Below are 266,620 nucleotides of genomic sequence, written 5' to 3'. Positions count from 1 at the left end.
TATCTTCATTGACAATCTTTACAATTTTGCAGTAATATCAAAACCTTCGATTTATCTACGCATTACACTACTATTCCTCATGCTCAATTGAAAGATCGACCACAACGTCTCATTAAACGGAGCTTTTCTACAAAACTGGGAAACGTAAATACAAATTCCTTGTTTTAGGTCATGAAAATTTTCCTTTGTTAAAAACTGATTCCCACGATGTGTCGGTGTCTCAACTCACTATTGACATGTTTTCACGGATTTAGATTTTTAGATACCAGTATAGTTTTTGTTTGTTACCTTGATTTGTCTCTTCTTAATTAATTTAAGAGATTTGAACATCGGTAAACTACTGTCGCCTTAATCTTCTATTTCATTCGAAAAGTCATCGTCCACGCAAGTTTCATTGTTTTTCATCTGATTAAATAACTTAAACACCGTTGTCACTCTAACCGTAAAGGAGTAGGTCATCTTAGTAACATAATCTATGACAAACGAGACAATTTTAATTTTGAAATTATAAATTTCCCTCAACTTAGCAGCAATATACCAACTTCACCTGCATATGGGATATACATTTCCAAACTCATTTGGTATTCAAAAGCTTGCAGATGCTACTCAGACTTTATAAAACGTCATCAGTGCCTGAGCAGAAATTAGATTAATCAGGGTTATGTCAAAGAACGTCTCGTCCTTTTTCTAAAAAAGTTCATCGGAAGAACCCAAGACCTTGTTGATAGATATTCCGTATCAACCTCACAAATAATACATGACGGTCTGGGTACTGACGTTGTTTATCATGTTAACTCCGTGTTAAAGTGTTCATTTTATTTGTCTTTTTATATTTCTAACCTTAACTGTCTAGCCATTTTTTGGTAATATATTTTTGGCGTGGCTCGGTATTTATACCTCCCGCCATTGTGTTATTGTGCTATGGTTATTTTGGGTATTCTTGTCTTTCATTTTTGGTTATGTACTTTGTCTATAAAGTGTCTATATGCCATTTTGTTTTTCTTTGTTGAAATAGTTATTTGTTTTTATAGTGATTAAGATTAAAAAATAAAGTTGACTGCTGTACTCAAATTTTTTACAATTTTACCTATTATGGCTGTTTGTTTTGCTCACACATGGTTGTCAATATAATGAAATTCTATGCGACTGTCATACAAGCGAGAGGTTTAGTTAGCTATAAAACCAGCTTTAATCCACCATTTTTACATAAGGAAATGCCTATACCAAGTTTGGAATATGACAGTTGTTTTCCATTCGTTTGATGTGTTTTAGCTTTTGATTTTGCCAATTGATAAAGGACTTTACGTTTTGAATTTTCCTTGGAGTTCGGTATTTTTGCTATATTACTTTTTTTCTCGATACGGCCCCTATTTCAAACTTAAATTACAATGAATCAAAGTTTCAGCAATGACTGGATAGGAAATCGGTCTTTTGGTTAACAAATTACGTAAAATCGTTCGTTATATGACGTCACAAATAGCAGAAATTTACATTTCCACGAAATTCAATGGAAACAGATCAATTTCCAATGTTTCTGTCGGACCGGAACATTTTGCGCATATTGCGCATGCGTCTACTAAATGATCTTTCAATTTTATGTTTGTTATAACAAAATATAACAAATTACATATCTGACTTGAATATTTAGTTTGTCGAACCCTGCGCTTTATGTTTCATAGACCAAAATGTGAATGAAATTAGGAAGACATTGTCAACTTTCATCAACATCTCTATTACTGGCCTAATTGGGGTGTAGCTGTGAACACTTTATAAGGAAGGCTCAACAAAATTAGTTTGTCTTGGATGCATGATTCTTTTATTAATTGTCATTGGCTTTGCACTAGTTTTCAGTAACAGCGAGTACTTTCAGATCAGTACTTTATGTCTTTAATGTTTTTGTTAGTTGCATGTTCTTGTGGTTTGTATCGATCTGTTGAGTCAAGCCCATTTCGACTGATTTTAAAAGATTTTTCCTTTGTTGTGCTGTTACACCACTGTTCCAGGTTAGGAGAGGGTAGGGCGCCCGCAAACATGTTTAACTTTGACCTATATTGGTTTACTTTTATAAATTTTAACTTGGATGGAGAGTTGTCTCATTGGCACTCATATCAACATCTCCTTATATCTGTTAACCCCAAAACATTCTGTTTATGTCTGTCCCAAGTCAGGAGCCTGTAATTCAGTGGTTGTCGTTTGTTGCTGTATATCATATTTGTTTTTCGTTTAATGTTTTGTACATAAATCAGGCCGTTGGTTTTCTAGTTGGAATTGTTTTACATTTTTTAATGTCGAGGCCTTTTATAGCTTGCTATGCGGTATGGGTTTTGCTCGATGTTGAAGGCTGCATGGTGATATATAGTTGCTAACATCTACGTCATTTGGTCTCTGGTGGATAGGTGTCCCATTAACAATCATACCACATCTCCTTATTTGTATACTGTTTCACTTTCTTAACATATGTATTCATCAACTTGAAACACTTATTATTTTGAATCAATTGACTTAAAATGCGTTGTCAAAAAGGGACCTTACCGAACTTACTCCTTTGAATTTTTTTGGCCGTAGTAATATTTTGTTTGGAACCTAAGATGAAAAGGCAAGCTTACACACATCACAGATTGATCATTTATCGAACAATTAATGCAATATTTTTGATAAACAAATACATCACCTTATGAGAAATGTTTACGATTAAACAGTGATATTTTCCCATATATAATTAATCTGATTTAAAGAGAGAGAAAACAAATTTACTCAATTTATATTAAAAGTGTTTAAAGAATGACAGTAATATTTTTTCTGTCTATGAAGAAATAACATTAAAAATGTGGTGCACACTGAATAACCCGCGTAGCGGGTTATTTTATAGTGTGCACCACATTTTTAATGTTATTTCGAATAGACAGAAAAAATATTACAGTCGTTTCTTATAATTTAATTCTAAATTCCATTTTAAATCGGAGTAAACCATAAAAAAACGTTGATGACGTCACGGTCACATGACAAAATTATGTCTATGAGCTGATAAACAAAACAACGTCAGCCAATCAGAAGACGCGTTACATCCAAAATTAAATTATTAACAGATCAAATAAGTTGTTCCCCTTTTTTAGTTTTTATCAATTTTTCTTTCCAAATTGTTTGATTCGAGCGCCACTGATGAGTCTTTTGTAGACAAAAAGCGCGTCTAGCGTACGAAATTATGAGTGTTTATAAAACTTGAATTCATTTTTATATTTTAACAATTTATTTGGGCTTTCAACTGTTTTAATTAATTCGAGCGCCTCTGATGAGTCTATGTTTGACAAAAAGCGGTTCTGGCCTAAATAATTATAAGCCTGTTACCTTTGATGAGTTTGATTTAGAACTGAAGTTGAGGGATTGTAAATTTTAATATAGCTTTAAAAAACACTTCTTTCGAGAAAAGAAAAAAAAATGGAAACACTAAACCGTAAGAAAACGTTTTTGAGAGGAATGTAGCTGCCAATCATTTACGTACCAAAGCATATTGGAGCATAACCATCAAATCCATTTTCTGAGCATGTGATAGACGACTTTCCCAGTAAAGTAAACCCTTTGTCACAGGAAAATGTTGCATTAACACCAGCTGACCCACTGTCAGATATAGTTACAGTCCCATTTCGAAGTTGAATGTCTTCACAATGAACTGAAAATGTATGTTTTTATGTAAGAATCATTGTATTAATTAAAATATTTAAACAGACAACTTTCTACACTCTGTTTGTAGTGTATGCAGCTAAATATATATATATATATAAGTGCCTATAAATAGCAACACATAACATACAAATCTATTTAAGTGTGGATGAATCAGTACATAGATTAATTCAATTTCACAAATAAAATTATAAATTGCCTAACAATGTAATTTTTACACACTATTTAGTATGTTCATATTTAAATGTTAAAAACATTTACACTGCGATAAAAAATAAACGCAATATTTCCCTAGACAAACTAGCTTCATCGGGCATGCATCTATCCAGGTGAATCTGGTAAACTATCAAAAAACTATCCCCTCACAAGACATCTCGTTCAACGAAACACCTTTTCGATCAAGTTACTTTTCAAATTATAGAAGTGAACACTGAGTTGGACACCGCGACGAGAAGGAGAAGAGAACACTTTTGGATCCATACGCTTCATACTTTAGAACCTGATGGTCTAAATGAAAAGGACGAAAAAGGTACAGGAAAGATAAAGATTAAGTTTATTATGTGGCACCGTTCTTAAAATCTTTTTAATATTGGCCAATGAACGTTACAAAATTAGCTCACTTCAACAACAGATTTCGTAAATCAAACAAAAATCTTAAACCACATTCATGTTTTACGCAGCAAAATTTAATGTACATAGAGCTGCAAAACTTTCTTATCTGCATCAGATTTCACCTGGATAGATGCATGGCCGATGAAGCGAGTGTGTCTACCGAAATATGGCGTTTATTTTTTATTTGTTTATCGCATTGCAAATATTGTTAACATTTTAATATTTACTTGCTAAAAATTGTGTTAAAATAACATTGTTAGGCAATTTATATATACATATAAATAAATAAGAATACCGGATTTGTTTTCTTCACAAATTACAATTTTCATCCTGGTGGATTCCAAGTGAGCAGCATTAGCTGGCTTCTTAAAGTTTTGTAGAATGTTGACCTTCTTTAGAGCATAATCTCTATTGCATTCAAAGCTAGGTAGGAGATAAGGTAAATTAAAGCTGATTATACACTTGAAAGTATTGCTTTTAAGTTTTTTGCATGTCACGTTGTCTATTTTGATTATTTTGACACATATGTTATTTCAAGTTGCATTCAACTTCCTAAAGTGTGAGAGTTGACATATGAAAAATGTCTCGCCTGCTTCAATATGGCAATTAACACTCAACCCGAGGTCATATTATTTCTGAAATGACATCTTTAAAGCTGCTGTATATGTCTAGTCAAAAGAACAGAAACTATCCTGAATAAGCTGACTATTACAACATGTAAAGGCCAGATGACAATGATTGGCTGTTAGTGTTTCATTCTGAACAACCTAGAAAAGATTAATGCCATTTTAAGGGGAAGTTGGAATTGACTACTGACCGCATTTGCAGATTGCCGTCATCGTTGATGGAAATGTAAAACATAGGTCTTTCGTACCGAAACGTCATTGCTGTAGCGACCTGAACTTGTTGAAAGAAAAAGAGGTCTGCATTTACATGTATGTATGTTTAATGTATAATTCACATATGTGTACTTACATTTGCAACAAGGTCGTTTACTACAACATCTGCCTATATTTCTCCACCCTGAGCCAAAAGTGTTATCACATGTAAAATTTTCACTCCCGCACCTACCATTTGAAGCCTCACATTGAGCCGATTTGGTGAGTCTTACTTAAAGTACAACAAGAATACAGTAAGAACTTCTCTGAATGGAGTTAAACATAGTTTATAGAAGAAATATGTCGTCAGTGTTACCGAGAAAACAATGTTAAAAACATTTTGAAAAAGGAGAAATATCGTGACTTTACCATGTTCGACATTTTTTTATTATCCCGCGACTAACAATACTAAACCATTATGAAACAAACAAAGATATTTAGATGCTTTTGTCAAGCGTTGTAGCCATATCTGACGCTCTTAACAATCTGAATTTAGAAAAGTTTTCATATTTGACAAAAGACAACCATAAATATGCCATCAACACGAAAGTATTCGAAGAACAAACAATTCGGTAATAATAAACAAATACAACAACTGATAACTGTCCGGATTCGGGACAGAATTAAAAGCAGATGTAAACAGAGTCTACCACATCATTCCGTTGATTACGATATGTATCTTGTCGAAATAGTAAATTCTAAAATATTAAAATGAAGTTTACTGAGTATTAAAACTTTTTGAAATTAACTATCGTTATGTCACTGTCCCGAAAAGATATGGGGAAAAATTACAAATCAACGTGTGGAATATCAAAATTTTTCAAACTGGTCAGAACCGGTTTAAATTCACTAGACTTATAAACAGATAAGCACGTTGATATTTAAGTTTATACGCTCGTAAAAGTAACCGCACAATTAGTGTAGTGTAGATATCAGTTGCTCTTACCCTGTTGGGGAAGTTTTTTTGCTATGAATATACCCCTGTCAATGAAACCCATATAATGTAAATAAGCACGTGCGCTAATTGCCAAATAAAAATAGACATAGAAATGGCATACAATGGGTATAGGGTATGATCCTAGTTGACGATGACAAATCTGAAATGTTCAAGTTTGTTAAACATGTAGATCCTAGTTCATGTAACTTGAGGCAGACCAGCTGTGTCAATTTAAAAAAAAAACGTTTCGGGCATGCAACCTTCTAAGTTTGGTAGTATTCCTAATAGCAAGTGCACTGGGATATATTAGATTCATTCTGTTTTGGCGTGTTTCTTGCAAATAGGTAGATATGCATCTTTCAAGGCTTAAGTGAAGTTTCATTTATCTCAGTTTTATGCGATATTTCACAGTTTTCTAACACCTTCTTTTCTTTGCAAACCTCTTAAAGGTTAGCATGACTTTGGTCTTATAACTTGTAGGATCAGTCAAATCCCATGTCATAACTTGTTAACTTTGTCAATACGTCTGGCCATCGAGACTACCTGCTGTGTTTGTTATTCATTGATTTAGCATATGTGCATATTTTATGTAAAGCCTTTTTTGCATTGCAAACATTACGTAGTACGAATTCTGAAAGGTACATACAAAACAACCTTTATCCTGCAAAGAAATGTCACAGTATAAGAATTAATCGAAGAACATCAAGTAGAGGAAAAGAGGGGAACGATAAAGAGAACAGTTTATACTCATTTAACATTCCCATATTGACCAGTTGGTTTTTTATCACAAATATATCTTGGATGATACGTTAATTCTTAGAATTTGCAAACATGTATAGTTTCTTTGAATGTTGCATTACTGAACCATCTGTTTCTGACAAGTAAAAACAAATTCAGTTACCCGAGCCCATTAACAACCCTTAAGAAAACTAAAAATCAGTATATTTTGCAAATAAAGTACATATTTTCCTACATCCATTGTTTTTCCATGACATATACAAAATCACTTACTTTCTGCATTAGACAAATGATTTGTGCTGAGGATGATAGCGACCAAAAAACAAAACCTCGACATAGTGCTGAAAAATATAAGTTATTCATGTCAGCTGTAAATGAAATTGATATCTTATTGATTTAAATAAACTATCAAGAGAGGAGGAAGAAACCAATGGAATATTCAAACTCATAAGTTGAAGACAAACTGACAACGCCATGGCAAAAAAACGAAAAATGACCAAAAGACAAACAAACATTGAACATAGCCAGTTTATAACTTTAAATCGACATATATTTCTAATATTTATCGACATTATAGCTTCGAAATTATTTCTTTTATAGAAATTAAATTGACATTCAGTTGAAATAAATTGAAATAAATGAAATAGTCAATGCGAAGTGTTAAACAATAGACAGTTGCATATATTATGTCTCAAGTGCTAATCAAGGGTAAAATATATATGTCTTAATGTTGTCGTCATATGGTTTCTTTGTTTTCCCTTTTATATTTTTTATGAAAAGGAAACGACTGTTTTAATTTACAGTTCATCAATCGCTGTGTCAAGCAGAGTACTGAAGTATCTTCATTCAACAAACAAAAACAACTGTTTTGCAAGCAGAAACATCCCTTTTCTGAAATATCATCTATTTCTGTTGAATTTTAACTACATGACTATCATCTCGATTAAAAGTTTGTTCAACATTGTTTTGGGACCTGCATGTTCATGTTTTCGAATGATTTGATTAATGTTTACATCTAGTGCTTTTCCCAAATGACAAGCTGTTCTCGTCATACATTTAAGACAGTTTATCTAGATCGAATGTTTTCCGCCATCGTGAATGGTAAAATAATAGAACACAATAAATCTTGATCTTGAATGAAATATGCAAATTAAGAGACAGGAATGTAATTAATTTGTAAGTCTTTTTATTCAAATGAGCAAAATTATGTGATTTATCGCTTTATTACGACTGTTTTTACTAATACAGAATAACATTTGGTTGATTCAATTCTTTGTTAACTTGTGTGCTCTATTTGTACCTTCTATCACTCCAACGAACGATATCAAAAGGGTGTAGATCTCGTTATGCCAACACGTAGCAAAATAGATACATGTCCTGTACATGCTTTTGTTATTAAATAAAGTTTACAAGTTGTCTGTTTTTCAATATTTTTTTATGTATGAGGTAGATTATTCCTAAATCTAAAAAAATTAAAATTATTTTCTAGTATGTATAAAATTGAGAATGGAAATAAGGAGTATGTCTAAGAGACAACAACCCGACCAAAGAGCAGATAACAGCCGAAGGCCACCAATGAGTCTTCAACGCAGCGAGAAAATTCCGCACCCGAAGGTTGGCCTCAGCTGACCCCTAAATAAAAATGTGTACTAGTTCAGTGAAAATGGACGTCATACTAAACTCCAAAACATATAAATGAACTAAAAAACATACATGAGATCTCAACCCTCACTCTATACCTCTAGCCAATGTAGAAAAAACAAACACACAGTAATACGCACAGTAAAACTCAGTTCAAAAGAAGTCCGAGACCGATGTCGGAATAGGTAACAAAAGAAACTAAGCAAAATGACAATGATACATAAATTAACAAAGGACTACTAGCAGCTGACATGCCAGCTCCAGACCTCAATTAAACTGATTGAAAGATTATGTCGTCGTCATATGAAAATCAAGCACAATCCAACAAATTACACAATCGTCAAAACTATTGCATACATAGATCAAATTACCCACCATCAAGCGACTCCTAAAAACAACCCTTCTCTTTTGCCTATTTAAACCTTATGTCGTCAAACAAAAACTCAAACACACACTAAAAACCCCGCACAGTGCAGCTACATATTTTTTCATGAGGTACAAACTGTGAAATCAACAAGCTATTGGATGCGACAAGAGTAACGTCGCTGACCAAAAACGCAAAGTCTGTGATGGAAAAGTTCAAATGGCTACTCTTATGTCAGTTTAAATATTCAAATTATTGTTATTGCTGACACTGAAATAACCAAATTATATAAAGTTATCAAAAGTTTAATTTTTACTTTTGAACAGTTTTTTTTTTAAATTCAACATTTGTAAAACATAAGAAGATTGCAAAAAAAAGGCCACTAACTCACGAAGAGGAAAGACAGGTAACGCTATGGCAATGCAAGAGATTAACAGCAATCCCCTTATTATCATGCTTCAACCGTTTGATCTTCATATGTGTGATAAAAAGGGTCAATACAATAACATGCGATTAGAGTATGTACAGGAAAAGCTTTAACCTCTGTAATACATAGTGTTAGACAACAAAATCACAAAGACAATTAAAACGTAAACCATATCGTTTCATGGAATTCTTTAACCTGTTGGTAAATACGAAACAATGCCTTCTAACAGCACTTCAAACAGCAATGTCATATAAAAAAAGGTGAAAAAAAAACATTTTGTTGGTAATTTATGGTCATCACTTCATTTTCCATTACACGAAATCTGCATAATTACTTTGTCGTTATGTTTTTCAAATTTCGAAAAGCAAGTACATTTGCTACAAATTCATCTCAAAACGTATCAGTTATTTTTCTCTTGTTTGTTTTTAACAGAATATGTAGTATTATGGTTTATTATTCTGTATTCATCCTCACAATGAACGGGTGAATGCTTTCAAATAATACAGTTTTTGATTTGAATCGTTTCACAAACTTTAAAATCGCTATTTAAATCGTATTTATTTCATACTGAAAACAGTCGAGGCAAATAGGGAATCGCAAAATATTATGAAGTATCCTAATTTAACACATTATTATGAAATTTCATAATATTAATCAATCGAATAATTTTGTTACTATATTATGGGATTTCGTAATCATAAAATTATGGAAATGCATAAGATAAGAAAAATATTATTATTGTAATTATTTTTTCGGTTGTCTTTTTTGCCCCGTGACTAATTTTGGGAAATTTCTAGAAAACGAAAGTTATTTCTGAGTGGCGTTTATACCAGGGTATAAGGAACAACTGTCAGATTTTCTACGACACGACACATAATACTTCCGACATGCCGATTTATGATTGTTGTTGAAGTTTTGACAATGGAAGACAACTACTATCTGTTTAAAATACAACTTTTGGTAATAGTTATTTGATAATTTGATTTTGTGAATACTAGTCTAAGGTTAATGATGTGTACTTTTATATATCTATATAGCTTTGAATGTGATTTACAGCTGCATACTTTATTTCCCTCTTATAAATCTTGAATTATCTAGTTGATCCGTTTAAAATGAATATACTTTAAATAAAACTTAGTTTAAGATTAATCTAACCTTAAATCGGTTGTCATGTTACAACAATAAAATTTCAAAACATTGATAAAATAACAAATAAAATATTATCTAGCAATATTTATATAATACATAACGATGTATTTTTTTCACGTAAATAGTGACAAATAACTATAAATTTAACAGCTAAATAAAATTTTGCTCTCAATCCTTAAAATGCAGATATTTCTTTATTTACCTCGTGTAGAACCTTTATTATATCTGATTTTTACCTTGAGATATGTTTTTTGTTTATATTCCTTACGGTACGGTTTTGTTAATTAAGCTACTGTAGATCGGATCATGGAAGTATCATATTGTCAACATAATACTTCCTTGATCGGATTATCATGATAATTAAGATTCAACAACTCACTAAATCCGTAGATCCGGCGTTTAAGTGCACAATGATTTATCATGATTTACTTACATTACCACTATCAAGATATGCCGCGTGAATGCAAAGCTCCTTTTGACATGCAATAAGAACAAACGTCATGTTTTCACAATTAAGACAAAAGAAAGGAAAATATTGTAACAAATGCATGTTTTAAAGAAGAGTCTTTGTTTTAATTACACACAGTAGATAGGATTAAAAAACCAACACTCTGAGATCAACAAAATAGCGACAAAAACGATTGCAAGTTAAATCATAAATGGCATTGCCTTTTCCCTATTTTTTGAATGGGTAAAACAAAACCTTTTGTTAAAAAAGACTCGTCGTTAAAGGCCGTACGTGTGACCTATAGTTGTTAACTTCTACGTCTTTTGGTCTGTAGTGGATTGTTGTCTTATTGGCAATCATCCCACATCTTCTTATTTTTTATATGAATATTTTAAAACAAAACCGTACCAACATATAATAAATGTCTACCCAGTATATCATACTGGTTTCAGTATGTTTTTTGATAGAATTAAGGGATGTTAATTGTCGTCTGTATCATACCTTTCTTTTATTAAATATTTATATTTGTTGTGAATCCAGGGGTTTCGTACATATTGTACCGAATGTAGATTTTATTATAAGTACTTTGTAATGCGTCTCTGGGAAACGTACAATACGTTACTAGATCGGTATAAACATTGTTTGACCTGTCAGTTTAATAGTATATCTATTTCTTTCGAATATAAAATGGTAGAAAGTAAAACAATTGATGACACGCATTTGAATGACGGTATACAGGATATACGATAATATATTAAAATGTCTATTAGGTTTAACTCTTTTCATATATACCAAGATAACATGAAATTGGAAACCCTGCGTTTATCATTCTTTTCAATAACATATGGTCAAATCGCTGAAAGACCCCCTTCCTAAATTCTTGAAAACTATCATTCTGCATTGACAATATCTTGGTGTAAATAAGATACACCTATTCGGGCTAACGCCCTCAATGTGCATCTTATACAAACAAATATAAATGAACGTCTTCAGAAACGGATAACAGATAACACATTAGAAGAAGATGTCAGGAATTATGTAAATTCATAATAGTTAATAATTCGATAACTTTGAAATTAAAATTGCGAAAGAACAAGACAAATGTCAAGAAATAAGTTAAACAGTCACAAAAGTTAGAAAATAAAAGTAACAATTAAACATAAGTATAATGAATATAAAAATAAAACTTGTTAAAAACTACATTTTCTATTGATTCAGAAACAATGAAATCCATATTGGTGTTTATATTCTACATTAAATATGAGTAAAACAGGACATATGTTAAACGTAAATAATACAGCACCCCAACAATACCTATTTAAAAAAAACATTCAAAATATGTCATTCATGTATACTTATCTTAATTTAATTTTTGTAATAACCTCAAAAACTAAAGATGGCTTCACACCATTTTGAGTAGGATCAAAACAGTTTTAAATCAAATGAGTCTGGTAAAAAAATAAAGTTGTCGAAAAAAGAAACTGTCCTGGTACATGTAAGAAAACACATAAAATAAAGCTTTGATTTATCGAAAAATTACAGATTGTGCATACCAGACTCAAGCTAGCGACCTATTCCAGCGACTAATCAATCTAATGACCAATTCTATCGACCACTTAAGTTAACAATGAGAATTCCCAAGTTATAGAACCATTCAGAGATATGTCTGAAAATCACAAATTGACACAACGTTCTTCTAATAAGAAATTTATAGCTACCAGTACAAAATGTACGTAATATATCGCCTTTAAATATTTGATTGACCAAAGATGTCTAAATTTGTGATAAAGAGGGGACGGAATGTTATATACAATGTATATAATATGTTTAGAAAGGAAAAAGTAAATTAATTTTGTTAAAGTTTTATTTTGAATTTTAATCTTTCTAACTACTTACGTGAGTAGCGTGTTTGTTCAAGGCCAATGATCTAAATCAGTATTGCAGTATTTGAAGATTTTATATTACATGGCATTATACAAATTTAAATCGAAATATTCATTTCTTGCCAAAAAGGAAAGAAAAAAACCAAACAAACAAACAAAAAGCAAAATAGCAAAAAAGCAAAAACAAAACAAGTTAAAAAAATTAAAGTAAGTGGGATGTTATTTGTTTGCAGTACTCTAAACTAAGATTTGTAACGTGTAACAATTACTACATATAGTATAGATGAATTATAAAAAAGGCCATCTTAGTACATATTGGCTAGGTGTTTTAAGTATTTTAGAAAAGAATAAAACAATCTTAGTACAGATGTTAATTTACGGTGAGATAAATAAAAAGTTAAACAAAACAAGATTGATGATATTGCGGTAGAAAAATCACATAACGGCTTTCTACACGCTCGCCATCCTCAAATATCTTGTATATACTTAAAACCCTTAATGTGTAGAACTACTATATCGGCCCGGTCAAAAAGAACATAAATGAAAGTAGTACATATTTCAAACAAATAATTCCTACGCATATAGCTATAACTTAGTAAAATATTTTGGTTATGAAAGCCTTTAAGGATCACTATAGGACTCTTGTTGAAAGTCTCTCTTAAAAATTAAAAAAAAAACATATTTGCCCTGTTGCTCAGAACAGAAGTACCTGTTTTGTACTTTCAAATTTTCGGGAACCAGTGCGCACATTAAGGTATGTTGAATTTTACCAGGAAAAGTAAGAATAATGTAAAGTTCAACATAAAATTACGGTCACATTATTTGAACTTAGAATAATGGTTATTATTTTTAATTTACTGGGTAAAAAGGCCGGTGCTCTTTCCCACCCGAACATTTTCATAAATAAAAGGGCCTGGGACAAGTTTTCAAACCCACTAGGAGAGGGTAAAAACTTTTCCGTAAGGAAGTGTACACAAATACGGAAAAATATGCCCGTATCCGTAGTTGGTAGGTAACTTAGACTTTAAGTGGTCATTGAAGTCTTCAGGTGCACTTTCCCACACAGCTATTCTTATGAGTAAAAGATATAGATAATAGCTTTCAATCTAATCATCTGCGGTGAAGAACTTTGCCGTAGGGAAACGGGAGGATAGCAATTCCTTCAACCAACCCTGTGCTAAAAAATAAGAAATTCGGTATTATGTTGTGAGCTTCGGTTGCACTTTCCCACCCGGGCATTTTCATGAATAAAAGGGCCTGGGACAAGCTTTCAAACCCACTAGGAGTGGGCAAACTTTGCTGTAAAGAAATGTACACAAATACGGCAAATTGTGCCCATACCCGTAATTGATAGGTAACTTAGACTTTGGGTGGTCAGTGAAGTCTTCAGGTGCACTTTCCCTCCCATGTATTCATTTCAGTTGAAGATATAGATAATAGCTTTCAATCTAACCACATGTTTGTGGTCAAGAACTTTGCCGTAGGGAAACGGGACGATAGCAATTCCTGCCACCACCTCTGTGCTGAAAAATAAGAAATTTTGTATGATGTTGTGAGCTTCGGTGCACTTTACCACCCGGGCATTTTCACAAATAAAAGAACCGGGGACAAGCTTTCACATGCATTAGTTGGTAAAACCTTTCCCGTTGGGAAATGTATACAAATACGGAAAAGTGTGCCCATACCCGTAATTGATGGGTAACCTAGACTTTGGTTGGTCCGTGAAGTCTTCAGGTGCACTTTCCCACACATGTATTCATATGAGTTGAATATATAGATAATAGCTTTCAATCTAACCACATGTACATGGTCAAGAACTTTGCCGTAGGGAAACGGGACGATAGCAATTCCTGCAATCACCCCTGTGCTGAAAAATGAGAAATTTTGTATGATGTTGTGAGCTTCCGGTGAACTTTCCCATCCGGGATTATTCATGAATAAAAGGGCCGGGAGTACGTTAAAACTTTGCCGTAAGGAAGAGTACATAAATAAGAATTTTCTATTATTCGATACAAAAATAAAATCCTTGGAGCAGTAAGTTCATTGAAAGAAATTTCTTTTATCAGACTTATGCTTAAAATATAATACTTATGGCAGTTAGTTCGTTGAAAGAAATTTCTTATATCATACGTAAAACGAATTACTTCGAGCTGATCGCCCTTTGAAAGAAATTTCTTCTATCAGATTTAAACCTAAAATGAAATATTTAATCTAAGCCGTTAGTTCGTTGGAAGAAATTTCCTCTATCAAACCTACAATTAGATCTAAAATGAAACACATGTAGCAGTTAGTTCGTTGGAAAAATTTCTTTATCAGACCTGACCTACAATGTAAAAGTTGTGGCAGTTAGTAAGTCGTAAGAAATTTCTTCTATCAAACTTCAATGAAATATTTGAAGTAGTTAGTTCGTTGGAAAAAAATCATCTATCAGACATAGACCTAAAATGAAATATTTGTGGCAGTTAGTAAGTTGGGAGAAATGCCTTCTATCAGACCTACATGTAGATCTAAAATGTAAAACATGTAGCTGTTAAAAAGTGGGAAGAAATTTCTTCCAACAAACTATCAGACTTAAAACTTAAATATAAATTCTGAATTAGAATATTTGGAGCACTCCGTTCGTTGGAAACATGTCTAGCCTTAAATAAAGTTAGATCATTGGTAGAAATTCTATAGCAAATAACATGACTGTGAGTAACATAATAAAACTCAGGAACTGGTCGGATGTATTTGTATGGCAATTTATCATGAAATCACATGAATTTACTTGACATTTTGGTATCAAACAGCATACATAAAGAAGTGTAGTTAAATTAGGTATGGTATTTTTTTGTCCTATTTTAGGGAAGGGTATTTTCGGGTCACACAACTTTAAACTTTAATAAAAAAAAAACTGTTTGACAAGCAAATAATGCATTTAAAAAGGCATCCAACCTTTGCACAGACAGAAAAAGAATGATCGGTTCGTTCAAAGGATATGTCCACTTTACATTTTCTAATTAAAAAAAACAATGTTCAAAAGAATATATAATTGTATTACCTGTTCTCAGATACAATGAAATGTTACAAAAGAATATATAATTGCATTACCTGTTCTCAGAGACACCTAAAATGTTAAAGCGTTGTAATACAATATTGCTATGAGTAAGTAAATGTATACATGAACGCATTCTGATTAATCAATTTAAGTAATGACAGCTGTATACAAAAATTGAACATTGAAAATAGTTACATCATCTGTTGCATAAATCAATGAGCATGCATTTCTGCACGTTTAAAATCACTGTACATGTACAGGTTCATCATGTCCGTAATCACAGAAGTTGTTTAACACTTTGAATTTTGTTTGAATTTACGGAATTTTCCACCTGCTATACAATGCAGGGTCCCAAAAGGATTAATCCCTACCATTCACATCAGTCAGTTTTATTCATGAGGACAATTGCATGTAACGCTTTGTATTATCAGTATGAATTAAATGAGAGTTGGATTCAGGTCAATAAGACAGCAACCCATATTCATATTTATTTAAAAATAAACAATTTACCACTTTACTTCCAATAAAATTATTTATTTTTGTAATGAATGTCACATTTATTCATTGTTTTCCAAATATTAAATACTCAACCAAGAGCAATGATAAACTTTTAACATTGTAGTTTTAAACCATTTTTGTGCATGAATTATAAATTAGATTTTCATCAACTTTTAAATGGTGGTAAAGATTAAATGACTGTTTGAAAATAGCTCTAGTATATAAAAACATTCTGGAGTTACATTGTAAGCTTACTTTATCTTATATCTTATTCAATAATATCCAGATGACTTATGCAATATTTGTAAATACAAATGTACATATTTAATTTTATTTACATAATCAAATAAATTGTTCATGTGCATGAACTGTCCTACATGTAGCTAAATGACATCTGTGTAATTTCTAAAGTAACCGGTGTCTAATACATTTATTGGCGGATGACAAAATGTACCACATAAACGCCAATGCTGCAATTCAATGTAGTTATCAAGAAGTTTTTAAATGTATTCAAGCTACTATACATGTGAGAAATATGATATACGGGATGTGAATATCATGTACATCATAGAGCACAACACCAAGGGCCGTGATTCAAAACAATGAAATCCATATTGGTGTTTATATTTTACATTAAATATGAGTAAAACAGGACATATGTTAAACGTACACAATACAGCACCCCAACAATACCAATTTAAAAAATCATTCAAGATATGTCATTCATGTATACTTATCTTAATTTAATTTATGTAATAACCTCAAAAACTAAAGATGGATTCACACCATGTTGAGTAGGATCAAAACAGTTTTAAATCAAATGAGTCGGGCAAAAAAATAAAGTTGTCGAAAAAAGAAACTGTCCTGGTACATGTAAGATAACACATAAAATATAGCTTTGATTTATCGAAAAATTACAGATTTTGCCAACAGACTCAAGCTAGCGACCTATTCCAGCGACTAATCAAGCTAACGACCAATTCTATCGACCACTAAAGTTAACAATGAGAATCCCCAAGTTATAGAAACATTCAGAGATATGTCTGAACATCACAAATTGACACAACGTTCTTCTAATAAAAAATTTATAGCTACCAGTACGTAATATATCGCCTTTAAATATTTAATTGACCACAGATGTCTAAAATTGTGATAAAGAGGGGACGGAATATTATATACATACACTCTTTAGAAAGGAAAAAGTAAATTAATTATGTTTAAGTTTTGATTTGAATTTCAATCTTTCCAACTACTTACGTGAGTAGCGTGCTTGCTCAAGGCCAATGATCTAAATCAGTATTGTAGTATTTGAAGATTTTATATTACATGGCATTATACCAATTTAAATCGAAATATTCATTTCTTGCCAATAAGGAAAGAAAAAAACCAAACAAACAAACAAAAAGCTAAAAAAGCAAAAAAGCAAAAACAAAACAAGTTAAAAAAATTAAAGTAAGTGGGATGTTATTTGTTTGCAGTACTCTAAACTAAGATTTGTAACGTGTAACAATTACTACATATAGTATAGATGAATTAAAAAAAGCCATCTTAGTACATATTGGCTAGGTGAATTAAGTATAAACGTATTTACACTTTTGTTATTTAGCTATATTTTGCCTCCGAATGACCGTAGATCTACTCCGAATCACATTTTGACGTCAGGCAACAATCACTTTTTAATTGTGACGTCAGATATTTTGAATTATGATGTCGAAGTTTACGGGAACCTGTGTGATTTTACGTAATGGCGGACAAATTTGCATACAGGTGCAAATACGTCTATTTTAGAACAGAATAAAACAATCTTAGTACAGATGTTAATTTACGGTGAGATAAATAAAAAGTTAAACAAAACAAGATTGATGCTTTTGCGGTAGAAAAATCACATAACGGCTTTCTACACGCTCGCCATCCTCAAATATCTTGTATTTACTTAATACCCTTAATGTATAGAACTACTATATCGGCCCGGTCAAAATGAAAATACAAGAAAGTAGTACATATTTCAAACAAAATAGTTCCTACGCATATAACTATAACTTAGTAAATATTTTGGTTATGAAAGCCTTTAAGGACTTTGGATCACTATAGGACCCTTGTTGAAAGTCTCTCTTGAAAATATAAAAAAAATACATATTTGCCCTGTTGCTCAGAACAGAAGTACCTGTTTTTGTACTTCCAAATTTTCGGGAACCAGTGCGCACATTAAAGTATGTTGAATTTTACCAGGAAAAGTAAGAATAATGTAAAGTTCGACATAAAATTACAGTCACATTATTTGAACTTAGGATAATGGTTACTATCTTTAATTTACTGGGTAAAAAGGCCGGTGTCCTTTCCCACCCGGGCATTTTCATAAATAAAAGGGCCTGGGACAAGTTTTGAAACCCACTAGGAGTGGGTAAAAACTTTGCCGTAAGGGAGTGTACACAAATACGGAAAAGTATCCGTAGTTGATAGGTAACTTAGACTTTGGGTGGTCATTGAAGTCTTCAAGTGCACTTTACCACCCAGGTATTCTTATGAGTTAAAGATATAGATAATAGCTTTCAATCTAATCATCTGCGGTTAAGAACTTTGCCGTAGGGAAACGGGAGGATAGCAATTCCTGCAACCAACCCTGTGCTAAAAAATAAGAAATTCGATATGATGTTGTAAGATTCCAGTGCACTTTCCCATCCGGGCATTTTCATGAATAAAAGGGCCTGGGACAAGCTTTCAAATCCACTAGGAGTGAGTAAACTTTGCAATAAGAGAAATGCACACAAATACGGAAAAGTGTGCTCATACCCGTAATTGATAGATAACTTAGACTTTCGCTGGTCAGTGAAGTCTTCAGGTGCACTTTCCCACCCAGGTATTCATTTCAGTTGACGATATAGATAATAGCTTTCAATCTAACCACATGTTCGTGCTCAAGAACTTTGCCGTAGGGAAACGGGACGATAGCAATTTCTGCCACTACCCCTGTGCTGAAAAATAAGAAATTTTGTATGATGTTGTGAGCTTCGGTGCACTTTACCACCCGGGCATTTTCACAAATAAAAGGACCGAGGACAAGCTTTCACATCCATTAGTTGATAAAAACCTTTCCGTTTGGGAAATGTATACAAATACGGGAAAGTGTGCCCATAACCTTAATTGATGGGTAACCTAGACTTTGGGTGGTCAGTGAAGTCTTCAGGTGCACTTCCTCACACATGTATTCATATGATTTGAATATATAGATAATAGCTTTTAATCTAACAACATGTACGTGGTCAAGAACTTTGCCGTAGGGAAACGGGACGATAGCAATTCCTGGCATCACCCCTGCGCTGAAAAATAAGAAATTTTGTATGATGTTGTGAACTTCACGTGCACTTTCCCATCCGGGATTTTTCATGAATAAAAGGGCCCGGGACAAGTTTTAGAACACACTAGGAGTATGTAAAAACTTTGCCGTAAGGAAGAGTACACAAATAAGAAATTTCTATTATTCGATACAAAAATAAAATCATTGGAGCAGTAAGTTCATTGAAAGAAATTTCTTTTATCAGATTTTAACCTAAAATGAAATATTTAATCTAAGCCGTTAGTTGTGGCAGTTAGTAAGTCGTAAGAAATTTCTTCTATCAAACTTCAATGAAATATTTGAAGCAGTTAGTTCGTTGGAAAAAATTCTTCTATCAGACATAGACCTAAAATGAAATATTTGTGGCAGTTAGTAAGTCGGGAGAAATGCCTTCTATCAGACCTACATATAAATCTAAAATGAAAAAACATGTAGTGTTAAAAAGTGGGAAGAAATTTCTTCCAACAAACTATCAGACTTAAAACTTAAATATAAATTCTGAATTAGAATATTTGGAGCACTCCGTTCGTAGGAAACATGTCTAGCCTTAAATAAAGTTAGATCATTGGTAGAAATTCTATAGCAAATAACATGACTGTGAGTAACATAATAAAACTCAGGAACTGGTCGGATGTATTTGTATGGCAATTTATCATGAAATCACATGAATTTACTTGACATTTTGGTATCAAACAGCATACATAAAGAAGTGTAGTTAAATTAGGTTTGGTATTTTTTTGTCCTATTTTAGGGAAGGGTATTTTCGGGTCACACAACTTTAAACTTTAATAAAAAAAAAAACTGTTTGACAAGCAAATAATTCATTTAAAAAGGCATCCAACCTTTGCACAGACAGAAAAAGAATGATCGGTTCGTTCAAAGGATATGTCCACTTTACATTTTCTAATTAAAAAAAAAACAATGTTCAAAAGAATATATAATTGCATTACCTGTTCTCAGATACAATAAAATGTTACAAAAGAATATATAATTGCATTACCTGTTCTCAGAGACACCTAAAATGTTAAAGCGTTGTAATACAATATTGCTATGAGTAAGTAAATGTATACATGAACGCATTCTGATTAATCAATTTAAGTAATGACAGCTGTATACAAAAATTGAACATTGAAAATAGTTACATCATCTGTTGCAAAAACAATGAGCATGCATTTCTGCACGTTTAAAATCACTGTACATGTACAGGTTCATCATGTCCGTAATCACAGAAGTTGTTTAACACTTTGAATTTTGTTTGAATTTACGGAATTTTTCACCTGCTATACAATGCAGGGTCCCAAAAGGATTAATCCCTACCATTCACATCAGTCAGTTTTATTCATGAGGACAATTGCATGTAACGCTTTGTATTATCAGTATGAATTAAATGAGAGTTGGATTCAGGTCAATAAGACAGCAACCCATATTCATATTTATTTAAAAATAAACAATTTACCACTTTACTTCCAATAAAATTATTTATTTTTGTAATGAATGTCACATTTATTCATTGTTTTCCAAATATTAAATACTCAACCAAGAGCAATGATAAACTTTTAACATTGTAGTTTTAAATCATTTTTGTGCATGAATTATAAATTAGATTTTCATCAACTTTTAAATGGTGGTAAAGATTAAATGACTGTTTGAAAATAGCTCTAGTATATAAAAACATTCTGGAGTTACATTGTAAGCTTACTTTATCTTATATCTTATTCAATAATATCCAGATGACTTATGCAATATTTGTAAATACAAATGTATATATTTAATTTTATTTACATAATCAAATAAATTGTTCATGTGCATGAACTGTCCTACATGTAGCTAAATGACATCTGTGTAATTTCTAAAGTAACCGGTGTCTAATACATTTATTGGCGGATGACAAAATGTACCACATAAACGCCAATGCTGCAATTCAATGTAGTTATCAAGAAGTTTTTAAATGTATTCAAGCTACTATACATGTGAGAAATATGATATACGGGATGTGAATATCATGTTCATCATAGAGCACAACACCAAGTGCCGTGATTCAAAACAATGAAATCCATATTGGTGTTTATATTTTACATTAAATATGAGTAAAACAGGACATATGTTAAACGTACACAATACAGCACCCCAACAATACCAATTTAAAAAATCATTCAATATATGTCATTCATGTATACTTATCTTAATTTAATTTATGTAATAACCTCAAAAACTAAAGATGGATTCACACCATGTTGAGTAGGATCAAAACAGTTTTAAATCAAATGAGTCGGGCAAAAAAATAAAGTTGTCGAAAAAAGAAACTGTCCTGGTACATGTAAGATAACACATAAAATATAGCTTTGATTTATCGAAAAATTACAGATTTTGCCAACAGACTCAAGCTAGCGACCTATTCCAGCGACTAATCAAGCTAACGACCAATTCTATCGACCACTAAAGTTAACAATGAGAATCCCCAAGTTATAGAAGCATTCAGAGATATGTCTGAAAATCACAAATTGACACAACGTTCTTCTAATAAAAAATTTATAGCTACCAGTACGTAATATATCGCCTTTAAATATTTAATTGACCACAGATGTCTAAAATTGTGATAAAGAGGGGACGGAATATTATATACATACACTCTTTAGAAAGGAAAAAGTAAATTAATTATGTTTAAGTTTTGATTTGAATTTCAATCTTTCTTACTCCTTACGTGAGTAGCGTGCTTGCTCAAGGCCAATGATCTAAATCAGTATTGTAGTATTTGAAGATTTTATATTACATGGCATTATACCAATTTAAATCGAAATATTCATTTCTTGCCAAAAAGGAAAGAAAAAAACCAAACAAACAAACAAAAAGCTAAAAAAGCAAAAAAGCAAAAACAAAACAAGTTAAAAAAATTAAAGTAAGTGGGATGTTATTTGTTTGCAGTACTCTAAACTAAGATTTGTAACGTGTAACAATTACTACATATAGTATAGATGAATTAAAAAAAAGCCATCTTAGTACATATTGGCTAGGTGTATTAAGTATAAACGTATTTACACTTTTGGTATTTAGCTATATTTTGCCTCCGAATGACCGTAGATCTACTCCGAATCACCTTTTGACGTCAGGCAACAATCACTTTTTAATTGTGACGTCAGATGTTTTGAATTATGATGTTGAAGTTTACGGGAACCTGTGTGATTTTACGTAATGGCGGACAAATTTGCATACAAGTGTAAATACGTCTATTTTAGAACAGAATAAAACAATCTTAGTACAGATGTTAATTTACGGTGAGATAAATAAAAAGTTAAACAAAACAAGATTGATGCTTTTGCGGTAGAAAAATCACATAACGGCTTTCTACACGCTCGCCATCCTCAAATATCTTGTATTTACTTAATACCCTTAATGTATAGAACTACTATATCGGCCCAGTCAAAATGAACATACAAGAAAGTAGTACATATTTCAAACAAAATAGGTCCTACGCATATAGCTATAACTTAGTAAAATATTTTGGTTATGAAAGCCTTTAAGGACTTTGGATCACTATAGGACCCTTGTTGAAAGTCTCTCTTAAAAATATAAAAAAAATACATATTTGCCCTGTTGCTCAGAACAGAAGTACCTGTTTTTGTACTTCCAAATTTTCGAGAACCAGTGCGCACATTAAGGTATGTTGAATTTTACCAGGAAAAGTAAGAATAATGTAAAGTTCGACATAAAATTACAGTCACATTATTTGAACTTAGGATAATGGTTACTATCTTTAATTTACTGGGTAAAAAAGTCGGTGTTTTTTCCCACCCGGGCATTTTCATAAATAAAAGGGCCTGGGACAAGTTTTCAAACCCACTAGGAGCAGGTAAAAACTTTGCCGTAAGGGAGTGTACACAAATACGGAAAAGTATGCCCGTATCCGTAGTTGATAGGTAACTTAGACTTTGGGTGGTCATTGAAGTCTTCAAGTGCACTTTACCACCCAGGTATTCTTATGAGTTAAAGATATAGATAATAGCTTTAAATCTAACCATCTGCGGTTAAGAACTTTGCCGTAGGGAAACGGGAGGATAGCAATTCCTGCAACCAACCCTGTGCTAAAAAATAGGAAATTCGATATGATGTTGTGAGCTTCCAGTGCACTTTCCCATCCGGGCATTTTCATGAATAAAAGGGCCTGGGACAAGCTTTCAAATCCACTAGGGGTGAGTAAACTTTGCAATAAGAGAAATGTACACAAATACGGAAAAGTGTGCTCATACCCGTAATTGATAGGTAACTTAGACTTTGGGTGGTCAGTGAAGTCTTCAGGTGCACTTTCCCATCCAGGTATTCATTTCAGTTGACGATATAGATAATAGCTTTCAATCTAACCACATGTTCGTGCTCAAGAACTTTGCCGTAGGGAAACGGGACGATAGCAAATTCTGCCACCACCCCTGTGCTGAAAAATAAGAAATTTTGTATGATGTTGTGAGCTTCGGTGCACTTTACCACCCGGGCATTTTCACAAATAAAAGGACCGGGGACAAGCTTTCACATCCATTAGTTGATAAAAACCTTTCCGTTTGGGAAATGTATACAAATACGGGAAAGTGTGCCCATACCCTTAATTGATGGGTATTATATACATACACTCTTTAGAAAGGAAAAAGTAAATTAATTTTGTTTAAGTTTTGATTTGAATTTCAATCTTTCTTACTCCTTACGTGAGTAGCGTGCTTGCTCAAGGCCAATGATCTAAATCAGTATTGTAGTATTTGAAGATTTTATATTACATGGCATTATACCAATTTAAATCGAAATATTCATTTCTTGCCAAAAAGGAAAGAAAAAAACCAAACAAACAAACAAAAAGCTAAAAAAGCAAAAAAATTTTGTATGATGTTGTGAGCTTCGGTGCACTTTACCACCCGGGCATTTTCACAAATAAAAGGACCGGGGACAAGCTTTCACATCCATTAGTTGATAAAAACCTTTCCGTTTGGGAAATGTATACAAATACGGGAAAGTGTGCCCATACCCTTAATTGATGGGTAACCTAGACTTTGGGTGGTCAGTGAAGTCTTCAGGTGCACTTTCTCACACATGTATTCATATGATTTGAATATATAGATAATAGCTTTTAATCTAACAACATGTACGTGGTCAAGAACTTTGCCGTAGGGAAACGGGACGATAGCAATTCCTGCCATCACCCCTGCGCTGAAAAATAAGAAATTTTGTATGATGTTGTGAACTTCACGTGCACTTTCCCATCCGGGATTTTTCATGAATAAAAGGGCCCGGGACAAGTTTTAGAACACACTAGGAGTAGGTAAAAACTTTGCCGTAAGGAAGAGTACACAAATAAGAAATTTCTATTATTCGATACAAAAATAAAATCATTGGAGCAGTAAGTTCATTGAAAGAAATTTCTTTTATCAGACTTATGCTTAAAATATAATACTTATGGCTGTTAGTTCGTTGGAAGAAAATTTCTTATATCAAACGCAACATGAATTACTTCGAGTTGATCGCTCTTTGAAAGAAATTTCTTCTATCAGATTTTAACCTAAAATGAAATATTTAATCTAAGCCGTTAGTTCGTTGGAAAAATTTCTTTATCAAACCTGACCTAAAATGTAATAGTTGTGGCAGTTAGTAAGTCGTAAGAAATTTCTTCTATCAACCTTCAATGAAATATTTGATGTAGTTAGTTCGTTGGAAAAAATTCTTCTATCAGACATAGACCTAAAATGAAATATTTGTGGCAGTTAGTAAGTCGGGAGAAATGCCTTCTATCAGACATACATGTAGATCTAAAATGAAAAAATAGGTCGCTGTTAAAAAGTGGGAAGAAATTTCTTCCAACAAACTATCAGACTTAAAACTTAAATATAAATTCTGCATTATAATATTTGGAGCACTCCGTTCGTTGGAAACATGTCTAGCCTTAAATAAAGTTAGATCATTGGTAGAAATTCTATAGCAAATAACATGACTGTGAGTAACATAATAAAACTCAGGAACTGATCAGATGTATTTATATCGCAATTTATCATGAAATCACATGAATTTAATTGACATTTTGGCATCAAACAGCATACATTAAGAAGTGTAGTTAAACATAATTAGGTATGGTATTTTTTTGTCCTATTTTAGGGAAGGGTATTTTTGGGTCACACAACTTTAAACTTTAATAAAAAAAAAAAACTGTTTGACAAGCAAATAATTCATTTAAAAAGGCATCCCACCTTTGCACAGACAGAAAAAGAATGGTCGGTGCGTTCAAAGGATATGTCCACTTTACATTTTCTAATTAAAAAAAAAACAATGTTCAAAAGAATATATAATTGCATTACCTGTTCTCAGATACAATAAAATGTTACAAAAGAATATATAATTGCATTACCTGTTCTCAGAGACACCTAAAATGTTAAAGCGTTGATATACAATATTGCTATGAGTAAGTAAATGTATACATAAACGCATTCTGATTAATCAACTTAAGTAATGACAGTTGTATACAAAAATTGAACATGAAAATAGTTACATCCTTTGTTGCAAAAATCAATGAGCATGCATTTCTGCACGTTTAAAATCACTGTACATGTACAGGTTCATCATGTCCGTAATCACAGAAGTTGTTTAACACTTTGAATTTTGTTTTAATTTACAGAATTTTCCACCTGCTATACAATGTAGGGTCCCAAAAGGATTAATTCCTACAATTCACATAAGTCAGTTTTATTCTTGAGGACAATTGCATGTAACGCTTTGTATTATCAGTATGAATAAAATGAGAGTTGGATTCAGGTCAATAAGACAGCAACCCATATTCATATTTATTTAAAAATAAACAATTTACCAGTTTACTTCCAATAAAATTATTTATTTTTGTAATGAATGTCACATTTATTCATTGTTTTCTAAATATAAAATACTCAACCAAGAGCAATAATAACTTTTAAGATTGTAGTTTTGAACCATTTTTCAGCATGTATTATCAATTAGATTTTCATCAACTTTTAAATGGTGGTAAAGATTAAATGACTGTTTGAAAATAGCTCTAGTATATAAAAACATTCTGGAGTTACATTGTAACCTTACTTTATCTTATATCTTATTCAATAATATCTAGATGACTTATGCAATATTTGTAAATACAAATGTATGTATTTAATTTTATTTACATAATCAAATAAATTGTTCATGTGCATGAACTGTCCTACATGTAGCTAAATGACATCTGTGTAATTTCTAAAGTAACCGGTGTCTAATACATTTATTGGTGGATGACAAAATGTACCACATAAACGCCATTGCTGCAATTTAATATAGTTATCAAGAAGTTTTAAAATGTATTCAAGCTACTATACATGTGAGAAATATGATATACGGGTAACATTATTACTACCATAGATGGATGTCTGTGAATATCATGTACATCATAGAGCACAACACCCAGTGCCGTGCCTTTGATATTTCACTGTGAACTACATGGTACTCAGTGGGAAATTTTCTCAGTACTTTATTTATGTGACTTGATTACGAGTATATATTAAGATAAAAAAAATGAATTAATTTCAGTTAGTGGTCGAAATAAATGATAACATTATAACACCTGTTTTGATAGGGAATTTTCGAAATTCTGATTTTGCCGAAATTATAACAAGATGTCATTGAACCTAACATGAATGTAGTTGTATAGTCTAGCTGATTCGTGCATAGTTTAAGAAGAAATGTGGGTTTGATGATAAAGCATGAAACTTTGCACAATTGTAGATATATATGTGTTAGTCAATTTAAGCTATGGACCCAGTGGCACTCTGAAAAATCCTATATGGCGGCCATTTTCAAGATGTCTGTCAATCAGTCAAAATTTCACTACCATGTATGAATTACACCGAATAATATTCAAACCAAATCTTTCAATGCATATAAAATGTAATCCAACGTCTCTAGTAAGCCCTGAGGTTATATAAGACTTTTCATTTTTTTTCAAAATGGACGAAAATTTCAAAATGGCCACCAAAAATTGCAAATGAACTACACTAAGAGAAGGCTCTTATTGCATGTTGCGGTTCAAACAATATTCTAGGGATTGCGTTTCCATGATACATAGATGCTTCTTACAAGACATTTTATCAAAGATCCCATAAATGGAAACATTCGATGGTTTTTAGGACGCCATCAGCATTTGTTCGACAGTAAAGTACCATCATCTGAGTCACAAACGATAATGTTCCACTTCTCCTAGCCAAAATCCTTTATTTTTCCTCGATTGTGGATCAAGATGATCAATAAATACGACTAATCACCGAATGTCTACTTGCAATGAGTAACAGCACGCGTTCTACCAGTTGACCAGAAATTACACACCCTTCTGGAACACCTGAGTTGATCTCAAGGTTTGATGAAAAAGGAATCGTGTTGTTTATGCTTTTAATGTTGTGTACATGCATGAAAAACCCTATTTCATTTCAAACGTTCACATTCGGTCAAGTTTTAGATAACATGATTTTTACATGTTTTAAATTTTGTGATTCTAATGGTTAGAAAAGAGAAATTTATAAATGTACTATTATATGATTATGCCTAATTACTTGATACGAATCATCAATCTATCACAAGAGCGCCTAGGTAGGTGTCACTTGTGGATCAGGAACTGCTGACCCCTTTAGAGCAACTCAGATCATTCCGAGTTTTAAGTGGGATTCTTCTTGCTCAGTTTTTATATTTTTGTGTAGTAATTTTCTTGACTGCTGTTTGTCGTTTTTGCATTTTTTATCCATGTTGTTATCTGGTTTTGTTTTACTAATAATTTTTTAGTGCCTAAGTATCTTTTTCATCTTTTTTATCATGTAGACAGCAATATATTTTCACAGCAGTTTTGAAAATGTTTCTTAAGGACAGCCAATTTAGTCTTTGCCCCACTCCCCACCACATTTAAACAACATCGTACATAACATCATTGTCCTCTCGCATATTTATCTACCGTGACATCCGTTTCTATCTTTCAACCACATTTTATAAGCCCATTACAATGCTGATACCTTTGTGATAAATGTCCAATAATATATATGCCATTTACATTAACTCGAAGTTACACTCTTTGTAAAATGCAAAGAACTAATGAATTAGGAGTATAAAGAAATCTTTATGCACACTTCAAAATTTCCAGTTCAATCTTTAATGTTACAGACAAGTTGTGCATAAGTGGACTCTCAATTTCCTTCTTATTACTCCATTATTTGAATGTTACATAGTTCTCACCAGAGTCTCGTTCCTCAGTAAAATGTATGTCAGGATCTTATCATAAGAATAAGAAGTACACCTTTTGTAACCTCAAAAAACAATAAACAAAAAGCAAATATGAGAAATAACAAAAAACCACTTTTACTCAATTACAGGTTCCTGACTTGGGATAGGCACATATGGAATGTGGCGGGGTTAAACATGTTAGAAGTTGCAAATCTACCCCTTACATGGGAGAGCGGTTTAACAGTAAAACATAAAAAAAACTATAAAAATCAGTTGAAAAGGGCTTACAGAAAAACATGTAACAAAAACGCAGACCGGACGTGGCAAAACACAACGTATAGATCTTAGAGTACTCGAAGTAACTGACAGCTAGTTCAAAGCAAATTACAACTTATAAAAAAAACTAAAATATCAATCAGTACACATCCAACATCAAATGGATTTAGTGTAAAGACGTCATTAACAGTCCGAGAAAAACATGACCTTGTGCAATGCCAAAATATAGGTATCGACATAGATTTTAGTAATAACATTTGAAACATAGATAACTCAATTCTGCTAGCTTTTATTGTTTACAAAAATCTTAAACAGCCTTAGCAATACAGACAAACGTCGTGTTGAGTTACTTAAGTCGAGCGCATCCTAGAATGTGTACTTGAATTGGTCCATATTTGTTCTTGTTTACAACTAATATATTTATTTAAAAACTTGTTTTAGGGAAATCATTGCTTGCACTGCATGTAATAATCCTCTATCTATTGAGTACAGAATTGTCAAATATATTTGTACGCGTGAAAAGGCCATGGATTGTCTATAAAATTTCCATATGTTTATCATCGAAACAACCAAACTGTACATACGACGAGGGCCAGAATATATTTCATTTATTCAGGATATGCATGGTGTTGTGAACGTACATGTAGCAAGGTGCGTTCGATTCAAATCCTAATTGACTGGGTATGCAAGTTTTTCTCCATGAGGTTGGTAATTCAAATGACTGTCCGTTATAAATCATTTTTACCTTTTGAGACTTTCTTAACTCGCAACTCGACACTTGCAACTCGCAAATCTACATTTTTTAACTCGCAAATCGACTTTTGCAACTCGCAACTCGACTTTTTTAACACACAACTCTACTATCGTGACTCACAACTCGACTTGTCTAACTCACAACTTCACCTTCTTTATTCGCAGCTCGACTTTTGTAACTCGCAAATCTACTTTCTTAGCGAAATCTTCTTTTTTAACTTGCAACTCGACTTTCTTTAGTCGCAACTCGACTTTTTTTACTCGCAACTCGACTTTTTTAATTCGCAACTCGACTTTTGTAACTCGCGACCTAACTTTTTTTACCAAGAGTTCCAAGTGGTAAAGTTGAAAACATTCCTTTGTTAATTTTACGGACGCAATCACGAGTTCGTTGACCGTTATGGAATACCCATTTCACAGATGATAGCGGAAATGTTCCAAATGTCGTAACTACAATCCCATCCCCCTTTCCCCGAATGTGACCTACCGAATTAGACTTATTGCCGGGTTTGTACTAACATGAGCAACTAGACGTGTGCCACGTGTGGAGCAGGATCTGCTTATCTTTCCGGAGCACCTGAGATCACCCCCATAATTATGTGGGGTTCGTGTTGCTCAGTCTTTTGTTTTCTATGTTGTGTTTTGTGTACTATTGTTTTCTGTTTGTCTTTTTCTTTTTTAGCCAAGGCGTTGTCAGTTTATTTTCCACTTATGTGTTTGAATGTCCCTTTGGTATCTTTCGCCTCTCTTCTGGTTTTTAGAAAATAATCACTCATGCTTTATATATTTGCTTGCTTATAAAATTATAATACAAATAATATAAAATGCAGGACTTTGAAGTGTGTGATTTGTTTATTTATTTTAGTGTAGTTGGTAGTCACTATAAATAAGAAATGTAGAATTTTATCAGTTCTTTAATGAGTTTCTTTAAATTCGTAGCCTCATAAGATATAACACCAAAAGTGGTTGTAATTTTGAAAGAAAGTATCAAATAAAGAAGCAAAAACCAAGCGAACAAATTTATCAAATCGAAAAAAAGTTTAAAAGAAAATTACAAAGAAAAAAGGAAATCAGAAAACAAATATCCTGATACGAACCAACACATTCTAACAAAAACAAAGAGTGCAGGTTTGTAAAGTCGGAGTGTTTTTCTAAATTATAAATATAATTAATCAAAGGAAACCTATGGGGAAGGACGAGTAGAATGAATTGAGTTCTAGGGGTGCTCCGCTGGAATCAGACTCTTTCCTATGCTAAATAATACATAATATGGGAGCAGAGTTCAGGGGCAATATATCACAAGGTCAGATGCGGAGACAGGATTTAAAAAAATGGGGGATCGGGACTCCCAAACTAAGCAAAGTTTGGAGTGGAACAGGAAAACAGTCTGCATTAACCATAAATGTAGCTCCAAAAGGAGGGACCCAGGAACCCTGCCCCCCCCCCCCCCCCACCCCCCCCCCCCCCCATCCCCTTTCCCAAATCCGCCTTTGAAGGTTAATATTTACACGAAATTGTTATAAGTATTAACAACTAGTAACCATGTTTTGATATGTATAAAGATACATGTCAGAAATCGTTAATTGATCAGATATTTGTAAAATTTCCATTATCTGCTTAGCCCATCCAATGATATTGATATTTGTCAAAAATATGAAAATGCAGAATACATTCTCAAGGTTAGAAAAAATATGATACGGCTGGGGTATCGGATGTCTTAATCCCCTTTAAAAACACAGTGCACCATAAGTTGAAAAAAAAGTAAAGTTAATTTTATAAATATTACTATTCTTTGTTTCTCAAAAACAGTGTCTGCCGAAAATTGCTTTTTCAACAAGAAGGAGAGAAAATAAAAGAAAATTAACATAGTTGATGTCTCTTGAATATGTAATTGATTGATCATGACTAGTTGTTTAAATGTTTAATGATAAACAAAATAAATGTAAATGATTTATGCTTTTTACGATTCACATATCAAAGGCGGTTTCATAATTTACAATGAAAAAAAACCCACTTGCATCTAACAATATTATCGATTACTTATAGAGTTGGAATATTGTAGTTACCAGTTTATCATGATAAACAAAACACCAGCGACATGTCAAAACTTTGTAAATTGGGTTTTCTCACCACAAAGAGATCAAATGCCAAGTCAATCCTTGAAGTAGAATTTCTAGCGGAATTTGAAGTGTTACCCAGTTGAACAACTTAAAGAATAAAAAGCACATATTCATACACAACTGAACTGATCTTTAATATAAACAAAAGAGAATGTGGGGTATGTCTCAACGAAACAGCAACCAAACGACAAAAAAAAAACATCCAACATACCACACTTTCTTCTACAATTGACATAATTAAGTCATCTATCTAAAAAAGATTTGAATAAATATTAAACAGAAACAATCCAAGATCTGCTGTAAACACTTAAGAGGTTCCTGACATGAAACAGAGTTAAACCAATATTTTGTATGTCTTAATGTCGATCAGTAGATTAACAGAACATACAATAATAATAAAGACAATACAAACTGGTACATGCAGGGAAATTACTTAGCTGTAATAATTAAGAGATACGATTGTTTATGTTGTTATTTCAAATTTTGAAATGTGTGTGATCAACTATCGAGTTGGAAATGGAGTTCCAGTTCTACTTTAAGTTGAGTTCAAGTTCGAATTCGAGTTGGGGTTCGAGTGAAAGTTTAGGTTATACTTCGAATTCGAGCAAAAGTCCGAGTAATAGTTCGAGTTCAAAATATTGTAAGACACAAACGAGATAAAGAGGTTTTATTAAAATAAGACCAAATGAATACTAGTATATAAAAAGGTGAAATTGGAAAACAGAGAAATCGATAATATTAAAAAAAGAAAAAAAATATTGATTCTAGAGGAAACGGGATAATTTACACACATGTTTAACTAAACCGTTAGTCACTTAATAAGTCTAATCTATAGAAAAGATCTATTGCATTTTAGGGACTCAGGCCTTTTATTTTGTGTGTGTAGTTTAATGCTTTTGGTCTCTATCGTATCTATATAAGGGTAAAGAACGGAACATGTTGTGTGCGAACGGCATTATGCCATATGTGTTTGAATAGAGATATTACAAAAATGAATTTATTTATCTGAAGGTTTTGATATGTGTGTGTGTGTGATGGTGGTTGGGTCATTATTTCTCTATTTTTAATTGTTTTGTCCATATTCTCTATTCTGAATACATTAGCACACCAGTATTCTCTATTCTTTGGGCCTGTTTTCCTCTACCCTTTAATTTTTTGCCTGTTATTCACTATTTTTTCACCCTTTATTCTCTATGTTTTGCCCATCATCCTATGTTCTGAAAACCCCATCCAGACTCTTTATCTGTATTCACGTAAGAATCATTTCTTGTTTATAGGGTACATTTTTAGGTCGATTTTAGACTAGAAAACAATATAATGAAGAAAAATGCAGTTTGTTTTTGTCGTAATAATTATGAAACAACGTCAATTAGTACCACAACGACATTTTATAACAAAAATAAATTTAGTATAAAAAACAAAATAATATGTAATTTTTTGAAAGAGCTTCCATGAATATCAAAATTAGAAATAGGCTTCAATTACATTACAGTTTCATATAAACGCCTCGTTTTGAAGAAGGAAATGACTTGTAATAGAACTTTTCCGATTTTATAGAGCTTGACATATGATATAGACTAGATTACATTCATTTCATTTGAACTTTGGTGGATAGTAGCCTCATTGACAATCATACCACATCTACCTATTTTTATATAGGTATCTTATTGCAGACCATTTGCTATAGAAACTTATTGGGGTTTTTTTTGTTGCCTTTTGGTCGTTGGGTTGCTTTCTTATTTCATATAATTCATCTTTCGCAAATCTTTTTTGTATTCATACTCTGAAATCTGCAGATTTTAGACTTCAAAGATCAATTTTGCGACTCTGTGATTGATTGATATATATTTAGTGTTTAACGCCACATTCAGCACTATTGGCTATATCGTGGAGGGCAATTAATATTGGTGAAGGAAGCTGGAGTACACAGAGAGAACCACCGACCTTCGACGGGAAAACTGGTAATCCTAGTCAATTAAGATTGGAGTCAAACGCAATTGCCGCATGCGAGGTTCGAACTCACAATCTCAGATTGACATGCCGGCCGAGTTCACTTGACATATTTAAGGAATGACTGTAATATTTTTTCTGTCTATGAAGAAATAACATCAAAAATGTGGTGCACACTGAATAACCCGCGTAGCGGGTTATTTTAAAGTGTGCACCACATTTTTTATGTTATTTCGAATAGACAGAAACAGTATTACAGTCATTTCTTATAACTTAATTCTAAATTCCATTTTAAACCGGCGTAAACCATGAAAAAACGTTGATGACGTCACGGTCACATAACAAAATTATGTCTATGAACTGATAAACAAAACAACGTCAGCCAATCAGAAGACGCGTTACATCCAAAATTAAATTATTACAGATAAACATCAATTTGTATAGTTAGAGGCAACATACAAATGACTTCCCTTATCCAACATACTATTGATTTCTAGTTTAAGTCCAAATTTAACGCCCGCCTTCCTGTCGGTCAGTATTGCTGAACATCTGTACCTATTGTATCACATTTTTTTTTTTAAAGTTTCTCATCCTAAATATTTGCATGAAATATAATCGCGACTGGACATTGAGCAAGCAAGCAACAATGAATCAATCAATCAATGCTTTCACCCAATTAAACTTGAAGAATGCCCATCAGTGATAGAAACTGCTCTTACAGATCATTTCCCATAATTGGGGTGTGCCTGTATGACAATGACGCAAGAAACTCTTCTTCAAGAGTACAAGTACTACATTTTAGCACTGGGCATTATCTTACGATTAACACACAATCACATTTACATGTTCATTTAACTGTGAATTCTTGACCAAAACCCTCAATTGATTCTAATTTTGCATACACATTAAACAGTTCCCTTAACAAGTTTTATTTAATGTGATTACAAACTGTACACAGTTATTCAAAACCTTAAGCCCCCAAGGGTGACTGGTGAATAGAAATATGGTCACTACAGGTCTTCTTCTGACCGGCAGTAAAACCCTTGCCAAAGTTGGACGTCTTTTTGGTTGTGCGGGATGTATCAAGTACGCAGCCACGTCCGGTAAGAATTGGGACGTTTAATCATATGCCTCGTGTAGAGAGAGTGCCATGCTCTCTGCACGGTGAGAACCCTTGCAACAACTGTTTCAGGGGTCCGTAGGTGGCCTGTTGCAAGGCAACATTTCTGTCCCTATCCACTATATCCTTATTTTCAAGTGGCAGTCTAAGTTTCCCCGACCATCATCCAGGATGGCCTAAATTACAGCACCTACCTATTGTATTAATTGTTAATTTGTTCTCGTCCTGAACTTTCATGAAATATTTGCCACTGCAGGTTGAGCAACCAACAATCAATCAATCAATCAAAACCTTAAACTATCTATAATGAATACTTAAACTATCATATTTACATGTTCAGTGGACAATAAAATTTAAGGGAAAACCTTAATTTGGCAAATACATGTACATGATTCGCTCGTGTATGTAACAACGTATTTGATTTTAACGAAAGAAATCTCTGTATTACTGAAAAATTATTACACCAGGGTTTTCGATATCACAAACTAGTCAAAATATTTACTAAATTTTTATCATCGGTACAAGGACATCATTCGTAAATATAAATTAACATGCAGACATCTTATACGTTCAGGCATTTCACATCAAATCTTTTATGGTAATATTCTTTACAAAGCACAAAAATGTCGGCATTCACCTCTAAAGCTAACCAAACCTTTAAACAGACTTATTCAGAAGGGATATAGTTACAATACTGTTGTCAGGTAATTAAAGATGGCATATTTTGGTATTAATATTGATTCACTCATAGGGTCTTTGCATCGGAAATAAACACATTTATTCTAAAACCAGTTGTTGGCATGATACGGGTTATGTTCTTCTCATATATTTTATGATGGTATGATACTAAACCCCTAATGGGAGGGATTGTGCTTGATTTTGATATGATGAAGACATAATCTTTCAATCAGTTTAATCGAGGTCTGGAGCTGGCATGTCAGTAACTGCTAGTAGTCCTTTGTTAATTTATGTATTATTGTCATTTTGCTTAGTTTCTTTTGTTACCTATTCTGACATCGGACTCGGACTTCTTTTAAACTGAGTTTTACTGTGCGTATTGCTGTGTGTTTGTTTTTTCTACATTGGCTAGAGGTATAGGGTGGGGGTTGAGATCTCACAAAACATGTTTAACCCCGCCGCATTTTTGCGCCTGTCCCAAGTCAGGAGCCTCTGGCCTTTGTTAGTCTTGTATGTTTTTTAATTTTAGTTCATTTATATGTTTTGGAGTTAAGTATGACGTCCATTTTCAATGAACTAGTACACATTTTTGTTTAGCGGCCAGCTGAAGAACGCCTCCGGGTGCGGGATTTTTTCGCTGTGTTGAAGTTTCTGCTCTTTGGTCGGGCTGTTTTCTTCTTGGCAAATTCACCATCTGTATTCTCAATTTTACATGAATGTTAAACAGATCACTCCAAAATGCCACTGATGAGTCTTATGTTGTGGGTGTAACAAATTCAAAGCCTGGTATCTTTACAACGGTTTATAATGCTTAATGAATAAAAATAAAACTTTATAAATTTCGTACGTCCGAAGCGCTTTTCTGTATTTACCTTCATCAGGAAAGCTCAAACCTAAACATTTGAAATCCAGGGACGTTAGGAGCTATATGACCAAATGGGATATAAAAAGAACAGCCAAATGCATTTACGATGTACTTTGCCTTAGGGAGTTGGAACCTTAGTTTCGTAATAATTTTTTAGATTATCAATTTTAAAATAGTTGTTATAAATCATGTCAGTGCCGAAGCTAATTTGGATTCATTTGTTTTAATCGACATTTAAATGGTATAAATGTATTCTATTGTTTGAATTACAATGAATTATTTACATAGCTAGGATTGAATTGATGGTTGGATCATTTTTTTTAATGATAATAATTCATCATCTTATAAAATATTGTAATTATTCTAGGTAAGAGATACGTTCAACATATTTGTGATTAAAGTCTGTTCAACTTATCTCAATATCATAAATTTATAAAAATAATTCAAATTATGGAAATCGTACCATTTCGTGTTCATAACAATGAGAGAATTATCAGTGGACTAACAGTTCTTGAGAATAAGGGGATTGCTACGGAAATATTGTCATTACAGAATGCTAAGTGTAAATTACAATGTAACGCAGTTCAACTAGAAAAGAGAATGCCTTACAACAAGTTTCTCGGACAGGTAATTTGGAATTTTTAGAACAGACCGATGACCAATAAAAGTAAAAAGTTAAGTTGGAAAAGTTAAACAAACAGAGGAAAACACTTTAAAATAAATACAAAAACAAACGGAAGAGCAGGAGAGTGAACAATCGAAAGAGTCGAATATGGCTTTTACCGACATTCTGGTTCATATAATGTTTGATCGCCTTACCTATTGAAATAACTATAGTCCATGTAATTGTCACATGCACATTTTGTTACAAAAAAAACCAAGTTAAAAGCAATCAACAAAAACCCTTTCCATATTGTATAGGAAGAAGTGAGTTTAGGTTTATCCCGATTTTCCGTTTATCTCTTCAAAAGTAATTAATTACAAAAGATATTTAAAACATGTTTGGGAGAATAACCGAGGTGCAAGTGATAACGACATAAACAATTTCGACATGTTCCAGTGAGGTTGTCACTTGTGGAACAGATATAGCTTAATCTTCAGTAGCACCTGAGGGTCTAACAGTTTGAACGCGTTCACATTTTGTCATGCCGTGGAACGTTATAGGTTTTGTTCATTGTTGAAGGTTGTACGTAAACGATGACCTATGGTTGTTGCTTGCATCCACGTCTATTGTTTTCTGGTTAATAGTTGTCCCTTTAGCAATCAAACTTTATCTCCTTATATTTATTTTTATTTGAACAGGATTCAACACAATTATTGATAACTTGATTTTCCTTTATGTTATTGATTACTTGGAATCAAAATGCAATCTCATCTGAAGGAACATTGTTTGTATAGTTAAAAAAAATATAAAAAATCCAGACATTTTAACTAGCTGTTATGAATGCAATCGGTCAAACGGTCATGTAATAAACGACTATAAAATTTATTACAGATCTCAACAATTGTCTAATATACTTATTATTTCTTTTTTTAATTTCAGATTAGAAAATTAAGACCGGTTCATGACCATTTTAATAAGACCAATATAGAAAAATAGTATCTACTAAAAGCAAATGCCGATGCCAAAACAAATGAACTGGTGAAGAAGAGCACAAATCAAATAATTCTACATTGAAATCGTTCTGAACCAGAAAAGAAGCGTGAGAATACAGAGGAGACCTCTAAACTCTGAAAAAAAAGGCTGACAACACCATTGCAAAAAGTAAAATGCAGATTGTGCAAAGCTAGCTCCGCCAAAGAAAAAGGAGAACTCAGTTATTCTGGAAAGGGTTTATAGTTATTACACATTAGAGACAACCATCACGGTTTGCACGTATAATCCGGGTATGCGTGTAGTCGGTGAGAAGTTTACTAGACAAAGCTATTTGTAGCTTTTAATCGTTTTATTTTCAGTCATCACCGAATGTTTTAACGTGGACCTGCTTCTACTAACTTTTCCATTTTGTACTTGATTATGCCTCTCTGTCTCATAACATCCTTGAAATTAATGCATAGTAATGATAGCATATGTTTATTACACGTTACAAGTGACCACTATAGTCATGTTTATTATTATGTGCGCATTTATATAATATTTTTTACTATTCTGTTTGACCATATCGAAATCGAACATTTAAGTCGCCCAACTAGCGTTTACTATTTCTGTTTGACCATATCGAAAATTGAACATTAAAGACGTCCAACTAGCGTTGTAGGATTTATTCATCTTCCTCTGTATCTCACAGCCTTTATATATATATATTTACTATATCTGCAAGACTTTTTTCATGAGCCACTAAATATGATTACATGTCAATGCCAATTACAACTAAGAAATAAATCATGTTTTCACAGATTAGAATATCAACCATCACACATCCAACAGTCCGAGAAAAGCACGACATTATGCAAACGAAAAATCGTCTCTTTTGTCGTATATTTTGGTATGATTTTTCTTGTGTGATACTGAAATATCCAAATCTAGAAAATTACAATTATTGCTCTTTATATTAAATTCATGTAAAGCAAGTTCCATTGGGCAAATGTCCGTAGTATAATGAAAGAATGCTTGAATATTTAAAGCAAAAAAAAGGTTACGGTAAGGTTTGTTAAACTTATCAATTCGATGGAATTAAGATGGATCATATACACTTGAATAGTATTTAGTCATGTACATGCATAATTGAACAGTGATTTTCCTAGCCAGCCCGTTGACTTTTGCATGACTTATGCACCTTATAAAAAGTAAACATTGTGTTATCTCTTATCTTATCTTAATTCATACAAATCCTTCTTACGAATTTCAGCTTTCACATTGTCAACTTCCCATTTCACCAGTAACATAACCTCTACATAATCGAATGGCGTTTACATATCTCAATTGATGCGTTACGCTTGTACATGTTTACGCTATGCGGACTTCATTTACAGAGACGTGCTCATGGCACAAAAAAAAACTGCTCCGCGAAGAATAACTGAAATAAACACTACATGCGTTTTAGGGTCACTACCACGAATTGGTTGACCGATACAATGTGACTGTGTCTCAACTTACTGTTTTCGTAGTCTTACATTTTTACCGATTGTGAACAATTTTCTATTATGACTTTTTGACTGAGTGTGGTTATGCGTGGCGGGAGATACATCAAATGCAGTAGTCGCTTACCCGGGCTCGCTCCGTTTGGAATTACCGTAGATTCTTTTTTGACCTTGATTAATATGTTATGATGGATACATGAGATTTGAACATATGCAAACTACTGATGACTCTCATTTAGCTAGTTTACACTTGATTGACGTATATTATTATTAAGGTGAAAGTCCGAATTCAGATCTCAACAAGTAGGCGACTGAAAATCATATAGCTTAGTGTAGAAATACGTCTTCTGGTATGTATAGCAGTGTCCCATACAACGCAGGTCAGTATGATTATAGTTGTATGCCTTATTAACTTGAAGTATTGTTCAATAAGAGTTCAGAACTTAAAATATTAGGGTTTTGTCCAGAAAAATTGAGCTTCCTTAACAAAAATTGTGTCAATTGAACCTACATAGTACGTTTCTTTGAATTATATTGACTTTTTAGTTTATGTTCAGTTCTAAGATACCATTATATACAAATAACTTAATGCAAGGAAGCATCCATGGGAAAAGGTATAGCCCACAAAAATAGGTAACTTTGACCTATATTTTATCATTCTTTGATTTATATATTAACATGAAATAAGGAGACGTGGTATGGTTTTCAGAGTAGCAGTTATCGCTCAAAAACAAATGGACAAAGATTTGAACAATTAAAAAGCACTGTAGGGCCTTCAACAATGCACAAAACCCAAACTATATACTAAGCTATACAAAGCCTTTGGATATGCAAGTTAAACGTTGGATTTATAGTCTCAAATACTAATTGACCTACTCTCGAACAGCTTCATGAAGGGTTTAATGATAGGGATTTTGAAATGTGCCTTAAAGAGTGTCATTCTATATTTTTTTGTGTAGAAAAATTGATACCGTTAATGTTATTACATTATATGTCTTTTTTACTGCTATGTATTTGAGTTCATTTATAGAGAGTAAGTAACCTATATATAACTTGGTGTAAGAATAAATATTGAAGATTATAGCTTTATGCACAAAATAGATGTCTTGAAGCACAGACTATTTTCCTTCACAAAATTGTCAGTTAACACATGTAAATGAGACAGCAACCCGACCAAACTAAAGCTCTTTAGTAACCACTTTCTTTAAACTTGTTTCTAAGTATATCTCATATCGCATAAAGTTAGTTTGTATTGCTTGTGCTTACATTCACTCCTTTGTAAAACAGGAGGACTGTGCGAGCTTTTTCTACTCACATATAGAAATGAAATAGTCACTTTGAAATTAGTTTCAATGTTTTCAATGCCGGTTAGCATAAGGATGTCTCCTTTTGTGGTGTATTGAGTAAAAAATGTTATATATATATTAGACACTTCATGCGAAGTAAAGGGTGTTGTCAATTACATGTTCTAAACAATTCTTTGATTTTCAATTTTGTTCTACTAAAGATACTTAATCCGTCATCTATACATATACCCTGAAAGTACATTTTGTTTTATTGTTAAATTTTGGATGCTTTGTTTCTTTGTTTTCCATACCAACATTTATTGCATAGTCATTGTGGTTGCTATTGGAACGATCAATTAATTAAATCAAATCAAATATGATAGCAAACTTTTCGTCTGATGCATTTTGTGACTGTTCAATAAAATTATCTTACTGTTGCGTAAAATGTGTAACAGATACAGGTGTAGAAAAGACAAATCAACGTTCTGCAATGTGAGCCTTTTCACTGTAAAAAATCGTTTAAATCAAACACAATATCAATAGAAGAACATTACGAAAATTTCAACACAGATTTTTTAATCAAAAATCATGCAAACAATAAAATCATTTCTTTTAATATCTCTTGAACTACGTGAATTGATTAATTGATTACATGTAGGAACAAAACGATTAATAAAGTAATGGAATACAAGTAACAAATAATCTAGAAAAAACAAAAATTGTTAGCATCCACTTTAACAAATGTTATAATCATAGTTTTGAATAAGTTGATGCCTGCGGGTTCATCAGTGGTCTAAGGTGTGTATAATAAGTACTGTGAATCTGAAATAAAAAAATAAAGCGTAAATTTTTCTTTTAAATTGGCATTCCAAATCTGCCTTGTTAAAAAAAAGGAAAAAAACAAAAAAAGAGACTCTGAGGAAAATTAAAAACAGAAAGTCTCTAATCAAATGGCAAAATCTAAAGCTCAAACACATCAAACGAATGGATAACAACTGTCATATTCCTGACTTGGTACAGGCATTTTCTAATGTAGAAATCCATACTTACAGATTTATGTGTCATTTTGTATATTTGATGATTTGTTTCGTTACCACAAAACACTCGTACTGTTATGCTATCTTGTATATATATTTCTCTGAAATTTAAAACTTTATTTTAACGTATTTCATTATCATATACAATTTAAACATCGGAACTCGGCCTACCTCTGTTTGGTTCATTGGAGCCATCCTTGCATAGTCATATAACGCTTGGTAAACTTGGCCATCATATCGTCCTAAACAACTCTGAAGTACTTGGTCTGGGATGTCAAAGGCATCTACAAGTGCCACTGCATTTGGTCGTATTACTTCAAATAATTTGAACATCGCCTTTTGTAAATAATCTACTTGCTGTCCAGATAAAAATCCATCCTATTGAAAATGTAACATCATATGTTAAAATTCATGAAAGCAAAGAGGTAGGTAAAGAACCTCACATCAGTTAATCATGAATACTTATTTATCTTACCTCAAAATACTACAAGCAGTTACACATACATGCACCCTTTTCTCTCCCTAATTTCCCAACAAAATATGATGGCATAACTTGTTAAGATTGAGCGTATATAAAAAAAGCAGATGTGGTATGGTAACTGTCGACAACAAAGATTTAGACAACAAAGGTCGGTATTGCAAATAGTAGTTTGTAGTTAGGTTTAAGTGCAGTTACACATTTTATAAACGGCAATAGTTAGTTGATTTTAGTCTCTGATGCATGATTTTTTATTAATAATTGTTTTTGGATTTTAACTAGCTTTCAGTAACTGCAAGTACTCTCAAATCGTACTTTTGTATTAATTTGAGCTGTTGATACAATTTGTAATGCTTTTTGTTATTTAATATTTACTTATTTAGCTTTAATTCTCGTCTCTCTCTATTTTTGATATATACCAGCTTTGATAAGTGTTTGGTACGACTATAAATTTTCACTTCTGTTCTTAGCTTCTCGTACTATGAACAATAAAATTATTTTATTGTAAAAAATATTTCCGTATTCCATTACTGTATACCTTACAACAAAATTATTTTCATTTACCTGTGTACATTTTTTTATTTTGCGGCATGTTGTTCAAGGTTATGGTTGTCTTTCTGATATAGTTTAACATCTCACCCCTTATTTTACTGATTTTGTATTTATATTGTGTCATAGATCAAATTTATTCGTTCAGTGTATGTTCACTTGTTTGTGTTATTATGTCTCTTGATTGCGTTAAGCTATTTCAATTGATATTTTATAGTGTGTCTTTCTATGTTGTGATGTTACACTATTGTTTCAGGTAAGGGTGAAGGTTTGTGTACCAATTAAAACGTTTAAACCCGCTGCATTTGTTTACACCTGTCCTAAGTCAGAAACCTGCTGTTCAGTGGTTGTCGTTTGTTGGTTTGGTTTATAAGTGTTTCTCGTTTTTATACGCCCGTTTACGGGTCGTGTTATGGTATACCGTTGACCGTCTGTCCGTCCGTCTGTCCGTCCGTCCGTCGTCAACATGTCGGACATTAACTCAAAAACGCTTTAACCAATATGCATGAAACTTTATTGAATTGTTTATATTTATTGACGTGAGCTCCCTTTCGTTTTTTATAAATTTCAGATTTACCGTTTCCGAGTTTTGGGGTTTTATTCATTAAAAAAGGGGGGATTTTCCAGTTTTCCAACAATAACTCAAGAATGCTATCACCAACTTGCAAGAAATTTTGATGAATTGTTTATATCTATTGACATGAGCTCCCTTTCAATTTTTATGAATTTTAGATTTTACGTTTCCGAGTTACAGGGTTTTATTCATAAAAAAAGGGGGATTTTCCAGTTTTCTGACAATAACTAAAAAATGCTTTCATCAGTTCTCATAAAACTTTGGTGAATTATTTATAGCTATTGATGTAATCTCCCTATTGATTTTCATAAATTTCAAATATGACATTGAGAAGAACTTTATTTGTTTATAGTCTGACAACAGATTTACTTAGTATTGTGCAACAGCACAGTGTATTGGACAACAGCAAGAAATCTTTAATTGAATATGAATTCAATTCATAGAACCAATTTCAAGTTCTTTGACTACATTTATTCAGAAACCTTTAATATGTCAAATATTTAATTACAATCCAAATTCAGACCTGTATCAAGCTTGAATATTGTGTCCATTTTTGCCCCAACTGTTCCGGGTTGGACCTCTGCGGGCGTATCCAGCTGCGCTTAGCGAAGCAGTTTATTTTATATAGATTAGACCGTTGGTTTTCCTGTTTGAATGGTTTTACATTAGTCATTTTTGGGGCCCTTTATAGCTGCTTGCTGTTCGGTGTGAACCAAGGCTCCGTGTTGAAGACCATACTTTTACCTATAATGGTTTACTTTTACAAATTGTAGCTTGGATGGAGAGTTGTCTCATTGACACTCATACCATATCTTCTTATATCTAAATAGTAAGAATTTTTATCAATAAAACGACTGTTAGAAACTGACTGATCTGAGAACCGTAAACAAGAATGCAATATGAATAATAATAATAAGGTTTCAGAGCAAATTTAAATCAAATTGAATATTTCTGTATGAACTCTTTTTTTGAAATATTCAGCCGATATGCGATATTCAAATGACACCAGTTTTTGTCAATTTTAGTCAATGCCATTTGTTTCTTGTGGGTTGTTTTTGGCGCATATCAATCAGTAAATCAATGTCATATATATTTGGATTAACAATTTCAATAGAACAGTTAGAGATTCTGCATACTAAACTATTGAAATATTTTATTTATTTTTTTTTGCAGCAGCACTTAATACATTTGACTGTACCAATTCGATTGCACCAGATGCGCATTGCTACAATTTATGTCTTTTCAGTAATGCTCGAAGTCAAAATATTTGAAAGCCCAAATCCTAATACAAAGTTGAAGGTCACACAGGATTTAACAGCGGAGCTTACATATTTTCTTTGTTTTGTACTGTTAGCAATTTATGCGCTTTTTATTATTACCAATTCTAAGCCGAACAATTTTCTTTGTAGGAGTTATCTCCCTGAACACTGTTTCTTGTGACTGCATCTCCTCCGTAAGTGTAAAAGAAAGCGAATTATTTTTTTTTTATAAAATTGCTCGTTATATCCTTTGCATGATTTGTCCTATTTTGACCGAAGCGATATGAACACTCCATATGAGAGTTATTTCCCCTTATGCATGTGATATAAGTAATATGCATTTCTAACTGGTAAACCATAAGTGGTAGAGACCTAGGGTCTTTTGATTTGAGGTCCTTGGTCCAAAAAAATGAAAATTAGTTCAAGGTCAAAGGTCAAGGTCACGTTCTAAATTTTGATTTTGGCTTATTTTCACTTATTTCCAAAAAACGTACAAGATATCGACAAAACATTTTTACTAAATTGTAAGTTGCGACATGTCGTAACACATGAATTTTGTTTGAAAGGGTACGTTGACCGTAAAAGAGAGTTTTCTCCCTTTTTATATTTAAAATTACATGTATGGTGGTATAACTCATTTACCAAGTATAATAAAGACCTAGGGTAATATGATTAAAGGTCCTTGGTGTATGACCTTGAAATTGAGCTCAAGGTTAAATTTGATGTTCTAGATTTTGACCTTTGCTTTAACTTCATATTTAAACACGATAAAACCATGGGACTTTTTTTATTAGGTTGCAATTTACATGACCTTGAAAAGCCAACCGGAAGTCACCTTGTGTAAACCGGAAATAGCTTTGTTTTGTACTTATTTGATGTAAAGTGTATTGAACAATATATTTTTGGAATCAGTATCAAGTAAACTATCAAATAAAAGAAGAAGTGACATATTTCAAACCGGAAGTAACAATTTATCTCCCTTATTTAGAAAAAAATGTTTAGAAACCATATATTTTTGGAATCAGTGTACAATAAGCTATCATTTGACGCTGGATATGATATATCAAACTGAATTTTATTAGTTCTATATCAAAATTGATCTTTATGGGTGGAAAGACCTTCAATTGTTCTCTGAACAATTGGTTTTTAATTTTTTTTTTTTTTTGGTTTAAATTTTTTTATATATTTAAGTTAACATTATCATTTATCTTACTCATTCTAAACATTGAAATTTAATGACTTACATGTGTATCAGTTAAAATCAATCAAAAATGTCCTTCAGCGTAGTTGGAAATTTTTGTAATTACTAATTAAAGGTGCCAATAATAACTTACATGTATAAATTCTCCCAAATTCTCTAAAATTCCATGAATGCTATATAACTGACAAACTGCTTTCAAAACCTCATTTGTTCTGCTATCGCCACTACTGCTTTCAATATTTTCCACAAAATTCTTAACGCAAAACAAATGACAATGAGCCTGAAATAATAATCACATAGTAAGAGCAGGATACTTACCACATCAACACACCTGGTCTTACGCTGTTATGGAGATCATGATATTTCCTTACTTTTTGTTTTTAACATAAGTTATGTAATTTTCATCAAATTGTATCTACGTGATTTGAACATCAATAAGCTGCTGTTTCCTGTAATCTTTCCACCTGGAGTACCAAAGTTAACCCCATGTTTTAATGGGCCAGGTCATGCTTAATCCTTAGTTTATATAGTTGGTCCTTTATTGGTTATTATTTGTCTGTTCGCCATTTTCCTTTTGAACCTGGTGAGTTATTTTACAAAATGATATGGGCATTTCCTTGATATCCTCTTATTTTTTGCCAAGTTAATTTGTTCATTGCTAGCTTTATCCATTCTGTTTCTTGGTCTTTATGAAAAAGAGGCGGAAAATGCCAAGGGTATATTCAAAACTCAATAGTCAAGAAAACTGACAATGTCACAACAAAAAAACAAAAATTTGTTGCCAAGTTAATTTGTTCATTGCTAGCTTTATCCATTCTGTTTCTTGGTCTTTATGAAAAAGAGGCGGAAAATGCCAAGGGTATATTCAAAACTCAATAGTCATGAAAACTGACAATGTCACGACAAAAAAACAAAAATGACAAAAGGACAAACAAGTTTACAAAACACAATATAGCAAACTTGTTTAAAGACTGAGCAACACGAACTTCTCCACAAACTATGACTTATTTTCATATCTACTTTGGCAAAAGGTGCAAAAAGAAACCAACAGTTTTTGATGGGTTTCTGATAGTCCAAAGGTAAATATTTAGTACATCTGATCATGAAAATTTAACATGTCTCTGATTTAAGGCAACTCTGTTTTCAATTTACTTATGTCCGTCTAATATTTTCATCAGATTTCTGATAACCGTTTTAACACATTAATTGCAATTGATAATGTTTCAAAAAGAGAAGCGAAAGAGCGAATGATATCAAAGGGACATTCAAACTCATATAAGTCGAAAATAAACTGACAACACCATGACAAAAAAAACCCAAAAAACCAGAAGACAAACAATAGTACACAAAACACAACATAGAAACAAAACGACTGAGCAATACGATCCCAACCAAAAAACCGGGGGTGATCTCAGGTGCTCCGTAAGGGCAAGTAGATCCTGCTCCACATGTGGCACCCGTCGTGTTGCTCATGTTAGTATAAACCCCGTGATTAGTCTAGTTCGGTTGATTACATTCTGGGAGAAAAGGACGGGATTGTGGTAACGACAGTTGGAACATATACGTCGTCATCTGTGAAACAGATATTCCATAACGGTCAACAAGTGCGTGATGGCGTCCATAAAATTTATGAAGGGATGATTTCAACTTCACCACTTGGAACTCTTGGTTTAATAGCTTCCTTGTGAGCAGCAACCCTCTATCAAGGAAATCATGATAGGAAATACAAGCCCTGGAAATCGTATAAACTGGGAGATATATACTCCGTATGCAGGTGCTGCTGGAATGTTATTACATGGAAAGGAAAAGTTCACAATTGGGATGCTGAAATCATCTCTGTTGTCGTAAAGATTGATATCAATCGAATTTCAATGTCAATTTCTAGATGTAACGCAAGATATGAGGCAGACTTAACTGTAACTGTTGTCAATTTTGCTCCTTGACAAAAGATAACCTTTCCGGTTACCCCAGTTCATTCACCATTTCTAGTGGGTAAGTGTTGCTCAATTGTGCTGTTTAGTTTCCTGTGTGATATTTTATGAGCTGTTGTTTGCCTGTTTTCATTTGGCAGTACGTGATGCCGGTCTTCTTTTGATGTGGGGTTTTGGATTCCCCCTTGATATCTTTTTACCCTTTTTGTTGACGAAATGGAAACTTACATTAGCTGCCCATAACAGCTGAACGGAACTCTTATTCCATGCTTCATGTGCAGGGCTACCAGACTGTATCAATGATTGCATCTGTTTGGCTGCTGCTTCTATTAACCTGAAAAACATAAGTGAATTTTGATATAATACCAAGTAATTCAAGTCCACTGAATTTCTAAGATTACACTACTATTAAACAACATCTATTGCAGAATTATGCATAGCCTCCAAATTAAGTCTTAATTCTTTTAATGAAAAAGAAATTTTCATAAGCAGTTTTTGATAATACAACTCTTCAACTGTTTCGGTACTTGTACATCCTTGACTTTCAAATATTCGGCTTTAAGGGTTCCTAATGAAGGTAAATACAGAAAAATGCTTTGGACGCGTGTTGTTTTCATTTTTAATAAGGTGTCTTTCTTTCATTTTTTTTGGAGTGCACAATAAAGGAGCAGTTCTGATATGGCCATTGAAAACAAATAATATCATCAATCTATTAATTAAAATCCTATCACCAGCCCAGTAGTCAGCACTTCTGTGTTGACATGAATTATCATATGATATGGTTAACTGTTTACAAAACTTTACATTTTTGAAATACTAAGGTTTTTCTACCCCAGGAGTAGATTACCTTAGCTGTATTTGGCAAAACCTTTAGGAATTTTTGGTCCTCAGTGCTCTTTAACTTCGTACTTTATTTGGCTTTTTTAACTTTTTTTTATTCGAGCGTGACTGATGAGTCTTTTGTAAACAAAACTCGCGTCTGGCGCAAATACAAAATTTCAATCCTGGTATCTATAATGAGTTTATTTCCAGGTTAGATAAAACAAAGTACTGTATCAAAGATTATAATATGAAATGTAAAGTGGAACATCTTAATAATTTTTCAAGGCATCACCCACGGAAGGGTAGAAGTGGCAAAAGTGGTAGAGCTGTTACGCGTCTTTTCGTAGTGTATGTGCAACATTACCTTGCAGCTCTATGTTTATAAGCTTTGACCAAACAGTTGAATGATAAATTTTTATCCATGCAGGATCTCTTCTCTAGTAGCTCTGCAATGTAACTGACAAATCCTGGAAGTTGTGACCCCTGCTGTTTATCTTTGTAACACTTCATTAAATACCTGTAGTATATCAATGTTTACTATCAGAGCATCAAGAGCAACAATTTAAAGAAGACATTTTGACAATCTTCAATTTTTATGCTATGCTTTTATCTGCTATAAAGAAGATAAGTTGTCATTCTAGAATTCTTCTATCCTTTATAAGAAGATAAGTTGTCATTCTAGAATTCTTCTATCCTTTATAAGAAGATAAGTTGTCATTCTAGAATTCTTCCATCCTTTATAAGAAGATAAGTTGTCATTCTAGAATTCTTCTATCCTTTATAAGAAGATAAGTTGTCATTCTAGAACTCTTCTATCCTTTATAAGAAGATAAGTTGTCATTCTAGAATTCTTCTATCCTTTATAAGAAGATGAGTTGTCATTCTAGAATTCTTCTATCCTTGATAAGAAGATAAGTTGTCATTCTAGAATTCTTCTATCCTTTATAAGAAGATAAGTTGTCATTCTAGAATTCTTCTATCCTTTATAAGAAGATAAGTTGTCATTCTAGAACTCTTCTATCCTTTATAAGAAGATAAGTTGTCATTCTAGAATTTTTCTATCCTTTATAAGAAGATAAGTTGTCATTCTAGAACTCTTCTATCCTTTATAAGAAGATGAGTTGTCATTCTAGAACTTTTCTATCCTTTATAAGAAGATGAGTTGTCATTCTGAAATGTTTTTGTTTCTTTTAAAAATTATCTCCTTTTCTTAAACTTATACTAACGGTTCACATCATTCAGGTTATTCTGTTGAACGATTTTGAACATGTTTTAGCTTTAACAGACATACTGTCAGATGACCAAATGAAGTGTTTAAAATATTTTCTGTGTCTAGATATCAGATTTGTTAAAATAACACCATGAATTATTTTTTTTATCTCAATGTCAAAGTCAGTTGCTTTGATTATAGTCAAAAGTGCTAACCGAAGTGTGGACCCAGTCAATCAACGATAGTTAATGTTTGGTCACATTGTGCAATGTTTCCAAATACATCTAAATTGCTTTTTATTTCGACCCTGTATTGTTTCATTGATTTTTTTCGTTTTGACAATGTCAAAAGGATTTAAAATTTATTACTTGTTGAATCTTACAGCTCAACTTACATGTTTTATATCGTTCCATGAAATATAAATGACCATAATTTTTCATTACTAATCAAAACAGGAATTAAATTGATTAGGCATGTGTCCTGTGTACTGAATTAATCACCAAATCTTGTATATAACACATTTTACAGACTTACCTTGCAACTTGCAACATCATAACTGTGTTTTCACCTTCATATGTACATGCTGGTACTACACTAACATATATTTTTGGAAGTCCACTTGCATGCGAGTATCCATGGCCACCACAACATATTCGGCACACCTCTACACCAGAAGATGCAGCATAGGAAGTGAATGCTTTTAATCCTGCTGACAATGCATGAAGCTAAAATATAAAGTGTAATGATAATAATAATGCATGTCTTAATCCAGGATTTTGAAAAAGGTAGGGTGGTCTGGTGAGACAACATCAGGAGTGGGTTTTGTAAAAGTAAATGCATTAACCATATATGTAGCTTCATAATGCCGGCGGGCAAAAAAATCAGCATCTGTAATGATACTGGTACAACTAGTGGAGCGGTTTCCCTTCTAAAGCACCTTGGTTCACCATCAGTTTTCATGGTGTAGCTCAATCTTCAGTTAGCTGTTTAATTGTGGTTTTTTTTCCAATTGTTTCTTGTTTGTTTGTTTTTTTTCTTTCTTTCTGTCACTGTTTTGTCTCTTTTCATTGATTTAATACTTTTGATTGTCCCTTTTGTATCGTCTTTCCATTTTTTGTCTTACAAATCAGCAATGTTTGAACTAGTTGTTCATGTTAGTTGTTAAGTATTCAGTTTCTTATCTGTCATTATTACACAAATCTATTACCCAATATTTCTTTTGCCCCCTCCACCTTCCCCCTCAGTATTATCCAGACACTATATAATTTGTTTACTTGTGGCAATTCCTCCAGTTGTCCTTTTTCTATTTTCTGACTACCTTCTGAGTATGCAGTAGACATGTAATTTCCAGCAAAGTACAAAGCGTAAGCTGTGGCTAATAAAGGGAATAACCGATACTGTTGTGTCTGGTAGTCTAATATCTGAGGTTCAATACCACTGAAAACAAAAACAAAATGTTTACATTATATGTCGTTGTAGTTGATTCTTGTTTAATCCAACAATGCACACATTTGCTAATTGGTTGGTTTTTATATATATATTCTTTAAGTTGAGGTGGTGAAGTGCTTCATACTCTACGACATATATTCCTATTTCTATATACAAAAGTCACATCCAGTAAATTTGAATACTAAAAAAGAATATTTTGTATTCTAACATGTTAAGAGTATAAACATTGTTTCTCAATTAAGATGTTTACCTAAGCACAGCATAATAAATAACCTACACAGAAAACGTGTTTTGCATTGACGTTTGAACAAGAATGCCAAAACCGTTTCTGATTTCATCTATTGTTTAAGCACCATTCTGGTAACGTTTAAAACAGATAGTTACATACCCTGGGACTGTTTCAGACTGACGACGAACGGCACTATATCGTATAGATATAACGCATGCCTCTGCTAAAGCATTAAATGCCTGCTTGACAATCATTGATCTGACGTATACCATCACACCATATGATACTTTACTATTTTTGGGTTTTATGTAGGTACCATCTTCTAAAACCTGTCAATATCAAAAATAATTTCCTCATCAATTTTGTAATATTATCTAATTTCAGTAAAAAAAAAACAAATTGGTGTTATTAGAATAAATCATGCAGGTTTTTTTTTCCTTTTTTTTATTGTTTACAATTTCTTATCCCAGGTTTCACATTGTCGTACCTCTGGATCTCAATGGGTTGTGCTCACTGCCGAAGGCTGTATGATTTTAACGGTGGATAATTGTCTCATAGGCACTCATACCACATTTACATTACTAGTGTCAATAAATTTCTCTTTTCTGGCAACATATATCAGTGATAACAATGGTCCTTTCTTGTTACTTTCCAGTTGATGTATTGAGTACCTATTGCTGGGATATTTAAACATTGCTATACTCATATTATTGAGTTATAACTTAATTTTAATGGCATTAGCCTTTTGATTATGCAAGTGCCTATATGATTTTTTGAATGGCATAACTTCCCACATATCTTGCATAAAATTTAAGAACATTGTGCAAGATTTGACAGCATCAAAGTTACATCCTAGTAAGTATATACTTAAACATTGGCTGTGTGACGCATCCACTCTTATCAACCACCATTCTACTCGTCTATATCGTTTGATATCGAACATCGCATTGGTTTCATTGGATGCTATACCACTGTTGCTAAGTCAATAAGTACCGATGATCAGGTTGTCTGCATATTGATATTGTAAAATATTAGCTGCGGGTCATAATATAAAGCCTTTTGTCGAATGAGCGCAGCGCACGAGTTCACAAATGCTTCATATTGTGTCGAGCAGCTGATATTTTACGATGTCAATATGCAATCAACCAGATAATCGATTTATCGGATTGTATTTGCGTAATTTGCACGATTAAAACAAGTGTTTTCTTTGTTTCATCAGCAAACCGGAGAATAACCTGATAAGTTCTGGTCAACTTATCAACGGCGGTTCATTCATTATGACGTCGGTGATATGTCCAGGTTCAAAGTTATTAATGCCGAGTCAACGTATTTGACGTCACAAAGCCATGATATGCCATTTTATTTAGAGCTGAGCAGAGTGATACAGACAGTTGAACGACCAATAAAATTAAGTTTACGGTTACCAATCCCTCATGACCTTACGGTGGTATTAGCTGTCCTATATGGGTTTCTAGACGAGCTCTACAGAATAGATAATTATGGGCAAAAGTGCAGCATTAAGGACGAAAAAAAAGAGAAAAAAAAGCCACAAATAGAGAATAAATTTATGCTAATATATATTGTAAACTTAATTGATCGTTATATCACAGAAGAATCTCCTGATAACGATAAATGTTTCACGCTTGAGAACGTGTCGTGTTGAGTCAGACATTTGGTGGAAAAGTAAGTGATCGCGTCAAAGGTTATAGGGGTGTTCTCACGGGATTCTCTATGTTTAGTATGGAAAACATTTTGGGAACACCTCTATCAAGGAAAAAATGTATTGGACCAGAGGTATTTAAGCGTATGAGAAATACCAACCGGAGCTGTCAATGTGCAGTAAATGTTCTATTAAGGAAGAAGACAAGTAAATCAACAGAGTTATGTTATCATCAGATATTAGTTGCGTAAGAGGAATAATATTGAAAGGCCACTTTGTACCGGGTACACAGTAAACGTACAGGTTGGATTGGTATAAGCAGACTTTATATTGATAGACTGTCCCACTAGACGGACAAACTACAACAGCCCCCACTATATGGTATGGTGTTCAACTCGGGGAACAGACAGTAAATATAAATAAGAAGATATGGTATGAATGCCTACGAGACAACTCTCCATCCAAGTCACAATGTATAAAAAGTTAACAACTATAGGTCAAAATACGGCCTTCAACACGGAGCCTTGACTTACACCGAACAGAAAGCTATGAAGGGCCCAAAAATGACTAGTGTAAAACAATTCAAATAGGAAAACCTACGGTCTAATCTATAAAAAAAAAACGAGAAACGAGAAACACCTATGAACCACATCAACAAACGACAACCACTGAACAACAGGCTCCTGACATAGCGCATAAAAATGCAGCGGGTTTAAACGTTTTAAGTAAGGTTGCATTTTATTTGTATATATATATTCAAGAGTCTATCCTAAATTGAGATAAATTAAATGGCTTTCCAAATACCGTTTGGATTCCTAACATCACTGAAGAGACATTAATTGTCAAAATCCGGATATTGTGTACTAATTTTTGAACCTTTTGTTTGCGGTATACCATCTTTTCCGCAAGTTTATTATTATCTGTTTGGTATTAAATTATTAGTTAAGATCAATTTTGTTACATCTGGTGATCCGTTTATTTGGCAATCGCCAATGGCAGTCAGCAGGGTTTAAGAACATCCGTTGTTCGAAATGCTAGTCAAATGCGTTTTGTTAAAATATACTTTTTCACTTTTTTGTTCTATTGGAAAATGTTGTTCGTGCTGTAGTTAGACCCCTCTACCAAGAAATTTGTTTTGCATGCAGACGTATAAAAATTGCGGTTTTTATCCAACGCAATCATAGGTTTGAACGTTGTTTTCAATTTAGACTTATTTATATTTTTTTGTTGTGCTTGTATTATATTTGCCTTCGGGTTTATATGATCCGTTCATCCTATTTCGACTCTTCAAAATTCAAGAGTCTATTCTAAATTGAGGTAAACTATATGGCCTTCCAAATACCGTTTCGATTCCTAACATCACTGAAGAGACATTAATTGTCGAAATCCGGATATGGTGTACTAATTTTTGAACCTTTTGTTTGCGGTATTCCATCTTTTCCGCAAGTTTATTGTTTTCTGTTTGGTATTAAATTAATAGTTAAGATCAATTTTGTTACATCTGGTGATCCTTTTTTTTTTGGCAATCGCCAATTGCTGTCAGCAGGGTTTAAGAACATCCGTTGTTCGAAATGCTAGTCAAATGCGTTTTGTTAAAATATACTTTTTCACTTTTTTGGTCTTTTGGAAAATGTTGTTTATGCTGTATTTAGACCCCTCTACCAAGAAATTTGTTTTGCATGCACACGTATAAAAATTGCTGTTTTTATCCAACGCAATCATAGGTTTGAACGTTGTTTTCAATTTAGACTTGTTTATATATATATAGAAGTCTATAAAAAGGACCAACCAGCAAATTTAATATGTACCGGATCGTCTAGAATAGACGATACTGCGCAGATAAGGAAAACATTATATAAATCTAAAGATTTGCACAACGGTACTTATATATAAGATGGTAATATACGAAGATGATGTTATAAAATCGTGTTGACAAATATTTCGGCTTAACAAATAGCCTTCGTCAGTGTCAATAGTTTTTTTACAATACTAATTGTATGTGTAAAAATAGCTCAGTAATACAGGTAAGTTTTGGTCTATTAATTTAATCCCAAATCTTGAACTTCATAATTTACAACAAAACTCGATACTCAAATATACGTTACAGTCTATATGTATACCCCAAAATGAGTGTAAAATAAAACTGTTGGTATTTCTTATTGATGTCGTTTGGATGATGTACATTTAGTTCCTTTATCCAAAAGCTCTCCCGAACCTGTTATTGGGCATCAGTCCAGTGAATGTTCTGTTCAATCACTAGGATTTTCATGCGGTTAAAGTCATCAAGTTTATGACCCGACTGTCTGAAATGCTGAGAAACTGGGAGAAATAGCTTCTTAGAGATATTACTTCTATGGCCATTCAGGCGTTTGTGGAAAGGCTGCTTTGACTCACCAACATATTGGAGGCCACAAACCGAACATTCTAGAATGTAGATAACATTCATACTTTTGCAGGTAACATTGCAAAACATCTTATAATTATTTTCGGTTGCCTTACTGTGAAAAGTTGATGAGTGATGCATCTGTTGGCAGCATTTGCAGCGTTTTTCATCATACGAACGACATTCTCCAGAAGTACTTCTATGATCAGACACCTCAGCCCGCACCAAAAGGTTCCGCAGACTATTGGGTTGCCTAAAAGCTATCATGGGAGGTTCGGGAAAAATCTTAGATAGTTTTGAATTCTTTTCAACTGTTTTCCAATGCTCACGAATGACACCGAAGCTGTGTTTGAGAGATGGGTGGTAGGTAAGAACACATGGAGTCCTTTTGTTTTCTTTTTATCTTTGTATTCTAACAGTTTACTCCTTGGGATAGTTTCCACTTTCTGAAAACTTTTTTGAATCGTTCTGTGTTTGTAGCCCCTTCTCTTCAAGCGGGTTTCGAGTTGACGTAGTTGTTATTTGGTTGTTTCTGTGTTGGAACATATTTGCTTGACTCTGAGTGCCTGACTGTACTGATGCTTTTAGTACAATGAGCAGGATGGCAACTCTTAGGGGACAGGCATTGGTGAGTATCAGTAGGCTTCGAATATAGGTATGTGGATATAATGCCATCTCTGAGGGAGCTGGAAGTATCGAGGAATGTAATTTTGGATTTAGATTTCTCATGAGTAAATTTGATACTTTGATGTATGTTGTTGGCATGAGTGATGAATGTATCTAAATCCTCGTCACTTTTATTCCATTTCATATCCACATCATATATAAATCTAAACCAGGAAAGCGGTTTTTCGATTGAAGATTCAAGGAGTTGTTTTTCTAATTTCCATATAAATATGTTGCCATATGATGGAGTCATTTTAGTACCCATAGCAGTTCCATTAACTTGCAGATAATGATCTCCATTAAAGGTGAAGTTGTTGTTCTTTAGTACCAGCGTGAGCATTTTGACCAGGCATTCAGTAGGTGAATATTTTACTGGTCGGGAATTCCTAACTTCTGTACATGCTTCAATGCCATCTGCATGTGGAATATTCGTGTAGAGGGAGGTGGCGTCCATAGAGACAAGTGTCGTGTCGGAGGGAAGTGGATTTAAGGCCTGCATTCTTCTAAGATAATCGATTGTGTCTTTGATGTGAGATGGTAAGTCTTCAACATGTTGACGAAGATGGAAGTCAACGAATTCCAAGATTTTTTCCGTCGGATGACCGTTCGCTGATACAATAGGTCTTCCTGGGTTATTGGCCTTATAAATTTTAAGTAAAGGAATAAAATCTGCCCAGTTTTGGATTTTCTGATTTCAAATATTCAAGAGTTTTTTCATCGATGAAACCATCGTCGTGCATTTCTACCAAACTATCAGTTATTTCTCTGCTAAAAGATGTTGTAGGATCAGAGTCTAGTTTTTGGTAGAACCTTGCATCGCCAAGTTGTCGTTCATCCTCTTGAATATAGGCAGATTTATCCATGACAACTACTGCACTGCCTTTGTCTGCAGGTTTAATGACGATATTGTTGTTAGATCGTAAGTTTTTCAGTGCACTTCGTTCTTCATTGGTATAAAGATTGTCAAAAGGTTTACTGCTTTCTCTAGTATTTCAGATAATGTCCGACTTAAAATTGTCTATAAATGATTCCAAGTTGGCATTTTTGCTCGGTTAAGGGATTCAAGTACTTTTTTTTATAAATTTGTAGTTGTTCTCGTCTTCTGAAATTTCTGAGTCACTATCCGAGCTCCTGTTGTTATTTTCCTTCGACGCGAAATATTCCCTAATGCGTAGACTTCTTGCAAAATTGTCAAGGTCTTCCGACAATTTGGTTTCATTGACTGGGGCAGGTAGAGAACAGAAAGTTAAGCCTCTCGAGAGAAGAGATGTTTCAGCTTCCGTTAACTGGTATTTGGAAAGATTGACCACAATGTTGGAAGGGTGAATCAGTCTCTTGTGGCCTACGTTTAAAGCGTCATACTCGTTTCCTCTTGTCCTCGGATGGTACAGGAGGATAAATATTCATGTATATATATATTCATATAGGTTTGAACGTTGTTTTCAATTTAGACTTATTTATATTTTTTCGTTTGGGCTTGTATTATATTTGCCTTCGGGTTTATATGATCCGTTCATCCTATTTCGACTCTTTAAAATTCAAGAGTATATCCTAAATTGAGGTAAATTATATGACCTTCCAAATACCGCTTCGATTCCTAACATCACTGAAGAGACATTAATTGTCGAAATCCGGATATGGTGTACAAATTTTTGCACCTCATGTTTGCGGTATACCATCTTTTCCGTAAGTTTATTGTTTTCTGTTTGGTATTAAATTAATAAATTAAATAAAGATCCATTTTGTTACATCTTGTGATCCGTTTATCTGGCAACGCCAATGGCAGTCAGCAGGGTTTAAGAACATCCGTTGTTCGACCTGTTAGTCAAATGCGTTTTTCTTTAAATATACAAAACCTTTAAACAGACTTATTAAGAAGGGATATAGTTACGATACTGTTGTCAGGTCATTAAAGATTGCTTATTTTGGCTTTAATATTGATTCACTTATATAGTCTTTGCATCGGAATTAAACATATTTATTGGTTATCAGTTGTTGGCATGACACGGGTTATGTTCTTCTCATATATTTTATGATGGAATAATACTAAACCCCTGACAGGAGGGATGGTGCCTGATATTCATATGATGAAGACATAATCTTTCAATCAGTTTAATTGAGGTCTGGAGCTGGCATGTCAGTAACTGCTAGTAGTCTGTTGTTATTTATGTATTATTGTCATTTTGTTTATTTTCTTTTGTTTCCTATTCTGACATCGGACTCGGACTTCTCTTAAACTGAGTTTTACTGTGCGTACTGTTGTACGTTTGTTTTTTCTACATTGGCTAGAGGTATAGGGGGAGGGTTGAGATCTCAAAAAACATGTTTAACCCCGCCGCATTTTGCGCCTGTCCCAAGTCAGGAGCCTCTAGCCTTTGTTAGTCTTGTATCATTTTTAATTTTAGTTTCTTGTGTATAATTTGGAGTTTAGTATGGCGTCCATTATCACTGAACTAGTATACATATTTGTTTAGGGGCCAGCTGAAGGACGCCTCCGGGTGCGGGAGTTTCTCGCTGCATTGAAGACCCATTGGTGGCCTTCGGCTGTTGTCTGCTCTATGTTCGGGTTGTTGTCTCTTTGACACATTCCCCATTTCCATTCTCAATTTTATTTTTATTTTTCACTTTTTTGGTCTTTTGGAAAGTGTTGTTTGTGCTGTATTTAACAATGTAGAGATACCAAGAAATTTGTTTTGCATGCACGCGTATAAAAATTGCGATTTTCACCAACGCAATCATAGGTTTGAACGTTGTTTTCAAATTAGACTTATTCATTATATATAATTGTTCGTTGTTGCTTTATATCTGCAAGGACCAAATATATGTATATATATGTTAGTTCGTTGTACATATAATAAATATTTAATTGCACAGATTATTAGTATTGCCGTAATGCTTTATCATGGACAGCTTGGATCCAAGTATTTACAGGAACTAGTCATTTTAGATATAAACACCTCACTTGTTGCACGTTACAATATAAAGAATAGAAAAAACTACCAAAATAATAAAGAATAGAGTAAAATGGTCTGAAAAATCAAAGAATAAAGAAATGAGGGTTCCCCATCCAGACCCTCCTAAATAGAGCCTGGATTTAACTTTTATAGTTAATCGCTGCCAATACATGTACCTTTGAATATCTCATTAGCATGTTATCTTTTGGGATCCTGACGTTTGTTAGTTTAAGATATCCGTTGTCATTTGTTCCGAATCCAAATTTGTTACCGATGACACCAACTTCTATTCCTGAGAAAAAATATGAAATTTATGTAATCAGTGTTGAATATATCATTTGACAATGTGTAATTATCTAAATTAAAATATATATATAAATTTATATATATTCATGTTTGAAGCATCATTTAATTTATATATATATATATTTATACTCAGTCAAAATATGCTAATTGAAAATCATTCTAACTCTCATTATTTAATATCAATTTAAAATGTGGCGAGTTCATTTAACGATTATTGCTGCATCAGGAAGCAATTTGAAAACGCATTCCTGGAGGATAGGCTGTTCTTAAAAATAATTTTCAATGCAAAACAAATCCAGAACTTGTAAGCGATGGATTTATACTGTGAGGATTTAAATACAGTTCAAGAACCTACCTGGTAGTACAGAATGGTCGTCTTAACTCCTTGTTTGCAGCATAAAAGTATGAATACCATGACACGTTCATTGGGTAAACAACTGAGCAACTACAATCATAGGCGATGGATTTGCACTGTGAGGACAGTTCCAGAACTTACCTGGTAGAACAGAATGGTCTTCTAAACTCCTTGTTTGCAGCATAAAAGTATGAATACCATGACATGTTCCTTGAGTAAACAACTGAGCAACTACGACACAATGGTTGGTAGTTTTTCCTACTAAAATAAAAGATTTAATTTGCTTTATTATATTGAGAAAATGTTAGCAATTTAGAATAAAATATTGAACATTGCGTTTGTTTCAAAGCAGCATACAACAATCTGGTATCCTTAGTCGTATTTGTCACACCTATTCGGGATTTGCGGTTTTTAATGCTCTTTCCAACGGGTTTCATTTAAATTCTACTATGAGTCTTATGTACACAAAACGCGGGTCTGGCGTACCAAACTATAAGCCTTGCTTCTGTAATAAGTTTGTATACCTTTACAGTACGATTTTTATTCATTGTGCTTACAAGCCGCTGGCCAATATTTTATAGATGTTAGTGTTGGATTATTCAGTATGAACTCTTTTGTCTTTGGGTCATATTCATTGTACTTACAAGCGGCTGGCCAATATTTTATAGATGTTAGTGTTGGACTATTTAGTATGAACTCTTTCGTCTTTGGGTCATATTCATTGTACTTACAAGCCGCTGGCCAATATTTTATAGATGTTAGTGTTGGACTATTCAGTATGAACTCTTTTGTCTTTGGGTCATATGTTGCTGTTGTTTCCAATCCCCGGAGAAATGTACCTGCGAATATACAGTTATTACTACTATAAACATACAGGGATGTGTTATGATGGTCAATGAGACTATCAACAACAGACCAGAGGACAAGGATGAAAACAACTACAGATAACCAAAATCAATACTTTATAGTAAGCTATGATAGGTCACTGGATAACACAATGTAAAACAATTGAAAAAAGAAAATCAACCACAATTTTCGTAAATGAAAATAACTGTATAAATAGGTGTGTCCGAAGCACTTTTTCTGGATAAATACCTTTATCTTATAATCTCAACCCCGAAATTTGAAAGTCAAGGATTTATAAATACTTGGGAGCTTTATGTTTATTATATAAATCGTTTTCTCGTACTCTTTCCTCATCTTGTCGTGGTATGGATACGAACTGTTCACCCACGAAATTTGATTTCACTGAACGATATATAATGATGTCCTTTCACAGATTAATCATGAGAGCACCAGTTACCTTAACTAGATACCACATGGGCTGTGAAAAACATTTGACATTTATGGCTTGTTTATTTTTTTTCTAAGTCTTCGGCGTTTCTTGTGAATAAAGGTTATTCAATTAAACGAAATGTTTAATGAAAACAAATTGTGAACCTAGCTTTTTGTATCCTTTACAAATAAGGGTTAAAACAAAGTCGGAGGTCAAATGATTTGTAGAGTTGCACTCCTTTCCCCCTCCAATCCACACAAAAGGAAATCAAGAATATGTTTTACTATGACACCATGCCCCGATTGCACTATCTTTTCCCCGGGTGAAATCGGGGTCAAAACCATAATTTGGCATACAATTTTAGAATTGCACATCATAATGAACTAATGAACATGGGTACCAAGTTTCAAGATGATGTGGCGATATCTATATACTAGTATTGAACCTTTTACTCTTTTATGTGTTTTGCCTATCAAAAAGTATACGCGAGCATTCTTTTCTATCATGGTATCCTTATACAGAGCAGCCCCTGCTTTTGTGTTGACACGGGTTTTTTTAATAAATTAATCATAAAATTACCCACCATGCCCCATTTCTGTTTGAGCATATGTCCCTTTGATTTCTTCTTCGTATGCTGGTGCTAGCCATTTTTCCTTTTGTTCCGCCGTGCCTTGTTGTTCTATGGTTGGAATAAACATTCCATAATGTACGTCTAGTGGCCCGGGTTCGTGTGGTGTCACGCACCTGTCATATCAAAATAAATAAACATTCCATAATGTACGTCTAGTGGCCCGGGTTCGTGTGGTGTCACGCACCTGTCATATCAAAATAAATAAACATTCCATAATGTACGTCTAGTGGCCCGGGTTCGTGTGGTGTCACGCACCTGTCATATCAAAATAAATAAACATTCCATAATGTACGTCTAGTGGACCGGGTTCGTGTGGTGTCACGCACCAGTCATATCAAAATAAATAAACATTCATTATGTACGTCTAGTGGACCGAGTTCATGTGGTGTCATGCACCTATCATATCAAAATGAATAATTTAAACAGTCGTCAATCTAGTACACCACACGCTTCGGTTACATAAAACGGAGAAATGCAAAGGCCTGATTTGTACTTAAGAAAAACAAAAACAAAATCAAGCAAACAGCAATCAACGAAAATCACTGTATTTCAGGCTCCTGAATTAGGACAGGCTAAGACACAATGACACAATTTTAACTACAAAACTGCACACACACACACAAAACCAGTATTACGACAGACAGCAATCAACGACTATCACTGTATAACAGGCTCCTGGATACTATAGAGATAGACAGACAGCAATCAACGACTATCACTGTATAACAGGCTCCTGGATACTATAGAGATAGACAAACAATAATATGGCAGGGTTAAATATGTGTGTGAGCATTCGTCAAACACTTCTTCTAAACTCCGACAATTGTGTAAAGAAACAACATACGAACAAATTGCTTGACTCATCTCACCCAAATAGGACACAGCACTGAACTTAGTGTATGAAGATATATAATTTGCAGTTACTGGTTCAAAGCCTAATACATGTACATCCGGAATCGTAGATCATAGAAAGTTTGGGATATAATTAGTTCAAACTTACGATTTATAATAATACAGATCGTCAAAGCCATTGAGTTCTAACTTGTCTATACTCTCCTTTATATGGTTATAACGAATTAGTACAAACTTACGATTTATAATAATACAGATCGTCAAAGCCATTGAGTTCTAACTTGTCTATACTCTCTTTTATGTGGTTATGTTTGGCTAAACCGTTTTCATATTGTTCTTCAACGCTACAGTAAGACCATGGCTTCAGTTTCTTGTAAAACGGATCTTCACTTGCAACTTTATCTGCAAAAAAAAAGTAATAGTCTATTGTACAATATTATTTTATTTTCATAATGTAAATACCAAATATAAATACAAAATATGTTTTCTTCGTTATTTTCATATGCCAAAAAAACTCATCATAGATACAAGGCTTAAACCAAGCCCAGGAATTTAAATACGATCCTGTTTAACTTATCAATCCTTAGAATAAATTTATTCTTAAAGGTTACCATTTCAACACTGTAATTAAATCTTTGAATTTTGTTTTATTGGTAAATGCATTGATGTTGTTTTCAGCAGTTTTAAAACTATACTAAATATCATTGCTATACGCATATGTACTTTTCACGATACTACAATCTGTCGATACCTATATTTTTTGGCATTGCACAAGTTTTTTTTACTGTTAATAACGTCTTTACACTAAATCCATAGGATGTTGGTTGTGTATTGATTGATACTCCAGCCTTAGATAAATTACTTTTTGTATTAATTGTTATTGGCTTTGAACTAGCTGTCAGTAACTGCAAGTACTCTTATATCTGTACAAACACCCGTCCACTTCCACTTCAGTTTGTGTTTTGTTAGATGTATTTCTTGATGAATTAAGCCCTTTTTATAGTTTGTTCTTACGTTGTGCTCTTACATCACTGTACCAGGTTTAGGGGATGGTTGAGCGCTCACAAGCATGTTTAACCCTGCCACATTCTGTATGTGCCTGTCCTGTAGTTGAGTGGTTGTCGTTGGTTCATGGTGTACTAATATGTTGTAAACACGGGGGTGGGGGGGGGGGGGTGGGGGGGGGGGTCTCAACATGGGATTTTGGGTACACACAGTTGTGCAGCTGGGATTTAAAAAAAACACCCCCATTCATATATTGAATAATTGTGAAATCCCAACCTATACATATATTTCATTCACAGCGAAATCATAACCCATTCATATATTCAACAACAAAATTAGTGCAAATAGATCTATGTGTAACTCAATAAGTGTAAAAGGTTCGATATGTGACCTTTTTTTACTACACTCTAGTGGGTAAAGAGTATTGATTGTGACAGTGTAATAAAATTTGATCAATAACAAAACTTGTGTCAATAAGTTTCAGCAGATGTGGAAATTTTAATGACAAAGAGTTCTGGAAATTCAGTGAAGATCGTTGCACAACAAACTGAAAAATTATGACCCATTGATGTCATTGATATATCACAATTGGTCAATTACTACCTATTGATATATTTCCTCGGTAAAATTGCACCCATTGATATATTTGACGTATCAAAAAAGGGACCCATTCCAGCGGCACATATGTATATACCTTCATATAGGAAGAGACCCCCCCCCCCCCCCCCCCCCCCCCCCCCCCCCCCGTTGGTTGTAAACAATATATTATATAAACAATTAGTAAACGATTCACAATCCTTGATCGATCGATATACATTCGTGATTTGTTTAAAGGACGAGTATGGATATCTGAAATGAGGTGGTTTGAACTTTCAGTCTATTTTATTCGTAGAATTACGTGATTTTTCAAATATCGAAGAAAAAGGGGAGGGTCTAATCTTGCTCAGTCTGATGTTACTCATAAAGTAAACAATACAATTGATACTGTTCGTTATGATAAAAGACGCATGAATTTTTGTTGATACGGCTGTTTAACGTATTCATGGTATTGCCATTAGTTATTTACTTGTATACATAATATCTGAGTTCGTCCTACATTTTGAACTTATTAAAAACTTCACTTCAAGCTTCGTGTTGATACTTACGTATTTGTCTTCTGCGTTCGACCTTTTCAGGTCCACCATAGATCAAATTTGTTAAGTTTTCCACATCAAACGTTGCATTCAATCTTTCTTTCGCTAAATCGACATTTACACTTTGTTCCGACATATCAAACTAACCGTATTATGTTTTATCGATTATTTATATGTGTATTTATCATATGTTTATACTACTGCCAAATGATAAAATTAGTAACAAGTGTAAGTTAAAGGTCGATAGTACACAGGTAAACTACAATGAAAGTGGAAATATATCATCACAAACAAACTTACTGTGGTAAAAAGTAAAATGATTAAAGACAATAGACAAAAGTCAATATTTTACTAGATATTTTAATGGCACACACGCATTGGTAAAAGCCCGGGGTAAACATGGTAAAAGGCTCTATTAAGTACATAAAATACAAAATACAATATTTCGTTAACTAATGGATCAATACTTTCTAAACAATGATATTTAATATTACATATTTTATTTACAATATAGTCATTATTTACAATACTTATTATGTATGATCAACTATGTAATTAATATACCATGAGCCTTAACCATTTTAATATTGTTGATGAGTTTAAATTTGTGCTTATAAAATATTTGTATATTTGTATGAGTAATGGTTTTGTTAAACATTATTTCTAACTTTCAACAATTCGGAAATGTTATTTGAACATATCTTTGAGTTTTGTCTTTATCCTATTTTTATACATGACATGTATATTTTTTTAATTTTGGTAACATTAGACAATTTTGTCACAAGGATTTCTCTTTCCGTTTGATATTTAAGGCAATGCCAAATAAAGTGATGATCTAAGATTCTTCATCTTCAACTTTGTTGTGTGTACACACTTTACAAAATCTTTCATTTCTTACCATTCTGTTATAATATTTGTCCCTCTATTTAGCTATTTCAAGGGAATGAGCTCTTAATCTCATTTAAGCTTAAACAGAACGATCAGACTTGAAAGTAGGTTGATCAGTATATATATGTTTACATACTAAATTTCAGCACAACAATGATAATTCTGCAAATTTGCGGAAGCAAATTTTTGTTCGTCCCTCGCCAGGATTCGAACTTATGATATTGGGATATCGAAGCAACACCGCCTGCACTGTGTCCATCGCTCTAATCCACTCGCCACCTAGACTGAACTAAAAATTCAGTTTTCGGTGGCATAGTGTTACCTGTCCTCGTCAGTAAAATCTAGAGTTGTAACACAGTACATGATACATTATGCATGAAGATGGAATTGATTGCAGATTAGCTAGATATCTATCGTAAAGTTCGTAAGATACAGTCAAATAAATAATCATTTTGATAAGTATGTCTAAACAATGCAAGTGACAACTATACGACAGATCCATCCATTCGATAACCAGTGAAGGTGATACACGACTGAAAACACATTTTATATTCATAACTACTCTAAATATCAGCACAACAATGTTAAATCTGCAAATTTGCAAAAGCGTTGATCTTGTCAGTTTGCTTCAACTGTACTCATTTCTAGAGTATGTTCTTTTGTAGCCTATTGTTCTTCCATTAATGCACCGAACAAACTAGAGACTCCAAGGAGCCTGTGTCGCTCACCTGATATTTTTATTTACAATTGATACATTAAATAATGCAACCATAATACTTTTGCTTTAGTTTCAGAGATATAAGCCAAAAACTGCATTTTACCCCATTGTTCTATTTTTAGCCATGTCTGCCATGTTGGTTTGGCAGGCAGGGTCATCGGACACATTTTTAAATCTAGATACCCTAATGATAATTGTGGCCAAGTTTTGTTAAATTTGTCTCATTTTTTTCAGAGGAGAAGACTTTTGTAAAAGATTACTAAAATTTAGGAAAAATTATTGATTGACTTTAAAGGGCAATAACTCCGTTTGGGGTCAATTGACCATTTTGGTAATGTTGACTTATTAGAAGATCTTACATTGCTGAACATTGTTGCTGTTTACAGTTTATCTCTATCTATAATAATATTCAAGATAATAACCAATAAAATGCTTCGCTGAGCGCAGCTGGATACGACCGCAAAGGTCTAACCCTGAACAGTTGGGGCAAAAATGGACACAATATTCGCGCTTGATACAGGTCTGAATTTTGATTGTTATTAAATATCTGACACATAATAGGTTTCTGACACAGAATAACTGTAGTTAAAGAACTTAGAATTGGTTATATGATTTGAATTTATATTCAATGTTTTGCTTTTGTGCAATACACTATGCTGTTGCGTATTGACACCCCCCCCCCCCTTTTTCTTGCAAAAAAAATAAAATTTGAAGAAATTTTCTTTTTAATTTCTGAAATGAGAAAAAAAATTGTCCCCCCACAATTTCTTTTTTACCCCCACCCCCACAATTTTTTTTCACCTCCCCCCTTTTTCCAAAAAAAAAAATTCTTTCCCTCAAGATATTGTCATAATCTCAATTCAACAAATTTCCAATGGAGTTTGCAACCATAATTACCCATTTAAATACATCATAAAAGTCTTAAAATAGAAAATGACATACATAATTATGGCTAAAATTAATATTCCTTTAATAGTAACTTCTAAAATTAATTGACAGCTAATCACCTCAAGACAATACAACATTTCTTTATACATAATTTAAAAGCAGTGTAAGGGAGGTAATCCAAAAATACACAACATTGTATTTTAAATGTGTTTCGATTATCTCCCTTACACTGCACGGTTTGAGACATAACCCCCCAAAGTCAATCCTAACCACCCCTTTGTGGTATGGAAACTTGTGGTATAATTTCAGAGAGATTCATACACCGTTCCACAAGTTTATTGTCTGGAAACTAGAAAAATGCTTATTTGGGCCCTTTTTTGGCCCCTAATTCCTAGACTGTTAGGACCATAACCTCCAAAATCAATCCATACCTTCCTTTTGTGGTTATAAACCTTGTGTTTAAATTTCATAGATTTCTATTTACTTATACTAAAGTTATTGTCCGGAAACCAAATGTCTTCGGACGACGCAGACGACGACGACGACGTGATACCAATTATATACGACTGCAAAATTTTTTGCGGTCGTATAAAATCTGCAAAATTTGTTTAAAATTACAAATTCAGGGGCAGCAACAAAACAACGGATTGTCTGATTCGTCTGAGAATTTCAGGACAGATAGATCTTAACCTGTTAAACATTTTTACCCATGTCAAATTTGCTCTAAATGCTTTGGTTTCAGAGATATAAGCCAGAAACTGCATTTTACCCCTATGTTCTATTGTTAGCCATGTATGCCATGTTGATTGGCAGGCAGGGTCATCGGACACATTTCTTAAACTAAATCCCTTAATGATGATTGTGACTAAGTTTGGTTAAATTTGTCTCGGTAGAAGATTTTTGTTAGATTACAAACATTTACGAAACATTGTTAAAAATTGACACATTTTTGAAACTAGATACCCCAATGATGATTGTGGCCAAGTTTGGTTAGATTTGGCCCAGTAGTTTCAGAGGAGAAGATTTTTGTAAAAATTAACGACGGACGACGGGCGACTGACGACAGACGACGACGGACGCCGGACGCCAAGTGATGAGAAAAGCTCACTTGGTCCTTTGGGCGAGGTGAGCTTAAAAGAGAGGATTGAGATCTCAAAAATGAGAATGAGATAAACAACGCAACCTGTTCTTGTCACAAGGCACGGACCTCGGAAGTGGTACTTAAATGGATAATTTGGGGTTGATACACAAGCAAAGTTGATATTTCAAATGAATTCTCGACAGTCAGTTGGAAAAAAAATTCACAGGCACTCCGACTTCCTCTTCAATATATTTTGACCGCCAAGAAATAGCCAATAGTGTTGAAAGTGGCGATAAACACGAGCTTAAAGAATGAAGCAAACCGAACATCGGAAAATCCGTTCTTCATGTTGACAGTTCTACATTTTGACCGTTATACATTTTGACAGGAATCATCATTCAGATATAAGTATTATCACATAATCTATAAATTGCACATAAAGTAAAGATTCAACTGTTTAATGAATTACTCCATCTCAGTCTGCCATGCCGGATACGTTTTTCATTCGTGACATCACCAATAGCGACTAAGGAAGCTACCATTTGATTTTTAGGGGGAGGCTAGGATGAAAAATATTGTCCTGCATTTTTTTTAATTGTAACCTCTGTCCTGACTTTTTATTTTTCACTCTTTTTATTAGTTTATCCTGACTTTTTTTACGTAAATTGGTATCCTGCCTTTTTTTTTTGCCAAGTTGCTCATCCTGCCTTTTTTTACTCAAATCTCCAGTCCTGCTTTTTTCAAATTTCATCCTAAACGTTTTGTGTGTTTGTTCATATATTTACTCTTTTTGTCTGTCCGTCTGTCTTTCGTGGTATTATTTTATTAATTGCCGCTGCATTTTTAGGGGCTTGTTCTAGTATTTATTGTTAAATGACACTGCTGATGGAATAAACAAAGGGAATATAGGTCATGTAATTTTGTCAGTAATGCACGAAGGAAAGATTTTTCTCGACACTTTTTTCACGGAAAAATTCATTAAAAATGGATCAGAGACTATGGTCTATACTAAACATTTAACTATATAGAAACATAAAATGTCACTAGATTTTATGTTTATAATAGACTAATAATAATTAAGATTTCAGGGGCTCTAGAACGGATTGTACGATTTTTTATTTTTTTTATAGGTGATAGACAATAATAAGCTGATTAGTTTTACTCCAGTAAGATTTGTTTAAACTGGTTTTTTTTCAGTTTTGTTGGTATACAAGCAAAAACTGCATTTGCACCCAATTTGTTTTAGCAACAGTGACCATATTTGTTGATTAATACCCAAGATATATTGAGATGCTGTTTAGTAACATTTGGTGTAGTAATTTCAGAGAAGATAAAAAAAAAACAGATTTACTACGACGGACGGACGACAGACGACTGACTAAAAGTGATGGCAAAAGCTTAACTGGCCTCAGTCAGGTGAGCTGAGAATGAGTTTTGAATTGACAATCTTACGGGTTCAATTCCATTTTCACTCAACGGGTCATATATCCATTGGTTTCTTTGTTAAGGCGGTATTATCCACCATTACGTAATGAGTAACGATTTGAATAGATACTCATAAGAATATTTAAGATTCTGAAATAGTGAATTTATAATGAGGATTAGTTGCAATGCCTACCTGAAAATGGCCTTGACATTCAATGGAGAAATAAACAAGCAACCAACAACATTTATTTGTTTTATTTAAAACTTCGAAAAAACACATGTAATTTATCGAATAAGATATCCAGAAAACATACTGTAGTTGTAAGCAGATTCACTGTAGATGTATTTCTCTGCTGCTCCTTGTTTGATGTATTCTTTGTCACCTTTCTTAAGTTCTAATACCATATTTATAGTTCCCGTATTATGACCAACATTGTTAGGACCAGGATAAACAGCTACTGTCTTCATGTCATTTTTCCATAGGAGCACACGAACGGCTTTATTATATTGCGTCATTACGGAGCATGAGAACTGGTACACCCCTGGTTTAGGAGCTGTGTATACACCCGTACTTGGATTATAATCATTATTAACGTTCGTCCAAACTTTGTCAAACTTTACAATTTCACCAGTTCCCAGGGTTTTTAAAACAGTTAAAGAAGCTGCAAAGGCTGAAAATGTTTCGTCATGTTGATTCGTACCTGCACAGAAATTACAAAATAAGACCCTGTTGAAAAAACCTAAATACTTGTCTACAAAAACGTATAGAAATAGAAATAGCAAATGGTCAGATGAGATTTTTTAAAACATGCATGAACTCATGTATAAAAACCCTTGAATGTTTTAAATTACAAACACATACTCTTAAGTTGAAAGGTCACATAATCTGTAAATAAAGAAAATTATTAGAGCTGTTTACCCTGATTTAGCAAAGGCGTATAAAATGTTTCACAGCAGTTTTAACAAGACATAAATACCTCGAGCTTATGGCTGAAACGAGATAGTGACTCAACACGGAAAAACACGAAAGACATCTTCGGGTTAACGTACGGGTATTCACACTAAATATGGGTACAGCCACTATGTCAAGCTTTCAATTGTCCCGAATCTAGAAAAGTATTAAATAACATAGATTGAACCCAGTTCTTTACTGAAAACATAACTTTGACATGTGGTTTAAAAACACTGCTAAGCATTAAAAATAATAATAAGTAGTCTAAATAATGCAATAAATAACTTACACAGTTAATCTACCTTAAAAGTTCTGTTAAACACGATATACTAGATGCAGCCCATATCATTACCTTTCTGTGTTCCTTTTATCTTCAACATCATGCTAAGAAGGTCTTCGAAAAGGGCGTTTTCTGTTTAAAGAAAGAAAAAAAGGAAAAAACCGGTATATACATAATTCAAAAGCAATGCTTTCAACAATTTCTGTCAAACCTAATTTAAGGTTGTTTTGTGTGTGGGAGTGGGAAATATAAAAAAATCTGATTTTGGTCAACTTCCTATCCCTATATAGTACTTTTACTATGAAATGTTTCGTGTCGTCGATATAAGAACACGTATTTGCCATGCGCATGAACAGGTACATGTATGCATGTGGTATTGCACGTGTAGTACGTTAGTAGAAGATTCACAACAACAAATATTTTAGACGCGTGATATGATCGGTAACTCTGTTCAAGGATTTGAGTCTCGCTATACAAATCCTTGCTTTGTTTTTAATGGCAGCAAAGAAATTGTTATGTCTAATGTGTCTTCCTTCCCTTATATTTTCTGCTAAACCATTATTGTTCTACTTATACTGATATGATAAAAAGCAGCAACCCAGATTATAATGATAGTCAGATGAAGCAAATAATTAAATTATCACAACAGTACAGTCAGTATTACAGCAAGATTAAAGTCCTATCGTAAAGACTCAACAGATCATGAGGTCATCCGAGTAGACAGTACGTCAGTACTTTGATTTTATATAAACTTTTGTCAAATTTTACAAAAAATATTGTTTTGCTCTGCATGATAAAATTAACATTATCAAAGTTGGCCTTATGTAGATTTTGTTATTATGTTACCTTTTTAGTCATATTGCTCTTTAAATCTTTCGGTTCTTATACAGCATCCTTGGTTTTCTGATGAAGGTGAATTTAGAAAAGACCTTCGAAACCACGCAGTTTATAGCGTGTTGTTTTCCTTTGCTTCAATTAAACATCATTTAGATATGTATTGCCTTAAATTTAATCAATTTCAATTAACGATATAACATACCAAGTTTTGGTGTACACAATCCAGAATCTGTCTTATGACCAAAGCAACTCATAACCAGTGCAACCACAATAAAACAAAGAGCTCTCATGGTGTACGTTGTGTACTAGTCAACAATGGAGGGTATATAATACTTCGAATGTAGGAATAATGTATAGATAAAAAATTTTAACTGTTTAATTACAATATTGCATGTTATCAAATTTGATATTGAAATTGATAATAAAAACATATTAAATTTTAAACTTTTCTGGAATTATGAACGAAATACTAGTGTTAAACTGTAAAACAACACAAATAACGAACTTCAAGGAAACTTCGAAAACGGAAAGTCACTTAACAAATGGCAAAATCAAAAGCTCGAACACATCAAACGAATGGGAAACAACTGTCATATTCCCGACTTGGAACTTGGTACATGCCCTCCAATCTAATTAGAATACAGAACTCTTATTTTCTATATAATAAATATATACATTCTGCAAAGTAGGTCGACGGGTGTTATAAAGCCATTTTTAAACTGGCATGATCTCATTTTCCCTGAGGAAGTTTCGGATCATTGCAATCCCTCCACCACCACCACCAAACGAAAAGTTGACAATACGTATACATACAGCCATTTTTTCCCCAATGCAACTATTTCCCGCACAATATGGAAATACATCAAAATTGCACGGCCACTTTATGCATATTTTCTATATTTTCTTTAGAAATAATAAATCTCTGAAATTGCTAAAATAGTCTGTTTTTCGGCTTGTGTTGCATGGAAGATAAAATTAAATATTGTGATCATTTCGACGAGGGTGGTTTTTAACGACCTTGACAACCCATGAGGTTCTTGCACCGTCGTTTTTTTGAGAAAAAAAAATGTTTTGTAACAGGCCTCTTAAGGGCGTCAAAGATTTATCACCAGAATTTTTTTTAATGCAAAGAACATGGCACTCTCCAATAGCGTGCGCAGGATTAAACATATTTCGAAAGACACCAAAGAGAGGAAATATAAAGTATCAATCTTATACGGACAATTCAAAGCCATACTGAGTAAGATAATAACATCTGTCTGAACTTTTTAATGTTTCATTTTAATATATAAAAATGTTTTCTGTTACAAATCATGATGTATTGTTTTATGTGTACATGTTATGCTGCCCATCAGGGGGCCTTGATTGGAATAATAAATATTCTTATTCTTATTCTTATTACTCAGGTCTAAATATGTAGATCCGGTATGATATAAAAAGAAAATGCAAGGAGAAACCCTATTTAATTGACAGTAAACTTGTCGCAAGATCTTTATATAACTGCATATGAAAAGACAAAGATCAATGGCAATTGATACTTTTAATATAGTTACATTTTCCCGCGTTTCAAAGAATAGTCGTAGTGTCAAATTTATTTTTACATATTTCAGATATGTAACATTTTTTAGTTTTAATTCATGTTTTTGCTCATGATTAGTTGTGTTTGTTTCGAATAATTATAGATATCAAAATTTTTTATTTATTTTTTTATACTGTCCAAGTATACCTCTTGAGACGGTCTTCCGAGCATTGGGTTTGGACACAGGTTTCCAACTTTTTTCCACTACATATTTAATATTTAATGTAGTTTGACCGAGTTAACTCGTTTTAGTTGGTTGTTCCTGGCCGGCGGGATCGTTGATGATAGAGACTTTGTCACTATTTGGTATTTAACTTAATAATACAGCATATCAGCATTCAGTCATCATTTATTTTTGTAATGATTTATTTATGTATTTATGCTTACTTTATTGTATTCGTCAATTTATTAAAATCCCGTGTCCTTCAAGCTGTCTGGGTTATCGGCAATATGAATATATTGTTTTATTTTATTTAAGCCTATGTATTTATGGGAAAGAAGTTAAGGTAATACTTAATAAATTACCACCGGTCTGTTTACATGATCTATTAAATGTAAAAGATTGTAGTACTACATGTTCTTTCAGATATATATTATCTGAGACTACTATAACATAGTAGTCTCAGATATTATACTGGATATTCCACATGTAAAAACTACACAGTTTAGTAAGAAAAGTTTTAAATTTGCAGCTGCTGATATGTGGAACAGCCTACCTGACCATTCAGGACTGAAAATAGTTTTTCTCAATTTAAGAGCCTTATAGTCCTGGAATGGTTCAAATGCTGTTGTTCTGCATGAAGATAAGCTTTTTTATACTTTTAGTAAATGCTCTAAATGTTTGCATTATGCCTTAAATTTTAGTTGTGCTTCAATTTTTAGTTATGCTTCAGTTTTGGCATGTTCAGACGTGTAGTTTAGTAATGCTTTGCATGATTCAATACGCCTTTGCCGTTTCTATTCATTTGAAATAATTTGCTGCTTAAATACTTGTATATATCTATCTACATGTTTTGTGTTTTAATGTGATGTACATGTTATTTATGTTTGGTAAAAAGCTATCAAGAGCTTATGGTTGTATTGGTATATGTGAACCGAATAAAAATAAACTGTTAACACAGAGATATGTCTCACCTATTTGTTATTTTGATAATGCAAATGTTGAAATTAAAATAGCAATACTTTAACATGTAAGTTATGCAAATATTCAAAGTCAATGAACCATGACTGAAGGTACAGAGCTAAACAATCTCCATGGAAATGAGATGTGCTAATGCTAATACAACTGCAAACCAAATACCATTGACTTTTCATAAGTCGTTCCCTTTAAACAAACCTAAACACAAACATTGACATGTAAACTATGTAAAAGTTTCAAAGTCAATGAACCATAATTAGGGGGTGGGGTTATATAATCTCCATGGAAATGAAACTTGCAAATGCCAATACATTTGCATACCAAATATAATTTACTTATTGACATTAGTGGTTCATCTTAAACTGACCTAATCACAAACTAATATATGTAAACTATGCAAAAGTTTCAAAGTCAATAGACCATGACTGAGGGGTAAGGACCAAATATTCTCCATGGAAATGAGATGTGCTAATGCTTATACAACTGCATACTAATTATCATTGACCTACCACTAAAGGTTCCACTTAAACTGACCTAATCACAAACTAATACATGAAAACTAAGCAAAAGTTTCAAAGTCAATAGACCATGAATGAGGGGGCGGGGCCAAATGATCTCCATGGAAATGAGATATGCCAATGCTTATACAACTTCATACCAAATATCATTGACCTATCACTAGTGGTTCCCAATAAACTGACCTAAATAATCTCCATGGTAATGAGATGTGCCAATGCTAATACAACTGCATACCAAATATCATTGACCTACCACTAGTGGTTCACCATGAACTAGACCTAATCACAAACTAATACATTGTTGACGTCGCCGCCGCCAACGCCGGAAACAGCATACCTATGTCTCCCTTTTTGACTCTGTCAAGGTGAGACAAAACACTTACATATCCATATTACATTGAAAAACAAGACCAATACCAGGTCTGGATCTGCGTCGTTGCATGCAATTGATTGAGGTAGCATGTATACTGGAGCATAACCAATATTTCCCAGACCAAATGTTAAAATCATTTTCTTCAAAAGGAGCCAAGAAAAGTTTTTGAATGTCATGAAAACAAGCAAACGGAAAGATGTAAAATTCATTTAACAAATTTCAAATCAATCACTTTCACAGAAGCCATTAAGGAAAACTTTCCTTGGACAATGAGTGTTGATTTTGGCCTGTCAGCATAAAGTTCAGAAAAAGACAATTTGATGGACAGCAACATTGCTTATTAATTCAAAGTCACTGGACCGTGGTCTAGTAGGCAGGGCCTGAGAATGTTCGACAAACTGAGATGTACACATGTAAGAATGTAAGATGTAAGAAGTACCTTTCAATCTAGACTAACTTAAGCACAAGAGTGAACATGCTGAAATGTCTCGTCTTCTTAACTTACCATTGATTTTATGTTGATAGTCCTAAATATAAAGCTTTACTAAAAGTATCACATTAACTTAACATGGTCTAATAAAATGAGGTCAAGGTCAGATAAACCAAACATGAAATACATGTTCACCTTACAATCATTGAATACACCAAATATAGTTGACCTTTTGTATAGTTTTAAGAAACAGACTTAAATAAGAAAACTAAACATTGACCTATGAACCATGAAAATGAGGTCAAGGTCAGATGAACCATGCCAAACAGACATGTCCACCTTACAATCAATGTATTAAATATAGTTGACCTTTTGCATAGTTTTTAAGAAACAAACTTAACCATGAAAACTTATTGTTGACCAATAAACCATGAAAATGAGGTCAAGGCCAGATGATACCTGCCACACAGACATATACACCTTACAATCCTTCCATACAACAAATTTAGTTGACCTATTGCCTATAGACCAAAACACAAAAAACACTGAGCAATGAACCGTGAAAATGAGGCCAAGGTAAAATAAAACCTGTGAGACTGACATGTACATCATAAAATATTTCCATACACCAAATTTAGTATACCTATTGCTTATAGTATTTGAAAGTATGGACTTGACCAAGAAAAAATAACCTTGTTCACTGATCCATGAAATGACGTCCGACTGGCTTGAGGACCTTGCAAAGTAGCACATACTAAATAAAGTTATCCTATTACTCATATAAGAAAGAAATCAACATGACAGAAAAACTTAACTTTTTTCAAGTATTCACTGAACTATGAAAATGGGGTCAAGGACAATGGACATATGACAGACTGAAACTTATAACATGAGGCATCTGTATAAAAAGCATCTAGGTCTTCCACCTTCTAAAATATAAGCTTTTAAGAAGTAAGCTAATGCCTTCGTAGCCGGATCACTATACCTATGTCAAGCTTTCTGCAACAGAAGTTGGAGGCTTGACATAAATACTAAACTTTGAAAATTGCAAATTAATTCAAAGCCACCGGACAATGTTCATGGGGCAATGGCCTCAAAATAGTCGTTGAACTTATATTATTGCGACTTCATACAAACTATAATTGATCTATCACAAGTAGTTCCCATCAAACTAACTTAAGCAGAAAACTAGACATTGAAATTGCTTATTAATTCAAAGTCACTGGATCATGACTTAGAGAGCAGGGCCTTGAAATAGACGAAGGCGAGACAAAAATTACTTACAACCACTACTCAACATTATCAAGCTTACGTGTAGACCAAATGAAACCTACCGTTTAAGACTTATCACAAGGTTTGTAATTAAATGAGCAATGCTACAGGTGCCACATGTGGAGCAGGATGTGCTTACCCTTCAATAGCACCTGAGATCACTCACGGTTTTTGGTGGCATTCAATTTGCCCAGTATTTTGATATGTATGTTTTTTGTGTCTTTTGGGCTTTTTCCTTTTTTTACCATTGCGTTGAGTTTATTTTTGCTTTTGGTATCTCTCGCCTCTATTTTGAAATTATTCCCTTTCATAAAAGCCATGAAAACTTTGACGAAAACATTTCATTGTACAATGATGTTTAAAAATTTCAAACTATGGGCAAACAGAAAGCTGCTTCAAGGTAAATGTAAAAATCGCTTAATCAGTACAACTCAACATGGGCTTTTTAATGGAAATAAAGAATAAAACACAAGGAACTATATCTTTTCTACCCATTCCCATTTTGTTTAGATGATATGTCACTGACAATAAAATAAAATTGAGAATGGAATGCCTATTATTGGATGACGTCAGAGGAATGAAATTATCCGTTTTTTTGTTTTTTTGTTTTTATTTTACTAAATCACACTAATTCATTGTAATCAATGTAATAGCAGTATTTAATGCAATTTATATACTAATTCAGGTCATGCAAGTTATATTTTAATCAACATTGAATCATGTACTCAGATCTATATTTCGTGGCACTTTCTGCCACTTAGTGTCTGCTCAAATGTTTAATCAAAAGTAGACTTATCCTCTCCTCCTCTTTGATGATTCTATAGATAATGCAATACTTTGTTTTTGTAATTAAAAAAATAAGAACTGATATGAAAAATTTGTGCTTGTGACTTTTTACATCTAATTTATAACATGTTTGGTCTGTATTATGTAAAAATTCATATCTATGTTTGTGTGAAGAATGTAATAATGTGGCATAATCAGTATGTGTCATCTGACTATCAGCTTTGATCCAATGAATTTGCTTATCCTGTATCATGCAACAATCGTCTTTGCTGAGGCTGTATCTAGTAAATATCAGTTTTGAACCAATGACTGTGCTTATCCTGTATCATTTGACAATCAGCTTTGAACCAATGAATATGCTTAGGCTATATCATGTGACATTTTTGACCAATGAATCAATTTTCCATCTCTAATAATATAAATATCTCTGTCAGATAAACACTGTAATACTCCAAGTGTAAATCCAACATTAAAATCAGCTTCAAGTTCAAGGTTATCTGCAGCTAGTAAAATAGTTTTATGTAAATCCTGTTTTGCAAGAAATTCAGCAGATGTCCCTACTTTAGCAGTCCCATGTGTTACAAGTATTTTATCATGTTTACAGCTTCTACACAAATCACCAATGTTCTTCCTGAAATTAAACAATATAGAAAATTATTTAAATATCAAAATAACATATATTTTGACAAAATAAGCAAGTTGCAAGTTCTCTCAAAAATATTGCAGAAATAATGACAACTATTTAATGTACTGTCAAACTGCTATTGAGCCTCAGTAAAATTTCCATTTGTTTAATCAGAGACATATATGTCTCTGGTTTAATGCATTCCTGACTGTGATGGGTCAAACTGAGTTGATTCAAAACCTTGGTTAACTTGAGCGTATATTGAAGGTGGGTAAGTTAATTTTTCTTGTAGGGGTCTTCAATATATACTTAAAATGTTTCCCTTCCAATTTTTTGACATATGTAGGTAAACTCAGGGTTTAAGCTAGGATTTTGAGGGCTTTAGTCATTTTTGCGCGGGATGAAAATCAACCTTATTTTGGTTAGCAGCAAGGGACCTAGAATGTATATTACTATCTATACATCTTTGTCAGACTTTGAAGGACTTAGGCATACTAGGCAGTTACTGCATGATTTGACTGATGTGGCACTTTAATACGAAGATTAGGATATAAGATCTAGAAATCTAGTGCACAATTTCACTTCAGTTAGTTTCAGGGTACATTCCTAATCAGCAAAAGTTTGGATTCATTTTTTTTTTAAACCAGGAATCACAGCAAAAATGAACTTGTAAGGACTATTTCACTGCATTATTCATACTCATTATCCTTAAAAACGTTTAAAAGCGATATTTAGAATTAATTCTATCAAGTTGGAACCAAGGATTTGTACAAATCCTTATTGGAACAATTCTAATGATTTTAAATTGTAAATTCATCATGAATAGATCACGTTTACTTTCTATTTCCAAATGATATGAAAACGGGAAGTGACAAGTGGATAATAAATTCAGAATGAATCCGGACTCATATACGGATTGGTTTTTTTTAAAAAAGACAGGAAATTATCATTTTTTAAATTAAATTTGCTAAAAAAGAACTATATTTGTCTCTCTCGTTTAGTTTGATACTTAATTATTTCGTATTTTACGTTTTAGTGTCTTTAAATACATACTTTCGCGCATGTGCAGTTCATCGTAAAGGAAGCACCTGTTAGACTCGTGAAAACATTTCTGAATGTTATGAATAAAGTGCTATCTTTTAAATCGAAATTGTAGAAAGTTTTTATTTAAAAGTTATATCAAATATGACGAAAATACATTCATTTGAAGAAACTACAACAAGCGAACTGCAGATTGAGATCGTTTGAGAAATATTGAAATTAAAATGCGAACTGTCCGCGGGAAAACTCAAATGACGAAACTACGACAAACGAACTGCAAATTGTGCTCGTTTGATAAATATTGAAATTGAAATGCTGACTGACTGATTTTACTGGGGAAAATAATTATTATGATCAATTATGGGGTTGATATATAATTAACGGATTAGTGACCCATACGATGGCGATAAGCGGATTATCTGTAATCACAACTTATAACACATGTTGGAAATGTTAATTAGCCGAGGGTCAGAAACTTGTCAGAAACAATAAGACAGGTAGAATTATAGTATTTTCATGCGAAAATATTTTTACTCTTTCCAAATTTAAGTGACGAAATTGATTTGGAATACTTTCATCATTTTGAAAACCGTTTCGTAAATGACGAAAATGACGAGCGCTAGCAAAATCACTGGTAAACTTATGTAAACTTTTCTTGTCAACAAATTTGGAAGAGACACATTTTCAGTTAGAAATACTAATTCAAATATTGAAATCATTTTTTTAATCATAAAGAACAAGAATGTGTCCATAGTACACGTATGCCCCACACGCATTATGATTTTCTATGTTCAGTGGAGCGTGAAATTCGGGTGAACTCTAATTTGGCATTAAAATTAGAAAGATCATATCATAGGGAACATGTGTACTAAGTTTCAAGTAGATTGGACTTCAGCTTCATCAAAAACTACCTTGACCAAAAACTTTAACCTGAAGTGGGACAGACGGACGAATGAATGGACACCCAGACAGACCAACATAATGCCCCTATGTGGGGCATAAAAAAATGTTTCCTTAATAATCCTGGGTCAATCAATTGTTTATATAACAATTAGAAAGGAAATTATTAGGTAGTAAGATCAAAGGAAAAAGGTAAACATTGCCAATAAATATAAATTATTAGATTTATCCAATCAAAAAAGTTATATTATTAAATTCTAAAGTCTGAGCCACGGCAAGTTTAAATTGTTTTGTTCTTATATATGATTTTTGGACATCAGGAAATTAAAAACTTACATATCTTCCTCATTTAAGTCCTGAGCATTCTCACGGCAAGCTTGAATTATTGTTGGTTTTGTGGAGGCTCTTTCAAGAACTCTAATTAGCTCCTCATTCAGTGTTGCTAAAATATTAGAATAGAGTATAAAATTGCTTCAACCCCGCCACATTCTTTATGTACCTGTCCCAAATTTGTAGTTAACTGGTTGCCATTGTTTTTATATCTACTGCTTTTAAAGTTAAATATATGTATGGTTTTTTTTTTTTTCTCATTGTAGAAGGTGGTACAGTAACCTTAAATTGCTAAATCCACTTCATTTAAACTCTGGTAAAAGTTGTTTTATTAGAAATCATACGGCATCTTTTTTTTAATATGTATGTGTAAAAATAAGATGTGGTATGATTGCCAAGGAGACAATTCTCAACAAGAGACCAAATGACACAGAAATTAACGGTGGTTAATTTGTCAAGAAGTTGGAATATATAGATATAAAAAGATGTGGTACGAGTGCCAATGACTCTCCATCCAAGTCACAATTTGTAAAAGTAAACCATTATAGGAATGTTATTTCTATTAATTTTTAATCATGAAAGACAAAAGCATACAAATCTTATTTGACATTAACACTTTCCTTAAATGCAAAAGGCAAATAATTTATAAACCTTAATTCAATTAAAAGTATTGCATTTCAATGTTCTCTCCTGGTGCACCTGTCCAAGGACAATACAAAAAGGCATGCACTGTTGTGCTAAGCATATCCCTGCTCATTATTAAAAGTTTCCTCAAGACATTTCAACTCATCAGTGTTAACCTGTTGACCAAATATAATCTCACTCTGTTTTATAGCAGTACTTGAGTAAAGTGCAATGGAAATATTAGTTGGACAAACAGAAGGAAAGACTCTTTTAATTTATACCACAAGATTTGTGAGAGGTATAAAAACATATTTGACAGCATTCAGCAATATATTAAATAAATTTTCATACAACTGAATGGTCATCTTATCAGCTTTAAGGTAGCACTACAGTCAGAATTTTCTGACTCCAACCAACAGTCTTTAAAGATTAATTTCTCCAAAACTACTCAATGGATTTTAAAAATCTTTAACTCATTTTAAAGCTGAAATATAACTCTTTCTTAATCTATTGATAAATTCATTTTTGGTATGATTAATCTCAAAATATAGCTCATTAATTGCCAAAAAAATGGTCTTCCAACTTGGATGAAAACGGCACATTCAGGTCAAATGGTAGTAAAAATTTGTTTTCATCCCTTTAATCAACCATTCACAATCTACAAAACCGTGTCTCAGATTTTTGATATATGCCTCCAGTAATAAGATATATTATTTTTACTGCTGGATGCCAAACCTCATTTCACCTTTCATCTTTGGAGCGCTATAAATTCATTTAGAAACAAATTATCCAAAAACTGGGACACGGTATTGTAGAAAATACTCCCTTCAATCACATATATCAAAGTCAAGCCAAAGGGGGTACCCATAAAGTTTCTATTTTCATTTTTTCCTTACAATTCTCATGAAAAATTGTTCTGAGAAATGACCTTAAAACTGAATTTCCTCTTAAGAACCCCTATAAATGCCACATAAATACAAAAATTCCACTGGGAACACCCCAGGAGTGTTCTGACACCATTACTTTATCAATAGAACCACACACATTGTGTCTTTGATGCTCTAATGCTGTAAAATTTGCATTTTGTGTGCACTGTATAACACTAACTTGGCATTTGGCGGGAGTTTGACGTCACAGATTTGACCAACATCTGTGATGTAGTAATTAAATAAAGACAAAGCTCCGCCTCTGTCCAGACAGTCTAAGATAAGAGAATAACAGGATTGGCCAGCTGCATCATAATTAATATTTAACATCATTATTCTCACTATAAAGAATAATTTTCATTTGAATTTTAAAAAGAAATATAATATGACCATGATGACTGAAATTAGCTAAAATATTAAAATTAAAATACTTGTCCATAAAAAGATCAAGACCATCACCTTCTTGAAAATAGACTGTCCAACATGATTTATGAGTTTCATGGAATTAAAAAATTTCACATAAACTTAAAGTTAGTTAAAATGCCTAAAATTATTTTTACATGTAGAAGACCAAAGACTAGAAATTTATACAGGCAGTCAGAGGCTTTCAAAGATACTTTCACACTCTTTTCCATAGTTTTTTTTCATTTTGGTAGATTTTTGCCCTTTAAATTTTTTCCTATTCATATCTTTTCTTTTTCTCTGTTCTAAACTTCCATGTTTTATAAATTAGTTTTGTTGCAATGCAATGAGATATTTATCTTGTGGTCAGGGATTAACAGCTGGACACTGGTATCAACAGATGATTGACATATTAGCCCCTCCCAAATGCCTATATATTTAGATTAATTACATGTGCTTTTATTTACATACGTTCATTATCAATTTACTCCCTGTTGTGATATGATAATGACTTTGGGATTTTTACAAACTGTGCAGAATAATACTTACTTCAAAATTATGTGATAAAAAAAATATCTTCAAAAAATCATTGTTAGACTGTAGTGCTACCTTAATTAGTTGTATTGCCAACAACTCTCACAAAATGACTTTTTATTTTAGTCATTTACTGTTGATTCATTTAATTTCGTGGATTGAGGAAAATTTGCATTTTCGTAGGTATTTGATTTTGAGGTTTTGACAATTTCTACATACAAAACCTATAGAAAATTTGTTATTTGTTTAACATTGAATTCGTGGTTCACATGTACCCACCAAACCCACGAAAATAGGTATCCAACGAGTATATATGAATCCACAGTACCCCATGGAAGCACAGACACACGCTGTATCCCCCCTAAATAAGTAAGTATTTATTTACTTCCTGCTTGAATAACTGTCAGGCCCTCACTTGGATCAGGCAAAGTTTTCATTCTTTTCCCACTGAAAGTAAATAAATATACAAGGTATGTTCTATTAATTTACAATATAAAGACATATATGTAAATTTACAATGAACAAAACATATCATACATTTTAATAGAGGAAGACCTGCATTTTGAAAAGGAGCAAGTGGTCTTAGGGCAAAAATTAATCTAATTTTTCTAAATTATTTTATTCACTTTCTTTGTGTTTTTTTAATTTAACATATACCAACAGAAAAGTTAAGTACTCATAGAATCAAGATAAGCAGATCAAGAAATCACATTTTCCCATGCCTTCAGATAAATATTATTCTCTTATATATGGTTGTGACTTGTTATCTATTTCTTGCATGAATATATATTTCTCGTATCACACTGCACAGAGTGTGATACGAAAATCTTCGTGAATCTATTTGGCTTATCCAACATCATAAGACAATAATACGGCATTTCAATTGGTTATTCATTAGGTCATTGATAAATTTCAAAGGGTATGACGATATACATTTCTTCCATGGCAAAGGACATAGGTGATTTCTTCAATAACATACAAAACACTTCACCTGGAAATCTTCTCTTTTTCAAAATTTATTACATTCTGACGCATGCAAAAAGTCTTAAAATGTCTGATGTTAAAGTTTGACACCAGAAAAGGACATGACGTCATACTGGATTGTGCAAAAGGCTTGTTCAACGATTTGCTGAATTTTTAATTTAACACAATGAGAGTGTTGACCCTAAGAGAAATAGATTTAACAACTTGTGAGAACTGGATATCGCTTGATATGAACTCTCGTTATTTAATTTAAATAGTAATAACAGGGCCTAATCTAGGATTTTGAAGAGGGAGAAGTGACTTCTCCTTCCATGAGAGAGAAGGGAGAAGTGGTCAACTTCTTGGAGAAGTGAGATTCCATTACCGTTTCGGTTGCATCGTGTTTTCATGCTTATCACATGTATCACTAAGGAAATTGTTCAAGTTATATTCAATAAAGATATACTTGCAGTTTTTTCATATGTTATTGTACACAATGTATATATATATATAGAAAGTTCTTAATAAAAAGGTTTAGACAATATATAGTTGTTATTTATTTATTGATACCATAATGTGTTCTAAATAAAATTTGTTGATTGGGACATGAAGGAGTAGCCTAGTAATATTATCAAGATTATGATGCATTAAATTCATATGCATCTGCCTCAATTTATTTTTAAAACTCCAGAAAAATATGACTCCCAGTTTACCTGATGAATTTCACATGACTGGGAATTTAACTTGTCATTATTTTGTAAAACATTATTGAATGTCCAGCACATTTATGTTAGTTGAAAATTAAGATTATTGTTAAAGATTGTAAGTCTATAAATAAAAATATCTTTCAATCGCAAAATAATTATCCGTTAAAGAGCTAATTTCTATCATTTTTTAAAAAATATCATCCATATCAACGAAGTGGTCATGAGAAAAAATCCACTGCTGATTACTATCTGGTCGAGTGTCGTACGTTTGCAATCACATTATCCATCAGCTGTCTTTCTACCTTTTATATTTCAATTTTTATTCAATGAATATAATAAATCTACCTTTAGTTTCCACCCTTTACCTACCGTAAAGTAAAATTGATCGACTCGTGTAGGTAATAAAAATAAAACAAATCAGCTGAGTGATTACGCAACATCCTCAGATTAAAATCATCGTAAAACGATAACTTAAACAGGCGGTCAGTATTCCGTTTGAACAGTTTTGAAAGTTATAACCGAGGATGTTCAAAGTCGCCGTTGTATTTATCTAATTTGATCGTTTATAGTATTAGTCCTGGGTCGTTTTGAAAATCTCGATTTTCCTTGTCAGCCGCCATTTTTTTTACCTGTGAGACTTGTCAATCACAAGTTGTCTCCCTTTTACCGATTTTGATAGCGATTTGACTTCGCTATGAAGTCAGTCGGCCGGCGAGATTTAGCGATTTTCAAAATTCTTTGGCGACTTAAATCGTCATTTCGCCGGCAAGATTATGGCCTGAATAATAAACTCGCCAAAGGGTCGTTTATTGTTATATTGAAATTAAACAACTCAAGTTGATATCAAGCGATATCCCATTCTCACTTGTCATGAATAGATATAAGAAGATGTGGTAAGAGTGCCAATGAGACAACTCTCCATCCAAGTCACAATTTATAAAAGTAAACCATTATAGGTCAAAGTACGGTCTTTAACACAGAGCATTGTCTCACACCGAACAGCAAGCTATAAAGGGCCCCAAAATTACCAGTGTAAAACCATTCAAACGGGAAATCCAACGGCCTAATCTATATAAAAAACAATAAACAAGAAACACTTTTAAACCACATCAACAAATGACAACTACTGAACATTCGATTCTAGATTTAGAAACCTATAATTATCGATATTTTACGAAATTTTCCTTTGATCTTACTGACTGATAATTTCCTTTCTCAGCACAGTAGAGTGATATGAAATATTATTGCTAGAAACTAAGGGAGCATGTGCCGTTTTCAATGAAATTAACGTCATCATAGGTAAAATAGCAATAAACAGATTACCATTGGTCATCTAAACTTGTTTGCTTTTCCAACTTTCGCCGTACTGTCTCAAGCGCGAAAAAAAATCAATCTCGTTATGATGACCCACACTAATCTATAATTACAGGTAACACTTGAATTCAAAATTTATGATCTTATTGTGTAATGGTTCTCTCTACATTTTCTATAAAAATAGCACAAGATTTTCTATCCTCCAAGCTATCAAAGAAAGACATTTAGTAAATTTGTTTTAATTATCATCTGCACAACTAAATAACTTTTAATTTTGCAACAAATCAACAACCCTCTTGAATGTTTAAAGAAAAAAAAAAATTAACAAAAATCAAACAAAACCTATGGTTAGTTGTTAAATGCATAACATGAAAATCATAATCCACGACGATGCTTCTTATTTTCCAGAAACCAGATAAATTCAAATTTGAAAACATCATGATGAACGCTAAGTTTAAAAAATTTCAATCTATCTACCGTAGAAAGGCTTGTATAGTTCGCACTGGTACATAGTCCGCACCCCCTTCTCCCCACGAAATTTTAGGTAAAAATACTTTTTGTAACTGTTAGAAAAGGTCTAATGAAACTCCGGTAATTTCAAATCCTGTGCGGTCGTTTGCGGTATTTTCTTGGAAAAACCTGTTTTCCATCATCAAACAGAAGCTGAAACTGCTTGTAATTGATTCTAGAACGCTTCATGATTGTTAAAATAAGTTTAATTCACTTAAAAAACAATTTAGAAACTTGTGTATGTTTAAACAGGAAGTTTAAAAAGCACGTGTAAAAGAAGAAATTAACCGGTGAGAGTCGAAATCCGTACATAACATATATCACTATAATACGACTTTGAAAGTAAAACAGTTCCATTCTTTTGTAAAACAGTCTTTAATATATCTAGCACATTAATTTTTGAAGGGTCTTAAGCTAATACAAACCACATTAGTCAGTATGAAACACCAAAACGGAACGAACAATAACCGATTACGTTTTGTAGTTTACAAATTCTAAGCTGGTTTACGGTTGTCTTTTTCACTATGTTTGTTTCGTTTCAATCAAGCAGGTACCAGTTTATTTCAACCAATGCATTGAAAAGAAACGAGAAATTTGTAAAGAAAGGTTTAGTTTTTATATTTATCAGTATTAATTTGATATTAAATAGAAATAACTTATTAATATGGATGAGTTAAAATTATTAGTTTGAAAAATGATAAGAGCGCCCTCTTCAATATAAATAACAAAGATGGCAGAATGTAAACAAACCACCTCGCCCGCGAAATTGAAATGTTTCTCGTATTTCTTGCTTATTGTACTCTATAGTCCACACCCCGTCTGGAAGGTCCAATTTTGGAGAATAAAACCGCGGACTATAGAAGCCTTTCTACGGTATGAATAAACACGCTGAAATGTCTTGCCTTCTTTACTTACCATTGATATTATGTTGATAGTCCTAAATATAAAGCTTTACTACAACTATCACATCAATTTAACATGATCCAAGAAAATGAGGTAAATGTCAGATAAACCAAACTGGAAATACATGTACACCTTACAATCATTCCATACACCAAATATGCTTTACACAGAGTTGACCTATTGCACATAGAAGATACAAACTACCCAGGAAAACTTAACATTGATCAATGAACCATGAAAATGAGGCCAAGGTCAGATGAACGCTGCCAGACAGACATGTACACCTTACAATCATTACATGTTTTAAATATAGTTGACCTTTGGCATATAGTATCTAAGAAACAAACTACCCAGGAAAACTTAACATTGACCAATGAACCATGAAAATTAGGTCATGGTCAGATAATAATTGGCAGACAGACATAAACACCTTACAATCATTCCATACACCAAATATAGTTGATCTATTGCTAAAAGTATTAGAAAAACAGACCAAAAATAAAAATTTAACATTTAAAAACTAGGTCAAGGTCAAATAAAACATATTAGACTGACATATACATCGTAAAATATTTTCATACACCAAATATAGTTGACCTATTGCATACAGTATTAAAACAACTGACCAAAACACAAAAACTTAACTATAACCACTGAACCATGAAAATGAGGTCAAGGTCAGATGACACCTGCCAGTTGGACATGTACACCTTACAATCATTCCAATCACCAAATATAGGAGACCTATTGCTTATAGTTTCTGAGATATGAACTTAACCACAAAAACTTAACCTTGTTCACTGATCCATGAAATGATGCGGAGGTCAAGTGAAAACTGTCTGACGGGCACGAGGACCTTGTTACGTATGCACATACCAAATATGGTTATCCTATTACTCATAATAAGAGAGAAATTAAGAATACTAAAAATCTTAACTTTTTCTTCAAGTAGTCACTGAACCATGAAAATAAGTTAAGGACAATGGACTTCTAACTTCTTAAATATTAAGCTTTTATGAGGTTAACTAACGCTGCCGAATCACTATCCCAATGTCAAGCTTTCTGCAACAAAAGTTGCAGACTCGACAAAAACAACAACATTTATTACTTTCCCCAATAATCAAGGGCCATAACTCTGGATAAATTGACACAAAAATGACAGGTGAACAGTGCTTAGTGATCTAAAATAATCTTAACATATCAATTCACTTCATTCAAAAGTGGTATAATTTCAAAGAAATAAAATTTTTAAGCATTTACATAATACATGTATATACATTTTCTAAGGATGTAAATGAGAACCAAATATTCCATTTGTTCCTTGTCCTATCAAATCCTCACACATAACACACCCACTTTTATGTGTCAGAATTAATTTGTCAGCTTTACCTGGTGTCCTCTCTGGATTCCTGATGAGATAGATTAGAGACACATCTTTTATTACTGATCACTGGTTGGTTCACTTCTGAAAAATAATTAACATCAAAATGGTATAAAAACACACATTGATTATTTACATAGCTCACTACAGGAAAGTTGAATTTAGTAAAATTGAGAATGGAAAAGTGGAATATATCAAAGAGACAACCCGACCAAAGAAGAGAATGCAGCTGAAGGCCACCAAAAATTGGTCTGTAACTGAGCGAGAAAATCCTGCACCCGGAGGTGGGCCTCAGCTGGCCCCTAAATAAAAATGTGTACCAGTACAATGTATATATAGCGAAAATTTCATCAGAAAACTATTGGTTCTTAACAATGTTTAGGGAGTTTTTCTCTTGGATTACAATGATTTGATAGCAGATGTTAGTGCAGAAATGAAATTTGTTTTAAAACCAAACATTCAAATGAACAAAATAACAAGATTCTATCTCATGGAAATAGCTTTATTTAAATAAAGTTAAAAAATAAATTTTAATTTAAGAAAAAATAAACAGCTGCACCACGAGCGCATGATATACCTGTCGTCTTGTGAAAAAAACATAATAAATGTTTTTGGAATAACACAGGGGTTGTACAGGAAGTCATGCTAAGTATATCCTGACTCATTCCTTATTCCTGCTCAATAGGAAGTTAATATAAGAGACGCTCACAACATGTTTTATATGTTTTTTACCAAAAAGCTCAATAAAAATACAAAAAACTCAATAACTCTAAAATAAAATTTTCAATCATCACCAAAAAGTATACAGATCTTTAGATTAATATAACTAAGAAGTGTGTAAAGTTTTAAGCAATAATCAAAAATTGTTTTTGAGATACGGCGCGACATGTGAAAAAAACACACCCCTGTTTTAGTTACAAAGTCCCGTAACTCAAAAAGTTCTAATCTTATTTTCACCAAAAAGTATACAGATCGTTTGACTATCATAAGAAACAACTATTTTAAGTTTCATGAAATTTGGATAATTTGTTCTCAAGTTACAGTGCGACATGTTTACGCCAGACATTTGTATACCATAATACGTCCCGTCATATAAAAATAAGAAAAAATTTGTAAGGGTTCCGCGAAACCCAGTGTCTCGCCTACTTTATGAAGCTAATAAATGTTTTAGGAACTTTAACTGCAGGTTGTATGTAATGTTTACTGGAAGAAAACTACGTACCAATTAAGTAACATACAGAAAAACATGAAATATATTTTTACAAAATTTCCTTCTAGATACTAGCTTTTGATCATAAAGAAGCTTCTGTCCAAGTTTGGTAGAAATCCAGGATAGTTTAAGAAAGTTATTAAAATTTTAAAAACTTTAACCACAGAGTGAATGTTATGTTAACTGGCAGAAAAACTTAGTTCATTTATAAGTAAAATAGGAAAAAAAGGTTTTTTTTTTTTTACAAAATTTACTTCTGGATACCTATTGTGATTATAAACAAGCTTTTGTCCTAGTTTGGTAAAAATCTAGGATAGTTTAAGAAAGTTATTAATATTTGAAAAACTTTAACCACAGAGTGAATGTAATGTTAACTGGCAGAAAAACTAAGTCCATTTATAAGTAAAATACGGATAAACAGGATTTTTTTTTTACAATATTTATTAATGGATACTATCTTCTGATCATAAACAAGCTTCTGTCCAAGATTGGTAGAAATCAAGGATAGTTTAAGAAAGTTATTAAAATTTCAAAAACTTTAACCACAGAGTGAATATTTGTGGACGCCGCTGCCTACGGAATGTAGGATCACTATGTCTTGCTTTTTCGACAAAAGTCGAAGGCTCGACAATAAATGAATATGCTTTTCAAGGGGTGGTAAATAAGAAAAATTCATAAATAGTTTTAACATTGACCCAATTTTTTTTTCTTTTTGATAATTATCAGAAAGCATCTCCACATGTAGAGCAGGATCTGTTTACCCTTTAAGAGTACCTAATGGTCTTGCTCAGTCTTTACTTTTCTATTTTGTGTTTTGTGTGCTGGTGGATTATCTTTTCACTGTTTTTCATTTTTTTGCCATGTCATTGTCAGTTTGTTTTCGACTTATGAGTTTGAATATCCCTTTGTTATCTTTCACCTCTCTTTAACAAAGAGCTTTCTCTTATTTCTTTTTTTGAAATTTGGTCATTTTTTTTTTCGAATCCGACACTAAATTCCCTCATAAACTTACTCTCTGTTGTCCTCTGAATCTCCAATAGTTTATGAAACATTTTGATCATATTATTTCTGTCATTTAGTGTATGAGGCTTCAGACGAACTGTAACAGGCAGGCTGTCGGCAGGTTTTAACTGCACGATCAGTTGACTTTTACATATAACCTTTATTATAACTCTTGTAGAAATCTGAAAAGAAACAATGCTCCATTACTATAACAGATTATCTACTGTTTTGAAAACGAGGAGGATTTTCTCAGCTAAAATTTCATCAAAGTGAGATGGACAGAGGTGTTGTCATCCTTTGAAATCATAATTTTACTTGTATTTGAGAAAATGACCTTTTTCAGTTGCCATTAACCGTCCATCACCTTTTTTCTCTGCACCATGCAAGTCTTTTTTTAAGGATTGACTCTTCTCTGATGACAACTTTTTTCTTACAAATACCCCTGTGGTACCAATGTTTGCAAATGGTGCAGAATGGCATGGTTTAAAAGATAAAGACTATTTTCTTCATTTAACTTGTTTTTGATGTCACACAAAGAACTTTTACAACTTGTTTTAGTTTGCGGTATTAGCCTGGTTTTACAAATAATGGTCCGTCACTTCTCCGTTTATTTTTAAAAGAACTGGATTCTGAAAATTTGTGAACAATTTCAATAACTGTTGAATTGGGGATTTGAAGTATCATGAGCAAAATCTATTATATTTTTCAGCATCTGTTGTGGGTTTCTGACCTTTCTACCAATCTCATTTTTGTTATGACTTTAAAGGCAAAGAAAAAGACCAATCAAGATTAGAGTTCAAACCTGGCAGATACACAAAGCTGGACAAAAAATTTGAATGTTCATAGGGAAAGCATTTTTTAAAGGCTGGATTTTCTTGCTGTGTAGAAGACACATTTGTGGACTTTGGTTGTTTTTTGCTCTTTGGGAGTTGTTCTCTTTGACACATTCCCCGTTTGCATTCTCAATTCTATTATATGCCAAATATGGACAAAAACAAGTAATCAATTACCAACCCAAATACAGTCTTTCCACAGTCTATAATAAACAGCTGCGCCATGAGCGCATGATACGCCCGTCGTCTTGTGAGTGAATTTTTATGCAATAAGCATAAATAGTTTCTGACATACGGCGTGACATGCGAAAACCCCCCTTTTTTTTTTACAAAAAACTCAATATCTCTAAAATAAAATTTTGAATCAAAACCAAAAAGTATACAGATCTTTAGATTAATATAACTAAGAAGTGTGTAAAATTTTAAGCAATAATCATAAATCGTTTTTGAGATACGGCGCGACATGTGAAAAACCCCTCCCCCTTTTTTTACAAAATACTCAATAACTCAAAAATAAAATTTTGAATCATCACCAAAAAGTATACAGATCTTTAAATTAATATAACTAAGAAGTGTGTAAAGTTTTAAGCAATAATCATAAACTGTTTTTGAGATACGGCGCGACATGTGAAAAACCCCTCCCCCTTTTTTAACAAAATACTCAATATCTCTAAAATAAAATTTTGAATCATCACCAAAAAGTATACAGATCTTAAGATTAATATAACTAAGAAGTGTGTAAAGTTTTAAGCAATAATCATAAATTGTTTTTGAGATACGGCGCCACATGTGAAAAAAAAACACACACCTGTTTTAGTTACTAAGTCCCGTAACTCAAAAAGTTTTAATCTTATTTTCACCAAAAAGTATACAGATCATTTGACCATCATAAGAAACAACTATGTTAAGTTTCATGAAATTTGGATAAGTCATTCTCAAGTTACGGTGCGACATGTTTACGCCGGACAGACAGACGGACGGACGCCGGACATTTGTATAACATAATACGTCCCGTCAAAAATTTGACAGGCGTATAAAAATTGTTTACCATGATATAAACGAATCAACATTATCAAAAGAGTGAGAACTTCAACACAGAGAAACTACCACCTCACTGCAAGTCTAAGATTGCACCCTAGCATCAGTTTGAGTGGCAATCTTTGCAAAAATAATATGATACTAAATTTAATAGGCATACTGCATAAAAATACTAAAACCCTAAGGGGAGGGATTGTGCTTGATTTTCATACTGAGTTTTACTGTGCGTATTACTGTGTGTTTGTTTATTCTACATTCTTCATTGGCTAGAGGTATAGACGGAGGGTTGAGATCTCACAAAACATGTTTAACACATTTTTGCACCTGACCCAAGTAAGGGGCATGTGGCCTATGTTTGTCTTGTTTGGTTTTTTTTAATTTTGGTTCATTTATAAGTTTCCAATTTAAGTGTGACATCTGTTTTCGCTGAATTAGTACACATTTTTGTTGAAGGGCCAGCCGAAACCCACCTCAGGGTGCAAGATTTTCTGGCTGTGATGAAAACCCATTGGTGGCCTTGGCCTGTTTTCTGCTCTTTAGTCAGGTTGTTGCGTCTTTGACACATTCCCCGTTTCCATTCACAGTTTTCTTCTTACATCAATCCACAAAAATTGGAACCCATAAACTTAAAATAAATTTGTAGTATATGAGCTGCGTTGGAAAGAAATCGACCTTATGCAAATGAATATCAACACATCTGTTAACTTATTTCAGGTTGAACAAATCTCTACGCAAGGTTTTCTAACTATTTGAAAATTAAGTCGATATAAGAACCCTACAAAACAGACCAAAACTCATCTATTATTTCGTATTTGAATGTTCCGAAATCAATCAAACACTTATACATGTACGTGCACTTTTATAAGGTCGATTTCTATCCGACACAGCTCATATGTTACTTTTTCATTTCACATACATTATAGTTTATAGTTATCATTCCACCTCCTATAACATAGTAATCTAAATCCATATCCCAGGATCCATTCACACACTTCATTCTTAGCGTTCCATCTCTCCATTTAGGCAAACTTAATTCTTCACCCGTCAGCTTCATTTTTCCACTACATTTCAGTTGGATTGTCAGCTGTGTAAGGTGCACCTTGCTACTATAATGAAAATGAAGAATTCAAATGTAGAATTAAATGTAAATGTAAATCCAAATTTATCACAATGAACATGTATTAAGATGACCACAATTTCATGGTAAATTTTACTATTGCCTGCAATTTTCTTTTTGTGTAACTTAAATAATATTATTATTGTCAATTGTATATGTATAGATTATCTACACATATACAATTCTGTGTTTTCTACACATTGATAACGTAAAAATATCAGCCATGAGCCACAATGTGAACCTTTTTGATGAGTGAGCGCAGCAAACTAGCAAAAAAGCTTCACATTGTGTCAAGCGGCTGATATTTTACGACATCTAGAAAAAGAAAACCAAATTATCTGTTTATCTTTTTATTACTGGTCTTTTCCTCCTCCCTTGTACAGTTTTACGCTTGACAAAAGCAAGCTTGACAACTTCTCATCAGACATTGTGACAGCGCTGATAATGCCTGCTCTCATCTCAAAGCCGTGATAGAATTACAGAGCGACTGAGCAAGGTAATATAGGTATATGGAAGGACGATAAATATATCTATTACACCAACCACCCAAAGTTATATCATTAAGTAGCCTAGCCAGTTGAGTGGTTTAGGTGGCAGGACACGGTGTATGTGGTGTTGCCACAATGTTTCAGAAGCAAGGACTCGAATTCCGCTGAGGGAAGAATAAAAATTTGCTCACGCAAATTTGAAGATCTAACCTTGTTGGGCTAAATTTGAGACAAATTATATATTTAGTAAGTCCAATCTACCTATAGAATCACATGAGTGAACAGATGATCACATGATGCAAATCAGAACGAGGTTGATCCTTTGTTATGCAAAGTTAGACTTTTTATTCAGGAGACAAAAATTTAAAATTTCATATATGTTAGTGTTTGGATAGTCAGGGATTTTTCGTAGTTTGAAAGTTTAAATATAGTGATGTTATTAGTAATATTCATTTGACATGAACTTACGTTTGTAAACAAATTTCTTTGTTAAATGTGTTTGCGCTGATAGAGAGGGCACGTGCGTTTAGGAAATTCCGAACAATGGCAGAGGAATTTATTATTTTGGATCCAGTGGTGGAAAATTGCAATGTTTTCCAAGACCAGGCAATAGTGGTGAAGGATGATGGTTCTCTTCAGTTGATTCATACTGGAGCTCCATCATCTTCACAGTCCACCCGTTTAAATTCTGTTCCGAAACGAGGGACAGTTGAGAAAAACAAAAAGGGGGTGGAGCCTAACAATGCACCTTTTACTGCAAGTGTTGAAGTTAATCAACATCGACCGGATTTGTTAGCTCAATACAATGAGCAATTGATAAACAACCAAAAGCTTTACTTTGAACAACAAAAAGCTATCAATGAACTAACCAAATCGGTAATTGAAATAAAAAACGCGGTTCTTCAGAAAACAGCTGATCCGATTGCGCCGACGCAGTTGAGAATACAAAACAATAAACGGGGCAAATCTCCAAATACATTCTATGATAGTGTTTCGGAGGAGGAATCGGAACGTGATTATGAATCTTCTCAGGAGAACAAAGTGCTGTGGAGTTCGAAGGAAACATCTAAACGTCTGAAAGATAATGACAGATCCCTGCAAAGAACCCAGGGGTATCTAGTTAAAGGGATGGTACCTGTTGTTCAGCTGATGGAAAAGTCTTTGAAAAGCTCGTCGGAAGGATCGGAAGAGACGTTTGAACTATCCCTGGACTCCTTAAATTTGCTGTTGTATGCACATAGAGATTTGTCTAGTCAAAGGAGGAAGTTGCTAACGCCAGCTTTAGACAAAAAATATTCAGCTCTGAGCCACAAAGATGAGAAAATTTCGCCGAACTATTTATTTGGGGACAGAGAAAATCTGGAACAACGGATGAAAGAAATAGACGATAGTACGAAATTGGGCAATAAAATGAAGGTTAAAAGTGCATGGAACAGGGATAAGGCACATGTACCTGAAGTTAAGGATACTTATTCTCGTCATGATAATTTTAAGTCTGACAATGGAAGTTTCAAAGGGAAAAGTGGATTTAAAAACAATTTTTTAGCCAAGAAGGCCCAGATACGAGGAGAACAGAAGAAACCCTTCAGCAAGAAAGGAAAGGGGAATATGGGCCATTAGAAATGGACACACATAGTAATAGTAATGTAAGTACATTATTAAATCTTAATTGTCTGCATAATACTACTGACAACTTTGTTGCTGGAAAAATAGCTCAGTATAGTGAAACATGGAAAACAATTACAAGTGATAGGAACCTCTTGAATATTGTATGTCAAGGTTATCACTTGGAATTTAAATGTGAACCATGTAGTAAATGTTCACGAAAAGAAATTAAATTTAATGAAAGTGAACAAATAGTTATCCACAATTTGTTAACAAAATTTTTACACAAAAAGGTTATTGAACCTGTAATTCATCAGTGTGGGGAAGTATTATCTAGTATTTTTATTAGGCCCAAAGCTGATGGTTCATTTAGATTAATATTAAATTTAAGTAATCTGAATGAGCATTTGGAATATAAACATTTCAAGATGGAAACTTTCAAGTCAGCATTAGAATTAGTGAAAAATAAAAATTTCTTTGCAAAGTTGGATATTCATGATATTAAAGATGCATATTACAGTTTAGGAATAAAAAAGGAAGATAGAAAAATTTTGAAATTTACATGGAAAGGTCAATTATATCAGTTTACAGCTATGCCTAATGGTTTATCACCAGCTCCTCGTATTTTCACAAAGTTGTTAAAACCTGTGTTATCTTCTTTAAGGAAAGAAGGATATGTTAATTGTGCGTATATTGATGACATTTTATTGGTAGGGGATACTTATGAGGAATGCCTAAATAATGTCCAAGAAACAATGAAATTGTTTGATAGTCTTGGATTTACTATACATAAAGAAAAATCAGTTGTTGTGCCTGCTCAAAACATTGAATTTTTAGGATTCAGTATAGACTCTGTGAGCATGGTAGTGAACCTAGCACCCAAGAAAGTTGCAAATATTGTGGAATTATGCAGAACTTTGTTAAGGAAATGTTTTATTACTATATGTGAATTTGCACAGTTAATTGGAAAGTTGGTTGCCAGTGAACATGGTGTTTTATATGCACCAGTTTTTTACAAAACTTTGGAAATACAAAAGGATGTTGAATTGAAATTGAATAAAGGAAATTTTGATGCTAGGATTATATTATCAAATGAGAGTAAACAATGTATAAACTGGTGGATTGAAAACATTCATGATAGTTATAAACCTATTTGTTTTTAAACCACCAGATAGAAAAATTGAATCTGACAGTAGTATGTTAGGATATGGAGCACTTGATGTAACAAATAATCTTACATTATCAGGTGTTTGGAGTTTAAGTGAACGTAATAAACACATAAATTTTTTGGAACTGAAAGCAGCTTTTCTTGCATTAAAAGCCTTTTGTGACAGAACTCGTAATGAACATGTACAATTATTTCTTGATAATACAACTGCCATTAAGTATTTGAGTAAAATGGGAGGAAGAAAAGAGGAGTTAAATAATTTAGCTAAAGAGATATGGTTGTGGTGTATACATAGACAAATTTGGCTTAGTGTTTTTCATATACCAGGGAAGTTAAATATAAAAGCAGATGCGTTAAGCAGACACAAGTCTAATTCAGATATGGAATGGATGATCATTGATAGTATTTTTGAGTGTATAATGAATAAACTTGGTCCATGTGACATTAATTTATTTGCATCAACACATAACAATAGATTAGAACAATATGTATCTTTTGGCCCGGATGTGAATGCTTTGGCTGTTAATGCATTCTCTTTAACTTGGAATACATTTTATGCTTATATATTCCCTCCTTTCAGTGTGATCAGTGCAGTGTTACAGAAAATTTGTCAGGAAAAAACAACCGCATTAGTTATAGCACCTTTATTTTCGACACAGCCTTGGTTTCCTCAGCTACTACAAATGATTTGCGATCAACCATATATTTTGCCAAAAGTGGAAAGGATTCTGACGAATCCCAAAACAAATCAAACTCATCCTTTGAAAAATATGAGATTGGGGGCTTTCAAGATCTCCGGAATAAAATGTGTGAGGGAGGAGTATCAGCAGAGGCTGCCAACATCATCATCAATTCATGGAGAGATTCTACCAAAAAACAGTATGGGACATATATCAAAAAATGGCTGCTTTTTTGTGACAAAGAAAAAACGGATCGATTTGATCCATCTGTAAATAGTGTATTAAAATTTTTGTTAGAATTGCATCTGAACGGCCTAGGATATAGTGCTGTTAATACTGCTTAATCAGCAGTATCTAGTTTTGTTTACCTTATTACTAATGTGCAAATTGGAAAACATTTTCATGTTAAACAATTTATGAAGGGAATATTTAACAAGAAACCGGTTTTACCTAGGTATAATTGTACCTGGAATGTGGAAATTGTGTTAAGTCTGTTAAAGACTTGGAAACCAGTGAAAGATATTACATTAAAAAAGTTAACATTTAAATTGGCCATGTTATTAGCTTTAACAACAGGTCAAAGAATGCAGAGTATTTTCTTAATAGATATTAGAAATTTGGAACTTGATACATGCTCAGTTAAAATAAGATATGGAGACTTGCTTAAGCAAACTAGACCTGGATATCAGTTACCAGAGATATTTATAGAAGCATTTAAGCCAGATTTTAGGATTTGTGTGGTTCATACATTACATGAATATTTAGAACGCACAAATAATTTGAGATTTAATAATACTCTATTGTTTTTGAGTTTCCAAAAACCGTATAAACCTGTAAAAAAGGGTACCATTGCTAAGTGGATTAAACAAGTTTTAATTTTGGCTGGAATAGATATGACAATCTTTACACCTCATAGTACTAGAGGAGCTGCTACTTCCTATGTTAGTGGACGAATTCCAATAGCTACGATTCTTCGCACAGCTGGATGGAGGAAAGATAGTGTGTTTAGAAAATTTTATCAAAGACCAATTACTAATGACAGCTCCTTCAGTAAAGAAATCTTATTGGCCAAGGGGAAATAAGATAGTTTTGTGTATATGGATGTATATAATTTCTGAAATTTAGAATTAGTAGTGTTTTCAAGTAGTGAAAATATGTAGTGTTTATAGTATAACTGTTGCTACTTAACAAAGATTTTGATTGAAAGTGCAGAACTGAACTCTAAAGACTCATGTGATTCTATAGGTAGATTGGACTTACTAAATTAACAAATTAAACAAAACTTACCTAAGTTGTAGTTTGATGTTAATTTGGTAAGGTCCAATCTACCAGAATCACATGCCCGCCCGAGTTGTGATTTGTGCCCACCCTCATTATGGAAGTTTCAGTTCCTGACTTTCTCCACTCTGAAGTCTGATTTGCATCATGTGATCATCTGTTCACTCATGTGATTCTGGTAGATTGGACCTTACCAAATTAACATCAAACTACAACTTAGGTAAGTTTTGTTTAATTTGTTAATTATATATTGTGGTGTTAGCCCTGTATAACCACATGTTATCCCAAGGAGAAATTCTGTCATAAAGTACTGTAAATTCACAATTTATTGCCTGCATTTATTATTGCCATTTTGGAGGAATGGACAAGAAAGAAAGATTAATTATTGCGATTTCAGAAAAATCTGCATACAGATATGTGTATCGGATTTCAGAATGTGAGTTCTTATTATTGCAATACTCAGCCAGTCAAATTATTTGTATTATTAAAAACCTCGCAATAGTTTCTGAATTTACAGAAGTCACATGTTTAGACATGCATATCTTTACTACCTATATTAATAAATTATACCTAGAGTCTGTGTCCGTCGAAATGACATTTTGGCATGTTGGGATATAAGATGTCTCTGCGTCAGCTGATATTTCTGTCTCTGTGTCAGCTGCTATTTCCGTCTCTGAGTCAGCTGCTATTTCCATTTCAGATGGTGAAATTTCAACATGTTCTAGTGCTTCTTTATCCTGATTCTGATTTAATGTAATTTCCATTGGAGATGTTCTCCCTGGCATTGATGTAACTTTATGTTGTCTTGGAGATATTCTCCCTGGTAGAACTTTACACTGGGTTGGTGCAATTTCATACTCATTAAAAGAATCATCTTCGGGGTCAGACATGTTCTCTATTACTGAAATTGAAAAAATAGAATTATAAAATACATCAAACGACTGTTTCTTTTAAACAAAGAGAATGCTCTTTTACTGAACATTTCAATTTTTGAAAAATGACTAACTTCCCAAGTCTGGAAAAATAAGAAATAAATCCTCAAACAATTCCAAAAAAAGAAGGTGCACAACTTCAACAATGTTCAACATGTGTGCAATCTTCCAGTAAAGTTTCAAGGATCTGGGATGAAAACTGTGGAGGAGTTGATTACACAAATTAGGTACCCACTTTTCCCTGCCAAATGTCATCATACTGTAAGTATGTTTTGTATTTCATCCAACCCAAGCAAAAATAATAGTTGATGTCCAGTTACAGTATAAAGATAAACAAGAATGTCTATAAATGTGTTCTAGTGGTTTAAACTTGAGTAGAGATGACGTCTTAAACACATTGATTATTTCTAATGCATATTGATGGCAGAATATTTGAAGTCTCTGTAGAATGTATTGACCCCTAGATGTCATGATTTTTTTGTTGATGCTTTCAGACACCCTTGGTGTCTTCAACTGTACAGCTCACAACTTGTATAATCATATTCTCAATAATATTTAGGCCAAAATAAAAACAAATATACTTGTTTAGAAGATGACTTTCTTCTCGCTTTGTAAGCATAAAACTCCTGTCCTATATATTTTTATTGGCACTATTCATATAGTATATCAAAATGTATGTCTATCACCACACTATATATCTATTACCACGCTTTGTACATGATAACATTGCAGGTGGTTCCCACATAAAAATAAAAGAAGAATGTGTCTGAGAACAGTAATACCTCCTCTCAAGCTTTGACATTTCAAAGTTCAAAATAGGCATAACTCTAGAAAGGTAAACTAGAACTAGAGGCTCTAAAGAGCCTGTGTCGCTCACCTTGGTCTATGTGCATATTAAACAAAGGACACAGATAGATTCATGACAAAATTGTGTTTTGGTGATGGTGATGTGTTTGTAGATCTTACTTTACTGAATATTCTTGCTCCTTACTATTATCTCTATCTATAATGAACTTGGCCCGGTAGTTACAGTGGAAAATACTTTTAAAAATTTACAAAAATTTACAAAATTTATGAAAATTGTAAAATTGACTATAAAGGGCAATAACTCCTTGAGGGGTCAATTGACAATTTTGGTCAAGTTGCCTTATTTGTAGATCTTACTTTGCTGAACATTATTGCTGTTTACAGTTTATCTCTATCTATAATAATATTCAAGATAATAACCAAAAACGGCAAAATTTCCTTAAAATTACCAATTCAGGGGCAGCAACCCAACAACAGGTTGTCTGATTGGTCTGAAAATTTCAGGGCAGATAGATCTTGACCTAATGAACAATTTTATACTCATCAGATTTGCTCTAAATGCTTTGGTTTCAGAGATATGAGCCAAAAACTGCATTTTACCCTATGTACTATTTTTTAGCCATGTCGGCCATCTTGGTTCGCGGGCGGGGTCATTGGACACATTTTTTAAACTAGATACCCTAATGATGATTGTGGACAAGTTTGGTTAAATTTGTCTTAGTAGTTTCAGAGGAGAAGATTTTTGTAAAAGATTACAAAAATTTACGAAAAATGGTTAAAAATTGACTATAAAGGGCAATAACTCCTTAAGGGGTCAACTGACCATTTTGGTCAAGTTGACTTATTTGTAGATCTTACTTTGCTGAACATTATTGCTGTTACAGTTTACCTCTATCTATAATAATATTCAAGATAATAACCAAAAACTGCAAAATTTCCTTAAAATTACCAATTCAGGGGCAGCAACCCAACAACGGGTTGTCCGATTCATCTGAAAAATTCAGGGCAGATAGATCTTGACCTGATAAACAATTTTACCCCCAAGTCAGATTTGCATTAAATGCTTTGGTTTCAGAGATATAAGCCAAAATCTACATTTTACCCCCTATGTTCTATTTTTAGCCATGGCGGCCGTCTTGGTTGGTTGGCCGGGTCACCGGACACATTTTTTAAACTAGATACCCCAATAATGATTGTGGCCAAGTTTGGTCAAATTTGGCCCAGTAGTTTCAGAGGAGAAGATTTTTGTAAAAGTTTACGGACGACGGACGCAAAGTGATGAGAAAAGCTCACTTGACCTTTCAGGTCAGGTGAGCTAAAAATGACTCACAACCCAAATTCTAACTTACTCTGCATGTTGTGGTTCTTAACATTGTGTATGAAATCATAATTGTTTTATGAAACAACCTTAAGTTGAGCAGGGAAACAAAATTCAGACAGAAGGACAGTCAAGGGTAACATTTAATATTGGCTCCAGTGGGGAGATAAAAATTCTATGTACCTACTGTAAATTCAGAAATTATTGCGTGAATTTATTATTGTAATTTTGTCATTTAAGACTAAAATGCAGTTTTAATTTTTGCAATATTGAGAAAAATACTGTTTAATTCATATAAAAAAACTAGATGTGTCGGATCGACACGAATGGCCTCGTCTCAAAAAGTTTTAAAAATCTGCAATTTTAACAACACATGTGGACACAAACATGCATGGATAGTATCCAGCTCTCAAGACCAATACTAGTTTGATGAAAAATTTCCTTGATCAATGAGTAGTTCAATTTCAAACTATCAGCAAACAGGAAGTGGATGTACTGAAGATGTGTTGTAACGACATGAAAATCAGCATATCGGAAAAAAACATAAACTTGAGACGTAACTCATCATGGTAGACTCACATATAAAAAATCAGCGCAAAATCTGAGGGCGTATAGAAACTAGAGGCTCTCAAGAGCCTGTGTCGCTCACCTGACTCTACTTTGGTTTTAGAAATCATGTAAAGATAGATAAAAATCATAACAGATATCCAAATAATGATTGAGGCCAAAGTTGGTTTAATATTTGTCCCGTTATTTAATAAAATATCCTGGTGGCCATCTTGAACAGTAAATCGGCAACAAAGTAGCAACACTTGGTCAGCACCTCATAAGAACATTCATGCCAAGTTTGGTTTCATTCCATTCAGTGGTACTCTAAAAGAAGACATTTGTATGTATTTCCCATAGGGTCCTATGTTAAACTAAGCCCCCCCCCCCCCTGGCAGCCATCTTGGATGATGGACTGACTGCAAAGTAACAACACTTGGTCAGCACCTCATAAGTAACATTCATGCCATGTTTGGTTTCATTCCATTCAGTGGTTCTCTAAAAGAAGAAATTTGTATGTATTTCCATAGGGTCCTATGTTAAACTAAGTCCCCCACTGGCGGCCATCTTGGATGATGGACCAACTGCAAAGTAACAACATTTGGTCAGCACCTCATAAGGAACATTTATGCGAAGTTAGGTTTCATACCATTTAGTGGTTCTCTAAAAGGAGACATTTGTATGTATTTCCAATATGGTCCTATGTTAAACTAAGTCACCCACTGGTGGCCATCTTGGATGATAGATCGGCTGAAAGTAACAACACTTGGTCAGCACCTCATAAGGAACATTCATGCTAAGTTTGGTTTCATTCCATTCAGTGGTACTCTAAAAGAAGACATTTGTATGTATTTCCCATAGGGTCTTATGTTAAACTAAGTCCCCTCCCTGGCGGCCATCTTGGATGATGGACTGACTGCAAAGTAACAACACTTGGTCAGCACCTCATAAGGAACATTCATGCCATGTTTGGTTTCATTCAATTCAGTGGTTCTCTAAAAGAAGACATTTGTATGTATTGTCCATAAGGTCCTATGTTAAACTAAGTCCCCCGCTAGCAGCCATCTTGGATGATGGATCAGCTGCAAAGAAACAACACTTGGTCAACACCTCATAAGGAACATTCATGCCATGTTTGGTTCCATTCCATTCAGTAGTTCTCTAAAAGAAGACATTTGTATGTATTTCCCATAGGGTCCTATGTTAAACTAAGTCCCCCGCTGCGACCATCTTGGATGATGGACCGACTGCAAAGTAACAACACTTGGTCAGCACCTCCTAAGGAACATTCATGCCATGTTTTGTTTCATTCCATGCAGTGGTTCTCTAAAAGAAAACATTTGTATGTATTTACCATAGGGTCCTATGTTAAACTAAGTCCCCCGCTGGCGGACATCTTGGATGATGGACTGACTGCAAAGTAACAACACTTGGTTAGCACCTCATAAGGAACATTCATGCCATGTTTTGTTTGATTCCATTCAGTGGTTCTCTAAAAGAAGACATTTGTATGTATTTCCCAAAGGGTCCTATGTTAAACTAAGTCCCCCTCTGGCGGCCATCTTGGATGATGGACTGACTGCAAAGTAACAATACTTGGTCAGCACCTCATAAATAAGGAACATTCATGCCATGTTTAGTTTCATTCAATTCACTGGTTCTCTAAAAGAAGACATTTGTATGTATTTCCCATAGGGTCCTATGTTAAACTTAGTCCCCCGCTAGAGGCCATCTTGGATGATGGACCGCCTGCAAAGTAACAACACTTGGTTAGCACCTCATAAGGAACATTCATGCCATGTTTTGTTTCATTCCATTTACTGGTTCTCTAAAAGAAGACATTTGTATGTTTTTCCCATAGGGTCCTATGTTAAACTAAGTCCCCCGCTGGCGGCCATCTTGGATGATGGATCAGCTACAAAGTAACAACACTTGGTCAGCACCTCATAAGGAACATTCATGCCATGTTTGGTTTCATTCCATTCAGTGGTTCTCTAGAAGAAGTTCAAAATGTAAAAAGTAAACGACAACGACGGATGCTGGACGCCAAGTGATGAGAAAAGCTCACTTTGAGCTAAAAAAAGTCCGTATAACTGTGATTTTCAATAATTTATCAAAGTCCAAAGCCCGTAATTTCAGCAAAAATTAGCAGAGTGTAACGAATCTTTAACTTGATCTGTAACTCATCATGGTTAACTCACAAACCAAAAATCAGCCCAATATCTGAAGGCGTTTAGAAAAAAAGTCTGTATAACTGTGATTTTCAACAATTTATAAAAGTCCAAAGCCCGTTATTTCGGCAAACATTAGCAAAGCGGAACGAAACTTAAACTTGATCTGTAACTCATCATGGTTAACTCACATACCAAAAATCAGCCAAATAGCTGAAGGTGTTTAGAAAAAAAGACCATATAACTGTAATTTTCAACAATTTATCAAAGTCCAAAGCCCAAAATTTCGGCAAAAATTTGCAGAGCGGAACGAAACTTAAACTTGATCTGTAACTCATCATGGTTAACTTACATACCAAAAATTTGCCAATATCTGAAGGCGTTCAGAAAAAAAGTCTGTATAATGGTTTGTGACGGAATGATGGAATGACAGACAAGGGTAAAACTATATGGCCCCGACAACTTTGTTGCGGGCCATAAAAAAATCAAAATGCCAGTTTAAATTACTACAATTATAACCCTGTAGCATTTTTTGCAATAATAAAAACATCACAATAATTTCTGCATTTACAGTATCCTATTTTTTAAGGAAACACTGAAAGTGACCGTACCTGTTGGGACAGGGTTCCTCTTCTGAATTTCCAAAAACTTTTCATAAACATTCTTCATTTTCTCTTCCTCGACAGATTTCATTGGAATAAGATGGAAGTATAAAAGACTATTTTTACCAAAGTCTAAGGTTAATCTAAGTTGGGTGAAACAGTAAACGGTTTTTATAGTATCTGGACTGAGCTGGAAGAGAAGAAAAATAACATTAGTGTCAACATATTTTATTAATTAAATTCAAGTTAAATCATGTACACAATTGGGCATTTACATATAAATACAATTGAATAATTAATAGGATCTGGAAAAATATACATGTCAAGTATAAACTTTGAAATCATAACGGGTTTTCTAGATATAGAGGGGACACAATTTGTTACGGATGGATGGACAGACAGACGGACGGACAGACAGACAGATGGACAGACTGATCACTATAGGGCGGCCGCCATTCGGCGGGGCCCTAAATATCTATATATACTATATATCTCCCCAAAAGAGTCATGGATCGTGAAACAGCTGTATTTACAAAGTGCAACCTATATACATGTAGCATGATTTATTCACATACTAACAATTCCATTAGAATCTGAACTTATATTATCTGAGACATGTATATCTGTGAAATCAAAAGAATCTCAGTATTTGACTTAAATGAAAGCCACTGCCAAGCCAGTGCATTCCCCCTATCAACGTCTTGCAACAAGTTGGAAGAGCTTATACTAATGGAAAAACTTGGCGATTTTACTGCCAATTAATCTCCACTTATTGGTCCTTTGGTTCACGTCAGATATAAATAATATGTTGAAGGCATCGTTAACGTAGACTAGTCATCCTGATGATTACGGATCTACGACTACGAATCACCAAAAAGCCAACCCTACACAGGCTACAACCTCTTCACAAATTTTCTTTGTACAAACATTGATAATTTTGTTTTGAACCAATATTTTCTTGAATGAACCCTGCTCTTCAAGAATGAAAACACACAGGGCAACGTTCGTTATGATTTCCAAACTTTCAACATCGATTTCAAACCAATGCTTTGAATCTGAACATGCAATTAATCATGTCAAACGCTCATGCGATATCAAACGGACTAAACCTTATAAGGGAAAGATAAAACCAGAGGATTCTGGAAAAAAAATAATTTGAGTGGGAAATACAAATATAAGATTTTCAGTAGGAACGAAAAATTAAATTAAAAAAAAATATTGCTGGTAAATACAAATAAAAGATTTTCAGTCGGAACAAATTTAATGGGTCGGTCGGTAAAGGGCAAACAAACAACATTTTAATTTAGGCCTGACTGCTTACACTAAATCCATTGTAAGTTGGATGCATACTGATTGATAATTTAGTCTTAGATGTATAATTTTTTTAATCAGATGGCTTTGAACTAGCTGTCAGTAACTGCAAGTTCTCTCAGATCTGTTCTTAGTGTCTTTTTGTTGTTGGGATGTACAAGAACCTGGCCACATCCACCCTGTGTTTTTGTTAGATGTATTTCTATTTGTATCCATCTGATGAGTTAAGCCTTTTTTAAATGATTTTTATAGTTCGTTCTTATGTTGTACTGTTACACCACTATCCCACGTTAGGTGGAGGGTTCGGATCACGCTAACATGTCTAATCCTGCCACGTTCTGTGCCTGTCCCAAGTAAGGAGCCTGTAATTCAGTGTTTGTCAGTTGTTGCTGTGTTACATTTTTGTTATTCTGTCATTTTTTTGTGTAAATAAATCAGGCTGTTAGTTTTCTCGTTTGAATTATTTTACATTTGTCATTTTGGGGCCTTTTATAGCTGACTATATGATACCAACATATTGATAGAGTGCTGTATGACCAATGATTCAATCAATTGAAGCAGACCATCAAATAAAGCAAAGTATGAAATTTACCTCGTAACATTTCTGTGTGACACTTTGTCTGATGTCATAGTCCAAGGTCAAGGTCCATTTGCCTTCATAACGTTCTATAAAGAGTGACCCACTTCTCCATGGTAACTTGCTAGGGTCACTTCTAAAACACTTAATTTTTCCTCTACAAGCCACTGTTGATAGTCTGTTTCTTGGTTTTTGCATTTTGCTGAAGAAGAAAAATTTTTATAATTAGTATCTTAAAACAGAGACTCTTCAGAGCCTGTGTCACTCACCTGCATCTTCAACCATTCTTATTCAGGTAAAAATCATCATTAAAGGTCAATAACTCTATAAAAAGCTAAAAAGCTAACTGACAAATTTTAGTCATGTTGACATATAAGAAAATCCTGATCATTTTCACTTTTTTTAAGTTCCTATGTATATTTAAGTTTTCAAGATAATTGCAATAAAATGCTTTGCTGTGCGCAGCCTGATACGACCACAGAGGTTGAACCCTGAACAGTTGCAGTCTGCGATGGTAAGCGGTAGCCCGAAGCCCCTGACTAGTAAAAATCTCATCGCACTTGTGCAGAAGCACTGGTGATTGCCCAACCGGTCTAATGAATATCTGAAATCGTTTGCGAAATTGTAGCCGTTATTTTATTGAATCTATAAGAACAAGTAATAAATTTGTCGCCGACATTGTTTTCATCTGTTTACTGGTATCCCTATTTAATTATATACGGTTGATCACCCTTCTAATAAAAGGAAACCAGTCGTCAACGCGATATAACTAAATACCAACGAAAGTGAACGAGGCTCGACCATGTGCTTGCAATAAACACATAAACACAATCTATAAATACCACTCAATGTAAACAAACAATTAAGGATTCGATCTCATTCGATGCTGAAATGGAAACAGGAGCCTATCCCAGGTAAAACATTGAAAAGTTGAAAATGTCAACATGAATAACCAGAAAAGTTTCAAGTTGTAAAAACCTATGCAGAAAACGATGAGGGAATTTTCCCCATAAAAAGTAACAATCCCTAATATAAGTTGAGTAATAATTTACTAGTGCTTAAAATATCTTTTTACTTGAAATGGTACAATTTTATGGAAAAGGATTTGTTTTTTTTTTGGCAAAAGAACTATTATTATTTTTTATTGGAGAAAATAAGAATTTTTCATTTGACCTGGAGAAAAAAAACAACATTTTTTGATAAGTTATATTCACTTTCAGATACAATAATGTAACCTCAGAATGCAGGATTTTACATCTAATTTTCCAAAATTTCATGCCCCCAAACCCTTAGGAGGTTTGGATCACTTTGTGATCCTCACCAGTGACACAAAATTTTTCAGGTCTAGTAAACATCAATTCGGGCTAGTTATTTTTTTATTCAACTAGCCCTATGGGCTAGTGCTTGGAAAAGTTTTTGGTACAGACTGCAGTTGGGGCAAATTTGGACATAATATTCAAGCTTGATACTGTCTGAATTTGGATTGTGATAAAATTTTTGACATAATAAAGGTTTAGAACACAAAATAAATGTGGTCATAGATCTTAAAAATCTATTGCACAATACTGTACAATTGAAGCAATCTTCTTGAAACTTTTAAAAAAATTTGAAATTTGAAAAATTTTGAAAAAAAAAATCCCCCCAAACTTTATGTCCCCCCCTTTTGAGCTATTACCTCCAAACTCTATACCAGTCTTCCTTTTGTAGTATGGAACATTGTAGCACAATGTCAGTGAGATCCATACACTTACGCACAAATTACATTGTATTGTCTTGAAACTACAAAAATGCTTCTTTTTGGTCCCTTTTTGGCCCCCAATTCCTAAACTGTTAGTACCAAAACCCCCAAAATCAATTCCAAACTTCCTTTTTGGTATTGAACCTTCTTGTTAAATTTCATAGAGATCCATTCACTAAAACTAAAGTTATTATCTGGAAAACAAATGTGTTTTCGGACGACAATGACGATGACATCATACCATTATACAAACCCCCAAAAAAACTTGTTTAAAAATTCATCATTGAGGGCAATAACTCTTCTAAGGAGTTGGCTTATTGTATCTGTGATATGGACTTAACCATGTAACTTTAACATTGATCACCAATCCCTGAAATGAGGTGTAGGTCAAATGAACCCTTTAACTACCAGACAGACATGCATGCAGTTGTTTCAAGGAGGATATATTTCAAATATAATTATATCCTATAACTCATAATAAGTATTTCAAGCGAGAAAAAAAACTTTCTTTTTTTATAAGCAGTCTCTGAAGATTGAAAAGAATTCAAAGACAATGGACATATGAGAGACAGCAAAATGGCTTTCAAGACAGAAATTGCACCTGTGCCTTTTAAACAATATCTCTAGTGTGGTGATCTACTTTTGGGACAAATTATATCAAAGTTATAGAAACCTTCATCAGCTCTGACACAAAATGTGGCAAAATTTATGTTAAGGGGGTCTTGAGTTCAGTTTGACATCTTCAAACATACTAATTGTTAACCTTTTTCAAATATTTTGTTTACTTTGAATTTCATTAGTCAAATTTTGTTACAGTAATTTCATCTCCCCATCTTAAAATTTTTACAAAATAAATTGGGAAGTGGTAGTACTACTCTGTCCACACTAAGGACTATATTTGCAGACAACAAATATTAAAATGTGTTCCCTGACCATAAACACACCTGTTATTTTCCCATTTTACCTTGTATTTGATGGTAGTTGTTTATTTTGATTGTCTTGTGGTTTACCATGGTGTACATCTATCTGTTTTAATGGTGGTCTGTTGGTTACGGTTTTATTCTGATCTGGCTGTACTAAAAAAAAAATAAGAAAAAAAAAGAGTTGATTATACAATAAATTCAATTCATGTTTGTAAGAAATCACTTTGGAATTGTTTTCAAAAATTAAAGAACCTTAGTGAGCGCGCTCACATATCCCACGTCCCCACATTGTCATTGGAGAAATAAAATAAGTGTAAGAAAAAAAAATTGTATCCGAAAAAAAAATTGAATCATAATTTCCTGTCAATATGCACATCTACATAGTATGTCCTTATTATCTACACTGTTTCATGAAATTCTGTTGTGTGGTTTGAGAGGAGTTGCGATGACAAAAGGTTGCAGTAGTATATTGGGCAAATAAGTTCAAAGGGGCGTAACTCCTGGAAAAAAAATTGAATCGTAATTTCCTGTCGATATGCACATATACATAGTATGCCCTTATTATCTGTAAAGGTTTCATGAAATTCTGCTGTGTGGTTTGAGAGGAGTTGTGATGACAAAAGGTTGCATTAGTATATTGGGCAAATAAGTTCAAAGGGGCGTAACTCCTGGAAAAAAAATTGAATCGTAATTTTCTGTCGCTATGCACATCTACGTAGTATTATCTGAAAAGGTTTCATGAAATTCTGTTGTGTGGTTTGAGAGGAGTTGTGATGACAAACTGTTGCAGTAGTACATTAAAGTAAATAAATTCAAAGGGGCGTAACTCCTAGAAAAGAATTGAATCCTAATTTCCTGTCGATATGCACAACTACATAGTATGTCCTTATTATCTGAAAAGGTTTCGTGAAATTCTGTTGTGTGGTTTGAGAGGAGTTGCGATGACAAGAAACAGGACTGACGGACTGACAGACGGACGTACAGACGGACGGACGGGTCAAAAACATTATACCCTCCGCAACTCGTTGCGTGGGGTATAATTAGATTTGATCAAGTCCCTCCCTTACATATAAACATTTATCTTATGTATAAATAATATAAAATATAAATGCAAAACAGCAATGAATATGTCTGTCTATCTTTTCTTTTTGTCATTGCACAAGACTAGGTTTTTCTCTGACTGTATATGACATTTTTATACTAAATCTTTTGGATGTGACCTTACTGTTATTTGAGTATTGGATAAACGATTTTGTTATTAGTTATTATTGACTTTGATGTAACTTGTAATTGAGAGTACTCTCAGATCAGCACTTTGTGTCAATGTATTTCTTTGTGTACTCATGTCAATCTGATGAGTCAATCTCTTTCTCAACTTTTCATTGTTCTTTTGTTGTGCTGTAACCTTGACTGTCCAAAGTAAAGGGAGGGTTGAGAACTCGCAGATAGGTTTAACCGCACTGCATTCTGTATGTGCTTGTCCAAAGTCAGGAGCCTCTAATTTAGTGGTTGTTGTTTGTTGCTGTATATCATATTTATTTTTTGTTTATTGTTTGTACATAAATCAGGCCATTGGTTTTCTTGTTTGAATTGTTTTGCATATTTCATGTCAGGGTTTTATATAGCTAACTATACAGCATGAAATATTCTCATTGTTGAAGGCTATATAGTGACCTATATTTGCTACTTCTACATTATTTAGTCTTTGGTAGAAGTTGTATCATTGGGAATCATACCACATCTTATTTTTATATACATGTACAAGATAAAGCCATAAATGCATACAATAAACTAGAGGCTCTCAAGAGCCTGTGTCACTCACCTGTAACTACTGTGGTTTTGGAAATCATGTAAAATAAGATTAAAATCATAATAAATAGTATGAGATACCCCAATAATGATTGAGACCAAATTTGGTTTAATTTGGCCCAGTAGTTAAAATTAAAAGTAGGTCATCCCAGTGTAGTCCTACAATAGTTACTGAAGACCCCTTATCATTATCTAAATTAGCAGTCAAGTTGTGACCATTTGAAATTGTTTTTTAACAATTTTCCCATAGACTTCTATAGTAAACCCCTATGTTCTATTTTTAGCCATGGCGGCCATGTTGGTTGGATTGCAGGGTCATCAGATACATTTTTTTAAATCAAGATACCCTACTGGAAATTGTTGCTAACTTTAATTCTATTTGACCCAGTAGATTAAGTGGAGGAGATTTTTGTAAAAGATTACATAAATTTACAAAAAAAGTTAAAAATTTACTATAAAGGGCAATAACTCCTTAAGGGGTCAATTGACCATTTTGGTCATGTGACTTATTTGTAGATCTTACTTTGCTGAACATTATTGCTGTTTACAGTTTATCTCTATCTATAATAATATTCAAGATAATAACCAAAAACTTTAAGAGAAGACGTTACTAAGTTGTAAAACTTGTGGTCTGATCTATTTGTCATTTTGAACAATAAAATATGTTTAAACTAACCAAAAACTGCAAAATTTTCCTTAAAATTACCAGTTCAGGGACAGCAACCCAACAACAGGTTGTCTGCTTCGTCTGAAAATTTCATGGCAGATAGATCTTAACCTGATGAACATTTTGCCCATTGTCAGATTTGCTCTAAATGCTTTATTTTCAGAGATATAAGCCAAAAATTGCATTTTACCCCTGTGTTCTATCTTTTAGTCATGTCTGCCATGTTGGTTGGCAGGTAGGGTCATCAGACACATTTTTTGAAACTAAATACCCTAACGATGATTGTGGCCAAGTTTGGTTAAATTTGTCCATATAGTTTCAGAGGAGAAGATTTTGGTAAAAGATGACAAAAACTTGCAAAAAATTGAATATAAAGGGCAATAACTCCCAGGGTCAATTGACCATTTTTGGTCATGATGACTTATTTGTAGATCTTACTTTGCTGTCAGACATTATTGCTGTTTACAGTTTATCTCTATCTATAATAATATTCAAGATAGTAACCAAAAACTTCAAAATTTCCTTAAAATTACTAATTCAGGGGCAGAAACCCAACAACAAGCTGTATGAATTGCCTGAAAATTTCAGTGCAGATAGATCTAAACCTGAAGAACAATTTTATCCCTGTCAAATTTTCTCTAAATGCTTTGGTTTCAGAGATATAAGCCAAAAACTGCATTTACCCCGTATTTTCTAAATAGCCATGACGGCCATGTTGGTTGGCAGTCAGGATCGTCAGACACATTTTTTAAACCTGATACCCCAATGATGATTGTGGCCAAGTTTGGTTAAATTTGGCACAGTAGTTTCAGAGAAGATTTTTGTAAAAGTTAAAGGACGACGACATCGATGTTTTTCAAACTGGCAAATTGATATGGATCTTAACTTCCAATGTAATATATATCTTAAATAAATCACAGAAATTTGTTTGACCGTAGTGGAGAGTTGTTTCATTGGCAATCATATACCACATCTCCTTATTTTCATGTAAATTGTTATTTCTCTTATGAACCTACCACTCTTTCCCTTTTGAATCTGTAACAGTTTCTTATACAACCTCTTCATCATGTCCTTTTCCTCGTTACTGGCATGTGGTTTGAAGTAAAACATCATACAATGTTCTGTAGAGCCTCCACTTGGACATAACTGTATCATGAGTTCAGACGTACAGGAGAGACCACAGATAATGTTTGAAGATAGCTAAAACAAAAACAGTGTAATTATATAAAGTTTTTGTTGTAGTTAAAACAAAATCTGAGTATTTATATCTACATGTAGTCTAAACAAATCAGTGTAATAGTGTAAATTCAGAAATTATTTCAATATTTTTGTAACGGGGAAAAATGCGACAGGGTTATAATCGCAATAATCTAAACTCGCCTTTCAAAATATTTTATATGTTTTAAACAGGATTTTTCTCAATATTGCAAAAATTGAATTTGCATTTTAGTCTAAAATAACAAAATAGCAATAATAAATGCATGCAATAATTTCTGAATTTACAGTTATAGAAAGCTACATCAAAGCATCATGAATGTTGAGATCAGGCTTATTTTGTAGCTTGTATGGCATATTTTCTGACCATAATTTCAATATTTCTTTTATTATTTTCATTTCCATAATCTCACTGTTAAATTTGGATTTTATTGCCCAAAATGGAGGATTTTGCAATATTGATGCAAATTATTTTGGTTTTCAATCATAGACACTGTCAATTTTTTTTTACATCTGTTTTTAAGAAACATTTGATATTCAATGGTAAAAGGAAATCTTCAAACGTGTAGCATTTTTTAAAATTCCATGAAGAATAATTGGCTTAATAATAATTTCCAGAAAGAGGCATTCAAAATGCCCTTTCTCAACAACAACAAAAGTCAATCATGTCAATATCTAAAATTGGTGTTCATTCTTCATTAAGGAAAATATCCATTTCCTATATTAAAATATACATGTACAAAAATACCTAATGCTGAGATAATTCCAATACTGTTAAAAAGTAATATAATGGGGAATATACAAAAAAATTCTTGAATAACTATCTAACTGGATGTTCAGTGGTAGTCATTTGTTGATGTGGTTCATAATTAAGTGTTTCTCATTTTTTTATATAAATTAGATCGTTGTTTTTCCTGTTTGAATTGTTTTACACTAGTAATTTTTGGGGCCCTTTATTGCTTGCTGTTCGGTTGGAGCCAAGGCTGTGTTGAAGACCGTACTTTTACCTGTAATGGTTTACTTTTACAAATTGTTACTTGGATAGAAGGTTCTCACATTGGCACTCATAACACATCTTCTTATATCTATAAGCCACAAAATCTACCTACTGCTACATATTTCTGAATAGCTTCATATTCTACACTGATTGTCCAGGATCCATTAACAAGCTGGAGTATAATTCGACCATTCTTCCATGTGTATTGTCCGTCCTCATTACAAAGTCCACAATCGTTGACTTTACCTCTACACATCAGACGTGTGGGATAATTTAAAGGCATCTCATCTGAAAAGGTCAAATAATCACATTCATTTCACACGTTCCAGACATAAAGTGGAAGTCAAACTGAGTTATCTCCTATGTGATTTACCATCCCCATTTAATGTGACTAATGAAAATGATGAATAAGACAGGGAATGCAGATAAGCTGAGATCAGTTATACAGCTACTAATTTTTTGTTAGGCCCTCAGTTTTTGTTGAAAAAGTTAAAAGTACTTATTTTAATTTTTAATATTGTGGCAGATTGGGCTTTAATAATAACTTCAATAGAAGCATGCATGTTCTACATAAAGTTTTAGTAAATTTTGACATCATTTTATTACAAACAAGATTGCAAATGCTAAAATGTCTCTTCTTGCTTTACTGACCATTGATTTTATGTTGAAAGTATAACAGATAAAGGTTTCATTACAAGTATCACACAAACTTAAAATTTTTAAAGGTCCATGACAATTAGGGCAAAGTCACATAAATCCTGCCAGACTACAAAAATGTAACATGTACACTTTAAAATCATTTTATACACTACACATAGTTGACCTACTGCTTATAGTATCTGAGAAACAGACATGATCATGTAACTTTAACCTTGATCACTGATCCATGAAATGAGGTCGAGTGAACTGTGTTTGATGAGCATAGAGACTTTACTAGGTGCCAAAAATAGTTATCTTATTACTCATAAACTTGTGAGAAATTCACATTACAAAAAAAAATAAACAGCTGCGCCATGAGCACATGATACGCCTGTTGTCTTGTGTGTGAATTTTTATGCAATAATCATAAATAGATTCTGACATACGGAGCGACATGCGAAACCCCCCCCCCCCCCCTTTTTTTTACAAAAAACTCAATATCTCTAAAATTAAATTTTGAACCAAAACCAAAAAGTATACAGATCTTTAGATTAATATAACTAAGAAGTGTGTAAAGTTTTAAGCAATAATCATAAATCATTTTTGAGATACAGCGCAGCATGTGAAAAACCCCCTTTAAAAAAAAAAAAAATCAATTTCTCTAAAATAAAATTTTGAATCAAAACCAAAAAGTATACAGATCTTTAGATTAATATAACTATGAAGTGTGTAAAATTTTAAGCAATAATCATAAATCTTTTTTGAGATACGGCGCGACATGTGAAAAACCTCTCCCCCTTTTTTTACAAAATACTTAATAACTCAAAAATTAAAATTTGAATCATCACCAAAAAGTATAAAAATCTTAAGATTAATATAACTAAGAAGTGTGTAAAGTTTTAAGCAATAATCATAAATTGTTTTTGAGATATGGCACGACGTGAAAAAAAAACACACACCTGTTTTAGTTACTAAGTCCCGTACCTCAAAAAGTTTTAATCTTATTTTCACCAAAAAGTATACAGATCATTTGACCATTATAAGAAACAACTATGTTAAGTTTCATGAAATTTGGATAAGTCGTTCTCAAGTAACGATGCAACATGTTTAAGCCGGACAGACAGACGGACAGACGACATTTGTATACCATAATACGTCCCGTCAAAATTTTGACAGGCATATAAAAAAACATATCTTTTTTCAAGCAAGTCACTGAACTATGAAAATGAGGAAGGAAAATGGACATATGACAGATGGAAACTTCATGACATAAGTTACAGGTAACTGAATACACCAGTCAAGGGTGTAACTTGAATAAGTTATTACAGAAAAATAACATACATGTGTTATTACGGATACTTTCTCTTAATCTGTAGTAACATATGTTTGTTATCAGTTAAATGTACCATAATTTTTTTTATTTTCAGTGGGCACTTGGGAATTCTTGAAACTTGCGCAGTACCTTAAAACATAACCTTGAAAACTAATTTTCCAATTCAATTAATACATTTTTGATCAACCATGGTAAATCAATGAGACAAGGCTTTTAAGTGATAACTTAGCTGTAATAACAAGGCTTAGATATTACAGGCATTTAACTTATTACATGAGACACTTGGGAATGACTAGGAAGCTTGCGCAGGACCTCATTACATGCTCTTATCATTATTTATTACAATAAATTAAAATACATTGTGATATATGTAGGAGAAAAGGCTTTGAAGAGATGTAGAGAAGCTGTAATAACACCCTTTAGTTATTATAGGCATATTTTTTCTGTGATAACATGGGTGTGTTATGCATGATTGGCAAACTATGGGCTGTTATATCTTTCTAAAGTTTAATATACATAAAGACAATTATAATATCAATAGAACTAGTACACAATTTAACAAAATTAAGGATGTATAATGCCCCTTTGAAACATGTAACATACATATGTTATTACAGATTTTTGATTTTTTAGCCCTCAATAACAAATGTATGTTATTTTTCTCTAATAACTTATTTAAGTTAGACCCTTGACTGTCCAAGGTACAATGTATGAAGCATCTAGGTCTTCCACCTTCTGAAATATAAAGCTTTATACAAATAGTTCACACTGCCCCTGCTAAATTGTAATCCCTATGTCATCTATTCTTTTTATTTTCTTGGCAGCCAAGACAGAAACTATGCAAAAAAAGAGAGACAAATATATACATGTACTAGAAAATACCCGCGAAATATACTTTTGTTTATAATTTGAAGATAATTATATAGTTTTGGTGTAAGGAGATATTAAGATCTTAAATCTTTTTGAAGCGTGTCACAGACGAAATACCACCACTCAATACTGTATAGTGGGTTATTTTTGCGATTTTCATTGAATAAGGTATACGAAATATTTTTGCAGTTATTATATTGGCGGATCCAGAACTTTTGTCAATACCTTTGCATGTGCACTTTTAAATTGGCGGAATTTATTTTGGCGATTTTATTTTATCCGCGAAAATAAGCAAAAATTTACACCCCGCGAAAATAACCCGCTATACGGTATGACATGAATGGGGAGGGGGGTTTACTTTTCAGCCGCACTTCTGTACCCATTTTTAACTGAAATTAAAGTAATCACTTCACCCTTTTCATGTTGAATTGCTGCAGTTCCCCGGAAGAATAAGCTCTTGACGTGTAAAAATCTGTTGTAAAATTGCTGAGAGCGTCAAGGGAAAGTGTATCACAAAGTGTTTCAGTGTAGGGTCAATCCGCATCTGATTTCAGGTGTTTTCTTGCTGAGAACAACCCCTATATATGAGTGGGCTGAAAATTTTATGCATTAATATATGAATGGGGGGTCACATTCCAGCCACACTTCTGTACCCATTTTCAACCGAAAACCTAAGTAATCCCCCCATCCTTTAGGGTATACTTTTTGCTGAGCAGACCATAATACTTGCAGACAAAGCGGAATTGATGACGGCACCAAGGTTTTGTATAGTACATGTAAGACTGAAGTAATCCATCCACCCTTTTCATGTTGAATTGATGTGGTTCCGGGAAGGAAAAGCTCTTGACGTGAGAGCGTCAAGGGAATGTGTATCACAAAGTGTTTCAGTGTAAGGTCAATATTTACCGTATCTGCTACGAAATAAAATTTAATTTTGCCGGGCAGACATGCAATGACGGAAATGATACCACATAATTTTAAACACTTGTTTTTAAAATTCAGTCTTACCTGTATATAAACACACATGATAAAGTTTTTAAAACTTAAGCACCCCACAACACTGTAAATATCTGTAAATATTTGATTAAGCATTAAACCCATATATCCCAAGTGGGAGTGCTCCGATATAAAACAGGAAAATACCTGTACAGAACAGGACAGATGGCACTTAAATTTCAGACCAGAACGTCGTGAAGAACAGACGATCTGAACAGGCTTTTTTCCGATTTTAACCCCCAAATGATCTTGAAATGAACACATAATAAACTAGGCTGGTCATTACCCCATTGTGATATAAAACAATATTTGTGGATTTTATGTGAAAGAAGAAAACGCGACACTCAATTTCAACTCTATTCATTTAGTAATATAGTATCTGTGCAAATATTTGATTAAGCATCAAACCCATATATCCCAAGTGGGAGTGCTCCAATATATAACGGAGGAAAATACCTGTACAGAACAGAACAGATGGCACGTAAATTTCAGACCCGAATGTCGTGAAGAACAGTCGATCTGAACTAGCTTTTTTCCGATTTTAACCCCCAAATACCCCCAAAAGATCTTGAAATGAACACATAATAAACTACGCTAGTCATTACCCCTTTGTGATATAAAACAATATACGTCAGTCAGGGGTACTACTTATATAAGTAATCTTTATTTACTTGAAGAAGTAAATAAAATAAACTTATATAAGTAAATTATAATGTTTGAATAATCTCCCCTTAATTTTCTAAAAAATTTACTTGTATAAGTAAATTTATTTTACAATCCCACAAAAATTCTCAAGTTTTGAGATGTAAAAACATGCCTTTAACAATTTTTCTCAGGTTAGCTCATAATTTTTTATTAGAGTTCAATGTTTCATCTCATTAATTCAACAAAGAAACTGATTGCGCAAAGATCTTAAGTATTTGCGCAAGGCCTTCAAAAATTGCCCCTTGGAGGCTTGTAAATGAGCAGTGTTCTGAAGATAACAGACAAATGAGATTTTCATTGTCCATGAAATTACACTTAAATGATTAGTAAAGACATCTGCAAAGGACAGACAATCAAAAATTCTATTAGAGCAAAGAAGTCCTAAGAATTCAAGAAAAGAAGATAGGATGACTTTTTTACTTGTATAAGTAAAAAAATCTGAATGTCTAAGGGACATAACTAAGCCCATTTTTTTTTTACCTATACAAGTAAATAAAATACACTTGTATAAGTATCCTACAAATTTACTTATATAAGTATATAAATATTTACTTCTTCAAGTAAATAAAAATTACTTGTACAAGTAGTACCCCTGACTGTACGTGGATTTTATGTGAAAGAAGAAAACGCGACACCCAATTTCAACTCTATTCATTTAGTCCAGCCAAAAGTTCGTCATTATTAACCTCATAGTGAACATGCTGATTTAGACTATTCATAATTCATAAAATTTGTATAAATTCTTGACACGTAAGATTATCTACACGTATATCATTGTCAACTTTACCTTCACTCTCAGATAATCTCTCATTCCCTATATTAACTGCTGGTTTTGAGCAAGTAAGTTGGTTTTTATTGATCATATCTAGCTTTTGTTGGTTCATGTAATAGTATTTCCTTCTTTGGCAAACTGTCGGCTTTCTTCTTTTTCTTGGCATTCTGAAAGCATACATGCATGACATGTCAACCTCCCGACATAAATTTTGTCGAAAATGTAGCTGTGTGCTGTAGAAATTGTCATTTAAAGTGTTTTTTCTTCAACTTTCCATCCGAATGTATTATGTTTATAGTACCCTTGTACTTATAAATTTTCTCTTTCTTTATTCAACATGTTCAAGCTAACATTCTTTTTTTTTTAGAAAAATTTATGTCGATTAAAAACATCCTGATCTGAGTCCTAATCTCCTGACCAAAATTTCCCAATCTCCTGATCTGATTTTCACAGTCCATCACATGTATGTACCTTATACCATGTATACTATTAACAGGAAATTGAATATTATGTCCAGAACAATGCAAGACATAGAGGTGTATACGAATGAAAGTTAATTATGATAGATCATAATTTTATTCAGAATGCACTAATAAGAAACCGGTTTTTCCTTCAATTTATTTACCTAAAACTATTAAATCAGCTGCAAAACTATTATTATATTAAACAATGGAAATTAACAATGTATATTTATATAAACGATCAAACTTGTAAATAATAAATAAATAAGTGTATTATCATATATATATCATGTATATCAGATAAGTGAATTAGCGATCTGTGAAAAATTCTGTATTGTCATGTTTTAAATTTATATCTTAGATACACCGTATGGAGGTGCTCTTAATTGCAGGAAATATAAATGTATGGCCGAAACAACCAATGCCGAATGGCTTCATCATTAGACATTAGTCATTACATGGCCGAAACTAGTCCGAGATTACGGTTTAGCCAAACAAGCTGAAGCCGTGAAAGACTTCCACATAAGAAATGATACAGCCTGACTACATAAGAGAAAGAAAATACTTACATGTGCTGTTTAAAATCGGGAAATAACGATCGGGGTCCGTGATATAATTTCTTGTTTACGTTTCAATTTGGCGGGGAAATAATTTGGGTTACCCTAAATCCCCCTACTGACTAATTATGTCCCGACCGTTAGAAAAACTTTTTTAATTCGAGATGGATTTTCTTTGAATTCGGAAAAAGCAACATGCTAACATTTAGACAGATATTAGATAAAAATGTAAAATTCAATTTCAAGGGTTTAAAAACGTTCCCATTTTGTTACGACCAATTTAATTATTGTAGGATTCAATATTGTCCGTCATGAAATTATGTCCACCGGACACTTTTTCACAGTAAATTGTGTCCACGGAATAATGTTATTATGAAATATCGTCCGGACGATAATTACTTATGAAATCGTGTCCACAGATATGAAAGTGCATGTCCAATCTCAATACCTTCAAAATATATACCTAGCTTAATAATTCAGTTCATTATCTTAATTGAAGTTTTCAAATAAGCATGGGGTTTTGGTCTCTGTTAAAACATGGCATGTAAACTGGTAGCTGCGGAACCGTAGCTTTAGGCCCTTATGTTATTTTTTTACTATTTGCGGATTGGTCCGCAAATAGTCAAAAAATAACATAAGGACCTAAGAGCTACGGTTCCGCAGCTAGTAAACTGGAGCATCGAGTTCATACAATTTGAAAATGTGATCATTATTGATCATTATTATGTGGAAATATATATGTATTTTAATTTAAAACATCTTTATAGCCAATATAATTGAAAATGCTGTGGGGTGACCACTGCAATGATGTGCCTGTTCCAAGTTCCCTTTGTTAATCATTCGGCTTGTATGTTTATTTTAATTTTAGTTCATTTATATGTTTAGGAGTTTTAAGTGTCAGTGTCATCAATTTTCACTGAACTAGTACACATTTTTGTTAAGATGACAGTAGACCGATTTTTTCTGTCCGAGGCTCTCCTGTGTCCATATTTCACCCTTCCCATATTTTATTTACCTCAATTTTACCTTGGACTATTATAGTATAATAAGTATAATAGTCCCAGATTTTACCTTTTTTATTTTTTTTAGACGTTGTTATACATTATAAGCACATACGTCAGTCATTTCAAAATAAAGTTATAAGAGAAAAGAAAATATCCAATGGAAATTGTGGCTCACTTTAAAATTTTTGTATGGCAGTGTTCATTTGAAATCACATTTACATTTATCATTTATGTAGATTACACAAAAAAAATCTGAAGATAGTCTGTCCGTTCAGGAAAATCATCGCATTTTTTATTTTTCAAACGCTCTTAAAAAAAATTGTGGAGACAGTAGTAGCGAAAATTTACTATTATGTCCCTAGGGTTTCAATGATACTGACTGGAAACTTAGTTAATAGCTCAGTTATGTTGATTGTCTACATTATTTTACACATTTTTTGTGGGTAACAGGAACGAACAAAGGCAGTAACAGGGAGGACAAGGTGGTAACAGTAGAGACAAAACATAATTTATAGGTCACAAAAATCAATAATAAAAAACCCGTTTTTAAATTTCCTAGGGATACAAACCAGAAATATAAGTATTGTAACATTATAAAAGAATCATTTATACGTGTATCATCTCTGTCCGGTTCAAACAAACAAAACAAATCAAAACAAAAACAATGGAAAATTGGTATTTGCTGTTTTTTCGCTATAAGTGTGAACTGAAGTAAGATGTGGTTGCCGCAAGTCGGTAAAATCAGTGTAAATAAGATGACATGCCTTTCTGTGAACTACCGCTTTTAAGATCTAGTTCAGCATGTTGATTGTTATTTGATTATCATATTCTCTTCCTGAATATGCCTTTAAGTGTCCACTGGAGACTTACCAATCACCCGAACAACCACCTATAGTATTGTCTTAGAGAAGGTTAAAGATGTAGGCGTAAAAAGCAAAACTAATTTTATATGTTTAAAAATATGAAGACATGTTAAATAACACAACACTACAACTGAACGAAAATTCAAATAAAACATTTTTTTATTGTCAATGATTCTGATATACATGTATCTAGTTTCTGACACATTTTAACACTGAAGACTTAATTGTCATTCTTGGATTTTTGGATCCATTTCATAAGTTCACGAAGAGCCTTTGATTTTGTTTGGATTAGGAATGATAGCCAATATTCTGGAAGTTGTAGCAGCTTTTGTCTTTCACTGATTTTGGCAAATAAAAGCACGGGGGCGTCCTAAAAAGCGGGGGTGGGGGCTGTCATTATAAAAGAATACTATACACAGATTTGCAGCTGGTATGGGTATTTTTATTTGTGTATATTTGGAATGGCAAATATAACAATGACCAGCAACTTTAAGGAGGCAATATATCGAAATTCTTATATCAATTAATGGGTCATACGTACATGTTCACCTACTGTAAACTCAAATCTGTGTTCTAATCTTTTTATCTCCTAATATCATCTCATTGAAGTAAGATCGTGATAGCTGTGAAATATACATGTGAATGAGAAGGCATTTTCGCATTATTAATTTATGAATGGGGGCAGTGGAGTTCGAACCGCAATCGGACGTATATACCCACATTTATATGTTGTGCACCCCCCCCTTTTTTTGAACAAAAGACATTCTTTCGTGTCATAATCGTGCTGTCGTCTCGCACTGTCTGTATCTCTATTTGCCTGTAACTTGACGAGAAAGTATCATGTCTCCAAGAAAGCAGTACAAAAGTTGGCAAAATATGATGATTTCAGAAGGGCGCAATGTAGTAGAATAGTTTTACTACCAAAGCAGAACAAATAATAGATCAAGGAACCAAATGAATCAAATTAGGTTCAGCTAGGTACCAAAGAAAACATTAACGATTTAAGTACAAATCGCAACCGGGTAAATCATTCAAAGAGTATTGAAAAGAAACAATGCGTATTTTATATGATACGCTTGGATAATAGCTGTACAGTAATATCGGCAACTGAATTCAAAATAATAGTTGCACAATTAATAATTTTGTCCATCCTGTTACCAGTCAAAGTAACACATGATTTGTTCTAGAAATACATTTTATGAAATAATATACCGTACGGAAATAAATATCTTAAATTGTAAACTGTAACAATTTATTTGCGATAATGTAAGAGGCATTTGGAGTTTTCTTGCAAAGTATGTATATCCTGTTACCATTTTTGTCCCTCCTGTTACCATTGAGGGGGCAATACCTTTTTATGTTAACCTGTTTTGGCCCTTTTCAAGGTGTTGTTAACTGTTATTTGAGATAAAATTAAACGGTTAACTGTTTTCAACGCACTGTCTGTTATCTGTACTGTTAAAATTTGCAATGTTGTTAACTTTTTTTTTTCTGAAAATGGGATTCCTGTTATCTGTTACTTGACACTTAAAGTGTTCACTGTTCTTGACATAATTTGTCTCTGTGAACTGATGTTAACTGTTATTTACAAGAATTTTTAAGATTCACACTAATCACATAAAATGTGCTGTCCATTTCTTTCTTTACGGTGCTTCTTCAAAGGAGTTACATAAACAGCATATATGTAACTTTCTTTGGAGATCTTTGAGTATCCTTGATAAAATTGAGAATTGCGATGGGGAATGTGTCAAAGAAACAACAATCCGACCAAAGAATAGAAAACAGCCCAAGGCAAAAAATTAGTCTTCAACACAGCGAAAAAAATCCTGCGCCAGGAAGCGGGCTGAGGCTGGCTCCTCGGGGAGCAATCATCTAACCTCAAAAAGGGGGGAGGGGTAGAAGTTTAAAAATGGTCGTTTCCTGAAAAAAAAATGTGTACTAGTTCTTAAAATGAACGTCACAATAAACTACGAAACACACAAATGAACCAAAATTAAAATTAAAAAAAAAATACAAGACTATGGCAGAGGTTCCAGACTTAATTGGGACAGGATAAGATAAGATAAGATATTTTATTGGTTTAAAATCCAAAATTAAAGGATTGATACCAAGACAATAAACATTGGTTATGCACAAACATACAAACATATATATCTGACCACATTTATAAACATTGTATATATATATATATATATATATATATATATATATATCCCCTCCATTATTAAAAGAAGCTTGAATATTGTTACAATAATAAATGTATATAATCTCTGAGAGGATGTGGTACCACAAAGTTATTTAGTACTCAATAAAGCATTTATAGAATTGTACATGTCGCTTATGAATTTTACAATAATTCTAATTATATCAATCTCACCACACGTATACAAAAATTTAAATATTGCTTCATTAGTCATATTTAAAAAAGAGGGAACTATTTCACTAATTTTGGAAAACATTTGTTCTCTAATTGTATTTAGTTTTGTACATTTTATAGTGAAATGAAATGCATCTTCTACTTCTAAAAGACACAAAGGACAAATTTCTTTCTTCTACAGGAGTTTTAGTGTGACGACCTTGTTCAATTCTAAGAACACTATTACATATGCGAATTTTGGCAAAATGTCCTATTACTTTTCTGTCAATACTTAACAATAAATAAGTTTCCAATTTATAATTTTCTTTAAGCTGTCTATTTGTTCTCAGCTTATTACCGTTCAAAGATTTATCATCACAAAATATATTTTCTTTCCAATGCAACAAATGCGGCATTGCTAAACAAGTTTTGTGAGATCTCAACCCTCCTCCTATACCTTTAACCAATGTAGTTCATTTCTGTCTCCTATTGATATAATTTATCCCAAAGTTAACTAGAGTGGCCACTTCTCACCCATATTCAGCTAAAACCCTGGTCAGTCCCAAGATAAAAACAATTAAGATAATATAGAAAGTTTGATAATTTACATTGGCCCAGAGCACATGAATGGAGTTGTGAAAAATAAAGTACCGTTTCAATTTGTAATTCGAAAAATAATTGAACAGTGTGGCCTGGTAGAAGAGGCGGAAAAATGACTACTAGGTTCTCAAATTGATGCCAAATTTGCTAGTCTAAGACTTCAGAAATGTAAAGATGGGCCAAAGGCTTTTTTTATATCAGCCATGAGTTCCTGGGACTTGGAGATGGAAGAGGCGTTAGCTGTTTCAATTTGTGACACCTTACAGGGTACTTTGTGTTTACACATTGGTTTTAATGATTTGCAATAGAAATCAGTAAACTCTTTCAATTCCTTTTTATAAAAGCATGTAAGTTATGAGTCGTATGATTACAACGAGATGTAACCATAATTTATTAGGGCCCCCGCCATAAAAAATAATGGTCACGCCCTATAGTAAGGGAGCTACCATTTGATTTTTATGGGGGGGGGGGGGGGGGGGGGGAGGGGTAGGATTAAAAATTTTGTTCTGCATTTATTTTTAGTTGTAATCTCTGTCCTGCCTTTTTATTTTTCACTCTATTCGGTCCTGCCTTTTTTTTATTAGTTTATCCTGACTTTTTTTACATAAATTGTCATCCTGCCTTTTTTTTTTTGCCAAGTTGCTCATCCTGCCTTTTTTTTGCTCAAAACTCCTGTCCTGCCTTTTTTTAGTTCACCGGGGCCCGAAGTGCCCCATGTGAGCTTATGCCATCACTTGGCGTCCGTCGTCTGTCGTCGTCGTCTGTCGTCGTCTGTCGTCGTAAACTATTTCAAAAATCTTCTCCTCTGAAACTACTGGGCCAATTACCTTCAAACTTAAACTAAATGTTCCTTAGGGTATCTTGTTTATAAATAGTATCTGAAGTTTGAATCCATGGACGAACATGGCCGCCATGGCTAAAAATAGAACATAAGGGTCAAATGCAGTTTTTGGCTTATATCTCAAAAAACTAAATCTTTTACAGCAAATGTGACATGGGGTAAAATTGTTTAATTGGTCAAGATCTATCGGCCCTGAAATTAGACGAATCGAACAACCCATTGTTGGGTTGCTGCCACCGAATTGGTAGTTTTAACTAAATTTTGCAGTTTTTTGTTATTATTTTGAATATTATTATAGATATATATAAACTGTATGCAGCAATAATGTTCAGCAAAGTAAGATCTACAAAAAAGTTAATATGACAAAAATTGTCAATTGACCCCTTAATGAGTTATTGCCCTTTAAAGACAATTTTACACAATTTGTTCATCATAAAAATCTTCTCCTCTGAAATACAGGTGAGAGATTCAGGCTCTTGAGAGCCTCTTGTTTCAAATTTCATCCTAGCCCCCCCCCCATAAAAACCAGATGGTAACTCCCTAATCACTCTGTCTATCTGTCTGTCACACTTTCCTACGTCGCACAGTTACCCAAGTTTGCTTTGACTGATTGAAATAAAACGTATACACAACAATACACATAACCAGAGGAATCCTTTTGTCACCATGAGATCAAAATTAAATATTTTTTTAGAGATGTATATATGCAATTGTGGTTGGTAATGGTGGGGGTGTCAGATCATCGTTTCTAACCCTGACCCTAACCCTATTTTGTTCGATCTATATCTTTATTTTTTTTTAAACATTTCACTCAATTCTTTATTCCTCTGCCGATTGATCTCTATCATAATTGTTCTAAGCATGTAGGTAATATTTGCCACTGGAAGTTAAGCAACCAACAATCACCTCTTTATTCCGTTATTTATATTTATTGGTCCCATGCATTATTCTCTTTTCTGAAGACCCCATCAGAGACATATATTATATGTAGTTTTTGGAAAATGACGCTATCAGCGGCATGTTTCCGATACCATTGACCAGAACTAACGGAAGTTGATTATGCCTCCGCCTACCGCACTCGGTTTCATATTTACTATTTAACATACTGACTGGAATCTGATTGTATTTCGCTACACTCGAACAAAGTGTTGTAGTGTTACGGGAACCAGTTTACATACGTTATTTTATTTACCAAAAAGATATCTTGAACTGTCCATATGTTTTTTGTTATTAAATGGTATTTGGAGCTATCCCTTTGTTATATTTTTCATATTTATTCGAGCTTTGACTTTTATGCACATGTCTTACAATCGTAAACAATCGGTATGTTTACATGATAAATAGATCCGTTTTGTTATGGTGTTGGACTTTTTACCCTCCAATAATCAGCAATCGCTAGACAAAATAGTTCTCCTAAATAATGTCAGCCTTTCATGCCATTTCAACTTTACAATCATTAAAAAAGTAATAATCGGAATCATTTTGATATTCATTGGATAGAAACTGGTCTTTATCCAGATTTACGAAGATTTTAATAATCGGAAATTAGTAATACGGTTATACCCACGCGGTGCGTATGAATCTTTGTTTACAAAGTTATAGCAGCAGAGTCTGTAACTGTATCATTAATGAACTACACTGTTATTGTACTTAATATGATGAAAACTGCATATGCAATATAAGATGTCAACTCGGCCAATACAGATTTTTTTTCCGTATTGGCCGAGTTCTGATCCGGCCAAAACAGGATTTCGGAACGTCTCTAGTTTTTAGATCGTAAGTCAGGATAAAACTCAAACTGAAAGTAAACAGTTGTTTGTACGACGCAGTTTTTATTTACTCACCATAAACAAGCTGAAACGTTCGGTATGGCATATATGTTATGTTAAAGACGGTCCCATTCATTTGAAAAGCATTTTGAAAGTAGACGGTGGAATTATTTCAGGTTTGGGGAACGAGTAAATTATCACAAAGTTCATTTCTTGACGACCTCATAATTTCATCATGTCGATGGTACAAATCGATTTTTACTGTTTACTTTCGCTTCTCATGTTTTGTAAATGGTCTTTTATTTTTAAACCCAAACCAGGCATATGCATTCTGTAATTGCGCAAATCTTCGTTCTTTGGTCAATTGGCTTATGGATAGTTGTATCAATTTCAACTCTTACATTATTTTTTTTTAAATATATTTGCATTACACATGCAATGGCAGTACCTTTCCAATCACTATTTATGTGTTGTGTCTAAATTAAAGTTGTAACACTTTATAGTGACTGGAAAGGGTAGAAAAATTCATCAGATGAGAAAAGGCTGAAGATACATGGAAACGGCACCAAATCATTAGATATTGCATCTTATAAAAAGAAACTGAGATTTGGATAGTTCCACTTCAAGGTAAAAATGTTTATCTCTTGTGAAATGAAATAAAAAAATATTGTAACACTGCAGTTAATTAATAAAGATACTATTACATGTATTTCTGTATTGGCCTTATTGTTGGTCCTCAGCCAGCAGTATTGGCCTTCGGCTTCGCCTCAGACCAATACACCAAGACATGGACCAATAACAAGGACAATACAGAAATACTTACACAATAATATTATAGAAAGACAGTATGGTTCAATAGCGGGAATCAGCCCCTCAACTACTTTTTACATAAATATTAACTTCTGGCTTCAACTCCTTGTTCGTCTTGTCTGGAGATCTTGTTGTAGTTCCAGTTAGGCAAGCATTTTAGAGACGTATCCCGTCCATCCTCTCTTGACTTGTAATTTCTGGTGATAGATTTTGCCGCTTGAAGTTGTATCCTTTCAAGCTTGTTTTTTTTTTGTTACCGTGTAGGGGTCCCATACTATGGCTCCATATTGAATTGTAAGATCCATTCCTAAAGGTCTAGATCATTGTTCTAATCTGACACAAATTTCAATAACTGGAATGCTACCCAAGTTGAATATATGGTGACCTACTAGAACAGCATTATCACTATTGAAATTGTGTTTAATACCATGATTGTTCAATGTCATTAACTTAAATGGAGACAGACATTTGGCCTGAAAGGTGGTGTGGGAGTGCAAAATCAAAAACTAACTGACTATGATATATGGTTAAAGAATGAATATCAATTACATGGGTCAACATGGTCAAGGGCAGAGTTGTTATGAAATAACAATATGGCAGAGAAGTGGTTTCAAGTTTCATATAAAGCGACCTGACTGACATGAAATAAAAAATCAAAGGAGTATCCCTATTTGTCTAATCTTCAAGGTGAAATAAAACTAGTAAAACAATATTATACTATTGTCTAAATCTACAGAAATATAATTTGCTTCAAGTAACAGAAATAACTAGGTCACTAGTAACTTATTTAATGAGTATGTGGGGTATAAGAGCTTGATAACAACAGGCTCTTCATAATCATTTGGTTTGAAAAGGATGCTAGTAGTCTATATTCTTGATTTAGAAAAATGTAATTGTAAGACAAAAATCACATTACTTAGAATACTTTAGATCATTCAGGTAGTCTTTATTTATATGTACAAAAGAACAGCCAGTAGTCATTGGATATTGTAGATCATTCAAATAGTCTTGACCTATTTATTAGTACAAAAGAACAGCCAGTAGTCATTGGATATTGTAGATCATTCTGGTAGTCTTGACCTATTTATTTATAGAAAAAAACAGCCAGTAGTCATTGGATACTGTAGATCATTCAGGTAGTCTTGACCTATACATTTGTACTAAAAAAACAGCCAGTTGTCATCTTCACATAACACACACATATACGAATATCAATTATATGCTTACGAGACATGTTGGAATGTTAAACTAATTACGGTATGTGAAAATCAAGACTTGCATAAAAAATATCACAATATTAGAGACAGTGGCGTCATTTTTCCTCAGAGCTTTCAGCTCTTTGATTAAAAACAAATTGTTGGTTTCCTTTGAAAATAGGAATGAAAAGAAAATACTACATTCAGTTTAAAAAAAAATCTTGTTTGAAAATAAAGATTGTTGTTGAATAAAGTCACAAAAAAGACAGTTTTGAAGAAAAAAAAAAAACCCACAAAAATTATAATATGATACGATCAATGCATTTGAATGGGGACATATAGTTGAACCCCCCCCCCCCCCTTTATCCTGGGTTAGGACCCCCCCCCTTTTATAATTGGCTGGATCCGCCCCAGATATCCCATATATCGATACTAACATTCTTGGCACTAAACATTTATTTGTACATATTTTTTTAAAATACAGATTTTGATTAGTTATTTCTTTCCTGATCAAAAGAATTCACCTGTTAAAGATAAGCAGATTTGGTATGTTAGAAACTTTTTTCTGTAACCTGGACTGGGGGGGGGGGGGGTGGGGAGGGGTGGGGCATGTGCCCCCTGTGCCACCCGGTAAATCCGGCACTGCTACTGTTGCCTTTATTAAGCCCTTTTCAACTTTTTTTATATAGTTTTTTCTTATGTTATACTGTAACACCACTGACCCAGGTAGGGGAGGTTGGCGCTAGCAAACATGTCTCAAGTTAAACCAGCCACATTCTATAAGTAACTGTCCAAGTCAGGAGCCTGTAATTCAGTGGTTGTTCGATTGTTACGGTATAACACATTTGTATTTGTTTATTCTTTGTATATACATTATATCTTTTAGATATATTTTACATTTGTCATTTCGTTTCTTTTATAACTATGCGTTATGGGTTTTGCACATTGTCGAAGGCCATACTATGACCTATAGTTAGCTCCTACATCATTTAATCTCTGATAGAAAATGTCTCATTGGCAATCATATCACATCTTTCGTTTTATAAGCTCTGTAGAAATAGAAAAAACTTTTACCTATTCCTTTATAAAATAGACTTATTACCGGGTTTGTACTTATATGAACAACATCACAGGTGCCATATGTGTAGCAGGATCTGTGAGCACCTACTATAACCCGGTTTTTGGTGGAGTTTGTGTTGCTCAGTCATCAGTTTTCTATGTTGTACATGTTTTGTGTGCTGATGTATGTCTTTTGGTCTATTTATTTTTGTCCACAGAATTATCATTTTGTTTGACTGTCTTTTTACTATCCCTCGCCTTTCTTATTCAGAAACAAGCATTCTGAGAGTATTGCATGGCAATACATAGTCCCCTACCGGTTAAAAATTAATTGTACTGGAACAAAATGCTAACTTGATATATAACTTGTCATGGTGTAAACTATACAACAAATATCAAGTCAATATCTTCAAGCATGATGAAAAAAAGTGCGGAAAACTGATAATTGAAGTGAATTTTCTATGTCCAAGGACCATAACTCTGCAAAAAATCATCAAACAGAAACGAAATTCAAACTTGGTCTGTAACTTGTCATGATAAAACAATGTACCAATTATTAAATCAATATCTTCAAGAATGACGAAAAAAAGTGCAGAAAACTGAATATTATCAGACCGGATCAAAATTCGAACTTAATCTGTAACTTGTTATGATATAACAATATACCAAATATAAAATCAATATCTTCAAGCATGAAGTAAAAAAGTGTGGAAAACTGATTTGCCGGACTGACAGAAGGACAGACAGACAGAAGGACGGAGTGCAAACCTAAAGTCCCCTTCGACTTCGTCGGTAGGGGACTAATAAACTAATATTGCCAAATAACAACTTTTTAAATATCCTACTGATTTTCTGTTCAAATTCAAAGCTTTTATAAAAGCTAATACTTGTCCAGTTACAAGATTTTTAGTAAGCTTCTTATTTTCTTACTGCAATTTTATTTTACCTGGCCTAAAAGTACACTATAACTTTTGTTATAAATTTGCATTTGACATTCATCATAATAATCTTAAATTTTTCAGTTCTCTCTGAAACAACTAAGCAAAGTATTACCAAACTATGCTTGAATGTTCCTAGATATCTAGTGAAACAAAAATTCTTATGCAATTATTTTGTATCAATGGTTCTGATTGGATGACAGTAAGCGTACAATTCTCTATCTCCTTGTCTGTAACTAAGGAAGCCGACATTTTGAATTCCGGAATGTATTGACATGTAATTTCTCCAATAATAAGCAAAAAAACTTACATTTTGCACCTACAAATTTTCTTTTTATCAAATTTTATTCCATTCTGAAGCGGACAAGAAGCCAGAAAACGTCCGGTGTTTACGTTTGATGCCGGAAGCTTACCTATGACGTCACATAGTTTAAGGGCCAAAGAAGATAACATTATTTCGCGGAATTTTTGTTTAATGAAAATTTTACACTGAAATAATGACTTAAATTCAACGATTTGTTTATTTTGCATTAGAATAGAGATAACTGTATTGTATTTGAAGCTTTGCGGACGTCCATCGGTAGTTTTACTGTCGCAAATATCCGTTTACCTGTCTCCGCTACGCGTCGCCAGGTAAACTCAATTTGCGACAGTAAAACTACCGATGGACGTCCGCAAAGCTTCAAATACAATACCGTTATCTCTTAAGTATCCAGTGATTTGAACCATCAACAGTCATTGCTAAAAATAGAATGTAGAAGTAAAATGCAGTGTTTGGCTTATTTCTCTAAAACTAAAGCCGTAATACATGTAATAGTAAATATGCCAGGGGAAACATGATCACAGAAGTTCAGGAGCCTCCAGTTTTTCAAATTCTAAACGAAAATAAGTCATCATTTGACCAACTTTGGTACAATTTTAGAAAACTGATTTAAAGACAAAACAAGAGTACACAGGCTGAAATGTCTGACCGGCTTCACTTATCATGATTTAATATGAAAGTCTGTGATATGAAGGTTTTACTAAAGACAAGGTTAAAGGACAGACATGTACACATTAGAATCAAACCTTACACCAAATATAGTTCGCCAATGGCTTGTAGCATCTGAGAAACATACCTAATTACCAGAACTAAACATTGACCAATTGTTCCATTAATATATATCATCCTGCTCTAGAGATTAAACCTCAGATGCTACTTTCTGTGCCTTATTTGTAGATTGATTGATTGTTGGCTGCCTTAGGTGGAAATTTCTAGACATATACACCAAACTTGACTACAGCGGTCATCTCAGTCACAGAATTGATGACGAAAAAAGACGATTTTGAAAAAAAGAGTAAAATAATAAAAATACCAAACTCCAAGGAAAATTCAAATCGGAAAGTCCCTTATCAAATGGCAAAATTAAAAGCTCAAACACATCAAACGAATGGATAACAACTGTCATATTTATAAATTATATATTTTCCTCACCATAGCAGCATATACCAACTTCATTGCATATGAAGTATACATTTCTCAACTCATACAAAATTCAAGAACTTTCAGCTGCAACTAGACTTTGTAAAACATTATTGATGTTGGAGCACAAAATTAGTGAGCAAGGATTTTGTCCAAGAAAATCTTGTTCTTTTTCTCTCAGCAAGTTCATTGGAAAGTAACATGATCTAATAGATATAAAATCAGTGTCTTCTTCTTAAACAATGCAAGATGAACTTATTTATAGCTGACTATGCGGTATGGGGAAATGAAACCTAGTTGGACAAGTGGTCTACGGCGCTTGAAACAGCGTAGGCATAAGTGACACGATGCTAAAACGTATGGGTTCAAATCGCACTGAGGAAATGTAAAAAAATAAGCTACTAGAAATGTGAATGTCAAACATTGTTTAGCTAAATTTAAGACAGAGTGCATGTAATGTGTGGTGTTAGATCTTCTTAATTTTTATATTAAGTTATAAATTCTAGGTGCTGAAGATGTGTATCTTTTTAGTTTTGCTTTTATAAGTGTTTGTGCTATGATGTTCCTTTTGATATTATGACTCTTGACATAACTCAGTATTTACAAACATCTAGCTATTAGGTTTTTGGCTTTGGGCGTTCCTGGTGTGGATCCAGAGGTACAATTCAAACACATGAGGTTTTTACAGTGTTGTTTTCATTTCCTTTACCTTTTTATTCATATTTATTTAACTTGTACTAATTACAGAGAAAGTATATACTATACACTGTATGTACTATCAACTACAACAAATTTTTGTTGGCATCTTTGTCGGAATAATTTGTTCTGATGGTTGATAAAGTCCAACATTTAATTTTGACAGTTTATATAGATGAATCCCTCTTTTTTCAGTATACCTTGGAGGTCGGTTCTTCAGTTAACATTTTTTTCAATTAAAAATCAACAAAAATAAGTTTTATATTCTTTTTATATTTAGACATAAAATGACATATAAAAATAAAATTGTCTAAAATTATCACAGTTGAAGTACAATAAATTCATAATGCAAAAATTTCTATGTAAAACTGATGCCTTAAATAAGATCTATAAAAAAAATGGAACATGAATGTTAAATTAGAATTCTACTTGTAAACGTTACAAAATGTTTTCCTAGTAACTGCCACAACAGTTACTAAGGCAACTATCATGACTCACTAAATCAGCTGTCATGACTGTAGGTACACTTTTTTTGAATTATTAACTAAAGACACTATTTAGAAATTTGCTCATTAACAACATAAATCAGAACTATAAGCGAATTCAAATGTAAAAATATTAGGCATAAAGAAAATATCATTTGATGCATAACCTATCTAAATAGAGAGAAATATGCCTAATTTGTAAAGAATAATATTTCATCTAGAAACTCTGAAGATTTATCCCAAATGCCATAAAAAACAGACAAAGTTTTGAACCACTTGTTCAAGAGTTTATAAAATTCTCAAACCAACAATGTCAAACAACACAAATTGCAAATCATTTACCAAAATCGCTTGACTGTTGGAAGCCAATGATTACAAAAATAAAACTAATTCTCAGTTGCTGTATTCTTTGTAAACTCCATTGGCATAGGAACATATCTTTGAAAAATCTAATCTAGATTTAATAGAAAGATGCTGTATTCTGAAGTAATTAAATTGCTTACATTTTTTTCAAATAACAAACAAAGCCCTTCAAGAGACTCCTATAAACATGACAGAAAAAACTTCATTCTATTCAATAAACAAATATTTAAAACTTTGCTAAAATAAGTCGTCTTCTTCATTTTCATCTAATACTGTCTGTTCAATTTCTCCCAACAATTCCTTTCTCATTTCTTCTATTTCCTGTCTTGACTCTGGAATTATGGGATCAGCAAGAATAAAATCGTCCTCATCATCAACAAAATTTTCAAGTTTCCCAGACCCTTGATATGCAAGTTCTGCTTCTTCCTGAGTTATTGGTGCACTAGAACGTCTATATTTTAACGTTTTTATAGATTTTTCTTCTGGCGTCAGAATTTCTCCGGGGGTGAAACTGACATCAGCTTTGTGCTTAGATTTTAACATGCTCTGCAAAAAGTTCAAAAGTAAGATATAGACATAATGTTATATTCACAGTATTTCAAAATCAAAAGAGGCAGACGATACCAAAGGGACAGTCAAAATTCATAAGCCAAAGAGAAACCCACACCACCATGAAAAAAAATAAGAACAAAAAACAAACAGAAAACTAGATTCTACAAAACTGTACATAGATGACTGGACTAAGCAACATAAACCCAATCAAAAACTGTGTGTGATATTTGGTAAACAGATCCTGCTCCATATGTGACACCCTTATATTTGCTCATGGTAAAGTACAAAATTGGGAATATTTAAATAGGTAATGAAATAACAACATATTATGACAATATTGAAACACAGGACATTACCTGGTTTCAAAACTAGATATTGACTGCTAGATGTCTTGTGTACTTTTTTTGTGTATTTGGTTTCCTGTATTATCAATGTACTCAAAATTTACTTTTATTCAAACATTGTTTAAAATCAATATTATACCAAGGGAGACAATTGCTTATTTCATATAATTTATAAATCTCTCTTGTTTTTTAAGATAATAATGCATTTATAATAAAACCTTTACTTTTGATTCATTATTATTCGTTGGGTAATAATTTTTGTTGATTTCATGGATATAGGGAAACCTCAAATTCAAATGTTCAATGAAGTGTAAATTTTCCATAGGCTTGTTTACAATATCAAATATCAACGATAATACAATTTTTCCTCTATCCAAGAAAATTGGTACCCAAAAAAAAAAATGAAATCACAGTAATACCTAGACTTTACTTACATGCATGACTTCTTTAGCAGACGACACTCGGACAACTCTCTCCTCATCAGCTGATACTTTCTCATCGTACAATTCTCCACATTTCTTAACATATAATCTCCTGTAAAACAATTATACATAAACAGCTACCTCTTTTGTGTAAAAACAAAATTGTAATGGTGTAACCTATACTATAAAACTGTTCACATTATGTGGCCCCTGGAATTGAAAAAAATACCAAATTACTCAAGCCTTTCAAAGTTATGTAAATTTTATTGATACATAATCTGCCCACTTCAGTGCAGAAAGGTCAGGTGTGATGAAGGCATGAACATGTTGAAATTGACATATGACCTTAAATGACCATGACTAATGTCTTATGGTCATCAGAAGGATTTTATATGATAGATTTATCATAATTTTTCAAATTCATGATTTCAAGGGGCCAAAAAGATGGCCTTATCATACTTTTATTGTAAGTTTAATTTTTGTAAATTTTTTGTCTATTTAAGTAAAATGTTTTTTCAGATGACTGTATACTCTCACTATGCACCATGTAATCATTCCCTCAATCTAGTCCCTGAATAAATAAGTATAAACCTGATAACATGCTGTTAGAACTTCTCTAGAAATCATTTTCTAAGCGTCATGGTAGTTGGTCAGTGTTGTCTTTTAGTCATTTGTTATTGATCTGATTACCTACCTTAAATTTCAATAATTAGTACACATACAAAAGTACAGAACATTTTGATAGTTATTCAAAACTTCTGTTGTCTGAATGAAAACTGCTTTTGTGTGAATCCAGCCCTAAGTAGATCCAGCCAAAGTCGCCATGGCCCAAGTTGATCCGGCCCACATTTATAGTAATTATTCACTATTTTATTATGGGCTGGATCAACTTGGGGCTGGAATGATTTAGGCATAATCAGTTTGGGGCAGGATTGACTTGGGCAGGATTGGTTAGGGGCCAGTACGACCTGATATCGATAAATTAAGGTTGATAGACATGACCATGTGCCTTTGGTGCACTGATATGTGATGCAATTTCCTGATACTTTTTCCTGTCAATGATCAAAAAAATATAAGGCAGTATGAACAAAGGGAAAATGTACAAATTGCTGATAATTTTATCTATTGGTATAGTCCCAAGTATTACCTACCGTAACTCAACATTTTTAGTCATCAGATTATTGATTTGATCTTTATATTTGCCATCGACTTGTTGAACTTTTTCTTCAAACTGTTCTTCAAAAGACATTAGTTTAACTTTCTGAAATAGAAAATATAAAAAAGGTTCAGTTTCGATTATTGTGGATAAGAAGTATATATATTGAAACTTTTAATAACAGGATACTTAACTTTTACTAAGATTTAGGGTATTTTATCTGATTTCCTGATTGAAATATTTTGTTGTTATTTTCTTTTTCCTAATACAAAAGTAATTTATGTCAACTTTCCCTATTTAGTTTTTCAGTTTTCAAAAAAATCACTGTCAGATAAGAATCAGAAATTTAAGAAAATAAGATAAACATTTTAACAAAACTAACAACAAGCTAGAAGATTCAAAAGAGGCAATGATAAAATTACAATCAATCCATAAAACAAATCCATAATAAAGAGAGAATGAACACCTGAAAACACCGCCACCTATAAGCGTGTCAGTCCAAATCCAGAAGTCAGACATTCAAAGGCCATCCTTTATGCTGTATCATCTTTGTAATTGTTTTGTTCTTTTACTATTCGTAATAAATTGTGAAAATTTTGCTATGTTTGTGATAGGTATTTTACTGTAAAATTTACCCTTCATGAATATTTATCTGTCCATCTAAATGCATATAGTACACAGATGTGAAATAAGAAAGTTTATTATGGTGAACAAGACTAGACATAAAGAATATAAGGATAAAAAGTAGTTGATTCTCACCCTTGTAGATAATTATACATGAAGTAGTTAACTAATGTTTAAATCTCATACTGTTAATTCATTATTATTAGTGGGATACAAATCTTCATGGATTTTCTGTCTATAACTGAACCACGAATTTAAATGTTTAACAAATTATATGCAGACTTGGCAAAACCATGTAATCAAATATCCAGGAAAATACAATATTTCTCAAGTCATAAAATGGGTAATCAAGAAAATACATGAATCCACAGTAAATCGATTAAGAACAAAAATAACGGTAACAAGCAAAAAACTGAGGGAATTGCATGAACTCCAGAGGTGTGATAAAAATCTTACATACTAAATCCTCATCTTCATACCTCGTTTCCTGCCACATGTAGAGCAGGATAACCTTACATTTCCTGAGCATCTGGTTTGTGTTGCTTGGTCTTTAGTTTTCTACCTAGCATTTTGTAGACTGTTGTTTGTTTCAGTTGTTTTTTTGCAATGTCATTGTTGGTTTTTCTTCAACTGATGATTTTAGATTGTCCCTTTGGAGCCTCCCACCTCTCTATTTATATATATATATATATATATATATATCGTATCTTTAAATAGCCATATGTAATAACTTACTGTATCAGCTAAATCTCTAGTTGTTGTTGCTAATAATTTACATGTCTCATTATAACTGTTCTTAACTTCTTCCAATTCACTTTTTACTTCCTGAATAAAATGAAAAATGAAAAATTAACTTTATAATCAACAGTTTGTTAATAAAATTCTGATATTTTGTATTTATATGTTTCACAAGGTTCGGGCTACATATATGATGTCATAAAAAAAAGATGTATGTGAATAAATAAAATGTTTTAAACAAAATTGAGATATTACAAGATTGCAAAAATAGATAATGTTCAACCATGACTTAACAAACTGCATGTACATTTCATATAAATATACAATGTCAGGATCCTGTAGTTCAGTGGTTGTCGTTAGTTCATGTCTGTCATATTTGTTTTTTTCGTAACGGTTTTGTTATAAATTAGGCTGTTGGTTTTCTTGTTTGAATTGTTTCACATTTTTCATGTCAAGGCCTTTTATAGTCAATTATATTGTTTGGGTTTTTCTCATTGTTGAAGGCTATTTGGTTGCCTATAATTGCTTACATCCACTTCATTTGAACTCTGGTGGATAGTTGTCTCCTTGGCAATCATATCACACCTCCTTTTTTTCATAATGAATATCTGTACAGTGTCTTTTAATATGAATCTTATCATAAATGAGTCAAAGAATCTGGTTCAATTTCAGAATTTTATCCAAAAAAAAGAAATACTGATCCTTCAAAATATTAGGTCCAACCACATGTTAGTGTCCTCTTCAGAAATTTTGGATAGCATCACATTTGGCGTAAAAAAATAAACTCTTTTTTTCAATGTCATTTGACGCGTCGCGGCGATGCTCTATTTCCTTTACGTTATATATGTTTATATTGTTCAATTCATAGCTGGGAATACAATTAAACTTTAACCATGATAACAGTTGTTTCAGTTTATGTTTTCTATATTCATTTATGGTTACAGAATTATTTTTTTCCTCTTGGGCCAAATAAAAATATATGTGTGGTTTCAGTTACCCTACCTTCTTAACTAAATGAATGAATGAATGAATGGTTTATTATATTACAACCTGTATATATACAATACTAAATATCTAGTAAAAAAAAAAAGAACTGGTTTTTATATAAAAGGGAAGAGAAAGTATCATATAGCAATAAAATTTCAATTAAAAAACTTTTTTCTTTATCATGTCTATGAAATTCATTGTTTCATGGTACTCAATGAATTAGTCCCAGTTGTTTCTTTATATCAAAATGATATATATTTTAAACAAAGGTAAGCTACTTTAGTCAGTATATTAAAACGATGTATTTTCAAAAAGAATACATTTAGCAAAGATATCTAATAAATAGTCTGTTAATGCGTGTGGAATGCGTAGTTTTCTCTTTTGTGATAATTTTTCGTCTACTGTGCCATTTGTGCATCTGTAGTTATTATCGTAAAAATGCGGAATTTTGTCATATCTGGTCCGGTTCCTATCCGTAGTTTACAAAAATATTTCAACGGCAGCGGAAGAAAAATTTACAAAAATAAACAATGTTTGACAAGAGATTGGGAATGAGTATGATGCTTTTAATGCATTAAATGGATGAAACATTAACTAAAGCCAATTATGATCTCTTTCCAAAGAAGTATCAAACTTATTTAACTCAAAATCAAAATGTTTAATATACGCTCTCGATAAACTAGAAGTACCGGAAATGAAAGAAAGCAATTTTTTAAAAGTTGTAAAAATATACGACCTTACCTCTTTTCTAAAGAGAGAAAGAGTTTGTATCTTTGAATTTGGATTATGCAAACGTAGATTTCGAATTGTTTTTCGATTTTCTGATTACATTTTCTCCATGTCGAAATTTGCGATTGGACCACGTGGTATTAGTCATGTCACAAGTTTTCAGCTTGGGGTATTCGTATCCATTCAGTTATCACCCAAAGGACAATTAACACCTATTTAATCACTCTAAATTGCCTCTATTGTCCGACTTGAAGGGATTACAATTAAAGGTGATATAATTTTGATGATCACAAGCGGTAATTAGATGAAAGTTCAAAATTTAGGACATGGTTTTGCGATATAGAGACAAGAAAAATAGCATCCTCAAAATAATTATCGCGTCGTGGAAATTACTATAGCATCACGGGAAAAAAATATAGCGTCTCGGTGTCACGACGCTAAAACGGCCTGGGGAGAACACTGCATGTCATAAGTCATCAACCTGTTCAGTGCTTAACTTTATACCTTATATCCTATTGTTATTTATGGATTTGGTGTTGATGGCCTGTATAGTATTGACCTATAGATTTTTCTGGTCTTTTTATTACGTTGGATAGTTGATTCATTGACCTTTACCGCTTATCAACTTTTATTCTTATTGTAAATATTACTTCATTTTTCTGACCAATTTTTTAAAAACTTGGTTGAAAACTTACTTTCAACTCTGCTGTTGTTCTCTTTAACCTTTCAAGATCAGCAGCAACATTAGAAAATCGTCTGACTAGTGCCTGCAAAGATATGTATCTAAAATTATTATATTATACCTATGTGTCTAAAAGTAGGACATTCCCAGAGCCTATCTTTTTTAAAAAGAGAGGCGGAAGATACCAAAGCCTGCAAAGGGGTATTCAAACTCAAAAGTCAAAATCAAACTGATTTAATGGGAGAATTCTAGTATATAATCTTAGCCAGTTTCCGATGTAAGTTCTAATTTGAAAATTGATATCAGAGTCCCCCATTTTCTTGATGTTAACTAAATTTATTCTGAGATTGCTCAGAGGACTGACAGCATTGTTGGAAATTTGTTGGAGTCTTTGGACAACTAAACACAGTCCATGAAGATTACATGGAAATTGCCAATACAAATTTTTTGTGGTAAATCTTTGTCTCATATTTTAATAATACTTTGTCAAGCAGATAAAAACCAAACATCATTTGGGGTCATAGTGGGAGGGGGGAGTGAATGCAAAAAAGGTGAATTTTTGGTGGAAAAAATGAATAACCAATATAATGTCTAATTATAGTATTTGACCTTTGAACTTGAAATCTGATTGGAGTCATCCACTGGTGCTTATGTATATCAGACAATTTCTATACTTTAATCGGCATCTTTTACAAGTGAAAAATTTTGTATCTTATTATCTAAGAGAAAACAGCTTTTTCATATTTCATACTTAAGATTTCTGAGTAATTACTGATTTTGTGACAGATTGATAATTTTTGTCTTATGATAATAAATTATGTTACATACATCAAGTTCTTTTTTATGATCTTTGCGTAGATTGTCTATATTTTTCTGATGGTCTTTCTGTACAGTTATTCTTTCAGAATTTTTCTCTTGTATAAACTTTGTTCCTGTAAACACAAAATGACATGAATAGCTATTTAAAACAAATATCATAACATTTATTTTAAAGTAGGCACTTAAAATTTAATAATTTACCAAAACATCATAGAATCTTAAAAAAAATCAAAGTTTACAGCATTAAGTTGAATATTAGAAATCCACATGAAATTAGGAGGAAAAAGTGTTAAGGATTTAATTTTTTAGAAAATATTAGTCAGAGTGACCAAGATTTGGCATGGAACTTCAGAGTCCCATGACAAACTATCGATTCTCTGTGACACAGAAGAAACAAGTTGCACATGTTGCTGGCTTAGCATATCCCATCAGTAATCAAAGTATTGGTAAACACATCTCAAGTCATCACTTTTAACCTGTAGATGAGTAATTGATAAGTGTTAAGTCCACTCAACATATCCAAAAAATCAAAATATCAGCAATTCAGCATACAGGAAGTAGGTGTCTGACAGATCTGAAAGTGATCACAAATTACAAATCATCTCTGCATACTAAATATGAAGTCATTCTGTTCAGTAGTGCTTGAGAAAAGTATAATAAAAATATGTTTGAAGAACTGTGAACAGACGTACAAATGGACAGACATGATTGGAATTTCACCCCCACTCTAGTAGTTGGAGTATAAAAGTATTCTTACTTAGTTCATGCATTGCTGTCTGTTTATTTTCCTCCATTAACATGGTCATGTCATGTTCACGTTTTTTCCATTTCTCATCCTGGTCAAGATGGACAGTGGTTTTATATGAGGCAAATGAACCCTGCAAAAATTCTATTTCTTTTCTCATTTTTTCTGGAAATAAAAAAATCAATTTTAATCAATATGATTTTATTCAGTTGTCAAAATAGAGATAAGTCTTGCCGGCTTGCAGTATAACAAAAAACAAATTGTAAAGGGTGCCGAAGAACCCAGTGTCTTGCCTGCGATTGCATCTGTCAGTGTTAGAGTGTAATGTTGGCTGAAAAAAAAGTAAGTCCATTTAATAATAAAATACAGAATAAAATTAAATATAACTTTTTCTTTTGATGCTATTTCTTGATCTTGAAGTTTAGCTTCTGTCAAAGTTTCATAGTAATCCATGAAGGTTTAGAAATATATCATGTTAAAAAAATACAATCTCAGACTGTCTGTTAACCTCCAAAAGAACTAATTCCATCCATCAGTATAATACTGAAAAATGAAAGAAATATAGTTTCAAAATTTTGCTTCAGATGTTATCTCTTAATCATAAAAAAGTTTGACAAAGTTATAAGAGACTAAAAAACTTTAACCGTAAACTGTATTTAAATGCTTACTGTAAAAAAAACTTAGTCCATTTAAAAGTTAAATAACAAAAAATAACAAAAATATTTTAAAAATTTTGCTCTGGATACTATCTTTTTATCATAAAAAACTTCTGTGCAAATTTCATAAAATTGTGTAAAGGTTTAAAAATGTTTATTAATGTTTAAAAAATTTATCCACAATTGAACCTAAATGTTGACACGGGAGACGTCAGAATCTAGGATCGCATAAGCTCCCTATTTGCACAAAAATGTTGAATGCTGGACAAAATGGAAATCTAAACATTAAGCTACAGTTATCTCCCTTATTACAATAAAATCTACTTATTTCTTTATCTTTATGCAAATCACATTTTCTTCCCAATTTCTTACAACAAAGATTCAGTTTACATTGTATTTTATTTCATTAATTATCTATCCCATTGAAATAAAGTGCACCTATATCTTTATCTTTGGCAGTTTGCATTTGAGTTTTATCAGCTTCCAGTTGGTTTCTTAGTTTATCCATCTCGTCTTCATGATCTTCCTCTAAATCTCTGAAATGATAAAAAAAATATGTCAATACAAAATTATTTGTTTTACAAAAATAGTAAACAAATAATAAACTGTTATGTTTTTTCTCATTGTTAAGGGCTGTAACGTGACCAAAAGTTGCTAAATTCTACGTCATTTGGTCATTTTGATGTGATACAATTATGAATATGAATGCTGCTATGTACCAGACTGACACGAAAAGTTGGATATTTAAGTACTCGTTCACAAGGTAACAGACAGCACGAAGACATATCACCCTTCATGGACACATTATTCTGACACAGGGCCAAACAGGTCTTACTATTAATGCCTCAGTGCATAGAGCAGAAGTAATTAATATCCATTTGAACGTCTTTGGTTTAACCAGGTCAGGGATCAAACCAACAGCCTCCTGCACTCAAAGGCACAAGCTATCACAAGACCACCATAGGCATAACTTGTTTTAAAAAACTTGGTTCATTTTGATATGTAAGAGTCAATGAAATGTTTTGAAAGCATTATGTGTAGAACCTAGGCACAAGCAGAAGATGATTTCAAACCTTGTTTGTTCTCTATGTCGCTTGTGTAATTCATCAATCTGGTCCCTCAAAAATTCTTCAGCCTACAAAACAGTTAGAATAATGATTTAATATAACTTTCCACCTCATATTTATAAGAATAAAAAAACTCGTAAGGGTTCCGCGGAACCCAGTGTCTCGCCTACTTTTTCTGTTAATCACAGGCTCAACAAAAATGAGGAAGTAAATCAATAAAAATATTCCTCTTGATACTATCTTTTGATTGTAAGAAGCTTCTGTCCAAGTTTGGTAAAAATCCAGGATAGTTTATGAATCTAATAAATGTTTAAAAACTTTAACTGCAGACTGAATGTAATGTTAACTGGAAGAAAACAAAATTTCCTTCTAGATACTAGCATTTGATCATAAACAAGCTTCTGTCCAAGTTTGGTACAAATCCAAAATAGTATAAGAAAGTTATTAAAATTTAAAAACTTTAACCACAGAGTGAATGTGTTGTTTCCTGGCAGAAAATCTAAGTCCATTTAAAAGTAAAATAAGGAAAAAATGTTTTTTTTTTTTACAAAATTCACTTCTGGATACTATCTTATGATCATAAACAAGCTTCTGTCCAAGTTTGGTAGAAACCCAGGATAGTTTAAGAAAGTTATTAAAATTTTAAAAACTTTAACCACAGAGTGAATATAATATTTCAGGCAGAAAAACTAAGTCGATTTATAAGTAAAATACGGAAAAAATTGAATTTTATTTTTACAAAATTTACTTCTGGATACTATCTTATGATCATAAACAAGCTTCTGTCCAAGTTTGGTAGAAATCCAGGATAGTTTAAGAAAGTTATTAAAATTTCAAAAACTTTAACCACAGAGTGAATATTTGTGGATGCCGCCTACGACAACGACGACGCCGATGGAATGTAGGATCGCTATGTCTCGCTTTTTCGACTAAAGTCGAAGGCTCAACTAAAAGAATAAAGAAAACAACAACAACAATTTTAATCGACCTTAGCTAAGCATAAGAAAAGGTAAATATATGACTGCTAAATAACAACTATATCCCAATATAATATTCAGGTCAAAGTTTAAGTTAAAAGTATCAGCCCATTTTACAGTACAATGTAAGATAAGATATTTGTTGCCAAATTTGTTTTATGTATGAAAGATTAACATAATCACTTTGGACATGTTAAGCCTAATTCAGGGGCCCAGTCAAAAATTAGGTAGCCTGGGCTACTGTGAACCTACCAATCCCCTTGAAATGTTTTCCTGAGTGACAGAGGGGAGGAGTACCAGAGAGTTAACTATACCCTTTGTTTTGTCTGTTTATGGTTCAGCCGTTCCTCTTCTAAGTACAATGTTAGATCAGAAATTTGTTGCTGTAACTGTGATATCAAAGAATCTCTGAAAATGATTGAATAATGAAAATAATATAATTCATCTTGCAAACATTTCTTAATAATAGCACAAGAGTGCACACGCTAAATGTCTCGCCTACTATACTGACCATTGATTTTATGTTGATAGTCCTACATATAGAGTTTTACTACAAGTATCACATTAACATTTATGATCCAAGAAAATGAGGTCACGGTCGGACAAAACAAGGTGGAAATACATGCACACCTTTAATACAATCATTCCATACACAGAATCAGGGCTTCCAAAATTATTTTTAGCCAGCTGGACATTTTTTATATTACGTCGATTTTAATCCCTTAAGACTAAATAAACAAAAGACAATTATGGTAATCAGTTGCCAAGTTAGACATCCCAATGATTGACATTTAAAAAAAAAGATATTAAACTTTCTTTGATTCCAGTTCTGACGTAAACTGCTAAATTGGCAGTGCATCATTCGAAGTGTGCAACATCAGCGTACTTATATCTATCTGCCTTAGACTCTTTATTTGTGCAAAATAACGTTGTCAAAAACTTTACTTTCGTTTTTCAACCTAATACCGGATGTTATCTTGACAATGGTAAAACATGGACCAGAGACGAATACGTAAATTCTGTGTACGTTTGCAAAGCATGAATGAGTGTAAGTAGCTCTTTCTACGTAATTTCTTCAAGAAAATATTCGGAATAAACCGGAGATAAAGGTATCAATGACAATTTAAGCATTTTTGAAGAAATTAGGACGCATAATTAAATTTCACACCTGTGCACACGTGTACTAGTTCAAACAGAGACATGACTTTGGTTCAAACAACATGGTTATGACGATTTTTCATTTTCACCTTTTAAATTTTTTCATCAAATCATATTTGTAAACGTATTTCTGATAATTTAAATCTTTTTGACTAAATTAATCAGATGCAAGCCGCTGAAATGTAAGAAAATAACTTTGAATACACCGATCAATGTCCGGTTTAAAAATAGTTTACCTGTCACCTGAACAGGTAAATTTCAGCTGTTCGACAACTAATTAGCCTTGATTAAAATGAGAAGGTATTAAGATAGGGGTTGTTTTGATAGTACTTAATGATCATGTCACTTTTATGACCGGTAATGTGTGGCTGTTAAAGGCAAAAGGTTGGGTCAAAAAGATCGCGAATTATGTTAAAATGACCGTCTCTTAAGAAAGCCTTGAAAACTAAAAAGTAGATGACCGTTTCATGCTTTGCCCAGCCGGACTTTTACCGGACATTATACAAATGTCCGGAACATATGACCGTTTTGGAAGCCTTGCACGGAATATAGATGACCTATTGCTTATAGTATAAAAGAAAGACCAAACCATGGAAATTTTATATTGACCAATGAACCATGAAAATGAAGTCAAGGTCAGATGAACCCTGCCAGACAGACATGTACACCCTAAAATCATTCCATGCTTCAAATATAGTTGACCTATTGCTTATAGTATCTAAGAAACAAAGTTAACCAGGAAAACTGAACAAAAGCAATGAACCATGAAAATCAGGTCAAGGTCAAATAAAATCTGCCAGACTGACATGTACATCGTAAAATATATCCATACACCAAATAAAGTTGACCTACTGCATACAGTTTAAGAAAAACAGATCAAAACACAAAAACTTAACATGTAGCAATGACTCATGAAAATGAGGTCAAGGTAAAATAAAATGCTTTGCTGAGGGCAGCTGGATACAACCGCAGAGGTCCAACCCTGAACAGTTGTGGCAAAAATGGACACAATGTTCGCGCTTGATACAATATGTATAGGTTATATGATTTGAATTCATATTCAATTTCTTGCTTTCGTGCAATACACTATGCTGTTGCGTATTGACCCCCCCCCCCCCCGCCCTTTTTTTGCAAAAAGGAATAATATTTGAAGAAATTTTCTTTTTAATTTCTGAAATCTGAAATGAAAAAAAAAAATTGCCCCCACAAATTCTTTTTTCCCTCTAATTTCGCCCCCCTCCCTTTTCCAAAAAAAAAACTTTTCCCTCTAGATATGGTCATAATCTCAATTCAAATTTCCAATGGAGTTTGCAACCATAATTACCAATTTAAATACATCATAAAAGTCTTAAAATAGAAAAAAAATCCCCCTCTTCCCAAAATTTTTGAATCCCCTTATGATTCATCACCCCCAAACTCAATCCCAGCCTTCCCTTTGTGGTATGGTACCTTGCAGTACAATTTCAGAGAAATCCATACACTTGAACATAAGTTATTGTCTTGAAACTAGAAAAATGCTTGTTTTTTGGCCCCTTTTCCGCCCCAAATTCCTAAACATTTAGGGCAATTACCCCCAAACTCAAACCCAGCTTTCCCTTTGTGATATGGAACCTTGTAGTACAATTTCATAAAGATCCATACACTTACACACAAGTTATTGTACTGAAACTAGAAAAATGCTTGTTTTTTGCCCTTTTTTGGCCCCTAATTCCTAAAGTTTTGAGGCAATTACCCCCAAAATCAATCCAAGCCTTCCCTTTGTGGTATGGTACCTTGCAGTACAATTTCAGAGAGATCCATACACTTGAACACAAGTTATTGTCTGGAAACTAGAAAAATGCTTATTTTTGGCCCCTTATTCTTAAACGTTTTGGGCAATTACCCCCAAACTCAATTCCAGCTTTCCCTTTGTGATATGGAACCTTGTAGTACAATTTTAGAAAGATCCATACACTTACACACAAGTTATTGTCATGAAACTAGAAAAAGGCTTGTTTTTTTCCCTTTTTTGGCCCCTAATTCCTAAAATTTTGAAGCAATTACCCCCAAAATCAATCCCAGCATTCCCTTTGTGATATGGAGCTTGTGGTACAATGTCAGAGAGATCCATACACTAACACACAAGTTATTGTCTGGAAGTTACAAAACTGCTTATTTTTGGCCCCTTTTTGGCCACTAATCCTTAACTGTTGGTACCATAACCCCCAAAATCAATCCCAACCTTCCTTTTGTGGTATTGAACCTTATGGTAAAATTTCATAGAGATCCATTTACTTAAACTAAAGTTATTGTGCGAAAACTTATGTGTCTTTGGACGACGACGACGCCAACATCATACCAATATACAACCGCAAATTTTGCAGTCGTATAAAAAAAACCTGCCAGACTGACATTTACATTGTAAAATATTTCTATACACCAAATATAGTTGACCTACTGCATACAGTATTAGAAAAACAGACCAAAACACAAAAACTTAACATTGAGCAATGAAACGTAAAAATGAGGTCAAGGTCAAATAAAACCTGCCAGACTGACATGTACATCGTAAAATATTTCCATACACTAAATATAGTAGACCTATTGCATACAGTATTAGAAAAAACAGACCAAAACACAAAAACTAAACTATTACCACTGAACCATGAAAATGAGGTCAAGGTCAGATGACACCTGCCAGTTGGACATGTACACCTTACAACCATTACATACACCAAATATAGTAGACCTATTGCTTATAGTATCCGAGATATGGACTTGACCACAAAAACTTAACCTTGTTCACTGATCCATGAAATGAGTCAAGGTCAAGTGAAAAATGTCTGACAGACATGAGGACCTTGCAAGGTACGCACATACCAAATATAGTTATCCTATTACTCATAATAAGAGAGAAATTAACTTTACAAAAAATCTTAACTTTTTTTTCAAGTAGTCACTGAACCATGAAAATGAGGCCAAGGACAATGGACATATGACAGACGGAAACTTCATATCATAAGGCATCTATAAACAAAGTATGAAGGATCCAGGTCCTCTACCTTCTGAAATATCAAGCTTTTAAGAATTTAGTTAACGCCCCTGCCGCCGCTGGATCACTATCCCTATGTCAAGCTTTCTGCGACAAAAATCGCAGGCTCCACAAAAATTGCAATGACCCTTTGTTGTTATAGTGATAAACATTCACAATTGTTCAGTAGTCGCTCTATTTTAAAGTAGGTTGCCATGTTAAGGACCACAGATTAGCAGAGTTAAGGTTATTTTGTATTTGTTGGGTTGCTGTCTCGTTGATATATATACCCAACATTTCCTTTATTTCCATAATCATGACCTTAGGTTAGAAGTTTCTTCAAATAAGGAAGGAAATTATAATCTAGCAAGTCCTACCCAAATCTGATTGCACCAACAAACTAGCAAAGTAAAGTGGTCTCATATGACAGAAAAAAATAAGAACTTTTTGAGATAAACTGGATTTAATGCTCGGAAACATTTTACTTCATTTTTACAGTTTTCTATGATCAAGACTTTTTTTCAGGTTGAAATTTCTTTTAAAATAACAAAAAGATATAAAAGTGTATCATTCTGGTTCAGGTCTTTGGTTGAAGAGACTGACAGGAATTAGAATCTTAGAATAATTGTATGACACTTTTATCAGTAAACCTATGACAGGCATTGTAGAATAATAATGTATGACACTTTTTCAGTAAACCTATGACAGGCATTGTAATTACCTTTCATTGTCAAGCTTCTTCCTGAAAAAAGAGAAAGAGTCACATTAAGTAACCAGCATAAGTAATGTATACAATATAATACAGTCCTGAAATTTTCTTTGTCAAATAAGACATTTCTATTGTTGAAAATATTAAGTTGACCTAAATGTCTTTGATTATTTATATCATTAGATTGTAGTTCCATTGACATATACCCAATGTTCCTTATAATCATATTAAACTGAAGACAAAAAACCCACCTAATTAACTCCCTTTGTGCCCATTATAAGGTTCCAGTGCTCAGTAATTTGGTTGATTGATTAAGGATGTTTTCTTAATGTCCAGTGGCAAATATTTCATGCATGTTCAGGACGATTCCACATAAATTGAAGAATGAAATACATGTTTTATCAGTTGTCAGGATTACATATATTATTTTAAAATCTTTGCTGTATTCATATTTTATTTTATAAACTGAATATAAATAAATAGAGCTTAATTGGATTATTGTATAGACATTTATTTGTCTATTGTTGTTGACCATACGCTGACCTCTGCATGACTTTTGGATGTTTTTGTTATAGGGTTGCTGTCTCATAGACTTATTCCCAAACATCTTTTCTTCATCTCTGTAATAACAGTGTTCATGCAAAATTGTTTATGTGTGTTAATATGATACCAAAGGCAATTCATGTTTCAATTTTTTAGAAATGAATGTTTAAGAACAATTTTCAAAAATAAATGTTTCAGAAAGATCAGCATGCAAAGAGAGAGAATATGATAAAAGATGTGAATTATCTTGGTTAAAATTGTCTGTGAAAATAAAAAAAGCAAAGCAGTTTAAGGTTTAGCTTTCATAAAAAGCTGACAAATAATCAACAAAACAATTAATAAGAAACCGATCAGGCCTTCCATAAGATAAAATTTGTTTGCTGTATACTAAAAAATAACTGGAGAGAAAAATGTGTCCTCAAACATTTTTTTTATCAGATTTTGCAGATGTTTATAAATTCATTTTCATCCATTTATGTTTATTAATTATTTGCCCATACAATGCCAGGTTATCTGGACCATGTGTTATTCATTGTTGTTTTTTTGTAGGAGTTGGGTGTTGATGAATGATGTAGTCTCTTGTACTGTGCAATAACTTAAACTTGCAATTATATTGCATTATCTCTGCAATAACAAAAACCAAATTTACTGCACTTTTGCCAAATGTAGTTCATTTATTTTTAAAAGTAGTGTACCAAATTTGCCCTCGTTAATAGTGCAAATGTACTCAATATAACAAATATGTATTCCTGCAGTTTCCGACACTTAATACTGTGTGCTTGTTTGTAATTGTAGGAAATATATAACCTGTTTATAGATCGTGTAACTAATGTTGTTTTAATTCCCATATTTTGCCTGAATTTACAAATTTGGAGGTGAAATTAATACATCATTTTAGGGAACAAAAACACTTTTTTCTGTCAATCAGTCATTGTATATGCTATCTAAAAACACTTCATTAAAAACACCACAGATGCCACTAGTGAAGCTGAAACTTGTTACCCTTCCAAAGTTCTGGGTTTATACGGGTTTAGTTACCACTCAAACTTTACTTTTCTGTGATGTGTTTTGTGAGCTGTATTTTCCTTTTGATATGGTTATCACTCAAACTTTACTTTTCTGTGATGTGTTTTGTGAGCTGTATTTTCCTTTTGATATGGTTATCTCTCAAACTTTACTTTTCTGTGATGTGTTTTGTGAGCTGTATTTTCCTTTTGATATGGTTATCACTCAAACTTTACTTTTCTCTGATGTGTTTTGTGAGCTGTGTTTTCCTTTTGATATAGTTACCACTCAAACTTTACTTTTCTGTGATGTGTTTTGTGAGCTGTGTTTTCCTTTTGATATGGTTCCTTGATTGTTATTTTCTGGGTATCTCCTTCAAATTTTCAATATTAAAAATCAAAATAAAATAATCCAACTCCTATCTATACAACAATAAACGAGTCAAGTAACAGCAAACAAAGATTATTTTAAACTTGGCCTAAGATATTTCATATATTATGTATTTATAATACACACAAACTAAATCACCTTTCAGATTAACAACAGCAGGCTATAAGCAAAATTGTTTTCTGATTAAATAAGATTCATAAAAAAGAAAGTTTCAATTTTAAAAGTATATATATATATATTTATAAATAGAAATGTATTTAGCAGCTCTACATTTTAATCAGTCATTAAAGTCATAACCACACATCTGTGTTTTTCTTATTGTTGGAGGTTATACAGGTGCCTATAAATACTTACATCCACTTCATTTGAACTTTGGTGGATAGTTGTCTTATTGGCAATCATTATACCACATCTCCTTTATATTATATGCCAGACTAAACTGGGACTGAATGAGTATGCTTGGCAAATTTTCCAGAAAAAAATTATAAGAAATGTAAAAACATAAATTGATTGCTTTAATCTAAATCAAGTACCAAGTCAGAAATATGACATTTGTTTACCATTCGTTGGATGTGTTTGAGCTTTTAATTTAGCCATTTGATACAGTACTTTTCATTTTGAATTTTCCTTGGAGTTCGTTTTTTTTTTGTTATTTTACTTTTCACTGATCTACTTAAATATATTTTACTGAAGAATACATGTTCTTTACTTTAAATGGCATGAAAGAATTCTATGCTCTTTTAAAATATCTTTGAGACAGAAAGACACTCCTCATCAGCATATAAATGTATTCTTAACACAATGTATACATAATATAAAGTCATATAGCATACACTGGTGCGAGGGCATTTGTTATCATTGTTTGTGAAGATTTTGTTATAGTAAAAGAAAAGCTGCATCATAGTTTCTGTCACTTACCTGGGCCCTGGACTGCATTAAATGAAAACAACATTTTGGTTATTAATTACACATATCAAAGGGTAGATAACTCTTCCTGAGAGACAATATCTATGATGTCATTACTTATGTTAAAGGTTCTGCTCTTAAAAAACATTGTTTGGCAAGTATATGTAATCAAAAACAAGCAGGGTAATTCACCATTTAAGAATCTAATGCATTCTGGGTAATATTTTCAAAAGAGTACACGAAAACCTTGTGATTAGTTCGTAAGTTCCTAAACAGCGAAATTTTAAAGCAATTTATATTTTAGGGTAAAACAAAGATTTTACCTTAAGTTTTTTAGATTGTAAAATGGCATAATTTTAGTAATAAGACATAAATGTATTGCATTTTTAGCTTGGCCCAATTAAAACGTAGGTTTAACTGTCGCTAATTGAGTTTACCTTGCAATGATTTTTAAATTGAAAGTACCTTCAAAGATGATGAATTATTCTAATGCAATCATTTAGTATCAATGGTTCTGATTGGATGACAACCAGCATAAAATCTCTATCTCCCTGTCTGTTACTAAGGGACCCCGACATTAAGAATTGTATGGACATGTAATTTCTCCAATAATAAGCAAAAAACTCACATTTTGCACCTTGAAATTTTCTTTTTATCCAATTTTATTACATTCTAAGGCGGACAAGAAGCTAGAAAATGCCTGGTGTTTATGTTTACCACCGGAAGCATACGTATGACGTCACCCAGTTTAGGTGCAAAAGAAGATAACATCATTTCACGGAATTTTCGTTAAACGTAAATTTTACACCGAATTAATGATTAGATTGAATAATCTGTTTATTTTGCATTAGAATAGAGATAACTACATATACACATCGCCAGGTAAACTCAATTTGAGACAGTAAAACTACTGATGGACTTCCGCAAAGCTTCAAATACAATACAGTTATCTCTTAAGTAAGTAAGTAAGTTTATAAACATATATATAATATGAATAGAAACAAAATTTTAAAACTTTAATCGTTTCTTCAATCATTTACAAAAAAGACGTTTGAGCTCAATAGCAAAAATTTTGAACTCTGAACCATTACTGTATAAAATACAACAATACATGTTTATATAGACAAATACAGAAGGAGCTGCAATGTAACTACCCATGAAACAGTCACACAAGATATAAGATAGGTGGTGAACATATTTTTCCTAATGATTAACAGCAACTCACCATAGATAATTTAGACGGACAGTGAACTAACTTAGTTTTATCATATTATAAACTTCAGGAGTTTTTCATATATTTCAATTAACTTCATGATCATGAGATCTGTTTAAACTTTGTGATGTAAAACAAAATTTTTAATTCTTATTACATGTACATCCATTATTGGATTTTCATTTGTTTGTTTGTTTAATTTGTTTAGTAAAACTACAGAACTATACAACTTAATAATTCATCAAATCATTTTTGTTAATATTTAAGTAAATGTTCATTTCTAAGGAATCTAATCTGTCATTTAAAATAAACTAGAGGCTCTAAAGAGCCTGTGTCGCTCATCTAGGTTTATGTGTATTTCCAACAATGGACACTCTTCAACATTGTAGACTATAATTCATGACAAAAATCTCCTTTTGTTGATCTTCAAATTGTTGAAATTGTTTTTGTTTACAGTTCCTCCTGTTTCTTTAGATTTTGCCCAAAACACAAAAAAGGGTGAACAAGACGCTGTCAGCAAACATGGATTTTCCTGCATGAAAATGATATTTGCAAATCTGGACCCCCAAATAGGATCAAATAAAAAAAATAAATGAATTTTTGTAGGGTTCAGAAACGGAAAGGCCAAAATCAATCTGAGTATCACTTTTCGCTACTTAAAGTTCTACAACTCAACAATACTAAAAGCTAAAATCATGAAAATCAAAGTTGACCTTCACTTAGTCACAGGAAACAACATATTTGAATTTGAAAAGATTTCGTCAAAGCGTTTTCAAGTTATTGCACAGATACTGATTGGCAGCCGCCTGTAAGGCCAGCCGCCCGCCATACATCACCAAACTAATAACTGATATTTTCCTTTGAAAATCCACTTAAAAATGATCATTTAAGGGCAATAACTCATATAATAAGTCAACTAACAATTTTGGCAAAATTTGACTTATTTGTAGGTTTTGTCTTGCTGATCATTAAAGACCAATAACTCCAATAAGGAGTTGAATGACAATTTCAGCCATGTTTGACTAATTTGTTGATCTTGTTTTGCAGATCATTTTTGCATTTTAAAGTTTCCATCTATCTATTATGGTTTTTAAGATATAAGTCAAAAAAAAAAAATGATAATAGAAAAAGTTGCATTTTACCCATGTGGGCCAAGTTGGCTGGATGGCAGGGTCATCTGACACATTTTTAATCTAAATATCCTTATGATTGTGGTCAAGGTTGGTTAAATTTTGGACCAGTAGTTTCAGAGAAATTTTGGTAAAAGTCAAAGGATGATGGAAGACAAAGACGGACTTAAGACACCAAGTGATGAGAAAAGCTCACATGGCCCCTTTGGGCCAGGTGAGCTAAAAAAGGGGAGAAAAGCTAAAGATCAGAGGTCAAATTTGAGGACAATACAATTACAATATGATAACTCACCCAACAAGTGTTTTACGCTTAGTACCAATATACATGTATCTACTATGTAAAATAAAATACTTGTCTAGTAGACTGAAGCAGATAGTCTATTTATATTTTTAACTAAATAAAAAAACATTTTTCTGGGATGCAAAAATACACTTTGTAAAAATATGTTGTTTGTGGTAAAGAGGTCGTGGCAAGTATACGCAAAAAAGACCACAGACACTAAACCACTTAACTTGAGAAAAATCAATTATCATTGATTATATACTAATTAAAATTCATAACAAAAACATGAGACAATTTCCAGTGGTAAGTGTTGAAGCATATAGCTGTGTATAAGGCTGGGTAAGGTGTGTGTGCTGATACCAAATACATGTTATGTCAATGTTACTGCCGAACATCTAATTATACTAATAACTTCAATAATTAAACCCCCACACATACACTGTGCTCTCAAATGCTCCCAATTTCTTTTATGAAAATAAGTCAAATGGCAAATTTTGGTAAACTGGACTTTCCATATTTAAAAACTTGATCTTAAAGTTTGTACCCAACATATGGTCAAATAATTCAAGTTTTATTGTCATGGCACTAAACCTGTTGGTTGTCATGGCACTAAACCTGTTGTTATGGTTACCTGGCACTTTCTTCTTCTTGAGGTTCAAAGAATTCATCTTTGATTGTCATGGCAAACTTTGTTTTACTTCTGGACAAGATATATCCTGGTCCACAAACAAACGGTACCATTGGTGGCTATGAGTAAATTACAAGTAAACAGATTATGAATAAGTCAATTGTTGAATTATGAAATTGTAGATTCATTTATTTTTTATGATTATAACTGCAAAGAACTATATATACAAATGTAATTTGAAAAGAAACTGAGTAGTATAGAGCTAAGAGCAAAAATTAGAAATTATCAGGGAAATGAACATTATAGCAAAGAAAAATGGTACTAAACAATTTTTTCAAAAATTCTGGGCCCAGTAGATTACATTTTCAATGATTAGTAACATTTTCTTTTGATTCAAATCATATAAAAAACTGAAATTATATAAAGAGCAGATCTTTACAAAAATAACATTTTTCTTTGCAATACACAAGTTGATGTATGCTATGTAAATGCAAGTGCAAGAGTGTGTGTATGTGTGTGTGTGATTGTTCTTTTCCCCTCTGTTATAATGTTAATATTCATATAATATGTATTCACAGAAGTAGAAAAAATGCAGTCAATTATTTAGATTTTGTTTTATTCATCAAATCCCTTAACACCGTAGTCAGGTGGTGATGTACAGGGATTGTAAAAGCCTGACGACTGAAAAACAAATAAAAAAAATAATTTTGTGGGTATCAATTTTCTTGGATTGAACAAACATTGTATATTTTCAAGGAAACTAGCTTTCGTAGTTTTGCCAAAGTCTGTATATAAGTCTATAGGTAAAAAGTGCTACGTTGATCCCTGAAATTTGTGGTTCATGTACATACCAACGAAATCCACAAAAATGGTACTTCATAAATCATAATGAATCTACAGTAACCTGACTATAAGTACCACAAACATCAGAAAACTTATTTATCGCTATTTTGCATAATTTTCCTTTGATCTGTTTTTGTGGTAATTTTTCATATCACGCTACTCGCTTGAGAAAGAAAATTATCGTAAGAAACTAAGGGCACATGTGACACTGTCAATGTAAACATCAACAATGTCATAGGTAAAATAGCAATAAACAGATTATCACTGTTCTTTCAAAGGAGAGGATGTTTCTCTGCCACATCTCATTTCAGGGCTGTCACCATTTGATGAGATTGTAGCTGAGAAACACCATCTCATTTGAAAAACCATCCATAATCTATAAGTATAAGTTAATATATTTTTTGTGGATTTAAACAGATTTTTGTGGTTTTCCTCCTTGGGAACAACTCATTATAAGTCCAACATTTAAAAGTTAATAATTTATGACATGGCAGAGGTTTGATATGATAAAGTTAATTGTGTTGTTCTGTAAATGTTGAGGAATCCTGTTTTAGTTAAATCAGTTTGTCTGTCATGATGGAGGTCTAATATGTTAAGGCTCTTTTTCTATTGTTCTTTATTTATGTATTGCTCTTTACTGATCATTTTCTACCATTGCAAAGGTATTAATAGGTTGAATTGTTTGTGTTTTCTTATAGCTGTTGAGTTAAATATTATACTTACATCTAAGTTTTTCTGCCATGGCGGAGGTCTTGCTCTTTTGAGTGGCATGTGGTTCTCTAAGTTGTGTCTTCTCGTTGGTTCATGTTCTACCTGGGAAACTCGGTCACATCTGAAACACAAATACATAAAAAATTCAAAATCTATGTAAACTGTTTTTTTATACTTATCATTAATTCAAAAAAAATTAAGAGCAGTTGTTGGACAACAAATATATACAAGAAATCTATAGGAAATATAGGAATCTGATGTTCAGTAATTGTCGTTTGTTCAACTTTGTTGATGTGGTTCATAAGTGTTTCTCGTTTCTCGTTTTTTATATAGATTAGACTGTTGGTTTTCCCATTTGAATAGTTTTACACTAGTAATTTTTGGGGCCCACATCTTCTTATATATATATACACAATGAGAATAACACAAGTTTTGTATTGGTTCTACTTAAACCTGAGTTATGCAGGTGATTATTGCTACCAGTGTTAAGGTCTGATGGAAAATTGAACAAAAGTCTAGCTTTATTTCTTTAATTCATTAATGCAGTATTTCTTGATTATGATGAGGCTTCTGTCAATTTTTTTTTAATTCTACAAAATTCTATGACTTAATTACTTGCAGTGTCTTGCACACTCAAACCACAGAAATAAAGTAATAAATGGATTGGTATTAATGTTTTAACATCAAAGGCATCAAACTCTGTAAAAAAGATGAATTTTCTAATTAATTATTTTATTTCAATTCTTAAAATTCTTTGTTTTTCCAAAAGGAGTTAGTTCGGTATGGGCCATATCTGGCCCCGATTAATAAGTTTATAATGCTTCAAGATAGAAAATGTTCTAAGCTGATAAGTGAGAAAGTTAAATAGAACTTTTTTTGTTCAAATTTTTTTAAAGCGCTGATTTTTACATCCAAAATAGGCCACAAATAGAGATTTTGGCGAATTTTGACAAAATTGTCCAGATTTCTACCAATTTAAGGCATAGGAAACATACAGTGCAGGCGTCGACAAACTAAATTTTTAAGTAAGATATGTAGAATGTTATAACAAACATTATGTGAAAAGATCTTTGTTGTCGATGCATGAGCTCTTTGTTTCTTGTCCCAAAATTCAATGTAAATTTACCCGCTTTCATTGAATTTTCGTGGAAAAATCAAAATAAATGCTATTTGTCACGTCATGAATAGAACGCAAGTACATAAATTTTCAACAAAAAGAAATATTTCTGTCTATAGTCATCAGTCAGGGGCATTACTTAAACAAGTAACTTTTAAAATTACCTATACAAGTAATGTTGAAAACGAGGCTATTTCTAATATTACTTATATAAGTAACTTTTCTAAATATTATTTTTATAGGTGTCCAATAATACAGATTCTACTAGCTTTAACAAATTTTCACAGTCATCTGGTTATTTTTCCCTTGAAATATAAAATCTAATCCTTCTGAAACACTAATTGCCTTTCTGACGAACTTAACTTTCATATCGACGCTTCTGGGTCAAAGATTGGTCTCTCGGGACTATTAAAATATCATTTTCCTTGAAAATCTTGAAGGTAGACAGATATAAACAGTTAGAAACTTGTGATTTAATCAAGACTTGAAGTTATTAATAATTTGTAACCCAAAACAATTACATGTGTTCCTTAAATAAGTGTTATTACTAATTCTTTCAAAGATGTATAAAATGACTTATTCAAGTAATATTTTTGTCATTATATTTAAAGTAACCCTTTATCTCTATATTCCTCTCAAATTTAATAAATTCTTAATTTTATGATATAAAATTAAGTAAAAATTCACGAAAATTACATTTAGTCCATGCTTTTATTGAAATTTAAAATAACTCTATTGAGTAATTTTATAATTTTTAAAAACAAAAATTACCTATATAAGTAACTAAAAAAAATAACTTGTTTAAGTAACGCCCCTGACTGGTCATTGTAGTGGCTATATGATTCATTGCTAGTGATATTGCAGGTTTAATGAATCCTAATTTGAAATTGTAGCTAGAAATGGGGGCCATTTTAAGGCCTTATCGAACTGAATATTTGACAAAATTGACACTACATTATGAATCAAAAACTTTGGTGCTGGAAAATTGTGGTTAACAATAATTGTTAAGTTGGTGAAGTTCCTGTGAAATTTTCAGCATCTTCAATATACATGAATCTTCACTTTATTCATATCTAATTTACCAGGATTCTCAATCTTCCCTTTATTCATATCTAATTTACCAGGATTCTCAATCTTCCCTTTATTCATATCTAATTTACCAGGATTCTCAAATGGGATGGTAACCTTCTTTAACATCTTAAACTTATTTGCATTAAAACTTAAACATTTTCTTTCAACTATGTTTTAATATCCTTTGTACACACATATCTACTTCTTAAATTAGATTTTTTAATAGCAATAAACAGTAATATTCTAGTCTGCTATGAATCAAAATATTTATTCATGAAAATACATCAAATAATGAAATCTAATATGAAAAAATATGTAAAATTCAAAAAGTTTTATATTAGCTTATAAATCTCTCCTTTTATACAAAATCATTGTTCCAACTCATTGGGCAGTAAAACGAACTGACAATTTTTGAATTTATATTGAAGATTAAACTTTAAAAGACCCTTAAACAGAAAGTTTAATGAAGTACAGATATAATCATAACATGCATTGTCATGTATGTAAATAGAGATAAACTTGATTGAAAAATTACATACATGTGAGTGAACAATAAGTAGCTTATTCCTTTTAACTGTCATTTGATATGTTAATTGACTGATTCTAGTTATATAATTTAAAATGAGGCTTCCTTTTCCTTCCCTTTTCTCTCTATTTTTCCACCATTTATTTATAATTTGAATTTTTCTGAATATGAATAAAATTAGACGTGGGGTATATGTCGATGAGAAACCAATCCATGAAACATCATAAGGTGTTCAATTTTTTATTTGTAGTTTAATTTTTGACAATATATAAATAAGAATAGATATGGGGTATTATGTCTGTGAGAAACAAAACCATTGACACAGCATATACACACTGGGTATCTGTATATTTAAGGGGCCAGGCTGAACCCCGCCTCCGGGAGAAGGATTTTCTCGCTGTGTTGAAGACCCATTAGTGGCCTTGGGCTATTTTCTGCTCTATGGTCGGGTTGTTGTCTCTCTGACACTTTCCTCGTTTCCATTCTTAATTTTATCTTATATATTCAAGTATTGATATACATCTAAATGGCTTAATATCTTTGCTTTTTTCAATTTATTTTTCTACATGGCCTGTTAACATGACAAAAGAAGTAAACCCTAAATATACCACCATACATTGGGAAATTTTCAAATATAATTAAATTAATTTCGTTATTTTTATACTGAGGACAATTCACAGCGGAATTTACCCTACATCAACATTTTACTATTCATTTTTAAAAATGTACTGTACAAAGTGATGAAACACAATAAATGAACACAGAGAAGATTTAACATGTTTAACTGCCCTATCTTAAGGACCAAACCATGAAAAAAAACACCTGAAAATAATTCAATATACTTACTTAAGTACAAATGTACTATAGATTTATATGAATGATTGTACAGATTCAGATATACACAATGCCATATTAAAAGAAATGTAGGACAAGCGAACATGGACTTAGATCTTCTGGTTTAAAACCTATAACCCTAACTTTATCCATATCCAGTTAATCATTTAATCGGATAAAACTGGTTACAATAACTCTCTAACAGAATTAACTCTGTTATAAAAATTAATAGGTATAATCGTATAAACTTTTAATCTCCTAGACATAACGGTCACTGCTAAAAAAATTGGGTCACAAGTCTCTTCAGTTAATATTCATAATATAAATTAGCCGAACTATACTATAGAATATCTTTCAGATGATTAATTGTGAATTTTGCGGATAAACAAATTTTGATGTATATATGTATCTGAGTATTCAAATAAAATGTTTTTCAGAATTTCATAATACCTCAAAATCAAGTAACAATTTTTCCTCAATTCACTATAAAAATAAGGAGATGTAGTATGATTACCAATGAGACAACTATCTACCAGAATCCAAATAATGTAGATGTAATCAATAATGGACCGTGGTACAGCCTTCAACAATTAGAAATTTGTTCTAACAAGAATACATGCATAGCTGACTATGCAGTATGGGTTTTGCTCATTGTTGAAGGCCATACTGTGACCTATAGTTGTTAACTTCTATGTCATTTGGTCTGGTGGAGAGTTGTCTCATTGGCAATAATACCACATATTCTTATTTTTATATTGTCATGCTAATCATATTTTCATGAATCTTGGTGTTCAAATAGATACAATTTCTATAGACAAAATTTTACAATACCACAAAATGAAGTATCCAAAAATAACATTTTTTTCTTGATCCATCTACTAAAATTGGTACCAACAAGAATGCCTTGGTTGTCATGCTAATCATACCCCTACTTGAATTTCGAAGCATTGGAAATAGGAAATAGATGCATAATGTGAACAGATGTTACAACTCATCTTTTTTGAGATGCTGACTTAATTCGAAGTCATTCTGTTTAGTTGAATTGGAGAAACATGAGAAAATATTAGTAGTCCAGTCAACATATTGAAATTCAATACATTGGCAAACAGGAATACGGTACTGTAAATTCATAAATTATTGCGAGGTTTTTATTCATGCGAATAATGCGACTGAGTATCATTTTGATATCGGATACATATAACTGTATACAGAATTTCCTGAAATCGCAATAATAAATCTCTCATTTGTGTACAAGTTTTCTTAAAATATTGCAATGATTTCTGAATTTACAGTACCGGTAAGTCATCTGACAAAAAAGTGCTCACTCACTTCAACTTATTACTGCTAAGCTGATGACCAAATGTGAATTCATTCTGTTCAATTGTTTCTGAGAAAAGTGTGACAAAAATATTTTTTGGAGGAACAGAGTATCATGAATGGACAGATAAACGGACGGACACGGTGATTGCAATGTAGCCCTAACTTTAAGAGTTGGAGTATTTTGAATACATATCACCCCCAGTTTTTTGAGTACATGTATATTAAATATATATCACCCCCAGTTTTTGGTGGGCTTCATGTTGCTCAGTGTTTAGTTTCTATGTTGTTTTGTTTACTGTTGATTGTTTGTCTTTTTCTTTTAAGCCATGGCGTTGTCAGTTTATTTTTGACTTTGAATGTCCCTTAGGTAACCTTGGCCTTTCTTTACGTAACTTAACAACATATTCTACATACTCATTATTAGTTAAAACTGCAGCAGCTGTTCTTGGTCTGTTAATTCTTGATGAAGCCCCTAAACTACTGCGGGAAGATCTATTGTAGCTGGATGGTGTGGATCTGAAATAAAAAGGGGAGATAATCTACTGATGAAGGCCCTAAACTACTACGGGAAGATCTGTTGTAGCTCCATGGTGTAGATCTGAAATAAAAAAGGGAGATAATCTACTGATAAAGCCCCGAAACTACTACGGGAAGATCTGTTGTAGCTCGATGGTGTGGATCTGAAATAAAAAAATAAAAAGGGGAGATAATCTACTGATGGGGCCCCTCAACTACTGAGGGAAGATCTGTTATAACTTGATGGTGTGGATCTGAAACTAGAGGCTCTCAAGAGCCTGTGTCGCTCACCTGTATTTACTGATGCTTTGAAAATCATGTAAAACAAGGTAAAAAATCATAATTAATAGTATTAGATATTACGGTAGATATTATAATGATATCTAAGATAATAACAAAAAACTGCAAAATTTTTGTAAAATTACTAACTCAGGGGCAGCAACCCAACAACGGGTTGTCAGATTCGTCTGAAAATTTCAGGGCAGATAAATCTAAATCTAATAAACAATTTTGGCACCTGTCAGATTTCCTCTAAATGCTTTAGTTTCCGAGATATAAACCAAAAACTGCATTTTACCCCTATGTTCTATTTTTAACCAAGTCGGCCATGATGGTTGGAAGGCGGGTCATCGGACAAATTTTTTAAACTAAATACCCTTATAATGATTATGGCCAAGTATGGTTAAATTTGTTTCAGTAGTATCAGAGAAGAAGATTTTTGTAAAAGATTACAAAAATTTACGAAAAATTGTTAAAAATTGACTATTATCTTACTTTGCTGAACATTATTGCTGTTTACAGTTTATCTCTATCTATAATAATATTCAAGATAATAACCAAAAACTGCAAAATTTCATTAAAAAAACCAATTCAGGGGCAGCAACCCAACAACAGGTTGTCAGATTTGTCTGAAAATTTCAGGGCAGATAGATCTTGACCTGATAATCAGTTTTACCCTATGTCAGATTTACTCTAAATGCTTTGGTTTCAGAGATATAAGCCAAAATCTACATTTTACCCCTATATTCTATTTTTAGCCATGGCGGCCATCTTGGTTGGTTGGCGGGGTCATCGGACTCATTTTTTAAACTAGATACCCTAATGATGATTGTGGCCAAGTTTGGTTTAATTTGGCCCAGTGGTTTCAGAGGAGAAGATTTTTGTAAAAAGCTAACAATGACGGACACGACGACGACGACGACGGACGCCGGAAGCCAAGTGATGAGAAAAGCTCACTTGGCCCTTAGGGCCAGGTGAGCTAATAAAAAGGGGAGATAATCCACTGATGAAGCCCCTAAACTACTACGGGAAGATCTGTTGTAGCTTGATGGTGTAGATCTGAAATAAAAAATAAAAAGGGGAGATAATCTACTGATGAGGCCCCTAAACTACTGTAGGAAGATCTGTTGTAGCTTGATGGTGAAGATCTGAAATAAAAAATAATGAGGGGAGATAATCTACTGATTCACATTAGTCAAAAATTGCTTTTACCATTCCTGCTGCTGTTGAATTGGACCTGAAATGATAAAAAAATTACAACAATTCATAAATCAAAGCATTTCAAACATAAAATAAAAAATTTCATTATGAGCCTTAGTAGGCTAAGTAATTCTGGAGGTGGATAGGTGGCAGCACTGGTCCGATCATGAATACTTACATATGTACACCAGTAACATATTGTAAAACTGTTTGTCTGTTACTGCTCTCATACATAGATGGGACCTCCCTAAATCATAGAGGTGGATAGGTGGCAGCACTGGTCCGATCATGAATACTTACATATGTACACCAGTAACATATTGTAATACTGTATGTCTGTTATACATAGTATGGGACCTCCCTAAATTATGGAGGTGGAAAAGTGGCAGCACTGGTCCAATCATGAATACTCACATATGTACACCAGTAACGTATTGTAATACTGTTTGTCTGTTACTGCTCTCATACATAGTATGGGACCTCCCTAAATTATGGAGGTGGATAGGTGGCAGCACTGCAGCTGAAGTCATTTTTACAGTTACACTCAGAATTACTGCTATATCCCAGTTAACGTAAAAATTGGTAACATCTTATATATCTGACTTCATTATAAAGTGGTCTCACACAGTTTACTCAAGTTAAAAACAGAAGATGCAGGGTTAATAGGTTTGAGACAGCAATCCACCATCAAAAATCTTTCTTTACTAAACACAGGCTCTATCAAAATCTCATTCAGAATAAGAACAGGTAATTCAAATACGGAAAAAAATGTCTTTTTTTTCCAACATGAAAAAAATTAATCAGTTATCTCCTTTCAAATAGTTTCACATCTTTAACACAAACTATGAATTTCTTTATACACAACATTATAGGTTTTATTTACAAAGATCAATTTTACATCCTCCAAATCCTTGAATAGAATTTTAAACTTGTTTTTTTTTTCTTCTTAAATCATAACATGTTTGACTTCTAATATTTTCATCCTTGAACCAACTGTCAAAACATAAATATCTATGCTTATTTATCTACAAGTATGATTTGAATTCAAAAGTATTTCCACATAAACTTGTAGAGTATATCACTTCAATGTTACTAAATGCAATGTTTTTTGTAAACATCATTCATGCATTTTATATATGATATACAAACACTTTTAGTTAATACAATTGACATATGTTTCTGATTTGAATATTTAACGTATTGATCACATTTGACGGTTGATATTGAAGTCTCTATGTCTCAGATATAATCTAAAATATTGTTTCCAATCTATATTGACACAATCGTCACTTTTTAAATTCATTTATTAATTTCAATACGACTCTATGACCTAAAACACTAAATTTAAAATCCAAGGAATACTTTATCATAAATAAATAAAACGGAAAAATTACATACAAGTAGTTTGAACTGTATTTTAAAGTCAATACTAAATCAGGTATTGGTTTTCATTTTTATAATCTTAAACAGAACTTAAAGTTTCTATTAGAAATCTGTGTCGAATACTAAAATCCCACATCATACAAAAATGATACAATCCACATGCTCAACCTTAATATCAATCCAGTAAATGTAACTTAGTATTCCATCAAATTGTAAAACATATCAGAATTAATATACACTGAACTGTCCTCTACACTGTCCTCTACACTGTTCAAATTCAATTTTAAGATATCACATAATCACTGAAAATGTGAATGTTTTGGCCACCTAATGAGCAACTTATCACATGATGGCTCCTAAAAAATGAGATCACCTTGGTGACTGTCAAAATTGATGAAAGACGCAATTTAATCAACCATAAATTTTTTATACATGTCTGTGTCAATCTTGATGTAAAATCAGCAAAAAAGAATTAAACTAAATAATTCATGAAACAATTTAATTAACTGCATGAAGTAGTGATCCTGTAAAATTCTGTAAAAGCTCAGACTCCAGATAATTATAAAAAGAAACCTTAAATAAAGTGGCCTCAATCCATGAATAAGAAATCTGTACCAAAATTTGGATACATCTATACAGGTATATAACCATTTGCTAAATCTGTAAGAATTTCCACTTGGTACATTTCTTTAATAACAAATAAATGTTAATAGCACAACAGTTTATATCTATATAAAAGTCTCATTTAAAACTCTTTAAAAAAGGCAATTTGTTATCAATGAATTTATTAAAATTAAAATTCTTTTTAAAATGCTCCAACTACGTATCGATGACAAATATAAAACGTACAATGATTATGATAATGTTCAAACTTGAACAATCTGAAATCTAAACTTCAAATAACTAATCATATTCAACACAATCAATTATTTTTGAAAGAAACAAAAATTTCATATCATAAATATATCCATAATTATCATATTTTTGATTGACTGTTAAAACATAATTCTTTGGACGATTATTAAATCTTGATTTTATTTTTATTAAAAAAGCACTTCTGAATTTTTCTAGTTCTTTATTATTTGTTAAAAACATTATGTCAACAAGTCTGAGTTATGCTTGAAGTATCATTCACACTTGTCACTAAGCTGAAACTTAATCTCAAACTGTCAATTGCATGAGAGTTTATGATTTTTAACAAAATATTAATTTGATAACTTTAATTAGATAAATTATAAATCATATCATTACAAAACTTATAAAAATCAATATTATTCCAATTCAATATCTATGTTACATACTTGTTAATTAAATGTTATGGGTATTTAGACAACTATGACATAATACAAAGAAATCTAATCTTTTCAGAATGCATGTTATAGAAACTTATCAAGGGGAGATTACTCTTCTTTTTTATAGTCATATATAATTTAAAGACTATGACTTTTTTCTGTGAAATAAATTAATGAATTTTTTATAATCATATTTTACATAAAGACTTATCACTCTTTTCTGCAAATTAAATGCATGTGGTTCTACATCATGTACATGTTTGCCTACAAAAACAATCGTTGGAATGTGAACCAGATAGTCATTAAATTTATAAACATTTATAAAAATGCAAATCTTATTTCTGTTTAGGTACAGTACAGTGGCTTCTTTTTATGTTACCAGTGTGCCATTTTCATTGATTTTATTTTAGAGGAAAATCACAAATTAATAAATATTTGATGAAATACAAATTTTAGTTAAACATTATACAGTGTATAAAGGCAAATGATAAAACCATGAAATAAATTTAAATATATGTTTTTTCTCCAACCCAAAAATTGTTACAAATGAAAAATTGAATCCAAAGTTATATTAACCAAAAAATTTCAAAATACTCAAAAGATCACTCGGTTTAGAATTTCTACACGTAGATGATTTATATGAATTAATCATGAGAACAATGAGGCATGCACAACATGAACCATGTTCTCAATAAAGTGAAATCTTAGCTACAAAATGATACATTTATAATTCAAAAAGTCTTATTAAACTTTAATATAAATCAATACACTTTCAATCTGAACTTTTTAATGAGTTTCTTTTTTATTATTTTCATTATTCCTAAAGTAAATGTTTAAATCGATGTTATCCGTCTAAACCATCTTAGAGAGAATTTTAAATATCTGCTACAAAGAGGTTTTAAACATGCAATTGTGTCATGAATAATAAAATTGGTAAATCGAAAAAAATGGTGGTTAATTAGATTAATGATTTTGTGGGGACTGTGGGTGCTTGTCTACTTACAATTTACTGTTGACCCAGAGACATCTCTCCTAGCCTGTATGTAATTTTGATAGTAATGCAAATGTTGAAATTAGAATAGCAATACTTTAGTTGAATTTACTTAAACATTTAATTCATTTGATAGTTATCATGTGTTGTTGCCAATTGGGGGGTTTACTTTTTAATTCTCATCTTTGATAGGTTTATAAGGCAGAATCAATGATGACTCCTTTCCTCCGTTTATTAGACTGATCAAACAAATCGTTGTTCACACACATTTGAAGTTTCGAAACAAATATTTAGAATTTTTGTTAATTCATCATTGCAATAAAAGGGAGTCATTATGTGAGATGAATTTAATAATGAAAAACTTTTCACAAGGCTCTTAAAACAAGCTTTAAACCAGATTTAACACATTTGTGTGTAGGATTTTGAAAATCTTATTGATTCACACTGTATTGGAAATCATACTTTGACCTACATGTATGGTTATTCGTTTTTCGTGTTACATGTACATGCATCCCCATTTCTTGATCTCTTCGTGCCAGTTCTTAACTTTTTACATCTATACATGTATATACCTTTCACTCTATCAAATGATCAAATGACCAAATATTCTTATTTTCTATAGAATAACAGCCTAGTACTTATAATGGGGTTGGGGAGTATAAAATTAAATCCTGATTCTCAGTTTAAAAAAAAAATTGTATTGCCATTCAAAAGAAATTTATTCTGAATTAAGTTCAATTTGTTCAAAAAAGTTTAAAAAAAAAGCGCATTTTCTGCAATAAAATTTCATCAAAAAAAGAGAAAAAAAACATAGCATCCACTTTCATCAACTAAGTTGGTACAATATATTACTTACAAAGTGACTTGTATTTTTCATACATTGTTATCGGGCAGTGTAATTTGCTTGCAGTTACAGATATATTTTTATTGTGCCTGGATAAAGATTTTTAAAGTTTATATCTAGATTAATTACCGGTAGTAAGTTTTATTTCACATTATAAATGAGCCATAGAGCGTATTAAAACCTGAAAGCATTAGAAAAGAATATCCCACTTTAGTGTGGTCGGTAAAATAGGATGCAAATCCTGCAAGTCTTTGCAGATATTAATATTTGTTGTATAACACGCCTCAGGGTGTCAGCGAAATTGCCTATGGTCGGTCTTTCATTTGATCAATCCTGACACCCCTCAGCGTTTTATACGACAAGAAAAACCTTAAAATATGCATTATCTATAAAATTTACACACATTTTTTTTTTAAATTAAGAGAGTAATTCATAAAAAATACTAATATACTTCTGGGGTTCAATTCTACAACAAACCAGAAGTATGTTATGTTCAATGACTTTAAGCATTGAATAAAAGTATATTACCCGGTTCCTATATTTTTCAACTTTTAATAACTTATTACACTTACCTGAAGAATGTTTAAATGAAAGACATGCAGCTGCACAGTGCCAGATTTATAACGATTACAATCGACACCCTGTATATATACCTTAATCAAGATAAAAATCTTCTAACATCAAACTAAACAAACAGATATTGTTCTAAGGGCAGTTATATAAACTGAAGAAAACTGAGAATGCTTTGTTTAAAATGCAAGTCAATTAAACTGTGAAAACCTCCAAGTTTGGAAAACAAAATAATCAATTAGTCATGTTTAAGGGAAAAACTTTGTTATATAAATTTACCTTAATCATTATGTAATTAATCATTATTGTTTAGGACAAAAAACGACTTTAGCAGACTTTATTTGTCCTAAAATCTTTGCTGAAACATGATCATTTTTGATTGATTGATATTGGACTTTAATGCCACTTAATTTCAGGGCTATTAGATATATCATTGTGGCAATTTTTTTTTATATTGATTGAGGAAGTGGGAGTATCCATACAAAACAATGCATATACCTTCAATAGGAAAATTGGACATCATAATTAAGAAAAAAAAGTTGAACAAACTTGCCACGAGTTGGGTTTGAACTGACACAACCTCAGTGTTGACAGGCTAGTGATTACTGTAGATAAACTATTAAGACCACTTACCTTATGAGGCCCCCTTTTGCTAAAGCCAAGTAACTCTTATCATGATTATAGAAAGAGTATATGAAGATGAGACTTTAGACTTTGGAATTTCCAAAATGGCCACCGTTGCCATGGAAACAGCAAAAAATGTAAAAAAATTTCAAAATGCTCCATACTGAACAACATTTTACAGAAATGTTAACTGGTATATTTAAGAATTTGGAAAAGAATACCAAATCAATCAATAAGTAGCTGTGCCAAGAGCACATGCTACACCCTTATTGTGCATTTTACAATTGTTACGAGAATATAATGAATTAAAGAAGTTAAACCTTTGTGAGAAGCAGCTCACATACCAGGCCCACACCCCCACATGTCAGTGGGCAAACAAAATTTCACCAGATTCAAAAGACACCTATGAAAGAATATGCACATCTCCATAGTAATATTGTCCTCATTAACTACAAAGTTTCATGAAATTTTCTGTTTTGTGGTTTCAGAGGAGTTGCGATAACAATAAGGTTGCAGTAGTGTATTTAGGCCATTATTCTTAATTCAAAGGGGCATCACTCCTAGAAAGAAAAAAAAATGAATCATAATTTCCTGACGATACTTTATATATCAACATTATAGTGTATCCTTATTATTCAAATGTTTCATGAAATTCTGATGTGTGGTTTATATATTTATCATTTGAGTTGAGGAATTTTTTTCCCCATATTTATCTAAAACACAACATAAATGATACCAGTATATACTTACAAATAATTCATTTCTGCAAGATTAGTATAAATAAATCCTTTCTTTTATTGTGAATTTATATTGAATTCATACTGGTTAGAATTTTAAAACAAGTATCCATATTTCTATCTGAAATCTTGCATGGTATGCTAATCAATTTACTTCAGGTAAAATCCAGGTGAACTTAATTGTTTGTATGTTTACATGCAGAGATACTTTGATTAAACTGACAAAAAATGTATATAATTCCACACTTGGGTCCACAAACTAGACTCCTGTCAGAAAGTGTAGGCCTGTGTGAGAACTAATCTCAGATTGTGAAAGCCTGTGTGAGATCCAAGCTCATTTTCAAAGCCTGATTGGGATCCAAGCTCATTTTCAAAGACTGAGTGATATCCAAGCTTATTTTCAATGTTTTAAAAATGAAAAACTGTATGCCATAAAATGTGCTGTCATTTAGATTTTAAATTCTTGTTCTTCGGGAAATTATTTGAATCTAATATGTCCACAGTTATAAATTCAATAAATTTCTACAATGAATTAAATCAGACAAAACTTCAAAGCATTTACACTCATGGTATTTGTTTACAGTACAATAAAATCATGAAAAAAATAAACTTTTTTTTAGCAATTATAACTGAGATATTCATTTCCTTAGAAAGCTCACATAATAAATGTCATTAAATGTGTATAATTTTAGCTGTCAAAAGATTACATGAGTCATTAAAAGTCATTTTATTGACTGATATGTTCAACCTCTTTATGAAAAATAATTAATTTCCAATTACAGATTTTGCCATATTCAATGACTAGCTGTATGGCTAGAGAGGTTTAATATCCTGCTAACCTCTTCCACCTGATTACTAACAAGGTTCTATACTTTTTGGATTAGTAAATATCAGATTTAAAATGGTGAATACTCTAAACCAACTGATTTTCACTGGTGATATATATCATGTATATATAGTATACTCAACTTTTATTATAGCAGAACAAAATGTGAACCAGTATATGGGATTTCAATATCAATTGTTAACATCACTTAAAACTTTATTGCAAAGTATCTCCTTAATCTAGAATTTTAAGGACAAAAAACAAATCTACCATGAACAAAATTGGTATACACTGGTTTCAGGAAGATCATTTTTAGAAGTTATAATCTAAAAGTCATCAATAAGCTGACAGGCTGTCATAAAAGGTACAAATGTAAGTACAGAAAGGTTGAAGTGCCGGATGATATAAGTTACATACTGCTATGGTGTTGATTGGCTGCTGTCCCATTAGTACTATTGAAATATTTACAATCATTAAGAGAGTATTGCATAACAATACATACATGTAGTTCCCTGCCGGTTAAAAATTTCTTGTAATGGAACAAAATGATAAAAGAAGTGTGGAAAACTGATTACTAAACTTCGTGTATTTTTTAAGTCCAAGACCCATAACTCTGCAAGAAAATTATCTAAATGGTATCAAAATTCAAACTTGACCTATAACTTGTTATGGTTAATCAATATAACAAATATGAAATCAATATCTTCAAGCATGAAGGAAAAAAGTGTTGAAAACAGATCACTTGGGTGAATTTTCTAAGTCCAAGGACCGTAACTCTGCACAAAATCACCAGGCCTGAACAAACGTGAAATGTAACTTGTCCTGATAAAACTATATACTAATTATCAAATCAATATCTTCAAGCACAAAGATAAAAAGTGTGGAATACTGATTTGCAGGACTGATGAAGGACAGACTTAACTGACAGACAGACGGACAGAGTGTAAACATTAAGTCCCCATCTGCTTTGCCAGTAGGCCTAGGGGACTATAAGAAAAATGAAATAGTACATTCTAATATGACGTGCTTCTTTCCCTTTGTAAACAACACCGTGATAAAATTCTTGATATATCTATACTTAGTGCAGACTCAGAGATGTACATAATAATGGCTGCTACAATATACCTCCCACTTAAATCCACATGTATCATAACCTATGTGCAAACGCTGTGCCGATTTCGCTGTGTTCAAAGTTGCAATTGTGAAAAAACTACAGAACCTTAATCCTTATTCTGATGAATAACAAAAAAAATAAATGCATTAGAGCTCAGAAAAATGTACAAAATCAAAATAAAGTGAAATTCCGTGAAATTCCATTAATGCTTCTGGCACATGAAAGTAATTTCAAAACATGATCATGTCATATGAATAAAAACGCTAAAGCTGAAGGTTTTTCCATTTCGAGAACCCTCCAAATTCGGATAATATTACATTAAACTGGAGTGTTAAGTTATGTGTTGTGTTGTTTTATTTAATTTTCTAGTGCATTATTCGCACATTTCAGCTGAGTTCAGCAAGACAACATGGCGGCTCCTCAGTTACGAAATGTCAACTGTGGATTTGACGGTAGTGACTTGACTTTTATAACTATCATACGACAAGTACTGGAACTTTTTAATCATAAAACAAAGGATTTTTGATATAAGTGTGTGTGGGTAGGATTTCACTATATATATCGAGCACTACAACATATTCATAACTGGTGGAGGCATGTCTGTACATAGATAAATGCAGATCACAGGTTCTACATACAAATGTATGGTTCCACTACAAAGGGGAATAAAGATACAGAGGTAAGGTAAGGTAAGGTAGCTTACAAGAAAATGTTAATTAAAAATGGCAAATGTTGGGGTTGAGAATTAAAAGAATTAAAAAAAAATTTCTAGCAGTTATTTAAGAAAAAATTCGTAAAGGTTCCGCGGAACCCAGTGTCTCGCCTATTTTTGCTGTTAATCACAGGCTCAACAAAAATGAGGAAAAAAATTAATAAAAATATTCCTCTCTGTACTATCTTTTGATTGTAAGTAGCTTCTGTCCAAGTTTGGTAAAAATCCAGGATAGTTTATGAATCTAATAAATGTTTTAAAAACTTAAACTGCAGACTGTATGTAATGATAACTGGAAGAAAAACAAAGTCCATTTATAATTAAAAAACGGAAAAAATGGAACAAAATTTTAACAAATTTTCCTTCTATATACTAGCTTTTAATCATAAACAAGCTTCTGTCCAAGTTTGGTACAAATCCAGGATAGTTTAAGAAAGTTGTTAAAATCTAAAAAAACTTTAACCACAGAGTGAATGTAATGTTAACTGGCAGAAAAACTAAGTCCATTTATAAGTTAAATACGGATAAACAGGATTTTTTTTACAAATTTTACTTCTGGATACTACCTTATGATCATAAACAAGCTTCTGTCCAAGTTTGGTACAAATCCAGGATAGTTTAAGAAAGTTGTTAAAATTTTAAAAACTTTAACCACAGAGTGAATGTAATGTTAACTGGCAGAAAAACTAAGTCCATTTATAAGTAAAATATGGAAAAAATGGAATTTTTTTTTTACAAAATTTACTTCTGGATACTATCTTATGATCATAAACAAGCTTCTTTCCAAGTTTGGTAGAAATCCAGGATAGTTTAAGAAAGTTATTAAAATTTCAAAAACTTTAACCACAGAGTGAATGTAATGTTTCCTGGCAGAAAAACTAAGTCCATTTATAAGTAAAATACGGAAAAAATGGAATTTTATTTTTACAATATTTACTTCTGGATACTATCTTATGATCATAAACAAGCTTCTGTCCAAGTTTGGTAGAAATCCAGGATAGTTTAAGAAAGTTATTAAAATTTCAAAAACTTTAACCACAGAGTGAATATTTGTGGACGCCGCCGACGACGACGACGCCGACGGAATGTAGGATCGCTATGTCTCGCTTTTTCGACTAAAGTCGAAGGCTCGACAAAAATTCATGCAAACTATAGATTTACTAGGAATTTTTAGCTTTATCTAACAGGGAGTAAAATAGAACGGCCATACACATGGCATACCCATCCTCGCTTCAGTTTTTTAAATAACTGTATTTGTCCTAATAGAATCGCTAACGATCAGGATAAAATTCAAATATCAAGGCCCAGGCCATTCGTACATTTCCAACATTCTATGGCTTCCGTGAATTATTTCTTAATTAATACATAGTTTTCACATATGGGATTGGCAACAAAGAAGTTTTGAAAACTTTTATAAATCCTAATTCTCCTGTCTCTGCTGTCTCATCATAGACACCTCCCCCCTTTTATGTTAATACTGAAATCCCTATCCCTGATAATACTTATAGTTATAGTAAATAAAAATGATGATGTTGTGTCAAATTAAGGCTCACTCTGGAATTAATTAAACAATGCTCTTTGAAAGCTTATGACTCTGCAACAGAAGGAAAGTCCAAGAACATGCAGGGGAAAAACAATACATTTCAACTCATAAGGAAGAAAAAAACATGGGTGAATGGCACAGAATTTTTTTAAGCATTTGGAAATAATTCATAAAACATTATTCTTAAGTAGGTATTATGAAGAGTGAAGTTTCTCAAAATATAGAGACCAAATATGAAAGCATTTACAGAAAGAGTCAAAAAGCTATTGCTCATTCACACTTTTTTAAAAGATTAATAAAATTCAAATAAAAAAAGAAAAGAAAATAAGAAAATAATAATCTGGATGGAGCAGCTATTTGCTACATGAAAAAAAATGTAAATAGTGTTGTATGCTTTAGTTTTTAAAGGAAAATAACAGTAAACATGAAATTTAGCTTCAATTGCACTTTGTCTTCTATAAAAAAAACAGGCAATGTTTTGTGTTTATTCTACCCTATACAATCTATCAGCCCAAAGATGGTGAATTTTACTGGAGTTTAAAGTTCACTTTGTATGTAACCATGGTAACTGTCAATAAGGTAACCTGCCTGTTGTAACGTTGGGAAAAGATCAATTGTGTTATTTTTGCTTGTGCATTCACATGAACATTTTAAAGGAGCCTTTAGCATACATCAATGAGTCAGAAACCTAACAACAATATTAGATACATATGTTATAAGTTGTAATAACACATCTCTTTATTCTTTCATACTCCTTTATCTACATTAAGCCTCTTAAAACTACTAATTAATATAAGTGTGTTAATAAAGATATTAGGCATAATTACAATATAAAATAGACAATGGAAAGGGGGGAATGTGTCAAAGAGACAACAACCTGACCAAGACAACCAACATGACCAATGGGTCTTCAACACTGCCAGAAAATCCCGCACTCAGAGGAAGGCTTCAGACGGTTCCTAAACATGTGTACTTTCATGTGAAAATGGACGTCACACTAAACTCACGAATATGAACATTCTTTTATCACAGCCTTCCACTCACTCAATCACTGGATTCTCAAATGAATTGGTAAAGTCTTATCTAAAATTATTTGCCTTGTAAAAATTACAATTTCTTTCTGGTGAATGTTTGACCTATAGTAACATATTGTTTACATTCGAGTCTTTGGTCATTCAGGGGATAGTTGTCTCATTATTTTATCTCCTTATTTTTATACGTATTTTACAATACTCCATCAGCTGGTTAAAATAATTTAAATAACAGTTAGCAGTCATTGACATTTGTCATCCATGTACGAGTGAAATTGTACCGTACATAAAAAAAAAAGTAATTTTGGATGCTGCATGTTGTATCTAAACTCATTATAACATCACACGCATTGTTGTATTATCCAATAACTGTTTGTAATACTTAACTACACTTAGAATATTGAAAAACTTATAAGAGAAGGATTTCTTGTTGCTGGACATACTCAATATTTCTCTACTCTGATAGTCAACCAATAGAGTATTACACACCAACTAAATAAGGAGATGTGGTATGATTTCCAACAACTATCCACCAGTCCAAATGTGGTGGATTTTATAGCAACTATAGGTTACCAAATATATTATAATGAGCAAAACCCATATACTGTATGAAAATATAAAAGATCACAACATGACAAAATGTAAAATAATTTTAACAAATAAAACAAAAATCCTTATTTAAAAAAAAACAATAAATGAAAAAAATGACAGACAGCAACTTAAACTACGACCACAAAGCCTGCATGCTGACAATTACAAAATTCTCTTTTTTCAAGAAAGGAAATCTATGGTATCTGGTTAAATGTTTCCATTGCTAAATGACTGAGGTTTTCATTCAATATTACATAATAAATTCTCTTGGATGTATTTCAAAAGTAAATAATTTAAAACAATAGATAATACTAAGAAACAATGATCAAGGTATAGACAAATGGCTTAATACACAAAACTTACAATAAATTGTCAAAAATATTGATTTCTTCAAAATAAGCTTACAATTTATGATACCAGCAGAAAATACTATTTAAATAAATGCTTTAAAACAGAAAGGTTTATAGATTACCTGTTAAAAAAAGATATATCAGAGGAGATTAAATATTGACTGAAACTTTCACAAATTGTAAATATTGGCGGAGGTTATCTTGTTCCAAACCTTTAGAACATTTGATAGAGATTGATTGCGTACAGAAGAATATTTATCATGGCATTCAACTTAAATGCGTTTCAAATTAAAGCATGTTTGATATCAAAGTGTTTTAAACATACCAGTTCAATACAAATTTAAGTAGACATGGAGAAGGAAACAAATCTGTGGTCAAAATCAGTAAACCTTCTGTCTGTCTGTCTTGAAATTTTGAATGGCTGATAAAATTTTTATATTTTTTGTTTTAAATCGTAATTAGTTTATGTATTCCAGAGAAATTTTGTTCCAACTGATTTATACAGTTTATTGTCCAAATAATCAACTATTCAGCATCATTGCCAGATCTCTTTAAATATAAAGGGTTGCCAGGAATTTTTGGAGGAAAAAAGTCTCTAACTTGAAATGTTTAATATATTCTACTTAGAAAATTTATTATCATTTGCAATAATAGACAAAAACTCGACAAACATAGTCAAAGTTTTCGTTTCTGTTTCCTATATGTAGTATGCATCCAATAGTTCCTGTTATAAGACATTTTTTTTAGATCTTGCATTATTGATAATTTTACGAAAATTTCCTTTGATCTTATACTGACTGATAATTTCCTTTCTCAGCGGAGTCAAGTGATATGAAAATTATCGCTAGAAACTGAGGGGGCACGTGTTGTTGCTAATGAAATTGACATGAAATTAGCAAACGTCGTCATAGGCAAAATAGCAATAAACAGATTATCATTTGTCATCTCAACTCGATTGCTTTTCTTGCTTTCACGGTACAGGCTCAAGCGAGAAAATCAATCTCTTTGAGATGATCAACGATAATCTATAATTATTGATAATTTTTGCTGTATAAGTTTCTACCTATAAATTTTATTTATTTTTTAAAATATGCAAAAACTAGAAAACTAACAAATATTTAAAACATTCCATATTTGAAGTAAATGACTTCTGAAATGGAATCATCCAATGGTTCAGTCATTTGACATTTTTGTAGATCCTGTGTTGTTGATCATTTTTGATTTTTAAAGTGTCTACCCATCTATTACAGTTTTCAAGATAATATGCAAAAAACTGGAAAATTAATCAAAAATCCAAGACCCCCCTTCTCATGTCTGCTACTTTCTTTTACTTTGCTAAGAGTTTTCCCCAAATATGGCAAATAAAACATCAAACAAATTTACCCTCCCCAGTCCATAAAAAAGGATTAAAATCTTGGAATTATTCCTAATGTACTGGTACATTTAGAGGCCAAAAACATAAACTGGTTGCACTTTAAATACCCTCTTATAATACTACCTATGACTATTGGATTATGCTATACATAAAATCTTTGCAGGAAAGGGGGACTACTCAAACACAAACTCTTACTTTTTATTGATGTTTATTTATGCATGCATTTTTCATACTTTTATTACCATGCCTCATATGAGGCCTTACACACAAAATAAAAAGTTTCTGAAAAGACTTTCAAAATCTTGGATGAAGACAGAATTACATTTTTGTAAATGTCAAAACTCTATTTACTCCTCTTAACTTTGACACACGATCACAACAGACATTGGATAGAATAAAAGTAAAGGAACAGTGTTTCTATTGATGTTCGTGTATCATCTTAAATATAAATGAATGAAATATTTGCCACTGGACTACATTCTATCCATCAAGTGCATGAAGGTTTTCTGGTAAAGATTGAAATTCAGTTTTTGTCGAGCCTACGACTTTAGTCGAAAAAGCGAGACATAGCGATCCTAGATTCCGTCGGCGTCGGCCACAAATATTCACTCTGTGGTTAAAGTTTTTGAAATTTTAATAACTTTCTTAAACTATCCTTGATTTCTACCAAACTTGGACAGGAGCTTGTTTATGATCATAAGATAGTATCCAGAAGTAAATTTTGTAAAAATAAAATTCCATTTTTTCCGTATTTTACTTATAAATGGACTTAGTTTTTCTGCCGGGAAATATTACATTCACTCTGTGGTTAAAGTTTTTAAAATTTTAATAACTTTCTTAAACTATTTTGGATTTGTACCAAACTTGGACAAAAGCTTGTTTATGATCAAAAGCTAGTATCTAGAAGGAAATTTTGTAAAAAAAATAAATCCATTTTTTCCATTTTTTACTTTTAAATATGGACTTAGATTTTCTGCCAGGAAACAACACATTCACTCTGTGGTTAAAGTTTTTAAAATTTTAATAACTTTCTTATACTATTTTGGATTTTTACCAAACTTGGACAGAAGCTTGTTTATGATCAAATGCTAGTATCTAGAAGGAAATTTTGTTTTCTTCCAGTTAACATTACATTCAGTCTGCAGTTAAAGTTTTTAAACATTTATTAGATTCATAAACTATCCTGGATTTTTACCAAACTTGGACAGAAGCTTCTTACAATCAAAAGATAGTATCAAGAGGAATATTTTTATTGATTTACTTCCTCATTTTTGTTGAGCCTGCGATTAACAGAAAAAGTAGGCGAGACACTGGGTTCCGCGGAACCCTTACAAATTTTTTATAATGATAATGCTTACTTTGGTCTAGGCCTGGAAGGTCTAAAACTGTTACCATGGTTACTATCCTCCATTTGGTCTGTAGAAGCAGATTTAGGTCTCATATCTGACCACACAACTGATCTCTGTTGTAATATAGCTGTTGTCATGGTGACATGGTAGACTTATGCTTAAAACTTCTGAAACATAAAAACATATCAGTTTTTGAAATTAGCTGCTAAAATTGAAAGGAGAATTTGTATGTTTCTTTTGAGTTTTCATTTGAATTTAGGGATTTCCCATGTGTTTAATATAGTTAAAACTATTTATGTGTTCAACACTGCTTAATAAGAACAGTTGTAAAATGGGTTCTTTTTATTTTTGATTCAGATTATTATGAGATACATGTATGTGGGTAATATATGCACGTGAAATTCTATGGCAGTTTTGTTTTACATGTACTATACAAAAAAATTATAGATCTGTCTGCAGTTCATCAAAGGTGCTCACAGTAACTACAACGTACAGTCTGCAGTTTATTGTCATATTTATGAATATGGATCAAATGGATACAGTTTATATAAAAATAAGGAGATGTGGTATGATTGCCAATGAGACAACTATCTACCAGAATCCAAATGATGTTGATGTTATCAATTATGGGCCATGGTACAGCCTTCAACAATTAGATATTTATTTTAACCAGAATGAATGCATATATCTGACTATGCAGTATGGGTTTTGCTCATTGTATAAGGCCATACACTGACCTATAGTTGTTATTAATGTTAATATGTAATTTCGTCTAGTGAAGAGTTGTCTTATTGGCAATCATACCACATCTTCTTATTTTTATACATATATCCAAAAATAACAATTGGTCCGGGTACACAGTTATCGTCCTTTGATTTTTGTTGTCCATGAATATAGTCCCTAGTGTGGACAGTGTGTTACTTGCTAATTTTTTTTATACCCCTTCCAAATTTATTTCTCCATGTTTTATGACTCAAATAGCAAGTAGGGGGGTGAAATGACACTGTAAAAAAATTTGGGTCATGAATTTTAAAGTAAAGTAGTGATTTGGTCCAGCTGAAAAATGTTAAAAATTAGCACTTCGGAAGCTGTCAAAAGATTTGAAGACCCCCTTAACATAAAATTGTCCATATTTTGAGTTAGAGCCGATGAAGTTTTCTATAATTTTGATATAATTTGTCCCAAAAGTAGTACAACACACTGTAAAAATATTACTGAGAAAGCGCAGGTGGGATTATTTTAATTTTCATTTATTGTCTAAAAGAAATGCACTACGAAATAACTGTGTACTCGGACCAATTTTCCTTGATCCATCTACTAAAATTGGTAACAACAAGAATGCATGTATGAGTTGTTACATGTTCAAATGAAGTGGATGTATGCAATTATAGGCAACCATACAGCCTTCAACAATGAGAAAAGCCCATACCTTATAGTCGGCTACATGTTCTTTTACATATAATATTGTGTTGGGCAATTTGTTGTATGAAAATGTCAATTTGAATATTGCAATTGAATTATACATGTATTAGATTATTATGTTATTAAAATGTCAGCAACCAAATCTACATTAGAATTTTGTCTTAATTTATACTAAGACTAAGGAACTTAGTAAAGAAATACTTTAAATTCCAATGATCATGACGACAGAGAATCTAAAGTAAAAAATTCATAAGGGTCCCACGGAACCCAGTGCCTCGCCTACTTTTGCTCTTAGTCGCAGGCTCAACAAAAATGGGGAAAAAATGATTAAAAATTTTAGAAATCCAGGATAGTTTAAGAAATTAAAGTTATTAAAATTTCAAAAACTTTAACCACAGAGTGAATATTTGTGGACACCGCTATGTCTCGCTTTTGCGACAAAAGTCGCAGGCTCAACAAAAAGAAGTAAGAAAGACATTTTAAGAGAGACAACTCTGATTCAGATGCAAGGAATAAAAATTCATGGTGTGCTCAATAATTAATATATTATTATACATTATAGATGAGGGAGGTACTGATTTTTTTTTTTTTAATGTAACATTATTAGATACAATCAATTTGGCACTGTGACAATACAAGCATCCGATCTACATGTACTATACATAGTATCAAAAGACCTGACTGTATATCACAGCCCAACAGACAACTCTGTAAGATCTTGTCTTACGGTTAGATGAAAGACTTGGCTGTATATCACCTGTAGCCCAACAGACAACCCTGTAAGATCTTGTCTGACTGTCAGATGAAAGACTTGGCTGTATATCACAGCCCAACAGACAACCCTGTAAGATCTTGTCTTACTGTCAGATGAAAGACTTGGCTGTATATCACAGCCCAACAGACAACCCTGTAAGATCTTGTCTGACTGTCAGATGATTGAGATGGTAGTACATGTATATCACAGCCCAACAGACAACCCTGTAAGATCTTGTCTGACTGTCAGATGATTGAGATGGTAGTACATGTATATCACAGCCCAACAGACAACCCTGTAAGATCTTGTCTGACTGTCAGATGATTGAGATGGTAGTACATGTATATCACAGCCCAACAGACAACCCTGTAAGATCTTGTCTGACTGTCAGATGATTGAGATGGTAGTACATGTATATCACAGCCCAACAGACAACCCTGTAAGATCTTGTCTGACTGTCAGATGATTGAGATGGTAGTACATGTATATCACAGCCCAACAGACAACCCTGTAAGATCTTGTCTGACTGTCAGATGATTGAGATGGTAGTACATGTAGTCAACATCAATTTTCAAATACATGTACCAATATGTCATGAATGTGAAAGTAATAAAATTTTTGAAAATCATATTTTAATTTGATATATATCTATGCACTATCTCTCTTATTCTGTCACAAATTTATTTGACAAAATTTTTTTTATGTGGTAAACAATGTGTAATGATTCTGTATTCCTATGCAATTTTACAATTTTGAAAACCACATCAGTAATGACAGTATTGATTCTAGACTGGAGAGGACACAGCAGCTTACTATGACAATTTCTTAGTGAATATGTAAAGCAAAATATTGTCCAACAAGTCCAATTAAATGATGTCACCTAGGACAAAATTTCATGATTATTAATCATTATATTTTGTCCCCTTCTATGAAATAATGTCCATAGAAAGGCAATTTTCCATAAGATTTTTTCTATATAAAGACAATATTTCATAGCTTGATAGAAATAATGAAATTTTGTATCACTGAACATGCTAAAGGGTGGTTATAGTTTTATTTTGTCTATATTGTCACAATATTTGATAGATTGATTGTCATGATATTTGTCTAATTAAAAGGGTCAAAGAAATTAAGACTTTGGACAATGATATAATTAAAGTGTTTTACTTTATTGAATACAATGTATAACAAACAAACCCCTGTTTAATAGATACAGTTCCATCTGCTATAAATATAATCAAAGCCTTAAAGGCTGTAAAAGCAATTGCTGCCATGCTAATGTTTTGTGGACTTTTATTTTTCATCCACATATATATAAGAATTAAACCTGACAGGAGTGTTGTCTAGTGAGAAGTAAGAAGGTTTTAACTTTATATCAATAAAAAACTTTAGCAGAAAGTCATTTTTAATATGTTTTATATTTCACAGGGAGACGACACGTTTACCAGGCTAAAGTTGGGGTCAAATTTACATGTGCTGAAACATATACAACTCAAAAAGAAATTATCCCCTGGTAGTGTTTGCAGAGACATATAATACATGTATTATATGTCTCTGGTGTTTGTAACTGGGCAATAATTTCCTTTATTGATTTAATTTTAACAATTATCATAATTAATTTAAATTTAACCATTCAATTAAAACATTTCAACTTTCCAGACACAAATGTTGAAAAACGGGAAAGAAATAAAATATCTTACAAGACATAAACATGTAAAAAATAAATATATATTTCAGCTTACTAAAAATATTTTCATAATGTTACTTTGTCTTCATTTCTTAAAACTAAGTCCCAAACATTATTGCTCAGTTGATATGTGTCATCCTCATGCGGTACTAGATAACTATAATTCTCATGCAATCCCGAAAAGGGGGGTCATCACAGACAAATATGACATTAAATCGTCATTATACGAACAAGAACAAACAGCTCTTCGTTGCTTTGATATTTATCAATTTTCAGGAAACATTGCGAAAAATGATCTTCAATATTTCGAAAACATGTGAAATAAAATTGCAAACACGGTGGACCGTCGAGAAAAAACACACGTAGTAGACTTGTCCACTGGAAAGACGAGGATAATGGTTTTATCATTTGTCATGCATACCCAGTTTTGATTATGATATCCAAAAGGACGTACTTTTTTTCAATCTATGAAACTAGAAAATTCCAAATTGTAAATATCTCTTCATCTGGACTTGGCATCTATCACGTTTTGACGGGTCCATTTCATTAGTAATGTGATGGATAAATCTTACGGAGTTATGACAAAAAAGGAAAACGAACTTATTGTTATGTGTTTTTAACAAGGGTTTCATTCCGCTAAATTATTTGCGCAAACAAATCAACGAAATAGGTCAGTTAAGTTTGTCTATTTTTAGATTACAGGTAATCATTTGACACTACGTATAACCTGTGTAGTGATTTTGATTTTACGATAAATTTATGAATGAACGATAATTTTATGAATGAACAAGAGCACCTGGCCTCTTTCTTAGAGAAACACCAATTAAACATATACATGATATAAAACCGTATTTGATAAGAGATAATTCAGTAAAATTATCAATACTAAATCAACAACTGAAGTGATTCCATATTTTGTTGAAACATCGTACGAAAGGAGAACGGAAATTCGCAGGTATAAAAATGCACTTTTTTTCACTCGGACTTCTATGTTTTTTGATAGTCAAACGGTTGTCCCCCTAAATACAAAAATACATCTACAAGAACATATGCTGAAACCTCTTAAATCCACTAACGTTTTTCAAAAGTTTCAAGCTATGTATTGCATTAGAAAACATACATAGGTGTTTAAGGATGACAGACCAGGAGCCTGTTTAACAAAATACTATTGCTTGATCTGGGCGGAGTCTCTGATTTGCGTCACAAAGATGGCCATATGCGATGGCATAAAAGCAATTGCTTTAAAAACAAAGAGATGACACTGGTTAGGATTGCCAATGAGACAACTATTCACCACAGTTCAATTTCTTTGAAGTGGTCAGTAATGGTTACATAAGCTATTGTGGGTCACAGAAAATCCCATTCCATATACAGTATAGGCTATAAGAAGCCCCACCATGAAAAATGTGGAAAAACTGACGACCTTAATAATACTAATAGAATTTATATAAAGTAATAGACACTTGAGTTATTTCATTTGTAAATTAATGGTCATTTGAAACTATTCAATGTTAACACATATACATTTTTATGTATACATGTATATATCAGTGTATATTTGTTTGTTAGATACAATAAAAAATATTCAGTTATAAAATATTTGTGTACTACAGATGAGAATTGTTTGGTGCAGCCAGAGACATGTCTCTGGTGCAGCTTGCACGGCTATATACACACCACATAAATCACATAAATCATTTATCAAATGTAAATTATTCTGTTATGTGAGTTTTCATGGTTTTTTTATACAATTGTCTAGATTGCATTGCATATTATGCAATGCAATCTAGACAATTGTATAAATGATATGTTATTTATGCTACATGTAAACGCCCTCCTGAGGTCCAAATTTGGTGAATAAAAATATTTTATTCTATTCTATTTTGTACTTTTCATGGACAATATTTAGAACTAAGAATCCAGAAACACTCTCACAGTTAGTTTAAACAATACATGTATTTAATCTGATAAATTATCACATAGAGAGTATTCCACATTAAAACATTGTGAATGACAGCAGAGAAATATTGTCCAGACTGACCAATTTAGGCAATTCTCAGATCCGGACATCCTGGCATTTAAATTTTTCAAGGGGTGATGCCAATAGGAATCCTCTAGATTTTTCTTCTATTTAAAGGTGATTACTGATTATTTATATTGCCGATTATTTTTTAACCAGAGGATATAGTATGATAAAAATCAAAATGGAGATATTATATAGTGTCTTTAACAATATTAAAAGAGTAAAATTACTATATTTAACTGGTGTCGATATATATCAATTAAATTAATTTGCATTGAAGTCTATGGAAAATCTAGAGGATTCTTATTGGCATCACCTCTCAACATTGTTTACATAACACAAATGCTAATCATTGATTGGTCAGTTACATGTTGTGATGTCACTGCAGATCTGAGAATTAAACAAATAATAAATACACTATTTCATTTAAAAAAACATGTCCTGAACAGTATTTCAGTAGTGTGCGATAAAGAATTTGTCTTAAATTAACTTAAGAGCAAAATAATTATCAGTATAATACATAAACCCATTTTCTTACGATGGGGTCTTCTAATCGTAGAGAAATCTTAGTCCGCCATATTGTTTCTAAGTACGCAAAACATCATGGTCACAATTGGGTTTGAATAAAGACGCTTTATCGTTCGGGAAAAAACGTTTAAAGACTCAGACTAACAGGTGCCCTATAAGCTTCCACTAATATACTGGTATACTGACCCTCACGATTTCAAAATGCACGTATGTTTCGTATAGTCCTCAAAAGTTATAGAACCACTGTCTTCGTACCCTTAATTGTCGACTCTTGTCAATTATTTAACTCTCTGAAAGCTAAAATATATGTCATTCAGAGTTGGGTGCGTTCGCTCCCAATACACTTTCGCACCCTACATGTTTGTCCATTTGTCCGTTCGCCCCATAGGTCCGTTCACACCCTATTTTTAATCAAATTCCAGTTGAATTAATAGATATTTTTTATGTGTATACAAAATATATATATTTTGCTGAATAAAAATTGGGAATTATTATAAGAATTTTTTTTTTATCAATTTGATGATCATGATTAGTTATTAAATGTTAATATTGTATGATTACTGTTATTTGGTGGGTTACACTAAAGACCTGAACGTGGACCTGAAAAGACCTGAATGGTATGAGGCGCCGTTTTACTATTTATTCCTTATTTCTTGATATCAAAAAATTGAATTCCTGATATCAAAAAATGATTTTTTGATATCAGGAATTCAATTTTTTGATATAAAAAATTGCCTTTTTTGATATCAAGAATTCGATTTCTTGATATCAGAAAATAATCTTTATTTCTTGAAATCAGAAATTCGATTTTTGATATCAAAAAATCATTTTTTGATATCAAGAAATCCATTTTCTGATATCAAAAAATAGATTTTCTGATATCAAATATTACTGACGATATTTTGATATCAAGAAATACATTTTCTGATATCAAAAAATGATTTTTTGATATCAAAAATTCGCGAATTCCTGATATCAAAAAATGATTTTTTAATATCAGAAAATAAGAAAAAAATCAACGATTGCTCCCTGTGTGTCAATAAAAGCATCAACGTTCACCAATGAGCCCTTACATTAAGTCTGGTGTTTCGGTCGTGTAATATATAATTATACGAAAGCATATATCAGAGTTCGACTTCATCGGTCTTAATATAAGAAGTTTTTTTTGTGTTTCACATATTTATTATTTTAAGGTTTATAGTCAACAATTGTAAGTTCTCGCTTCTTTTATAAGCAATTATTGGTTTCCTCTGAAACAGATTTGTGCAGTCAGGTTTTTGCAAATATCAAGCCCCAGTGTTTTGTTCATCTTGTTTTTATATTTTTTTCCCGTTGTTTATGTTGAGGATTTAGTAAGTAAGTTAGTTCTGTTAAGTTTAAAAATAAGGAGATGTGGTATGATAGCCCATGAGACAACTAGCCACCAAAGTTCAAATGAAGTTGATGTAAGCAATTATAAGCAACCGTACGGCCTTCAACAATGAGAAAAACCCATACCATATAGTCGCCTATAAAAGGCCCCAATATGAAAAAGAAATAAACAACTCAATTTAGAAAGCTAAAGGCCTATATGATTTATAACAAAACAATTTACGTAAAACAAATAAAGGGAGACATCATTCGTAAATATAAATCAACATGCAGACTTCTTTACAAGGCACAAAAATGTCGGCATTCACCTCAAAATCTAACCAAACCTTTAAACAGACTTATTCGGAAAGGATATACCAGTAGTTACGGTACTGTTGTCAATTAGTCATTAATGATTGCTTATTTTGGTATTAATATTGATTCACTCATAGGGTCTTTGCATCGGAAATAAACACATTTATTCTAAAACCAGTTGTGGGCATGATACGGTTTATATTCTATGATGGTATGATACTAAACTCATAACGGGAGGGATTGTACTGGATTTTCTTATGATGATGAAGACATAATCTTTCAATCAGTTTAATTGAGGTCTGGAGCTGGCATGTCAGTAACTGCTAGTAGTCCTTTGTTCATTTATGTATCATTGTCATTTTGCTTAGTTTATTTTGTTACCTATTCTGACATCGGACTCGGACTTCTTTTAAACTGAGTTTTACTGTGCGTATTGCTATGTTTTTCTTTATTCTACATTGGCTAGAGGTATAGGGGGAGGGTTGAGATCTCACAAAACATGTCTAACCCCGCCGCATTTTTTCGCCTGTCCCAAGTCAGGAGCCTCTGGCCTTTGTTTGTCTTGTATGTTTTTTAATTTTAGTTCATTGATATGTTTTGGAGTTTAGTGTGACGTCCATTTTCACTGAACTAGTACACAATTTTGTTTAGGGTCCAGCTGAGGACCACCTCCGGGTGCGGGATTTTCTCGCTGCGTTGAAGACCCATTGGTGGCCTTCGGCTGTTTTCTGCTCTTTGATCGGGTTGTTTTCTCTTTGACATATTCCCCCCCATTTCCATTCTCAATTCTATGAACCAAGACAATGCACGAAACTGCAGGCTCCGGACTTGGAACAGACACATAAAGAATCTGGCGGGATTAAACATGTTTGAGCGCTCAACTCTCCCCTTAACCTGGAACACTGGTGTTACATTACAACATAGTGTAAGAACAAACGTGGCAGGGTAACAAATACAAAAAGACACAAATTACAGATGTGATAGTGACAACTAGTTCAAAGCCAACAACAACATAAAAAAAATGCATGTCTTGTATTTTCAAAAGATTTGTCTATTTCGTCTTTTTACGAGACTGCTAGTATTTCTTATGAACCGCGTCTTCCATAAACCTTTTAAATACATATGAGCTTTTTCTGTGAAGTAATGAAACGTTTCAGTAGGTTGGATGTACGTTTTCATCTCTAAAATACCTTCATTTTGGAAAAGTTTGTCTTTATATTGAAAGGATTGTCAAGAAATTTTCACTTCATTTTGAGAAAAGTTAGTAGGGTATACATTTCGACTCTTCAAAATTCAAGAGTCTATCCTAAATTGAGGTAAATTATATGGTCTTCCAAATACCGTTTCGATTCCTAACATCACTGAAGAGATATTAATTGTCGAAATCCGGATATGGTGTACAAATTTTTGCACCTCATGTTTGTGGTATACCATCTTTTCCGCAAGTTTATTGTTTTCTGTTTGGTATTAAATTAATAATTAAGATCAATTTTGTTACATCTTGTGATCCGTTTATTTGGCAATCGCCAATGGCAGTCAGCAGGGCTTAAGAACATCCGTTGTTCGACCTGTTAGTCAAATGCGTATTGTTAAAATATACTTTTTCACTTTTTTGATCTTTTGGAAAATGTTGTTTGTGCTGTATTTAGACCCCTCTACCAAGAAATTTGTTTTGCATGCACACGTATAAAAATTGCGGTTTTTATCCAACGCAATCATAGGTTTGAACGTTGTTTTCAATTTAGACTTGTTTATGCATTGTATTAGATATATAAGGCGAAAAGATCGTGTATATCGCCTGTTGAACCTGAATATATTATCGAGCCATCGTATCTAAATCTTGAAAACATTTTCCAGTATGTAGTAAATTCTTAGGTCGACATATCCCGCCAATTCGGATTGTACGACACAAGAGTAAATATGTTTTATTTAGGAATAATTTTAAAAAATCTTCCATATATTGTCTTTTAGTGCATGGGTCTTGAATTTCGTAATAAGTTTGATCAAACTGAAGATTAGTGTAAATATTTTTTTTGCTTCAAATATTGTTATTAAATAGCAGTTTTCCGGAGACTTTGAAGTCTTATTCATGTTTATAAAACTTGAAGTGTATAAGCATTTTGTTTTTGTAACAAGGGACACAATGTCATCAATATAATGACCAATACCGTGTATAGTGGTACTCCACACTATAAAACAATTGGTCTACCGGGAACATTATTTCAGATATTTCCTGATGTTTGGCCTCATTGGTGAGCCTGAATGTCTTAAATGACACACAGGGAGCCATCATTCATTTATTTCTTATTTTCTGATATCAAAAAATCATTTTTTGATATCAGGAATTCGAATTCTTGATATCAAAAAATCATTTTTTGATATCAAAAAATCTATTTCTTGATATCAAAAAATCAAAAATATTTTCTGATATCAAAAATTCGAATTTCTGATATCAAAAAATCTATTTCCTGATATCAAAAAATGAATTTTTGATATCAGGAATTCGAATTATTGATATCAGAAAATATTCTTTATTTCTTGATATCAAGAAATCGATTTTCTGATATCAAAAAATAGAATTTTTGATATCAGAAAATCATTTTTTGATATCAGAAAATAGGTAATAAATAGTAAAACGGCACCTCATAGAATGGGACCTGAAAATATAAGACTCGATTTTAATATTCAAATGTACAATTACTTTTTTATTTTCCGATAGATTTTCTTCAAGATAGAATTTTATTAAAGGTAATGATCCACATTTTAGTAGAAATAAAATGTTTCAAATAAAAAACAAATTTTTGATGCCCAAACCCATACCTGTCAACTGACCCGGATCCTGCGGGTGTGACCCAAGATTTTCACAATTCTGAGAGGTCACCCGGGATACCCACCGGGTGACCAAATAACCCGTTTTTACCCGGATTCCTTAGCTTTCAGACTGATTTCGTAAGTGATTTTCCTTTGAAATGAATTCTTCCTGGACAAGATACCTGTGTAAACTCAAATCAAGTGACCCGATCATTTCAGTGCATGGCTTCACTTGACAGCTTTGGTGTCAAACATACTGTTAATTAACACCAATTACCTTAGCTTTAGGTCATAAATAATTTGTGTATTTCAAAGTTGTTTTAAAGACAACTTGAGTTACTTCCTTCTTTTGTCATCTCACAATATTCTCCTTAAACTTATGTGTTTTTTGTAAAAAGATTAAATCTGAAATGAATTGAATGCCAAAAACATATCAGAATAATACTTTTACTTATTTTTCTACCTTAGAACAATTAAAAAATAAAAATTTTGAAAATTACTTTTTTCATCTATACCTCTTTTAATAGTTTAACTTTATCTTTTTATATATTCGAATATCAACATTTGGTATGATACCGACCGTGCAAGGGCTGTAAAGCCAGTCAAGGTCGTTAAAAACTTCCATTTGTTGTTGGTATGATGATATGATTAAACCTGCACAAATGTATGCAATGAAGTTGAATTAAACCAATATAACATAAATCTATCAATGGCCTTCAAGTGCAATGAAGTAATATGTACAATTTTAAATTACTTAACCATGTGGATATGTTTTGGAAACTTTGAAAAAATTATGAGAAAAATGTCCCCTAAATACTGAAATTCAGCTCGAAAAAGTTTGTACGCGTTATGACCTGAGATTTCATTCTTCTATGCAGGTCATCACCTGCATTTTCATTGTCATAGGTTGACAGGTATGCTGAAACCTGAACGGACCTGAAAATGTATGGTCAGACTTATTCAAACTTCAATAACTTTTTAAATATTTAATGGAACTCCATCAACTTTAAGATTTTGTAAAATAAAAAAAATTAACATTTTGTTAAAATTAAAATTTAAATAATGAAAAATATGTTTTTGGTGACAAAACTCAGACCTGAACAGAGAATAAGAAACCTGAATCTGGGACTATTATACGTTAGTTTTATAGTTCCAGCCTGAATGGTTTTATAGAAGTTTATATAGATACAATTTAAACAAGTGAATTAGTTTGAATAATTTTCCATGGACAATCCTGTGTTCCCTTCAGGTTCAGGTTTCAACATCAACAATGTATTTGTTATTTAAAAATTTTCCTGTATGCATAAAATTAGTCTTTCCCTTCAATGTAATTTAATTGAGAATATAATCAATTAAAAAAATTAAAAAAAGTTCTGACAGTTTAAATACATCTAGCCGTATTTTTCAGGTCTTTTTATTTCCTGTTTTTGGAACTAAAAAAATATTTTTCAAAAAATTCTTTATCATTTTAATAAAATATTATACATTTTCACAAGGATTTGTATAGTACATGTACTATACAAATCCTTGATTTTCTATAACAAAATTCAAATTACAAGAAGATTGATTGAAAACTAAAACAGTTATACAGGGGCTTTCAATAACTTTTCAATGAACAGGCTGTTTACTAATTTGAAGTGGCTGACCTGAAAAGGGGGGTCAGGGGGGCTTGCCCCCCCGAAAATTTGTTTGACCTTACAATGAAAATGGTGCACTCTGACGCATTTTCACACTATTTACAAGTGCATAAAAAATGGGTTTACATAGGAATGTTATTTTATATTGCGTATTAAAATAAGACAAATAAAATTATATCAAAAATAATCTTAATTGTTATTGTATTGCCAGATTTCGCAAAAAGTAAGAAAGCAACGGAGGGTCAGCATAAACTATTAATACCAAGACTCCGTGTTGAAGGCCTTACATTGACCTATAATGGTTTACTTTTACAAATTGTGACTTGGATGGAGAGTTGTCTCAATGGCACTCATACCACATCTTCTCCTATTTATGTAAAGACCTACATGTATATATGTCATCTGCAAAATCTGACAATTTCAGTTTTGATCCAGAAAAGAAATATTTCCCTGCTTTCATGACATGCATGATATTCATGTATTCATGAATTAGGAAGAATATTCATGAATATTCCAGTTTTATTCATGGGTACTATTCCAGTGTCAAATGATTCATGAATAAGTGACTTAAATTGTTATTAAATATTATTATGAATTTGTATAAATTTTCGTCAATCACGCATGCACAACAACATGTATTCTTCAGTATTTAAGCCTTGTTGACCAAAAGAAGATGGATAAAAAAAGTCAAATACCTTCAGCAGACGGCATGATTATTTGGAATACACATACAGTTGTGTATGTGTATTGAACGCGTCACACAATTTCAAAACTTATTTATACTAAAAAATTAAAAATCTAAAAGGACACTTTTATACTGTATCAAGGATTTGTATAGTGAGAAAACTAAGGACTAAGCAATATAAACCTCGCCAAAATATTACTATCTGCAGCGGTGCTCTGGGAAGGTAAGCAGATCCTGCTCCACCTGTGGCATCAGTAAATGACACATGTTGATACTACTTAACAAGTGATTTGTTCAAGACTGGGATAACAGTAAATGTTTGTCATATTTAATAATAAATTCTGTTGTGCTTTTGGTCAGTTAAATTGTTTATCCCTGTTATATTCTGTATAACAATACTGTCATACTTTGAATCTTGGAAAACGAGTATAGCAACAAAAAATCACTTCTTTTAGCATGTTTAGTAAACTAATTTTACTTCTCATTTAAAATAAGGCAAATAACTTGCAATTTGATGTGACTGTCATACAAGTGAGAGGTTTAAATTAGTGCTATAAAACAAGGTTCAATCCACCATTTTCTACATAGGAAAATGCCTGTACCAAGTCAGGAATATGACAGTTGTTGTCCATTCGTTTGATGTGTTTGTGCTTTTGATTTTGCTATTTGATTAGGGACTTTTCGTTTTGAATTTTCCGCGGAGTTCAGTATTTTTGTGATTTAACTTTTTGCAATGAGAAAGCAACCATACATATTCTGAGTTTTGAATAAATGTATTATCACAGATAGACAATCTTTTACTTAGCTTGTACATGTTGTAAAGTGGAAATGTGTTTACCATGTTTACAAACAAATACTTTATTTGCCTATCAAGGTGACCAAAATGAGCAGAATAATTACAAAATAATTTTCAAACATAATATAAAAGAAATAGAGAAAATAATGCACTAAGAAATTACTGAATTTAAAGTAAACTTATCCATGTTATCAGACAGACCTGCTAACTAATTATATTTTGACTCATATTTTAATATGATCTAATATCTTTTATTTATTTTCAGATATGGTTGACATTTTGATATAAGAACATAAGAAATACCTTTCATGTGTGTGCATAACTTAATAAAGAAACGTGATGTGGAAGTGAAGTTTCAGAAAGTGATGTACGAGGATTCACAATTTGTTATAATTTAAAGATGGCCATTATGTATCAGAATATGTACGGCTGGATACTTGATCATTGGCAGCTGACTGCAGTCACTTTTAAAGATGTTAATTCTGAAGACGGTACTGTGACAGATTTCTCATACAAAAGGGACATGTTTGAAATTAATAGCCAATTTATCATGGATAGCGAGTTTGAAAGTAAAATCAGGGTACAGGAAAGGGTTGACCATACACATGTCAATCGTAAAAAGAGAAAGAGAAAAAGAAAATCCAATTTAAATGAAGGAGAAATTAAAGCTAAAACATATCATGATAAAATTATAGAAGTTATTTTACATGCCTATAAATCTTTACTCCATGGTTCTAAAGAAATGAAACTTTTTAACGATATTAGTAAATCATTAGATAATAATGTTGCTGCAAGGAAGATTGCATTGAACTCCGGACCAGGAGACAAACTGAGGGAATTGTGTTATACTGATATCAATGACCTTGAAACTGTGACTTTAAAACCTAATGGTGTTTATGATAATTTGTGTAATAAACTTGTGAAAAATTGTAGCAACTCTTCCATAAAAGTTGAAATTAAGGATGACTTTTACTTTTTACCTGCAGAATCTTCTTTCATTATGGGTGACACTGTTAATTTAAAATATTTTACTTCAATTTTAGGCAGAAATGAATTTGACTTTATTTTACTTGATCCACCATGGGAAAATAAGTCTGTAAAAAGAAAGAAACAATATTGGACATTGGATAATGAAGAATTATTTCAAATCCCAGTTCCTGAGTTATCTGCCCCTGGTTGTGTTATTGGTGTGTGGGTTACAAACAAAATGAAACATAAGGATTTTGTTATACAAGAGTTATTCCCCTTTTGGAATGTAGATTTTATAACAACTTGGTATTGGATTAAAGTAACAAAGTCTGGCAGTACAGTATTAGATATAATGTCTGAACATAAAAAACCATATGAAATTCTTATATTAGGAAAATGTAAACACACAGAAATAAAGAAAATATCTGACGAAAAGATATATGAAAAAGATAATAAGAAAAGTAACATTTGTAGAGATGTGAACTGCAAAGAAAACTCAAGTGAAAGGATAAGTTCTAAATCTGTAGAGGACTTGTGTAATGAGAGAACAATGTTACCTGCTTCGTTAAACAATGACAATCTACCGTTAGATATGACCATCCTGAGTGTGCCTAGTAGTATTCATTCTATGAAAATTCCATTACAAGATATCATGAAACCTTATCTACCAGAGAATCCCAAATGTTTGGAAATATTTGCCAGGAACTTGACTCCAGCTTGGTGTTGCTATGGTAATGAGGTGTTTAAACATCAGCATATGGATTACTTTGAAGGTTTTACCAAAGATACTAGAATTCCATTAGACTGTGATGTGAAATAAATAAATGTGTACCTTGTTTACCTGAGTCAATTCAAATGTTTATGTGCATTCTTTTCATGCTTTTATACATAGCATTTTATGTTCCATTTCCAAAATGATTTACCGGTATATGTAGATGAACCATGAATTCAAATGTTCAACGAATTACAAATTTTCTATATTCATTGTATGCAGAGATTCGCAAAACCATGAAATCAAATATCCATGAAAATGCAGGTATTCCTCAATCCATGAAAACTGATATCCACGAAATATATATGAATCCACAGTACTATTAGAAAAGGTACTAAACATATTGATATTATTTCTGTCATTGGAACCATTTTGAGTTATGAGTTCTGTTGGACCTACATGTACAGGTCTCCTCCTCTCCTGGAGGGAAGATGGTGTATTATCATGTCCGTCCGTCTGTCTTTTGTCCATCAGGTTTCCAAATGATAAATAAAGAGCAGCTTTATGAAAGTAGTTCAAATTTTAGTAGAATGTTTTGGACCACTATAAAGACAGGTTAAGTTTTATTTTTGTTGTTTTCAATATTACTACAGTCAGGGGTACTTACTTGTACAAGTTATTTTTAGTTACTAGAAGAAGTAAATATTAATATACTTATATAAGTAAATTTGTAAGATACTTATACAAGTGTATTTTATTTACTTGTATAGGCAAATTATTTTAATGGCTAAGTTATGTCCCTTAGACATTTAGATTTCTTTACTTATACAAGTAAAAAAGTATTACTATCTTTTTTTCTTGAATTTCTCAGGACTTCTTTGCTCTAATAGAATTTTTAATTGTCTGTCCTTTGCAGATGTCTTTACTACCGTAATCATTTAAGTGTAATTTCATGGACAATGATAATCTCATTTGTCTGTTATCTTCAAAACACTACTTATTTACAAGCCTCCAAGGGGCAGTTTTAGAAGGTCAGGCCAATTACTTAAGCTCTTGCGCAATTAGTTTCTTTGTTGAATTAATGAGACGAAACCTTGAACTCAAAACAAAAAATTATCAACTTACCAGAGATAAATTGTTTTAGGCATGTTTTTAGATTCCAAAACTTGAGAATTTAATCAGGGGCGGATACAGCCATTTTTGAAATGGAGGAGGGTTCCCAACCCAGGGTAGAGGGTTAAAATTGGTTCCAACCATATGTCCCCATAAAAATGTATTGATCGTCAATGTTGGAACCCCCACCCCCCTTTTGGATCCGTCACTGTTTATGGATTGTAATGAAAAAATACTTATACAAGAAATTTTTTTTAAAAAAAATTAAGGGGACATTATTCAAACCTTTCAAGAAAATATATGAATATAACAAATTTAATCATATAAGTATATTATCATGATTATTATTTACTTCTTGTATTCCAGAATAATGGCACTTAATTGTTGGAAAAATTCAAAATCTTTTGGTTTTCAGAAAATTAACATGATTAATTATAGAATAACTAATTGAAGAATTCAAATAGAGAAGAATATTCAACGAGTGACCGAACAACACATTAATTCACGAATGGGCATATATAGCGCATGAGTTAATTATCAGTATTGTTCAGTCACGAAATTTTTTATTGGGGGGGGTCAATTTTTTTCCCTCAAGATTTAAGAAATTGTCAATTTTTCAAAGAAAAATGGGGGTCACAATTTATTTTGCTAATTCTTTGTATATAGTCTGAAAACAGATACAAACAAGGAATTATTTGAATCTGGAATAATTTTGAATTCTAGAAAATCCATAAGAAATGTAAGATGAAAACTAACCTAACTAAAGAGGGTTAGCAATGCAGGCATGGCTAAGGTTAATTTTACTTCTCACTGATATTTCAGTATGAACTAGTTAGTTTTCATCATATATTTCTTATTAATTTTCCAGAATTCAAAATTATTCCAGATTTAAATAATTCCTTGTTTACACTTAATATTGCGCAACAGCACAGTACTAGTGTATTGCACAAAGCAAGAAATCTTCAATTGAATGTAAATTCAAATCATATAACCAATTTCCAGTTCTTTGACTACATTTATTCTGTGTCAGAAACCTATAATGTGTCAAATATTTAATTACAATCCAAATTCAAACCTGTAACAAGCTTGAATATTGTGTCCATTTTTGTCCCAACTGTTCAGGGTTGGACCTCTGCGGTCGTATCCAGCTGCACTCAGCGAAGCGGTTTATTCAAATTGATTTAAATTTAAATGGAATGTTTTGGGCCACCAAACACGGGTGAAGTTTGAGTTTCATCATTTTGATTGAAATTTTAATGGAATGATATGGATAACTAACAAAATCATGATTTCTCTGTTGCTGCGATCACTAGATCACCTAGTATCTAGTTATAATTATGATGGACTATTCTGACTTTTGCATGTTGAAAAGCATAGCAAATAGAAATCCTCTAAAAATGAAACTAGGTTTTTCTCTTCAACATGTTATACGAACACATATATCATCAAAGGTAGAAAATTTGCATACATATTCAAGAATTCTTCTAGAAGAGAGGCGAAAGATACCAGAGGGACATTCAAACTAATAAGTTGAAGAAATAAACTGACAACGCCATGACTAAAAAAGAAAAAGACCAAACGAAATAAGGACAAACATTAGTACACAAAACACAACAAAAGCTGAGCAACATGAACCCCACCAAAAATTACTGGTGATCTCAGGTGCTCCCGAAGGGTAAGTAGAAATGGCTATTTGTTAGTTGTTTTTGTGCATCATCACTGATTTATTTTAGCATAGAACAAGCCATTGATTTTCTCGTTTGAATTGTTTCAGTTTTTGTCATAAGTACTGTGATCTTTTATGGTTTACTAATGCTAATATTTATTAATAAGAGGGTCTGGATTATGGGTCCTTCTAGTCCGAGATTACTCTGACGTCCAACGGCTGTTTTGCCAGACAAGCTGGGGCCGTGGGACCCCAGCTTGTCTGGCAAAATAGCCGTTGGACGTCAGAGTAATCTCGGACTAGGGTCCTTCATGTCTTTATTTTTAATTTTTTGTAAATTATAACTCCCTAGATTCACCTTTTAAAATTTATATATATCTACTTGTGTGGGAAAATTTATAATATTTCATGGGAGTTTTGTCTAATGTGCAGCCTGTGACTTGGATGGAGAGTTGTCTCATTGGCACTCATACCACATATCTTCTTATATCTAGACACTATAATTTTGTTTCATCTTATTTGAGTAAATGAGATTTTTTTGAATTTTTTAAAGAGATGAACAAAAATTGTAAACTTAGAATATTACATATACGATTGAAACTTTCAACCTTCAAATGACTGCTTTTGACCAACTTCAGCAATTAACCTTATTAGATTAAATTAACACTATATACATATCATGCATCTTGGGCACCTTTTTGGATCTATCTTCATCATCGGGAATGATAAAACCTGAATATTTGAAAGTCAGTGATTTATAGATATGTAGAAACGTTAGGAGTTAAATGACTTAAGGGACATACAACGAATAGCCAAATTCATCCTTTTTAGCTCACCGGGGCCCGAAGGGCCCCATGTGAGCTTATGCCATCACTTGGCGTCCGTCGTCGTCGTCTGTCGTCGTAAACTATTTCAAAAATCTTCTCCTCTGAAACTACTGGGCCAAATACCTTCAAACTTTAATTAAATGTTCCTTAGGGTATCTAGTTTATAAATTGTATCTGAAGTTTTGATCCATCAACAAACATGGCCGCCATGGCTAAAAATAGAACATAGGGGTCAAATGCAGTTTTTGGCTTATATCTCAAAAACTAAAGCTTTTAGAGCAAATCTGTTACGGGGTAAAATTGTTCAATTGGTCAAGATCTATCAGCTCTGAAATTTTCAGACGAATCGAACAACCCATTGTTGGGTTGCTGCAACCGAATTGGTAGTTTTAACAACATTTTGCAGTTTTTTGTTATTATTTTGAATATTATTATAGATATATATATAAACTGTAAGCAGCAATAATGTTCAGCAAAGTAAGATCTACAAAAAAGTTAACATGACCATAATTGTCAATTGACCCCTTAAGGAGTTATTGCCCTTTAAAGACAATTTTACACAATTTGTTCATCAAGTTTGCTAACATTTAAAAATCTTCTCCTCTGAAACTACTGGGCCAAAATTACCTTCAAACTTTAACTAAATGTTACTTAGGGTATCTTGTTTCTAAATTGTATCCGAAGTTTGTATCCATCGACAAACATGGCCGCCATGGCTAAAAATAGAACATAAGGGTCAAATGCAGTTTTTGGCTTATATCTCAAAAACTAAATCTTTTATAGCAAATGTGACATGGGGTAAAATTGTTTAATTGGTCAAGATCTATCGGCCATGAAATTATCAGACGAATCGAACAACCCATTGTTGGGTTGCTGCCACCGAATTGGTAGTTTTAACAAAATTTTGCAGTTTTTTGTTATTATTTTGAATATTATTATAGATATATATAAACTGTAAGCAGCAATAATGTTCAGCAAAGTAAGATCTACAAAAAAGTTAATATGACCAAAATTGTCAATTGACCCCTTAAGGAGTTATTGCCCTTTAAAGACAATTTTACACAATTAGTTCTTCAAGTTTGCTAACATTTAAAAATCTTCTCCTCTGAAATACAGGTGAGCGATTCAGGCTCTTGAGAGCCTCTTGTTTCACTTGTCTCTGAAAAGCAGGTATATTAGATATTTTTTAAGATGCCTGTGCTTTTTAGTGTAAAGCTTAATATTTCAGATTGTAGCTAGAAGACCTGGCTGGTTTATACATTGTATGCATATACCTTATTCTACGAATAAATTTTCTGTCTGTCGTATGTCCATTGTCCATGACCTCATTTTAATGGTTAGGAATTGCTTAACAAATTTAGTTTTCTTTGTCATGTGATATACTCACTTATTATGAGCGATAGCTATATTTTATACATGTGATCCTTGCAAGGTCTACATGTCCGTCAGACAGGTTTCATCTGACCTTGACCTTATTCATTGGTCAATGTAGTTTTTGCAACTTTATTTGTTTCTCAGATATTATAAGCAATAGGTCAACTATATTTGATCAGAGACATATATATTTTTTAAATATCTTTTAAATGTACATATTTGATTATATTTTATTGATAAATATCTAAAGTCCATAAAGAGAAATATTCGATTTACATAAGGGTTTATTTTTGAGAGAATTACATCTCTTAATTTTTACTACTTTTAATTAATCACTTTCATGCTTTTAATGTTATCGAATGTTTGAATTTTTATTATATTAAACTCATAAAATTTGAATATCGAATCAACTGCTAGCAGCCGGTTGGATATTGAATATCGAATAACGAATAACGAACCGGCCGCGAACTTCACATGTACATTAAAAAATCAGTGTTCAAATTAACCCGAATAATCCAGTCGTTATATTACGATCACTACGATCACTCCAGAAAAGTAGTGGATAGAGGGCGCAGAATTATTCGAGTTATGTTCAAATACTTATACTGAATCTAGAAAAAAAACCCGTTAGAACATTTGTTACCGTGATCTGAGACTACTATATATAGTCTAAGCTGTAATTTGCTTATGTCGCCTGCGACGAAAGTTGCAAATGCGAGCCATAACACTTCTTCATCCTATAAAGTGAGAAACGGAACGAAACGGAACGAAATATAACGAAACGCAACGAAATATAAGGAAACGAGACGAAAAAGAAAATGACTTGAAGAAACGAAATACAACGAAATCAAAGCGAAATAATATATTTTTAGCCCAATAGGACTTAAGAATTCGACCCTTTAGGTTTATGCGATTGTGTGGTGCTCTTGATAGTTATCATTGTTACAAACATGTTAAACAGTATATCTAAGATGAGAGGAAATACCCCTATGATCTCTAATCAATGATTGCAAATTAATTGATTGTTTATTTAAAGACTGCATACTTTTCTACAACCCCGTGTGGACGTGCAGTACCAGATTTTGCAAGGGCTTCAGCCGGGTACATAAAAAGGGCTATTTTTTTTTTATTCAAACGTTATTTATACGCAAAATGGAGCCCAATGAAAAGGAAAAGGAAATGTGAGTACCATTATACATGTACATTTTAAGATTTATTTCGACAGTGCTTGTAGTTTAAGAAACAGAACTTAAAAACATTTTGATGTTTAGTCATTTCCATTTTCAGTAGCAAACTAACTGATATCTGATATCTTAATGACAAAATATACAATATTTCAGTAGCCCATATCAATATATACATATGCGAATAAAAAAAATGATTTTTTTAGAGCATTTTAGGGGTTTTGGGGGTACATGTTTATGAATGGTCTTTAACGTCCAGTGGCAAGTTAAATGAATGTTCAGGATGAGATCATTATAATGAGATATGAATGTTTTACCCTGTTTTAGGTACATATTTTAAAGTTTAGACACATATTTAGATTATTATAACATAATGCTTGTAAAATTCTTTATACCAATGAAAAGGTATGCTCGATCAAAAAAAATCTAGTTGTACCATTCAAGGATTTGTATAGTAAGAAATACCAGTAATAATATGTAAATAAATCATCACGACAGTCACGTGACATATATGTTGACGTCTTCATCATCTGTTACAGTGAAATCAAATAATGTTCAACGATCTTCTGAGGTAGTCATGGATAAATACGTGTATAATTCGATTATGAAATGTGAGTAATTTTAAATTTCTTTTTTTCTTTAATTTAGGCACCGACCAGTCATCTATCTATCTTTTTTTTTTTTTTATATCTTGGTCATGTCCGTGATTGAAAACAATATTTTATTTTTAAAAGTTGAAATCATTTGTTTTGTCCTGAGAAAATTTGTCATGCTTTCCCCCTCCCCTTCCCTCAACAAGTGAATGGTCGGTGAATCTTAAATATCTGAACGAATGAGGACGTTAAAAAGAAAACGGTTTGACTTTGGCTTATTCTGTAAGAGCACTGCCTTTAGTACGAGGGTTCGGATCTGGTCGTCTAACTGATTGAAACAGGGACGTTCTTCATTGGCTTTTTCGGTAAGAGCGCTGCTTTTAGACCGATGATACGGATCTGGTCGGTACTATCCATGTATTTTCACAATAAAAAGATGCCACATGGAAGGAGAGTTCTACTCTTTCTGCATATGAAAATATTCCTTTGCAACAAACTTTGAGGGTACTTAGATCCCTGCTTCAAGGCAAATTTTCTCCCGTCCCACCCCCATCCAACATGCATGAACCCTCATTTTTCAATGGCAGTCCACATTTCCCAACCTTTATCTCTGTCTCAGCACAACCTAACTTATGTAATGATTGCTATTGTGTTCTTGTCCTTGTATTGATTGCAAATTCTATCGTCCAAAGTCACACAACATGACGATACCTTTATATATTCCTTTCTTCAGAACATCAGTTGGTATATTGAAAAGTAAAACTTTATAAACATTTGAATGTAGAGAAACAAAATATAAATATGAATATTACTTTTTATATACAAATGTATAGGTTTGTGTGTGTGTACCATGAGAGACGAGAAAAGTTTTGAAGTATGTCATCTGTCTTTGTAAAGTCATGATAGTTTTAGAATGTTCCTTTTCATTAACATTCTATCTAATGAAATATTCTTATTCTTATATAGCATGTATAGTGAATGCTAATAAATAAAAATAAACAACAACCTTCCAACAATTATACTACAGGTCTAAAATACCTGTTGCACTGAAAGACAATGAAAATAAATATAACATTATTTTTATTTGAGAAATTTCAAACAAAATAATTATGTCAGATCACTGTACATACTTGTATGTACAAAAGTAAAGTAAATTCATATCTGTACATCAGTTACAATATTTATACAGTGAAATCTGTAAACCAATCTCATTCACGACTGAAGTTCAAAATGCATTGAACATGTTGAATCTGAGATGAAGGGACTTCAGAACATGGTTTCCGGTTTATTCAGGGTTTGGTTTAGACTAGTTTCACTGTATCAAGCATTAGTTGTTAGTAAGACTTTAGCTTCCAAGATGTAATATAATTATTATTTCAGGATATATATTGAATTGCATGGTGTTAGCTAGTGTTTTTTTTTTCTCGACATGAAATTACTTCAATACTGATCAATACATAAAGTGGTAAGCTTCAAGGTAAAACTTGATTAGTTCATGTATTCCTATACATGATCATGCTGAAATCATATTAAAAAATTGCACTTCCAGTGCAACTACATGCAAAACGAATCTTGAACAGAACTTCGAACATGGTTTGAGACCTACCATCTCCTGTATTATCTCAAGTTTTTTGGCTCGATAATCCTCTAGCAGTCTGTATGTGTAGATAAGGTAGTGTCCGTTACATTCCCTTATTTAATTATACCATTGTATTTAGAACATATATGTGGGGAAAATTTCAACAACTCAGTTAATGTGATCACACACACACACACACACACAAAAATATGTATACAAAAAATAATATAGAGTGCACTGTTAAATACAGTCTGAAAAATAGGGTCATATTAATATTATTTTGAAAGTTATGTTAATTATTCTAAGACAAATAGTATTTGTATAATAATTAATATAACTTTCAACTTGGAAAGTGGCAGTCAGGGAAAGGGGGGTAGGGGAATCTTCTTGTATCAATATGGGATGGAAGACGGGGGAGAATTGATGACAAGGGAATGAATTGCCATGTTGGTTTTTTTTCTAAAACCTTAACTGTGAATAGCAGACGAAGTGAACTGCCACTACTGCATGGATGGATCATTCCTATGTATGTTTTTAGTTGAACATGTTGAAAATACATATATTGATTGTTGTTAAACCACATTATTCAGTATCCTTACTATCTCGTGTGCAATGGCAAATGGTCAAACTATCTTTAAATCGCAATAAACTGGCTGTATAATGCAAAAAAAAAAAACTATCACGCTGATTTCCAATCAAAACTAAACCAAAAGTTGTCCATGCAAGGGAAATAACTATGTATACACAAAAAGGAGGGTTATTTATAAAAATTAATTTTGATATGAACACAGCTATCTAGATTTATTTATTGGACCTAATTATTTGATTAATATATTAAACTTAATAAAAAAGTACATTTTATGCCTGTATAACGTTCCCTTGTATTTTTTTGAAACGAATGTAACTTTTTTAGAATATTAAAACACATAAAACTCACACATTAGAAGTAACATATGTTTACATATATAAAAGCACGGCACAAAAAAGCAAAGCACTAAAACTAAATTATAAGCACATGCATAGCAGAAGAAATTAAGTTTTATTCATAATCAAGAAGTACATGAAGCACCAAAAAAAAAAGTTAAATATTTTTTTCTGTATTTTACAGACATAGGGACAGTGAGCCTTAGACCTTAATTACACTTTTACACTAATCGCAGCAGTCACGGAACTCAACGATTGTTGTTAAATTAAATTTTAAACACAAAATTGAACCTACTAACACTATAATTCATACAGCCTCCAAATTCAATCTCACAAATATTTCTCAACTTTTTTTTAATATTTATTCGGAAGAGAGATAAAAACTTGAAATAGGATGTGAGGCTAAGGATGTAAGATATTTTGTAAATATCGGAAACATCAATTATTTTTTTACATCCTTGTTTTGTCGGATTAAATATTTTAAATCATTTACAACCCATGTCACAACTGACTGCGCTCAAGTAACCTTACAACTAATAGTTAAAGTCAATACATCGATATCTTCCATTTAATAAAATCAAATATCGAGATAATAAATACGTAACAGATCAGTAGTGACGTACTAAGAAAGGTAAGTAATATTTATTTTGTTCGGATTTTCCTCTACAATAGATCGAGTGTCGTGTCTAGACAAGACCAGCATTCTCAGACTGTACTTATATAAAGTATATTCAATATCTGGTCAGCATTTTCAGACCGTACTTTTACACAGTCTGTTCGAAATCTGGCCAGTATTTTAGAAATCTAGCCAGTATTCTCAGACCGTACGTAAACACAGTCTTTTAGAAATCTAGCCAGTATTCTCAGATCGCACGTATACACAGTCTTTTAGAAATCTAGCCAGTATTTTCAGACCGTACGCATAGACAGTTTGTTTTAGAAATCTAGCCAGTATTTTTAGACCGTATGTATGCACAGCCTGTTCGAAATCTGGTCAGTATTCTCAGACCGTACGTATACACAGTCTTTTAGAAATCTAGCCAGTATTTTTAGACCGTACGTATAGACAGTTTGTTTTAGAAATCTTGCCTGTATTTTTAGACCGTATATGTATACACAGTTTTTTTTAGAAATCTAGCCAGACTTGTTTTGATTGCATTTATTCCTACAAAGATAAGAAGATGTGGTGTGATTGTCAATGATACAACAAAGACGAAATAAAGTAGATGTAAGGAACCATGGATCACCGGATATATATACCACCCTCAACAATAAGCAAAACCCATTCCCAAATTTGAGTAATCTATAAAATGCTTCATCATGACTAAATGTTAAACAATAAAACGAGAAAACCAATTGATAGAATAGAGAATGAAAACGGGGGAACGTGTCAAAGAGACAACAACCCGACCAATATTTCTATTTAAAGTCTAAAAACCAACAGATTTCTATTGATTTGTTTTTCGTTAAAGATTTTCGTCAATCTTTTGTAAATAGATCATCACGACAGTCACGTGACATATATGTTTACGTCTTCATCATCTGTTACAGTGACATCAAATAATGTTCAACGATCATCTGTGGTAGTCATGGATAAATACGTGTCTGTATAATTCGATTATGAAATGTGAGTAATTTTAAATTTCTTTTTTTCTTTAATTTTTGGAACCGACCATCATCTATCTTTTGGTTTTTTTATATCTTGGTCATGTCCGTGGTAGAAAAAATTGAAAAAGTTGAAATCATTTGTTTTGTCCCGAGAAAAATTGTCATGCTTTCCCCCTCCCCTCCCCTCCCCTCAACAAGTGAATGGTCGGTGCATCTTAAACATCTGGACAAATGAGGACGTTAAAAAGAAAACGGGTTGACTTTGGCTTATTCTGTAAGAGCACTGCCTTTAGTACGAGGGTTCGGATCTGGTCGTCTAACTGGTTGAAACAGGGAAGTTCTTCATTGGCCTTTTCGGTAAGAGCGCTGCTTTTAGACCGATGATACGGATCTGGTCGGTACTATCCATGTATTTTCACAATAAAACGATGCCACATGGAAGGAGCTAGAGTTCTACTCTCTCTGCACGTGAAAATATTCCTTTGCAACAAACTTTGAAGGTCCTCAGATCCCTGCTTTAAGGCAAATTTTCCCCCGACCAATCCCCTTCCAACATGTATGAAACCTCACTTTTTCAATGGCAGTCCACATTTCCCAACCTTTATCTCTGTCTCTGCACAACCTAACTTATGTAATGATTGCTATTGAGTTCTTGTCCTTGAAATGATTGCAAATGTGTTCTTCTCTTGTCCTTATAATGATTGCTAATGTATTCTTGTCCTTGTAATGATTGCTATGTGTTCTTGTCCTTGTAATGATTGCTAATGTGTTCTTGTCTTGTCCTTATAATGATTGATAATGTGTTCTTGTCTTGTCCTTGTAATGATTGCTAATGTGTTCTTGTCTTGTCCTTATAATGATTGCTAATGTGTTCTTGTCCTTGTAATGATTGCTAATGTGTTCTTGTCCTTTTAATGATTTCTAATGTGTTCTTGTCCTTGTAATGATTGCTAATGTGTTCTTGTCCTTGTAATGATTTTTTATGTGTTCTTGTCTTGTAGTGATTGTAAATGCGTTTTTGTCCTTGTAATGATTGCGAATGTGTTCTTGTCTTGTCCTTGTAATGATTGCTTATATGTTCTTGTCTTGTGATGATTGCTAATGTGTTCTTATCCTTGTAATAATTGCTAATGTGTTCTTGTCTTGTCCTTATAATGATTGCTAATGTGTTCTTGTCCTTGTAGTGATTGCTAATGTGTTCTTGTCCTTGTAATGATTGCTAATGTGTTCTTATCCTTGTAATGATTTCTAATGTGTTCTTGTCTTGTAGTGTTAATGCGTTTTTGTCCTTGTAATGATTGCAAATGTGTTCTCTTGTCCTTATAATGATTGCTTATGTATTCTTGTCCTTGTTAGAATTGCTAATGTGTTATTGTCCTTGTAATGATTGCAAATGTGTTCTCTTGTCCTTATAATGATTGCTTATGTATTCTTGTCCTTGTTAGAATTGCTAATGTGTTATTGTCCTTGTAATGATTGCTAATGTGTTCTTGTCTTGTCCTTATAATGATTGCTAATGTGTTCTTGTCCTTGTAATGATTGTCAATGTGTTCTTGTCCCTGTCCTTGTAATGATTGCAAATGTGTTCTTCTCTTGTCCTTATAATGATTGCTAATGTGTTTTTGTTCTTGTAATGATTGCTTATGTGTTCTTGTCCTTGTAATGATTTCTAATGTGTTCTTGTCTTGACCTTCTAATGATTGCTTATGTGTTCTTGTCCTTGTAATGATTGGTTATGTGTTCTTGTCCTTGTAATGATTTTTTTTATGTGTTCTTGTCTTGTAGTGATTGTAAATGCGTTTTTGTCCTTATAATAATTGCTAATGTGTTCTTGTCTTGTCCTTGTAATGATTGCTTATATGTTCTTGTCTGGTGATGATTGCTAATGTGTTCTTGTCCTTGTAATAATTGCTAATGTGTTCTTGTCTTGTCCTTATAATGATTGCTAATGTGTTCTTGTCCTTGTAATGATTGCTAATGTGTTCTTATCCTTGTAATGATTTCTATTGTGTTCTTGTCTTGTAGTGATTGTAAATGCGTTTTTGTCCTTGTAATGATTGCAAATGTGTTCTCTTGTCCTTGTAATGATTGCTAATGTGTTCTTGTCTTGTCCTTATAATCATTGCTAATGTGTTCTTGTCCTTGTAATGATTGCTAATGTGTTCTTGTCCTTGTAATGATTGTCAATGTGTTCTTGTCCCTGTCCTTGTAATGATTGCAAATGTGTTCTTCTCTTATCCTTATAATGATTGCTAATGTGTTTTTGCTCTTGTTATGATTGCTTATGTGTTCTTGTCCATCTGTAGATGTTATTATTATCCTACCATTTTTAGACATTTTCTTCTATATCTACTTATAAAATACACTTTCAGTCGTTGAGTCAACGAAAAACGTCGTTGGACATTTTTCTTATTCCAGCTTAATATGCAGCCGCCGAGTCAAATGAAATTTGACAAAATAATGACTTAATTGTCACAAAGAACCGACACATGTCTTTGTTCTCGCCAAGTTTCAGGAAGATCAGAGAATAAGAAAAAGGATCACTATACATAAGAGTTAAAACAGTTGTTCAAAAATGTAACGTTGGACATCCGTTTTTTTCACATATAGCTTTGTTGTTTTAATCCTCAAATATACTAGATATTACTAAGCATATGACCAAGAGCTATAAGAACATTATTGAAAAAAATATACTGAATTTGTTTTTATAGTGGTTAGTGTTTGCTAACATTTGTTTTTGTTTTGCGGAGGAAATGTCGAAGATTCTTTTTTAAATCCTATGGGTTGTAGGAACAGCGTGCGTAACGTTTGTGTGTTTAGCAGAAAAGCAAAATATATCTGTTTGTTTAAACATATTTTATTGTTCAGAATCTAAACAAATGGATGAGACACAAGTTTTACAACTTAGTAATGTCTTCTCCAGTACAAAAAGTCATACACAATTTACAAATAAATGAACATTAAAAGAAATATACAATATATATATACATGTATACTTTTTTATATCGTATGAAGACGTTGAAAATGAAGTGGAAATTGGTTTAGGTATATAAAACTTTGCGAGTCGATGATTTTACACAACTAATCGAACGCACCTTTTGATCATTAGGTGTTCTACTTGACGTAACGCATAACATAGTGTATCATTGTGCACGGAATAGAAGGTTAATCAACTTCGATATAAGTTTTGAAAAAAAAGGATTTATATACATAGTTCTAGACTGTAAGTACAATCTATGTGTTTAATAGCTATTATAAAATTACTTAGGCTTCAAAGTTTGCCATTATTTCATCGATTCGCAAAGTTTATTTCGCTAAACAAAGGTGATAGATATGACCATGCGATAAGTATGTGTAACTATTATCATTACAATTACAATGGTTTGTTATGAGAAGGAAAACGTCCAGTATCTTTTATATATTTATGAACATTAAAAAAATTGCAGTATTTATTTCGGTGGTAAGGAGTTCGTTACCATATAATAAAATATCAGTATTTAGTTGTAAATCGCCTAAGTCCAACAGAGTTAGCTCTCCAAATAAAGTATTTCTATGTAAAGTGTATCTGTTACAATCAAACAAATAGTGTCCTACACTTTCATTTCTATAACGACATAAACATGATGGATCAGGAACCAAATTTCAACGAAATAAATCACCATTTAATGAACTACACTCATTTCTTAATCTTGTGTGAAGAACGTTTTGGACCCTTTCCAGTCTATCAGAGTTCATTTGCCCATAATTATCCCAAACTTCAGAGGCATATTCTAGTATAGGCTTTATAAACGCAAGGTAAATATTTTGTAGATAATTCCTCTTTAGTTTATATTTTAGTTTCCTAAATACATTCAGTTGTTTTGAAACTGATTCTAATAATTTATCAATATGTTTAGTCCACCCACAGTCGCTACTAAACACAACTTCCAAATACTTATGAAGATTTACTGGATGAAGTGTTGTTTGGTCAAATTCAAACGACAAATTACAACCAGTGCCCCTGACATTGAAGACCATAATGTCAGTTTTATTTGGGTTAAATTTTATCACCCATCTGTCTGACCATTCCTTTAAATGAGTCAAATCAGAGTTAATATTGTTCTGCAAAGAAATTCCGTTTGACGCTACATGACCTATCGATGTGTCATCAGCAAATAATCGTCCAAAGCCTATAATATCATCTGTGATATCGTTTATAAAAATAAGAAATAATATAGGCCCCAAAACAGATCCCTGAGGCACACCTACTTTCAATTTACCAGCATTAGATAACGCATCCCTTACCATAACTCTCTGAGTACGATACGAAAAGTAACTTCCAAGCCAACTTAAGAGGTCACCCTTGATACCATACTTTTCAAGCTTAAGCAAAAGAGCCCTAATCCATACGGTATCAAACGCTTTGCTTATATCAGCAAAAGGTCATACTGGTTACTTATTTAGCTTCCAAAGCAAGTAAAATTGTATTATACAATTCTATCAGCTGATGGGTGGTAGAAAATCTGATATATCTGTTTTAGGAGCCTGACTTCTGTATTCAAATGAATGACCGAAAAACAAATATAACATACAGAAACAAACGACAACAACTGAATTACAAAGGTATAGATTTATGTTATATTATCCATAGTTTTGTTGATACATGTAGCTGTAAGTCACCATGATAGTTTTATTTTGCTTAATGTATGGTATAATCAAGTTTAAACCCTTGACAATTTTAATCAGTATATCCATTAGGTAAATTACATGGAAATCTGTTGTAATGTTTAAAGTAAATAAAATAAAACATTTAAAATCATGTTTTAACAAAGGCATTGACTTATATTATATTATCCATGATTTTTGTTGATAGCTATAAGTCACCGTATGTGTTTTTGTTTATTGTAGATATATGATCATATATAAGATCAATGGGTTTAACCATCCATTTTTGTGAAGAATAAGGGAACGGTATGAAACAAGAACCAACGTTTATGATGTAAGTACTAAGTTATAAACGATATCGTATACATTCGAAGCTTAAGATAAATGTATGGAGGGCTGATATTAGTTAACTATATATGATGCCCGAAGTGATGTAAGTATCAAATTATAAACGATATCGTATACATTCGAGACTTAAATTTGGTATATAGAGGGCTGATATTAGTCAACATTATGATACCTAAAGTGGTTCAAGTATCAATTTATAAATGATATCATATACATTCGAGACTCACATTTGGTATATGGAGTACTGATACTGGTCAACTATGTGATACCCAAAGTGGTGTAAGTATCAATTGATAAACGATATCATATTCATTCGAAACTTTAGATAAATATATGGAGGGTTGATATAAGTTAACTATATGATGCCTGCAATGATGTAAGTTTCAAATAATCAACGATATCGTATCCATTCGGGACTTAAGATAAGTAACAGTGGATATGAAGGTATACTGTATGGCACACTATCACATATTCATGATATGAGACATGGTATGTACAGTACATTCACTGTACAACAATCGATCACTTCGATGATTTTTTACTACTAAAAAAATAATAAAAAGTATGATATAAAAATGACAAACATGTAAATGGATTTCAAAAATGATAAGATAAGATAAGATATTTTATTAGTATAAAATCCAAACAATTAATGTGATGTCATATAATGGAGATTTTTCATGATTTTAAAAAAATTACAAATTAAATGTATATTGTATAATAATTCCCGGATCGTTTCTACTAAACTTACATGAGGAGTGATACCCCAACACATGCATGTCTGTATCAAGTCAGACAAATCAGACAATACATTGTTCTTTGCTTTTTGTACGTCTGGTTTTTTGTTTGCGGTCGTATGTCAGTGTTTACATTAATTAGCTTGTCTATCCATCCGTCTGTGTGTCCGTTACGCAAACAGTTCGTCCGTCCGTCAGTCAATCCGTCAAAAATTGTGTTTTCTACCTTTCAAACTCCTTGGAGTTCGGATATGAAACTTGACATGCATATCCATCACTGCTAGAGGGTGTATCACAAACATAGCAGAAAACCCAATAATGAGGGGCATGATAAAAAAATTTGGTCAACTTAGTCATCATTTTGCAAACATCGTTTCATCGTTTCTGTCCCCTTACCATCAAACTAATTTAAGTTGGTAATAACACTTGACATGGTTATTTACCAATACTACACATTGTATCGCGTACTCGGAAAAAACGTACAATGGTTTAAAGGTAAAAACTTGATTCAACTAAGTCACTACTGTGCATAAGCAAATAATTCGTTTCAGCTCTCTAACTTTCAAACCCCATTCTTATTATATAAAGAAACTTAGCTTGATTATTCACGACTTCTCAAAAGGTTAATCGGTTTCAGGGAACATAAACATACATTGAAAGTCATGGTCAAGTTAAGGTTAAGTTTAACTTATTACATTAATAAATAGTGTGAATAAACAGTTTCCGCGCTCTAACATCCAAACCTCTTGGATACGGTGGGGCTCGTGTAACTCATTCTTAAGTGTCCTATGTAGGGATAAGGTGGGGCTCGTGTAACTCATTCTTTAGTGTCCTATGTAGGGATAAGGTGGGGCTCGTGTAACTCATTCTTAAATGTTATATGTAGGGATAAGGTGGGGCTCGTGTAACTCATTCTTAAATGTCCTATGTAGGGATAAGGTGGGGCTCGTGTAACTCATTCTTTAGTGTCCTATGTAGGGATAAGGTTGGGCTCGTGTAACTCATTCTTTAGTGTCCTATGTAGGAATAAGGTTGGGCTCGTGTAACTCATTCTTTAGTGTCCTATGTAGGGATAAGGTTGGGCTCGTGTAACTCATTCTTTAGTGTCCTATGTAGGGATAAGGTGGGGCTCGTGTAACTCATTCTTTAGTGTCCTATGTAGGGATAAGGTTGGGCTCGTGTAACTCATTCTTTAGTGTCCTATGTAGGGATAAGGTTGGGCTCGTGTAACTCATTCTTTAGTGTCCTATGTAGGGATAAGGTGGGGCTCGTGTAACTCATTCTTTAGTGTCCTATGTAGGGATAAGGTTGGGCTCGTGTTACTCATTCTTTGGTTTCCTATGTAGGGATAAGGTTGGGCTCGTGTTACTCATTCTTTGGTTTCCTATGTAGGGATAAGGTTGGGCTCGTGTTGCTCATTCTTTAGTGTCCTATGTAGGGATAAGGTGGGGCTTGTGTATAAACTCATTCTTTAGTGTCCTATGTAGGGATAAGGTGGGGCTCGTGTAACTCATTCTTTAGTGTCCTATGTAGGGATAAGGTGGGGCTCGTGTAACTCATTCTTTAGTGTCCTATGTAGGGATAAGGTTGGGCTCGTGTTACTCATTCTTTAGTTTCCTATGTAGGGATAAGGTTGGGCTCGTGTTACTCATTCTTTAGTGTCCTATGTAGGGATAAGGTGGGGCTCGTGTATAAACTCATTCTTTAGTGTCCCATGTAGGGATAAGGTTGGGCTCGTGTTACTCATTCTTTGGTTATCTATGTAGGGATAAGGTTGGGCTCGTGTAACTCATTCTTTAGTGTCCTATGTAGGGATAAGGTGGGGCTCGTGTAACTCATTCTTTAGTGTCCTATGTAGGGATAAGGTGGGGCTCGTGTAACTCATTCTTTAGTGTCCTATGTAGGGATAAGGTTGGGCTCGTGTAACTCATTCTTTAGTGTCCTATGTAGGGATAAGGTTGGGCTCGTGTATCTCATTCTTTGGTTTCCTATGTAGGGATAAGGTGGGGCTCGTGTAACTCATTCTTTAGTGTCCTATGTAGGGATAAGGTGGGGTTCGTGTATCTCATTCTTTAGTGTCCTATGTAGGGATACGGTGGGGCTCGTGTAACTCATTCTTTAGTGTCCTATGTAGGGATAAGGTTGGGCTCGTGTAACTCATTCTTTAGTGTCCTATGTAGGGATAAGGTTGGGCTCGTGTATCTCATTCTTTAGTGTCCTATGTAGGGATAAGGTGGGGTTCGTGTTACTCATTCTTTGGTTTCCTATGTAGGGATAAGGTGGGGCTCGTGTAACTCATTCTTTAGTGTCCTATGTAGGGATAAGGTGGGGTTCGTGTTACTCATTCTTTGGTTTCCTATGTAGGGATAAGGTGGGGTTCGTGTATCTCATTCTTTAGTGTCCTATGTAGGGATAAGGTGGGGTTCGTGTTATTCATTCTTTGGTTTCCTATGTAGGGATAAGGTGGGGCTCGTGTAACTCATTCTTTAATGTCATATATAGGGATAAGGTGGGGCTCGTGTAACTCATTCTTTAGTGTCCTATGTAGGGATAAGGTGGGGTTCGTGTAACTCATTCTTTAGTGTCCTATGTAGGGATAAGGTGGGGTTCGTGTAACTCATTCTTTTAGTGTCCTATGTAGGGATAATGTGGGACACGTGTAACTCTTTCTTTAGTGTCAATTGTAGGGATAAGGTGGGGCTAGTGTAACTCATTCTTTAGTGTCCTATGTAGGGATAAGATGGGGCTCGTGTAACTCATTCTTTAGTGTCCTATGTAGGGATTAGGTTGGGCTTGTGTAACTCATTCTTTGGTTTCATTTGTAGACTTGTGTGGACTTGTTTGTCTTTTTCGTCTTTTTTTTTGCCAAGTTTTTGTTATTTTCTCCTCGACATATACGTTTTTTGTCAATGCATTAAAAGGGTTAGTTTTCCAAATCAATGAATATTTATTTTTTTAATTTTCATTTCAGGAAGTTAGAACCGAGATTGAAACAACTTGCGATAGTTGGACTAATTTTTGGGAGTTTATTTTTACAATGGAACGGTACTAAATGTTTGACAGAAGGAGATGATCTGTTTGGAGACAAATGGATCATAAAAAGTCTACTGGCATCAGCAGTCATTGAACTGGTGTTTATTCTAGTAGCATTTCAAACAGAGGAGTTCCGACTGATTGTTGAAAATTCAGAATCGATTACAATTTTCTTTTTCCTTCGTGTACTATCAAGTGCTTTGTTGAAGTATTACAACATTGTACATCTTGGAGACAGAGGGACAGACATATATCCATCTCTAATACCAATCATTGTACTAATCTGTCTAGTTATTTGTAAAGGATCTCGATTACAGCATATCACCATGGTAACCACTGGTTTGCTGTCTTTAGGCGCATTGTTTGTAACGCTCGGTGTAAATAAAGATTTCACCATGAAAAGAATAGATTACTTATCGTTTTCCTCTGTATTTGCAACTGTGTTAAAGCTGATATGCCTGAAACATTTTAAAGATCAAAATATCAAGGTCACACTACGTTTGAGAGCTATTGGTATATTTTTTGCCGGAACTATTGTGATTGTGCCGATTCTAGAATTCACGTATCATTCTAACTTGGGAACTTTTACGCTAGTGTCATCTATGTCTGGTTTAGCTTCTGTGACAGTGTTATACTTATTATACAATCACGTGATATGTACAAACACAGTTTTAGAGACATCCGGGTATCTCATGATGGGATACCTATTGCATCAAATATTAGAAAGTGAATCTATAAACATTCTTCCAGTTTTATTTGGCACTTGTGTTTTGATTGCGACATATATCTGGCACATGCAACAGCAAGTAGACGATCCAAAAGCACCATTTAAAGGTAAGAACTGGCACTTGTCCTGCCAAGATACAGAAATCGGAAATTATTTCTATTTAAATCAAAAGTCCATGAAATCGCTGGCCGACGTCTATAATATAAAAAAATACCAAATTATTGAAGTTACTGAATTTCCAGAAAACAATGCAAATGGTGTATGCTTGTTAGTTTGTTGTTTGTTTGTTTGTTTGTTTGCTTGTATAGTTTTTTTTATCATTATTTTTTTTAATTTTCGGTTACCACATAATAAACAAAAAAACAAATCATTATAAAGCATAGTACGCAAAACTTAAAAAAATGTAATTGTTTTTTATCACATTGGATTGAAGCACATGATCAACGCCACCACTTAACAATTAAGTTATATAAAAAAAGAAGTTTTCAATTATTATAATTACAGTTATCTTATATCAACGAAATTGTGACTTAAATCAAGCTTTGTGTTTGTGTTTTTCTATGTATTGTAATAATGTTGTCATAGAGAGCACATGCAGTCATATTTATCTTGATTTTATTAGCAAATAAAACATAATTTTTGAATAATTCGTGAGTGTTCAGTGTTGTTTGGTATTCAAAATATAAAATTGACACTTGTTTCACTGCTTTCGTTCCATTTCCAAATATATCGTCCACGACCCATGATTACACTATATTAAACTATCCGCAAAATTAATACTAGTATACACTTTGGGTGCATATCATACATAGATTTTGTTACAATTTTAGATACATCGTATCTGTGGAACCTATCCATGAGTAAATTTACCTTAATATAATTATTTTTGTTCTAATTTCAGATATATCGTCCACGAGTCATGAGATGTTTACCCGGATGGAGTTTATGATATTCATGGGAGGTGTAATAGCCGTGTTGTTTTACGTGTTACAACCACGTGTTAGTAGTAGGGATATAAATAATCTAAGTTATGTTGGACTAGACAAGATTGTAAGGAAACTATTACAGAACAAAGTCAGTTGATAAATGTATAGAGGGAGTTTGTTAATTTAAACGATTTAGTATATTATTTTTGAGGGAACTTTTATAAATAAAACCAAGATTTTTTCTGTTTTATAAACCATTGCATATCTTGAAGTGATTGATGTGTTGTATGTTTACCGCCCAGTGGTAGATATGTCACGTATACTTAGGACGAGAACAAATGAATAAAGCGATATATATATATTAAACGAGACACAGTAGGTATTGCAAACTGGGATAGATGTCAGTACTTTAAAATGCATGCCGAAAAAGAGAGAATTTTGGATAGAGGCAGACAATTAGTTGTTTTTCGTTCATTGTTTGTACTTGAATTAGGCCGTTAGTTTTCTCGTTTGAATTGTTTATCATTGTCATTTCGGGGCCTTTTATAGCTGACTGTGCGGTGTGGGCTTTGCTCATTGGTGACCTAGTGTCATTTAGTCTCTTGTGGACAGTTGTCTCATTGGCAATCATACCACATCTTCTTTTTTATAATCACATGTTTCATATCTTAGATTTCTGTGAACGCACATGTATATAATGTATGCACAGTATTATTGTTCTTCCTCGTCCCTTGAAATAAATGTTTAACTACATGTTATTTAGAAAATTAACTCCAGTCAATACTTTTGTCATTCTCCCCTTCCTATAACTGTATGCTACGATGGATAGCAAGCGAAAGAAAACATCGCAGCAACATTATCGGAGCCTTAGTTAACCAGTATTGGTTTATAAACTATTCATTTTTAATGCGTTGTTGCTTTTAAAATATTTTTGGCATTTAAACACCCATCCTGTTGGTGAAGATTTCCTTATACAAAAAAGTATCACACAAATACTAAACTCTAAGGTAAATGCAAAAGGGGAAAGCCACAAAAAAAAAAAACGGAAAAAATCAAACGTGATCAACCATCGGTACGAGAGAAAAAAAACCCTGTGATATTCCTGTTTTGGTACAGACATTTTCCGAAGAAAAAAGAGTTGAACCTGGTTTTATTGCTAGCCTAACCTCCAAATTGTTTGACAGTTGTGTATATAGTTCCGTTATATTGACAAAATTAGGTGAGCAACCCAAACAGACGTAAATGGTTAATGTGACAACAATTGAAATCCGGCAGCCAAATCTGTGTAAACATACGCAACAGACATACAATACAACTGACTAACCATTCAAACAAACATACAAATAAAGCCAACAAAAAGGTTGATGAAGTGTTTAGTAAATTTGACAAAGACGTTGTCAAATTTTCGTTTGAGGTTGCATGATAGTATATATTGACAAGACGCCGATAAACAGTTGTTTTTGTAGTTGATAGTATATACCGTATATTGTATACACTTTTTCGATAACGTACAAATTAAGTAAAATATAAATACAATGGTAAACAAAACGGAACACCACTGTAAAACCCTCTTGCGTCCGAAGCAAACACGAGGACTCTCCCAAATCCATAAACCCGATAGCGGGATGCATAAATATCGAGTCACGTCAAAAGTCAGGCGAACAAATGAAACACAATGGCACGAAGGGAAAACTGTAAAGTAAATAAAAAGACCAACAATTTCAGCTCCTAGAATCCTTAACTCAAGACCATCTTGTATTGTTTGTGAAGTAGAAACTGGATATTTATCTATTAGGTCTTTGTACTTTCCAGTGAACTTTTTCAAAGAGGACGAGCCGTTCTTTGACAAAACCCTGGCTGAATATTTTATTTCTCAGACACCGATGACGTTTTACAAAGTCTGTGAAGCAGTTGCAAGTTCTTCAATATTTTATGAGTTGAAAATACATACTCCATACACGGGTGAAGTTTTTATACTGCAGCTAAGGTGGGAACAATTTATAATTTTAAAATTATATCGTCTCGTTTGTCATATATTTTGATACTGAGATGAGCGCTGTTGTTAAATTCGAAGTAAACGCCTAGAAATAAGGTGGAAGCTGTATCAGTGATTTCTTAAATCTTTAGTTCAGGAGGATAAATTTATGGGACCCAATCAGAAAAGTTTGGATTTTAAATGGAAAAAAAACCATCATCATTATACCTGTAATTGAAGTAAAATGATATAGCTTCTTTGATCGTCTTGTTTTTTTTTAAAGTTTCAGAAGGATCTCCGAAGACTCTTATGGAAATAAGAAAATGATAACAAGGAGAGGCGAACAGTTGGTTCTCATAGGAATGCCGACAATCTGCAGAAAAAAATCGACCTCCAACTTCATCAAATATGTTGTCAATGAGAAACTCAGCATACTGATCGTTTGTTCTTTGATGTAGCATGTTTAATTTGTATGCTCTTTAAAAAAAACATGCACAATTATATATCCCACAACAATACATTTATAGCGTATGGTCAACATTAGGTTGGTAGATATATGACATTGAAAAGGTAAGCCTAAACCGAAAGTAGCCATTCATGTACTGATTTCATTTACAAATACCTAAAACCATATATTTTGTGGAATCAGTCTGAAGTTACCTATCCGTTAGTACCGGTAAGTGAAATTAAATTAACCGGAAGTTGCAATTTATTTACCCTATTTCAGCAAAAGTTTATAGAAACCATAAATAGTTGGATTTAGTGTGACATAAGCTATTTTTTCAGACCGGAAGTGGCGAATTATCTCCCTTATTTCAGACAAAAGTATAAAGAAACCATGTTTCCTCCTACATTGACATAACAAATTTCAGTTAATCTTTCTTAATAATACAGGATTACAAGTAAAAAGCAAAATTTTATTTTATTATCTTTAGGCTTTTCAATAATATCCAATTCTTATTATTATAAACTTTATTATTATTATTATTATTATTATTATTATTATTATTATTATTATTATTATTACAGTTAAATTTACAGAAAAAACGTTGTTATCGGGTGTATATAAACTTGTTTGCAACGGGATAGGAATTTAAACTAGTAAATATGTATTTGTAGAATGAACAATTTGAATTTTTGATTATCTTGTTCGATTAGAACTATAGTTAAAATTGGCTATTTCCATATACCGTCTTACCTAACCCTCATTCTTACCTAACCCTCATTCGTTGTGCATAATACTGACTAATTAACGATTAAATTGGCATTATCCCGGGCCCTCAACGGCTCTTTGTATGTTGTTGAAAACAATAAATTACTGGAGAACATGTACCAAATTTTGAAGTTATGTATAACACCTATTTTAACGAAGCCTGTTATGGAATATATTTTATCTTGCAGGCTTGAAACAAATGATTTAAGAAGCGAAATGAATTTACTCATTTAAGTTTCAAAACTGACTGCAAAATAAGTGATTTATAATCGTTTATAAAAATTTGAATCAAAAGAAAATTATCTTGTATTGAAAAACACATAATAAAGTACATTAATTAGCCTGTTCATCCATAAAATCTGCGTATTGAAAGTCTGTGATCATCAGTACATTTGTACCTAATAAATTGTTTTGAGATAGTATTTTTGTTATGCTTTTTGTTTGACTAATGCACAAATATAGAATTATTGTACTTGAAAGATAATGTGTAAATGAGAATCAAAAGTAAAATATTCAATAGATAAATATTGTTGTAAAGGGATTTGATTTTTTTTAACAACAAACGCAATTAAAAAATTCGGCAATTCTAAAATATATATCTAACATACAACAACACAAGTAAACTGATATAACAACCTACATGACCTGTGTGCATCATGATAACCTGGTCATGCAGGTGTTATTAAAGATTAACAATTGTTCAAGAGAATTAACAAAAGAAATGTTAAATTTTATCATGAAGTATCTTAATTTTGGTATGTTGCTAATGAAGAGGTTGTTTTTAAAACGACTTTCATAAGAATCGCGAATATGCGATTAATCATTCCATTTCGTATGGACACTATTTAAAAAGTTATCAACCGTGCTTTGGTCATTCTTTTTGCTCCAACCAATATATTCTGTCAAAATGCATTCTGGGGTCCGCTTAGAACCAAGAGGACTCGTTTAATGCAAATCTAATGTATCTCATAAGGGTTCTTTACAACTGCTTGGAAAAGACTGCAATAAACCAACAAATTGTTGTTTTTTTTTAAATACAAAATGGAATCTACACAGTGACTGTATTTGTAATGGTTTTGTGTTATAAAGCTTCTTGAGAATGCATGTCATGTAGCTCAACATTCTTGAATGCATTCTGAGTTTTGGAAATCAGTGTGTAATATACATTGTCTATACATTATGACAACTTTAGACTTTACGCGTGAATGAGCCAGGTTTTATTTATATTTCTGATATTATTGACTCTGCAATAGTGCGCATATGTAGTTTGCCAAAAATGCTAACATAAAGAGGAATAGAACGCATGTAGAAACCTTTATGCTACTGCTTCTTCAAAATAATATTCTTTGAATATAACAGAAGCAAATAACTGCCATACACGAGGAAAGGTGAGCTAGATATAAAACCAGGTTTAACTAACAATTATCTTAAAAAAATGACTGAACTAAGTCCCGAATATGGAGTTGTTTTTCACTTGTTCCGTTGATTGATAGCGTTTGAATTTGGCAGTTTTTTGGACTTTTTGATTCTTGTATTTTTGGTATACTTTTTATATTACTTGCACTAAACTTTAATTCAGTTGCATATTGATTGACAATGGAGAGCACCCGATAGATGCAGAGCTAGCTACCCTAGTTGATATTTCAGTTATCATATTTATGATTTAATATCGAAAAAAAAAACGTAAAACAGTATTACAAATATGCATATCAAAGTACATGATTTAATTGAAAACTACAATATTAAATATAAGTATCACAATCAGTCACATAAAGTATCCATATCAAATTGGAATTAGTAAAACGAAAATATACAACCATCGCAGGAACTTAAAGAGATATTTACAGGTGTCCAAATCATACAGATACTAATCGTTTACAAGCTGAAATAAATCGCGCAATCAAGTTATATGTTTTCAGTCAATGTATAATATAAAATAAGGAGATGAGGTATGATTGCCAATAAGACAACTATCCAAAATGGTTAAATGAAATGTTAGCAATTATTGGCCACCGCATGACCTTCAACATAAGCAAAATCCTTACAATCGGCTGCAAAAAGCTCCAACAAAATGTGAAAAAAATCAAACGGGAAAACTAACAACTTATTTATAAAAAAACAATTTACGAGATATAAATACGACATACGTGAAACAACGATAACCAATGTACGACAGGCTCCTGATTTGGGATAGGCACACAAAGAATATGACGGGGTTAACATGTTCGTGAGCTTTAACCCTCTCCTTACCTGGACCAATGGTACCATAACATTAGAACAAAACGTAAAAAAATCAGTTACAATTGGCTTAGATACATGATTTTTTTATTAGTTGTTATTTGGTTGAACAAGCTGTCAGTAACTGCAAGTACTCTCAGATCTCTAATTAGTCTTTTTTGTTGTGGGATGTATAAACACGCTGCCACATCCGGTCTGAGTTTTCGTTAGATCTTTTCTGCTTTGTATCGATCTAATGAGTTCAGCCCTTTTCAACTGATTTTTTTAGTGTGTTCTTATGTTGTACTGTTACACCACTGTCCAAGGTTTGAGGGAGGGTTTGGCACCAGCAAACCTGTTCATCCCCACCATTTTCTATATGTGACTTTACCAATTCAGGAACCTTTAGTTCAGTGGTTGTTGTTGCTTCAAGTTTGTCAAATTTGTTTTTGAAATGTTTTGTTGTGAATAAGGTCGTTATTTTTTTTCAAATGAATTGTTTCATATTTTTTATGTCATCACTTTTATAGCCGACCATACGGCATAGGTTTTTCTCATGGTTGAAGGCCTTATGGTTTCCTATAATTGCTTACATTCACATTATTTGAACATAGTTTGATAGTTGTCTCATTGGCAATCATACCCCATAACCTTTCTGTTATATTAACTCAAAAGATCGGTACGAAAATCAAGAGCCACTAACAAAAAATTAAAGACACACAGCACCGAATTAGGAGTACTCACATATACTGAAAGCCAGTTCAAAGCCAATTACAAATAATAAATAAATCATGTTTCAAAGACTAAAGTATCGATCAGTACACATCCAACAGACTTAGTTAAAAAACAAAACAATCTGGGAAACCCATGCCATTTTGCAATGCCAAAATATAAATAAAATTATTGACAGGATGTCGGATCATGATGTACACATAACTGTACATATATATATAAATATATAAATATATATTTAGATATATTTGAATTTTTCAAAAACAAAATAAATTTTAGTACGGAAAAAGATGTTTAAAGGTGTTGCTTCTGTATTTAAAAAAATGAAAACAACACGTTTGCCTGATGAAGCTGAAATCTTATTTTCTTTTAATTTAAAAAAAATGGACAATTTTAGATGGGTTTGTTATAAAGCATGTCATTACCGAAGTACTGACTACTAAGCTGATGATACCCTCGTGTACGGTACGGATAGTCCACCAGCAGTAGTATCGGCCCAGTGCTGTATGAAATGAAAACAACACTTTATAAATTACATGTGTCCAAAGTGAATTTCTGGATTCACCTCCATCAGGAACGTTCAAAGCCGACTACTGAGCTGATGGTACCCTAACCTTTAATTGATTACCGTTATGAGTGAGTGTGTCTAAATATATGGGCTTTATAAACAGCAACACTGTACAAATTTAAATATAATATCCCGTTTTGATAAAAATTCAGCCAAACTTCATGAACTTGTAAACCAAATCTTTGTTTTTATGGAAGAATTCGGTAAAGAGTTTGCTTTATTTGTGGTAACAAAATCCCCAATGTTATGAATACACGTATCTCCGCCCACTGATACGACATATGCTTGTGCCATAACGAAAAGCAGGTAAATTAATTAATATTTTTTTAATTCAATAATAAGCTTAGGGGCCATCTGAAGACCGTCGCTGGGTGTGGGATTTTCTCGTTTCTCACTGTGTTGAGAGCCACTGGTGGCCTTGGCCTGTTTCTGCTTTTTGGTCTGGTTAGTGGCTCTTTGACACATTCCCCGTTTAAATTCTCAATTGTTTTCGTAAACGTTTATAACATCATCATTATTCAAAATTCAACTTTATATATATATTTAATTTAGAAAATATGTTAATATAATATTGGGTTTGAAATTAATTCGAAAAGAAAGAAAGTTAAGTCACATATTTAACAATAACCGCGAGTCATACAAAATCGGATTCCTCACTTGCTTTCATTGCAGCTATATTTTATAAGAAATCAACCGCATTCAAATCTGGAGTCAATGAAAATCTGTTTAACTCACAAAGAAGATCAAAACCCGACCCGTGATTTAGGTGATCAGTGTTCCAACCTCTGTGCTTTGTTCCAAAGATAGTGTTAACTTACAAGTAATTAAGGCCTTTTTGCTGAATGAAAGTAATCATACCACGGCAGTTTAGTCTACTGGAGTTGGAGGGCACCTTACAATGAGTTGTATCTATTTTTTCGACTTTACGCAGTTTACTTTTGTTTTTATTATTAAAAAGTCAGCGAAATGTTTTACCCTTAACAGTTTAATAAGAAGATAATCTCGCAAAATTCTGCATTATCTGATATGGCCCGTGAATATAGGTGGCTTGCCACGTCTTATTTGTCTGAACTAATCATAGGTGAATCTATGGGTGCGTAATTGCTGCATTATTTCCCTCTTTTGTTTCACATGTTTAAAGCTCCAAATGTAGTCAGTACATATTAAACATGATAATATGATCTTATACATATATAATTCATGTTAGGAAATTTGTAGAAATTAAGCAAAGTAATAACACACTGGCATGACTGATATTCCCTTAGGACAGCTGCTGAGTAGTTTCATTGATGCTATTATTCATGTGTTAACGTAAATTCTGATTTTAATTGTAAAATAATTTCCGTTGTCATATGTGTGGTACTTCTGTTAAATTTTAGATTGGCAATGTGTAATAAACCGTTTATCTTCAATAGTTTGTGAAGTATTACCATTTTATCGATTTATTATCACACATTTTAAATTTATAATTAAGTCTGTGGATGATTTAATCATACTTAGAAATATTTTAAAAGTAAAAACATAATATAACTTCTATATATACATATTTTCTCTACGTGTACTTATTTTCGAGAATTTTGGTTAAGGCGATGACTTTGTGTAGTTTTCAATTTGGCAGTATTTCCAAAAACTTCAAAACATGAATAACAGACTTAAAATATGTAAATGGTCATTAATTAAATAATTATTTGTTTGACAATATGAATCAAAATAAACACAGATTATTCAAACATCAATTCAATCGTCTGTTAGATAGAGACTAAATAAAATTATCACTAGTAATTGTCAGTGTAGTTATGCTTTTGTTCGATAAAATTTCTTCCTTCGTTTTATCACGCTTTAAAAACATAAGTTTTATATGCAAATCCGTATCTATATATCTGTATCTATTTACATTTATCTCATGGTTAGATTCGGCAATAATTTAATCGGGAAATTGACTTATTTTCCACTGTTTCCATTGAGTTAAGACGAAGAATGACTGATATCAAAATTAGTGGATTGCTGTATCCAAAATATCTTCACATCAACCAAATATGTCTATTTGAGTTGCTCGCTCAATTTTGTCAATACATATTTATAATGGAATTATAAACAACTGTCAAACAATTTGGAGATTTAGTTAGCTACAAAACTAGGTACATAAATAAGTTTGCTATTTTTCTCCTTGGAATAGTTTTTATACTTGTCATTCCGAGGCCTTTTAAAGCTGACTATGCTATACAGTGTTTACTCATTGTTGAAGGCCGTACAGTGACCTTTAGTTGTTAATGTCTGTGTCATTTGGTTTCTTCTCATACCACATCTTCCTATTTTCATATTGACCAACCATTTTCCTCGGAAAATCCCTGTACCAACTGGAATATGACGGTTGTTTTCCGTTCGATCCGTTGACTGATAGCATTTTATTTTTTCAGTTTTTATTAACCTCCCCTTTTGAATTTCCCTTGGAATTTGGTATTTTTATTATACCTTTTCAAATACATTTTGTAGCCACCCTGTCGACGTATCTTGTCTTGCTCGTTTTGGAGGACATATGATTCATATTTCTTTTTACCTCGATTAGTCTCTTTTTGATCGATTTACGTGGTTTTTTTTTTTACATCGAACACTAATGACAGCAATAACCTTGGTATCAAAAAAAGCAGATCAAACTTGTAGCACACTACTTAAACAAGTTAAGAGATTTGAATCAACAAAATCAGAAGATGAAGATATACATTTAACGATTATGGTAAGTGTAAATGCTTAAGAAAGTTCTGATAAGAAGATGTTCGTCTATTATTTTCTATCCTAAACAAGTTAAATAATGTTTTTGAAACATTATTATTTATATGGAATTCACATAAATACATTTTATCTACAGTACTGGCATAACAAACCAGAATGAAACATTTGTATTTCTTTAAAGTTAGAAAAGTTAAGGTGTTGCTTAAAAAAAACGTAGAACGACTTCATTAGTTCTGTCTGTCATATTTACTTTCCATTTATTGTGTTGAGCAAAAATCAGGCTGTTGGTTTTTCACTTGTTCTAATTTGTTTCACTTTTTTTGATGCCTTTTACAGCTTACATTTTTCGCCATTAAGAAAACCATCAAATTTTCTATTGAATAAAAAATATGTTTTTGTCACTGTCTAGTAGCAAAGTTGACTGAGTTCCATTCATGCTTTCAACTTTTAGCGTACAGACATGTGTTTTTTTGTCATATTCTGCTGCGGTACAGGCTGGCTTGGTGATGCACATTGTTGTACACTGAATGTCACTTTGTGCTACAGACGTGACTATGACAGTACCTAAGTTTTTGTATCCGATATGTCCACATGCATAGGCAGTAATAGTTCTATATATACTGCGTTCCAAACCTATCAAAATAACAATTCATAACTGTTAAGCATCTGAAGAAAAAATAAAACTTATTATGAGTGACAATCTTGTCTAAAACTTTCATAGCCTGTGTTTATCTTTTTTTAACAGATAACATTGAAGAGGTTTGCTAAATTATTGTCGTTAGCCTCTTCTGAATTATCTTTTATTTAAGAGCCTTTTATAACTGACTGAATATGCGGATTTTGTCATTTGTTGGGTATAATACGATTAACTCTAAAGGTTAAATTGAGAAGAAAATGATATTTGTTATGAGCAAACCTCAAGCTAGATAATAATAATCATTTGATTAAATATTTGACACTTCATCAAATTGTGAGGTAGATACATCGACTGACGAATATCTTGACTTGAGACAAAAACATGTTGCATGGTTAGGCAAATAATACGATCAGAAGTTAAGAAAAGTTTAAATCACAAACCGATGAGAATCAAAACTATCAACGTGCTACTCTCTGTAGTCCTCCATATTACAAACAGTTTTGCCTATAGGTGGGACCAAAAAGATAATAATACATATAAGCTGTAACACTTAGACGTGTTTAAGTTTCACGAACTGCACGAATGCAACTTAAAATAACAAACAAAACATTTGAATATTTATTACATGAAAACAAATTATACAATAGTCAAGTCTTCTTCATATTCTGACTTACAACAATGAGGTTCAGTTGAGGACAAAACATATGACAAAAGAAATTATTTCATCTTTCCAATTGTAAATATTTCCATTTCTATGTAGCAACATTTAGACCAACATAAGTATACAAAAGACAACATAGAAAACTAAAATTTGAGCAACACGAACACCTCCAAAAACTGGGTAGATCTCAGTTGCTCGGTAGGGTAAACAGATGCTGTTTCACATGTTGCACCCATCATATTGCCCATGAATGTACAAACCCCGTGATATGTCTCATTCGGTAGATCATATTTGAAGAAAAGAAGACGGGATTGTTGTTAAGACAATTCAAACATATCCGTTCTCATCTGTGATAAACATAACGGTCTACCAACTCGTGATGGCGTCCGTAAAATTTTCGATTGCATGATTTCAACTTCACCATTTGGAACGCTTGGTTTAATAGCTTCTTTGTAAGCAACAACTCGCTACCAAGAAAGTCATCATGTTAAGTTATGCAAGTCGTATAATATCTAGGCAAATATGGGATATGAGCCCGACATGGAAATTAAATACGCAACGGTTGTACCAGCTTCCTAGCCAGCTGTTGATGAGTGTTTACAATTACTATATAACAATAAGGAGATGTGGTATGATTGCCAATGATACTACTATCCACCAATTTCAGAGTCCAAATTAAGTAGATTGAAGCAATTATAGGCAACCATACGGCCTTCAACAATGTAGCGTACCGTATATTCGTCCATAAAAGACTATGTAGGCTTACTAACCAAAGTTTTGTATCTTTGGAAAAATTTAGAAACGGGTTAAAATAATGTGTTGTAACGAAATCCTTGAATCAGTACTTATGAGTAGTACATAGATTTCGTTAATTGCAATCCAAAACGTCACCACAAACACCGGCATATCGAACGAGTTGTTATATATTATCACTGTAAGCTGGTGACAAAGGAACATTACCGTCCAAAATTGGAAAGGTTAGGTCATGTCATATGAGTTAACCCGGATTAAGGGTGAGAAATTGAATTGACAATGTAAAATGAGGTTATATTAAAACGGGACAGAAAATAAGCCTTGCGGAAGTCCCCCTACGGACACCTAAAGAGTTTTTGGAAGGGGTTCATCACGTTCAGACAGCGTAAGAGTCTTTTGACACGAAGCATTGGACGTCAGACGTGATTGGAAATTTACACAACCCGCACAGACATGCAGACAGCCCGTTTTGACAAGGGTAATACTTTCGTTTGAAAGATGGCCAATATGAGACTATATGTCTATACACTAGTCAACAATTATAATTCAATTATGCTTATATACCCTGATTACAAAATTGTCTCATTTATTGGTTTTTGTTTTTTGTATTTGACCAGAACTCATACCCCTCCTCAAGGTAACCAATAGAATTTTATGATGAGCTTGGATATATTACTCCAGTGTCATATAAGGTTATTGACATCTAAAACTGGCTTGAATCTTGGTCTGCAGAAACAACAACACACTAACAATCAACAGTTATTAGAATGTTATCCTGCGTAACTGTAAAATGTATAACATTTCTGTAAAAGCTAATATGCATTTATATATTATTTTCTTTCTTTTTTCTCACACGGAGTTGATACTCTACTAATGGACTGTTTATAATAGAGTGTTTCATCAGCTTAGCAGTAATTGGACATGAGTTAAAACATCATTTACTTTACTTCTATACTACGTTATTTTCCGTCGAAGAGCTATTTAGAAATAAGTACTAAACAAAGGTTCCTACTTATTTCGACAAAGGTTGACCACAGGTATACTTTATTGATTTATGAATTTCGAACAGCGGTATACTACTGTTGCCTTTATTTATTGATTGATTGTTGTTATAAAGTGACCATAAACCCACTTATTCATGATATGGCAACAATATTTCTGACCTTTATGTGTTATATCATGGCGGTAAGTTATTTATTGATGTGGAAGCAACCAACAAACGTCAGCAGGTATTAAAACTGGCATTCCTAGTAAATGAAGATTGGAGTCGAGCACATATTGCCTCGTTTTAGGTTCGAACTAAAACTCAGTGTTGACAGGCTTGTGCTTACTGTCATTTTGACCATTTTATGTAAACCCTTTTAACCATTTACTCCTTACTATTTAGGTACATCTATCTACATATCCGTTTTTTACAAGTTCTTAAATCATTTCTGAAGAAGGTTAATCCAGGAATGCGGTTCGAATGCACAAACTTTACTTAAGTGTTATTTGAATGATTCTTATAAGTGCAAGTCCCGTTTTTGTTTTCAATTCTTCTGCACTGCCATAGTAGAAGCCACCATTTCACTCACTTGCAAATAAAACAGTCATGACACATTAAGATAGTTAATATGATTACCTGACTCCATCGTGACGTTAAAAATATTTCCATATATTTGCACTTCACAAATAACTAAAGGATCAACATCACGTCGTTTTATCCTTAACAACCGCCCTCTTGTGTTTGGGGGACAAGTTATTGTGATTCGCTGAACTCCTGGGGACTGATAATGACAGTGAAATATACTTCCAACTGTTAAATTATTCCAACGATTACATGTACCTGGTAAAATAACTTCAACATCAAAGTTTGCTAGAAAGTCAACTGAAAATTAAAAAAAAATAAAATATGAGAACAATCTGAATATGATCACATGAGAACTTTTAAGGCAACTATTTCAAACGTAAATATAATGAAAGTTTCTTTTTAACTGTAGTTTTCTTGGTATTGTAGTTTTCCTTAGCGAACATGTTACACCTTTTTCACATAGATTTCGATAAATATATAGGAAAGTGAACATGGAAAATGTCCATCCTTAAATATAAGGTGAATTTTCTGTTTACTATACAAAATGATGCATCGGAAAACAGTTTATTTTCTCCCGAAATGACCCGATTGTAAGCTTTAATTTCCTAATTTAATTGATCTTGTTTGACTAAGAAGCACCACAGAGTAACAAGTTAAATGTGTTTTGTTTTCGCATAATTGTATCATTTCGTCTAGGTTTTAATGATTTAAAGCTGTATGTATTTTTATATCTAGCTATATAGCTTTCAGTTTTTTGGTTCCTGATGCAGTTGTTTCCGGTGCGATTCGGGAGATGCGATTGGTATAGTGCTGTTGTTATTTTCTTTACCGTTGTATTTATATTTTACTTAATTTGTACTTAATCGGGAAAGTGTAAACGATATGGCATTACAGTATGTGTTAATATACTGATTGTATTATCAACTAAAAAAACGTTTTCAGATGTTATATTTAAAAATAATAAGATGTGGTATGATTGCTAATGAGACAAATCTCCACAAGTGATCAAATGACACACAACTATAGGTCACCGTACGACCTTCAACCCTGAGTTAAACCAATACCGCATAGTCAACTATAAACGGCCCCGAAATGACAAATGTAAAACAACTCAAACGAGAAAACTAACGGCCAGATTTGGGTACAAAATGATGAACGAGAACTAATACTGTAAAAGTACTTTTATTTGTTGGGTACCAATTTTCGTTGTTTTCGTGGATTGCTTTATCCACGAATTTAAGTGTAAAATGAAATATAACAACTGTTGTCTCAATCAAGACATAGATTGAGAGATCTTCATGTAAGTTTGACTACATAGATAAAGGGCATTGTTGATTTAATCTAGAGAATATATCGAATATAAGCAAAAACACTATGACCTTTATTTAAAACTTAAGAGAGGATTGTACCCGTTTAATCATTAAAGAAACCTGAATTGTCCGACTTTGAACCATTAAATTCTAACCCAAATTAAAGTTTTGATCGATGAGAGACAGATTTCCGGGTGATGATATGCTGGATGATATATTGATTTAAATTCGTAAATTTTACGGACGCCATCCCGAGTTGGTTGACCAATATGGAATATCCGTTTCACAGATGATATCGGATATGTTTCTTTTGTCGTAACTACAATCCTCTTCCCTTTTCATGAATGTGACCTATCGAATTAGACTATTTACCGGGTTTGTAATAACATGAGCAACACGACGGGTGCCACATGTGGAGCAGGATCTTCTTACCTTTCTAGAGCACCTGAGATTACCCCCAGTTTTTGGTGGGGTTCGTGTTGCTCAGTATTTAGTTTTCTATGTTGTGTCTTGTGTATAATTATTTGTCTGTTTGTCTTTTTTTTTTAGCCATGGCGTTGTCAGTTTGTTTTGGATCTGTGAGTTTGAATGTCCCTCTGGTATTTTTCGCCCATCTTTTATATTGAAGTGCTCAAAATTCTCATACGAAAAAAAAAATCATTTTGGGCTTGCTTTTTTAATTTAAAAAGAATTAAATTCTACAATTCAAAGTACATTTGTATGACTTTCTTATGTTATCGTTCTTTTAAGTGACATGTTTATGGCCCAATCAACACCTCTGATGATCGTTTACATGTATCTGTTGATCGCAGGTTAATTGGTGTCATCACTTCTGATTTCATGTATGCAACATTAAAAATGTTTACTTCGCAATATCTTTCAATCGAGACAATGTGTAAGCATAGTTTATATCCGAAAGCAATTATTCTATTAAATATTTATTGAATGTTGTCATTAATGAAAGACGAATGAGTAAGTGAAAATGAACACCTTATTTTTCATTGTCCCACAAATCAATATGAAACAGCAGTTTATTATTTTCAAGAAAACTTTTTCTTTAAGTGACCTGTTTCTGGCTCAATTAACACCTTTGATGATCGTTGATCTCATGTGAATTAGTGTCATCACTTCTTATTTCACTTAGGCAACATTTAAAATGTTTACTTCACAATATCCTTCAATCGAGAAAATTTGTAAGCATAGCTTATATTCGAAAGCAATTATTTTATTAACTATTTCATGAATGTTGTCATTTATGACAGATAAACAAGTAAGTGAAAATGAACATCTTATTTTGCAATGTCCCACAAATCAATATCAAACAACAGTTAATTATTCTCAAGAACATCATTTCTGGGACCTTATTCACAAAGCATCCGTAAAGTTACCGCACCCGTAAACGTTGCGGAATGGTTTCGGAATTGAAAGTTTTGTATTCACAAAAGCTGCGGAAATTTCGCATCCGTAAACTTTGCGGAATATGTCCGGTTATACCTGAGAATATTTACGGGACGTCATGACTATCCGTAAACGTTGCGGAATCGGGCATTTGTGTTTATTTTTCAATCATTTTTACGAAAATATTTGTTTCAGGATAAAAAATAACTGCAGTTTATCATATGTACTTGTGGACAGGACAATTTTTTTTAACCCTCCCCCTTTTTTCCAAAATCGGTTATTTTTTTGTTTTCTAATAATTCCAATTAATTTCGCATCTTTCTGAATCATATGAAGATAAATATACTAGGAATAACTTGTATTTTCTATTTTCTATCAATTCCAAGTTTTTACTATCAATAGCAGTCACTGACCTATAGCTCTCTATACATATAATACATCAGTGACCGTTGTTGATAGTAAACTTGAAATTGATAGTAAATAGCAATAAAGTTATTTCTAATATATTTATGTTCATATGATTCAGAAAGATGCGAAACTAATTGGAATTATTAGAAAACAAAAAAATAATCGATTTTTGAAAAAAGGGCCCCAGGGAGGACTAATAAAAAATTGTCCTGTCCCCAAGTACCTCTCGATATTCATCAAACATATTTCTTACGCAATTAATTGAAGTTTACTATCAATAGTACATAAGTGACCGCTGTTGATAGTAAACTTCAATTAATTGCGTAAGAAATATGTTTGATGGATAATCAATAACTGTATTATTGATATAAAAATACTAGTATGCAACTTTGCAGAATTATCTTTTAACAAATGATTTTTTTTATAACGTTATCTGACTTTGATAAAATTATAATAAGGCACCGACCATCCATTTTTGTGCTATAGGCATGTTTTTTTAGATAGAATGATTTTCCTGCTATGTTGAAGACCCATTGGTGGCCTTGAGCTATTATCTGCTCTTTGGTCGGGTTGTTGTCTCTTTGACAAATTCCCCGTTTCCGTTTTCAATTTTATGCTTCTTCTAGAATTGTGCCCCTATATGTTATATTTACGCTTTATATCAAGGCAATACAAGTTAACTCATCATGAAAACACGACAAAAGCTACGGGTATTTCACTATGATCTAAAACCCCGGGTGTGAACTCATTTGTTCCTGTAAATTAAAAAGTTATCATTCGTAAAACCTGAATTCATACGACCAAATTTCCCATCCCCCCCCCCCCCCCCCCCCCCCAAAAAAAAATAATATCCAATTTTGATTTATTTTCTCCGAAGTTACGTTTTGTTAACCTATATATATATACAGTGACGCATGCAGATTTCGCACAGTGTAAAGTCTTAAGGATTTAAGTGTAGTTTGCATCTTAAATTGACCAAAAGGGGTGACCAAATCGCACATTAACATATAACATTTTTTTTACTTCTCATCACGATCGGCTTCCACTATGTTATTGAATATGAGCTGCCTAAATACAAGGATCCAAAATTTCCACGACTTCTACCACAAATAAAAAGGCCTGTCAGTAGAATCAATAAAAATACAAGACACGGAAAATATGAATCTATAGAAATTTCTTCTTGACCCCAATTTTTGAACACAGGGTGTATTTGTTGAAATTTTATATCGTCGGACAAAATTAACCTACAGCGGCAAATTTACTATACGGCGATTTGGAGTGTCATCGGATCTACAACAGTTTACCATTAGACAAGCTTTAAATACACAGTAAAAATTGACACCACTGTACAACGGGATTGACGGAGGAGTAGCCTTCATCTTCAGCAGAATTTATGCATTTTGTACTTAATTCAAAATTATATGCGTCTTCTTTTTCATTCAACATTTGGTTGGTGAGGGTAAACGTAAAAAAGCGCTTCGGACTCACCAAATTTATACAGTGTTACATGCATCTTCATTTGCTTGTTAATTCCATTAAAACGTTAATTTTCTAAGTTAATTTTAAGTCCAGAATGGATTACACTGTGGTATTGTTTTCTAGTTTTATTCTATATAGACCAGCACCACCGACCAACAATACAAATTAGTTTACGAGAGACTATCATTATAGTATTCGTATGTACAACATAATTCTGATGAGTTTTTAATATAGATTAACATGGATCATTTCAGCAGTGGCTGAGGGGGCGGGGCCAAATATTCTCCTTGGAAATGAGATGTGCTAATGCTTATACAACTGAATACCAATGAACATTGGCCTACCACTAATGGTTCCCCTTGAACTGACCTAATCACAAACTAATACATGTAAACTAAGCAAAAGTTTCAAAGTCAATAAACCATGACTGAGGGGGCGGAGCCAAATAATCTCCATAGAAATGAGATATGCCAATGCTTATACAGTACAACTGCATACCAAATATCATTGACCTACCACTAGTGGTTCCCAATAAACTGACCTAATCACAAAGTAATACATGTAAATTAAGCAAAAGTTTCAAAGTCAATAAACCATGACTGAGGGGGCAGGTCCAAATAATCTCCATGGAAATGAAATCTGCCAATGCTATAATGAATAACAAGTTTCCTGAGATTCCCGCATATATATTATAGAGAAGATTTCGGCCATCACAACTCTAGCCATGACAGCAACGTCACAAGAAGCTGCCTGATTGATTGTAATCAACTCATATAAAATAGTAAAAAAATTGCGTTTGAAAAAGTACTTTGTAACGTAATGCTGACTTTTATTTAGTTATATACGGATAAGGTACTGAATTAGTAAAACAAAAATACGATAACAAATAATACTTACTACAACAATCCGTCCGTCCATAAATATCTAAATACTCAACAGTATAAACATTCTGAAGGTCGACTGACCACCATTCCTGCTTAACCTTGATTATGTCTGTATGTGAACACAAAAATTCGTTTCCCACCCATTCACGTAAATCTCCATCAACGGCATAGTCAGAGTCACAGCAGTCATAATGGTATCCTTCATGGATATAAGGATCATAAATTGAAGAAAGCTTTGTGGGTTTGCTCAACGCAATATTTATATCTGAATGTGCTGAAAAAAATCATATCATAACTTATATACACCAAATCAATCATCAATTATCGATATTTATAACCAAAACAACATTTATGGTCAGGATTGTGCTTGTTTTGATAAGTTATTTATTCTTTTTCTTATTTATATGGGTTATTTGTTGTTCGTATTATTATTATTATTATTGCTTTTATTATTATTATTATTATTATTACTATTATTACCATTATTATAATTAGAAAAAGCTAAAGAAAAATACTTTAAATCAGGTTTGCTTTTACTAGACCATTTATGGTACAGTGAGTGCAATGTTTCTGCTTGCACTTACTGTACGATAAATGGTTTTATAGTTTGTTCTGATGTTGAACTGTTACACCACTGTCCCAGGTTAGGGGGAGGACTGGGATTCCGCTAAATTTCTTGTTTAATTACATTAATTCTGTATGTATGTGCCTGTTCCAAATCAGGAGCCTGTAATTCAGTGCTTGACGTTTGTTGCTGTCTTAAATATTTATTTTTCGTTCATTTTTTTCTCGTTTGAATTGTTTCATTTCAGTCTTCCGGGGCCTTTTATAGCTGAATATGCGATATGGGCTTTTCTCATTGTTGAAGGCCGTACGGTGACCTATAACTGTTAATTTCTGTGTCATTTGGTCTCTTGTGAAGAGTTGTCTTATTTGCCATCACGCCACATCTTCTCTTTTATATTTGCATCCCTTAACACATACCTAAAGACCTTTTAAAGCTGGATACAAGAACAACTGCTGGACTAATTGTCATAATATAAACCTGAGTATCAACTTGGAAATACGGCTCTTTATGGTTAAGAAAATATATAATAAGGTAGTAAATTTAATTGAATATTCAGAATGCAATTGTGAAGATTTATTGTTTGTGTTCTGCTCTTGTTAAAATTTTTATAAATGACTTTAAATGTTTTTAAGATATAGTGTAAACGAAGTGTAGAGTAATATAGAATTGAAAAACCTGATTTTCATTGTTTAATACACAGATAATATTTGCAAAACGATAAACAGTATTTATTATTTATTAAAAAGCACTAGCATTAATCTCGGAGGGACAGGTGATAAATTCTTTTAATTCCATAGACTACATATTACAATTATAGGTTTACAATGTATGAACTTTGGCAATTATAGGTTTACAATTATAGGTTTACAATGTATGAACTTTGTGTGAAATTAAATGTTGTCCATTTACAAAATAAAATGCAGTGATTTTTGCAAGCAACATGCATAGAAATCACACTTTAGTAGTAGGTTCTTCCATCCGAACGTAATTGAACGGATCTATGTGAAAAGATGTATTACCATTATGGTGGCGTCACGGGCGTTGTACACATATCAATGACACTGCATCAAAGCAACAATTTGAAAAAAAATGGTAAGCAGAGGTGTCATTATATGCAGCTGACGAAAAAAAAAAAAAAAAAAAAAAAAAAAAAATCAAATGCCATCTTACACATCCAAATTCAACCAAGATGAAAGTATAAAAAGTATAAAACGTCAATGTTTATATAGATTTACATTATGAGGAGACATTTATAATTATCAAGAAATAGGAATTACAAGACACTTTAAAACGGCAAAATATCCAATATACATTACTAGCCGAAATTGCAACGAGAACATTATCGGAAAACTTGGTATAGTATTTGCGAAAGAGTCAGAATTTACAAGTAGCAAATCCAACAACTGGAATATAGAAAAAAACGTGAAATGAACATTTAGAAACTTACGGTGGAGAAAAATTCAAATGTTCCCTTCTCTTAACGTACACAGTCCCCTCAGATGAACAAAGAAAGGAACTACAGAAAATATTTATTCAAATGTTTGAAGTTACAAAGCAAATTAGCTATACGATACACATGTGCAAAAATGACGTAACGTCACAGAGACGTAGTCTTCCCAAACAAGTACAAAGTTGAAGAGCATTGAGGACCCACAATTCCAAAAAAGTTGTGCCAAATACGGCTAAGGTAAAATCTACAAAAAAAAAGAGTTTGATACTATTTGTGCTTCATTACAATAATACATTACCCCTTGTAATAAATAATTATCAAAGGTACCAGGATTATAATTTAATACGCCAGACGCGAGTTTCGTCTACATTAGAATCATCAGTGACGCTCAGATCAAAATAGTTATAAAGCCAAACAAGTACAAAGTTGAAGAGCATTGAGGACCCAAAATTCCAAAAAGTTGTGCCAAATACGGCTTAGGTAAAATCTACAAAAAAAAAAGAGTTTGATACTATTTGTTCTTCATTACAATAATACATTACCCCTTGTAATGAATAAATATAACACTCCTAACACATCTTTGTACATCATGATCACTTGGTGTTTTCACTATAAAACTTGCAACAATGATGTCTTTTGACAAGTAAATTCAAAATAATCAATATTATTTTATTATACAGTATATTAAGATTTATAGGTTTCATTTAGACCTTTGAGATTTAAATGCCTCCTTTTAATTTCCGCCTGTTATGCAAATGAATTGATTATAAAGAGATACATGTTTTAGCAGTATAATCAAAAGTCTTTCTGATTAACCATTTCGTGTGGATACTGATGAAATAAGTATTCTGTCTTTAATAGATAATTTAATGTGTTTGATACAATATATTTTTTCAAAAGCTCCAAAGAGTTCACGTCCAGTGCATGACAAAGATTAGAAAATATTAGTCTGATGCACGGATATGATAGTCAGTTAAAATTAAATCCGTTACCTATTTTAAAACAGATCGTTTAATGATTTAATCCTTAAATTAAGATTTTTTTCCTAAGGTGATTGTTTAATATATAATTCCTTATCACATATGTAAATGTAGCTTCATAAATGTTATATAAATGATATATTGGATTAATTCAATCGTTTCCAAATATTTTAAAGATGTATTTTTTTAATCTAACTAGTGAAGTGGGAAATCTGTATGTATAACTATAGTAATTTAATAATAAGTTTATTTATTACAACAACAAATTGGAGTCTACAGTCATAAAAAAGTCTCCTTTTGGAGTGCATGCGGTTGCCTTAGTTAACATGATGTGTACCTTCTTCGTCGATTTCTGAGATTTTATCATCGGTAAACTACTGTTGCCTAAATATATTAATTTTGATGAGATAATCGGACTATTATTTAGATTTTTGTAAAATTGGAAGATTTGACTTTTTGCTACTTTAAGATGCATAATCACTTGTTATTTATCAATAAATTTAAACAAACGGTATACGACGGGTGTCACTAATAGAGTTACATTGTAGACACTCTGTAGCCTTGAAAATACGCCATAGTTATTTTGTGTGGTTCGATTGGCTAAAATCGTACTTTTCTGTGTAACGTTTTGTTTGTCTTTTCGATGTTTATAAAGATGGCTGATCTTCAGTTGTTAATTATAATATAATTAAAGAAAGACAAGACACTTTCGCTTTCAATTTTCATTGATTATAATGGTTATTTAAGTTAATTGTGTAAACACCATTTAAAATATAAAACTTTTTTGTAAATATGTACATGCCAGTTTTAATTCCTTCAGTCATTGAAGTAAATCTTAATTTTCATCGTTCTGTAATTTGCCACCTTAGTAGCAGTATACCAACCTCACCTGCATATGAGATATACATTTCCCAACTTATTCGGTATTCAAGAGCTTGCAGTTCCTACTCAGACTTTGTAAAACGTCACCAATGTCTAAGCAGAAACCAGGGGTATGTCAAAGAACGTCTCGTTCTTTTTCTAAAAAAAAGTTCATTGAAAGGTACCAAGACCTTGTTGAATATTACTTTTGCTGTTTAGTCTGTTTTTTGTGATATCCATTTGACGTTGCTCTGTACTTATACATCCCGTCATTGTGTTATTGTTCTATGATAAATATGTTTGTATTATTGTCTTTTATTTTTGCTAATGTGCTTTGTCTACATGCCTTTTTGTGTTTCTTTTATACATATGACGTGGCTCTGTACTTATACATCACGTCATTATGCTATGGTAAATTTTTGTATTTTTGTCTTTCATTTTTGCTAATGTGCTTTGTCTATATGCATTTTTGTGCTTCTTTGTTACATATTTGTTTGTTTTTATAGTGATTAAGATTATAACACAATGTTGATTGCTGTACCCCTATTTGTGACATTTTAACCTATTATGTCTGTTTGTTTTGTTCACACATCGTTGTCAATATAATGGAATTTTATGCGACTGTCATACAAATGAAGGTTTAGCTAGCTATAAAACCAGGTTAAATCCAACATTTTCTACATAAGAAAATGCCTGTACCAAGTCAGGAATATGACAATTGTTATCCATTCGTTTCGTGTGTTTGAGCTTTTAGATTTTGGCATTTGATTAGGGACTTTCCGTTTTGAATTTTCCTCGCAGTTCAGTATTTTTGTGATTATACTTTTAATTATGTATATTCAAATAAATCTCATTTTAATGTGTGTGGAAAGTCCCTTTACAATGGTTATGTTAGAAATCCCAACATAATAAAATTGTTTAAGACTTTAAACATAATTACACATTTCGGTGTCATGTTCTGTGGGTTGCCTTTTTATTTTGTTTTTTGTTTTTATCTATATAAAACTTATGAAGCTACATTTATATATGTGTTTTTTTGTTTAAGTGTTTTGTTTCAGTTTTTCGATTGGCTATTGTGTGTTTGTGTTTGCTAAGTTTATGGTTTTGGTATAGCCCTCATGAAGTTTTTTTCATATTTTAAATTTATTCACTCTTGTTTTCCTATTTATTGAACATTAATTAGGTTCGTGTAGATACTGAATATTTTTCTTAAAATTTGATGAATACAGTTGTGAAAGAAAATGTGTCATTTTTCCGCTTTAAGGTAACGGTTTTGATTTTATCGCATTATATTCTGTAAATAGTTCTATAGAATAAGTTCAAAAAGTGAAAAGTTTACAGACGACGGATTCCAAATGTAATACATCCGATATAAAACCTTTCTATCATATACCTCAACAGAGGAGAAAAACAACAGTATAATATACTGTAAATTGACGATAAAATATTTAACAAAACATAATAAACACTGTTTGGAAAAGTCAACATTTGTAAATTAACTTGCTAAATTATGCTGTAAACTTTGCAAAATGCATTTATTGTATTATTTGTTTTGCATTTTACATAAAATATTTTACTGTTTCATAATATTTGTTTTCAGATTTCACGTGACTTTTTTAACTTCATTGCCCAAGTTATTAATTATACCTTTCTAGGGGGACTGTGCTAATAAACGAGATTAATTTTATCACAATGGTCGACATCGGCAAATGCGGTGGTTTGTGCCAGGTAAAATTGGTTTAATCCAACTACATCTTGTGTCAGTACCGATTTATGCTATCTGGAGAAAGTATTGCTCGTTGTTGTGTGTCTTCGTTTGTTCGTGTTTTTGTCCGGAGCAGTATGAATTGTCTGATGAAGGTTTCTTGTTAACTGTCCAATTTATATTGCAACTGGTCTTTCTATGATCCTGTAGTAAAAGAGATGCGGTAGATATCATATGGCTATTCAAACTCATAAGTCGAAAGTAAACAAACACTGTCATGGCAAAAACACAGGCGTTGCCATGGCAAAAATAAAACTACCAAAAGACAAACAAGAGTCTTTAAGTTACAATGCAGACTTAATACCACGAACCCCACCAAAAGAAAACGGTATTTGTTATCCAGTCTAATGCATAATACAATATTCTATGATGGCTATGAAACAAACTGTATCTATAAATTATACATCTATTAAACATACAAAGGTTTCATGGAAGTTGTAAATGATTAAAGATGACAGAAGATCTACAAAAATAAGGAACAGCAATAAAAGCGTTGTTAATTTGCTTTCAGATGGGATTTTTTTTCATTCTTTCCGTTGGCTGACAAAGTCTTACGTTTGAAAGTGTCAGTTTTTAAAGACTCCTCCCTTTTTGAATATACCTCGGAGTTCGATATTTTTGTTATACTTGTTTTCCTGTGCGTGCAATTATTTTAATAATATATCTTTTCTTTTTCCCTTAACTATGAGATAGAACCAAATGGGAATCGAACATTATCAAAACGGGGAGAGGTCGGTAGCATCCACAGGATGTAGTGTCTTCCCCGATTTACGCACTTTTAAAAACAAACCAATGTACTTTTTATCACCCAAGTAACCCTTAGAATAGTATAACAATGTAGAATGCAAACAAATATTTAATGGATATGCCCTGAAGGCAAATTATTATTATTGACGGACATTTATTTGAAAATTAATACCGATTTATAAATGCCGAATCGATAAATTCACCTAAGATTTTTCAAAACAGATAATATTAATTTAAAAAAAAATGAAGACATTAAAAAAAATCATTTAATAAGCAAACTCGCAAACAATAAACAAAACACACTAATATTGATATTTGAATGCAATACACACACGACATAATAGGTCCCTTCCTATTTATTTCATAAACGATCTGAACCAGTTTGCAGCCATATTTTTATTGAACTGAACATCTATATGATACGTCATACATTCAGTATGACATTTATGGAAATCTTATACCCATTTTGGTTTTTATTGTTTATTGTTTTTTTTACTTCGCTTTTTACCGATATTATTATTGGTATTATTAATTCATAAACACTATTATCTTATTTTTGTAATAACAATAAAAAATGGAGAAAACGCTTTATCATGTATTTATTTGCTATTGCTGGAAAAGGAGTTCAATTTAGCAATGAAATTTAATACAACATATCATTTTGAAGTTTGTATTATCTTGTTTGTTTAGAACGTTTGAGGTTTTTCTTGTCGTATAAGACACTGAGGGTTGTCAGGATTGATCGATGGATAGGGGAAAAAAATCAAATATGCATTATCTGACTTATATACCGTCACAAAATTTTACTTTCTGCAATAATTTGCAGAAAAATTCCAACCCAGTTATCCGATCAAATTAAAACGGGAGATTCTTTCTTCTGCGGTAATGTTTAACCACACAAAAGGGCTCAATTATAACTATAAACAAAGCTCAAGTATCTAGATATAAACTTCAGTAACGACCGTAATTGACTTTTGTTATATATACATAAATTTAAATTATAAACAAGTCTAAAATGAAAACAACGTTCAAACCCATGATTGCGTTGGATAAAAACCGCAATTTTTATACGTATGCATGCGAAACAAATTTCTTGTTAGAAGGGCCTAAATACAGCACAAACAACATTTTCCAAAAGACCAAAAAAGTGAAAAAGTATATTTTAACAAAACGCATTTGACTAACAGGTCGATCAACAAATGTTCTTTAACCCTGCTGACTGCCATTGGCGATTGCCAAATAAACGGATCACCGATGTAATAAATGGATCTTAATTTTAAATTTAATACTAAACAGAAAACAATAAACTTGCAGAAAAGATGATTTACCGCAAACAAAAGTTGTAAAGGTTTTTGTACACCATATCCGGATTTCGACAATTAATGTCTCTTCAGTGATGTTAGGAATCGAAACGGTATTTGGAAAGCTCAACAATTTACCTCAATTTAGGATAGACTGTTGAATTTTGAGGAGTCGAAATAGGATGAACGGATCATATAAACCCTAAGGCAAATATAATACAAGCCCAAACGAAAAAATATAAACAAGTCTAAATTGAAAACAACGTTCAAACCTATGATTGCGTTGGATAAAAACCGCAATTTTTATACGTGTGCATTGAAAACAAATTTCTTGTTAGAGGGGCATAAACACAGCACAAACAACATTTTCCAAAAGACCAAAGAAGTGAAAAAGTATATTTCAACAAATCGCATTTGACTAACAGGTCGATCAACAAATGTTCTTTAACCCTGCTGACTGCCACTGGCGATTGCCAAATAAACGGATCACCGATGTAATAAATGGATCTTAATTTTAAATTTAATACTAAACAGAAAACAATAAACTTGCAGAAAAGATGATTTACCGCAAACAAAAGTTGTAAAGGTTTTTGTACACCATATCCGGATTTCGACAATTAATGTCTCTTCAGTGATGTTAGGAATCGAAACGGTATTTGGAAAGCTCAACAATTTACCTCAATTTAGGATAGACTGTTGAATTTTGAGGAGTCGAAATAGGATGAACGGATCATATAAACCCTAAGGCAAATATAATACAAGCCCAAACGAAAAAATATAAACAAGTCTAAATTGAAAACAACGTTCAAACCTATGATTGCGTTGGATAAAAACCTCAATTTTTATACGTCTGCATGCAAAACAAATTTCTTGTTAGAGGGGCCTAAATACAGCACAAACAATATTTTCCAAAAGACCAAAAAAGTTAAAAAGTATATTTTAACAAAATACAAATTATATTTATATATGTATATATTTTCCAATATCCCTACATACGTTTTTTTAAGTGTAATAAAACGTTTTGCATTCATAATTGTATCTCTAGTAATGTCCCTTTATTGAAGCAATAAACTACATGTAACATAATGAACTTATAATTATTCATTTGAAAAAGATAAACTGTGCTTTAAAGATAATTGCTGATATTTCAAACTTATAAATGGAGAAAAGGATTGTTTCTGGTTGAAAACTTTAAAGAATATTAGAAAAGCAAATTGTACAGTAAAAACCCAAAAGACCACAATACATGTTTGTCATTTTGGGACCTTTTTATAGCTGACTATGCGGTATGGGTTTTACTCATTGGTGTAGGCCGTACGGTGACCTATAGTTGTTAAATTATGTCATTTGGTTTCTTGTGGTGAGTAGTCCAATTGACAATCATACCACATTTGCTTATTTTTATATTTATTATATGTAAACTCAATTGACTTAAATGTTTTAACAAACTACAGGTTTCATTTTAATCAGGATAATTAATGTACACAGATCAAAATGTTACGTGACGATCCTTTATACAAAAGTTCTATCGTCCTGAATCTCAATTTATTTGCTAAGGATTTAAACACAATTACTGAACATTTACAATCACTTTGTATGGTTTCAGTCAAAGCTGAATCGGAAAAGATATTCTACCCTTAATGTTATAAGATGCTGTAAATAATTTATCTTGTAAAGCAAGTACATGTCATTGAGTAGTTTGTTTATCACTAAAATCGTCTTACATCTTTACCATGACTAATGTCTTGTTTTTCCTCATTCTTGATTATTTTTTAAAAGAGTTATTAAGAGATGAGCTAATAAAAATATAAAACATTGCAATTTTCAAGAAATTTGAATCAAAAGAAACTATCTTCTGATAAAAAAAAATGTACATAAATATGCCTATAAAATCGGCTCATTGAACGTCCTTTGATCATCACTAACAGTAATCATGGTAATGGTTTGATTTGCTCAATTCACAAAAAAAAAAACATTAATATATAGATTTTGTTTCAACGGGATTTTAAGCTAATAAAGAAGAAAAATCAAATATATAGCAATTCTATAAAATATGTATATATGTTTATAGGTAACTAATACAGCAACACAAACAGTATATAAATATTATTGAATAATTTTGTTTTTGATACTGAATTTATCAGCAAGAATATCAAGCGATCCATCAAACGCATTTTTATTTTATCGCCAATTTGTCTAAACTGTATGTTTTTTGGTTGAGAATATAAAATAAAATGAAATAGTTAGCAAAACTATTTTTACGCATTCAAAACGTTGTGACGGTTGTTCGGGTGTATGAATGAAGTCGTGTGCATTTCATTGATAAACTGACGCGTGATACGAACACGTGACGTTGTTGCACTAGTACTTATACAAGACACCATTCCCAAATATTGTCAATGATCTAGAAACTATGAGAAATTATAATCAAAGGACAAATTTACAAATTGTGGTTAAACAAAACATTACATTGAACATCATAACAACCTAGTGTTATCAAAGTACTTACAGTAAAAATTATTGAGAGATTTAACAAAAATTGTGTATAAATTACACCATGAAGTAACTTAATGTTGATATTTTGCTAATGAAGTAGGTTTTTTAAGACAAAGAATGTTCTTAAGATAGATATAAGTCGATGAAATTTTCATTTGTATATGAACACTATTTGAAAAGCTTTTATCCATAAATTGATCCGTGGTATTGCTTCAACCAATGTATTTTTTCAAAACGCACCAAGAGTTCGGCTTACAGTCTTTCTCAACAGTTTGATATTAGTCACTAAAAATCAGATTTTTGACATAACGGTACTTTACAGCTGATTACAGAGTACTTCAAAATAAGAAAAAATAGAACTTCGTAATCATTTAAAATGAATCTTCACTGTAAGGGCTTGTTTGTTATAAACCTTTCCATAGAATGCATATTAATGTAGCATAACACTGATGATGTATGTTTGAAGTAGTAAGGGCTAAACTATATATTTGGATACCGTTGACTCTGCAATAACGCGCATATGTAGTGTGCACAAAAAGACAAACATAAAGTTGAAACGAACACATTTAGACATCTTGATATTTCCTCTTCCACATTAGTTACCTACTTTTAAAATTGGCAATACAGATTATCTGATATGGTGCATAGTTATCAATCCTTTGGGGATGCAAAGTACAATATTTAAACAGTGTTATACACGTTATTTATGTACGTGTCAAAACATATAAATCTATTGAAAACTAGAATAAGTATTTTCATAATTATTTCATTAAAGTGATTTAATCTTGTGTATTGATTATCTTCATTGTTTAATATACATTTTGATATATGATATGTTCAGGTTAATATGGTCCACAATCTGTCACATGAAGGTATCGCTATCAGATTTGAAATAGTAAGATGAAAATGTATACAACCACAGGAAGAACTTGGAGATATATTTCCATGGGTCGATTACTGTAAAAAATAATTATTGAAATTACAACTACTTAGCTAATATAATGACATCGATTACATCACAACTACTACTTAATTCAAATATAATCGATTGATTACATTGGATAACCTTTCTTAAAACATGATTACTTTGGATTAATTATGATAACATTGTATACTGTGATATTCAGAATTTAAAAAAAACAACATTTCTTCACATAAAAAGCTTATTTGAATAAAATATAGTGTCTTTAATATCCTGAATATATACTTTTACTGTTTGATAGCATATACGTGTCCTTTCAGTGTAAAAGAAATCTTAGTTTTTATTAATACTGTAATACTGTGCATATTTTCAATTAACAAGACGAACAGAACAAACAGTGAATACCTAATGATAAAGAAGTTTTATTGTCTGTGAGGACACAATTAAAATAAATGCATATGTAATTATAGGTGTTTTATAAAAACCACTGCTCTAGGTATTAAAAATGAATTAACTGCAATAATCAGTAAATGTATAAATAATTATACATTGTTTACATGCATCTTCAATATGTATAATAAGGTTTTCTGTTCTAAATTCCATTATAATGTAAGTGGGCTCATTTATATATATGATCAAAGTAAAAATTAAACTTGAATCCCCCAATTAAATATTCTATGCTGTTGAATGTCTACGTATTTAAAACAAAATATATAGTGTAAACTAAATAATGGAGCTAGTGTCAGAAGCGTTCAATCAGGCAACACAACGTGTTTTAAAAGCAAACATCTTATATTTCCATATTGTTATAAAATATCTCTAATTTTACATACCCTGTTGTACTTGTCTTTATATTTAAAAATAGACCTTTCTAATACTAGTATTTATTCATAACAACACATTAAAATACAGTAATCAGAACATTGTGAATTTCTCATTTTTAAACCAAGAGTTCCAAATGGTGAAGTTGAAATCATCACTTTGTAAATTTTACGGATGCCATCACGAGTTTGTTGACCGTTATGGAATACTGTGGATTCATTTTTATTCGTTGGATACCAATTTTCGTGAGTTTCGTGGGTACAGGTGAACCACGAATTCAAATGTTCAACGAATAAAATATTTTCAATAGGCTTTGTATACAGAGATTGGCAAAACCACAAAATCAAATATCCACGAATATGCAAGTTTTCAGCAATCCACGAAAATTGATACCCACGAAAATAAATGAATCCGCAGTATCCGTTTCACAGATGATATCGGTTATGTTCCTTATGTCGTAACTACAATCCCGTTCCCTTTTCACGAATGTGACCTACCGATTTAGACTATTTACCCCTATTTGTGACATTTTTACCTATTGTTTTTGTTTGTTTTGTTCACACATAGTTATCAATATAATGGAATTTGATGCAACTGTCATACAAGTGAGAGGTTTAGCTAGCTTTAAAACCAGCAATCCATCATTTTCTACATAAGAAAATGCCTGTACCAAGTCAGGAATATGACAGTTGTTATCCATTCGTTTGATGTGTTTGTTTTTTTGATTTTGACATTTGATTGGGGACTTTCCTTTTTGAATTTTCCTCGGAGTTCAGTATTTTTGTGATTTTACTTTTTTTATATATTATAGAGCAATATTTCTGCATTGTACAATACATATGGAAAAATATTAGGAACTCACAATATATCATATAGTTAACAGGTGAATTCTTTTCTTTGAGAATACGTTTTAAGAAGCTTAAATGGACCTTTTCAACATTATTTGCTTTGCAGTGTCCTAAAACTGCACAACAACAATTTAGGATACCAGATATATATGTGTCAAATAATTGGAAGCACATTTTCGTGATTAAAACAATTGACATATGTTTTACTAAAAAGACTAAAATCTCATCTTAAAATATATATTAATTTCTGTGTCATTTGGTCTCTTGTGGAGGGTTGTCTCATACCACATCTTCTTTTTTTATAAATACTGCCTTTTTTGCTTGGTTTGCTAAAATTGTTTAGTGTGAACAAACATACCGTTATATCTGAACAATACACCATGAAATACGTATTGATCACATGATTCTATTGGTTCACCATTTAACAACCACTTCTCATTGGCTTTGATAAGCCATCTTATTCTAAAAGGTACAATTTTTGTTATCACAGCATTTATATGTAAGTCATATACATTTGAGTAAGCGCTAACACAAGCAATTTTTTTCTGTAAATCAGCAATATTTTCACTGATCAAAACTGTATCATCAGCATACATAATAAAAAAACAAATTATTAAGCATTTGAAATTCATAAGGTTGGCAACCTTGATTTTACACTTCAATGTTCATGCCATTGACGTGAAATAAGTACAAATGAGGGCATATGAACTCCCCCATTGTATTAGACCAACATAACTTGAGAAAAAGTAGACTCACACAGCTTTAAATTTTTCAGTACATTGACTTTATTACACTTACTAGTTTACCCTTAATACACAGGTATGTACTAAGTTTAAAAGAGAGGCGAAAGATACTAAAGGGACATTCAAACTCATAAGTCGAAAATAAACCGACAACGCCATGGCTAAAAAAGTGAAGACCAACAGACAAACAATAGTACACAAAACAAAACATAGAAAACTAAAGACTGAGCAACACGAACCCCACCAAAAACTGGGGGTGATCTCAGGTTTCTTTGGAAGGGTAAGCAGATCTTGCTACACATGTGGCATCCGTCGTGTTCTCAAAATCTAATTGAAAAATTAATAAAATTGAGAATGGAAATGGGAAATATGTCAAAGAGACAACAACCCGACCAAAGAGCAGAAAACAGCCGAAGGCCACCAATGGGTCTTCAACACAGCGAGAAAATCCCGCACCCGGAGGCGGGCTACAGCTGGCTCCTAAATAAAAATGTGTATTAGTTCAGTGAAAATGGACGTCATACTAAACTCCAAAACATATAAATGAACTAAAATTAAAAAACACACAAGACTAACAAAGGCCAGAGGCTCCTGATCATGACTTGGGACGGGCGCAAAAATGCGGCGGGGTTAAACATGTTTTGTGAGATCTCAACCCTCCCCTATACCTTTAGCCAATGAAGAATTAACAAACACACAGCAAAACTCAGTTTAAAAGAAGACCGAGTCCGATGTCAGAATATGTAACAAAAGAAACTGAGCAAAATGACAATGATACATAAATTAACAAAGGACTACTAGCAGTTACTGACATGCCAGCTCCAGACTTCAATTAAACTGATTGAAAGATTATGTCTTCATCATATGAAAATCAAGGACAATCCCTCCCGTTAGGGGTTTAGTATCATAACCATCATAAAATATATGAGAAAAACATAACCCGTATCATGCCAACAACTGATTTTAGAACAAATGTGTTTATTTCCGATGCAAAGACCCTATGAGTGAATCAATATTAATACCAAAATATGCCATCTTCAATAACCTGACAACAGTATCGTAACTATATCCCTTCTGAATGAGTCTGTTTAAAGGTTTGGTTAGCTTTTGAGGTGAATGCCAACATTTTTGTGCTTTGTAAAGAATATAACCATAAAAGATTAGATGTAAAATACCTGAACGTATAAGATGTCTGCATGTTGATTTATATTTACAAATGATTTCCTTGTACCGATGATAAAATTTAGTAAATATATTGCCTAGTTTGTGATATCGAATACCCTGGTGTAATAATTTTTCAGAAATACAGAGATTTCTTTCGCTAAAATCAAATACGTTGTTTACACGAGCGAATCGAACAAGTTGAGATATATAAACACCCTAAGATGGTGACAAGGGAACGTCACCATCTAAAAATGGATAATTAACAATATGAAATGAAAAATCATCTCTTTTATCATAAATTTTGGTATTAAGCTTCCCGTGAAAGATATAGATATCAAGAACCAGGAAAGGGCAGTGTTCATTGTTAGTATTAGCTTTATTTAAAATCTGTTCAGCAGGATAAATCTCTTTAATGTTCATACTGAAGTCGTCATTATTGAGAACCAATATATGATCCAAATATCTAAAAGTGTTATTGAATTTTTGTATCAGATGTTGTTTCGATGGGTCTTTGCTGATTTTAGTCATAAATTGTAACTCATAACAATACAGAAACAGGTCCGCAATAAGTGGTGCACAGTTAGTCTCCATTGAATTCCAATAACTTGACGATATACGGAATCTCCATAGCGAACAAAAATGTTATCTAGTAAAAATTCAAGGGCAGTTATAGTATCAAAGCAGGTCCAATTGACATAGTTCTTTTGTTTGTTGTTACTAAAAAGGTGTGTGATTTTTTTCTTAATAAGATTATGAGGCAAAGTGGTACATAGGGTAGAAAAATCAAACCTTTGAACAGATTCGAAATCACCAATATAAGCATGCAATTTATCAAGTACTTCCAACGAGTTTTTGACACTTCAAAAATAATTAATTCCACTATTTTCAAAGGCCTCATTTGAACAATTTATTGCCAGGTTTTGATTGCACCAAGTGTACTTGTAAGTAGAATAGACAGTTTAGTAGTGGAACAATGACTTGAAGACGAAATAAATCTATATTTGTAAGGTGTTTTGTGCAGCTTCGGAAGCCAGTACATAGTTGGAACTTTCATTGTATTTGGTTCTGCTTGTAAAGAGGTAATTTATGTTTGCTACAGATGTCATTTTCCCGAATACGGAGTCAGTTGGAATGTTGGTGAATTGATGATTTCCTTTTGCAGAAATTCAGTGTAAAATTTACGTCAAACAATAGTGATATTATTAGCAGCCTTATTAGCCGGGACAAACACAAATTCCTTGGCGAGTTTTTTTAGCTTATGTTTAATACGAGAAATAGGGCTATTATGGTTGTTGTTAGTAGTAAAATGTTCTTTAAAATGTTGTATACGTATATCAACTATGTTCATTACTGAATTAAAAAAAGAATCTAAGGATTTCTTGTCAGCTTTCTCGCGTTTTATCCATTTCGAGCAGTAAGTACGGAGTGAGTCGTGGATGATGTTACGACGCTCATTCCAATTATTAATTGAAGGGGGACGATATTTAGGTCCTTTACTGAAGAATGATTTCAACTCTCGATCACGAACGATGTTAAGGTCTCCTGTTATAACATGGGAACTGGGGTCATAAATGTATTTGGAATTATTGCAATTTCATGACGTAGGCGTATTATCACTGATATTTACATCTTTACACACTTCGCTATAATTAAACACATATTTCCGGGTAGATTTTGTGTAAACATAACAAATAAGAGGGAGTTCAGTATTATCAAAATAGCCAGGAATTTGTTCTTTAACAGAATGATCATTAAAATACCGGCAATATTTACAAAACCAAAACCTTTATTGACATATTTGATTTTAATAAAATGTTTTTTATGATCTTCAGGGCGATCAATTTTGGGAAACAGTTTAGAATAATAATATGCAATTATAATTTGGACGATTGTTTAATTTAAAAAAGTATGTATATTTGCGAAATCAGATTTACTCTTGCTTTAACTTTTATTTTTGAGGTTTTAAAAAAGTATTAGAGAACATCTTGTAGGCAACAACAAATTAAAAGTGAGGAAAATCTACAAATTACTACAGACAATCCTGGGGAGTAAGTAAGTCATACCATGCACGTCACTCCCGTTTAGTTGTTCATGTTAAACTTCTATCAAGTCTATATTTGTGGCATTGTATCATGTATCAACGAATAGGTAAATGTCACTTGTCAATCTCCAAGATATTATCAATTTCATCAGCCATAGGTATATGAACATTCACTAATCTAAAAACATGAACGAATGTGAATGTTTGCACAACAGGTTTTATAAAGCCAACTAATTTGGCAATACATTGTACAGGACAATGTGTTCTAATAGTTACTTTCATGTACATCATTTAGTTTTGGAACGCCGTATTAGAATTAGTTATGCAAATTATAAAAGATATCCATATGTATAAATATCAACTAGAGTCCAGACATTGTTTGTTTTTAATCCTAAACAATATACTATTCATCTTGTTTTAAACTTGAAACATCTTTTCCTGGTAATGATCGGAGTATTAATGGATCACCATGAATATCATTAAAACCATTAATTAAAGTCGATGTCAGCAATTCCATATAAAGATATGTAAGTAGTCGCACTTACAGTAATTCCCAAGGAAAATAACAACAAACCGAGAAGGGAACAAAATGAAGCTATCATTTTTCCAATTAGCGTTTATGGAATCATATCAACATATCCTAGAGTCGTCATGGTTACGATGCTGAACCACCAAGAGTGTGAAATACTGGAAAAGTTTTCGCCTTCAACGAAATGAATGAAATTTGATAGAAGAATGAAGACAAAACAAACATACATGCACGTTGCAAATAATTCTTTCTTGCTAGATTTTAAAGTAAAGTAAAAAACTCTGAAGGATTGTAGTCTTCGTATTAGACCAAATAGGCGGAAAACTCGAAACTTTGAATATACTGTAAAACATATATATGCATGATATTTGTCAGAGGGCTCGGATTTCTCTAGAATAACTTTAAAAATTGCACAAATTGTTAAAGTTATATCAATGATATTCAGAGGATCCACAAGGACATAATTTATAGACTCTGCTCAAAAGCATCGACACATAATTTCAACAACGAAACAAATATTTGTCCAAACAAGTAAAATCACAAAAGTCGCCTGGGTAATTTCAAAGCTGTAAACTTTTATTTGTAAATTGTTAAGTATATCTGATAGCATATCAGAGTTGTAATTGTTCATGTGATCACTTTAGTTTGCTGAATCTGTCACTTGTTCAATCAACTCATTGTCTGATAAAAACAGAAAATTTGATGAATTTGGGTTTGAATTATTATCATCTGAAAAGCAGAAACAAACACAATCTTGTTCATTATAAATAGTATCAGAGTCGATTCTTCTAAACTCTGGTAAAGTGCCAATTGCTATGCATATTACCGACAGTAGAATGCAAAATGTTGATAAGGCAAAATAGACCTGCAAATTGAATAACTCTATGTAACTAACTGCAATTGAAACAGTTAAATGGAAATTAATTCCTTTTTTTATAGAATACATTTGATTTTTTCTGCTATTATGCATTTATGTCACGAATGACATCGGATGTGTTCTATCTGATTGAAGTGTCTAAAATCCCGTCTGAACTGAATTGCGACATCTTCGAGTGCGACCTAGCATCGAAGTTTTATAAACTATGAACAACACATCTGATGCCACTACTAAAGCATGATTTTCTTACCTTTCCGGAGTACCTGATTCTCGGTATTTACATTTCTGTGTACTGTTCGTCCTTTATGTTCATGGTATTGTCTTTTTGTCTTCGACACGTTTTGTAATGCGCCTTTGTATTTCCTGTCTCTTTACTAATGCGTCTTTCCCGTTTATATAGTTTGCCTATTTATTTTGTATCATGTAGATTCTAAACAATCAGGCAGTCTGATTCGAACTCTTAGTTGATTTTGACTAACTGCGTTCAAAATAGCGAGGTAAAACCGAATGTACTCAAACAATTTGACTGTAAAAAAAAACCAAATAATGATGAGTTGGATGAAGGACTTGCATTTTTTTTACAAGCTAGATAAGAAGTGAGAAACATACGAAGATAGCACTCGGACAGTCAAAAGACAGTTTATCCAGAAAGTAAGAGTTCACACATCAATTTTGATTGTCTTTTTATTATTTAGCTTCCTGTACTTTTTGAAATGAACAGATTTTCCCGTTTGAATGGTTTTGCACTAGTAATTTTTGGGGCCCTTTATAACTTGGTTTGCGGTGTGAGCCAAGGCTCCGTGTTGAAGACCGTACTTTGACCTATAATGGTTTACTTTTTCTAAATTGTGACTTGGATGGAGAGTTGTCTCATTGGCACTCATACCACATCTTCTTATATCTGGATACATCGAGGTAATCATCTTCAATATAACATGTATAACACAACAGAAGAGTATAAAATGGCAAACACGAAATATTATTTAAAAATAAGTGACACCTTTTGACAAAAAATTATTTCAAATAACAATATCGATAACTCTAGTCTTTTATCGGTCAATAAATATTTTTTCTGAACATCGGTAAACTACTGGTTCCTTGATTTTTTTACATATGAAAGTATATTGGCTGATGATGTATCTGATTGATAAAACATTTATTGATCCTAGCAAACGGCTATACAATTAAAAAAAAACACTTTATACATATTACTGATAAGTAGATGTCTGCAAGTTGATGTTTACCTAAAAACAATAATCAGTCTTATAACCATACCACATTTATCTATAACTAATATTGATTCTATGAATAGAACTGGAAGTGTTTTATTTGGGAGGAACCCATATGCTTGCCATCATTAATACTAAAATATCATACACAAAACATTTCATTACTATTTCTAATTTTATTAACATACTAACACTAAGACACAACTGTTTAAACACTATACAAATATCATATTCACAAAAACCACTTTATACATTTAGTGCGTCTAAAGCGCTTTACTTACCCTACAGAGAATAGACTTTCTGTTAATTTCCAATATATGCCGTCAATACAAACGAAGTTTTTGAAATTTTGAGATTCCGATAAATAGTATGTCTACTTTCTCTTCTCTTTGATCTTTCATATAGGTGTGTAGCAAAGCGTTTTCTGCTGCCTGTTGTTTGTATTTTAGAAAACAGCATGATGATGAGGAAACAGGATTGATACCACAGAACTTCGACAAATTCAACAGGACAAACATTATGAGGAATATGTATACAATATCCATCATAGAACTACGAAATTCTCTCAAACACGCCTTTGTCTTTATAATATACATAGTGAGTTTGCATTTCACCATCTTCAGTTATGTGTATACTTTTGTTTTCTATTTTGAAATTGCCATCGTTTTTATAACCATTATACATATTGTCTGTACATTCGGAAGCGAGAAATGTTGATAGCCTCTTTGATTATCAGAAACTGATTTAATCAGATATGTAGAGAAGGGAAATGTGTCGAATCTATTTTTACATATTTTTCATTCTCGTTAACCTCAAACTGACATATTATTTATTGTCAATGACAGTAGGATAATTAACTTGATAGGGATTAATTTGTAAATGCCATTACTCTTAGTGAATTCTATATCATCATGGCTTAAAGAAAATAATATGTTAAGCTAATCTTGACCAATATCAACTTCTGAAATCTCTGTGTACCTCGTATTCAAAATTGGCTGAAATGTATAATGGTTGGTCTTTAACAGATACGAGCCTATGCTAAGCCTGATTGATTGGTTTCATATTAACTGAAAAGTTGAAGACCCGCACGTATTGTAAATAAACACAATACATGCATGGTCATCATTTTCGTATGATCAACCATTTGAAATTATAATATTGAACTTTAATGATGGCTATCAAATTGTATCATGCTGCAAGTGCAAAGATATATAGCGTCTTTGAGGTATTGATTCAGCATCACAAGATTTTTATGCATATCTGATATCAAAGATGACTAGAATCGCTGAACATTTAAATATGAATTTGTAACGAAAAAAATGTCAAATGTCCATTTACCGAGAGAAATATAAATTTCATATCGATTTTAGTGTGCAAGATACACATGTTTTCAATTATCAGGAAACTGTTGAAATTGTATGTTTTTTTTAAAAGAATGAGACCAGGTGCATTTAAGTTTTTATAATGATGCATTTTAAAATAATTTACGTAACTGTGACAGCAACGAACCGACAAAAACAAAAAGACATCTTTACATCAAGAAAAAATACATTTGTGCACCATATGTATTCATTAAGCTCATAATATATAATTCTTGATTACTATTTATTAGCTCACAATCTGTAAAAACAACTGCTGGTTCGGTCCTACTATAGTTTCACCATCCAAGTGGTAAGAGATCCTGTGCTGACTTCGAATTTGTGGAGTGCATTACCTGTGAACTTTAAGTTAATTTGACATTAAATTGATTTGACTGAGTGCCACTGATAAGTTTTACGTAGATTCAATCGCATTTGACGTTCTCAATTATAAAAATTGTACAGTTGATTAGGATTTACACGGTAGGGAAGCACATACTGTTGATTGAGACACTGTTTTTCTGATTAGTATTAACGCAGTAGGCATGCGCATACTGTTGATTGAGACACTGTTTTCTGATTAGTGTTTACACAGTAGGCACGCACATAACGTTGATTAAAATGCTGTTTTCTGATTAGTATTTACACAATAATAAAATTGAGAATGGAAATGGGGAATGTATCAAAGAGACAACAACCCGACCAAAGCATTGGAAAATTGTAGAAAATGACTCCAATTTAAAAAAAGTATTTTCCTCACCACCAGTCATGTATTAACAAAGCAACCTACTCCACCTCCCGGTTGCTACAAACAATGTGGCAGAAGGCATTGCTTATGTTGTAAAGCTGCCAATACAAGCAGTTCTTGCATCAGCTCCTTTACAAAACAAAGTTATACCATCTACTCAAATTCCAACTGTAAAACGGAGAACTCAATTTATGTACTAACATGTATATAACACTTGTGGCATTCAGTATGTGGGAGAAACAATGGATAAATTTAATATTCGGCTTAATAACCATCGTTCATGGTACAAAACCAACAAAAACTGTCCTCTCACAATACATCTTCGCTCAAAGAAACATCATTTTGATAATGTTACTCTCCAAATCATAGAAGTCAACACCGAGTGGGACACCACGGCGAGAAGGAGAAGAGAAATTTTTTGGATCCACCAGCTCCACATTTTAGAACCTGATGGTCTTAATGAAAAAGACGAGAAAAGATACAGGAAAGATAAAGAATAATTTAGTACACAGCATCGTCCTTTTTATCCTGTGATATTGGCCAATGGACGTTGCAAACTTCAACCACCAATTTTGTAAATAATCTTGAACTTCATCCAAATTTTGAATTCTTTACAAGACAGCTAAATTTCATGTACAGTGAGCTGCAAAAGTTTCTTATCTACATCCGATTTCACCTGGATAGATGCACGCTTGGTGAAGCTAGTTTGTCGAGCGAAATATTGCGTTTATTTTTTTTATCGTGTTCTAAATATTTTAAACATTCAAATATTTACATACTCAAAAGTGTGTGAAAAATACATTGTTAGGCAATTTATATATATATATATATATATATTTAAACAAGTCTAAATTGAAAACAACGTTCAAACCTATGATTGCGTTGGATAAAAACCGCAATTTTTATACGTATGCATGCAAAACAAATCTCTTGTTAGAGGGGTCTAAATACAGCACAAACAATATTTTCCAAAAGACCAAAAAAGTGAAAAAGTATATTTTAACAAAACGCATTTGACTAAGAGGTCGAACAACAAATGTTCTTAAACCCTGCTGACTGCCATTGGCGATCACCAAATGAACGGATCACCGATGTAATACATTGATCTTAAATATTTATTTAATACTAACCAGAAAACAATAAACATGCGGAAAAGATGATATACCGCAAACAAAAGGTGCAAAGGTTTTTGTACACCATATCCGGATTTCGACAATTAATGTCTCTTCAGTGATGTTAGGAATCGAAACGGTATTTGGAAAGCCATACAATGTATCTCAATCTAGGATAGACTCTTGAATTTTGAGGAGTCAAAATAGGATGAACGGATCATATAAACCCGAAGGCAAATATAATACAAGCCCAAACGAAAAAAAATATAAACCAGTCTAAATTGAAAACAACGTTCAAACCTATGATTGCGTTGGATAAAAACCGCATTTTTTATACGTGTGCATGCAAAACAAATTTCTTGTTAGAGGGGTCTAAATACAGCACAAACAACATTTTCCAAAAGACCAAAAAAGTGAAAAAGTATATTTTAACAAAACGCATTTGACTAAGAGGTCGAACAACAAATGTTCTTAAACCCTGCTGACTGCCATTGGCGATTGCCAAATAAACGGATCACCGATGTAATAAATGGATCTTAATTATAAATTTAATACTAAACAGAAAACAATAAACTTGGAGAAAAGATGATATACCGCAAACAAAAGGTGCAAAGGTTTTTGTACACCATATCCGGATTTCGAAATTAATGTCTCTTCAGTGATGTTAGGAATCGAAACGGTATTTGAAAAGCCATACAATTTACCTCAATTTAGGATAGACTCTTGAATTTTGAGGAGTCAAAATAGGATGAACGGATCATATAAACCCGAAGGCAAATATAGTACAAGCCCAAACGAAAAAAAATATAAACCAGTCCCAATTGAAAACAACGTTCAAACCTATGATTGCGTTGGATAAAAACCGCAATTTTTATACGTGTGCATGCAAAACAAATTTCTTGTTAGAGGGGTCTAAATACAGCACAAACAACATTTTCCAAAAAGACAAAAAAAGTGAAAAAGTATATTTTAACAAAACGCATTTGACTAACAGGTCGAACAACAAATGTTCTTAAACCCTGCTGACTGTCATTGGCGATTGTCAAAACTGAACATCACAGAGACCCATAGTAACCCAAAGACACATAGACCAAACTACGTTTAAAGGTAAGCATACTGTCTTCAACATGTTTTATCTCTCCACATTCTGTATGTTCCAGTTCCAAGCAGTAGAGGAGCATGTAATTCTTTTGCTGTACATGGCGTGCTTCATATATAACCTGTTTTTGTTTATTGTTTCTTTTTGCAGGAATCCGTTTTATTGCTTGTATTGTTTTACATTTGTCATGTCACTGCCTTTTAGAGCTTGCTTTGAGGTACGGGTTTTTCTCGTTGTTTGACGCCATACGGAGACCTAAAATTGGTACTTCTATGGTCATTTGGTCCCTGGTGGAGAGTTTTCTCATTGGCAATCCTACAACATATTCTTATGTTGGCTTTCAACAAGTGATATATGTCCATACAATATGTCCCTCTTCAAAGCGCCCCGAGCGTTAACAAAGTCACGAATAAATTTAATGGATAATATCGAAATTCTGTTATTAATACCATTTTCGTACTGCGAAAATCATATGATAAATAATTGCACAAATTATATTGCTAACTCAGTGCATAAACCTAGTTGATATCGTACTGCACAAACCCTGAAATGTCTGATTGCACTCCTGAAACCAACTCTCGTTGGAACAAACAATAACTTGATACATTTTAGCACATCATTAATTTAAAAAAAAAATATTAACTGATACCGTATTACACAAATCCAATTGATGTCTACTCAAGCAAACCCAAGTGGTACATCATTGAGCTCTTATCGAAGTTATAACCATCCCAGTAGTCAGCAATTCTGTGTTAGCATTATATAGTCATAATTATAAATTAACTGATTATAAAAATTTTCTAAATACTAAGGATTTTCTACCCCAGGATAAGATAACATTAGCTGTATTGACAAAACCTTTCGGATTTGCAAGTCTCCAATGCTCTTCAACTTCGTACTTTTGTTTGCCTTTTAAACCTTTTTTATGCGAGCTTCACTGATGAACAGCGGTGTACTACTGTTGCCTTTATGGGTGTTTTGTAGACAAAACGCGCATCTGGCATACAAAAGTTTAATCCTGGTTCTATGATGAGTTTATTATACTAACCATATTGATAAGTTATAGCATACCCTATGTCTACACAACATTGCACAAATCCCATGATGATACAGCATTACGCAAACCTTGATGCACAAATGATTAAAATTGAACTTTAGTTTACGGCATTTTATTGATTTTTATTTCTCATGATAACAAAAGATGCAATTACTGACATGCAAGGAAGCTAAAATATGTAATAGCAATTTAATATACTTTGTCACAAATGAACAAGACATTTGATTATCAAATAAGGCTGACGTGTTTTTTGTTCAGTATCCTTTGGAACTTAACTAACTAGAATTTTCTTCGAATTCTTTTTCCGACATTTCAAACTATTCTTCAACTGTGCTTTGATTTCAGGTATTCGCCATGCATAAATAAAGGGATCTACAACAACGTTTAACATATGTAAGATAAACAAAACTACCTGTGTTTGCCTTTTAATAACTGTACCCGTCAATATTTTTACCCAAAAGGAGGCAACAAACGGACATGTGAAAATAACTGACGTCATAACTAGTATAACACACGTTGAAAATGCCCGGATTTCCCATGCCTTTCTATCCAGATGTTGATCAGATTTCCAGACTAAAGACATTCTTTGATATCGTGTTAGTGGTTGAGACGATATTGAATAAACTTTGCGTTTAGAACTCATAAGAACACCATTATTCTCTTTACTTTCGTTCGGTTGTTCGTCGATTACGTTTTGAAAGACGTCATTTCTTACATAATTATCTCGATATTGAATAAACACAGAATGCGGGCATCTTGTTCCTTGGTTGGACATGATCTGGTTTGAGAATTCGGCCTCTCTATCATGACTGCTACATCTCTGTTTTCTTCCGATATTGACTGGGTGCACATGACTTGAAAAGAATATTTTCCAGATACGAATTCCTGTGATAACTGTTATCGAAATTACGGTTAACATCAATATTGTTCCTAGACCGAAAATAAAGGCGAAGTAGATTACAAAGTTATGTCCATACATCTCACTTGATGAACACATAGCTATTGATTTTTCAAATGGCGTAAATAGAGTTACTGCCAGAGCAAACAAAAACAAAAAACATATAGTTCCTATCAGGAGTAGATATCTATACTCCATAAAGATCTTATATGTCCCGAAGTTGTATGATTTAATTGTGAGCAACCTTTGTAAACAGATAAAAAATATCATGCTGTACTGTGTCAAGGATCCGAAGGAGAATGCAAACATCTGGAACAAACACATGCCGACTAGTTGATTTAAAGGTTGAAAGAACGCAGACAGACCAAACCACATATACGACAATGCCATAAAGGCATCACTTAATAAAAGTAAAAGAACGGAAAGCCAGTAGAAATCCCTCCTCATCTTTTTACAGCATGCTATAGCACATGCCGCGTTGATTGTAATAGAAAATCCCATTAAACTAGAGATGGCTATGCTTGCAGCTGGTGGCATTGCGATGTCATGCACTGAGGAATTGCCGGAGGAAACCTAAAATAGAAAATAAGTGTTTTCGTGTGCATTTGAACAACAGATATTGATTGGTCGCTACTGAAATAAAAATCAGAACTTAAACAGCCCAGAAAAGACGCTACTGAAATAAAAATGAGAACTTAAACCACCTAGAAAAAGACGCTACTGAAATAAAAATCAGAACTTAAACAGCCCAGAAAAAGACGCCACTTAAATAAAAATCAGAACTAAAACAGCCCAGAAAAAGACGCTACTGAAATAAAAATCCGAACTTAAACAGCCAAGAAAAAGACGCTACTGAAATAAAAATCAGAACTTAAACCGTCCAGAAAAAAGACGCTACTGAAATAAAAATCAGAACTTAAACAGCCCAGAAAGACGTTACTAAAATAAAAATCAGAACTTAAACAGCCCAGAAAAAGACACTACTGAAATACAAATCAGAACTTAAACAGCCCAGAAAAAGACGCTACTGAAATAAAAATCAGAACTTAAACAGCCCAGAAAAAGACGCTACTGAAATAAAAATCAGAACTTAAAAAGCCCAGAAAAAGACGCTACTGAAATAAAAATGAGAACTTAAACAGCCTAGAAAAAGACGCCACTGAAAAAAAAAAACAGAACTTAAAATACCCAGAAAAAGACGCTACTGAAATAAAAATCAGAACTTAAACAACCCAGAAAAAGACGCAACTTAAATAAAAATCAGAACTTTAACAGCCCAGAAAAAGACGCTACTGAAATACAAATCAGAATTTCAACAGCCCAGAATAAGACACTACTGAAATAAAAATCAGAACTTAAACCGCCCAGAAAAAGACGCTACTGAAATAAAAATCAGAATTTCAACAGCCAGGAAAAAGACACTACTGAAATAAAAATCAGAACTTAAACAGCCCAGAAAAAGACGCTACTAAAATAAAAATCAGAACTTAAACAGCCCAGAAAAAGACGCTACTATAATAAAAATCAGAACTTAAACAGCCCAGAAAAATACACTACTGAAATTAAAATCAGAACTTGAACCGCCCAGAAAAAGACGCTACTGAAATAAAAATCAGAACTTAAACCGCCCAGAAAAAGACGCTACTGAAAAAAAAATCAGAACTTAAACAGCCCAGAAGAAGACGCTACTGAAATAAAAATCAGAACTTAAACAGCCCAGAAAAAAGACGCTACTGAAATAAAAATCAGAACTTAAACAGCCCAGAAAAAAGACGCTACTGAAATAAAAATCAGAACTTAAACCGCACAGAAAAAGACGCTACTAAAATAAAAATCAGAACTTAAACAGCCCAGAATAGGCGCTACTGAAATAAAAATCAGAACCTAAACAGCCCAGAAAAAGACGCTACTGAAATAAATTCAGAACTTAAACAGCCCAGAAAAAGACGCTACTGAAATAAAAAATCAGAACTTAAACAACACAGAAAAAGACTCTACTGAAATAAAAATCAGAACTTAAACAGCCCAGAAAAAAAGGAGAACTTAAGTAAACAGTCAAGAAAAAATAAGTGCTTAAACAGTCAAGAAGAAATCATTGTTTACGCAGATCAGGAAAAATCGGTACCTAAACTGTTAAGAAGAAATCGTTGCTTAAGCAGATCGGAAAAATCAGTGCGTATAAAGTCCAGAAGAAATAAAATATTAAACAGTCCAGAAGATATCAGTTATTAAACAGTCAAGAAGAATTCAGATATTAAATAGTCAAGAAGAATTCAGATATTAAACAGTTCAGAAGAAATCAGTGCTTTAACAGTTCGGAAAAAATCGGTACTTTTACACTTCTGAAGCAATCAGTTATGAAACAGTGATGGAAATAACAGTAATGAATCCTTAAAATAAGTAACTGTACCAGTATATTAAGTTAAAGAATAAAGTTTACTGACGTCGGACACCAAATTTAATACATTCGATATATTATCTTTCTATCATATGCCTCAACATAGGAGACAAACAAAAGTATAATATATTTTTATACTGACGTTAAAAAAAAAATATCAACAAAACATAATGCACACTATTTAGAAAAGTCAACATTTGTATAGAAACTTTCTAAAACATGCTGGAAACTTTGTAAAATGCATTTATTGTATCATTTGTTGTTTATTTTTGCAAATGTTTTTTTTCTTGATTCCAGATAATTGTTTTGTACCCTGCTTTGTAATGTTTTTAACTGAAAACGTACCATTGTTGTGTATTTTCCGGAATTTGCCGAGTAACTCCTGAATTTCAAGCGATAACGTTACGAAGAGGCATGTGATAATAGTCGGAAGCATCTGATAACTATTTCATATCATCCCGCTAAAGACCATTTCGGAAAATATGGAATTCATGAAAATTTAATGCTATTATCATTCTGTAAAAATTATAAGTTATTTACTCTAAGTCTATGATAAATAATATTCCTATGCCCGCTAATTTAGTAGTTTAATGAATTACCGTCTGCAATATGTGATATGAATGTGATATGAGGTACAAATCATGTACTTTGAATTGCTTACAATCAATTCATTTGAACTTTGTTGGATAGCTGTCTCATTGGCAATCATCTCATTTTTTGTCGTTCATTTAGTTCTTTTACAGTTTATTTTACCTATAATATAAGCACTTTTTTGTTCTTTATGAGGGTCTATTCGGGATTCCTTCATCATGCTCTTTTTTCTGTATTTTTTATTACGGACAATTTTTCTCTATTCCTTCTATCATTTGCCCATTATATTCTATTCCTTATATTTTAACTCCCCAGTATTCTCTATTCCTTATATTCTGACATCCCATTCTACTCTAATCTTTAGTTCTTGGTCCATTGTTTCTATTCTTTAGAACCTCGTTTATGTCTACATATATATATTTTGCGTTAACTACACTATCTTTCAAGACAAGTTCAAGGAATTCTATAAAATGTTGTTGTGTTTTATTATGAAAACCTAGAACTAGTCCTCCCCCCTAAAAAAAAAAACAAAACAAAAACAAAAACAAAATCAAAACTACGTAAAATTGAACCGCTAAACAATGTATCTAATTTACACCAATATATCATTATCAATGCAATATTATGGAACGCCGTAACTGTCTTATAGTGTAAATATTTAATGTGTTTTGTCGCTTTGTCTTTAAGTCCTGTCATTTTTTCTTTTTGTTATGTGTAAGTGCCTTTATTTCCTGACACTACATCTCTGTGTTATGTCAAATTAAGTATTTGTTTTGTCAAACAATTGTATGATATGTCATTGCTATTCTTTGTTGTGTGCAATATGCATTACATTATATTGTAACTACTGTATATTCTGTGAATACCTCTAAACTTTATGATCAACCACCTTAACGTTCTTTCACATTTCCTCTATGTTGTGTCTACTCTTCCTTCAAGTAAGTCAGTTAATAATTGCGTCCTGTCTCAAATGTGATTGTTATGTTGAATGTTCTAAACGTTTTGTTTTGATACATCTTTGTTCTATGAAAACCTCATGATATTATATTTCCTTGGCTTTATGTTGTGTTTATACATATGTATCTTCTGTGAAAAATATATTATATCATGGTATAGCTTATATGCGTTTTGCCAAACAATTGATACTTTCTGTTAACATTAAATATGTCATGTGAATCTACTGGTACATTATGTGCAAACACGTATTACATTAT

General features: G+C 32.6%; 6 protein-coding genes across 17 annotated transcripts; 2 read left to right on the top strand and 4 right to left on the bottom strand.

Moving 5' to 3' along the window:
* Nucleotides 1-41,540: 41,540 nt before the first annotated feature.
* LOC127717906 (peroxisomal acyl-coenzyme A oxidase 1-like) lies at nt 41,541-65,172 on the bottom strand. 3 transcript variants are annotated; one of them, XM_052223767.1, is made up of 14 exons: nt 64,954-65,172; nt 63,043-63,205; nt 61,904-62,064; nt 60,776-60,883; nt 60,186-60,305; nt 59,560-59,675; nt 51,880-52,049; nt 51,317-51,479; nt 50,577-50,767; nt 49,197-49,349; nt 48,239-48,344; nt 46,213-46,359; nt 42,190-42,396; nt 41,541-41,803 (listed from the first exon to the last, which is right to left on the bottom strand). In XM_052223767.1, the coding sequence occupies exons 1-14, from the start codon at nt 65,075-65,077 to the stop codon at nt 41,732-41,734; spliced, it is 2,001 nt and encodes a 666-aa protein (XP_052079727.1). In that variant the 5' UTR covers nt 65,078-65,172; the 3' UTR covers nt 41,541-41,731. The 3 variants fall into 3 exon arrangements, with proteins under 3 accessions (XP_052079727.1, XP_052079728.1, XP_052079729.1); XM_052223768.1 differs by lacking the exon at nt 49,197-49,349; XM_052223769.1 differs by lacking the exons at nt 63,043-63,205; nt 64,954-65,172 and adding an exon at nt 62,952-63,015.
* Nucleotides 65,173-70,180: 5,008 nt separating this feature from the next.
* LOC127719067 (complement C1q subcomponent subunit B-like) lies at nt 70,181-72,326 on the bottom strand. The gene is made up of 3 exons (XM_052225115.1): nt 72,213-72,326; nt 71,246-71,305; nt 70,181-70,642 (listed from the first exon to the last, which is right to left on the bottom strand). Exons 1-3 carry the CDS (start codon nt 72,298-72,300, stop codon nt 70,227-70,229), a joined length of 564 nt encoding a protein of 187 aa, XP_052081075.1. The 5' UTR covers nt 72,301-72,326; the 3' UTR covers nt 70,181-70,226.
* Nucleotides 72,327-77,967: 5,641 nt separating this feature from the next.
* LOC127717905 (uncharacterized) lies at nt 77,968-121,708 on the bottom strand. Its single transcript, XM_052223766.1, has 14 exons — nt 121,644-121,708; nt 120,629-120,780; nt 115,411-115,586; nt 114,103-114,286; nt 110,652-110,763; nt 107,965-108,151; nt 106,071-106,251; nt 100,256-100,586; nt 94,266-94,455; nt 91,489-91,660; nt 89,275-89,350; nt 83,874-83,935; nt 81,009-81,114; nt 77,968-78,737 (listed from the first exon to the last, which is right to left on the bottom strand). The coding sequence occupies exons 2-14, from the start codon at nt 120,777-120,779 to the stop codon at nt 78,467-78,469; spliced, it is 2,199 nt and encodes a 732-aa protein (XP_052079726.1). The 5' UTR covers nt 120,780; nt 121,644-121,708; the 3' UTR covers nt 77,968-78,466.
* Nucleotides 121,709-135,478: 13,770 nt separating this feature from the next.
* LOC127717903 (repetitive organellar protein-like) lies at nt 135,479-187,788 on the bottom strand. 7 transcript variants are annotated; one of them, XM_052223757.1, is made up of 17 exons: nt 187,720-187,788; nt 181,305-181,462; nt 164,383-164,484; nt 159,113-159,221; nt 157,550-157,665; nt 154,305-154,316; nt 151,461-151,481; nt 146,886-146,979; nt 145,601-145,662; nt 144,966-145,063; nt 143,884-144,036; nt 143,136-143,239; nt 142,321-142,392; nt 139,907-139,996; nt 138,543-138,652; nt 137,404-137,503; nt 135,479-136,619 (listed from the first exon to the last, which is right to left on the bottom strand). In XM_052223757.1, exons 2-17 carry the CDS (start codon nt 181,430-181,432, stop codon nt 136,311-136,313), a joined length of 1,680 nt encoding a protein of 559 aa, XP_052079717.1. In that variant the 5' UTR covers nt 181,433-181,462; nt 187,720-187,788; the 3' UTR covers nt 135,479-136,310. The 7 variants fall into 7 exon arrangements, with proteins under 7 accessions (XP_052079717.1, XP_052079718.1, XP_052079723.1 ...); XM_052223758.1 differs by lacking the exon at nt 154,305-154,316; XM_052223763.1 differs by lacking the exons at nt 181,305-181,462; nt 187,720-187,788 and adding an exon at nt 172,418-172,443.
* Nucleotides 187,789-187,838: 50 nt separating this feature from the next.
* Nucleotides 187,839-197,112, top strand: LOC127717904 (N(6)-adenine-specific methyltransferase METTL4-like). Its single transcript, XM_052223765.1, has 2 exons — nt 187,839-187,916; nt 195,569-197,112. Exon 2 carries the CDS (start codon nt 195,704-195,706, stop codon nt 197,090-197,092), a length of 1,389 nt encoding a protein of 462 aa, XP_052079725.1. The 5' UTR covers nt 187,839-187,916; nt 195,569-195,703; the 3' UTR covers nt 197,093-197,112.
* A 6,578-nt stretch (nt 197,113-203,690) lies between these two features.
* LOC127717901 (uncharacterized) lies at nt 203,691-218,521 on the top strand. 4 transcript variants are annotated; one of them, XM_052223754.1, is made up of 5 exons: nt 203,695-203,759; nt 207,796-207,871; nt 212,740-212,830; nt 216,553-217,448; nt 218,243-218,521. In XM_052223754.1, the coding sequence occupies exons 3-5, from the start codon at nt 212,805-212,807 to the stop codon at nt 218,422-218,424; spliced, it is 1,104 nt and encodes a 367-aa protein (XP_052079714.1). In that variant the 5' UTR covers nt 203,695-203,759; nt 207,796-207,871; nt 212,740-212,804; the 3' UTR covers nt 218,425-218,521. The 4 variants fall into 4 exon arrangements, with proteins under 4 accessions (XP_052079715.1, XP_052079714.1, XP_052079713.1 ...); XM_052223753.1 differs by lacking the exon at nt 203,695-203,759 and adding an exon at nt 206,740-206,875; XM_052223755.1 differs by lacking the exon at nt 207,796-207,871 and having other exon boundaries at nt 203,691-203,759.
* The last annotated feature ends 48,099 nt before the right edge of the window (nt 218,522-266,620 follow it).

This window comes from Mytilus californianus, unplaced genomic scaffold, assembly GCF_021869535.1.
Source record: "Mytilus californianus isolate M0D057914Y unplaced genomic scaffold, xbMytCali1.0.p SCAF_10, whole genome shotgun sequence".
Classification (NCBI taxonomy): domain Eukaryota; kingdom Metazoa; phylum Mollusca; class Bivalvia; order Mytilida; family Mytilidae; genus Mytilus; species Mytilus californianus.
The sequence above is the reverse complement of the archived record's forward strand: the minus strand, read 5'-3'. Positions and strand labels throughout refer to the sequence as shown.

Excerpts from the sequence above, each read along its gene's own strand:
- LOC127717906 (XM_052223767.1), bottom strand. The coding sequence starts at position 65,077 with ATGTCGGAACAAAGTGTAAATGTCGATTTAGCGAAAGAAAGATTGAAT. Across the intron at positions 59,676-60,185 it reads AGACCATTCTGTTCTACCAG|GAATAGAAGTTGGTGTCATC; the intron begins GTAAGTTCTGGA and ends ATTTTTTCTCAG. Across the intron at positions 46,360-48,238 it reads AGCTGTTATGGGCAGCTAAT|GCTCATTGTCATTTGTTTTG; the intron begins GTAAGTTTCCAT and ends TTATTATTTCAG.
- LOC127719067 (XM_052225115.1), bottom strand. The coding sequence starts at position 72,300 with ATGAGAGCTCTTTGTTTTATTGTGGTTGCACTGGTTATGAGTTGCTTT. Across the intron at positions 71,306-72,212 it reads ATTGTGTACACCAAAACTTG|AAAACGCCCTTTTCGAAGAC; the intron begins GTATGTTATATC and ends TTCTTTAAACAG. Across the intron at positions 70,643-71,245 it reads GATAAAAGGAACACAGAAAG|GTACGAATCAACATGACGAA; the intron begins GTAATGATATGG and ends ATTTCTGTGCAG.
- LOC127717905 (XM_052223766.1), bottom strand. The coding sequence starts at position 120,779 with ATGCCAAGAAAAAGAAGAAAGCCGACAGTTTGCCAAAGAAGGAAATAC. Across the intron at positions 108,152-110,651 it reads CAACTACCATCAAATACAAG|CAAAATGCAAAAACCAAGAA; the intron begins GTAAAATGGGAA and ends TTTCTTCTTCAG. Across the intron at positions 100,587-106,070 it reads GAGGAACCCTGTCCCAACAG|TAATAGAGAACATGTCTGAC; the intron begins GTACGGTCACTT and ends TTTCAATTTCAG.
- LOC127717903 (XM_052223757.1), bottom strand. The coding sequence starts at position 181,432 with ATGACAACAGCTATATTACAACAGAGATCAGTTGTGTGGTCAGATATG. Across the intron at positions 146,980-151,460 it reads AAGAAGCTTGACAATGAAAG|AGATTCTTTGATATCACAGT; the intron begins GTAATTACAATG and ends AATCATTTTCAG. Across the intron at positions 137,504-138,542 it reads ACTAAAAATGTTGAGTTACG|GAGATTATATGTTAAGAAAT; the intron begins GTAGGTAATACT and ends ATTGTTTTACAG.
- LOC127717904 (XM_052223765.1), top strand. The coding sequence starts at position 195,704 with ATGGCCATTATGTATCAGAATATGTACGGCTGGATACTTGATCATTGG.
- LOC127717901 (XM_052223755.1), top strand. The coding sequence starts at position 212,805 with ATGAAACAAGAACCAACGTTTATGAT. Across the intron at positions 212,831-216,552 it reads CAAGAACCAACGTTTATGAT|GAAGTTAGAACCGAGATTGA; the intron begins GTAAGTACTAAG and ends TTTTCATTTCAG. Across the intron at positions 217,449-218,242 it reads TCCAAAAGCACCATTTAAAG|ATATATCGTCCACGAGTCAT; the intron begins GTAAGAACTGGC and ends TTCTAATTTCAG.